This window comes from Leopardus geoffroyi, chromosome B4 (assembly GCF_018350155.1).
Source record: "Leopardus geoffroyi isolate Oge1 chromosome B4, O.geoffroyi_Oge1_pat1.0, whole genome shotgun sequence".
NCBI classification, from domain to species: domain Eukaryota; kingdom Metazoa; phylum Chordata; class Mammalia; order Carnivora; family Felidae; genus Leopardus; species Leopardus geoffroyi.
Genome location: NC_059341.1, coordinates 20,001 through 243,340, shown reverse-complemented (window position 1 = coordinate 243,340; position 223,340 = coordinate 20,001). Strand labels below are relative to the sequence as shown.

The 223,340-nt window shown below is 40.7% G+C and overlaps 1 protein-coding gene, 1 long non-coding RNA gene and 1 other non-coding gene across 26 annotated transcripts; 2 read left to right on the top strand and 1 right to left on the bottom strand.

The window, feature by feature from the left end:
- Window positions 1-2,343: 2,343 nt before the first annotated feature.
- LOC123591262 lies at window positions 2,344-4,069 on the top strand. The gene is made up of 2 exons (XR_006709194.1): window positions 2,344-2,846; window positions 3,067-4,069. It is a non-coding gene; the product is annotated as an uncharacterized LOC123591262 (long non-coding RNA).
- An 854-nt stretch (window positions 4,070-4,923) lies between these two features.
- Window positions 4,924-137,956, bottom strand: ZMYND11 (zinc finger MYND-type containing 11). Of its 24 annotated transcripts, none has more exons than XM_045465261.1 (16): window positions 137,689-137,796; window positions 78,361-78,495; window positions 53,231-53,390; window positions 45,885-45,929; window positions 43,146-43,307; window positions 31,249-31,326; window positions 30,287-30,379; window positions 28,171-28,258; window positions 27,355-27,410; window positions 22,507-22,584; window positions 21,544-21,662; window positions 16,196-16,403; window positions 15,779-15,847; window positions 14,716-14,988; window positions 14,214-14,399; window positions 4,924-5,820 (listed from the first exon to the last, which is right to left on the bottom strand). In XM_045465261.1, the coding sequence occupies exons 2-16, from the start codon at window positions 78,474-78,476 to the stop codon at window positions 5,698-5,700; spliced, it is 1,854 nt and encodes a 617-aa protein (XP_045321217.1). In that variant the 5' UTR covers window positions 78,477-78,495; window positions 137,689-137,796; the 3' UTR covers window positions 4,924-5,697. The 24 variants fall into 24 exon arrangements, with proteins under 24 accessions (XP_045321217.1, XP_045321215.1, XP_045321218.1 ...); XM_045465259.1 differs by lacking the exon at window positions 137,689-137,796 and adding an exon at window positions 137,402-137,507; XM_045465262.1 differs by lacking the exon at window positions 137,689-137,796 and adding an exon at window positions 137,402-137,507 and having other exon boundaries at window positions 27,355-27,407.
- LOC123592310 lies at window positions 72,088-72,192 on the top strand. The gene has a single exon (XR_006709702.1). It is a non-coding gene; the product is annotated as a U6 spliceosomal RNA (small nuclear RNA).
- Window positions 137,957-223,340: the final 85,384 nt, after the last annotated feature.

Genomic DNA, 223,340 nt, shown 5'->3' with positions numbered 1-223,340 from the left:
TTCCTATCTCCTTGGGAAGTATCTTATTTTAAACTTGTGGTTTTTTTCCCATTTCACTGAATTGTCTTTCTGAGTTTTCTTGTAGCACTTAGAGCTTCCTCAAAACAGCTATTTTTCGACTTATTAACTAGATCACAAAATTCCACGTTTTTAAGCTTGATTATTGGAGAATTAACTTTTGATGGTTTTCTTGATTTTTTTCATGTTCCTTGCATTTTTGCAATGCTGCTCTTGCATTTGAAGTAGGAGACTCCTGTTTAAAGGTTTGCTAGTTGCCTTCAGTAAGTTCTGGTTTGTGTTGTTATTACCTGGGTTATCTCTGACTTTGGATGGTACACCTGTTCCACCCTTCTCGTTCCCTCTTGTGGCAGAATTCTTAAGCTCTATGTCATCTTTGGTTCTTACAATTCATCTTACTGGCTACTGAAAGGAAACCGCTCTCCTGTTTTCCGGTGGGAGTGATGCTTGTGGTTTCTCCCTTGCCCCATAGCCTGGCTTTTTTCCGGTCTCAGAGCTTGCTCTGGCTGCTGAGCTCAGGAACATAATGAGCAGCTGCAGAGCAGGGAGTTGCGTGGGTTTCCCTCTGGGGCACCGGGGGTACCCTGGACCCGGTGCAGAGGTCCCCGTGTGTGGTGCCCCCAGAGGCTACAGGTTGGACTCCCTGCTGAGTGCAGCCATCAGAAACTGCATCCACTCACTGCCCTGTGACATTCTCTGCCTCCGTCCTCCTCTCCTCCTCCTGCCGGTCACAGAGGACTGCGGGTTCTGCGGCTGAGTCCTGCAGCACTGGGGTGGCCAGGCTCCCCTGGCCGTGTGCCTCCTCTCCTGTGCAGAGGTCACTGTGGCCTCCAGTTAGTCTCATGCCGTCTTTCCTTGCGGGGGGAGTTGGGGGCGAGGTGCAAAGCTGGGAACCAAAGTGCTTTCGGGGTTCCTGGGTGTCTGCAGTTGCTCTGTATTCTGGGGAATCTGCCCGGGTCAACACTCTCCAGGTATTGTTCTGACTGTGGCAAGAAGGGTTGGGGCAGGATCCTTGCTCCCCACTGGCTTCACTTGCTCCTCCTGCTCAGAGGGAGCTGTGTCTGCCTATTATCGGATGCACAGGTGGATGAGACTCTCTTGGGTCCTGGACACACGGTGCTGGATCCCACAGCAGCCATAAGCGCACTTTGGTTGGCAGATAGCGGTCTGATTCTTTGTCGAACATCTTACCCGCCATGATGCTGACATCAGTTTAGCGTTCTTTCTTCTTCTTGTCCTAAATCTAACTTACCTCGTCTGTTTTTCTTTTCTCGTTCATTAACCAACTTCTCAGGTGTCGTGTTCCCAGATCTTCACTTCCTGTACCATCCCCTGTCTCCTCTAGTCACTGTGAACTTAATCCTTTGGTTATCCTCTGGTGGTTAACAGTCACCCCTCTTCCTGTCCTTTGGTGTCCGTAACCACATCAAATCTCTTTCTTCACCCGGAAGGAAAAAAAAAAAAAAAACTTTTTAAAGCCCTGTAGACCCCTTCAGCAAGACTTTTAATAACTTTATGATCTTAAAAGTAATGTGCATAGTAAACATACGAAGGAGAAAAAGGAGGCATCCCCAAATCGATAGTGGTTCTTCTGTAATGCTGCTTCTCTAGCTGACTCCTCACCTAAGATTTCTAAGCCTTCCCTAATTCGTCCCCCTTCTACGTTTTGTGCTGTGTATCCTACAGTCTTGTAGTTTTTTCTTCACTGCACCTAACTCTGGTTTATAAGTAGAATGTTGTATGTATTCGATACCCCCACTAGATCAGAAAGTACATGGGAACAGGAAATGTCTTTTCTCATTATTATATACTCAGCATCTAACACAGATGCTGTAGATCAAATATTTGTTAAATTAATGACGTTTATACACTGTGTCATCTGAGTTCCCTTAGCATTCTACACGTTCGGTTATACTCTGCCCCGTTCCTGGAAGGTAGGGCTGTTATCATTGCACGACTTTATTAAGCCACCCACAATCTTCAAGGGGCAGATATTAGGAACCTGGGTCTTGACTTGGAGCGATTCTGGGCCTCAGCTTTCTCTCCAGTGTGAGATTAAGAAGTTAGATTGGGTAAGAGTTTTCAAACCACCCTTTAGACCCATAGCAATTTCTAGGATGCCTTCCCAGAGCTGCCTAATTGAAATGGCACTTTAGAATGTGTTGCCTGGGTGATTTCTAAGCTCTAAATCTCATACTCTGAAACAACCAAGAACCTACCCTTAGCTCTAATTCTGGCAAAAACAGATTTTCTTGTCAGCTCCTCGGTATCACGTAGGCCTTCTAATACACACGTGCTTAGTGAAGATTGTCCACAGGTAAGGCAGTGATGGGGCACGCCCTCGGGAAGACAGAGGCCTTCTTTCAGATTGCTCTGTCCATTAAGGGTAGTCATCAGCCATCAGCCATCATTCATCAGGGAATGAAATGTGGCTAGTCCAAACGGGGGTGGCTAAAGGCCTAAAATCCACAACTGGGTTTTGAACACTTAGTGCAAAACAAGCATGTAAATATCTCATTAATGGGTATAGTAAATACGGAAATATTTTGGCTATATTAGATTAAGTTGTCACCTACTCCTTTTTTAACATGGTTATTAAATAATTTAAAATTATCTATGTGCCCGTTACAGGCTTTCATCTGACAGCATTATTTTGTGGTTTTTAGCGCAGTAGTGGTTTTGTTAATTTACGTGTCCTTCAATGTCCTACCTTTCAGCTGTGATCCCTGGGCAGCAGAATCAACATCACTTGAAGTACGAAAGTGGCACCACACCTGCTCCACCGACCCCAGATCCCCCGGGTCAGACTCTGCAGTTTAGATTCCCAGGTGATCTGCGTGCACGTGGACTGTGAGACGGTCTGATTTAGGTCACAGCCACAGGACTGCTGTTGTCTCCCTGCCTGTCAGACTTCTGTCTCTCCAATCCCGTAGATCTGAGATTCTTAACCCGAGGGATCTGGATCCCTCCAGGGGTGGGGAGCCTGTAGATGGGCCCCAGAAATCTGTAAAATACTCAGAATTTACGCAGTCTGTTTGGTGAACACAGGTGTATTTTCAAGAAAGGATGACCCCATCACTGACACCTGGGAAGCCGTGAGCAGTGCAAGTGCTGGGGCCCAGCAATGTCCCGATGAGCTCTCTTGTGATCCTCACGTCAGAAGTCTGAGAACCACTGAATTAGGTGCTGAAGGCACAGACAGGGGCTGAGCCACACTGCATCACAGTCTGGTCAGGAGGGTGACACCGACCTGCACGGACACAGGCATCACAGGTGGGTATGATGCAAGATGTGGTGAACGCTCAGCCCATAGCATAAAAAGTAAGAAAATGGGCTTGGTATGAGACCTAAAAGTTTCAAGAACTGGTCCAAGTATTTTCAGTCGTTTTGTGGACTGATAAAAGTAAACGCAACTCAAATGTGTAAGTGAACGCTTAAGACACTGTGCACAGAAAGTTGAAGTCACCAGGGGATAACCCATAGCACAGGGTTACCATGTCAGATGGCCACGTCTGCTTCGGTATAGGGGAATGGGGGAGATCGACAATGTATTAAAGCCAGTTTTTTTAAATACATTTATTAACCAATGTTAACACATTAAATGAATCTATATATTGCTAGTCAGAGCAGCTTACAAAATGCCAGAATGCATCATAGAACTGGACAGCCACAATGAGTAATTACAATGTGCATAGTGGCCAAGCTCAACACCTTGATATAGCTTTATGATTTGCAGAAAAAATTTTAATAGTGATTCCTAAAACAATCAGTTGTAATTTTACCTAAAACTTTTACAAAACCAGGCCACAATCTCTTTTTTTTAATTTTGTTTTTTTTTTTTTTTAAACACACAGTTTTCACACTGTAGTAACTTGGAAATGTTGCAACCGTGTCAACGGAGACAAAAAAGCCAAAGTAACACGAATCTTACTTTCATGCAGCTATCAGGTAAATAGTACATACTCTGGAATGATTTTACACCAAAAATATTTCCACAATACTTGCTCTCATAGGGGTGGATCGAAGTTTTAAAACTTGAAAAACAATCAGAGAAGGTAAGTGTTCTCGGTTACGATCTCACTCAGACCACGGCACCGGCACCGCGGCGATGCGGACGCATCACAGTGACAGGGAGGGAACAAGATGCCCAGTCACTGCCTAATTCAGGTGCAGCAGCCTGCGTTAGCTTGTGTCACCACCTCAACAGCATCAGGACCGGATGGAGGATTCTTTCACAGAAGACTTAGTTACATTTTCATCTTTAGAGTGACCCTGACAAACCTGGAGAAAACTTTTTAAAAGGTTTTCCTCCTGATTCTTTCACTTCCATGGTGTGTAATTGCTTTAATAAATATCAAAGGTCTAAATAAATATTTACAAATTATTTCTCTAACCTTAAAAAATAACTAAATGATAGATGGGAATTTGACTTGGTCTAAGATCAGTCTTTGAAAAACATAAATGGCGAGTTTTTTTTTAAAAAAAAGTAATTTAACATTTTCCTGGCTGTATTTTATATATCTATGTATAAAAAAATCATTATTCAACTATCGATCCATTCCTATTGGTAATGCTTCTTAATCCAGACATTCCGCAAAATACAGACTTTTTACAAATCACGGCATCTTTAATACAAGAAAATTAACATGCATTATTCTTCATTCTGTGTACAGTGATGGAGTTCATTAGTAGGCAATGACCCATTACTACAAACATAACGGCCTCTGTGAAACTTAAGTGCTTTCTTTCCTTTCAGTATTAATTTACAATATACGAGGTGACACCAGATAATAGGCAATCAGATGATATTTGGGGAGGGAAGGGAAGCATTAAAGAAATTTGTATGCCTCATCTATAATTTCATGGATGGAGAAAGGTAGTTTTTGGCTTTTTATTTTTTGTTTATCTTGTTACAAGCACTCATGTTAGGACAAAGATGAAATGTGCAAACTTTAAATTTTAAATATTCATTTTCTCTAAGATCCAGCTCAGTAAAAGATTACCCCAGTTCCCTGCAATTTTAAACTACAAGATCAAAGCTAATAATTTGTTATAAAAGTTATATATTGAAAAGAAATAATGAAAAACACAATTGGGAAATATTTAAGAAAAAATACGCAGGACTAGCACCTGCTGTGTCAACCCTGTTCCCTAAATTCAATCATATACCCACTGGCATAACCAATAGATAGATAATGCCTTTAAACAGTAAATTAAGCTGAACAAAACCAGCTCAACAAGGTTAAGAAATAAATTTCACATCAAGGTAGTATGTTTTATTTCTGAAACAGTTCTGTAGTTCTTACATTCAGATCTATTTTAAATGTTTCTTTGTTAAACTCACTTGTATTCACCTGTTGTTTTTTTAAAGATCTGTTGTTTAAAGGTTAAAATCTCTGTAAAACCTAAAAATGTTTTAAAATTTGCTGAAAATGCAACAAATTCTCAATTAAAATTTATTTAAAATAATACCCTCCACTGATGTTACTTTTACCCCCTGAAAAACTCCGGAGGAGCATTAACAAAAGATTTAAACTACTGTGCAAAATTTCTTCACGAAAAGTGTTTAAAGGCTGGTGCAAAATGGGAAGCAAATTCTAAACAATTTTGGCTTCTTGGAAACAAAAACCGCTTTGTCTGAGAAGAGTACTCGTCGCTGGTGCTCCGCGAGACCCGCCTTCATCTTTTCCGGCGACAGGTGCGCTTGTGCTCGGCGTGCCAGTGCTCCTGCTGGCACTTGATGGAGCAGTAGGACGTGTTCCAGCAGCAGTGGTACATGGCCTCCTCCTCACAGTTGTAGCACTGCAGACGAGAAATCAGGGCCACGTTTAAACTCGGAGAGCGGTTAACACTGGAGACCTGCGGAGCGCTCTGCTTTTAAAGATTTTTGTGGCTCAACCTTCAGCCGTATCACCAAGAACATCAAGTATGCTTTATGCGCCAAGCTGAACGGCAGGAACAACAGGGCAATGGAAGCTGCAGCATTTAGTCAGCAGCAAATGTGAGCTTACCTGGCACATAAACCTCTCACCTCTACTGCTCATTCCCATTAGCATACAAACCTAAAGAGAGAGAATTCTGGAAAGATGGCAGGGCAGGAAGCACCAGGAATCTCTCCCCATGTGGACAACTGCATTGGTAGAATCAGTCTTCAGGAACTATTTTGCAACTATGGAGTCTGTTGAAGGCTGGCTATTCCCAGGGTAAGTTGTGGACAGTAAATTCTGGTTAATTTTAGTCAATTTCAGCTCTTACACTTTAGCCGCTGCCCCCTACCACCAGCTGCATGGTGTAATACTAACTGCAGTGCATGTCCAAGGAAACACTCAGAAAAGACCCAAAAAGTCCTTAAGTTTATGCCTCAGACTGATCCTCAGCACAAAGCCTACAATAAAAATCAGCGAAGCTGAAGAGGGGAGAAAGGAGTTCTAGAGTTACCATGTTATTAGCTTCCAGTGTCCAACCATACCAACAAAAATAACAAAGGCGTACTGAGAAAAAGGCTGTCCCTGAAAAGGCCCTTAATGGCAGAGATGTTATCTAATTCTTTGAGTATCTTTAGGACAAGTGTTAAAAAGAAATGTGGAGAGAGTTAAAGTTAACAGGGTTTAACCCTGGGATCCTGTGAGATTGTGCCCCGTGTCAGGCTCTGTGCTGAGCATGGAGCCTGCTTAAGACTCGCCCCATCCCCCACCCCTGCCTGTCTCCCCCGCTCATGCTCTAAAATAAAGAAATGAGAAAGAAAATCCAGAACTGGAAGTCCTTTAAAGCAAAACACTGATTCTCTAGAGGAATTCAAAGACAGATCTGAGTGAAGACAGGACAACGGAAAATTAACAAGACAGAAGAAGAATGAGCAGAACCTGAAAGACCTTGGGGAACACCATCCAATGCACCAAGATACTCCTTATGGGAGTCCAGGAGGAGAGAGGAACGCGGAGAGAGAATGTGAAGACATAACGGCTGAAAACTTGCCAATCCGATAAAAGATATGAACGTAAATATCCAAGAAACTCAACAAATTCCAAGTCAGATGACCTCAATGAGACACACATCAAGACACATTTTCTCCAAAATTTCAAAAGCCCAAGTTAGAATCATGAAAGCAGTACAAAGAAACAAACTGTCACATGTCAAAGGATCATCAGTATATCACCACCAGATTTCTTACCAGACCAGGAGGCCAGAAGACTGATACATTCCAAGTGCTAAAAGAGAGTACTGTCAATGCAGAATCCTATATTCAGAAAAACTGTCCTTGTAAAAGTGAAGGATAAATTTTAACATTCCCAGATACACAAAAGCTGAGGGAACTTGTGACCTGCCCTGCAAGAAATACTCAGGTGAAGTCCTACAAGGCGAAGTGATAATAAAGAGTTTAGCAGAGATAAATTAGAGCAGAAAAACAGACAAAAATCAATAAAATCCAAAGATGGTTCTTTGAAAACATTGACAAAATGGACAACCTTTAGCTAGATGGACTAAGAAGAGAGAGAACTCAAATTCCTAAGATCAGAAATGAAAGTGGGAACCTTACTGCGGATTCTACAGAAATATGAAGGATTCTAAGAGTACCATTAACTATTCCACATCAGAAAACTGAATAACCTGGATAAAATGGAAAAACTCCCAGAAGCACAAAACCTACTAAAGACTAACTCAAATTTAAGCAGACTGAATTATTAATAAAAAAATATCAAAAAAAAAAAGCACTGGATTTGCTGGTGATGCTAAATACTAGCACACAGTTAAACAAGAATTAATAGCAATTCTTCCCAAACTTTTCCAAAAACTGCAAAGAGGCAGAAACACTGCCTTTATTATTAAAAAAAAATTTTTTAATGTTTATTTATTGTTGAGAGCAGGCATGAACAGGGGAGGGGCAGAGAGAGGGAGAAACAGAATCCAAAGCAGGCTCCAGGCTCTGAGCTGTCAGCACAGAGCCTGATGCAGGACTCGATCTCAAGAACTGCGAGATCATGACCTGAGCTGAAGTCAGATGCTCAACTGACTGAGCCACCCAGACACCCCAGAAACACTTCCCTAAATTCATGCTATGAATGCAGCATAACCCAGATATCAAAGGCAGACAGACACACTACAAGAAACAAAATCTATAGATCAACATGGCTTATGGACACTGGGATAGAATCCTCAACAAAATATTAGCAAATGGAATTCAGGAGAAGGATTATACACCACCAAATCGATCAGTGTAATATGCTACATCAACATAATGAGGAAAAAAAAAAACACATGATCATCTCAGCTAATGTAGAAAAAGCATCAGACAAAAATGCAACACACCGTTTCATGATAAAAATCAGCAGAAGAGGAATAGAAGGAAACTGCCACAATATGAAAAACCCACAGCAAACATCAGAGTCAGTAAGACTGAAAGTTTTCCTCAAGTCAGGAATAAGGCAAAAAGGCACCCACTTTTAACCACCTGTATTCAACTACAGGAAGTATAGCCACAGCATCAGGCAAACAAGAGAGACACCCCTACTTGAAAAGAACTAAACTTACCTGGTTTGTATATGGCTCCATCTTTAGAGTTTTCTACGCCTAAGACTCCACATCAAAGCTATGAGAACAAACGAATTCAGCACAGGAGGCAGATGGAAGGTCCTAAAATCAGCTGCATTTCTAACAGGAACAATGAGCAATCTCAAAAGGAAACCATGAAAAAAATTCTGTTTCAAATCAAAGACAACTAAAATAAAAAACAGACTTAACCAAGGAGGAGAAAAGCTTGCACGATGAAGACTGCCAAACACTGCTGAAAGACAGTAAAGACGTAAGTGGAAACACATCCCATGTTTGTGGACTGGAAGAATTCCTATATCGTTAAAATGTCCATATTACCCAAAGCAATCTACAGATTCGGTGGACCCTAAATAACCCAGATGATCTAAAACTAAGGAGAAACTGGAGGACTCACACTTCCTCATCTCAAACCTACTACACAAAGCTGGAGTAGGCAAACCACGTGGCATTGGCATAACCAGACATACAGACTAATGCAATCGAAGAGAGAGCCCAGGAAGAGACCCTCACATATACAGTGAAAGGGTTTCTGACAAGGGGGCCAAGACCTCTCAATGGGGAACCCGGTCTTTTCAACCAACACAGCTGGGAAAACTGCATCTCCACACACAAAGGAGGCGGCTGGGCACCTCCCTAACAGCATATACAGAAATTAACTCGACATCGGTCAAAGACCTAAATGTAAGGCCCCAAACAGTAAAACTCTTGGAAGAATATGCAGCACAAAGCTTCACAACACTGGATTTGGCAATGATTTCTTGGATGTGACCAAGGACACAGGCAACAAAAGAGAAAAAAGAGAGTGGACTTCATAAAAATTCTAGTTTTGTACGACAGGAGACACGGTCTACAGAGTAGAAAGGCAACTCCCAGACTGAAAGAAAGTATTTGTGAACCGTGGATCTGGTGAGCAATTACTATCCACAAGAGATACAAAACCTGTGAAACTACCAACCAACCTGATTCAAAAATGGGCAAAGAAGTTGAAGAGACAGGTCTCCAAAGATACAAGAATGGCCAATAAGCATGAAAAGACGTTGAATGTCACTGATCATCAGGGAAATGTAAATCAAAGCCACAATCAGATACCGCCTCGCGCCTGTCAGAATGGCTACTGTCTTGGAGAGAATTTGAAACCCCATGTGTGCACTGTTGGTAAGAGTGTAAAACAGTATGGCTGCTGTGGAAAGCAGTAGAGTATTTCCTCAAAAACTTAAAAACAGAATTACCGTTAAGATTCCACAGCCCCACTTTGGCTACATACCCAAAACAACTGAAAGCAAGGTCTCAAAACGATGTGTCCACCCATGTCCATAGCAGCATTATTCACAACAGCAAACACATGGACGCAACCCCAGCGTCCATCGACAAGTACACGCACAGCTGAGTGCAGTGCATATGCACAGTGTAACGTTATTCACCCCGAAAAAGAAAAGATACCTTCCTTGTGCCACAACAGGGATGAATCTGAAGGGCATAATGCTAAGTGAAATAGCCAGTTATAAAAAGACAAATATATTTGCTCACACTTCTAAGAGATACTTAGAATGGTCGCAGTCGTGAAGACAAAACAGAATGGTGGTTACCAGGAGCAGGGCGTGAGTTATTTAGCAGGTAAAGTGTTTCCGCTTTACAAGGTAAAAAAGTTGTGGTAATAGTTGTACGACAGGAGTATATTTAATACCAGTGAAGTGTACACTTAAAATTTACCGTCTTCACTGTTACGTGTGTTTAAGCACAGTTAAAAAATACTCCATCTCACATCTCTTTCAATCGACCCCCCCGTTTTTCTGCTCCCCTTCACAAACTCCTTGCAAGAATTGCCAAACTTCCTACTACCAATTATTCTCTTTCCTTTCTTTCTTAGTCCGAAGGCACTCTTTCACTTGTATCTCTCCACTGGATATGCTATTATCAAGGTCACTTTTGACCCGAAACTAGTGCTCGGTTCTCAGCCTTCATCTTATTGGGCAACATCCGGAGACATTTTGATTGTCACAACCTGGGTGGGGAGAACAGGTACTCCTGGTGCCCGGGGATGGACACTGGGGATGCTGCTGAACGTCTATGGTACCCAGGGCAGCCTGTGTACAAGAAATTCTTGGCCCAAATGTGAACAGAACTGAGGGTGAAAAACTGGTCTACACAAAGGTGAAGAATTCATCTAGTTTGGGCTGTTTGGACTCGGGGAACATAAACACTACAGTTTCAAGCTGAGTTGGCAACAGAAAAGTGAGACCCCAGACACACACAGTGAGGATGAACCAGTACTGGCAAGGAAGAGAAGGATGCACTTGGTGTCGGCACCTGGAGGTGGTCCATACAGACGGAATGACCTATAAAGGTAGAGGAGTCCCAGGGATGGGACCAGGCGGAGCAGTCTACATTGTGGTACCTAAGATTCTACCCTCGTTCTCCCTCATTGCATACGCTGTACTTTCTTATCAAAATCAATCTTTTGGGATGTCTCCTGTGATCCTTACTGCAATTTCAGTAAAGTTACTATTAGAAAAGCATGGACAGCATGTTTTAATTTTGGAAACAGCTGAAATGAATCCCATCTGAGTTTAAATCCTGGGCATGTGCTAATTACTCATGTGAGTCTCGACCAGGTGTTTTAACTTCTTTCTTCATTTCCCCACTTTTAAATCGTGTCTTAAGCAGTGCCATCCTTTCTCTCAAGTACCCTGACATTTATTTAGGCGTGCACTCCTTCATTCTTGATCTCTCCCTTTCTTTGTGGGTGTACTCCAAGAGTGTACTATCCGTACTACATTCTGTTGTTCGTATCTCATCTTAACATCCATTTTCTGGCATCTGAAATACTTTGGCATACCTACATACTTTCTGTCCGGCAATGTTCTATTATTTTGTAATGTGAGATTTAATTGTATTTACCCATCTACCAGACATGACAAGCAGAGTGTTTCTTTAGTCACTCTGTTCATAATCTCATAAGCTCATAAAATTCCTCATTTAAAAAATGGGTATAAACGAAAGCAATCTGGTGTTGATATGAAAACAGATGCACAGCTCAGTGGAGCAGAGAGCCCAGAAATAAACCTGCACTGTCCGCTTGATGAGTTTACAACAAAGGGGTGGAAGAGAATAGGAGAAGGCAGTCTCGTCAATGAAAGGCAGAAAACTGGACAGCCACGTGCAGCAGAATGAAACTAGATTCACTTTCGTTGCTCAAACACTGAAGTTAACTCAAAATGGATTAAAGACTTGAATGTAAGACCTGAAGCCATAAACCTCCTAGAAGAAAACAGGCAATAAAGCTCCTTGACATCAGTCTTGGCGATGATTTTTTTGGATCTGACACCAAAAGCACAGGCAACAAAAGTAAAACTAAACAAGTGGACACATCTAACTAAAAAGCTGCCGCACAGCACAGGAAATAATAAAATGAAATGGCAGCCTAGGGAAGGGGAGAAAATATTTGCAAATCCTGTATCTGACATATGTGGTTCAGGCCCCAAATAACCTACTCCTACAACTCAATGGAAAAAAACCAATCACCTAATTTAAAAAAATTCTAAAGATCTATGCAGGGCCCTGTCTCTCATCATCTGGGAAATGCAAATAAAAACCACGCTGAGATGCCACCTCACACCTGTCAGAGTGGCTAAAATTAACTCAGGAGTCAACAGGTGTTGGCGAGGATGCAGAGAAAGGGGAACCCTCGTGCACTGCTGGTGGGAATGCAAAGTGCTGCAGGTGCTTTGGAGAACAGTGTGGAGGCTCCTCGACCAATAAAAAAACAAACTACTCTTTGATCCAGCAAATCCCACGTATGGGTATGTGTCCAAAGGAAATGAAATCCAGATACTGAAAAGATACCCATAGCCCCGCATTCACTAAGTGTCCATCCACGAATGGGTGAACGGAGAAGATGCAGTATGTACGTACACACAGCACAGCACCGTTCATCCCTGAGAAAGGAAATACTGCATAGCATCATTTCTGCGTGGACTTAGATAAACAGCAGGTCTAACAGCACAGCTTCTGCTCGTTCGCAGCTGGAACATGCTAGAAAAAGCAGTGTCCTCATGCCCTACTCCAGCCTCCTCTCCCATTTTGATCCTTTAGTAAACTTATGGGCGTTCTTCCCATATATCTACTGCCCACTTTCTAGCTTTCTCTAGTCTTTGCATGAAGACAGCATCATGGACGTAGTGTTGGGGCTCCGCGCTGGTCATTATTTTGAGCACACCTTCATTCCCATCTAGTGATATTTATCTCATTCATCTGCTCTTCCTCTCAGGTCATCTTTACAGATTCTCCTGAACTGTACGTGAAGTTCCCCTTTTTCTTTATCAGAGTATTTATAATGTTTACTTTTCTGAGGAAACATTTACTGTAATGTAAAGACCCTCTTCAGAAAATGGTGGCATGATGGGGCGCCTGGGTGGCGCAGTCGGTTAAGCGTCCGACTTCAGCCAGGTCACGATCTCGCGGTCCGTGAGTTCGAGCCCCGCGTCGGGCTCTGGGCTGATGGCTCAGAGCCTGGAGCCTGTTTCCGATTCTGTGTCTCCCTCTCTCTCTGCCCCTCCCCCGTTCATGCTCTCTCTCTGTCCCAAAAATAAATAAACGTTGAAAAAAAAAAAATTAAAAAAAAAAAAGAAAAAAAAAAAAAGAAAATGGTGGCATGAGCATTGGGTGTTGTATGTAAGAGATGGGAATCTACCCCCCAAACCCAGAACACACTGTATACACTGTATGTTAGCCAACTTGACAATAAATTATACTTTAAAAAATGTAGTCTGGATCAAATGAAGAATCACAAAACTTCTTACAGTTACTTATTAAAAAGAACAAGCCAGGGGCGCGTGGGTGGCTCACTCGGCTGAGCATCTGACTTCGGCTCAGGTCACGATCTTAGTGTGTGGGTTCAAACCCACTGGAGCCTGGGGCCTGCTTTGGATTCTGGGTCTCCCGCTCTCTCTGCCCCTCCCCCACTTGCACTCTGTCTCTGTCTCTTAAATATAAATAAACATTAAAAAAAAATTAAAACACAAGCGATGAGTTTTTGGGAGTAAAACGTTTCCACCACCAGTTAGCTGAGATGGGTGGACACATGCGCCCAGAGCTCCTGTTCTAGGGGAAGACGAGAGTGACAAACAGGACACCGTGAAAGGGGACAATTCGTCAGATTCTAAGTGGAGTTACAGACCAGTGAGCTGTTACGATCAAAAAGTAAATCGACTGAAAAGAGTCTAATGGATAAACGTTGGGCAGCAAAATGTGAAAATCTTTAACTTGCCGTTGGGATGCTGACATGTATGGTCTCACGACCGAGAGGTTGGCTACCAGGAGTTACAGGCAGACGGAAGAGCCGGCCAGCTTGTCCACATACGTCCCCCGCACGGCGGACGTGTCACGTGAACTAGATGCGCTGAATTTGTACTGACACTTCACAATCCCAATTTAACAAAATACTCCTGAGCAATACTCGTCATGTGGCTTCACAGATGAGAGGACTTTTCAATAAAAATTTTAAAATTAACTAAAGCTGGTGATTCCACATTTGATCTTACTTCAGGTATGAACTTTGCACATTCCACATAGGTCTTCCTGAACGGATTTTCATCACATCTACAGCACACTGGGTGGTGCGTTTTCAGAAAAACACGGATACTTACCCACTGCTTCTTCTTGGTCTGAGAAATCAGTTGTTTGTGCTGTGTTGCTAGCTTCTTGATTTCTTCTACAAATTCTTCTTTACACTTTTCCTTTACTTGCTTACATTTTCTGTCCATCTCACCCTGCATATTGGCTACAGCTTTATTTACAGCTTGTCGTTTCTCCTCTTCCATTTCGGAACGGAGCTGAAATGAAAAGGTCAGCCCGTAACAGTCTGCCCTCAGCTCACACGGACCATCACCCTGAAGAGAACCCTAATACCACGTCTACTTCGAGGATACCCCTCTCCCCTCCAACCCATCAAAAGCTCCCAACGCCTTCGATGAAGAAACACAAGTTACTACTATTAACTGAAATGTTATCAAAGGTGTCTTATTATGTTCCTGGCTTTACAAAGGAGCAGCCTGGAGGATGCCCACGTGAAAGCTGCTAATAACCCACCACGGGAAAACTCTCGTCACACTCAGGGTCCTCGTGGGGGGGGGGGGGGGGGGGCTTTACCTTTTCCAGAGCTTCTCGTACAACTCTTTCCGTTTCTCGCTTGTGGTCAGACTTCATTCGGTCTTTAAAGTCATTGAAAATCTTAGTGTATTTGTCGTGGCACATGCTTTGACACACTCCATCACCGGTGGTCTGTGTGCTCCGGTGCAGCATTCTTGGTGAAGAGGCACTTAACTTCTTGGTCTGAGTGGACACAGAAACCTTTTCGATTGGCTGAGGCATCGTGGGGATTTCCTGGCTGGAACTCACGGCTTCAGTTTCAGGCTCTGGTTCCTAAAGGGTAAGGACAGTGCTCAGATGTGAAACAAAGCCACCAGTCCGCCAGTTCAAGAACAAGCTCTGTTAGGATAAAAACATAGCGATACACATAAACAGCCACGTAATAAACTACAGTTAAGAAACCTGGAATTAAGATGGGAAATTCTGTTATGCAGATTTTACCACAATTAAACCCTCAAAACTTCCATTCGATTAATAGAGACGGTAATTCTAAGTAGGATCTTCATTTATAATGTCATTGCATATAATACTATGGTCTTTGCTTTTCAGGTAGCCTAAGCAAAAATATTTAAAACTTAAACCATTATCAGTTTAGACTCACTTCTTTGGACTAGATCATTAACAGATATCCTAAAATTCTAAACCACTTCTCACTAAGTATTTGGAATTGTGCTAAGATTAATCCTTGGATTTAGAGCATTAACAGACTTTATCATTTTAAAAGGCTGAGCTTAACCCTCGTTTCCTCCAGTGTTTCAGGGTTGACCCAATTGATGTAGTGGACAAGTGCTTTGTTTTTAATCATGCTACTAGAAAACCAGCAGAGTTGCAGGAAATGCAGCCAAGCGCCCCCCCACTTAGCCAGACTTGGTCTGAGATAGGAGACTTCTGGTTTGTGTGTGGCTTATTCTACTGATAGAAGACGGGTTCCAACCTGGTTGACGTTATCTGACGGCAGTGCCTTTTCACAAGTGCCGTACGTTGGAGCCAACCGTCTTGACCATAACTTGGGAGATACTTCCTGTTGCAGTGCCACCTGGACACTGCAAGGCGGGCCACTTACTTCCTTTTTGGGTTCCACACTCTGATTACGTCGTCCTTTCTTTGCTCTTGGTTCTTGAGTGACCTTTAGCTGTGGGCGTCATAAAAACAACAGCACATTACTCCAGATGCTGTGAAACACTTCTGTGCTGACAACACTGGCCGTGGCCCACAGGGAAGAAGCGAGTAACCCGCCCCCTTTTGCATTTAGCACACCCGCGGCCACGTGGTCACCACCCACGGAACTCCCGCACAGGTGTGGTGGTGGGCACTAATGTGCCTACGGAAGAGAGGCAGGATCAGGGCTGCTTATCTGTCTGCCTGAACTGGTTTTGATACCTTTGGCAGAGCCCGTTACCCCTTTGTACGAAAGGAAGGAGAACCGTCGGAACGTGCACTGGCAGCGCTCACGCTCACCGTGACTGATGGGGACACCCACCTGCTCGTTACTGGTGGAGGAGATGCTGGACTCTGCCTCCTCCTCTCCTCGGTCCTCATTCTTAGACTTCCAGAACCTTCCTTCGCGAAGGAAGCGCTGGTGCAGCTCCAACTCGTCACAGGCCTTCTTCCAGCCCATGCTGCGCTTCACATGCAGCCGGTGGACGTTGACCGTGATGTCCTGGATGTTCTCAGAGGGAATCCAGGCCCTTCAAGTAACCGCAGAGATACAGTTAGAAATTCCCAAAACGGCAGCAGATTCTCCCCACTGCAAAGTAGGCCTTGGGAGATTCTGCGATGGCCGGAGGGGGGGGGGGAGGGGGGGGGTGGGAGACCCACATGGAGGAGGAAGGAGGGGACAGGTTCTCGGAACAGGGCCGACTCTCAAATACCTCAAAAGCCCTCAGCACCGTCACGGCCTTCTTCAACCCGGTTAGCCTGTTCCTAAGTCCTTTTTCCAGCGTCTCCTCCCATTGCCACTCTGTTACTCAAGACTCGCTCTGTGCAGACCACAACTACAGGTGTGTGTGTTTGCAGATACGTGTGCACCAAGATGAGGGCAAACGCTGCCTCCCCATGTTACGTTTCATCACATTCAGACTCGCAGCATCTACCGTTCAGCAGCCAGGTGCTCAGGTAGGAGCGGAAGGTTCTCTGCATTATGTGTGGTACTGACCCAAAAGCACTGGATGTAAAACTTGATTCAGTTCTCGAGAAAGTTTCCCTGGGCACCAGTCACCCCACTGGACTCCACCGCGTGCCAGCAGAAGGCACTGCCGCTCCTCCAATAACGCACGGGGCCGCTTCCATGTTCCGGCCTCATTGGACCGCTGGAGGAGACGCTGCCCAGATGCGCTGGGTAAGAGCTATGAATTAGGGGCCGGAGTCCTGGGTGCAAGCATCCTAGTTCTAGCCTCTGCCATGAAGGCTCTTTGGGTTTGTCACAACTGTGAAGGGACCGGGTGCTCCTGAGAAGAAGACAGCTGCGGCCGGGCCTGAAGGACAAGGACGATGTATACCAGGCCCCGTAAGAGGAGCTACTGGCAGAGGGAATGTCACAAACAAGACCAAAAACAGCAAGGTGCACGAGCCACAGTTAGGGAGACGCTCTCTGGAGCAGCCAGGACAAGTGAGGAACAGCACACAAGCACCGAGAGACTGATTCTTGTCTGTCTCCTGTTTAAATGTGTGCCAGGTCAGCTCCCCCTGCCCCCCACTCCGGCCAGCAGGGACGGAGTGTCACAAACACCGGCCTCATGACTATTCCAAAGGGTCGAGGGAAGCGCGGTGCACACACACAAACCACAAGTGCAGACTTGGAACTCGCTTGTGCACGTGAGGCCACAGGCTTTCCAGATTAAATATGCTGACAGCTGGAGCCGTGACCTGCCACGTAACGATCTGTAAATATTACGTCCACAGTGTCTCATCTGACATCAGTGCTTCATTAGGCCCCCTACCAAAGTAAACTGCACTTTTGAAAAACTGTTTTTGAGACACCTTTGTGTCACTAACAGTGCTGACTACCTGGAACTAATTTGTGACCTGTTGGTATTTTTTTTTCTCCTTAAATAATCTGTTTATCCCTTGGATACAAGAAAACTGATTCAGGCTGCTCTTAACATGAGACGTAATGAAGCGTCAGTGTGGTTCACACACACGTTCCCATTCTCCTATAATCCCCTCCATGACTGCAGGGGATCAGATGCCACTTTTAAAGAGGTTCTCTGGTTATCTCTGGCAATCCGATCTACAAAGACACCCTACAATTCAGGGTAAGTCCAATAAAAAGAGGCAGAATCTAATTTGGCTCTGTCTGCACATCTGTCAATCCTGAAGGCTCTGAACACACGCGGAATCAAATGGCTCGGTAACCTGATGGCAAATGAGCTCGGAATGGTGTGCTTCCTTCCTGCCTGTAGCCCCCTGCCGGCTCCCGGGGCCCCTGGCCACCTGCAGCAGAGATTCAGCCTTGTTGACACAGACCGCCCCGCTACTTTGTCCTCTGGCAGGCCAGCCGTGCAAATCCTAGCAAAACCCCACTTCCAGTGAGTGGGGTCACAGCCACCTTTCTTCCTGGTCATAGTCTGCATAGGCCCTGGGGAGGGGCAGCACACTCTGTGCCGAGCACACAGGGCGGACTTGTGTAAGACCATTGATTTATATACATTTTCCTTCTCCTGCCTATGTACGAAGATAGGATGAACTGGCAAAAGAACACTTGTTGGTAGTGATGCTGCCTAACAGTATGAATGCACTCAACACCACCGAGATGTGCACCTGAAAACAGTTATGACGCTAAAAACAGTGTTAGTGAAAACTTGCTGCTAGGCCTTTATTAGCCATCTCCTCTTGGTTGGTAACATATTGCTTAATTAAAACTCATTATTGTAACTGTATAAAGATTGCTTCTAATAAATCAAATATGCCAGTAAGATACAGTGTAACTTATAAGGTATGTCCTCATCACTCATTTAGTTCAAGTATTTTATGAGGCACACTGTAACCAGAGAAGGAAAGGAAAAGATTCTGAATTTAGAGTAAAATTGTAGACCTGTTAAAGTTGACTCTTGAACAACACTGGCTTGAACTGCAGGGGTCCACTCATACACAGACTGTTTTGACATAGGACAGGGCTGTAAATGTATTTTCTCCTCCTTTACTGTAAGAATACAGCATATAATACATGTAACATACAAAGCAGGAGTTAACTTTACATTATCAGAAAGGCTATAGTTAAGCTTTTGGGGGAGTCAAAAGTCATAGGTGAGTTAGGACTGGGGGGGAGCTGACACCCCCATCCTCTTGTTGTTCAAGGGTCAGCTGTATTTTCTAAACTAAAGTCCTCAGAGAGCCATCTGTCCAGAATTTTTTAGATTTTTTAGATTCCAGGAAGTAATAAGTTTGGAAGAAAAAAAAAAACTCTGGCAATGGAATTTTATGTTGTAATTTTCTGTTCAGATCACAAACATGCCAAGGACCCAAGGAGATTACCTCAAATATTATTTTAAAATACTATCTGCATTGTATAATGAATGACATAAGACAAATTAACTCACATTATCAAAATACCACTCAAGGTTGTAGATACTATAAAGCTGTCGGAAAATGGATGAAAAAATTTTTAATCTGCTAAAAAGTTCCGATTATCAGTTCTAAGTTAGTAGTATGTTTTTTTTTTAAAGTAACTGAATTCTTGGTTTCTCTAGGTTAACTAATGAAACTTCTTCCCTGTTTGGATATTTGTACCATAAGCAAACTTTTATTAAGTATCTGCTGCACACCAGGCACCATGCTTAGATCAGAACGTACCAACATTTCTTTAACCCTTACAGAGAAACTCTTCCAAGATGTGCTACGGAAGCCCTCATTTTACAAGTGAGGAAACAAGGCTGAGAGAGACTGAACACCGTGTCTGAGACCAGAGCAGGACAAGCACATGCCAGAGCACGAGCCACGGTGGAGCCCGCCGGCCCTCTCCACTGCTACGGAGGCCGCCCTCCGTACCCCTGTCCAGGCCTCCCCACCCCTCCATCCCCGTTCTGATGGGGCACGGTAACAAACCCAATACAATGTGCCGCTACTTCATAATCCATACAGTCAAAGCATTCATTCTGTAGTCAATGGTGGGATTACCCATGTTTCCTGCCTTGATGCATCAGCTAGGGATGCATCTGTCTCTGAAGGAACGGAACGACGTTTTTGGAAACTTACACTATCCGTAGGTTTCTTGCCACTAAACTTCTATTTAAATTAAATGAAGACTAAAAATTCACTATGGAGAGGAATAAAGTCTCTTGTTCCATAGTTTCTCACAGTGATGACAGTTACATAAAACCCTCACATCTTCAGGCACAACAGACATTTAAATACTTGGAAAGGCCTTTAGATCATGTAGCTGACTTGCTATTTTTCCCCTTTACTTTTAGTATCTGTGAACTTTCATCAGTGTCCAGTCACGGCTATTAGTGACAATGTTACTCAGAACAATACTTTAAGGCTTTGATGTCATAATGAAAGAGGCAGCTATAATTTCATAGTATAGTTCACATTCTTTGTATGAAATACGTAACTATGCAAAAATAAGTTTACAGGGGCGCCTGGGTGGCTCAGTCGGTTGAGCGTCTGACTTCGGCTCAGGTCATGATCTCGTGGTTCGTGAGTTCGAGCCCCGCATCAGGCTCTGGCTGACAGCTCGGAGCCTGGAGCCTGCTTCGGATTCTGTGTCTCCCTCTCTCTCTGCCCCTGCCCCGCTCATGCTCTGCCTCTGCCTCAAAAATACATAAAAACATTAAAAAACATTTTTTTTTAATTTTTTTTTTCAACGTTTATTTATTTTTGGTACAGAGAGAGACAGAGCATGAACGGGGGAGGGGCAGAGAGAGAGGGAGACACAGAATCGGAAACAGGCTCCAGGCTCTGAGCCATCAGCCCAGAGCCTGACGCGGGGCTCGAACTCACGGACCGCGAGATTGTGACCTGGCTGAAGCCGGACGCTTAACCGACTGCGCCACCCAGGCGCCCCAAAAAACATTTTTTTTTAATAAAAAAATAAGTTTACAGTAATAGAAACTTTTTACTGTTGGGATACAGATACTGTATCATGAAAACGTAAAGTTTTAAGCTGGGCTGTACGCATCTCCCTAGCAACAGGAACTTCAAAATATAGGCTGGATACCATGTCTGGCAGTTCCCTTCATGTAATTCTTATGCACATCCTTGGATCGCAAGATCGACATGGTCTCCTGCTCCCACGTCGATTATTTTTGTCTGTGGCTTTTAACAGAGCTTTGAAAAGGTGCCTGAAATGGCATCCTGTCTTCACAAACCATGAAGTGGCCACATTCTTAGAGCCCTTCCACACCCGCCTCACCACGCAATCCCAGCACGAGCCTGTGCTGCATCACACCATGTCGGGAGCCCAAACTACAAGCACCATTGGCAAAAATCGTCGTCAGCTGCCTCGTCAGGCCACATGCTGATCTGCCATATATTAACTAACTGGAACTAAATAAAAACTTTAAAAGCCAAAACAAAACAAAAGGCAAAAATGGCAAAGCATTAGTAATTTCCTATTCTGGGTACTAGATTTCCTGGTTTTTATTAATTTTTTCCCCTGCACTTATCTATTGAACTCTCAAGAAAAAAGGAAAAGATAATTAACCAAATAGAGCAATGGATAATAAATGCAACAACAACAACGACGACAACAAAACACCAAGGTGATGTGATTTGTTTCTCCAAACTGAACTACAGACTGTTTCTGCCCTCCCAATACCAAGGACCATCTGATGGATGCCCCAAGGGTCACTCAGAGGTCAGCCCTGGTGGGCGCAGGATCACGCTTACCTCTGGTGGTGGTGACCGAAGAAGCGAACGTCAACCTGGTTGTCCTCCTTCTGTAGGACCTTGGCTGGCCAGAAACCAAAACCTTTCATTTTGGCCCAAACCAGTTCGTGATTAGGTATCTGGAAATAAAGTGTTTTATGTAACCATGTTATTTTCAAAGTATTAAATGCACACATGTCATTAATGCTCAACTTAGGAAGTATAGTGCAGTATTTTGAAAACACTTTTTTTTTTAACTCCTAAACCTATAGAGCTTTTTTTTTTTTCTCGGATTGATTCTGCCTTCAAGTAAAGCACCAAAAACTTACAGTCTGCATAAGAGCAGAGATATGGACGCTCATCTCTCAGAAAACACAGCCTGCAGCACTTAGGGACGAGCCAGTCTCCAAGGCGAGACCCCGTGAGTAACAGTGGCAAACACAACACCCTCACTGCATTGTAAGGTGCACTCCAGCACCTGGGAGCCTGTGAGAGATGTGCAAGTCTGAGGTCCTGCTCCAGGCTTAGGGAATCACAGAGACCCCAGAGCACCTGAGGAGCACAGGGGCGTCCTCCACAGGCAGCCTGGCACGCCCAGGGCTGGGTGCAGCCCCGACCACAGGCACAGACCAGTCGGGACCTTCCTGAAATCCTGTCATTCCAGGGGACCACACATAGCCACAAGCATACAGGAAGCCTGATCTTTCTTGTGAAAAAAACAGGAAGAGCAGAAGTTCACTCTATTATCTATTAAGGGTTTATTCTGAAGTTCCTCATTTTAAAGTCAGAAACGGGTAATGATGCCAAGTTGTTTCCCCTGTGTTTCAGGTTTTATGCTCACTAAGCCCATGTATATACTATGATACAAAGAAAAATACCTAGGAAGGATTATAATCCTTAAATAAATTGGAAATAACCTTGCTTAGAATAGTACATCACACACTTAAAGAGGTAAAAAACAGAAAATCACAAAATTTCACATACACAAGGGTAGCAGAACCAATTGTCAGGACGAGCATTTGACAAATAGAAGCAATTCTTGCAAAGCTGTAGTTCATCCAGCTAAAAAAGAAAAGCAACTATTTTAGCCTACACAAAACATGAACATCAAACTGTATAAAACAGATCCATGTAAATTAGCATTCTCTCTCATGTGCACAGATAGTCCTGAATTTTCTTCCTTAAGATCACATTTTTCATTTCTCAATGAATACTAGGAGAGCCTGCCACGTTCCTGTTCAGACCGTCTCCATGGTCCCAGGCGGGCCTGGAGCAGAAGACAGTTCCTCAGGAGGTCTGGCCTCCACTCCCTGCCTGGCTCCCGCCCTCCTTCTGGTTCATATGCACATTAAATGCTAGTTCAGCAGACAGATCTTTCTGGTCTACCCATCTTAAGTACCATTACCAATAAAAGCAGTCCTTACATTCCCTCATTCTGTCTTAGTCCTTGTTTTCTTTCGTAACACTCTTTCACGTCTTGTGAAGAAACATATTCTGTCCGTTTCTTTTTTGAGCCTCTTTCTTCAGAATGTATATTCTGAAGAATATAGCCCCATGAGCAAAAAGCAGTACTTCAATCACCACTTTCTCTCTCCTAACACCCTGCACAGCACATAGTAGACACTCAATAAATATTTGTGGAATGAATGAAAAAACTAAGGTCAAATTTTATCAGGAAACAAGACTTTTTATATAAATTTTCAGGTGAGTGTTTCAAATAAAAAAGACTATACACACAAACAAAACCTCTAATATGCTAATATGTATTTTACTTATTGTATAAATAGGAACTTTTTTGTTTTTGTGGGGTTTTTTGCTGTGAAGTCTATATAGGATCTTTCATTGAAAGAGGGGTAACACTGGGGTGCCTGGGTGGCTCCGTCGGTTAAGCGCCGACTTCAGCTCAGGTCATGATCTCGCGGTTTGTGACTTTGAGCCGCGCGTCAGGCTCTGTGCTGACAGCTGGGAGCCTGGAGTCTGCTTCGGATTCTGTTGTCTCCCTCTCTCTGTACCTCCCCGACTGGCACTCCCTCTCTTCCCAAAATAAACAAACGTTAAAAAAAAAAGATTTTAAAAGGAAACAATTGTAACAAAGAGGGTAACATTTCTGCACTGCAAAGGAACAATCAACAAAATAAAAAGGCAACCTACCGAATGGGAGAAGATATTTGCAAAAGACATATACAATAAGGGATTAATATCCAAAGTATCTTTAAAAACAATTTCACAACTCAAAACCAAAAAGAAAAAAATCCAATTAAAATATGGGCAGAGGAACTAAATAAATGTTTTTCCAAAGAAAACACCCAGATGGCCAACACACACAAGAAAAGACGCTCAACATCATTCATCATCAGAGAAATACAAATCAAAACCACAATGAGCTATCACATCACACCTGTCAGAATGGCAAAAATTAACACAAGAAACAAAGGGTGTACGTGAGGATGCAGAGAAAGGGGAACCCTCTTGCACTGTTGATGGGAATGCAAACTTGTGCAGCCACTCTGGAGAACAGTGTGGAGGTTCCTCAAAAAATTAAAAATAGAACTAGTCAACAATTCCAGGCAATTGCACTACTGGGTATTTACCCAAATACAAAAACACTAATTCAAAGGGATATGTGCACCCCGATGTTTACAGCAGCATTATTTGCAATAACCAAGATATGGAAGCAGCCCAAGGGTTCATCAATATATGAATGGATTATACTATTCTTTATGAGGCCAGCACTGTATCAAAACCAGATAAAGACAATAAAAAGAAGAGAAGTATAGGCCAATATCCCTAATGAGCATGGATATAAAAATAACAAACCACCACCACCACATCCAACAATACATTCAAAAAATCATTCATGGGGCACCTGGGTGGCTCAGTTGGTTAAGCGTCCAACTTCAGAGCAGGTCATGATCTTGTGGTTCGTGAGTTCAAGCCCCACGTTGGGCTCTGTGCTGACAGCTCAGAGCTTGGATCCTGCTTCAGATTCTGTGTCTCCCTCTCTCTCTGTTTCTCCCCCCACTCACGCTCTGTCTCGCTGTCTCTCTCTCAAAAATAAGTAAAGAATTAAAAAAATCATTCACCACAATCAGTGGGATTTATTCTGGGGATGCAAAGGTGATTACATTCATAAATCAATCAATATGATACACCACACTAATAGAGAAATGACAAAAATCAAATAATCATTTCAACAGATTCAGAAAAAGCATGTGACAAAGTACAACATCCATTCATTATAAAAACCCTCAACAAAGCAGGTGTAGTGGGACCATGGTCATGAAGACCACAAACTACAGCTAACATCATCCTCAATGGAGAAGAACTGAGAGCTTTTCTGCTGAGATCAGGAACAAGACAGAGATGTCCACTCTCAACACTTTTACTCAACACAGTACTGGAAGTCCCAGCCACAGCAGTCAGGCAACAAAAAGAAATAGAAGGCATACAAAGGCATACAAATGGGCAAGGAAGAAGTCAAACTTTCACTATTCACAGACAACGTGATATTCTAAGTAGAAAACCTGAAAGACTCCACCAAAAAACTACTAGAACTGATAAACTGAGTAAAGCTGCAGGATACAACACAAATGTATAGAAACCTGTTGCATTTATATACACCAATAACGAAGCAGCAGAGAACAATTGAGGAACTGGTCCCATTTACAATTCCACCAATAAGACACCGAGGAACAAAGCCAACCAAACAGGTGAAACACCTATACTCTGAAAATTATCGAACACTGATGAAAGAAACAGAAGATGGCAGAAATGGAGACATTCCATGCTCATGGATTAGAAGAACAAATCTACTGTTAAAATGTTGATACCACCCAAAGCAATTTACACGTTTAAAGCAGTCCCTATCAAAATACCATTTGACATTTTGACAGCTAGAAAAAACAATCCTGAAATTTGTACAGAACCACAAAAGACCCTGAATAGCTAAAGGAACCTTGGAAAAGAAAATCAACACTGGAGGCATCACAATTCCGGACTTCAAGCTGTATCACAAAGCGGTAATCATCAAGGCAGTATGGCACAAAAACAGACCCACAGATCAATGGAACAGAATAGAAAGCCCAGAAATGAATCCACAACTATATGGACAACTAGTTTTCGACAAAGCAGGAAAGAATATCCAATGGAAAAAAAAAACAGTCTCTTCAACAAGTGGTGATGGGAAAACTGGAAAGCCACATGTGGAAGAACGAAATGGGACCGCTTTCTTACACCACACACAAAAATAAATTCAAAATGCATTAAGGACCTAAATGTGACACAGGAAACCATCAAAATCCTAAAGTAAGACACAGGCAGTAACCTCTTTGACAATGACTGGAGCAACTTATGAGACGAGTCTCTGGAGGCAAGGGGAACAAAAGCAAACATGAACTACTGAGACCCCACCAAGATAAAAAGCACAGCAAAGGAAACAATCAACAAAACTAAAAGGCAACTTACAGAATAAGAGATTATTTGCAAACGACATATCAGATAAAGGGTTAGTATCCAACATCTATAAAGAAATCATAATACTTCACACCCAGAAAACAAAAAATCCAGTTAAGAAATGGGCAGAAGACATGAATAGACACTTTTCCAAAGAAGACCTCCAGATGGCCAAGAGACACATGAAAAGATAGTTCAACATCACTCATCATCTGCAACATATAAATCAAAACCACAAGGAGATACCACCTCACACCTGTCAGAATGGTTAAAAGTAACAACACAGAAACAACAGGTGTTGGCGAGGACGTGGAGAAAAAGGAACATTCATGCACTGCTGATGGGAACGCAAACTGGTACAGTCACTCTGGACAACAGTATGGAGGTTCCTCAAAACCTTAAAAGTAGAACTACGCTGCAATCCAGTAATTGCACACTAGGTATTTATGCAAATGATAGAAAAATACAGATTTCAAGGGCACACGCACCCTGATGTTTACAGGCAGCATTATCAACAACAGCCAAACGATGAAGACAGTCCAAATGTCCATCAGTAGAGGAATGGATTAGGAAAGAGTGGTACACACACTTACACACTGGAATATTATTCAGCCATAAAAAGAGAATGAAATAGTGTCGTTTGCAACAATGTGGATGGAGTTAAGAATATTATGCCAATTGAAATAAGTCAGAGAAAGACAAATACCATGTTAGCTCACTCATATGTGGAATCTAAAAAACCAAACCATAAAAAAAATAAAAACAACTCCTAAACAGAGAACAAACTGGTGGTTGCCAGAGGGGAGGGGACACGGGTGGATGGGTGAAGGGGATTATCGAGTACAAACTTCCAATTACAAAGTTAGTAAGTCACAGAGCGGGGGGGGGGTCGGGGGGTGGGGGGGTGGGGGGAAGTGCAATTGGTCACGTTGTAATAACGCTGTGAGGTGACGGGCCACACTTGGGGGAGCAGTTCAGTGACGTATGGAAGCGTCAGATCACTACCCTGTACAACTGAAACTAATATCACACTGTATGTTAATTATGCTTTAATTTGACAAGGAAAAGGAGGGTAACATTTATTGAGTGTCTGCCCAGTGCAAGACATTTGCCTGCATTATGTAACCAACATCCCTGAGAGCAGTCACAGAAAAGGAAACATACTTTATTTGTACAAGTTACTTAACCACTAAATCGAACTCCTAGGATTTCTCTGAGAAAATTCCCTCCTTGATTTGCATTATTTCCCATGTATTTCAAACACGGAAATAAAATTAGATTTAAAGGAAATGGCAAAACTGAAACATATGTAAGAGTAGAATTCTAAACTACGTTAGTCTGGAAAACAGCAAGAGTTTAATTATTGGGAGTCAGCAGTACCTCGTGACAGGTGTCTTTATACAGCATCCGTGCTATATCAGCCTGCTCGCTGTCTGCTGTAATGAAAGGCAGACAGTATCTATTACCACAAATCCAGAAACACAAAACTATCAAAAGTAGTACAACCATTTGCATTTTCTTTCAGTGTGACTAAAGTGGACACATACCATTTAAAATGCAAATGTCTATTTTAAATGAAGTTCAGGGGCACCTGGGGGGCTCAGTCGGTTAAGCATCTGAGTCTTGATTTCTGCTCAGGTCATGATCTCACGGTTCATGAGATCGAGCCCCACGTCAGGCTCTGTGTTGGCAGCATGGGGCCTGCTTGGGACTCTCTCTCCCTCTGCCCCTCTCCCCTGCTCTCTCGCTCTCTCAAAATAAATAAATAAACATTTTTTAAAAATAACATAAATAAAGTTCGGGCAGCCAAACAACATTTCTATCGACAGCTGAATCAGATTCCGTATCAACAGAATACGGATCCTCTACATACAGAGTGCCCTCTTTCTCTTCCTTCAAATGATGGGACGTTAATGGAAAAGGACCAGAATTAAAGTGCTTATAAAAAGCCTCTCAACTAAGCTTATATATAAAACTACGAAGAATAAAAATATTTTCAGCATTTAGTACTAGAATTCTTGGCCAGTCAATTTTATAAACTATAACCACATTACCAAAGTTGAAACCCTGACATTATTACTTACAAATCATTAAAGTATCAATTTTTTGAACGTAATGTTTTATACAAGGTATTTCCCAACACGAAGGTTAAGTGGTATAGAGAAGCATGCACAGAAAAGAAAAAAACCCTTCAACCTCCGTAGAAAATCACTGTGTTGTGGAGAAGCAGCTGAGCATCAGCTTTGAACTCTTCATAACTGCGGTATTTCCCTTCGTTCACTTTCTGCAGAGGGCGAGAAACAAAATAGCAAAGCGTTAATAGCTAGAATGTTTGTCTGCCTTATGCTAACGGGTTATTAGCGCCAGGGGCACGGCAGAACCTTCCAGAACGTCGCTATGTCCACTCCCGTGTCCCACGGCATGGATGGGACACGTGTGAGGACACCGATAAGCCCACCTGCGGCTGGAGTGCGGCGTGCAGAGCACTGGACCGCGGGCAGCCCCCACCCTCCTCTGCACTAAGTCAGCAGCTGAGCTCCGCCAAAAGCCGGGGCCTCTCACTGCTGCTGGGCTGCGCGGAGAACGAAGGCTGTGGTCGGTGCAGATGGTAACTACACACCTACCATTTTTCTAGTACAGTCTTACAGAGACTGAAAGCAACAACCATTGGCCTACATGACGCTTTCCCACAAAGTCCGAGTTGTTCCTCCACACACCAGGTCAAGGCAAGGCTTTCTGCTGTGCTAGACACGTATACGTGACGGATTTATGGAGGGAATTTGAGGGTTTTTTGCAGGCAGGCAAAGTTTTTGGAAGAAGGGTATAACGAGTTATTTAGAAGTAGCAAGGAGGCATTTTCTTATCCTGGTAGCACTTTAGGAAATCAGCTTGGAAAGAACTCAGAATACTAAGGCCTCTAAATAACAACTAAGATCCTGTCTTTCTGCTGAAATCCTCCAAGGCCCACCTCAGTGGTGCTTTCTTCAAGAAAGCTTGCAAGATATCCCCTGCTGGAGGAACCTGCCTCCCTTCTGGCATCAAGGGTCACAGGCTTAGTTACAGATACTGAGTCCCACTGTGAATTTCTGACCGTCCCGGGCTCAGTCCTCCCAGGCACTGGCAACATCTAGAGCTCCCCCGGTGACCTGATCTACACCCAGATGGAGAAACTGAACCCAGGTTTCCCGAAGCGTCTTTGTGGTTTGTGAGATTTGCACGATCACGGCCTGTATTTTGGTTTGAACTGTAAGCTCCTGATGGGATAAAAATCATGCTTTCCTCTGTATTTTCCTTACGGTGCTTTCTGTTCATGAACAGCACCTGCTACGTACAAAGCTAAGACACCATCAGTCCAGCTGGTGTTCTCTACGGATCCGCCGGGATCAGACTAAGGGAAGCTTGGAAGGAGCAGAAGCGGGGGCAGGAAGGACTGTCCCATAGAGACCTTGGGGTTTAGGAGAAGAGGCTTTGCTTGAGGACAGGAACCTGGGGCAGGAGGTGAAATGAAAACTACTTGTTTTTATTTCAGACTCTGCCAGCCTCTTTAGAGGGAACACCCTTCATTTACCCTCATTTCCTACTGAAGTAATCACCTGCAGTCTTTCTCAGCTGCCAAGGGGACTAAGAAACTTGTAAGATAACTTAAAATTATTCCTATGGTCTCCCTATAAGCTACTGTGGCCAACCACGAGATCTGAAATTCAAAAGGATGCATAAAGTACAGAATTAGTAATTCAGCGGCCCTAACTGGGAAATGCGTTAAAATGTTCTACTGGATTTTACTGCGGTTTGTAATTACATGTCGACAAACCCATTACAATACTCAGCTACAGAAGGTAAAATTAAGAACTCTGAGAAAATTGTTTTCTGGTTACATAATCTTTGTGTTGTTCAAGTTCACTCTGCTGTTTCCCAGGACTCTAGTCCTGGACTCCAATGTTCCCTTGAGAAAGACTCCTGAGTACCTGCCAGCGCTAGGAAACCACGTGCAGATAGGAGTCCTCGAATCTGAAATATTCAGTCGACCAGGCTCTACACGCCTCTCCTGGGATCAGCAAGTATCCAGAACCTACGGCTGGCTTAACACCAGGCCTTTTCGAACGGGACACCTGATCTGCACGCACAGTAAAAGCACAAGGCATCTCGGTAGCAGCAACGCCCCTGTAGGGGCTACACCTTTTAGGCTCTAAGTAGAGGACGAGCAGGCACACGCCCTGGGGGGGAATGGCGACAGAATCATGCTCAGCTGGGAGTTGTGAGTCACGTGGGAGCTACGGGTGTATCAGGAACCGGACAGAGGGCCTGGCTTTACCTCCTGTATGGTGGGGACGTCCACCGCTGAGTGCACCAGCCTCCGGTACATCGGGTGTTTGTTGTCCTTCCCCTTCTTGTTGAGGTCTATAGCCTGAAAGGTCATTGAGAGACAGGTGACACAATTTCTAAACACTTTAGAATTAACTGGAAAAACGTACACGCACTATATGGTTCAATGTGGCATTTTTTGGGTTTTGATAGAAAGAACAGTTATTTTGGAAAACGCCACTTTACTTTAGACACTAATTGTCACAATATTGCTGGGCAATAACTGCAGTAATATGGATGCGGCTAGAAAGTATTATGGTAAGTGAAGTCAGACAAAGACAGATACCACATGCTTCCCTTGCACATGGGATCTGAAAAGCAAAACAAACAAGAACCAGAAACAGACTCTTAAATGCAACCAAGAAACTGGTGGTTGGGAGAGGGAAGGAGGAGGGGGACGGGCAGAACAGGTGAAGGGGATGAAGAAGTACAAATTTCCACTTTTAAAACAGGTCAGTCACAGGGATGACAAGTGCAGCATGGCGAATATAGCTGGTAATATTGTAGTAACTTTGCATGGTGACAGGTGGTGGCTATAATCGCTGGTGAGCATGGAGTTATGTATATAAATATCAAGTCCCTATGCGGTACACCCAAAACTAATAATAATAGTGTAGGTCAACTGTACCTTCATTAAAGATTTTGAAAAATAAAAGATGAAACAACAGAAACGTATCGGCAGGAAAAGAAAAGTGCACACCTAATCTAATGCAGCTGAAGAAATGCCCGTGAAAACAAAGACAAGACCAAAAAATAAAAGCCTCTAGTGGAGCCATCACGCACAAAAGAAATATGACGGCGGTGTTCTCCACCCCCATCCTGCTCTGTGCATCTTGACTTGTCACGCGCTAACTTGCAAGGCATGAAGGGAGGGAGCCTGGCAGGGCGGCCCGGAGACTGTGCAGGACTCACCCTCTCCTTCATGCGGGACACGATGAACCGCAAGTACGTGCTCATCTCCTGTTTGTTTGTGTGTTTCTTCTTGATGCTCTGTTAACAACAGAAAAGGCCAGATGTAAAACGTGATTCTGTACGGCGTGCAAGGACTGTACACAACACGCACTATTTCCAGCACATCTGATACAGAGAAACCTTTGAAATGCGCACGATAAAAACAGTGCTTTATGTGAGAAAGAAATGGAAAATCTTATGTCGTACTGGACATAATACCTTAGACAACTATGCACTTTTTCCTCAGTATTTTAAAACTTAAAACTTCCACTATTTTCAGATAAAACAAATGACATAATACTGATCATGACATAACGCAGAATCACTTATTTTACAAAAGAAAAAAGTCAGCTGAAACCCTTTAGGGAGCATTATTAGTAATCTCGAATGGTGAATTTCAGCACAACGTTACTCTTTGTCTAAAAGGTTATTAAAAATCCGCGTCCCCTATGAGTGAGTGCAGTGCAGGCAGGCATACCTACTTATCTTTTAACGTGTCAGGGTCTGTTCAGTAATAACTTCAATTTCTAGGAGTCTGACCTGAAAACTAATTAGGATCTTCAATTTACGTCTCAGAAAATAAATGTCAGCTAGGACACACTTCCTCTGTCGAGACTGAGGCCTCGGGGCAGACCCCCAGCCCCACGGAGGCGGCCGTGCCGCCTCGCCCACTAGGCCCGGGCCGGTGTTTCACAACCGCGCACCCCCCTTCGGACACCAGGTGACGGCCCTCTACGCAGTGACATCATTAGGCCCGAAGAACGGTGTGTGCCAGAGGTCATCCTGATGTGCTAACGGACCGGATGAAGCAGCCAACATTTCTCAGCTAACTACAAACCACCAGTGCCTCGCTGGGGCTCCAGGGAACGGATTATTCACACACACGACCCTAACCCGTCTCGACAGAAAACGGGCCCTTTCTTCTCTGGAGATGTGGTTTCCCGCACTTCCTGTCTCAGGTGGCCCCCTCTCCACTGGTCACCTGGACTCTGGCGCGGGCAGTCACTGCTTCTCTTGTGCTCCTCTGGCACATGCTGTGCACACAGCTTCTAAGTCATGCCAGTTACAGAGCATCGACCCCGTCCGTGCCCAGAGTGGGGCCTCGCCGCTGAGCACGGGACTGGGGACGTCCCAGGGGACGTCCCAGGGGAAGGTCCCCGGGCTCTACACCGGTTCGTCCGCTCATTCGCTGATCCCACAGGAGTGGTGACGTGTGGTGGCGACCGCTGCTGCTGCACAAGGACACTTCCTGGGCTCCAGGCTGACAGTCTTTGTGGGGGAGGAGCTGGTGGGCCGTCACTTTGGACGAGACCCACGCCAGCACGTGAGAACCACCCTCCCGTCAGCCGGCGCCGCTGAGGAGGGTGCGGCGCGGCACCTGCACCCACACGGGACGAGTGTGCAGGGAGCTGCTCTCTGGGGACGGGAAGTTACGGTCAGCCCTTCATGCTTTCGGACATCCTTCCAGGCGCTACTTTCTACGCTAAATGAACAGCCTGGCGGACTGTCAAATATGGGAAAAACAAAGGGTAAGAGGCCAAGAGGGCTGCTTTTTTCCTCACCTCTCGGGAAAGCTCTATTCTCTTAAAAGAGAGAACAAAAACGAAAGCTTCTAGCTACATACTCGATCGTGTGAACTCCAAAATATGTGGAGGCGCTGCTAAAACTGCTGATCCCAAGTATCGGTCTGATCATGAAATCATCAATTTGTGTAAACTCCAATGAAATAGCAACCTACATCAGGTCCTGGAATACTATCTGAGGGGTTATGGTTCTTTTAATAGATGACAGGTAATTAAGGGAAATACACAACACTTCATGTAATGAAACATAATGTCAATGCTAAGTATGGTTCCAGACCTTCCCTCCATGAAGCAGGCTGGGGATACTCTGCTCTCTAGGTCTGCGTGCGCCTACCACCAGCTCGGCCTGGGGCGGCTGTGCAGAGGGGATTCTGGGGACAGAGTCTGTCACTGCAGCGACCACGGCATGGCCGCCCTCTCTCCAGGGCTGCTGGGTAGCCCACGTTTGCACAGGAACATGGTTTTTCCTGGTGGTGATCTGGACATCAAGCTATATGAAGTACTTCACTGTTAGTCACAACCTAACCCCTTTTGGTTCTTTAGAGCCTTAGAAAATAAATCAAGTATCTTTTTTGGTGATAAACATGGGTTCTCCTGAAAAAGCAGGGCACAGACTGTAACACGAGCGCTCTGGGCTATGTGAGCCGCTGCCCTCAGGCAGTCCCAGGGGCTTGCAGGCACCTGTTCCCCAGACCCACAGGCCCGTCCGTGGGTGGGGCCCTCTGAGGAAGCCCACACCAACAAGAGAGGGCCCTGAACAGACATGGCCTCTCCCCACAATTCCTGAAGACAAAACGTTTGTCATAAGATGCTTCCACACTTGCTAAACTTGTGGGCTTTCAGACATTTCCCTCTTCCTATTTCGCAAAAGACAGGAATGGAGCATTGTAGCCTCTGTTTGAGGGCTGCACCGTAAGACCTGCGGGGATTTCTTGGAGTTGTGAGCTGCCTGTGTGACATCCTCAGTGCTGTCTCAACTAAGTCTGTCAGCAAAACAAGACAGTGGGCTTGAGAAAAAGCCACTTTGACAGAAATTAAAGGAAGAGCTTCTAAGGTAAATGCTATTCTGTTTGTAACATAACTAAGCAGACAGCTCTAACCACAAGGTCAGAAAAACAAAAATCATGCTTTAAATATCTGCAGATGACTTCAGATCCAATCCTTTCTCAGGCATAAAGAACTGTACGTATTCTCCACTTGCAGACCTCAGGACTCCTCAGGAAAGGCCTCTCTCCAACATATGCAGCTCAGATAAAGCCCAGAAAGTTCTGGGGACTGTTCACATCACTGGTACCATACAGGGATCATTCTGTCAATATCTACAAACAGGAGAGCCTCTGCATTACATGGCCAAAGTTGTTGCAACCGTTTTCAAAACAGAATAATCACACGGCTGAAGCTGATTCGAATGTGTGAGATGCCCACTAACGACGCTCTTAAACACATGACAGATTACCAAGGGGCTGCCTTCCTTTCTGGGGAGAAATAACAGAAAATCTTAAACGTCTTCTTGAGTAAGGGATTCTTACCACCAGCACAAACACTTGCTGGGTCAGAGCAAGTTGGGTAAGGCCAGGCGGATGGCCTAGGGAAAACAGGAATCAAGTAATTCAGCTACACTCTGGGCCTGATGGTGGTTCTGGCTGGAAAAAGGTACCAGCAACCTCAGACCAGGTCAAGGCTCGTCCACAGTTAATTACAGACAATAGTGCCCAAGTGCCATCACATGAACGGACCCTCAAGACTGATCTCAGAGACCCAGCTTTTCAGATGCAGCACATGTTCCAGCAGAAAATGAACGTGTGGAAACGGCATCTCCAGTCCACCAAGTACCCAAACGAAAAAAGCATGCAGAGATCCAGGAGGCTTTCCCTTAGATCATGTATGTGCGCTGCTTGAGCTCACCAAATCCAAGTCCCCCAGTCTGTGACTAAACAGGTCAAGAGTATCTCGCTGTCCTGGGGAATCCTAATACCCAGAACATCCTTCCTGTTACAGGGCTAGACTCGTGGTCTTTTCTTCAACCATTTAAAAATGTAAACCCCATTCTGAACTCCTGAACAGTACACAATCTGGCAGGCCTGGTTTGCCCCACGGGCTGTGGGTTTACCAACCCCAGACTAGACTCTGTTCTGTGAAAGCAGGGTCCACAGTGCTCCAGCTGAGCCTGGTCTCGGGCCAGGGCTTTGTGCAGTGTGTGGCATACAGTAAGTGCTCAATAAGTGCTAGTGGGACTGAACTGCTGGTAGTCATTAGTAACTTCATTGCTTACCGGGAAAGATATTCTATGTAGTGGATTTCAACCATACAAAATCCTTCTAAATGTGAAACAATTATTCACAACCAAGCTGTGTCGGCATCCTCTGGCCACTATAAACCATTCTGTTTACTTCTGGTGAATAAACCATATCATTGTCAGATGTCACCTAAATAGTGCCATTGGCCTCCAACCACCAGACTCCCTTAAATGTTAGTGAGCTCACAGACATCTAGGGCACGTGCCGAAAAGTCCTTGGCCCGAGGCTGTGTTCTAAACAAGCACCAGGTACTTGGGTGCAAGTGGCCTCTAGTGTCTCTACAGACTATCTGCATTATTTGAGGAATCAAGAAGCTCCAAGCTCTCCTCAATAACTGTCTGTAATCACAGAACAGAAAAGAATCACAACGAATCTTATCTGCACATAAACTGCCTATCTTGTTATGGAAATCAGAGGCTCTGCTATTCTCCACAACCATTTGTTATCACGGAATACAAAAGAATCATCATTTACAAGAAACCCCAGCATCTGAAACTTCCACAGCAGCAGGGCCAGCCTTGGAAGCGGCCACGGGAGTGGCTCAAAGGGCGGCCCTTTCTCCATTCATACCGGAGGGGGCCCCAGTAGCCCCTCGGCGACAATCAATTACTAGGGTGACTTTCTAAAAATATACCCGTGTTCGGTCCTTTTCACCCCTGGCAGAAACAGACTGAAATGAACTCTCTCCTGCCAGACCAGAGGGCAGAACGCCATAGCTGTCATCAGTGAGAAGAGCAGAGAGCGCGGCTGGCCTGACTCTACCCGAAATCCCGCAGCCATGTGCACTGGCCCTCCCGGAGAGCTTTTTAACTTAGGTTACACGAATTTCAATTTAAGTTGAAAAACCTCCCTTAAGCTGCCGTGAATATGCCTTCTCACCCACAGGTCACAGAGCCTGGAGGGTAATTCCAACTATGAACAGGTCGAGGTGGATTTCTGGAGCACACGGACAGACGCCTCTCTGCTCACAAGCCTCTCCCTCATTGGGAAGTGGGGCCAGAGTCACTGATGCACAGGGTTTCCAGACTAGCTCATCCCAACTCCAGCTGTATCTGTATTTATTATTTTTTACAAAGTCAACTCCTTCCTGTCTGAATGAGGTCTAGGAGTTTTGCCTTTAAATTCAGATGATACAATCAACTTTGTAGCCGCCGGTCTATTAAAGCACAGTCTCAAATTAATCCTACCTGCCACAAAGCTGACCACTATGGTAACTGACCACATATTCACAAAGAAACCGCTAAAATATTAGCCACAGAGAGGGGGTGCCATGCATGTCAGGAATTTTATGGTTCAATATTCCATGCGCTTGTGGGGGTAACTTTGAGTTCTGGGTCACCAAGGTTGGAGAACAGGGAAGGAACATTCAGGAACATTTTGTGGCATGGAACATAGGTTTTGCATCTAGCTGTTCCTTCCCCTTGTACACAACACTGAAGAAGAAGGAGATTCAAAACACAGAGGCAGCGTGTATTCCTCAGTGGGATACACCTCTCTGTTCCCCTCTGCAAATAAGTTTCGTTCCTCTGTTGTCGGGTCAGGGAACGAGTAGCTTTTTGTTCTCTGCTTGACGAAGCTGTCAGGAATACTCCCTGCCCCTCCCTCCTCCTTCCTCCTCGCCCTCCCACCTGGGGCACTTGACAACATAAGGAGATTATGCACACTTTGTAAATTATTTTAAATTCATCAATACTGGAAACACTGTCTAGATTAAGTTGTAACCAGCCTGATGTAGGAACTAGCTCATTATCTCTTAATCTCTCAGAGTTAAAAATAAAAGATTAGGAGGGGCGCCTGGGTGCCTCAGTCGGCTGAGCATCTGACTGTGGACTTCAGCTCAGGTCATGATCTCACAGTTCATGGGATCAAGCCGTGTCCGGCTCTGCACTGAAAGTGTGGAGCCTGCTTGGGATTCTCTCTCTGCTCCTCCCCCACGCACTGCCTTTTTCTCTCTCTCTCAAAATGAATTACAAATAAATAAGTGGATAAATAAATATAAATAAATAAATACATCAGGAAGAACATACCACCACAAGACGTTTTACACTCATATCCAAGCCTTTCTGACCATAATGTTGTTAAATTCGTCCTGGGAAGACAACGTACAAAGTATGTGTGGTTTTTTTTCTTGTTTGGGTCCAGGCGGTTTTATAAAGAGATTAGATAAACAATACATGAGATTTTACAGTTTCAGATGCTATATCCAATTTTAAAAATCCCTAGGCTTTCCCATCACCCTTTCCTAGTCAGGCCTGTTAATGAATAGCAAACGAGCTTCAGAGAGGACTTGGTTCAGACAAAGATTTTTTTAAAAGAAATTTCCTATTTTTGTTAGTATAAAAATGATATGATCCGGCTGTCTTGAAAAACAGCACAGGATATTTGATTAATGTTCATTTTGCATTTTTTAATAATACTTTTGATTGTCTACCGTAAGACAAATAAGCAAAAACAAAAACTTCTGCTTCTATTTAAAAATCAAATCTCCATTCCAGATTTGTTAATATGGTTGAAAACCTGACTCACCTTCATTCACAGTGAAAATATTGAATTTCCCACATTAAGTAAGACTGGCCAGAAAGGACAGTTACCGTTCCTTGGCAGAGACGTCCAGGGAATGCATGTTTTCAAAGTATTTTCTTGAGCATTTTGTTCTAACTCCTTCTGAACTTTATAGAAGTCGTCTCCCTATCTTGGGAATTTAAGAAAATTGTCCTGCCCATGACCCCAAAGGAAAGAAAAACAGATTCAGAAGTAAATTTCTATCTCCAGTTTCAGGAAGCAGCTTTCATCGGGACTTTCTCTTTAGCTCCCTCAACAAACAGGAGTCACAGTGCAAATGTCCCCAGCGGAGCTCACCCACAACCAAGTGGGCACTGACAAGCTGGTGCCCACCGTCGGAACTGCACGTGTCCCCCTAGTGGCGTTTCAGTCCTGGTTCACGTTTAGTAGGCCTGTGAAATCCCTGCCAGGTCTCTGCCAAATTGAAATCTAGGGCTCAAATGCTCACTAAACACACGTGGCCGGTGCTCCCGCAGAACTGCAAGGAGAGAACATTCCACCCCACAGAAAGGTCTACCAGGCAGCATGTGCCAACCTAAGGAGTGGTCCTAGAGCGCGTTACTTTGCCCACATGTTAAAAAAAAGTTCATGCAATCATCACTCAAACAGTATCATGATGCTCGCCAGCAGGCGTGAAGGCCAGAAAGCAGGCGGTGCACACACACACACGTGTACATCTGCACACAGCCACACGTGCATGTACACACATGCAACAGACACGTGCACACGTACACACGTGAGCATACAACACAGAAGCGCACAGAAGCCCCTGGCAACACATACACGCACATGCACACATGCCCACACGCACCCATGCACATACACACATGCACACCAGGTATGCATGCACATGCGCACACGTGTGTTCACACACACACGTATGCACAGAGGCTCGTGCACATGCACAGGCCTGCCTTCCATAACCAAAGCATTAAAGCATAAAGTGAATTTGTAATGTGGAAACTATAAAAAAATGAAGCAACTTTGAAATGAGACATCCATTTGTATCCTATCAAATTGGTAACAAAAAGCATCGGAAAATACTTTCGTGGTGGTCTAAACGGGTATAATCTTCCGAAGGGCAATTTGGTGATTTTTATCACACGATGTGCTCACCCTTTCCTGTGAAGGTGGCCAGATGTAATTACATAAATATGTGTAAGTTAAGTGTGTCTTTTAAAAAAAAAAAATACAACGGCCCGTACTGTGTTTTAAAGATGGATCTTTCAGGCAAATAAAATCTTAAAAGCTACTTTCACTTAAAAGTTACGGTTTCCTCATCTTTTCCTGAAAACTTCATGGCTATTTCAGGAATATAAAATTCAAATACACTGGAATAGAACAACAGCATGAGTGCGGCCCAGCTCTGGACACAGCAGTGCGTGTCCTGTGACTGGAAAGGCGCTGCCGGTCAGGACAGAGCGGGTGACACAGATGAACGCCATGAGGGCACCGTGTGAGTACGTCACCGTGCACCCTGCTAGGGGAGGAGCCTGGGATACGATCTGGCTACATCCAGGCATGCACGTGAAGTGACACAGACACAAATGGACAGGCACGTGCACATGCACATGTTCACACGCACGTGGGAGAGGTCTGTGAGAACATTCACCTACTATGTGATAGTATTGCTGCAAATGTTATTTGTTTATCCTCTGCTAAGTTACCTGAATTTTTCACAGCAAACTATAAAAGAAATAATTTTAAAGTCCCCCTTTTTAAAATTAATGAGAGTTCTCTGTAAGAGTGTAAAACAGTACGTTACTAGTATTTTTTCCAAATCAAAATGCTAACATGACATTCATAGGCTACTTTTCAAGAATAATCTACTGTGTCTGTACGGTTTAATTACTTTCAGAAATGCAGACATTCCAAAGAAATAGCCTCAGGGTTGTGATATTCTTGAGATTTATTATTAACGTTAATAAAATTATTTTAGGGGCGCCTGGGTGGCGCAGTCGGTTGAGCGTCCGACTTCAGCCAGGTCACGATCTCGCGGTCCGTGAGTTTGAGCCCCGCATCGGGCTCTGGGCTGATGGCTCGAAGCCTGGAGCCTGTTTCCGATTCTGTGTCTCCCTCTCTCTCTGCCCCTCCCCCGTTCATGCTCTGTCTCTCTCTGTCCCAAAAATAAATAAAAAAACGAAGAAAAAAATTTTTTTTTAAAAATAAATAAATAAAATAAAATAAAATTATTTTAAATTCAGAAAACTTTTTTTCACTTTCTTAAAATATTTGTAAATAGTCAGATACATGAGATAAAGCTGTTTGAACTGAAGCAAATCTGGAAACAGCTAACCGCTGGCCAACAGAGAGCCAATTCTCAGTGACATTTTCAGTGCTGCAAGGGACAGAGATTACGCAGAAACAAAAGTCTTCTGATCACTATATTAGAAATATTCATTTTTAGGTAATGAACAGAGCTTCCACTTCCTACTTCCACCTGCACGAAAATTTGGCTCTGGGCATCTTATCTTCAAAATTCCTCATTCGTATATCTACTTAATCTATATTCTTTCCAAACATTGAGTAAGAGATTGGAGATCAAAATTCTGATCTGGAACTATGTTCTTGGGTCCCAGGGCACAGACTCTCTGTTCATTAAGTGCAAGAACATTTAAGTCTGCTCAGTTACTTTCGTCTTAGATCACAAAAATGGCTTCAAGTAAATTGGAAGTTTTGATACTTAAAGAAAAAAACAAAAAACAACAACCAGAAGCTTTACCTTAGAGAGATTTAAAATCCCATTAGAATTTCAAGGTTATTATGGTCCCTTCTCCCAGGAAAGAAATTGTTAGCACCTATCTGCTCCTTGAGCATAATAATTAAAAGAACAGAACAGATCCTACACAGTAGTAACCATTTCTTCAGAAATTTTCAAGCTCAGAATAAAGCTCACCACCCCGAGCCAGACACAGGCTTTCTGAGCCTCATCAGAGCGGCTCCCCGTCTAGGAAAGCAGCGTGTGAGTCATGAGCGTTTACCGACAGACACCGCGTCACCACAGCAAGTGGAGCCGCCTCACAACGTGAGGAAGTCCAGACTAACAAGACAAAAGGAAAACCAAGGGCTAGAAAAGAAAAACAGAATAGGGTGCACTGTGGCTATCGTATTTCTGTTATCCAGTAACTCTGAAATTAACAACAACAAATCATCTAATCAGTAAAAGCAGAGCAAACACATAGAAAATGGAATCTGACAACTTGACAGTGGGTTCCTACAAAAGTAGTATTAGACATTTTCTTCAAAGGTATAATTGCTCCATTTCCATTTAGGAATATAAAATATCCACAATAAAGCTTAACCCATCCTCAAAAATCCCAACGGTTTGGAAGTCTTTACTATGAAAATAAGAACTAAATATTAAAAAGCTATGGCTGTAAAGACACCATGGTGTCCAGAATTGCATTTCCTAAGTCTCAGAGTCCCTATCTGACCAGGGACCCCTCCTTTCCTATTTTTACTACCTTAACGCTTTTGTTCTTAAGGTCTCATTAATATCTTAACCTCCTCAAGTGTCAATTATTATCAGAAAACAGAAGATATACATTTGCTTTTAAAATGCACGATCCAAATCCACAAAAATAAAATATGGGTATTAATGCAGTTCCCACACCACCAATGAAACTAATTTCATGGAGACGTCACAAATTATTGCAGACATCTAAGAGGAAGTCCACAACTTAAGGCTTGATACTCATCTAGGCAGATTCAGGGATTTACCACTGATCTAGCATTTAGGCATTTGATTATGAGTCATTATTCCACACTGTATCTGTAATGCTACCCTAATGGTCTCTTGTCTGCCTGAGTATGTACAGTGGTACTGTGAGATGAAGTATATCAAGGTAAAATACAAGTGCATCCAGTACCGCTAGTGACATGATGTATACTGAGGTAGTACACTGACCAGGTATGAGAGCGCTGTGAGGTGAAGCTGTAACGCTGAGGTAATACCCTGAGTAGGTACAGGAGTGCTGTGGGATGAAGTATCCTGAGGTAATACCCTGAGTAGGTACAGGAGTGCTGGTGAGGAGAACTCTGTGGAGGCAATATACGGAGAGTATCCAGTACAGTGGTACCGTGAGATGAAGTACACTGAGGTGCATATGGAGGAGTACAGAACCGCTGTGGGAGGAAGTATACTGAAGCAATCTGCCGAGTATGTAGAGTAGTGCTGGGAGATACACTACACTGAGGCAACACGCTGAGTAGGCACAGCGACGCTACGAGCTGAAGCATACTGAGGTAATACACTGAGTATGTAAAGCAATGCTGAGATACACTATACTGAGGTAACACACTGAGTAAAGAAAGCATGCTGCTGAGATAAAGTAAAGGAAGGTAATATGCTGATGACGTGTAGTAGCAGTGGGAGAAAAAGTATACTGAGGTAAAACACCCAGTACACACAGTAGTGCTGGTGAGATGAAACATACGAAGATAATACAAAGCCAGAGTGACTAAAAGAAGATTAGAAGCTCATCATACTGGCAGGAAATTAGGGTCAGTATTAAAGAAGGGAAAAATTATGAAGCCACAACTTTTTAAAAAATATAAACAAATATTTAACTTACTCAAGTAATGAAAAATATATTCAGAAACTGAGCCCATGAGTAATCTGGGCAATTTGCATGGTTCCGAATACATATCATAATAATTATAAACACAAAACAGAAGTTACAATAAAATCATTCCTTACTAATCACCATCAATGCCATATGCATTGTACACATCATGTGTACATACACACACACACACACACACACACACACACACACACATTCTACAACCAACAAGCACAGCCAGGTATACTTTTCACTGGGGAAATAATAAGAACAAAAATAATCGTGGAAAGTACCTATTTTACCTACCAGACTATTTCATTTTGCTTTAAATAATTAGAATGCTTTATATACAACTATCCCATCCCTCCACCCTCCAAATAAAATATAAGCAAGGAATAAACTAACCCATGATATGACAAAAAATAAGGGCGACATCACATGGATATAAAATGGGAAGTAGATACAAAATGTTTCCAACAATGTGCCTTTTGCTAGCTGTGTTTTCTGAGCAGTAGAGAGCACTGACTGAACCCAACTTGGGATAGCAGACTGGTTCTTGCTTTCCAAAGACTATGCATTAAAGGAGTCACACAGTCCAGGGGCAAGTGTAATGCAAGAGAAGAAAGTGTATTTTTATGTGATTAAAACTTTCTAAAATCCATACCCTCAATGTGTCAGTGTTCTGTGATATGCATCGAGTGCTGTGTTCATTTACCGTCATTCCAGTAGACACCCCCCACCCTCCAGTACTTTATCCCTTCACCTGGCACACCACCTGGGGTATCTTTGTGCAGCTCTCATTAATGAATTCCAACCCTCTGACCAGGACATGAAAGCTCATTGGTACTCACCCTGCAAACTGGGCACTGCCAGTGACTACTGCTGTCTCTAAGCCTGTACTCATCAGACAAACACTTGGAATGATACACACGAAAACACAGGTCACATATCAACACCTCTCCAGGCAAATGGCATTCAAAACAATACCAGTCATGATTTTCTGTTTCCCAGTCCTACAAAAAATACAAAATAATTTCGTATGACATTTTGTCAATATCTGCAATGACTAAGAACAAAATTGAAACTAAAGTCCATCACAAGTTAGGCATTAAAAACAATTTTAGACATTAACTGTGTTAAAACAAGAGGGAAAAAATACCTAGAAATTTGCTTCTTTAAATTTTGAATGTCTTTCCTAAACAGTATTAATATTCAGAATATCTTAAAGTGATCTGATAGTAAAACCAGCCCAAAATGAAGTAAGTCCAAAGCCAATCCCCATTCTAACATTATCTTTCATCTTTTAATATAATCTATGGAATAATTTCTCCAGTAAACTGAACAGCCCACACCAACACCTATAGCTTAATATTTCAAATAAACAAACCTCTGTTTTGTTCTGCGTTTTTTTAAAAAATATAGTTAAGTACTTAGCACACTGTGGGAACAGAGAGAATAGTAATAAATGGTGATGCTCACTATTCTTATCTTCTCATCCATGGTATTGGATGCTTTATTGAAAATAACATTAATCAGAATGTCCATGTTCTGACAGTTGTCAAATTTTCAGGGTCTGTTGAATTTGGAAAAATAAATTGAAAATGTGAAACTAAAGGTTTAATCACATTCTCCAAAGGACATTACCATAAAAAAAAAAAAAAAAAAAAGGAAGTAGGTTTATTTTCTTATTGGGACTATCCCTGGAAGTAAAAGAACATAACTACAGGTGCACAGGTGGTCTTCAACATTTTCTGTTAGCTCCGTGTCTGTACAGCCAACGGCATTTAAATATAAACAGGAAGATGTTACAAGTTGTCTTAGTTTAGAATTCATTAATTCATTTTTCATATTTCACTCTCAGCTTTTATCAAAAAATACCTGTGTTAGGAGTGATGGATTAACTCCCAACCTTCTCTTGTAGATGCAGTAACTAAATGGACAAGGCTTGAAACTATACTTTGCATAATCAAGGCCACTTTCAACGGGGATCCTGAAATTCCAGGCTTCAGCTCTGCCATCAGTTTTCTGTCATCAACCACTGTCTACAGTCTGCTCCTGAGGCTGGGCAGCTTTCTCATTTTCTCTTACATCCGTAACAACTCCAACAACTTGTCTAGGAAGCGCAGCTCCTCTGGCACCTGTGGTCCAAACGCATTGCTGCCTGACCTTCCTTATGAGAAGCCTACTACCCGCTCCTTCAAAAGAGAAGAGAGTCACTAATGTTCTAAAATTCACATCTTCCTACACTTTCTAACCATCCTCATGGCTATGGTATATTCTGCAAAAATATCAATTTTTGGTTTGCTTTTTATTAAAAGTTTGGTCTTTATCGACCAAAGTAATAAAGAAAAAAGCATGACCATTTCTGGTGATTTGCTGCGGATATACATACTCCGCAAAATTACTCTGGTGAAGTAATTTCAGTCAGACTACCAAAAAAAATCTGAGGATACTGATCTGACACAAAATATGGCAGAAGGAATCTAGCTCACCAACTGGGACACAGCACGTGCGTGGTGCTTGGCTGCAACCGTGGTCGCTGGGGCACCCACCTCGCATGGCTCATGTGGGAAGCTGTATTTCAGCTACTGTAATTTTTGTCTCACGAACTGTTGATAAATTAGGTTTCAGTAGGGAAGACATACGTTGTTCTATTTTTAATTAACAGAACTCTTTTCCAGCTTGAAGCAAAGTCTTTCCGAATATTTTCTTCACGGCTGTTCAGAAACACCTTAAAGGATTTTGGTGGCTTTTATGTGACTCATCATAAACAAAAGAAACCACCATCTCTCATCACTTATATAGTTTTTATACTGATGCATCTTCCTGTAATTCTCAGATCCCCAAGACCAGAGGGCAAGGGAGCAAGAGAGCTTACGGCTGGCGCACAGCTCAGGTCTCTCCAGAACCTCCTGCTTCTTTCTAAGCCTTCCCCCTCCCGTCCAGCCAGGACGTGAAGATGGCAGGGCTTCTCTCTTCAATGGAGTTTGTACTCGGCCTAGTTTTTCACAACCGTTATAGGGACGAAAGTGTAACCCAAATGCAGGGGAGACACATGGGGACACATATTCATACAAGAGCATGTATGCGCTGTTCGTTCGTTTAACTGCAATAGCTGTTCAGAACATACAAAACATGCAAACAGTCAAGTTCAAAGATTCTGAATCCAGGAAACACTGTTATGGATATAAATAATGTAAGCATGTTTGTTACAGGCAGAATTGCCTACAGTTTGTCTTTTAGTAAACAAAATCCATCAATATAGGACTTGTGACCAATGCTCAAAGTGTGCCAAAAAGCTAAGCGTGTATATTCACTGGATTTCACTAGATGTCAGCAACTACTCTAGATAGAGCCTGAACAACAGTGTAGTATGTGAAATGACATTCCAGTACTTCAAGAAAGTTTTAAAAATGCAAACCTACTAGCATAAAACCAAAACTAGAAGCGGTGTAAAGATAGTATGATTTTAAAGAATAATTCTAACAAGAGTAAACTAAGCCTTAAAAAAAAAAAAGATAGAAATGTAATGCCAAAAAAAAAAAAAAAGCAGAATTAAAGTAAAATAACATAGTGCAAAATCAGTTCACCTTGTTTGGGGCTGCTGTCCTGGAGAAAGGCTGCATACTGTAGGCCTTTCAAAATAAAAACAAAATAATCTTGGTCTCTCTACTATAACTTTGCTCAACATCAGGCAATAAACAGAGCTAAAGGGATTTTTGTACACAAACTATTATTTGCTATACAACTTACATTACTTTTTAAATGTTATAACTGATAATCTATGAATGTCTAACCATCAATGAAAAGACAGTAGCACACAAACTCAAGGGTAATTACTTGTTGGAGAGGAAACTTTGACACTAACACAAAAGCTACAAATGAACAAAGAGAAAATTCAAAGAGAATTCATGTGCCAGGAAACCTATAGTGATGTTAGAAAAACATTTTACTAACAAATTCAGTGCCATTAAAACTTTGCACAAGACCATGAATATATGTCCTTTTGATCTGAAACTGGTTCAAGTTGTTTTTTTTTTTTGTTTTTTCAAGTCAGGAGTGATGAATGTGAACGCAGTAAATACAATACTTGACCACAGACTGAGAGCCACACGGGCTGTCTTCCGAACCAGGAGAAAACACTCCACCATCTATAGAGAAGCAGCCTGCTGACCTACATCTGTCACCATTAACAGCATTTGGGTAAGACTCTGGGGCCACCACACCGGCTCAAATCCCGGCTCCAGCATTCACAGGCTGTATGATCTGGGGCAGAATACCTAGCTTCTCTTTGCGTCATTTTCTACCTGGGAATGAACAAAGTAATACTGCCTAGTTTATGGGGTTTTTGTAAGGACTGAATGAGTTACTATGCTCAGTGGGTGCCCGCTGCTGATGAAGACAATCTGTTTACTACAGTGCACAAACAGGACTTGAGGACAAGTCACAAAACGGTGTGACGTTTGTAGTAATACGTGTGCGAGTTTCCTCCAGGACTTCAAGTCCCTTGTGACAGCTGACGTGTTTCTGTAAGCTAGATGGAGCCAGAAATAGTGCCAACTTGACTTAGAGACAACACAGCAACAAGAGGGCTCAGTGGGAGAGCTGTGTCTATAACTAGGGCTCCCACACTGTAATCCACCCTTCACCACACTCAAGGGAGACTCCAATTTTTAAAGTAATTCCCTCTTTATACATAATGAACAGATAAACCTTACTTTATCATCAAATATGTGTCTGTGGTATCCTCACATAGAGAGAATACAAAAGTAAATCTCCACAACTGTAGCCTTAATTCTGTTAATAAACAAATTCTGTTATTAAATTGTTAATAAATATCATTGAGAGCTAAGAATTTGGTGATTAAATATTCCCAGTATTTTAAATATTTTTCAAAAGTAAAACTATTACAACAGTGTACATTGCTTAGTGAAACAGAATTTAGGAGGGGAAAAAAGGAATCACACACACACAAAACCAATCAGTCAATCAAAGCTTTAAAGAATATAGGACAGCATGACCCAAAATATTCCACTGAATATGGAAATTCTTTACCAATTCAAGACTTTCTAAGTATGTTACACTTTGAATACACATAGAACCACATTATAATTGGTTTCTAGTTGATTAATAATCACAGATATTTAATACTTAGTAAATAAGTGACTATGTATATATTTATTTTTTTAATTTTTTTGTTTAATTTGAGAGAGAGAGAATGTGTGCAAGCAGGAAAGTGGGGCAGAGAGATGGAGAGAGGGAGAATCTTAAGCAGGCCCCACGCTCACCATGGAGCCCAATGCAGGCCTCAGTCCCAAGACCCTGGGATCATGACCAGAGCGAAAATCAAGATGCAGATGCTCAACTGACCGAGCCACCCAGGTGCCCCAGTGACTATGTATATTTCTGTATCTGAGACAGGTATTGGACCTTTGGAAGAAAGAAACTGTAGTTCTGCACACAGTCAGCATAAATATAATAAAATATATTTCACTTAAAAAAATCAACAGTATCCAAGGGGCATGAAATTTTGCATTTAGGGAACTTAAAACATAGGATTGATTAATTTATGACAACTATAACAACAAAAATGCAAAGATCTAGTCTTTAAAAAAATTCTTACTTCAATACTTGTATTTATGAAATGGGCTGGGACAGTCAAGCTGTTGAATTCAGCAGGCCTCCCTTAATATTTTTTCAAGAACAAAGCAAGAGAACCCTTTGTTGCCATGGCTGTATAATGGTGTGATTTCTGAAGGAGAAGACATAAACGCAGATGCATAACTCCTGTGTCTTACCTGAAAGATGTGACCTTAGCCATGTTTTGAGAAGTACACAAACCACATCTGCTTTTAGACTAGCCACTTTGAATCTGGAGAAGCAAAGGATTATGGGAAAAATGTGTCTATGTTGCCCCTCTATAAATTAACACTAAATCCATGCATCCCCAAGATAACTTGTGATCTCTTCAAGAAACCACAGAATGTGTATTTCCATTAATTATGCTTCTTTTCCCAAAAGTTTATTTATTTATTTTGAGGAGTGGGGAGAGGCAGAGAGCGAGAGTGAGAGTGAGAGGAAGAGAGGAAGACAGAATCCCAAGCTCCCAGACTCCACACTATAAGCACAGAGCCCAATGTGGGGGTCAATCCCACAAACCATGGGATCATGACCTGAGCCAAAATCAAGAATTGCACGCTTAACCGACTGAGCCACCCAGACGCCCCTAATTATGCTCCTTTGAAAGTGTTAAAACAATAAATACATGAGAAAAAGCAAAAACTAAAGAATTCTATCTTTTCACCTAAGCCTACTTTAAAAAGCAGCATGAGGTCCTGCTTTTCAGCAGGAGCAGCTGGACTCTCTGAGAAGGAAGCACTCAGACTGAAGCAGCCAAGACCTGAGCTCCTGCCTACAGGTGCATCTGAACGGCAGAAGGGTTCCAAGTGACAGTGTCCTACAAGCCCATGGATTTTCAAATGGCAGTAATCAAGAAAGAAGAGATGAGACCCTAGTCCAGATCTGAGAGGTGAATAAAGAGTACTTTCATACAGAATGTCATTGCTAGGCACTTTTAAGTCAGCTTCTACACTTGTAACCAAGTTATTCAGTGTCAGATCAAACATACCTGGCAAATAATAGGGCAGAGTCATGGCTTTGTGCCAGGAGCCGTGAAGAAAGCAGGAAGCATGAAATAAACAGTATTAACTGCCACAGTATCAAACCATGTATTTGATACATCTGCAAATGATCCATAACTCAGGGATACCTGCCCTATTGTACTACATTCAGTACTTTCATAAGACCTTTCTATCTTTACTGAGCACCTTAGGAGTTAAAAGTTTAACTCATAAGAAATTAAGTTGTCTTTATTACAAAGGGAGCTACCAAATACGAAACTTAGCCGAACAAATGGTGAAATTCTGCTCAAGAAATACAGTTCTCACGATGTGAGAATAAAGGAAATAACCATCATGATCAAGTATAAATGGAATGTAACCATTCGTGTATACTTCTCTAGAGCAAGCAGATGATGAAGCAGTCTATGAGAACACGCAGTATTTCTTTAAAAACTCAAAAAGCCTTGATACAACAAAATGCTGAATGGTCAGATATCACAAAGTTTCACTCTATGCCTTGGGTCTACTGGCCTTTATTAATATAATTTGGAAAGCTCTGAAAAACATTTCTAAATGACTTCCTTGGATCCCATGAGTATTAATGACATACAAATCTGGAAGTATAAGAGGACCGTAGAAAATTTACAAGAGTGTCTCCCGGTTTTGCGGGATTGTCATTTTAAAACTGATTGGTACAGATACTTTTGCTAGTTTGTTGACTAATATTTAAGCAAACCATTTAAAATGGAGAATGGCCTCATTTTTAATAATTGGGTTTTTTATTCTGCTTTCTCAAATGGTCATACTTAAATATCACCATTAGGATGCTTATCTCTACCCAATTTTATCACTTTCTCCAAATGAGTCACCACTTCAACAGGGCTATCGTGCTGGTTTGGATCAGAAATCACTCCAGTCTAGCAGAAGGCACCTCAGTACAATGGAGGCCACTGTCCTGACTTATACAGGCTTCCTTTTAAACAGATCATATATAATTATATCCTGACATACTATTAGCATTAGACATTTATTACGTGATTGCTGGAATTAATAAAAATAATGTGTATGATATCCATATCTTTCAATTATATCAGTTTGTAAAAATAACTAGCAAGAGAAAAGGTAGCCGAGGTGGAATAAAAACATGACACCAACAAGCCCTCTGCTCAAACACGGAGGAGCAGATCAGGAGAACTACCTGGTCTGTGCTACCATAAAGGACTGAAGACAAGACCATCCAAGCTCCGTGCTAACCAGGAATATACCTTGGGGACTTACTAAGGAAAATCTGCCTTTTCCCCACCTCTGAGGTACAGCTAACACTTTTAGAGGCTATAGAAGGAAAAGAAGAGCTTTACTACCCATTTTCAAATGACAGAACTTCCTGAGTAAAGAGTATTTTAACCTCCAATTAAAGGTTTAAGACAAATAACAAAAAAATCTTAATGCATTTCCTTCCCAAGGCCGTATAGATCTAATTGACTTTTTCTTCTCTTGGTAGGGAGTCGGAAAGTCAACAGGATTAATAATAACCTACATCTTTCCATTTAAGAACTCAAGTGTTCAGAGGATTCCACCATGTACAAGGTGGAGGAGGTATGAAGGAGGCCCCAGACCCAAGGCCTGGACTAGCGGGGAGGCCGCAAGCCCACAGAGCGCTTCTGTGCAAGTCAGAACAGGCGACCCTTCCCCAAGACTGGCTTCATTAGGGGAGAGACGTGCCGTATGGGAGGGCACTGCTGGTAGTGCAGACTGGGTGCACTTCCCAAGCTCTGTGGTTCAGAATGAGCCCAGACACAGCGGCCCACATGCACGGGCCACGCAGTTCGAGATGTTTGCGTGACACACGTCAGCTCCATGTCCTTCTAGGGTATCCTAAGTGTATGAAGATGGGAGCATGACTTCCCTTAGGGAACAGGTGCTAACCCAGTCATGGGTCTAAGATACACAATCTCATCACTCTGTGGTTCCACCTCAAACAAATCCAGGGTCTTGGGGAAAGTTCTATACAAAGCTCCTTGTGTTTAAAGATACAGGTTAAAAAGTAAAAAGACCCTGATGAGAATTTTTGCTTGTATGGTTAGGAGGAAATGTATGTGCTTTTGCTAAACTGTATGTAGGCATTTCTTAAGCATATTTGTTCACTGGCCAAAATTTGCTTTGACTACACAGCTATATGCTTTATACAGATAATTTCACTGAATCCTTTCACAATCAAGTGAAATAGATATTAATATGCCCGTATTATAGGTGAGGAAAGAGGATCAGAGGTTAAGAAATTTCCTCAAGGTCACACAACAAAATAAATGTTTGAGATGGGGTGGAAACGCCATCTAATGTAAGACCTGACCCTCTTTCTGCTGCAATACACTGTCTCTGAATTTTTATTTTATTTGCTTATTCTATAAACTAGGCACAATTTTATACACCTAGTTGTACTTGTGTACATGCATACATATAACATGCATACTTAGTACATAAAATGTTTGTAAGAATCAACCAGAATTAATAAAACCTGTACACTGGTTGTTTCATTTACATACAAAATTTCATCTTGAAAAATGAAAAAAGGAAAAGAAAAGGATGATGCTATAAATATGTAGACTAAGGACATGTAAAAATAAAAAGAACACAGAATCCAATGCAGTGGTGAACGTATAATAGCTCATTAACTGCTTGTTGAAGTAAACTGAACAGAGAACCTCCAACTTGGAGGGGAAGAAAGCTTACGGGAAGTAAGGAGAAGTAAAATCATTTGCATGAAAAATGTACACATGGTCCACAAACCAAAATCCTATGGATTAGATTAAGTTGCACTTACTATCGGTTATATATAAATATCAAAAATTACCAGTATCGCCATCTATACTAAGTCTGTAAACTTCCCAGTGTGTTGGGATTAGACATTTTCTATTACCTGGATTATATTCAATGTATAAAAAGGTATCAATTATCAATGTCTGATGGAGATTTAGATCACCTCATGCTATAATTATTACGACTTGGCCCCCACAGTTTCTTCATTGGCAACAAAGCTCTACTTTTCTGAAAGGAAGTGAACAGAGAAATCACCATGCTGGAAACATTCTGACTTAAGATTTCAAGAGCACTTCTAGTGCTCACATCAGATGATACCAGTGACATTAAACATTTTTTCTTCCACATTTTGTGTTGATGGAAAATGTGAATTTTCTTTCCTAAAACTTTGAAGGCACAGATTCAACTGACAAACAGCACTGAAACTGAACAACTTCCCTAATGTTTAAACTTGCTGCTGCCCCCATGGACCAGCTGCCCCCAGAAAGCATGCCCCTCGGGCCTGACGGCGGGCGTATGTGCCCATACATCCACCCGGGAGCCAGAAAAGGAAACACGATTCACAATTCTTGGGAAATGCTTCCACAGAGAACAAATTTTAAGGTTTTGTGTCATTTTTATGAGAGAATTCATGATAAACACTCTCAAAACACCTACTTACTAAATCAACTCCTTTCAGAAACTAAAAAAAAATAGTATCTATTATATGTGAAGCCTACCATCTTTAAATGATGTTCCTCAGCAAAACTTAAGACTTTTCTAATCAAGAAGTATCAAAGGCATATAAAGGTAGGAAGATAAAAATATTACACAGGAAGCCAATTTTTACACAAGAAAAAAAATGCACTTCTCCATGGGCCCCTGAGTATCCAAGTGTAACGTAAAAGGAAAGAGAAGACTAAAATGTCCTCACTTCAAAGAGGAGTCAGAGTAAGAACTAGGCAAAACTATAAAGAAAACTTAACTCTGTCTTTCCTGATTTGTATTAGAGTGCCACCAAACCAGCTTATGGTCATGGTCAGTGAGGACACAGGCCAGGGGACCCTAACGTGGCCACTGTTGTTCCTGCAGAAACCCTATGGACAGGTGGCTCTCGGCGTGGACATCATCCAGCCTGAAGCGAGCAGTTTCCCAGGGAAGCCCATCCTCCTTTTCACTCTGTCTAGATGGCATCGACATTATCCTGCATTGAAACATTCTTTACTAGCATCTACTGAAGAAAATAGGAATACCACTAATTACATGTACATTAAAAGGGACTTCATTTTACAGATTCAAGGTAACCTAGACAGAGAAAGCAGGCTCTCTGTAGAACTCAGTTTTCTCCTAAAGAAGAACGAAATTATCCATCCAGCACAAGTATGCCCTTAAGGTTAATAAAAAATACTGAAGTGAAATATCACTAAACTTCTAAAAATCAATTTCTACAGGTTGTATTTAAATGATATTCAAAAGCTTAAAATCAGCACCTCCACATTTATCAAATAAAATATACTTACAATCTCATCTCCTGGCAACCAGTATCCTTCCTGCTCAATACCAGCCTTTGAGCCTTTGCAGCCCACTGTTAGGGTTTCCACAATGAGACCATCTTTCACAGCCAGGCTCAGCTGACGGGTGGTCTCTTTTGGATGCATACCGTGGACTCGAGACATATACCTGAGCACAGAGGGAAAGCAAATTTAAAAACCCCTTAGTACTAAAAAAAATAATAATAAAAATAAGAAAAACAGAGGTGATTTCTCTTTTGTTACAACTCGTACTTACAAGGGCCCTACTGAAGAAAGAAAGAAAGTCCTGAATATTTAAGTCTTTTAATTACCATGGTATTTTAAACCTTAATTCTATTTGTATATTTAGAGGAATATTTGTTCAAAAATAGTCTTTAACCAACAATATAAATCCCTTAACAGATTTTAGTCAAACATCTCATGTAGTTCTGGCTTCTAGAGTAATTACCACTAACTCCCACTCTTCAAATTCTAAATTTAGAATTTTATCATCTCTAGTCACAGGACTTCTTAATATAAAAGAATACTTGGACTCAAAACTTAGGAAATGACACTAAGGAACATATAACAATTACACGAATGGCTGTCGACATAAAGAAACAAGAATGTATGTTGGGATCAATAAAGCAAAAATGTGATTTTCAATGAAATAGACTTTGGATTCAATCAATAAAGCCTACAGGCACTCCCTGCTTTACATTCACAGGGCATTTCATTTAATTTCTAGAAATGTAATATCTCGAATGTACTCGGGACCACAGAGAATAACACTTAGGTTCCCTTGTAATCACCAACCATAGTGAACTCATGTTAACACTACGGAATCTTTGCTTCATCGCTTGTTTTTTAAGGAAATAGAATGTTACACATATGGTTGGATTTGTGCTGTTCTCCATTTCCCTCCATTCAAACCCCAAAAGCCTCCTCCAGTAAGCTACTGGACAAAGAGCTTCCTCTGGACATCCAGACACAAAAACATACTATGTGGCAAGTCAGGCCATCTGTGGATGCTCCAGAGAACCTGGCAAGGAGAAGACGTGGGGCCGCGCCCACAGTCCTTAAGGAAATTTACTAGCACACAAGAATTTTATACCAAATCAATCTGTCATTTAAGTATCAAAGCATTCACAACAAATCGTTTTGAAAATGCAAGAATGTATCATAGAAGAACCTTCTAAATTCAAGGATAAATTTCAAGAAAGCAAAGCAGTGAACCCGGCAGACGGACTGATGTGCATGCAGTCTTTAGAAGATCACGGCTTTCTGTTCACGAGACCACCAACTCTCACAAGTGCTGCTCCACCTATCAGTGCAGTTAGCTGCAAGGATAGGAAAGAGGAGGGTGGGGACGGTGGTGAACGCACGCTGGCCTCAACAGAGCGACACCCCAGCACATCCAACCCGGCAGGAGAGGCCCGGGAGCCCCACAGTGTCGCCTGTGTTGCCAGAGGCGCAGCCCTATTTCCCTGTGCAGAGTCAGTGCAGAAATTGTCAAGTCCAGGTGCAATGGGGGAAGGGACATGAACCCAGGTGACCGTGTCTTAATTTCCTCATTGTTCACAGGAAGGAGCCAACAGAAATGAGCTCAAGTACACCATCTCAATTCATAAAGGTAACCCTCAGAACAAAAATACAAACCTTCTAAATGATCTGAAGAAACTCCTAAAAAACATATTATGTGATGAAGCACAAAAACACCAAAAGGAAACAGGAAGCATATATTACACATGACGACAGGACCAAAACCAAGTTTGTCTGTTTAATAAATACAGTTTGGCTAATCTCCACAGTACGAAAAAGACAGACTGAATCACAACACTAAAAATACACAGTCTACAGGACACACTTTTAAAGTGACTCAGACAACTGGACAAGAACGGGCACAGGCACATCATAAAAATGCAACCCAAATGAAACAGGATCGACACTGTAATGGACAGGATTTGGAATCCAAGGCAAAAATCAGGTTTAAAAAAAAGACAAACAGGGCATAGGTTGTTATAAAGCAAAGACTGTAAGAAATAAAGGAAATATTGACAGGAATACAGAATTATGCGACTCCTCTCCATCCACAAAACATCTAGTGTACAAACCTAAGTATTCATTCAGAGGACCTAATTAACAAGGCGGAAGGCAGATCTAGTTAAATTTATTCTGAAACCCAAACATAGCTTCAACAGGTCCAAGGAAAATTCTTTACAGTTGAGCATAAAATTGGACACAAAAACAGCCTTATTTCAGATTCCAAAAGTGATGGCAGACACGTGCTAGTTTCAGTGAAAGTAAACAAGGTATTAATAATAATGGAACTGGAAAACGCTCATGAACAAGTCAATCAAAAAGGTTATCTAAAAATTGCAAAAAAAAAATCTAAGCACATAACTAAAAAGCTAAAGCAGTGCCTAAAAGATAAAAAGCGAAAACTAAGAGTCCAGGAGCCCTTCCTTAAGAGAAAAATAGAGATATCATTAGTTGACCTAATCAACAATGAAGACACAAATCAGAAAAACATACATACTACGACATGTCTACGGAGCCATAACCATAAGTAACAAAGAAATTAAAACAATTATAGGCAACTACTTTGTTTATTTCTGTGCCAAAATAGAAGATAAACACTATAATTTTCTAGGAAAATATTAATGACCAAAACTTGACCACAGAAAAAAATAAATACTTGAAATGGGCAATTTCAAAAGAAATTAATGGAAGAAGTTGGCAAAGAGCTTTCTCAGAAAAACACCAGGTAGGGACATTTTCACAAGGCACTTCTATCAATCTTTTAATGGTCATATAACTCCAATAGGATATAAACTTTTCCAGTACTTAATAAAGAAGGAATGCAAGAAATCTAGCAAACTAATAGTAACAAACCCCTACAAAAATAGCGAAGAAAAAGAAAACCGGTGTCCCATAGGAACAGATAAAAATCCTAAATTAAGTATGTGAATATAGTCTAATATTATCAATATAAAATAAATGTTAACATATTAACACATTCAAATATCAAAAGAATATACTATAACAAGGGTTTAATTCTAGGATTTCTCCAAAGATTTCTTATTACAAAGAAATCTAGAAATATGATTCATCCTATTAATAGATCAAAAGTGAGAAATATATGTGTTAAAAGCGCATTTAGTAAAATTCACCATCCAGCCCCGAACAAAAGGGAATGAGTAAACAAACACTTCCTTAACCTGATCAGGAATATTCAAAGATGCCTTTAACCCTATGCCAAAGGTAATAACCAACATACCTTAAAAAAGGAAATAAAGTGTAAAAGTTGGTAAAGATTTAAAATAATCATTATTTGCAGATTATGTATCTAGAAAACCTAAGGAAATCAGCTGACACACTATTTTAAATAACCAAATAATGTAATCAATTATTCATTTGAGTACAAACTAATATACTAAAATTAACAGCAGTATTCATATAAACCAAAAAAAAAAAGTTAAGAAATTTAAAATAAGACCACAATTGTTTACAACAGCAATAAGAAAGATAATACAGAGTGATAAACAGAAGAAAAGACAAGATCTGTATGAAGAAAATGCTGAAATGCAACGGACATGAGAGGATGAACACGTGCCTGATATCTGAATGGAAGACAACAAAATCCAAATTGCCTCCAAGATCATTTAATAAAATGCTACCGCAAAGTAGGCAAGTTAATTCTAAAGTTCTGTAGAGAATTAAAAAACAACTTCCCAGGAAAATTCTTTCAGGGAAATATAAGATATTAAAACACTGTTGAGCCAAAGTAATTAAACTTTTGTGTGAACAGTAGGCCAATGGAACAAACATAAAAGTCCAGAAAGAGACCCAAATACATATTTTGATTATAATAAAAGTGCCATTTCAAATCAGTGTGGGAAAGATTGATCAATGAACACAGGACACTGGGACAGGGGGCTTTGCTACCTTGAAAAAGAATAAAGATGGGGCAGTGCCTTAGTCTGTGCCCATAAGTAAATTCTGAATAGGTCAGATTTAGGTACTGAAAAACAAAACCACAAAATTATGACAAGGAAAACACGGGAGAGCAATCATGGTGCAAATAGAACCTGCCTAATCTGAAACAAAAACCAGAGTGATTTAAAGAAAAGATTGAAAAATTTACATAAAATCAGCAATTTCTACATAGGGAAAAAAACATGATAACCGAAGTTAAAATCACAAATGCTAACCTGGGAAATATATTTGGAACACACAGACTGAAAGACCGAACTTAAATTCTACATATTCTTAATATATTAAAAAAACATCCTAATTAATAAGGAAGACCACAAAACAGCATTCTGTGACTGTCATAGGTCTGGCACACTGTGCAGACAGACAGGACCTGATGGGAAGTATATCACAGGTGCCATGTAAAAGAGCGCTACACTGTGGGGCAAATGTCTACCAAGTATAGAAACGTAGACACCTTCAGAGCCAACAGTTTCACTTCTGGAAATTCATCCTATAGATACACTCAGACATGTGTGAAATAACATATATACAAGACAGGAAATTCATTTTAGCATTGTTGGCAACAAGATTAGAAAGAATCTAAAAGTAAATCTTAGGGGGCTGGATAAATTGTAATACTACAGCTAAACCAAATATTATTATATGATCGTTAAAAAAGTGAAGCAGTGTTGTCGATGTTATTAGGACAATGTAAGTTCTAAGATATATTATGTTTAAAAAATCTGGGCATGAGGTTATATCCAACATCTATAAAGAACATACAACTCAAGAGCAAAGTAACAATCCAATTAAAAAATGACAAAACATCTGAATAGACACTTTTCCAAAGAAGAAATAAAGACGGCCAACAGGTACACAAAAGATGCTGAACACCACTAATTATCAAGGAAATGCAACTCAAAACCACACACACACACACACACACACACACACACACACACACACACTCCCCAAGCTGACAGACACGAAGAACAGATTGGTGGTTGCCAGTGGTGGGGTACAGGGATTGAGGTGAAATGGGTCAAAAGGTCACAAACTCTCAGTCACAAAATAAATGTCATGGCGGAGAACACGCACAGCATGGCGACTGCAGTTAACAACACTGTACTGCATATTCGGATGTTGCTAAGAGAGTAGATCTTGAAAGTCCTCATCACAAGAAAAACATTTTTTTCTAACTATGCAAGGTGATAAATGTTAACTAGACCTATTGTGGTATTTCACAGTACATATGACCCTAAACAACACCAAGGTTAAGGGCGTCGACCCCCTGCACCGTCGAAAATCCAGACAGAACTTTTGACTCCCCAAAATTTAACTACTAACAGCACACTGCTGACCAGAAACCTAATAATATAAACAGTCAATTAACACACATGCTACATGTTATATGGACTACATATTACACTCTTATAATCAAATAAGCTAGAAAAAGGAAAATGTCTCTAAGAAAATCAGAAGAAAAAGAAAATACATTTACAATACTATATACACCATCTGAAAAAAAAAACTTGTGTAGAAGTGGACCCTTAAGGGGTCAACTATTTATACAGATACTGAATCAATTATACAGATACTGAATATACAGGTACTCAATCATTATGGTGAGTACCTGAAACTAACGTTATTTGTGAATTATGCCTCAATTTAAAAAAAAAGAAAAGAAAAAGGAAATCAGTGAATAAAATCATGGTATGAAACGGTCATTTCTCAAAAACATTATATAATCATCTCTGTACATGCATAAGAGCTCCAGAGGTAGATCCAGGAACAGTGGAGAAAGTTCAAGTAGAACTAAGTGGCTCAGAAGCAGGGGTAGGATGAAGACATTTTCCCATGGTCCCCTCTTCAGAACTTGACTGTCCATCTATTAGATGTCCATCAGTCCATCCGAAGACTGTTGTTACTTTTAAAAGCCAGCTACCATTTACCACCTCTCCAGCAATGTGTGGAAGTTCCCTCCTCCGACACCAGCTTGCCCATCTTGGGCAGCCCCCTCCTTTCTTTTCAAACTCATCTTGGCTCTTCTTGGACATTTATTTATCCATAATGATTTTAAAATCAATTTGCCAAGATCCATGAAAAACACTGAAATTTTCATTAATTTGAGAATAAATATCATTACAATACTGACAGACTTGGTACATCTGTTCATTTATATCTTCTGTGTCTTTAACAAAGTTTTATAATTTTTCTCCCTAAAATTCTTGCATATTTTTTGTGATTTTTCCTAGGTATTGCCTATTTTTTGTTTCTTTTGAAAAAGGGAGTTTATTTTATATACTATTTTCTGGCTGATGGCTGCTAGTATATACTGAGAAACCTTGCTAAACTCTCATTAAAGTATTTCTGTTTAAGTCTACTGAACTGTTTAAGTAAGTCTATTAAACTTGCCTTTTTTTTTTTTTTTTTTTTTTTTTTTTTTTTTTACTGTGCTGACCAGGACTTCTAGCACAACACCACTGGGCTGTGATGGCGGGTATCCCGCTCTTAGATTTTGCAAAGATTATAATAGTTCACCATTAAACATGACACTTGCTGAAGGTTATTGATAGATGTATTTTATCAAATATAAATAAATACAATTACAAATACGATTGCGTGCTAAGGATACATACAGGTCTTAAGAAAATTCTTTTCCAGTCTCAGTTTGCTGTTTTAACAAGAATGGCATCACATCATTCCTTGAAGTTTTTTAATCCGCTGAGTGTAACCACACACTAGTATGCACACAGCTACAAAACGTGCAGTAAGACACAGGAAGAATTTTCTTCTCTTTAGTGACAACAGTGTGTTGGGCTAAAAGAAAGCTGTTCCAGTCCAGGGGGGAATGAGGGGTACACACTGGGCACATGAGGAAGGACATGGGGTAGACTCAGGAAGCCCCTTCCACAGGGACAAGACGACCAGGAGAAGGCAGGGGTGAAGCACTTGAACATGAGAATCGCATCCAGGCAGAGCAGTGCTACCTCCCAGGACCGACACATCCTGGGGATAGCGCAGCTCTGAGGGAAGGGCTTTTGTTTTCTCAATGGGAGGTCTGGGTTTAGGTTATTTAGAATAAAGAATAAGTGATGAGTACGCATCTAAAAGTGTCATCTAAAGGCTAGGAACATGTAAGACTGTTACATTAGCCTTGGAATCTTCTCAGATGGGTACTATTTACTTCCCGTGAAGGCCTTAGGACCTATTTGCTGAACTATCTGCAGATGCAGTCAGAAAATTAGGAGATGAAAAATTATTTTAGATACTGCTTTGCATAAAATTGGCACTCAATAAATGCTTCTCGGATATATAAATGAGTAACAGAATTTCAATGTCACCTTTTAAATCTTTTATTTTAGACTTGCAGAAGAGTTGCAAAAATAGTAGACTCCCCACATGCCCTTCATCCAACTGTACCTAATGTTAACATCTTAAGTAAAAAAGTACAGGTATCAAAAGCTGTTAATTTTTCCTTTAAAAACTTATTTTTTAAATTGAAATATAATTCACATATAACATAGTTTCAGGTACACAAAATAAGGATGCAATATTTATATAGATTGCAAAAACGGTTCCCACAGTAAGTGCAGTTGACAGGTACACATTTCTTTTTTTTTTCCTTTTTTTTTAAGTTTATTTATTTTGAGAGAGAGAGTGAGAGAATCCTAAGCAGGCCCCACACTGTCACCACAGAGCCTAATGCGGGGCTCGAATTCGTGAACCACAAGATCGTGACCTGAGCCTTCATCAAAGAGTTGAACGCTTAACCAACTGAGCCCTCCAGGCGCCCCGACAGGTAGTCGTTTCTTAATGTCATAATTAACACCGTAGAATGTAGTACACTGGCACTTGAAATTATAGACTTTATGCAGGCTTTTTTTTCTGTCTGAGGGACCAAATTCACGATGTCTCAGTATAGGACTTTATGAGCTTAAGAAGCATCCACAAATGAAAGACAGGATATCATAAAAATGTCTTAAGAAGAAAAATGAGTAACGACTAACTCTGCCCCACAAAAATTATTATGAAATACTTTATTGGGAAAGTGACAATAATCAGGTTGGCATAAAATTTTATTACTGCTGACAGTACCAACCATTTAAAAACAATGCACTGGACAGAATCATTCAAACAAAAGATCAGAATACCTAGAAATAGGTCCAAGTACACAAAAATCTCATTATGACAGGCAAGCATTACAAAAGAAGGGAAATTTTAACAATATGTAGCAAGTGATAGTAAAATAACTAAATGCAATCTGGATAAAAATAACTAGATCTGTACCATAAATTCTGAATAAATCAAATTTTAAGTGTAATGCAAAAATAAGAATGAACTGGAATAAAGTGTCTATATATTCTATTAAGGGCCAAGTAACGACTAAAATGATAGAAGAAACAAAAGAGAGCTTTAAACACATACAAGATTGCAAAATCTAAGAGTAACAAAACTCCAAACAGGAAACAATGAATTAGCAAAACGACATACCAGGTAGGACAAAGGTGAACTACATACCTATCAACACGGTGCTGAAGGGCTCCTTTTGTGTGTGTGGTCTACGCAGCACACCCAAAACTTTAGCGAGTAACGCAAGACCTTTGGTTAACGTTTACTGTGACAGACATCACCAGTAAGTTGGCAAGAGTCAACAAACACAGCTCATAAAATAATGCCTAAACGTGAACAACTCCTTACTCTATTCTGTTAAAACAGCAGTGATTCTCACCTCTTCTTCTTAAAAAGGAAGAAGGAGTCGGAGAGCTGTAGACGCTGATTAAGTGACGAGCCATCGCAAGGACATGGACAAGCCTAAGACTGGCCTGCATGAGTTAGTGACGAGTCTAGAACTGACTGCTGTGTGCAGGACCTTAAACACAACAAAGGGCGCCAGCTCATTATTCCTTTTCTCAGGTCTTCAGGCAAGTTTGTTCCACGTGAAAACGTTTGGGTTAATAACTCAGGCTAAGGTCCTGCCAGGCCTCTCACTTTCTTACACGCTGCTGACCCATCACAGGGACGTATCTTCATCAAATAAAGACACAAAACTAGCAGACTGGGTTTGAGATGCACAGACGGTGGCCAACTAGTTTCCTACTCTAGTTTCACTTAGGATGAATCATGAAATAGTACGTGAAGGTCTAATACTTCCTAAATGTTATGTTTCTCTGGGGTTTCTCAGTAAGGTTTATCTCATCTTACCCATCCCCTCTCCTGCAGTCTGTCCCCAAAGAGTTCCCAACTGCTGCTCAGCCCTCAAGCGCATCCAAGCAACAGGCTCAAAATCCTACGGTGGGTCACCTCCCCCGAGGTAATTCTGCAAGTTCCAAGACAAAACATATATATCTACATATATATATATATATTGTTAGTGGTAAACAGCCACTGCTGATTGAACATTTTTACAAAAGAAATCTCACAAGTGGTAATTTTCTAAAAGTGATTATCTACCTTTAACCTTTCCAATAATGATCTGAACAACCTCAGCCACTTGTATCATGTTGTTGGAAATATACATACTGGGAAATGACACACTGATGACACCAGTATAAATACGACCCAATCTGACACGTCTTCTGTTGATGGAAACGACATAATGAACATGTGTCCCGTCCTTCACGAACAGCCCCACACTATCCTGGAATCTAGAGGTCTTCATCTGGATGAAAATATAACAAACCTGTTTTGAGTGTCTTCTGGACAATCTGAATATAGTTGGCCCTGCCTCTAATTTCACTGTCTAACTGACACCTGCCACAGCTGCCCCAAGACACGTGCTCAGGGGCTGAAAAGACTCCACTAAGAACACCAGGACCGGAAAACAAAATACAAGTTTACGTGAACGCTGATCTGATCTCTCGATGCTAAAGGACACTCTGAGTATAAAAGCCATGGGAACAGAGAAGGGCCACAACATCTGACTACGTAAGAGGTGTGGAACTTCTCCAGGACACAACACAAACACCACAAAGCATCTAGAGCGATCAGCACCCCACTAGAGGAAGGTGGGTCTCCCCCAAGCCCGTTCGCCTGCTTCACACACACCTGTCACACAGGAGCCAGCCCACGCGCAGGAGGTAGGCTTCTGTTAGCTTTGCAGGTCCAAGGCCAGAATCCGGAAGGTGGTCCTTCTAGACGTCTGCCCTCCTGCTCAATACCAGACAACTGTTCACCATGGATTTCCAGGGTGACTCTGGGGAAAACCCGACAAGGAGAGCCGAAATGTGCTATGTTTTCTGCCTCCTTTCAGAATTCCTGTTTAACCATAACCCTTGAATTCTATCTCCCTCATTTCTGAACTAGTTAAAACAAATTTAGGACCACCTGGGTGGGTGGATCAGCTGGTTAAGAGTCGACTCTTGATTTTGACTCAGGTCATGATTTAGCGCTTCGTGGGTTGGAGGCTGGCGTCAGGCTCTGTGCTGACAGCTCAGAGCCCGGAGCCTGCTTTGGATTCTGTGTTTCCCTCTTTCTCTGCTCCTCCCCCACTCATGCTCTATCTCTCTAAAAATAAATAAACATTAAAAAAATTTTTTAAGTAAAATAAACACCAAAAACAATTTTTTAAAAAGAATTGCTCTATTTTAATTACACCAAACAGCACACTGTAAATCATTACTTCATTAATTATGCCGTGACTTTAATTAAAATCAGTAAAGTAAAATCCGTAGTTATTTTACAGTTAGATGGAAACTTTAAAAATCTGAAGCAAAGTTTTCATTTGGAGGAAAAAAACACATTTTTCCTGGACACACATACTGCTTACTTTCTTGTTAACACCGGTTCCATTATATAAAAAGGGAAAGAGTTTACATTCAGAACTCTCAATTTCGGTAATGATGAATTATACATCTTACAGGGTACTTTCTTACACTATTCAATCGGCATGTCCCCACATTCACCAACTTTTAACAACATCATTTCGCAGTGCGTGTGTCACCGTGACGCAACCTGATCCGTGTGGGGCTGCACAACTCACAACAGGCTGAGGGGCAGTGCGGGCTTCATGCCTGACATGGAAATGTGCTGCCAGCTTCAGGTCTGGTTGCCTCGCCAGCTGGAAACAGCCCGAGCGGCAGCAGGCACCCTTGCGGCTCACTCGTGTATGTAACAAGGACCTTTTAATTAAAACTGCATCTGAGGCCTCAGCCTGTAACTATGCAACACGGGACGAGACTCTGCCAACCGACACGAGCTTTGCAATGGACATAAAATGGTTACTTTTATGAAAACATTAAGAATAAATCTCTTTCTGGCATTACTACTGTTAGAAATGGCTGTGTTCACCTCAGCAACTGACTCCGTTACTGACATTGTTAAAATCTGAGGCTTCCCCTGGTTTTAGCTACTAGAAAACTAAAGGCCAGGTCGGTAACACATCCTTTACAAGCTGTGGGGCTTCAGGGACAATTCACCTGCAGTATCTTTATTCCTGGCTCCACTCTGCAGCCTGACCTTCCTTTCTCCTTTCCTCCTCAATCTCCATCTACCAGACGACCTTACTCTTTTACTGTGCTTACATCTTTTTCTAATTGTCCCCAAAATATATGTGGAACAAGTGACATTCTGATAAAATACATGGTGCATGTCTGATAGACACATACGAACACAATGTACACACACACATTAAAAAATGTCCACCCTCCACCCTCTTCTCCTGGCTTGTCGGCCTCACATGTATAGCACAACTACCATCAGTGCCCTACCCAAGTACTGATATTCCATCCCTAGGCATTTATCTGAATACACATCATCTACACCTGCACGTGACAGCACAGTGCAGCTTTTATCATAACAGCCCCCGAATGGAAATATCCTAAATGTCCCTCAGCAGGTGAACGGACTTTGAAACTGTGGTATATCCATGTACTGGAATACTGCCCAGCAATGAAAAGCAATGAATTACCAACATACACAGCAAATGAATCTCAATACCTGCTGACCAAGAAATCAGGGCAATCATGGAAAAGAATGGATTGTGTGATTCCACTTCTATAAAACTCTAGAACAAGCAAAGCTAATCACTGCAGTGAAAAGCAGATCAGGGGCTGCTTGCAGCTGGAGACAGGGAACAACCTTCTGTATCTTCATTAAGATGGAGGTTACGTGGGGGCATCAATTTGCAGAGAAATGAAGGAAAGGGACTTCCTCGCGGAAATACTGCTAGTTCACAGGAGAGCTGATTCCGCAATCGGTGCTGGTCCACTCAAGATTTCAAGCTTTCTGTGGACGGACAACAGGCTGCAGGCAAAGAGCCCACGGTCACTCAACATCCAGCAACCACGTGAACGAGGCAATGCCACGTGCCACTTCCTATTTCTTGGTTCTTGGCATTCACTGATCCACAAAACAGAAACAAACCCTTACCTCCTACCATGCTCACTGAGTGGACAAATGATGGCACCCTAACAAATACAAGGCCCTAAAATACCGACAGGGGTCTCTCATTCTAAAGTTTAAATTCCAAAAGAGAAGACAGACTTAGCATAGAAGAGAAAAACAAAAACTAAAACTGGGCCCTTTCCCACCACCATCAGGGAAAGAAACAATGAATGGATTAAAGAACTCTGAAAGGTAAAACTCCAAAGTTAATGAAAGAAAATACTCCAGAATATTCTTGCAGCCATATTAAGAAGGATTCCTTAAATAAAATTTCAAAAGCACAAAACATTAGGCCAAAAGCAATGAACTTGATGACCTCAAAATAAAAATCCCTGTTCAACAAAGAACAGTATGGGAAAAATTAACAAACAGACAACAGAACAAGAAAAGACGTTTCAAAGCGTGACATGTATAAAGGAATTAATGTCTAGAAGAACAAGAGGTTCTGCAAATCAACAGAAAAAGACAAGTACCCCACTGGGAAAATAGGCAAAGGATAAGAACAGGCATCCACAGAAAGTAAAGGCCAACCTTGTAAGAAGACCAAGTGCTGCCTAATCTCATGAATGAATACAGAAACGTAAATTAAAATATCTCAGCGACAGCATGTGTGCAGATGAACAATGGCAAGTAGCGGCAGACACGTGGGCATGGAACCCCATGCCCTGCGGAGTGGGGCATCCTCTCGAGACCGAGGCCAAATAGGTACATGTGCGTCCTGTAATCAAGGAGGAACTCTGCTCCTGGACAGACACACTAATTGACTCCTCATGTTTGTGCTGGTGAAGGACTAGAGCGCTGGGGGGCCGTGTGTGGCAGAAGGAAGCTGGGGACAACCCGAGTGACCATCATGTAGAAATCATCAAAACAGGCAGAAAGACAACAATTTAAGGAGACTACTGAACACAGTGTAAACGCTGGAAACACCCGAGTCATCCGAGGACAAAACGACAGCAGCACGATACAAATGCGCAGGTGATCACACACAGTTAGCTATAGGGCTGGAATGACTGTCAGGTGCTCAGCCCAGGGCTTGGCACCGAATATGTTCTAAACCAGGGTTCCTGCACTGATTATCGTTTATCCTTCCCAGCTTACACCCCATATTTGCATTACTACATATCTATACAACTAGAAGACTTGGACGCATAAGAATTGGACAGAGGAGGCATGTGGGGCAGGACAAGCATAGTGGTAGAAGCCAGACCTATAAAGTCACACAGACCTCGGCCCGAGCAGCTGCTCTTATGATCAACTAGCTACATGGCCCTGGGCTAGTTATTTAACTTCTCTGCATCTCAGAGTGCCTAGTGATAAAATAACATTAATAGTGTCAACCCCTGTGGTTGTCTGGAAGGCAAATACACTAACAGGATGTGAGCCTTACAGTGGTTTACCTTGCGTGCCCCTTGCCCCCTCTCGGTGTGCTGCAGAAGTGTCCCCCAGCCCCTACTGGAATACCACGCACCCGCTACCATAATAATTTATGGTGACCATGGAACAACATGGTCAAAGGTTAATCAACGTCAACAAAAACACAAGCATAGAAAAAAATGACAAGAAATAGATCAAAGCAGGTCTCTTACTTGACTGTGGACAGAGAAATTATAGGTAACTATTCTGCTTCCTGTTTTCCAAGTGTCCTGCCAATTGGTTATTTAGTTTACTTACACTAAAATATCTTCAATAATAATGCTTTACCACTGGGTGCTTTATAGATGCAGGGATGGCTGAACACATGCACTTAAGTACACATGACACCATGCTAACAGAATGAACGGAGGCATCTTAGTAGATAGGTGTGACAAAATTCAACATCCTCTCATCATGAAAACACTCAACCACCCGGGTACAGACAGAAACCTCCTCACCATAACAAAGGCCATAGATGATGAGCCCACAGCAAACATCATATTCAATTGTGAAAACTTGAGAGCTTTCCCTGTAAGGTCCCGAGCAAGACAAGGACGTGCACTTCTACCACTGCTAGTAAACATACCACTAGGCACCTCAGCCCGAGCATTTGGATAAAAGGATACAAAGCATCCAAATTGGAATTAAGAAGCAAAATGACCTCTGTAGATTTTATTATCTTACACACAGAAAACTCTATAAAGACTCCACAAAAAAGCTGTCATAACAAACGAATTCAGCAAAGTAGCAGCTCACAAGGTGATGCGCAAAATTTAGCTGCGTTTCTATACACAAAGAATGAACACACTGAAAAGAAAGTTGTGACAATAATTCCATTCACAATAGCATCAAAAAGTATAAAATATGTAGAAATTAGCTTAACCAAGGAGGAGAAAAGCTTGCACGATGAAGACTGCCAAACACTGCTGAAAGACAGTAAAGACGTAAGTGGAAACACATCCCATGTTTGTGGACTGGAAGAATTCCTATATCGTTAAAATGTCCATATTACCCAAAGCAATCTACAGATTCGGTGGACCCTAAATAACCCAGATAATCTAAAACTAAGGAGAAACTGGAGGACTCACACTTCCTCATCTCAAACCTACTACACAAAGCTGGAGTAGGCAAACCACGTGGCATTGGCATAACCAGACATACAGACTAATGCAATCGAAGAGAGAGCCCAGGAAGAGACCCTCACATATACAGTGAAAGGGTTTCTGACAAGGGGGCCAAGACCTCTCAATGGGGAACCCGGTCTTTTCAACCAACACAGCTGGGAAAACTGCATCTCCACACACAAAGGAGGCGGCTGGGCACCTCCCTAACAGCATATACAGAAATTAACTCGACATCGGTCAAAGACCTAAATGTAAGGCCCCAAACAGTAAAACTCTTGGAAGAATATGCAGCACAAAGCTTCACAACACTGGATTTGGCAATGATTTCTTGGATGTGACCAAGGACACAGGCAACAAAAGAGAAAAAAGAGAGTGGACTTCATAAAAATTCTAGTTTTGTACGACAGGAGACACGGTCTACAGAGTAGAAAGGCAACTCCCAGACTGAAAGAAAGTATTTGTGAACCGTGGATCTGGTGAGCAATTACTATCCACAAGAGATACAAAACCTGTGAAACTACCAACCAACCTGATTCAAAAATGGGCAAAGAAGTTGAAGAGACAGGTCTCCAAAGATACAAGAATGGCCAATAAGCATGAAAAGACGTTGAATGTCACTGATCATCAGGGAAATGTAAATCAAAGCCACAATCAGATACCGCCTCGCGCCTGTCATCATGGCTAAAATAAAAAAGACAGGAAATACCAAGTGTTGGCAAGGATGTTAAAAAAGGGAACCTCTTGCACTGCTGGTGGGAATGCAAACTGGTGCAGCCGCTGTGGGGAACAGTATGGAGGTTCCTCAGAAGAATTAAAAACAGAATTGCCTATGACCCCACAACTCCACCTCTGGGTATATACCCCAAAGAACTGAATGCAGGGTCTCAAAGAGATCTGTCCACCCATGTCCATAGCAGAATTATTCATAATAGTAAAACATGGAAGCAACCCCCGTATCCATCACAAAGTGAACAGATAACTGATGTGGCCACACTCCATGCAACTGACTATTATTCAGCCTTAAAGGGGAAGAAAATTCAGAGTGTGTTATTGAGAACATTATGCTGAGGGAAACCAGCTGTAAAAAGACAGATACTATATGACTCTACGCCTCTGAGGGATATAGAGTCGTCACTGTCACAAAGTCAAAGCAGAATGGTGTGTGCCAGGAGCTGTGGGAGGAGGGATGGGGACTCAGTGACTAACAGGTGCAGAGATTCAGCTTCACAAGATGAAGTGAGTTACAGGGATGGATGGTGGAGACGACAGCACAGCAGTCTGGACGTAATTCATGCCACCTAATTGTAGGCTTAAAAATGGTTAAGACTGTAAACTATATGTGTGTGTACTTTACCACATTAAAAAAAAAAACAAAACAAAGTAACCATGATCTGCCACTAGGTGTTTTATAGATGGGTATACAACAATTCTTTTTAATATTGCACCAGACAAAAATAAACCTCACAACCTAAAGGACACCTTTCTAGATCCTTCATCGATGAATTTATTTAAAATTTAGAATATACTCTGAAGAAAGGTTATTCCTAACAATCTAGACAAAGAATTTGCTTGTACAGCCTCACGTTCTTCGCCCATAAAGCAGGGTTAATAGGAACGTTGGAGCTGCTGTTACATGATAATCTGGAAGCACATGTTCATGACAGTAAATTAACATCTTCAACACCAGCAAGGATACAAATGTAGACCCACCAAACACCAAAAGGAAACAATGAAGATTAAAAGTTTGGACTCCGACATCAGATAGATCTATATTCGTATTTCTCTTCTGCAACCAACAACCCACATGGCTTTAGGCCAGATCTCAGCAGCCTGGGTCTCAAGACCTTCATCAGCAAAATAAGGTGGAGGAAAACAGACCTCATGGAGCAGTGGGCAGAATTCACACAGACAAATCTACGAAGTAGCACGGGGCTGCTTCTCAATTCTAAGCCTCCTGGAAACCACATCTTCAGCTCATGCAACTGAATACTTACGGTTACCTAGAAACCTTCTCCCAGTTCCTTTCCCTAGCTACTGGCTTCACACTAAGATCTAAAGAGAGGAAAGATGTGTGCCCTACCCTCAAGGTGCTCACAGCACAGGAAGTGGAAATGCTTTTATAGTAGTAAGAGACTATAATAAATAATAAAACTGAATTTCACACATATCACTATGTGAGCCAAAGCCAAGAACAAGGATAATGGGGCTGGTTACAGTGAGGAATGAATCAATACCTCATAGGAGATGGTTATCTGGTTGAATCTTAAAAGGGTATGTTTTGTCGATTAAGAAGGAAAAATACAAAATAAAGAATCAAAAATAATAGCTCAGAAAACAGAGAAGAGTCTCATCACACGAAGCTTTAGTGGCGAGCAGCAGGGCATGAAAAGGAGGACAGTCAGGGTCTGACTGCGAAGGGCTCACACAAATGTCCTGTTCAGGTATTGGCACTTTGTGCACAACGAGGAAATAAAACAGAGGATTTTTTTTAATGTTTACATTTGAGAGAGAGAGACAATGTGTGAGCAGGGGAGGGGCAGAGACAAATGGAAACACAGAATCTGAAGCAGACTCCAGGCTGATCTGTCAGCACAGAGCCCAACACAGGCTTGACACTTACCTGACTGAGCCACACAGGCACCCCTAAAAAAAAGGATCTTAAGAAGAATATAATCAGATCTAAAATCTAGAAAAATACTGATGAAGTATGAGGGCTGAGTTCACTTGAAGGGGTCAGGAACAGCCTCCTCAGGGACACGACTTGAGAGAGGAGTCAGCATCCGGGCACAGTGTGCATCACAGTGGATCCGAGGGTCTGCAGGGGTCCCGGGCGCCGAGAGCAGCACACCAGGTGGGTCATGGCAGCAGATGACGGGGAAGAGGAAGGCCCAGAGAGTATCAACTTGGCACAAGAATTCAGGCTTCATGAACAGCAGAAAAAAGCTTTCAATCATGCAGCGTGTGGTCAGATGGTGCTCTGGAAAAATCTCTCTGATTCCAAAGATGGGAAGAAACAGAGCAGCCGCAAGAGTGGGAAGCTGGAAGCCCAATTAGGAACCTACTGCCACTGCACAGGCAAGATATGAGGAGGGCTCAGACCCAGGCCAGAGCAGGGGAGAGCCCGCACACATGTAACATTGAAGAGGAACATTCGCTCTATCTGGGGAGGGAAAAATGAGTGTATTTTACTCTATTTCCATATTCCAAACAAACTCACTATTCCCTTCTGGCTACAGGTTAAAAGCCTCTGTGCTGGCCTTAGCAGCCCTCCCTGTCTGATGCTCTGCCTTCCCATCTCCCTTCCCTAAAAGTCTTCCAGTCCGTCTGATCCAACTCTGCTTGAATCCTGTCCAAACTCCCAGGTGCAGCTAATCCCACACCTTCTACACATTCCTGACTGCAGCGACCCCTTGACTAAGGCATGGAGTGCGGATAACCCGGACAGCCAGCATGAAGGGCTGGCCCCTATTCCGTGTGGGGGGCCTCTACTACTTGGTAACACTAATTTATACTTTAATGGTTGTTTACACTTTTCTGTGCCTTAGCGGTATATTTCCTTCACAGAACTGCAAAGAAATGTCAACCATGAAAACAGCTAGCCAATAATCCAAGCCAAGAGGAGGGCCCCAAGAATTGTGCACACAGGAGAAAGCTCTCTGTGGAATTGTAGATTACGGTTGTTCAGAATCAGTTACTTCTTCTGCAAGGCTGTTATTATGCAAGATAAAAATAAGGATGCAATGGTGGTAAAGTTACCTGCCCATCCACTATCACAAAAGAAATGCAATAAAAAATAAATCATTGTAGATTGAAAAGGGTATGCGGTTAGTAATTCTGGGAAGAATTCTTGGGATTACATCCACAGTCTATTATTAGATGGTAGTTTTTCAAAGTAACTTATTTCCAAAGTAGCAGACAGGGGCTATCTCCCTCCTCTCCAACAAATCCAATGAGGGAGTGGACAGAGTGTTTGTTTCCACAGCATGTGTGCTAAAACTGAACGACACATAGAAAATTATCATGGCTCCATGCAAGGGTGACATGAAAATCTGTGAAACATTCCATACTTTTGTACTGTCTGCCTCCCCTCCAAAAAAAAACAAAAAAACAAAAAACAAAACACAAAAAACAAAAAACAAAACAAAACGAAAAAACAAAGAAAAGAAAATCAGCTGACATAGAGACATAGCACAATTATGCCATAATAGCTGCTAGAAGTTTCATAAGTTAGTTTTAAACGAGTAAAGAGTGCACCCAGTGCAACTTCAAAGGCAGCCCTCACACAGGGACTTGCAGTGCAGGCTTACGTCTGCCTATAGCGACAGGAAGGACTCCAGGAAAACTCACACGTTTCAATGCCAAACATGTCACAAGAGTTCAGAGGTCACATTTTATAAGTGGGGAGTGACCCTAAAGTAAGCAACACATGTAATTAATTGATGCCCTAACCTGAAACATTAATTTGAATGGGACTAGTCTACCAGCCCAGGGTTGGCCTGATCACATCAGCCACAAGCACAGTCACCTCTGAACACAGGCCATCACAGGGGTGCTCAAGGCAGCTCAGACACACCTGCGTTTCCCAGCACGGAGCAGATGTGAGCCGACCTCTCCCAACAGCACTAAGCTGCCCATAATGCTGGAACATGTAGGTGAACATAAAGGCCATGCTTGTTTCGACAGGTCTTTAAATCACACACAACTACTACTTAGAATACTTACAAAATTCCAATGCCACATTATAATTATCCAAGTTAGATATGAATAGTATGTTTGGATTTAAGAGGAAACAGAGGTGACACGTGACTTACTTTTAGGGAATATTAACATATAGGTGACATTCAGAAAAATAACATGACAGTGAATTAGGAGTACTACTGGGAATCTCAGGGATCGAAAATCTAAATTTCACTGGTTACTGATTTTGTTGTCATAGGAGTCTTAATTTTTTTAAAGTTAGTTACTTATTTTTGAGAGAGCATGCACGTGCACACACAAACTGTGAAATCATGACCTGAGCCAAAATTAAGAGTTGAACACTTAACCAACTGAGCCTCCCAGGTGCCCCTGACTCTTAATCTTTGTTCCTTGATTTAAAAACTGTAAAACAAGAGCTAACATTATGATCTGAAGCATAAAATTGTTATAAATATTTGTTTCATATAAATATCAAGTAGTCAAACATTTCAAAGCTTTAGTTTCACAACACCTATTCAAATCTCATAGAACTTATGAATCCATATGTGCCACTCACAAGTTAGCCTTTATAAACTTTTCAACTAAAAGAGAAGCTACCCTTGCCTGTGCTTATTTTCATCTCAACTGACTACTTCATTTTTTTAATGATAAAGTGACTTATTTGTTTCAATTTTATGATGACTAAACATCAGAAAACATCCTTTGATTTTTAAAACTGTAAAATGTTTTTTAATGAGAGGTCAAAATTTATCTGTGTTTATGTAGTTCCCAAATGAGAACTATGGAATTTTATATTATCATGAAATTGAATCTATAAATCTGTACTTTTAAAACAGAGAGACAGCTTCACCATTAATTAAAAAATCAAACTTAATCCCATAGATGTACTTTGATTTCAGAAGGACTCCTTTGGTGAAAGTACTCTCCATCCCAAATAATAGAACCTGTTAAAGAAGTTTCTGGAAGTTATACTTTTTAAATACTTGAAATACACAATAAATCTCAACAATGATTCTCTCATTTATAATTCCTTTTCTACTCCTTTTTTGAACAGAACACTAGCTGTTCAAAAACAGAGAGAGGTAATTAAAAGAAACTGGTAAAGAAGCACAGGCTTCTTTCCTAGAGTACATGGCAACCACGAGAGGCTCTATAAGCCAGCATACATAACCTATAAAAACCCTAAAAAAGAAAGAAGTTAAGGATTTTATACCCAGCCAAACTGACTTTCCAGTAAAAAAGGCTGCAACCAACTGTTAAGAACCAGCAAGAACTTGAAAATCACTTCTCATGAAACCTTAAGAATCTCCTAGACGTTTGTGCCACTTTGAAAAAACAGCATGGAGGCTACTCAAAAAATTAAAACACAACTACTGTACCATCCACCAATCCCACTTCTGGGTATTTATCTGAAAGAAATGAAATCACACTCTCAAAAACGTATGTGCACTTTATGTTCACTGCAGCAAACTCACCGTAGCCAAAGCATGGAAACTCCCTAAGTGCCCGTCCACAGATGAACACATAAAGCAGATGTGATGTATATACAATGGAATTATTATTCTGCCAAAAAGAAGGAAATCTTATCATTTTGTGACAATGTGGAAGGACCTGGGGGTATTATGCTAAGTGAAGGAAGTCAGACGAAGAAAGACAAACACTGTATGATCTAAAAAGACTGAGCTCACAGAAACAGAACAGACTGGTGGTGGCAAGTGTTGGGTGAAATGGGTGAAGGAAGCCAATGCTGTAAACTTCTAGTCATAGGATAAATGAGTCCCAGGCATGTCGTGGACAGCATGCTGACTACAGTTAATAACACTGTACTATGTATTTGGAAGGTGCTAACAGAGCAGATCTGAGTTCTCATCACAGGAAAAACAAGGTGATGGATGTTAACTGAACATACCACGGTGATCATTTTGCAATAGGTACAAACACAAAATCATTATGTCATGCACCTTGTAAACTAACACAATATTATATGTCAATTACATCTCAGTAAAACTTGGGAAAACAAGAATAAAAAGAATCTACCAGAGAATGAATTGTGGATACCAAGAGAAGGGCTGGTGGTAACCATAAAATGAATACTTGTTTGTAGACGAAGACCAAATGCCAATTGTGAAGAAGAAAGTAGAACATGTAATCGCTCTCACCTCTGGCAGGTTAGAATCAGTACAACTTTTTGAAAACAATGGGTAAAGTAATTTAGATGGTTTCCATCAAACATACTATTTATTGGTTATAGTGTTGGTGTGGTTACTCTGCAATAGCTTGACATATAATGTTGGATAAAACAACTGACTAGTTACGATTCGTGATGTCTTTACTATGTAAGAAGAGAGAAACATTTTTGGTAGAAGAGTTTGGGAAAAACTAGTAGCCATAAATTCAAATGGAAAATATCAGTATTCATTAATAGGGTGTTCTTTTGTCTTAAAATTATATATACTTCCACTGCCCTCTAAAAGTCCTGGAAAGATCAACCAAGCAGCAGTGAGCACACCGAGGGCCAGACATGCTTCTGAAATACAATTTCTAAGTGAAGGAAATTAGAGCCCCTTGGAGAAATCAATGGTTCCAAGGGTATAAAACAGATGAGCCTGAAAAACCCTGTTGCAAGAAAAAGCAGAAAGCCACTTTAGGAGTCAATGTAGAGAGGCTCCAACTGGTGAAAGATGGAAAAATTTGAGCATAAGTAAGGATTTTGTCAGAAATGGACTGAAACGTATCAAAAGTATTTAAACGCATGAATTCCGAATGGCACTTTAAAAAAACTAATTGGTTACCAGGAGAGGATGCCATTTTAAACACTGGCAAATAAAGGCAAAGAGTCAGTTACTCTCCCTTTGGACATGGACACACCATAGGGCTGCCACACAGGATGCAGAGGCAAGTTTACATCCTTATAGAAGTAATCCTGTTGATGATCCTTAATGAGTTACGGGCACTACTCGCTGTACATCACAACTGCCAATCTCACGCATGAGAAATGGGCATATGACCTCCTGGTAGGACCACATGCTACTGCAAAGGAGTCCCACCCTACCCAAGCCTCCAGAAAACTACCAATTTCCACAAAATGCAAAGAAACAAATACACCACAGCATGCGACCAGCAAAAGCCAGACTGTGGGAAACCTAAGAGCAAATGAACCAGTTTCTTCAATGAACTGCGAAGGAAAACAACAACAAGGATGAATGAAAACCTTCAGATTGAAGGTGACCTCAAAGAGACTTTCAAACAGAAACAAAAACAAGCAGAACTAAAACACTGCACAGAAGTTAACTACAGTGTCTGGGGTTTGCCAGGCTTCAAAATATCATAAAGAACCATGATCCCAAAGCCCAAAACTGTTAAAAAGTGTTGACTGGAGACAGGTTCCATTCCTACAATGGAGTCCATCACCAGACATAACACAGAAGGACCTTGATGACTACATACGCCCTCTTCGCAGTAACTCTGCTACCGCCGTCAGGAATTCGCCATATGTGTAAAAATTAAAAGGTAACTCTATGTTCAGCCTCCGCTGTAAGTAAGCGGAGCAACTCGATTTTAAGTTAATCTAAGACGTGAAAAGTATTTACCTATTTAGAATACAGAACAGCCACCTGTCTTCCTATCATGGGGCAATGCTTCTCCCAACCTGCCTTGGCCAGGGTAGTGACAAGGACACCAGCTCAACCCAGGAGCTAAGGCAGCAGGCCAGGCGGTTAAGCAGACAGCTCCTCCTTGGGGCTGATGGCCTGGTAGGAAACTAATGACACACAGGCTGTGCCAGAAACAGTGTTGTCTGGTTCTTCTTTGTACCATCAAGCGCACCCGTAACAGGAAGGAAGAAGGTCCTCTCAGACGAAGCGGAAGAGACACCGGCCACCACTCTTAAACAGTTACCCGCTGGTTAATTTTTTTTCGTCTTTAGATGACACTAATAAAACAATAATTTTTGGTAGATGACTACATTTATTCATATGTATCTTAAGATCTACGGACCTGAAGTCATGGAGAAAAGTCAGCCTTGGCAGCCTGAACACTGAGCTGACGGAGAAGGGAGAAAAGAGAACGCTTATCAACAATCCCTACTGCAGAAAGGGCACGACACGGTGTGCGCTCCTCCTTACGAACCTCTCCTCTCTCACGAGGGCGCACACAGATGTCGCATCACCTGCGCGGCACCTGCACCACCACTGCCATCAACTAGCGGCAACCTTCGCGGCCCAACTATGGACGCCTGGCACCAGAAGACGCCTCCAAGGCTCCCAGAGCAGGTGCCGGCCCAGGGAGGAGGAAGCACCTCCAACACCGGGACAGTTCTGTCAAACTGGGATGACCTGAAGTTTAAAATTTAAACCCAAAGAGCAGCATCTTATTTCCACATTCTTCTGTAGGTAATTTTGATAGACATAAACTATGTTTTTAAAAAATCCCAACCACAGGAAAATACATATGGCTGTTATTCTTGAGGTTTTGAAAACATGTTTTTTATGCCAATACCATCTCACTATAACCTATACTTTGTAAAACACCCCCAAATTATTTGCTTTTTATAAAAACATACTAATTTGAATTATAATGTGCTCTTTATTTTATTCTTATTTTCCATACAAGTGTTACCGAATATTTTTATGCTAGTGGCCCTCAGGAGCTAGGACATATACATAGCAACTTTAAATATGGACTTAGAGCAACATATGGCATTATTCTTTCTCCTTCTCTGGTCCCTGCCCTCTTGAGTAAACTTTATAATCTTTAACAGAATGTAGGTAAGAGACAAAAATATGTGGTATTCAATTTTGTTACTTATGAATAAAGGTAAAAATAAGCACTAAATGAACTTTTGTAAATCACTTGTTTCCACTTTTACACATAGCATCTAAGGAATGTGTAGAAAATAAAGAAATTCTATCTAAATTACCAAAAAATATCATTCAACCATTTAAAAAAAGATGGATTTAGCTTTATTCCCTTAAAAATACTCAGAGAAACAAAGGAACAAAATCAAGTTCCATTTGAAGACCCTCTTATAATCAGTATATAACAGGTAAGTAAGTAGAGAATTCATAAAGTATTCTGGTAATTTTCTATCCTGAATCTTGGTCTACCAAAGTAATGTAATTTCCAAAACACAGAATGAAATGGTCAGAAAGTCCTGGTTAGTGGACTAGGGACCAACGTGTGCGACAGTGAACGCTCAACAAACAGCACACTGGTTTTAGACAGTTTACGCAAAAGCAAAGCCTTTTTGATAAAAAAGACATAAAGATCTGTTCCCAAGAGTTAAAAAATCTTTGAGAACTAAAAAGCTATTATAAGTAGTACACACTGGTATTTTACTTCTCTAATATTTCTTTACAAAACATCTAAACACAAGTTGCCTATGCTTCTGTATTATTTTTCTAATAAGTTACATATAAGGCAAAAAGTGACTGTTACTTTGTAATGCGTTGATGAGCATAATAAATAAGTTGGTTTTAGACCTTTGCCCCCCAAAAATCTTATAGGAAACTTCACAAGGACATTTTTGCTTAAATTACTCACTTTGTAATACGGTCAATGTTGGCAATTTGCTTCTGGTTCCGTATAATCTCAATGGCTGCCCAAAGATGCTGGATAGCTTTCGTATCCGCCTGTCGTCTTTTTGTTAAACGTGCCATGACCTGTTCACTTCTTTAACTGTAGGAATACACAAAAACATAAGGAAAAAATATATGGATTACAAGATGCACCTCTATCAGTATAAGTGAGTAACAGTCTCAGCACGTCCTAACTCCTGGTGAGGACACTACTGTAGGATGGAGTATGACAACCTTTCTACTATATTTTCTACACCTACATTACCAATTACTTCATAAAAATTGTCATTTGCTTATTTCATAAAAAAATATCATTTTAAGACCAAAGAATTAAAAAGGTCTTCCCAATAAGGGTTAGTAGTCATCCTATACTAACGTATTAAAAAAAAATGCATATCTTATTCTAAAGCAAAAGAACATAAAATTTCATTTTTTGATAATACATTGTGTATAATTTGACAGATCAATATAAATGGATTCAAATGTCCTTATTCTTTGGTATTTTATTATACTCAGGGTTTTAAATTTTGAATTTTATAAAACCATACTGATAAATGGCAACATTCTTTTTTTTTTTTTTTTCAAATAAAACCATAAACAGAAACTGTAAGATAGTTATTTCTGGCTGAGGTGTGAAAGGCTGGGAGCTGGTGTCCCAGAGGACATGGGTGGATCCACATCTGCGTGAATGTTCACATGCTTGGGCTGGCGGGGGCGGGGGCGGGGGGTTGTTTATTGTATCACTCAGAAACAACATCGCTGTTTCATTCAAATTTCAATATTCTGAGCGAAGTGAGGAAAATGGTCACTGGCTGTGTTCTGGCAAGTGTACAGGGAGCATGGCTGAGCAACAGTGCTGCAGGAGAGGCTCACGCATACAACTGGACTCCCAGCTGGGCACAGAGGGGCTGGACTGTCAGCAGTGTCCTCGGCCCTGAGACACCTGATCCCTACATCGTCACATGGGTTAGCATTTGGCCACCCTTAGGGATAAGGTGAACATCAAACCCCCCCTGACCTGACCTTTCCTATCTTGTAAGGGTGGGAATGAGTGAAGGAATCTCATTCTTGGCACTTTCCTGTGTTCCAGGACTGGCCAGCAGAGCCTACAGGTCTCCGTGTTCTCTGCCTCTACGTTTCTCTTCAGAGCCAAGTCCGTTCTCCCTCTTTCTCTGACACACCCAAACAAAACCAGCAGTCGCCCATGAGTGTGGGGTCAGTCAGCCTCCTGGAATAAGGTATTTTTCAAATTGCATTACTAACAGAAGAATTCTGAACACGTTTGAAGGTATTCTTGAATATCCTACTTCTTCCCACCACTACTTGTAATATTTGCAGACTTTGCTCCACATAGAAAATAACCAAAAAATAAAGCCAGCATTCAAATTTTAAAGAAAACTAAGGAAAATCAGTTGGGTTCAGTACAGACTTAGACGTAGAATTAAAAGGTAGTAACAATTATAATTTATGAATGTGTGTTTAGAGAGAAACCACTATGTATCAGTGTAAGTGCGCTGTTAAGCAATGCCAACTTTCTGAATCTGACAAGCGTTTCGGTAAGGAATTGTCTGGCAAGAATGTAAAGTATGTTACAGAGTGACATCTAATGGTGAACTATGGTACTATACGTTGTCAGGTTATACAGACGCTCAGTCAAAAACACACTACTTCAACCCTACTTACATACTTAAAAGTAAGTATTTTCAAAAACTGAGAACAAACTGAGGGTTGATGGGGGGTGGGAGGGAGGGGAGGGTGGGTGATGGGTATTGAGGAGAGCACCTTTTGGGATGAGCACTGGGTGTTGTATGGAAACCAATTTGACAATAAATTTCATATATTGAAAGAAAAAAATTAAATTAAAAAAGAAGGAAAAAAAAGAAAAAAAAAGTAAGTATTTTCTGTGCTCAATAGATACACTGAATTATCTAAAAATGCAAAAACTGTACTCCTTGCCAGAAATGGCCTAAAACTGGCAGAGGAAGTTTGATATATACATGAACTACTGTAAGGTCAGAGAGGACCAACATGGTCCAGAATACATGCCAGGAGAATCTACACAAGGGGGACAACTACTTTTAGATTAGGTAACACTACAGAATGGTAGCTATGTGGGGGAACACAAGAGGAATTTCCTTAATTTCTTTAAAAGATAACTGGCTGTTTAAAGCAAAGATACAATTGTTAGAGCTCATTAGGTTTATGACATGTAGAAGTAAAAGAGAGGACAATGTGACACAAAGCGTTTAAGAGTAGTAAGTAATCATCATCGTAAACATGTAATTTAACTTGCATTTTTTCTAAGTACATATACGAAAACTTAAGAATGATTTATTCAGAACTACAGAAAATATATAAAACCAAAGCTAGTGTTTTAAAATAACGCCATATAGTAAATATAACTATTTATATGACATAACAACCAAAAGAACACAGTGGGGACACTAATAGCAGAAACTCTACAAGTGATGTCACTTAATTGCTAGAAATGGTTAAACTCAAGACTCAAGAATTAAGCAGCACACACTTCAGAAAACACGTAAAGTTAAAACCAAAGAGTTTTGAGATCTGCCTGAACTGAGTCAACATAGGTACACACATCACAAGGAAGACACTCAGGAGCCCAAGGAGAGCCTTGCGAAGAACACAGACCCACGAAAGGAGAGCACGATGATGTCTGAGACACATCATAAAAGCACCAAAGTACAACCACTGAGATTTTCCTTCTTATGAAATCTAAAATCATTGTTTGGTAACATAGTTCAGACATGCCTGTTATAGGTGCTCTGGCAATATAGCAGTAAAACAGATAAAAGTCCTTCCGTTGTTGACTTAACGTGATTAATAACGTGGCTAGATATTAAACACAGCAATTTGTTTGTTCATCAATAAAATCCTAGGAAATGAGTGTCTCAGTTCCCATGTACAGACAGCTTCTCATTTAAGGTCTTCACTGATGTGAACAAACCCAAGTCTGCAGCCCTCTCTCCTGAATGCATATTACTACTAAACTGAACCCCTCAAAATTCCAAAGTCTGCCCGAACACTGGACCTTGGTCCCCTTGGTTAAGCTGTGCTCTGCCCTTTCCTTGCTGGGACTTGAGCAACTGTCCATGCAACTGTCCCTGACTGACCTTTCCTCTAGGATCACACTAAAGCAAACTCAACTCTTGCATATTCTAATTTTTAATATGTCTCTTACAGACATACTGCCTTGTGCAAATAATTATAAATTCCTCAGAAGATCCATCAGTTCCACTAAGAAGGGACAGGCTTCATCTTTCATCTATCTTCCAAGGTGGCCTCAGAGGGACATGATAGACAAAAAAAAAAAAAAAAAAAAAAAAAACTCCTCAATCTTTTCGGCTCCCCTTAGGAAGATGAGCTCCTTCGGAAAGTGATTCTCAAAAGGCTTATAGTTTAAAAAATAAACATACAAAACCAAACGCTTCCCACTAATTTTCCCCCCAATTTCTCTTACTGTGGTAAAATAGACATAACATAAACCAGCGTCACCATTTTTACATGTACGGTTCACTGCCATTAACCACATCCACAATGTCCTGAAGCAGTCACCACCATCCAGTCACATAACTCACTTCCTCTTGTGAAACTGAATCTCTGCACCCGTTAGTCCCTAAGTACTTCCCCTCCTCCCCCAACCCCTGGCACCCACTGTACTACTTTGACTTTGTGACGAATCTAAGTACCTTAGAACTGTGGAATTAGAAGTGGAATCTGACAGTTTTTGTCCTTCTGTACCTGACATATTTCACTTAACAAAATGTCCTCAATGTTCACCCACGTTGTGGCAGGCTACAGAATTTTCCTCCTTTTTAAGGCTGAATATTATTGCATTGCACATATACATTGCATTTTGCTATCCACTCATCTGTGATGAACACTTGGGTTACTTCCACGTTTAGCACATAACGTAGCTATGAACACATGTATACAGATATGTCTTTGAGATCCTGCTTTTGATATACCCAGAAGCATAACTGCCATGTGAACTGGCAATTACACGTTTTATTTTTTAAACACCCACCAAACTGTTTTCCACAGCAGATGCACCCTTTTACTTTCCCGCCAGTAGTGCACAAGGTTCTAATTTCTCCACATTGTCATCAACACTTATAATTTTCTGGTTTTGATACGAGCCATCCTAATGGGTCTGAGTTGGTCCAAGTAACTGTGGCAAGCCCCCAGGTGATACTGATATTCTCTACCCGTACAAATCCAAATTTAACGCAATCCCTTCCATCTGTGTATCTTTTTTTTTTTTTTTTTTTTTTTTTTGAGAGAGAAAGCACGAGCAAGGGAGGGACAGAGAAAGAGGAAGAGAGAGTCTTAAGCAGACTCCATGCTGTCAGTACAGAGCCTGACGCAGAGCTCGATCTCACAAACTGTGAGATCATGACCTGCCTGAACCAAAACAGAGTCGGATGCTTAACCAACTGAGCCACCCAGGCGCCCCGTATCTTCTTTAACATCATGCAAATGCTACAAACAGGGAAAAAAAAGAGAGTAAGAGAAATCAATCAGGAAATTAAAAATAAGCAAAATTAAGTAATACAATGCTTGCAGATAAATACATATATGGGCAAACTTTTTATTGCAGAAGTGATAAACGTGACAAAGGAAATTGAAACAATAATGGGAGGCTGAGAAAACAGTGTACCCAACAGGACCACACTGGGAGGACACACATAATCAAATGTGTTCTGAAGTTTGCTTCCAGTGGTGAGTGGGTCCAGGTTTTTGTCTCATGTTGTCTAACAAATATGTTTTGTAAATATTTTGACATATTTACATCAAATATTCCATGAAACTTAAAACTTAATCCAATTGTATAATGTGTATTACTTAGGTTAGGTTGAAATTTTCCCACAACCTACTAGTAATTTCAAATTACTTTTCATTGATAGCCTATTCATACCATTTTCCTATTTAGATATTAATGTCTTTATATATTAAGATTATTCCTAAAATACTTTTCTCTCTTAGTAAACACTAAATGAAATTATATGGAAATCTAGCTAACCATGAATTCTTTTATGTTAACTTTTCTGATTATAAGTCCTTCCACATTCAAGTCAGAAAAAATATTCAAATGTATTTCCCTGGTTTTGTTCTGTTTTGTTTTTGCTTTTTAGAGAGAGTGGTATAAGGAGCGAGAGAATCTTCAGCAGGCTCCACACCCAGCGTGGAGCTTGACATGGAGCTCAATCTCACAACCCCGAGACCATTACCTAAGCTGAAGTCGAGTTGGACCCTTAACTGACTGAGCCACCCAGGCACCTGTTTTAATTTTTTTAAACATTGACTTCTTAATCCGTCTGAGAATAACTTTTTATAATGTAACACTAATAAACATTGTGGTACAGATCAGTGTTAGGTTCATAGCACAACTCAGCAGGACATACCAGGAATCCCATGTCCCCACGCACCTGCCCCCCCCCCCCCGCCTTATGAACACCCCAAACCAGAAATGACATTTGTTACAGTCAAGAAACCTACACTGGCATACCAGTATTTCCCCCAAAGCCCATGCTTCAGCTCATGGTTGGTTCACTCTTGGGGCCGTACACCCTACGGGTTTTCACATACACAATAAGGCAAGTATATACCATCAAAGTATCACCCAGAATAGTTTCCCTGCCTAAAAATCCTTTGTGTGCCACCTACTCATCCCTCCGTGTCCCCAATTCCTGGCAACCACTGATTTTTTTTTTTTTTACTGCCTCCATCATTGGCCTTTTCCAGAATGTCCTATAGCTGGAATCATACAGTATGTGGCCTTTTTGGGTTGACTTCTTTCACTTGGTACTATGCATTTAAGATTCCTCTGTATCTTTTCATGGTTTGACAGTTCATTTCCTTTTAGTGCTGAATAATATTCCACTGAATGGACATAACACAGTTCATCCATTCACGGACTAGAGAATATCTTGGTTGCTTCCATATTTTGTCAATTATGAATTAAAGCTGCTATCAACAACCCTGTAAAGATTTCTATGTGTACATGGTCAGTTTTTTTGATAAATAACAAGGAGTGCAACTGCTGGATGGTAAGAATATGTTTAGTTTTGTAAGAAAACGGCCTTCCAAAGTGGCTGCACCATTTAGCGTTCCCACCAGCAATGACTAAGTTCCCTAGGCTCCACATTCTCATCAGCAATCGGTGTTTTTTGGATTTTAGCCATTCTAACAGATGTGTAGTGAGAAATTAATGTTGTTTTAATTTGCAATTCTCTTATGACATAGGATGTTGAACATCTTTTCATACACTTACTTTTTACCTCTATCTCATCTTTGGTGAGATGTAAGTTCAAATTTTTTTGTTCATTTTTTAATCACATCCATCTTCTTACTTGTTTAAGAGTTCTTTGTACATTTCAGGGCACTTGGGTGGCTCAGTCAGTTGAGCACCCAGCTCTTGATTTCAGCTCAGGTCACAATCTGGTGGTTCGTGAGTTCGAGCCCTCAGTCGGGCTCTGCACTGACATGGTGGAGCCTGTTTGGGATTCTCTCTCTCCTCTTTCTGCCTCACGCCCCTGCACGTGCTTGCTCTCTCAGGGTAAATAAACATTCAAAAAAAAAAGTTCTTTGTACATTTTGGTAATGGTCCTTTAGCAGGTGTCTTTCACAAATATTCCCCCAGTCTGTGGCTTGTCCTCTCATTCTCTTCAAAGTTTTAATTTTCATCAAGTCCAACTTATCAATTATTACTTTCAAGGGTCGTGTCTTGGTGTTGTTACTAAAATGTCACTGCCATACTCCAGGACACCTAAGCTGTCTATGTTATCTTCTAGAAGTTTTACATTTTAGGTCTATGATTCTATTCATTTTGAGTTAATTTTGATGAAGGGTACAAGGTCTGTGTCTAGATTCATTTTTTTTTTTTTTTTTTTTTGGGCATATGGATGCAGTTGTCCCACCACTATCTGATGAAGGGATTATATCTGTTCCATCATACTACCTTTGCTCTTTTATCAAAGATCAGTTGGTTATATTTATGCAGGTCTACTTCTGGGCTCTCCCATCTGTTCCACTGATGTATTTGTTGCTTTACCAATACCACGCTGTCCTCATTGTGTAGGCTATTCTGGATCTCTTGCCATTCCATATGAATTTCAGAACCACTATGTTGATACCCAAAATATGACTTCCTGGGATTTTTATTGGGACTGCACTGAATCTATACCATAGATCAAGTTGGGAAGAACTGACGTGTTGACAATATTAAGTCTTCCTATCCCTGAACAAGGGTTCTCTCTCCACTTGTTTTTTTTTTTTTTTCATCAGAATTTTGTTTTCCTCATATAGATCTTATACATATCTTGTTAGGTTTATACCTAAGTATTCCTTTTGGGGGGCGATAATATAAATGGTGATGTGTTTTTAACTTCACATTCAACTTGTTCATTGCTGATATATAAGAGAGTGATAGGCTTTTATATATTGTTATATATTAACTTTGTTACAATTATTAGTTCCAGGTACCTATCAATTCTTTCAGATTTCCTGTGTAGACAATCATGTCATCTGTAAACAAAAATAGTTTTCTCTCTTCCAAATTTCTATACTTCTATTTCCTTTTCTTATCTTATTGCTTTAGCTCGGACTTCCAACACCATGTTGAAAAGGGCATGGTAAGAAGAGTCATCCTTGCTTTGTTCCTGATTTCATCAAGAAACCTGTGTTTCTCATCATCAAGTATGATGATGTTAGTGTAGAACTTTTGTAGGTAATTTCTATTCCTAGTTTGATTGAAGTTTTTACTATGAATGAGTGCTGGATTTTGTCAAATGATTTTTATGCATCTATTAACAGGCTAAAGAAAAATTACATTATTTTAACAGATGCATAAAAATCAAGAACCCATCTGGGTCTGGTGCTTTCTGTTTTGGAAGGTTATTAACTACTGATTCAATTTCTTTTATAAAGGTGTAAACAGATGTTATCTATTTCTTCTTGCAGGGGTCTTGCCAGATTATGCCTTTCAAGAAATTGATCTATTTCATCTGTTATCAAGTTTGTGGGCAGAGAGTATTCCTTTACTATACTTCTATGGTCTAGAGGATCAGTAGTGATAGCTTTTCCTTTACTTCTTAGATTAATAATTTGTGTCTTTGTTTCTAAGGCTTGTATAGAGACTTACTGATTCTATTGACCTTTTCAAACAACTAGCTTTTGACTGCATTGATTTTTCCACTGATTTCCTACTTAGTTTCATTTTTCTGCTTTAATTCTTGCTATTTCTTTTCTTCTGCTTACTTTGGGTTTAATTTTCTTTTTCTTGTGTCCTAAGGTGGACGCTTAGAATATTGGTTTTAGATGTTTCTTCTTTTCTAATATATACATTCAATGCTATACATTTCCCTGTAAGCACTGCTTTTGTTGTATTCTACAAATTTTGATAAGATATATTTTCATTCTCATTTACATTTAATTCAAATCTAAAAAATTTTTTTAGATTTCTTTTCCAGCCTGTATGTTGTTTAATGTTGAAGTATTTTGAGATTTAAAGCTATTTTTCTGTTTTCTTGATTTTTTGTTTGTTTTAAGAGAGTGCACCCAAGAAAGGGAGAGGGGTAGAGGGGGAGGGAGAGAGAGGCGGGGGAGGGAGAGAATTCCAGACAGGCTCCACATTCAGTGCAGAACCCGATGGGACCTCGATCCCACTATCCTGGGATCATGACCTAAGCCAAAATCAAGAGTCAGACGCTCAACCCAGCCACCCAGACACCCCTCTTGATTTCTATTTTAATTCTATTGTGGTCTAACAACAGATATTGTATGATTTCTAAATTTTTTTAATTTATTGAGTTTTATGGCTGAGGATGTGAATGATCCATGTGAACTTAAAAAGTATATTCTTTTGTTGAGGATGAGGTAGTCTATAGATGTTGATGATATCCAATTAATATTGTTGAGTTCAACTGTGTGCTTATCTCCTGCCTACTGCACCTGTCCATTTCTGAGAGGGGTGTTGAAATCTCCAATATACCAGTGCATTCATCTATCGCTTCTTGCAGTTCTAATAGTTTTTGCCTGAAATACTTTGACACACTGTTGTTAGGCACATACACATTAAGAACTGTTATATCATCTTTGAGTATGAATCTCTTCACATAATGCTCTTCATACCAATTAATATTCCTTGCTTTGACGACTGCTCCATCTGAAATTAGTATAGCTACTCCAACTTTGTTTTGATTAGTGTCAGCATGGTATTATCTTTTCTATCCCATTTATTTTCATCTACTAGTGTATATTTAAAAAAATTTTTTTTAATGTTTATTTATTTTTGAGACACAGCATGAACAGGGGAGGGGCAGAGAGAGAGAGGGAGACACAGAATCCGAAGCAGGCTCCAGGCTCTGAGCTGTCAGCACAGAGCCCAACACAGGGCTCGAACCCACAGACCATGAGATCATGACCTGAACCGAAGTCGGAGGCTCAACCAACTGAGCCACCCAGGCACCCCACTATTAGTGTATATTTAAAATGGATTTCTTGTAGAAAACATATGGTTGGGTCCTATTTTTTAATTAACTCTGACAATCTCGTCTTTTGTTACATTTAAACCATGTTGTCTAAGGTGATTATTTGCTATAGTTGAATTAATGTCTATCATATTTGTTGCTGTTTTCTATGCCTTTGTTCCCTGTGCCTGCTTTTGATTTCCACCCATATTCTCTTTTGTCATTTTGAGTACTTTATATGCATCTATTTTTTTCGATAGTAGCATATTAATTGTACTTTTTTGTTGTTATTTTAGTGGCTGCCCTAAATATTGCAATATACATTTAAAACTAACCATGTCTACTTTTAAATAACACTATTTAGATTTACAGGTAGAAGTACCTATTAACAAAATGTTCCTAATACCTCTCTTCTGTACCTTTTATCATTGTTGTCATTCCTTTCACTTATGCATGAGCATACATAAATATCTAGATGCACACTAGCACATAAAAGTACATTGTTGCTATTGGGAACAAACTTATCTTTTAGATCAATTAAGAATAAGAAAAACAGGTTTATTTTACCCTTACTCAATTTCCAATGATCTTCTATGTATGAGTTTCTGACATGTATCCTTTTCCTTCTAAAGAACTTCATTTAACATTTCTTCCAAGGCAGGTCTACTGGCAACAAATTCTGTCAATGTTTGTCTCATAAGTATTTCTCCACTTCTGGAAGGACAGTTTTGCAGGATATACAATTCTAATTTGGTGATGGAGGGGAGCGGGGGGGGGGGGGCAGGTTCCTCCCAATACTTTCAATATTTCACTCTGTTTTCTCGCTTGAATGGTTTCTGAGAAGAAATCTGATGTATTTATTATTTCTGCTCCTTTATAAGTAAGGTGTTTTTTTTCCTCTGGCTTCTTTAGGATTAATCTTTGATTTTCTGAGGTTTGAAAATGATATACCTAGGTGTGGTTTTGACAGCATCTATTCTGCTAGGTATTCGCTGAGCTTCTTGATCTGGTTGGACATTAATTTGGGGAAATCTGTCATCATGAATGCTTCAAATATTGCTTTTGTTCTTCTGTCTTCTTCTGTGGCTTTCCCATTTTGCGTATGATATACCTTTTGTAGTTGTCCCATTGTCCTTGCATGTTTTTTTTTTCCTTCAGTCTTTCTGCTCTTTGCTTTTCAGTTTTAGAAGTTTATTGTCATATCCTTAAGTTCAGAGATTCCTTCCTTAGCCATGTCCAGTCTACTGATCCCATCAAAAGTAGTCTTCATTTCCATTGCAATGTGTTTGTACTCTAGCATTTCTTTTTGGTGTTTTTAGACTTTTCATCTGTTTACAGTATTCATCTAATTTTGCATGTTTTCTATTTTTTTACATTAAAGTCCCTAGCCTATTAATCAGTTTTTTGGGTTGTTGTTTTTTTTTTTTCTTTTTCTTTTTTTTTTTTTTTTTTACCTCCTGTTCTGATAATTCCAATATCCCTGCCATGTTGACCCAGGTTCAGATGTTTGTTAAAGTCCTGTGTTTGTTTTGCCTTTGAGTATGCCTTGTATTTTCCTTTGAAAGGTAGACGCTGGGGCACCTGGGTGGCTGAGTTGGCTGGCATCCAATCAGTCATGACCTCACGGTTTCTGAGTTCAAGTCCCATGTCAGGCTCCGTGCTGACAGCTCAGATCCTAGAGCCTGCTTCAGATTCCATGTCTCTCTCTCTCTCTCTCTCTCTGTCCCTCCCCCACGTTCTTTCAATAATGAACATTAAAAAAGAGAGAGAGGTGGAATGTACTAAGTAAAAGAAACTGCATAAGCAGGTGTTTAGTAATTCAGTGTAAAATGTGGGAAGGGAATGCTTTCTATAGTCCCAGGATTAGTCTCAGTGTTTTGGTGAGCCTGTGCCCATACACTGTGAACTTGACAAGTACTTCTCACTTTTATTTACCCCATTAGGTGGAACAGGATTGCTAGGAGTGAGCTGGACTTGGGTATTTCTCTTCTCTAGGTCAGTCAGGCTCTGGTGAAACTTTCTCTAGCGGGCAGGCCTTGTTAAGAACAGAATGTTCTGGCAGATTTTAAAATGGTTCCTCTCCCCCTGACCCCAGTCGCAATGGAACCACAAGGGCATTTTTTGTCCTGTATTTACTAGAAGGACCTGGGAGAGCTCCTGGAGATAAGTCTTACAAAAGTGTGGGGGGCCCCTATGATGTTGGTCCCCCTGGATTTTTAACTCAGACTTGTCCACGCTGAGCCTCCAGGAGTTCATCAATCACATTCAGGTTTTCTTACCCAGCAATGGTTCCTGCAGATGTTTCTGCTGGTGGGTTTCTGCTCTGGTAAGTTTTGATTCTATCTGCCTTTCTGCCTCTCCAACTTCTGTGGCAGCCATTTGTCCTGTGGCCTTCCTGCTCTCATAATCTCAGTAGATTTGCTGGTTTTTCAGTTCAGTTCTTGTTATTAGGATGGAGTGGCAAATCCAAGCATCTTACATGCCCAAATGGAAACCGTGGGGTAAAATATAGAAGGTTACCCCAGAGAGGTAATCAATTGCATTGGCATGGTTTACTGAAAGATTTCTTTCTTCTCTAATGAACGGTGTTACCCTTCCAATCATACATAAAATTTTAATCTACACTGGCATTAGTTTCTTTGATGTGTTTGGTCTTTTGTTAGTCTCTCACAATTTTATTATAACTGGCTTTGTTATTAGTTTTAATTCAGCTAAAGTTACAATTAAATTGTATTCAGTTATTATTTATTATACCAACTTAACATATGTAAAATCTACAATTACAATTAATTCCATGTCTCTATTGATTGCTACATAATTATTTTATATACATTACCCAACATCAAGTTTCTAAAAGCAGGCCATATATTTCAAACTTTATGCCCTTAACAATTGTACCACAAAGTATACAATATAAGCACTTACTGATTGAATTTCCACATCCACATTCCACAACGAGCCCTGAAATTAAGCAAATAAATAAAAATAAAAGGAGAAGAAATAAAGCTAGTCTAGTCTATGATAATAAGTGGTTGGCTACCAAGTGTCAAGACTAAAGAGCAACTATATTCCCTCAAATACCCCAAAGCAATCTGTTGCTGTCCAATTTCCATATGTAACAAGTATAGAATGTGGAGAGCTGGCAAAACAGACACTCGAAGTAGATTTCCTAACAGATTTATTTAAAGCAAATTATACTAGTTTAGCAACAGAAAGTAACACCATTTAAATACTGATCACGATTCCTAATAACAACAAATGTATTTCAATTATTTTATTAGCTATACTAGTAAGGCAAAAAAAAATCTTTCCAGACTCCCAGATTCGACAGAATACTACTTTAAAAAACAAAATGTATGTAGGAAAATAGAGGTTAACCCTTTGTTTATAACACCTTTATTGAGACATAATTCACATACTCTGTTTCACCCACCAAAAATATACAACTCAGAGGTTTTAGGTATGTAGTATTAATTTTTTAAACTATGGTGCAGTATATGTAACATAAAACTTGCCATCTTAACCATTTTTAAGTGTACAGTTCAGTGGCATAATTCATGTGCTGATGGACACTTGCGTGGTTTCTGTAGTTTGGATACTGTGAAAAACTGCAATGAACACTGGCATAAAAGTGTGTGTCCTGGTCCTGCTTTCAATTCCCTTCGGTATATCCCCAGAAGTGGGACTGCTGGATCATTAATTCTACACTCAACATTTTACGAAACTGTATTCTACAGTGGCTACACCATTTTACATTACACAGGCAACATGTGAAAGTTCCAATTTCTCCACTTCCCAGCTGACACTTGCCATTCTGTTTTTTAATATGATTGTCAAGGTTGCTAACATACAGTGTATACAGTGTGCTCTTGGCTTTAAGAGTAGATTCCCATGATTCATCGTTTACATACAACACCCACTGCTCATCCCAACAAGTGCCCTCCCCAATGCCCATCACCCATTTTCCCCTCCCCTCAGCCCCCATTTCAACCCTCAGTTTGTTCCTTATGGTTTGCCTCCCTCTCTGTATTTTTTTTCCCTCCCCTCCCCTTCCCCCATTGTCTTCTGTTAAGGTTCTCAAGTTCCACATATGAGTGAAAATACATGATCTCTTTCTCTGGCTGATTTATTTCACTTAGCATAAAACCCTCCAGTTCCATCCAAGTTGTTGCAAATGGCAAGATTTCATTCTTTCTCAATGCCAAGTACTATTCCATTGTATATATAAACCACACCTTCTTTATCCATTCATCAGTTAACGGACATTTAGGCTCTTTCCATAATTTGGCTATTGTTGATAGTGTTTCTATAAACATTGGGGTACATGTGCCCCTATAAATCAGCACTCCTGTATCCTTTGGATAAATTCCTAGTAGTGCTATTGCTAGGCTGTAGGGTAATTCTATTTTTAATTTTTCAAGGGAACTCCACACTGTTTCCAGAGTGGCTGTACCAGTTTGCATTCGCACCAACAGTGCAAGAGGGTTCCCATTTCTCCACATCCTTGCCAAAATCTGTTGTTTCCTGACTTGTTCATTTTAGCCACTCTGACCGGTGTGTGATGGCATCTCAATGTGGTTTTAGTAGCCATCTTGGTAGGTGTGAAGTATTTCATTGTAGTTTTGACTTGCATTTCCCTAATGACTAAGGATGTTGAGCATCTTTTCATGTTCACTGGTTATCTATCCTCTTTGGGGAAATGTCTATTGGAGTCCTTTGCTCATTTTTAACTGTGTCATCTTTTTGTTGATAGGTTGAGGGGGTTCTTTACATATTCTAAATATTAACCCCTTATCCATATATTTTGCAAATCTTTTCTCCCATTTTGTTATGTTTTCACTTTGATAATATCCTATGATTATGATGCACAAAAGTTTTTAGTTTGGATAAAGTATAATAGATATATCTTTTCTTTCATTGCTCTTGCTTTTCATGCCAATTCCAAAGTAATATCTAAGGTATAAAGTATAAAGATTAACCCCTATGTTTTTTTCTAAGAAGTCTTACAGTTTTAGTTCTTCTGTTTCAGTCATTGAACCATTTTGAATTTTTGTCTATGGTATAAGGAAGGAATCCAAACTCATTCTTTTATATGTGGAAATCCAGTTACCCCAGCACCATCTTGTGAAGACACTATGGTTTCCTAATTGAATGGACTTAATTCCCTTGTCAAAAATCAATTGGCCAAACCTGGAAGACAGTATAGAGGTTCCTCAAAAAGTTAAAAATAGAATTACTCTATGAGTGGCACCCAGGTGGCTCAGTTTGTTAAGCATTTGACTCTTGATTTCAGGTCATGATACTTGGCTCAGGTCACGATACTAGGGTTGTGGGATCAAGCCCTGCACTGGGCTCCAATTTGAGTGTGGAGCCTGCTTAAGAGTGTCTCTCCCTCAGCCCCTCTCCCACACTTGCGGTCTCTCTAAACAATTACCCTATCATCCACTAATCACACTACTAGGCATTTATCCAAAGAATACAAAAACACTAATTAAAAGGGACATACACCCTGATGTTTATAGCAGCACTATCCACAATAGTCAAATGATGGAAGCAGCCCAAGTGTCCATCAATAGATGAACAGATAAAGAAGATGTATATATACACAATGGACTATTACTCAGCCATAATAAAGGAGTTAGAGTATAACGTTAAGCAAAATAAGTCCATCAGAGAATAACAAACACAGTATGATTTCACTCATATGTAGAACTGAACAAAACAAATGAGCAAAGGGGAATAAAAAGAGGCAAATCAAGAAACAGAATCTTAACTACAGAGGACACTGATAGTTACCAGAAGGGAGGGGTGGGGGGATGGGTGAAGGGGATTAAGAAGTGTACTTGTCATGATGAGCACTGGGTGTGTGTGTGTGTGTGTGTGTGTGTGTGTGTGTATAAGTACTGAATCACTGCATTGTACACCTGAAATCAATATAACACCATAGGTTTACTATGCCAAAATTAAAATGAAAAAACAGATCAATTGGCCAAATGTGTATGAATTTATTTCAGATTTCTAAATTCCATACGTCTATCCTTATGTCAGTACCACACTGTTTTGATTATTGTAGCTCTGAAGCAAGTTTTGACACAGTGAAGTGTGTGTCTTTCAATTTTGTTCTTTTTCAAGATCGTTTTGGCTATCCAGGGCCCTTTCAAATCCCACGTGAATTTCAAGATTGGCTTTTTCGTTCTGGAGGGGAAAAAAAGGCCACTGGAATTTTCATGGGGATTGTGCCGAACTCTATACTGCTTTGAGTAGTATTTAGTTTTCTCATCCATGAACCCAAGATATCTTTCCATTTATTCTGGTCTTCTTAATTTCTTTCTGCAATGTTTTATAATTTATAGTGTACAAGTCTTTCACCTCCAATGTTAAGTTTACTCCTAGGTATTTCGTTCTTTTACATGCCAAGGTGAATGGAATTGCTTTAATTTCCTTTTCTGATTGTTCACTACTGGTGTACTGAAACCCAACTGATTACCCTACAACTTGGCTGAACTTATTAGTTCTAATAACTTTCTTGTGGCTTTCTTTTGAATTTTCTAAATAACAGGACCATGTTATCAAATACCGTTCCATTGCTTCTTTTCCCATTTGAATGCCTTTGATTTATTTTCCTTGTCCAATTTCTCTCGCCAAAGTTGCCAGTACGATGTTGAACAGCAGTAATGAAAGCGGGCATCTTCGTCTTGCTCTTGATCTTAAGGAGAAAGGTTCCAGTCTTTCATCAATGAGTATAGTATTAGTTTGGGTTTTCATCAATGCCCTTTATCATGTTGAGGAAGGTCCTACAGGTCCTAGTTTTCAATTGATATAATACTTTTTTCCTTCCTTCTACTAATGTGATGTATTACATTGATGGATTTCCTAATGTTGATCTATAACTTTCACCTGGTCATGGTGTCCATCTATGTGCTTCCCAAAACGCATGTGCTAAAAAAAAAAAAAAAAAACCTAGTGCCTGAAGTGATGGTATCCTAGGAGGTGTGTCCTTTAGAAGATGAGGAGAGTAGAGACTTCATGAATGGGATTAATGTCCTCATAAAAGTAGCCCCAGAGATATCTCTTGGTCCTTCTACCATGTACGACAGAAGGAGAATTCAATAGTCCACTGGGTTAGAAGGCCTGTAACTCAACCCTGCCGGCACCCTGAATGGACGCCCAGCCTCCAGAACTGTGAGAAATAAATGTCTATTGTTTATAAGCCACCCAGTTTGTAGCACTTTGAAAATTTTTTTTTTCAACGTTTATTTATTTTTGGGACAGAGAGAGACAGAGCATGAACAGGGGAGGGGCAGAGAGAGAGGGAGACACAGAATCGGAAACAGGCTCCAGGCTCTGAGCCATCAGCCCAGAGCCCGACGCGGGGCTCGAACTCACGGACCGCAAGATCGTGACCTGGCTGAAGTCGGACGCTTAACCGACTGCGCCACCCAGGCGCCCCTGTAGCACTTTGTTACACACAGCAAACCAAACAAAGACACTGGTTTTACCATCATCTCACAAAATAAAAAATATTTTAATCATAATAAAATGGACCCAGTATCAGAAATAATCTGTTATGTGAGAAAAATAAGAAACAATACAATGAATACTTTTTTTAATTTTTTTTAACGTTTATTTATTTTTGAGACAGAGAGAGACAGAGCATGAACGGGGGAGGGTCAGAGAGAGAGGGAGACACAGAATCTGAAACAGGCTCCAGGCTCTGAGCTGTCAGCACAGAGCCCAACGTGGGGCTCGAACTCACAAACCGCAAAATCATGACCTGAGCCGAAGTCAGACGCTTAACCGACTGAGCCACCCAGGCGCCCCACAATGAATACTTTTTATGAATCTGAATTTATTCCCTTTAAAGGACTTATCTTTGACTTTTATCAGTCTCTGAATGAGTGTTTGCCACGAACCATCAAAGAAGTAGTATTTACCCCAGCATTATAAACATTATTAGCTACAAGGGCACCTGGGTGGTTCAGTCAGTTAAGCGTCCGACTTCACCTCAGGTCATGATCTCACAGTCTATGAGTTTGAGCCCCGCATCGGGCTCTGTGCCAACAGCTCAGAGCCTGGAGCCTGCTTCAGATTCTGTGTCTCCCTCTCTCTATCCTTCTCCTGTTCGCTCTCTCTCAAAAATAATAAACATTAAAAAAAAAAAAGTAAAACAACTATTTGCTACAACCATATTTTGGTTAACAATATTTGAAAGGAAATCTATGAAAACTGAGATACATGAACTTATTAATTTATACCTGTTCTTTAAAAAAACATACATGTAATTACTTCGAAGAAAACTGAGTTGTGTATGACTAGTTAGGCATACAATATGTTCATTAGTTGTTGGGAATCTGGAATAAAATTTACTATACAGAATGCTGTAGTTTGGTAATAGCAAAGTACCTGCTCATGAGAACCTGAAAAGATGAACTGAGAAGAAAAAACCTATTTGAAGGCATCAGACAGAGCACTGAAAACTTACACAATTTAAGATTGAGGAAAACAGAAAACCAAGAGGTAAACCCTGTGTATAGCATCACATTTCTCCTATACAAGCACCTGGCAGTTTTGAAAGCAGCAAAGCTTTCAGCAGACACAAGGCTAAGACGATTAAAATCAGCAGTGAGTGCCTACCACGAGGAGGGGAATATTGTAATCCCCCCAAATTTTAAATTCAGACACCAAAGTGCTGCATCCTACGAGTAAGAAAACTACAAAGAATTCATTCTTCACGCATAAAATAATTACCTAGCAAAAAATGAAAGTAGCTAATTAACTACAAAATTACCATTTTCTTAAACTTCAAATCATCTCAACTGCTGATGAGATTAATGTAATCCAGGACTACTGGGGACCCTAGCCGTCTGTCAGTCAGAAGCAAACATAAACCCTCTCTGGATAACATCCTCTTGAGTTTCAATTCATACCTATAGTTTTTCATTACAGGATCTGGACCACACGTAAAAATAACCAAATCCACAAAGAGTAAGACAGTATCACCAAAACAAGAAAAGCAAAACAAAAACAATACAAACTGCAGGAAGAGTTCTAGATGGTGAGGGATTAGACATGGCCTTTAAAATAACAATGCTTGGGGCACCTGGGTGGCTCAGTCAGTTAAGCGTCCGACTTCAGCTCAGGTCACGATCTCGCAGTCCGCGAGTTCGAGCCCCGTGTCGGGCTCTGGGCTGACGGCTCAGAGCCTGGATCCTGCTTCCGATTCTGTGTTTCCCTCTCTCTCTGCCCCTCCCCCGTTCATGCTGTGTCTCTCTCTGTTTCAAAAATACATAAACGTTAAAAAAAAAAAAAAAAAAAAAAAAAAAAAAACAACAGCAACGCTTGGGGCGCCTGGGTGGCTTAGTCGGTTAAGCACCCGACTTTGGCTTGGGTCATGATCTTGCTGTTCCTGAGTTCGAGCCTCGCGTCTGTGCTGACAGCTCAGAACCTGGAGCCTGCTTGAGATGTGTGTGTGTGTGTGTGTGTGTGTGTGTGTGTGTGTGTGTCTCAAAAGTAAACAAACATAAAAAAATTTTTTTTAAATAACAATGCTTGTTGGGGCACCTGGGTGGTGCAGTCAGTTAAGCGTCCGACTTTGGCTCAGGTCATGATCTCACCGTTTGTGAGTTCCAGCCCTGTGTCCAGCTCTCTGCCGACAGCTCGGAGCCTGGAGCCTGCTTTGGATCCTGTCTCCCTCTCCCCTCCCCTGCCTGCTCACTCTCTCTCCCTCAAAAATAAAAAAATAAACATTAAAAAATAACAATACTTGATATGTTCAAGAAATTACAAGACTGAAAACTGCAGCCGAGAACATGAAATACAAAAAGCTAAATGAAAAGGGCAGAACTGAAAAAGTTTAGTAACTAAAGCACTCAATGAAGGGTTCAACACCAGATTAGATACAGATGAAAAGAGAGTTCGTGAACCTGGGAACTATTTTCAAAAGAAAGCATGCAGAAGAAAGCATGGATCAACAAGAGCATGAGGCATACATGGATAGGCTTGAGAAGGTCTGACTTGCATTCCACTGTGACCCTAAGAACAGAGAAAGGAAGAAGGAAGCAGAACAGAGAGTGGCTGATAATCTTCCGTAACTGCGAAGGACATTCAGCTTCAGAATCAAGAATCCTTCCCAGAAAGCAAAAGCAAGTGAACACAGACAACTCCACCCAGGCATTTCACAGTAAAACTTCTGGAAACCAGTGATAAATGCGAAGGGTTGAAGACACCACAGGAAAAGACCTACTACCCTCAAAAGCAGACTTCTCAAAAACAATGGAAGTCAGAAGATAAAGAAATCCTGTCTTCAAAGATCTCCAAGAAAAGAGCTGCCAATCAAAACTGTTCTGCCTGCAAAACTGAAAGCTGAGTAAGGTATCATGTATATGAGCCAAGACTTCACGACAGCAGTCCCACAAATGCAGACATTCCTCAGACAGAACAAGAATCCCAGAGGACAACTCAGAAATTGCAGAAAGAGACTCAGAGCAACGAGAAGGGGACAGACGTAGGGAAATCTAAATAAATACTGATTGTATAAAACAACAAAAATGTCTTCTAGATTTAGAACACATAATTTATATGTAAGTTCCTTGCATTATCTGGAAAAAATTAAAAAAATTTTTAGAAATTGATACATCAAGGACAAAAGATACCGCCTCTAAAAGAGCATATAACCACCAAGCTATGAGGAGGTTAAAGAATACTGCTTTATGAACACCACTCCCAACACAACAAAGAAGAAAGAAAAAGGAGCAAGATGAATACAAAACATATTATAATGACAGATTAAAACCCAAATATATCAGTAACTACATTAAACCTAAACAGTGTAGCTTCAGTAATAGACAGCAATTTTGAGCCTGGATGTAAACAAAAACTCATCTGTATGCTACTCGCAAAAGACAGATCTCAAATATAAGGACACAAAAAGTTTGTAAAGGGTAAAAATATATATACATATACCATGCAGAATTATTATCAAAAAGAAAGCTGGAAAGAGCGTAATAACAAAGTGTTACTAAAGAAAAACAGGGTAATTTCATTATAATAAAAAGACTCAACCCATTAGAAAATACTTTAAGATTTATATCCTTAGCATAGTGTCAAAACAGAAAGCAAAACAACTGACAAAACTGAAAGAAAAACAAATCCAGTCATAACAGATTTTAACATACTTCTCTCAATAACTGACAAAGGAGACTACTAAACAGAAGATTTACAAAAACATTTAACAAACTTGACCTCATTTACATAAACCTCTGCAGTCAACAAATGCAGAACACACATTCCTTTCACAGGCACATGGAATGTTTACAAAATTGATCACACACCAGGTAAAGCGAGTCTTGACAAATTTCAAAGGACTGAAATTATAGTTTGCTTTCTGCCTACGGTAGAACTGAAGAAGAAATCAGTAACAAAGATAACCCCCAAATTGCTATGTTCTAAATAACATTATAGGTCGATGAAAAAAATCACCATAAGAATCAGGAAATTTAATGAAAGGAATGAAATACTAATCATCAAAAGTTCTAAGATGTACTTAAAAAGAAATTTATAGCCTGAACGTATATCATAAAAGGGAGGGACGCTAAAAAGCAATAATCTAAACATCCATCTCAAGAAAATCTAAAATAAAAAATTAAACCAAAACCGTGGAATTACACACACACATGGAACAGAAATCAATAAACTAGACAACATACAAAAGAGAGACTCAATAAAAGGAAAAACTGTTTCTTTGAAAAGACAGACAAAATTGATAAATCCTTGGTTAAGCTACCAAACGACTACCAAAACAGACACAAAGAAACAGAAACCGCAAACAAGCCTTTTAACTATTAAAAGAGGTTGGACTGATAATTAAGAACTTTCCCACAAAGAAAAACTCCAGAACCAAATAGCTTCGCCTTATATTCTACCAAACATTTCAAGAAGAAAAAAAAAAAAAAACACTAATCTTTCAGAAACTCTTTCCGACAAAAGAAAAAGAGGAAATATGCCCATAAGTTGTTATGTGACATCAACGTAACCTTGATATCAAAACCTGAAAAGGGTCACTGAGAGAAAATTATAGGCCTTAGGTCATTAATATTCATGAATGCAAAAAATCCTAATCAAAATATTAGCAAATCAAGTCCAGACATATGTAGAGTACAATACAGTGTGACCAAGGTTGTTAGAATCCTAGCAATTCACCCATTAATAATCATAAAGAATAATCATAAATTCAGCTCAATAAATGCAGAAAAACATTGGATAAAATTCTTCAACCATTCATAACATTCAAAGCAAAATAGGAATAGAGGGGAAACTCCTCTATCTGCAAAAGTGTATCTACATAAAACCAACGGCAGAAAAACCAGACTCAATGAAATGTTGAAAGTTTTATCTCTACAAATAAGCATGAGTTAAGGCACCCACACTCACCACTTTTATTCAACATTGTACCAGAAGACCCAGTTGGTGCAGTAAGGCAAAAATAAGAAGATATATACAGATTGGAAAAGAGTAAAACTGTCATTCAGAGATAACATGCTTCTCTCTATGGAAAAATCCAAAAAATCTACATATGAATTAAATTAATAAATGCCTTTGAGAGTATTAGTGGATGGGTAGAAGACCTGTACAGAAAACTACCTATTTATATAGAACGGAGAGAATACAATGAAGAAAGCACTGAGAGAGTGATTTAAAAGAGCCAGGAGAACAGAGAGGAAGTGGGCTCAAGTATACCTCAGGTCTCAGTCTCAGAATTGTTGCTGAACCCAGCTTAAAAGCCAAGGCATCTGTTGCATGTTAGAAGGGACATAAATGGACTTCCTGCCTAGCAGTAGTCTTAGCAAGCAATCAGGTATAGATTTTTTAACGGTAGCCAGACCAGCACCAATCACACTTCGTTCAAAACAACTATGTATTTTGGGTGTAGAGTTTGGGGAGTTCTTTATAAATTTTGGATCCTACCCCTTTATCCGATATGTCATTTGCAAATATCTTTTCCCATTCCATCGGTTGCCTTGTCGTTTTGTTGTTTCCTTTGCAGCGCAGAAGCTTTTTATCTTCATGAGGTCCCAATGGTTCATTTTTGCTTTTAATCCCCTTGCCTTTGGAGATGTGTAAAATAAGAAATTGCTGCTGCTGAGTCAGAGAGGTTTCTTCCTGCTTTTTCCTCTAGGATTTTGATGGTTTCCTGTCTCACATTCAGGTCCTTCATCCATTTTGAGTTTATCTTTGTGAATGGTGTAAGTGATCTAGTTTCTTTCTTCTGCATGTTGCTGTCCAGTTCTCCCAGCACCATTTGTTAAAGAGACTGTCTTTTTTCCATCGGATATCCTTTCCTGCTTTGTCAAAGATTAGTTGGCCATACGTTTGTGGGTCCAATTCTGGAGTCTCTATTCTATTTCATGTTGGTCTATGTGTCTGTTTTTGTGCCAATACCATGCTGTCTTGATGATTACAGCTTTGCAGTAGAGGCTAAAGTCTGGGATTGTGATGCCTCCCGCTTTGGTTTTCTTCTTCAGTATTACTTTGGCTATTCAGGGTCTTCCAGTGAAGAAATGGGCAGAAGACACGAATAGACACTTTCCTAAAGAAGACATCCAGATGGCCAACTGATACATGAAAATATGCTCAACGTCACTGCTTATCAGGGAGATAAAGTCAAATCCATACTGAGATACCACCTCACGCCAGTCAGAGTGGCTAAAATGAACAAATCAGTAGACTAGAGATGCTGGCAAGGATATGGAGAAACGGGAACCCTCTTGCACTGTTGGTGGGAATGCAAACTGGTGCAGCTGCTCTGGAAAACAGTGTGGAGGTGCCTCAAAAAATTAGAAATAGATCTACCCTATGACCCAGCAATAGCACTGCAAGGAATTTACCCAAGGGATACAGGAGTGCTGATGCACAGGGGCACTTATACCCCAATGTTTATAGCAGCACTTTTAACAATAGCCAAATTATGGAAAAAGCCTAAATGTCCATCAGCTGACAAATGGATAAAGAAGATGTGGTTTATATATACAATGGAATACTACTTGGCAATGAGAAAGAATGAAATCTGGCCATTTGTAGCAACGTGGATGGAACTGAAGAGTGTTATGCTAAGTGAAATAAGTCAGGCAGAGAAAGATACCATATGTTTTCACTCATATGTGGATTCTGAGAAACTCAACAGAAGACCGGGGGGAGGGGAAGGGGGAAAATAAAGTTACAGAGAGAGAAGGAGGCAAACCATAAGAGACTCTTAAATACTGAGAACAAACTGAGGGTTGATGGGGGGTGAGGGAGAGGGGAAAGTGGGTGATGGGCATTGAGGAGGGCACCTGTTGGGATGAGCACTGGATATCTATGGAAACCAATTTGACAATAAATTTCATAAAAAATAAAAATTTAAAAATTTAAAAAAATAAAATAAAATAAATAAAAATAACCAAAACTAGAAAAAAAAACAGCTATGTAAATTCCCTCTTTCCTCTTTAAAAACTCTAACCTCCTCTATCTCTCTGGAGCACACTATTGACTTTAGTCAACTCTGTGTCTCCCAGAGGGCAATGCTTAAGACCCCAAATAAATGCACACATTTTATTTTGCAGGTTGCAGTTTTGCCTTTCATTGATCAACCCAACTAACAATGAATAAATGAAAAAAATTACAATTTTATAATGTCGCCAAAAAAAGTCAGAAATGTAACCAAAGATATGCAAGATCTCTATCCAGAAAGCCATAAAACATTATTGAGAACAAGTAAAAATGCCTTAAATAATAGAAGAATATATTATATTCACAGATTAGAAAGAGTAGTATTATTAAAATGTTAATTCTTCCCCAAATAGATTTAAAATTCAGTACAAATCCAATCAGTATTCTAGAATTTTCTGTGTATAAATTAACAAAAGGATTCTGAAATTTATACAGAAATTTAAATGGTCAATAGCCAGTAATAAAATGAAAACAACAAATAAGTAACAAGACCATAACAAATAAGCTATAATTGGATGATCTGATACCATGTATCAAAACTTATTATAAAGTTACAGCAATTAAGACAAGAGACCAAAACAGTTATAAATTCATGGAAACTAACAAAGAACCCAAAAACAGCCTCATGCATCCATGGACACTAGATTTATGTGACAAGGACGGCACTCAGAGCAGTGGATTTAAGGTAATGCTTTCCATAAATAATGCCAGATCAACTAGATACCCATATGGGGAAAAGACAATCAGACAACCAGTACAACACACACCAAAATTAATTCCCTACAGATTACAGATACAAACACATAAGCTTCTAAAAGAAAATGTTGCATACTATTTTCACGATCTTGAAATGGGGAAAGATTTCCTTTTTTGGGGTGGGGAGGATGATTTCTTATACAGGGTACCTACAAACAGTAAATTGCTAAATAGGGCTACATTAAAATTAAGAATTCGTTTAAAAAGAGGTATCATTAGGCCAGTAAAACTGAGAGCCAAAAGAACTCTGACGTACTCTGCTAAGTATAAAGTGGTACACTGCTTTCAAAAACAGTTTGGAATTATATGTTAAAGTTGAACATTCTACCCTAGGTACATATACCCAACAGAAATGCACGCGCATGGTCACCAAAAGATATGTACAAGAATTTCAAAGCAGCAGTATTTGTAAAAACCCCAAACTGGAAGTAACTCAACCTCCACTACCAGTAGACTAGACAAAAATATTGTGGTTTAGTCATACCATGAAACATAACAACTACATTAACAGTGAAACTGAATGAACTAACTAATGATTCTCTGGAAAACCACTCACAAAATAATACATGAGAACCAAATACAAAAAGTTCAAAAACAGCTGATCACAGAAGTTCCAGGACCAGGGCAGTGACGAGAAGGAAGAACTCTTCCTCCACATTCTGCAAGGCTGCCAAGAGTCTGTTTCTCCACCTGGGTTGTGATTATATGGGTATATTTACTCAGCGATAATTCACTGAGCCCTGGATCATGCTGATGATGCCATATTCACGTTCCTGTACGGAGAGGTCTTTCTTCAAATTTTGAGAGGCAGAAAGGTAATACGATATAAATAATACCATTGAAAACTAACATTTGTTATTTAAGTAAATCACAAATAGTGATACAACCTATCATTTTTCACATAACTGCAGGGAAGAAACTGGGACTTACAAACACGAGCTATTAACAATTCTGTATTCCTTTCAAATTGCCTTAAAATTTTAAATTAATAACACCAAACCATTTCCATCTAGATTTTATATTTATTTGCCAATTGGAAATCTGTAACACAGATGTTGAAATAAAAGACTGAATCATACACAAAAGCCTAAGTCTGTGTGTCTTACTACCTTTAAACTAAGCCACACCGAGCTTTTGCGAAGAGAACGGATGCGATCAGACACATTCCAAGGACACCCTGCCAATCAGAGAAGGGAAAGTAATCTCCAGAGATCTTCTGTGGGCAGCTGTGGAATGGTGAAGACGTATCACCTTGCTCATCCTCACCTATTTCAATTGCTCCTTCAAGGGAAATGGCAAACTCTGCTTTCAAGAAATTCCTGAATTATCGTAACAGTGCATCTGTCCTAAATTTATGTGATGCTTCCCTTTCTCACTAAAACCAAAATGCACGACAGAAGGAAGGTGCGGGCTCTGAGAAGGTGTGAGTAGGTGATGGCAGGAGCCTTGAGAAACTCTCATCTGCCCCCTAAACAGCTTAGCTGGAAAACATCAAACCAAGGTGCTCGGGGTTCATTTAATGTTTTATGTTCTAAGACCTGAATTGATGCTAAAAAGAACATGAAGCTTTAAAAGGAGTATGTTGCACTAATTCCTGAAGTAGGACCATCAGATCTGTAAACAGACCGGTTAACTTAAAAGACCATCCCTGAGGGGCACCTGGGTGGCTCAGGGGGTTAAGCGTCCAACTCTTGATTTTGGCTCAGTTCATGATTTCACCGTTCCTGAGTCTGAGCCCCATGTCAGGCTTCACACTAACAGCACAGAGCCTGCTTGGCATCCCCTCTCTCCCTCTCTGCCCTTCCCATGTGCTCTCTCTCTCAAAATAAATAAAGAAACTTAAAAAAATTTTTTTAAAAGACTACTACTTGAAAACGTAATGGATTTATTAGGGAAATGCAAATCAAAACTGCAATAAGATACTACCTCACAATAATTAGATGGTGACTATTTTTAAAAAGGCAGAAAACTAGCACTAGTGAGGACACAGAAAAGAGAACCCTTGTGCACTGTTGGTAGAAATGTAAAATAGCGCAGCCACTGTGGTCATCGGTATTGAGGATCCTCAAAAAAACTATGAATAGAATTATCATATGATCCAGCCATTACACTTCTGGGTATATACCCCACAGAACTGAAAGCAGAGTCTTGAAGGGATATCTGTACACCCACATTTACAGCAGCATTACTCACAATAGCTAAAACATGTGAGCGACACAAGTGTCCATACTCAGATGAATGCTTAACAAAACGTGGCGTTTACATAAAAGGGAATGCTATTCAGTGTAAAAAGGAAGGAAATTCTGCAACATGCTACAACATGAATAAGCCGAGTACATCATGCTGAGTGAAACCAGCCAGCCAGTCACAAAAAGACACATCCCCCACAATTCTGATCCTCGGAATGGTCACAATCAGTCACAGACAGTGGAGTGGTGGGTGCTGGGGGCAGAGGGACGGGAGTTAGCGGTCAATGGGTACATTTTCAGTTTTACAAGATGAAAAGGTATGGAATGGACTGCAGTAAGTTCTATGTGTATTTCAGCAGGATACAAATTTCTTTAATGCGACGAATCTGAGTGTCAAAAAGGAATCCTTTAATTGATTCTTGGGTTTTCAAACGCCTTTCACAGTACTCTTTGCAATAATCATTTACTGCCGGTAGATTATCTTTTTCTATTAAGTTAAAGGTACAGATAACTATATTTGAGTTTTTAACTACTATTTTAAAACTTTTTTTAAGTTTATTTATTTTGAGAGAGAGAGCAAACAGGGGAGGGACAGAGAGAGAGAGTGAGACAGAATCCCAAGCAGGCTCCACACTGTCAGCACAGAGCCGACACAGGGCTCAATCCCACGAACCGTGAGACCATGAGCTGAGCAAAAACCAAGAGTCGGACACTCAACCAACGGAGACATTCAGGTGCCCCTAAAATCCTTTTTTAAAGTACTATGAATTTTATGGCATCTGTTAGTGTTCAGTACTAGCAAAACCAAGATGCAAGTTCCAGCAGATACATCATCCAACACCAGCCAACAAGGAACCACCAGAACCATCATGTGATCTTGCCCGCATACTTAAAAAGGATCACACACTCTGCAGAAAACACGTAAGAGGCACAAAGTCAAGTGTTTTTCCTGATTTTATGCATCATGGAATTTTATATACTTAACAGCCCACTCTAGGAGAAATAACAATACTTAGCCATAAAGATAAATGTTCATAGAATCTAAGTCTCCTTTTAAAGTGCATGTATTGCCAAAGACTGTGGGATGGAGTCTGAATGTGCGTATTTTCTTCAACTTCACAAATGAGTCTGAAAAGGAATGAGAAATTCTGATGGGAAACTAACATGGAATCCATATAAACTGTTTATTGATAAAAACTACATCAAGCACGAAGAGTGCCAGGACCAGGATGCAGGACGCTAATTCAGCTTCCTCGTAGGTGGACAGCAGACCATCAGCCAAGGCTCTCAGACCACTGCTGTCACATCATGTCACACGTACTTTCCCTTGGTGGCAAACACTCAGCGCACACCCACGGCGCCGGGCTACACACCGGAGACAAAGTGCTCTGTGGGGCCCAGCCAAACCCTCAGGGACCACAGCCTGTGCGGGAGGGGCCCCTCAAGGGAGCCACAGAAGGTGCCTTGTCCTGGGTGCGAGAGGAGCGCGAGGGAAGAAGGGCCAGCTGTTCTCATAGTAACAGTGATAACTGCCCTGTCTGCAGAGCTTCTGTCCTCGGCCAAACACCCTGAAAACCAGCGGGAACACTTGTGTCTGAATCTGCAGAGTCCATGGAGGTGCCACAACCAGCCAGTGCGCCTCTGCTTACTCCTGGCTTTGCACGGAGATCAATGGCCTTGTTCGGAATAAAACCAACAACAGTCCTCTCACTGTCACAAACCCTCACAGTCGTCACTGCCATATGCCACGGTCAGAACACGAACCACCCCTGAGGAGACCTACAGAAACATCTCCCCAGTTGTTATTAGCCCAGAAAGAAAACACCCTGTATGTGAACTGGAGCTCTAGCCTATACAACCAGGAAGAGCAAATGTGATTTCAAAAAGGGTTAAAGAGGAGGAAGGGGGTGGGTAAAAAAGAGGGCAGAGGGAAGGGAAAGACAGAAGGAAAGGACGAGGCAGAGGGGGAGGAGGGAGAAAGTTGAAGGAAAAAAAGGCAAACGGCAGGGAAGGCCAACGGGAGCTTTGGAAAATAATGGGTTTTCAGGTTACCCCTGCTACGGCACACATATCAAAGGAGAAAAGATCACCAGGGCTTGACTTTGGCTGTGAATGAGGGTGAGGCGAATGTCAAGGTTTCTGGCTTACACAGCATGTTGCACTGGGGTGTTTTCAACTGGCGTGTGGAGTTTAGGGTGAAGACCGTGACTGCAGAGGGGAGTGTTGTGGGCTCTGGGTCTGGACCTAGCAAGTCCTAGGTCTCTTTCAGACCTCCCAAGGGGGGCATGGAGTAGTTGCGGTCAGGGTGCTGAGGAGCCGAAAGCACACGCTCACTGAAACCATCATGGCAGATCCCACTGCCCAAGACAGAACGGAGTAGAGCGCGACGCTGGACCAACATCCGCTGATGAGATAGCGGGATGAAGGACATGCGGGCTGGGGAGAGAGGACCTGACTGAGGAGCACATCTGGAACATCTGGAGCACATCTGTGGAAGTGAGCACAGACAGGATCTCAAGGAGGGAGGAGTGCTGCCGAGAAGTCACCAAAAGAACCGAAAAGCATCCACCAGCTGTAGCACAAGGCCGGTCACTAGTGACCCGCAGCAAGAGCAGTTTTGCCCACAGCCAGACGAGAGGCTTAGGAGTAAGTGGGAGGTGGGGGGACAGAACAAACTCCAGAAGACAGACCCAGAAGAGGTAGCAGGAAAGAAACGGATGTCACGTGGTCTGTGGCTTATCTGAATTTTATCTTCATTGTACTTAAACACGTGTGTAAGATTTCTTTTAACCAAACAGTGCCAACACTCCCACCCTAAAGAGATCACGGTCAACCACTTTTAGTCTTGTTTTTTGGTACTTACTTCAGTATCCATAAATAACATGATTATCCTACCTCATCCACAGACTTCCTACCCTATGTCAATTCATCTCTTTCACACACACTCCTCCCCCACCCTCATCCTTCCTTTTATCTGCTCGAGAAAATCATGCCCCAATTTCTGGTTATATCAATACTCAATGTCTGTATTTTCAGGACAGAGCAAACACTATTCCTAACTGGGACATAAGTCGCCCCCTCTCCATGCAATAACCCACACTTTCAACTCTCAACTCCCTGCCTCTTAGCTCCCCAGGACCCCATGTTCCACTGGGGCTCCAGTAGGACCTTCCCCAGGCAGAGAACAGGGCAATGGTGGCATTCACCTCCTGTTCTCTTCATCTCAGGGATCAGTCCTACGCTGCCCATCATCCAGGGCCTGCAAACAACTGCTTCCCAGATCCTACCCATGTTCCCCACGGTCCGCGATGGGAACACAAGCATAGTAGCAAGTGGTCCTTCATGGCCAGAAGTGGGAGTCTAGACCTCCTCCCAACCCCTGTTTTCAACGTGGCCTCACCCACTTTCAGGTGGACCTAGATCAGAACTGGTCTGGTCTGTCCTTTCCATGAGGTCTGTAGTACAGAGGAGGGTAGTGAGCGGGCTGTGCACAGTATTGTGCAGACGAGGACAAATCATCCTGTCATTAACCCCACCCACTCGCCACCCCACTAATTCTAGTTTTTTTTTTTTAGTTAAAAAAAAAATTTTTTTTTAAGTTTTATTTATTTTTGACAGAGACAGAGTGTGAGCATGAGCTGGGAGGTGCAGAGAGGGAGAGGGAGACACAGAATCCGAAGCAGGCTCCAGGCTCCGAGCTGTCAGCACAGAGCCCGATGCGGGGCTCGAACTCACGAACTGTTGAGATCGTGACCCAGGCCGAAGTCGGACGCTCAACTGACTGAGCCACCCAGGCGCCCCACCACCCCACTAATTCTAATTCCCGAGATTTCCCCTATTTTGGGACACAACTGGCATGCTTCTTGGTCCTTCCCTCTGCAGGCACGTAGCTACCCTGCCTGCTAAATCGAAAACACTTCACCCACTTCTTTCCAGTTTACACAATGCTCACGACAGCTCTTCTACACCCTAGTCTAGCTCATACATTCTGTCCTCATACATTCAGGAACTTTACTCTTTTTAATTGGATTTCAGGAAAGAATATATGTTCAATTTACCAGGTTTTGCCAAAAGACACATTTGAACTTTTATTTCAAATGCAAAAGACCTGAAAATGTTTGAGGTTCCAGTTAAGATTCACTGGAAAGGCTAAGGTAGACTATCCAAGAAGGAAGGAATAGATAAGCTCTCTGGAAAGCCAGGAGATGAATCCAAACCAGAAAAAGAGTAATTACCCTTTATTATGAACATAACAGAAATATATGCAAATTAGCAATAATTCTAGTCAGATCTGAAAATAATGGACATTTCCAAATCTAGTGAATACTAAGGAAAACACTCATTTTGTGTTTGGGAATACTCCATGATACTGAGATCAATAATAAAAGAATAGTCAGTAAGGGTGTCTGGGTGGCTCAGTCAGTTAAGCACCAGACTCTTGGGTTTCATCTCACAGTTCAGGAGACTAAGCCCCATGTTGGGCTCTGTGCTGACAACATGGACCCCACTTGAGATTCTCTCTCTGCCCGTCCCCTGCTCATGCTCATTCTCTCTCTCTCAAAATAAATAAACTTAAAAAAATAAAGAACAGTGAAAGGGCAGTACTCAATTTTCTACCGCTCAATCACATAAAGTGGGGAAATGATGAGGGTCTTGCAGTAAGCCTCAAGCTCCTGAAATATAAAAGCTGCTGCCATGAGCTTACACAGCCATCTACCCCGTAGCTGTCAGGGCCGTTCTCACACAGCACAGTTCTTGCAATGGCTTGTCCTACTTCCTTCCAGGATGTGTGTTCTGTAGAATAGGGGCTCACCAATGTCCAGCATGATGTCCTACAAGCCTGACACACAGCAGGTAGTCAACAAGTATTTGTCATATGACTAAGTCTGAATTTAATAATCCCCAAAGAGTGCAAAATAAAGCAGCCTGTGGAGGCAAACAAATATATCTCAATAGAAATTTGGGGTACACATGTGTAATTAAAACCTTTCCATCTTGAAGAACAGAGCTGGAAGCATCACACTTCCTGACTGCAAACTATATTATTTGGAGAGCTAAGACTGCTGTGTGGTACATTTGAAAGTTGTGAAGATAGTATATCCTAAGAGTTCTCATCATGAGGAAAATCACCTTTTTCTTGTTCCTTTATTTCTTTTCATATCTGTAGAGATGATGGATATTAACTAAACTTTATGGTAACCGTTTCACAATCTAGGGGTCAAATCATTAGGTGTGTACCTTAGACTATACAGGGCTGTATGTCAATTACTTCTCAGTAAAACCGGAAGAAAAGTTCTTATAGACAAAAATGGTATTACAAAGCTATAGTAATCAAAAAAGTATGGTACTGGCATGAAGACAGGCACATAGATCAATGAACCACAAAAGAGAACCCAGAAAAAAAACCCACACATATATGTTCAATTACTTTATGGCAAAGGAGCCAAAAATACACCATGGGGAAAGACAGTCTCAAAAACAAGACAGCCACTACAAAAGAATAAAAATGAACCATTACCTTACATCATACACAAAAATCAACTCAAAATGGATTTGAACCTAGGACCTGAAACCTTAAAACTCCTACAAGAAAATACAAGGGGCAAGCTCCTAAACACTGGTCTCTCGGCAATATATATATATACACACACACACATATACATATATATGTATGTATACACATACGTATACATATGTGTATATGTGTATATATATGTATATGTGTGTATATGTATATATACATATATGTGTATATTTATATATATGTATATATATATATGTATATATACATATATATGTGTGTGTGTGTATATATATATATATATATATATATGTATATATATATTTTATTTGACACCAAAGCAAAGCAATAAAAGCAGAAATAAACAAGTGGAACTACATCAAACCAAAAGGCTTCTGCCCAAGAAACAAAACCATCAACAAAATGAAAAGCAACCTACAGAATGGGGAAAATATATGCAAAGCATGTATCTGGTAAGAGGTTAATCCCCCAAATATACAAATAACTCATGCAACCCAACAGAAAACAAACAATCCAATTAAAAAAGTAGCAGAGGGTCTCAATATAGGCAACTTCTCTTACTGCACTTGATTTCATTCTGCTTCACAGATATTGAATTTTTTCAAATTAAACGTTTGTGGCAACTCTGCACAGAGTGAGTCTATTGGTGCTATTTTCCAACAGCATCCGCTCACTCATGTCTGTACCACACTTTGGTAATTCTCAAAATATTTTTTGTTATTATTCTACTTGCCATGGTGATCTGTGACCAGTGATTTTGACTTGCTGAAAGCTGAGGTGATGATTAGCATTCTTTACTAATATTTTTAAGTATGTATAGTTTTTTTTTCATACATAATGCTATTGCACACTTAACAGACCACAGTATGTTGTAAACATAACTTCTACATGCACCGGGAAACCCAAAAATTCATTTCACTCTACTGCGATATTTGCTTAATTGCAGTGGACATTTTTCCAAAAAGACATCCAGACTGCCAACAAGTACATGAAAAGGTGCTGAACGTTTCAGTAATCATTAAGGAAATGCAAATCAAAACTACCATGAGATATCACCTCACACCTGTCAGAATCGTTACCATCAAAAACACAAGAAATATCAAGTGTCAGCAAGGATGTGGAGAAAAAGGGAGCCCTAGTGCACTGTTGGTGGGGTTGTAAACTGGTGCAGCCACTACAGACAGCAGTATGGAGGATGCTCAAAAAAAAAGAAAACACAGAACTACCACGTGACCCAGCAATTCTACTGCTGGGTATTTATTAGAAGGAAATAAAATTGCTATCTCAAAGTGGTGTCTACACCTTCTTGTTCATTACTGCATAAATTACAACAGCCAAGACACAAAAACAACTTAAGTGTTCATGGACAGATAAAGAAAACGTCACACACACACACACACGCGCGCGCGCCCTGGAATACTATTCAGCAATAAAAATGGAAGGATGCCCCGCCATTTGCAACAACACAGATGAACCTTGAGGGCATTATGTTACATGAAATAAGTCAGATACTCTACAATCTCACTTATGTGTGGAATCTGAAAACAACCAAACAAGCTCAGAAACAGAAGAGGGGTGAAGGAGGTTGAAAGGTACAAACTTCCAGTTCTAAGATAAGTAAACCCTGGGGATGTCAAGGACGGTATGGTGACCACAGTTACCAATACTTTACTGTGTTGTGTTGAAAGCTGCTAAGAGAGAGTAAACCTTAAAAGATGCCATCACAAGGGGAAAAAATATGTATGTGAGGTGAGAGAGGTTAACTAAACTCATTGTGGTGATCATTTCACAATATATAAATATATTGAATCATCATGCTGTACACCTGAAACTAATACAGTGTTTTATGTCAATCATATCTGCATCAAGAAATTTCACAGGGGCATCTGAGTAGCTCAGTCAGTTAAGCATCTGACCAGCTCAGGTCATGATCTCACAGTTCATGGGTTCCAGCCCCACATCAGGCTCTATGATGACAGCTCTGAGCCTGGAGCCTGCTTCAGATTGTGTGTCTCCCTCTCTCTCTCTGCCCCTTCCCCTGCTCATGCTCTGTCTCTCTCTCAAAATAAATAAACATTAAGAAAAAAAAAAAAGAAATTTCATGTTGCATCTTGAACATGTCAGAAACAAGCACACAGAAAATGACAACCTACAGTTTTGCCATCTCTACAGATTTCATCATAAAAATGGAAGTCTGCAAAGAATCAAACTATGAAACTATGAACGATCTGAGTTATAACTTTTCTTTTAAACAATTTATTAAACAAAATGGGCATATCATCTTGATCTAAAAATTTGGGAACTGCAGTGTGAAACCCAAACTGTTAGTTTTTCTGCCTTGCCTTAAACAATTTCAATTTTACCCAAAGTGGGTAATGTGTCCAAATCTAATGGATATTAATGTACGGAAATTTTTATTAAAACCTCTAGTATTTTACAGTTCTTATAACAGCATAAATATAAAAAGCTTAAATTTTGTGAAATGTGAAAACTTTTTACTCAAGGAAAAAACAAACTTCCTTTCTTAAGAATGTCATCTGCAAACAAGAGGGAGTAAAACTAGTAACTAGTGATTGGTACAGGCACAAAAAGAACTGGTAAGATATAAAAGATTGAAAGATTTAAAGACTTTTTTTTAAAACATTTCGTAATGTAAAATTAATTAAATAGAACATAAATGTCTCTCTCCTTATAAATCAAAGACATACAAGTATCTCACAAAAATATATAGCAAAGAGGTATAAATATTTGCTTTTAGACAACACCACTAACTTTGCATTTCCACATCGTTGGGCCAAGGAAAATTTTTTGTAAATGTTTACTTATTTATTTTGAGAAAGAGAGAGAGAGTTAGCATGAGCAGATGAAGGGGAGGGAGAGGGACGGAGAGGGAGAGAGAGGGAGAGAGAGGGAGAGAGAGGGAGAGAGAGGGAGAGAGAGGGAGAGAGAGGGAGAGAGAGGGAGAGAGAGGGAGAGGGAAAAAGAGAGAGAGAGAGAATCCCAAACAGGCTCCCTGCTGTCAGTGCAGAGCCCAACCCGTTTCTTGATCTCCCAAACCCGGAGATCATAATGGGAGCTGAAATCAAGAGTCAGACACTTAACCCACTGAGCCACCCAGATGCCCCCGGACGAAAATTTTAACCAGTGATATAAACTGATGTCATCAGTGTAAGTTTATGAAGTTACAAGCACATACATTGTATTTTTGGCATAACTTTGTTTTCTCTTAATTGGTTTTAAGTTTTTATTTTAATTCCAATTAGTTAACAGGCAGCGTTATGTTAGTTTCAGGTGTACAATATAGTGATTCAACACTTCCATACATCACCCGGTGCTCCTCATAACAAGTGCATCCTTGATCCCCCACCCACCTCCCCTCTGGTGACCATCAGTGTGTTCTCTATAGTTAACAGTGTGCCTTGGTTTGCCTCTCTTTTTCCCTTTGCTTATTTGTTTCTTAAATTTACATGAGTGAGAGCATATGGTATGTGTCTTTCTCTGATGGACTTATTTCACTTAGCAGAATACTCTCTAGCTCCATCCATGTCATTACAAATGGGAGGTGATTTCTTAACTACTTTTACTAAAGTGTTTCGAACACTTAACCACTAACTCTATAATATTAAAGGAAACTACTGTTAGCTGTCTACAGCAGTTCACACAAAGCATACCTAATTTTGTTCACTGGGCAGGAAAGAAAAGAGAGAAGCAGTCTTACGGTAGTCTCTTCAGCAGCAAAGGCTTTCGTAATGTGCTCCTGACCCAAAAACCAGCCTTTGGGTCATCACGTACACAGGTTTATGAGCGCCTGTTTGCCTAGCACTCTTCGAGGTACTCAGAACGTGGTGGACAACTCAGAAAGGGGGGGCGGGCAGACAATACACATAAAAACAAGATGAATTCAGACAGTGCCAAGTCCTATGAAGAAAATAAAAGGCAATGGTGAGGCCTCCTGAGACGATTAATTTTATGTGTCAATTTCACAGGCCACCAGCCCAAGGCTGGTTAGACACAGTTTCTGGGTCAGATCAACATCTGAATGGGTGCACTCAGTAAAGCAACTTCCCTCCCCACAAAAGCGGGCCTCCTCCAATCCACGGGGCGCCTGGGCCTATTAGGGTGGCTGGTCAGCTCATCTCATCTTCTGACTTGGGACGGGGATTTACACCATCAGCTCCCCTTGGCTTTACTTGGACAGGAACGCAACACCAGCTTTCCTGTCTCCAGCTTACAGATTTAGGGACCTCCCAGCCTCCATAAACAAAGAGCAAAACCAATCTCCACGTGTGTGCGTGCATGTGTCCTGTGGGTTCTGCGTCCCTGGAGAACCCTGCCTAGTACAGCTCCTTTACACTGGCTGGTCACATTGCCATGGCAGTGTCATTAGTGTTCATTCACCAGGTATTTGTAGTTCTTGTCCCTGGCACTAGTAGGACTGAACTCCCCCACTGCCCTTAAATTAGGTTTGGCCACGTAACTAGATTTGGCGAATGGAATCTGTGTAAAAAGGATCTATACCAATTCCATTTTGGAAGATTTAGAACCTCTCTCTCTCTCTCTGATAGGCTATGCCCTTTTTTCTTTATGCCATGGGTAAAGCCAGATGGTGGCTGCTGTGTCACCCTACGTCCCAGAATGAGGACAGTGCACAGCAGTGTTCCCAGACCATCTATAAGGGACGTGTCAGATGGGCAAGAATCACTCTTCTTTAAAGCCACTGAGATGTGGAGGTTGCTTGTTATGGCAGCATAACCTAACCAATCCTGATGATCCTAGAATATTAGGGAGATTCTATTTGAGGTAAGACCTGAATGATGAAAAAGAGCTAGTCATGTGAGAAAGCCTGGGATGGAGGAAGGCAGAACGCACAGTGGCTGTAACGTGCAAAGAGACAGAGAGGTATGCTGAGATCCGAAGTCCAGAGTGACCACACCAGTGTGGATTTCCACATAATTTCAATAGGCAGCAACAAACAGGATTTTAAACTTCAGAAGAACAGAAGAGGCAACAATCTGATTTAAGAAAGTAATCCTTAGATGACAGAATAAAGATTTTTCTATTTTATCCCCCTTCTCTAAAAGCAACAAACAAATATCTTTGAAGAACATATACTCTACAAAAAAATGAAAAAAGATAAAAAGATAAATGAACTATAAATGTTCTGGCCAAAGAGTGAAAGATCAAATTTACACAGGGGTGTAGTAATGAGAAGCAAGCCACCGGCCTACAACTCCAGGAAAATTTGGGAACAGGAGGCAGCAGGGGCAGGGATAACCAGGGATGCTGAATAAATGGCCTCACTTAATAGACTGGACAAGAAGCCATTAGACTCCTGCATCTGTAGTGCCGTCAGGCAGGTTCAATCAGACATCCACCCATCCTCATCCCTGAGGGAACAGGAGACAGAGGCTCTGAATAGGCAGAACCAGAAAGTGCATCTGGCAGCAACAAGGGTGGTGGTGATATACAAGCGAAAAACAGGAAGTTCAATAAAAAGCTACACGATGAATTGTAAATACCTGGCAGCTCCTTTCTACCACTCAATTCCAGGTACCTAATCTCAGGCTCAGGCAAGAGGCCAGATGAGAACTTTGTGGAGAAATTAAATTATCACAGACACTGATGTCCGAGGGAAACTAAGAAGCAGCCATCTGGCCCACTGACATCCTTACTGTAAAGCCCACACACAGAATTTCAAATATCTTTCTAGTGCTTCACCCTTAAATATGGACAGACAGCCAAGGATCACCAGACACTGGTGAACAGTTTCTCAATAAAACAAAGAAAAAGGTCGTATCATGCAAACAGAAAACCAGGGGAGGTGGGGGAGGACATGAGACTTAAACAGAAAATGCAGGAATAGTAAAGATTTTCAAAATACACATAACGAATATCAAAGAGATGGAAAAGAAAATGTATCTATGAACCCATAAATAGAACATTGTAAACAGGAATATTGAGAAAATATTTAAAGATGATGAATAACAAACCCTGCTAAAGGAATAGAAGAGAAGTTTAGACCATGTCCCATAAAGTTGAAGAAAAAGACAAGAAACGCACAACAGGAGACCAGAGGAGAAAATCTCATAGGTGATACAATATCCGAATAACAAGAGCTTCAGAAAGAGTATCTGGAGGGGAGAAAGTTATCCAAGAAATAATTCAAGGAAAGAACCTAGCAATGAAGACAGGCATGTGCAGGGGAAAGGCCCATCAGGTGCCCAGCACAGGAATGGGAGGAGGGCCAAAGCACGCTGCCTTCAAAGGTCAGAACACCAGCGGAAAGCAGCAGAGCCCCCAGGCTGCCACAGTCTGAGATGTTTCGGATTTCTCAACAGCAATGTAGAAGCTAGGAAATGATGGGAGAATGCCTTATAATGCTGAGGAAAAATTATTTTCAACCCAAATTTCTGTAACTATGCAAACAATCAACTAGTGAAGGCTGAATTTATTGCGAAGAGATTTTCCATCTGCACATAACCCGGAAAAGAATGCCCTATGCACCCCTTTTCAGGAAGCTATGAATGTGAATAAATACACCATAATTAAGGAAGACCCGGGAACCCTGTGCTATCTAGGAAACAGGACTGAACACAGGAAGCAGACAGCAAATTCCTGGAGTGAGTGCTCTAAGGCAGAACCGGAGAGTATCCAGTCCACATCAGAGAGAAACATAAGAGGGATCAGGGTGAAATGGAGAATTTCTTAGATTCAATAAACACACAAACTTATACTATAAACAATAAACAATACACATAAATTTATGGATATCCTTGCAGAAATCTTAAATAAAATTTTTGCAAACAGAACCAAATGAAATGATGGTTCAATATTAGGAAATACATTAACATAATTAATGTGAGAAGAGCTAAGAAGAATATGATCACCTCTGTAAATGCTGAAAAGGCGCTTGACAAAATTTAACACCCATTCATGTAAAAAAAAATGAATTGAGGGAACTATGTGTACATATACATGCATGTAGCAACAAAGTCAGCATTAATGAATTATTAGAGAATTCTCTGCTAGAGTAAATAAAGAATTATGGGTCCTCACTACATTGTTCTCATTTAATACTGCACTGGAGGTACTTATCAGTGCAGTTACACAAGAGGAAGCAATCAGAGGAACAGGAATGGGGGGGGGGGGAAGGTAGCAAAACCTCTATTTGCACACACAGATGGTATGATTATGTATCCAGAAAACTAAGAAGAATAAAAAGTTCAATCAAAATACTTTATTTAGGGGCGCCTGGGTGGCGCAGTCGGTTAAGCGTCCGACTTCAGCCAGGTCACGATCTCGCGGTCCGTGAGTTCGAGCCCCGCGTCGGGCTCTGGGCTGATGGCTCAGAGCCTGGAGCCTGTTTCCGATTCTGTGTCTCCCTCTCTCTCTGCCCCTCCCCCGTTCATGCTCTGTCTCTCTCTGTCCCAAAAATAAATAAACGTTGAAAAAAATTAAAAAAAAATACTTTATTTAATAGGACAAAAAATTAACATGCAGCAGTGTCTTCATATACATAATTTAGAAGAAACAAAAATATATCCCATTTATAACAAAAGATTAAAAACAATGAAATATCTAGTAGTCATAAACTTAAAGAAATACACAAACCAATATGGTGAGAGTTATAACATGCTCCTGAAAAACACAAATGTATAATTGAATAGCTGGAAAGATACCATGTTCTCAGGTAGAAAAGCTCAGGATCATCAAAATGCCAATTCTTTCTAAGTTAATTTAGAAGTTAGTACAGTTTCAATCAAATATTCAAAATTATTTTCTTAAGAAAGAAAACGGTTTCATAAAACTTCATTAGGAAGAATCGCAAGAATTTTCACAAAAAGAAAAACAATGAGGAAGAGCTAACCCTACCAGGAATTAATACATAACTAATTATTAGTAAATATAATTAATAAGTGCGGGACTGGCACATGAAAAGAGATTAATGCATCAAGATAGAAAGTTGAGATTTAGGGGCGCCTGGGTGGCGCAGTCGGTTAAGCGTCCGACTTCAGCCAGGTCACGATCTCGCGGTCCGTGAGTTCCAGCCCCGCGTCGGGCTCTGGGCTGATGGCTCAGAGCCTGGAGCCTGTTTCCGATTCTGTGTCTCCCTCTCTCTCTGCCCCTCCCCCGTTCATGCTCTGTCTCTCTCTGTCCCAAAAATAAATAAACGTTGAGAAGAAAGTTGAGATTTAGTCCCAAGTGCTTACGGAAATCTTTTAGAAGAGTAATCTGAGACTCCATTTTACCATTTCTCACCTATCAGACTATCGGAAGCGGAAGAGCCTGGCAATATCCTCTGCTGTACAGCAGCACAGCAACAACCCTCCTCACACCCTGCTGGTAAGAACACAAACACCACAGTCTTCATGTGAGGAAGGTGGCAGTAACCACCAAAATCATGTATGCATTTACTAGTTGGGCTAGCAATATCACTGACACAATCACAAATGATATGCGCAAAAAGCCATTTATTATAGCGCTATCTGTAATATTAAATCAATAGGGGACTGGTTAAACATAGCATGGGGCACCCACCCAGTGGAGTACAAAGCAGGTATAAAAAAGAACGAGGGGTCATGTGAAAAGGCAACCAAGAAATGGGCTTCATGAAAATTAAAAGCTTTTTTGCTTCATAGCACACCATCACGAAAGTGAAAAGACAATCCACAAGACAAAAACTATTTGTAAATCATATATCTGAAAAAGGACTTCTATGCATACTCTACAAAAAAAAATTCTTACAATTTGATAATAAAAAGACAACCCACTTAAAACATGGGCAATGATACGAAAAGATATCAGGATATAAGGAGACATTTCTCCAAAGAAGATAAACAAATGACCAACGACCACATGAAGAGACGCCCAACATCATCGGATCACTAGGAAAATGCAAATCAAAACCAAAGTGAGATATTACTTGACACTCATAAGAAAACTCTACTCAAAAAAACAAGACAAAAGCAAGTGCCAGCTAAGATGGAGAGAAGTTGTATCCTCTCACAACGCTAGTGGGCAGGTAAAATGATGCAGTGGCTTTTGAAAATAGTGTGGCAGTTTCTCGAGAGGAGGCATATGACCCAGCAAGTTTTCTAGGCAAATGACCAAGAGAATGGGAGAGATGTTGGTCAAATGGTATAAGCTTCCAATTCGAAGATAAAGGAGTTCTGGGGGTGTAATGCATAGCACTGTAATTACAGTTAACAATACTATATCATACACTTGAAAGTTGCTGAGCAGTCAGATCTTACATGTTCTTACCACAACAGAAATCATAACTATGAGATGTGATAGAGGTGTTGGCTACCTCCATGGTATAATCATATGGAAATACATAAGGTATCAAATCAACACACAGTACACCTTGTTATGGCGATTAGATCTCAATCAAAAAGAAAAACCTATGTCCAACAAAACTCGTGCGGATATAGACATAGCAGCGTGATTCGTAACAGCCAAAAAATGAAAACAACGCAAATATCCATCAACTGATGACTGGATAAATAAAATATGGTCTATCTACTAGGTTATTGCTCATACAACGGAAAACTCCTGAACCATAAAACGGAAGGAAGTACGGACACTTGTTACATGGGTGAACCTTGAACACGATGCTCAGTGAGAGAATCCAGACTCAAAAGGCCACATGCCCTAGGACCCCAATGACAGGAAACATCCAGAATGGGCCCATCTACAGAGACAGCAAGCAGAGGAGGGGTTGCCTGGGCTGGGAGAGGTGAATGCGGAATATGTTAATGGATTCGGGGTTTCCTTCTGGGGTGTGAAAATACTCTAGAATTAGAAAGTGAAAGCGCTGCGCCACCTTGAGAATGTGCTAGAAACCACTGAACTGCACACTTAAAACACAAGTCACAGAAGCCAAAGGACACAGCTTATTCACGTGAGGAGTCTTACAAAAGTAGAATTACATGAATCTTCTGTGCTTTAATAATTAACATTTTGCCATACACACACACACACATATATATATATATATATATTTTTTTAACTTTATTTATTTTTTGAGAGAACAAGCAGGGGAGGGGCAGACACAGAGAGAGGGAGACAGAGAATCCCAAGCAGGTTCACACTGTCAGTAAGGAGCCCAATGTGGGGCTCAAACTCACGGACCGTGAGATCATGACCTGAGCCGAAGTCAGACGCTTAACCAACTGAGCTACCGAGGCACCCCCTGCCATGTATTTTAAATCTAAATTACTTTCCTCAAGTTCCCAAGACCTCGGTATCAAACACTCAATACTGTACACAGTAGCAGATCCTTAATAACAGAAAATAACAATTACGTAAATTATAAAATTCAGTTTAAAAAAACTTAAAACTCTTTATAATATCCTCTTCTACCACCAAAAAATATCAAAGAAATGTCAGATTATATACTGCCAAGTTTCAAATATCAATGAAAAGATCTGTACCTACATAACCTAAAATATTAATATGAAGGTATTTTTTGTTTGTATTCCTAATCTGACTCAAATTACTTTGTGCTTTTACTAGGTAGGCACTCTGAGTCATGTGCTGGATAGTGATGAAAATGCAGACCATACTATGCTGTCTCTCAAAAGAATATAATCCACCAATCTACCTCCAAATGTATGGTTTTCACACTATCTAAACGTGACAGCACTAGTTGGTTTTTTTTTAATTTAAATAAGAGTCTTTAAGCTAAAGTATGTATCCTACCTGATTATATTTATCTTAAGAAATTAATCACGTGGCAAGGAAAAAAGCTTTTCCAAAGAGTTACTGTTACAGGACTCCTAAGTAAAACAACTAAAATACAAAAATAGTTTATCCTTATTTAAAAACAAGACATGTAAGAACTGTTGAGTCATGATATTGTATACCTGAAACTAATATAACACTGTATGTTAACTATACTGGAACTTAAAATAATTAAAAACAAGATGTATAAATCTTCCAAATAAGTATGATTTTTTAAAATGTTTTTAATTTATTTTTGAGAAAGAGTACAGGGAAGAGGCAGAGAGAGAAGGAGGCAGAGGATCTGAAGTGGGCTGTGAGCTGCCAGCACAGAGCCCAACGCGGGGCTCGAACCCATGAACCATGAGATCACGACCTGAGCTTGTCAGCTGCTTAACCAACTGAGCCACCCAGGTGCCCCTGATGATGATTTTTTTTTTTAAGCATTAAAATTTCCTTAAAGCAAGGTGACTGGCAATCAAACATCTATCAGACACAGTCTAGCTGCTTAGACAGCATGTAGAGATAGCAAACACGTTTCCCTAATAACCCAGGGTCGTCACCATGCACAGAGACACCTACCTACCTACCTCGGGGTGTCACAGAGCAGGTGTCTGTGCTGTGGGGCTCTTAGCAGAAGCCCTGACGTCTACCCACTAGATGCCAATAATTTCTCCTAAGGCATGACAGTCAAAAATGTCCCAGGTCTCCAGACATTGCCACATGTCCCGTGGTGAGCTCAGGTTGCAAATCAGACATGCTTTTTACATATGTGTGCTTGACTTTTGTTAATTTTCTATCTCCTCCCTTACTGTTCACCACTGGCCCACTAACCTCTTCCCAGTATGCATGTTTCTTAAAAGATGCGCTTTTCCTTTAAGAGCTGTTTTAAATATCCACCAAATATCAGACCACCACCCTGATGACAGATGGTTTCCCAGGGTCATGCTGTAAGAGGGTAGGAGTTCTCCTCTAAATAAAGGGTATGCGTTTTCAGATTTCTAACCACTATGGATATCAGTTAGCCTCTCTAGATTTTTTGGTCTTTTCATTCTTTTTTAAGTAATCTCTGTATGCCCAACATGAGGCTCGAACTCACACTCCCAAGATCAAGAGCCACGCGCTCCAACGACTCGTTTTCATTTTCAATCAAAACCAAAAGTGCAAAAACTGTATCCTATCTTATTTTGCTTTTCTTAAGATTGCCACTGAGGCCAAATATGTCTTCACGTTTTTTTAACACGTGTAACCCTTTTCTACACAAGTGCTTATCTGTGTTCTCTACAGATAAAACTACTAGGAAAAGATGTCCAATTAAAGGAAGTCAAAATAAGAGGAATTTTCTCATATTTCACTTGTAGCCATGAACTTTCAGGTAAAAATAAAAGATACAAACATGAAACGAACATAAAAGCCCTGACACAGAAAGACTTCAGATACATACCTACGGCAGATTCTCATCATTTGTAGAACTCACACGTGTGAACTCCCCTCTTGCTGAAATCCGTACCTGTGGCCACAGTCACTCAGGACAGGACACTTTCCCAGCTCCCAATCCGCCTCCTGTTCCAGCCCAGACAGTAAACAGTGCCCTTTCTGCAGTCTACTTAATGCATGTTTTTTGCATTTCTGCGCTCTGTTGGTGATCTCCCAGCTTGAACAGTCTAAGCGAGGGCTCCTGAGCACAGCAGGCTGTGGCTGCCTCATGGAGAGGGTGTGCGTGTCAGGTAGGCCTCATTCAGGCAGCCGGTCACAGGGCTGTCCCTAACAACTCACCTGCCCCGTCACCCAGAACCAGGCAGGAGAAGTGCACCCATTCGTGCCTGAGGCTACTCCAGAAAGTGCTACGGTAACATCTACGGTGCTCAAAAGATGGAAAAGCAGCTGCATTCATGGATCCAGGAGATGATAACAGATCAAAAAGTGTAGTGGACAGCATTGTTCTGAGGTAAAAGTCCAAGAAATTTACAGTCCAGTTACCTGGGGTCAAGAAAACGCTAGATCCTCCTCAGGGAATGCTGGCTGCCTGCCATGTTTCAAAAAGTGACACCAAATGAAAAAAGGTTAAATTTGCCTGCATATACTGGCTTGTTTTGTAAGGATTTTAGCAAATGACACTGTAGAACAGAAATGGCATTTTGGTTTACAAAAACGTGAGCAGAGGGCTAGCAGGAACGTAACCCTATATTTTTCCCTCAGAAGCAAAGGATCAATGTTGGTGAATTCCCTGTCTGTGGTGACCTAACATAACATTACTGTGAATAAAAAGATGGACTATAATTATAATAAAATGTAATCTTTACTTTTCAGAGGTTGTAAATAGTCATTTTTATAACATGATGAAGCGAACATCCTGCAAACCATTTTAAGCAGGGAGATGAAGAAAAGCAAAGCTTTTATGAGCTTTCCAGGTAGATATACAGCCAAGGCTGATCACTGCCACCATGGCAGAGTATTCCCTGTCCTATAACTCACTCATAACATTATTTCCTAACAAGTCAGTTAAAATGACATGATCAGAGTCTCTCAGGAACTTAAAAAACTATGAACAGGGTCATAATGTTTGTGTCGAGAATTATTTTTTGAAGCCATTATTTACAACACAGCAACCATACCAGCCCATGCTAAGTTAACCAGAAGGCGTCGTTTCTCAAATATTTTTTTCCAAGAGGAATCTGTCATAATTTGCAGATTGTACACTGGTAAACATCAACTTTGAAGGACACACTAACAATTCTGTACTTCAGAAGCGACAGAGTGTGAACTATTTAGGTACACATCAGCACTGTGCTAAGGAGTTCAACAGCAGAGGGACAACAGGAAGGTCCATGTCATCCGCCGTAGAGAGCTTATACTACAGGTAACACCTATCGCTTAATAAATGTTTGAATGAAGGGTCACCTCGGTGGCTCAGTCAGTTAAGCATCCAACTCGGTTTCAGCTCGGGTCATTATCTCACAGTTCCTGGGTTTGAGCCCCATGTCAGGCTCTGCATTGATAGTGTGGAGCCTGCTTGGGATTCTCTCTCTCCAGCCCTCCCTGACTTGCTAGCACACGCTCTTTCTCTCAAAATAAACTTTAAAACAAATAAATCTTTGAAGGAATTTAATCGGTTTATACAGACCTCTCTTTCTTCCTAATACGTTTGCCTATAAAATATCATCTCTTTTTTTTTTTAATTTTTTTTTTAATGTTTTATTCATTTTTGGGACAGAGAGAGACAGAGCATGAACGGGGGAGGGGCAGAGAGAGAGGGAGACACAGAATCGGAAACAGGCTCCAGGCTCTGAGCCATCAGCCCAGAGCCCGACGCGGGGCTCGAACTCACGGACCGCGAGATCGTGACCTGGCTGAAGTCGGACGCTTAACCGACTGCACCACCCAGGCGCCCCAAAATATCATCTCTTTAATGCATGAAATTAGACCAAACTTTGCAGGTGAACTTTTCCACTGTGTAGACTCTGATTACATGAGACTCGATGAGAATTTTTTAAAACCCTTGGGGCGCCTGGGTGGCTCAGTCAGCTAAGTGTCCGACTTCGGCTCAGGTCATGATCTCCCAGTTCATGAGTTCGAGCCCCACATCGGGCTGTGTGCTGACAGCTCAGAGCCTGGAGCCTGTTTCAGATTCTGTCTCTCTCCCTCTCTCCCTCTCTCTCTCTTTCTCTCTCTCTCTGCTTCTCCCTGGCTCTCACTGTCTGTCTCTCAAAAATAAACATTAAAAAAAATTTTTTAAACCCTCAATTATTTAGCAGTCCACTTAAGGACATTTTACTCTCATGAAGGAGCAAATCTTATTTTATTGTACGTGAATTTTATTATAATGAATGACAAGAGGAGAACTAAGAAGTTATGGGACCATTTTGCAGATCACAGATCGCAAACACACAAAGCAGGGGGAGACAGTGGCACGCGGACTCCCGGCACGCACTCTTGCAACAGCGGCAAACATCGAGAAAAGAATGCATTTCAGCTGACATCTAACCTCTGCGCAGGCCTGGGTAATACACATTCTTGTCTTGTTTTTTATATTGAATGGATGTAATAAACATATCCAAGCTTATAATATCTTTGAATTCCACGTTTTATTACATCTTCCAGAAACTATGAAATCTTAACCACCACCTTACACATAGCAAAGTGTATGGCAAGAGAGGACACAGACAACAACAGACACCGATGAGCACTTTCCACAGCTGAAGCGCCAAATACCCGTTATTTTAATACAACCTCTGTTCCTAAAGTACTCTAAGTTTTAGTTTGGTTCAAATGTGTTTCCTGCAACCCTGAAGAAAGGTGTCAAAAAAGGTTTGGTCTCATTCACATTTCTGGCCTGTGCTTAGTAACTCCTAGGCCACTGTGTTAAGAAGGATTTTAACCTGTAAACTTACAGGTTAACGGGAACGAGGGGGAGGTGAGGCAGTCCCCAGGAAACTACAAGAAGTATGTAATTATTAACTGTGGTTAATGAAGGCACATTGTTTTCTAAAATAATCCCATCACATCAGCTTTAGAAATGGCTGCAGCCAGACATGCCCAGGGGGCTCCATCAGTGGAGTGTGTGCAGCTCTTGATCTCAGGAACCTCTTGATCTTAGGGACTGAGTTCAAGGCCCACGTTGTACATACTTTTAAAAAAAAAAAAAAAAAGTATGGGGCGCCTGGGTGGTTCAGTCGGTTGAGCGTCCGACTTCGGCTCAGGTCATGATCTTGTGGTCTGTGAGTTCGAGCCCTACGTCAGGCTCTGTGCTGAGGGCTCAGAGCCTGGAGCCTGCTTTGGATTCTGTGTCTCCCTCTCTCTCTGCCCCTCCCCCGCTCATGCTCCATCTCTCTCACTGTCAAAAATAAACATTAAAAAATACTGGAAAAAAAAAAAAAGTATGGAAGCACTTTGGAAGAGGTTGTGGTCCCGCATCTCTCCCTGAAGAAGTGACATTTAACCCAAAGCCTCCAGACATTTAAAATTAGCCAGCAAGGCGGAAGCAAAGGAAGAGTAGCATCAAAGGTGGTACTGTGTGCATGAGCCAGACTGCAGGGAGGAGCTTCATAAGCCATTATGAAGGATTCGAGACTATAACGTAAGACACTGGGAAGTCACTGAAGAATTGCCCAGCCAAAGAAAGCGATTAGTTCCCCAACAGCTTTTTGGCTCGGAGGGTTATTCAGTATCAGTCATAGTAATTCCACCCTCCTCACTTCTTCTAGGACAGATGCCCTTGCCCCTAAGAAACAGCCTCCTCCTTCTCTGAGTATCAGTAGTTCTAGACGTGATGCAGGCATCTTGCAACCATGAGGGGCACTAGTCTCAGAATAAAGCTGCTGCTGGGGGCAGGGGTGACTGCACAAGGGAAAGACAGGCCTCCAAGCTGCTGACAGGATGACCCACAGTCCGTCCTATCCCTGGACTTCCAGTGTGAGCCACGGTCTTCTCCGAGTTTGAACTGAAAGCATCTAGGCTGATACGGTAACTACCACCATGTTGATGATAACAGACCATGAGCAGGGATGAGACTCTGGAGGGAGCCAGGCAGGAAAAGAACAGGGTTCCGAGGGCAGAGCTCAGGGGCACCTCACGTTCACTTCTAGGTAGAAGAGCATCTCGGGGGTGCAGGGGTGGCTCAGTCGGTTGAGCGTCTGCCTCCTGATTGCGGCTCAGACCCTGATCCCAGGGTTGTGGGACTGAGCACAGTCTCCCTCTAAAATAAAGAGGAGAAAGGAGGAGAAAGGGCAGCAGCATCTGGCAAACACAGAAGCAGCAGTCAGAAGTGCTCAAGAGAAGCTCAAGAGTGTGGCGTTTCAGAAACCAAGGAGGGGATGGTCAACCGTGCCTCACAACCACAGAATGAAGCCCGACAGGTCACGTCACCGTGACCTCGCTGGAGCAGCTTCAATCACCCGATGGCGGAGGACACTGGACTAGAAGAAGTGGAGAAACAAAGGGGGAAACGTTCTTTTGACGGGTGCTCAGAAAGGTTAGTACAGGGGAAAAGAAAACCAGAGGAGGTGTGCAGTTCAGCACGATGTCTGCTGTTTTGTGTTATTCTGTGATGGTGGGAGACGTCAAATGTGTCTGACAGCAGGTGAGAGGCTTCTGGAGGGCAGATGTGCAGAGGACAGGTGAAGAGGACAGCAGGTCAGCATGTCACTTCCCACACAAGCCTGCTCTCGCCCAGGAGAAAGGGCTCTAGTAAGTCAGGACAGAAAGTGGAAAATGAGCTCAGCTGAGAAATCCAGCAGGATTTAGAGCCCAGATGGCGGTGTAGCGCCTACAGGACGCAGGCAGTCTTGTCCACCTCCACGTACCATGTACAGCACCATACTAGGAATTATACCAAAATCTCCGTCAGGGTTCTCAGGTCAAGGAACTGGCAAGATGATTATGGGGTAAAGTTTAAATAAAAACAAGCAACAGAATACGAACCAGCTGAGGCTAATGCAGTTCAACTGAGGGCAAATCACTGACGGCTGGCAGTAAGGTGGAGAAGACGAGACTCAGCGGAGAACGTAAATGCCCCCAAACTGTCAAGTAAATTTTGAGTTGACTTCACCATTGGCAGTGGAATGAGGAAGTGAAAGGTGGATACCCAACCAAAGGTTACAAACTATTATTAATATTAACCAATATACTTGCTCACTGAAAACAAGCAAAACAGAAACAAAAACCCACTGTTGGAAGGATAAACAATTACTGGCTAAAGAAGTTTTACATAAAGCACAGCAGGGCATAAGAGTGGACTCCAAAATTTCCTGAATGACAGGGTTGTCGTAGTCCCCAGGGGAGAAAGTGAAGGACACGTTCACAGAGACCTCCGTGCACTGCCTGGTAACAGATTCCAGGCCTCAGCGCAGGGAAGAGACCAGAAGCAGAGCCTCCCGCCACCCGGGGTCCAGGACACGGAGGGCAGATGCTGCAACAGCCAGCATTCAGTTCGGCATTTCATATGAAAGAATTCAGATTTTTCTCAATCACTTCCTATAAATCAAACTTCCTGTGATCCTGCTCCTATCATTTACAGTATTTAGAATCATTCTAGGAAGCGGCACCTCTACTGAAGAACAAACACTGACTCCTGGTCCTACACCCGTCTAACATCCCCACTCTATTCTTCAAGGTGAAACTCTAGAAGACGATGCTATTTAAAATACAATTCATATGAAGTTGGTTAGAAACCACTCACAAGATATCTTAGGCCTTCTAACCAACTTCGAATCAATAGCATGATACAAAGATTTTATTGCTGTAAAGCCTAGGATATTTTGTAAGTGGTGTCTCTGTAACACTAGCTTGCAAGGGGCTATGTTCTAACATTTTTCATGTCAACATCTCCATTTTTCTCTCTATGGTCCATATTAAGAATTGAGGTAGAAAATACCAGTTCACTAACACCAGACATTATTGAACACTCACAGGGTAATACTCATGTGGGTGCTACTAGACTTTTACCTGGGACTTGACAGTCTCAATTTGTCCTAAGGTACAGTATTCAATCTACTAAATATTAAAACTTACTAGTTTAATGAAGGTTATTTATATACCATTGTACCAGAAAGCCATGGTTGGATTGACTATGGGCACTCAGCAGAACTTACTTTCTTTGGCTGTGAATAAATGGGATACAACTGTTTTATTCTAAATTGTAGTTAAAAGAAACTGAGAGAAGATTAAAAGTGCTATTGCTGGTCCTACAAAAACATTACTAAATTGGTTAGTTCTTGTGTCTACAACTGATATTTCAAGAGAATCCTTTTAAATTTACATGGTTGACATTGATGTGGTCACTGATGCGATGTATGTTGAGAAGGAATATTAACTTCAACAATCACCTTGCAACAATATCATCATGGAGAGACCTGACTGCCTGAGGTCCGCCTATGGAAAATATATGTACTTTTACTGCAGTCAAATTACTTTTCAGTGTCTGATTTCTTAATTTTATGTATTTGAAATCTTGTGAATTAAGAATATCTATAAATACATAGATATTTAAAACTTTATGATAATAAATGTAATTCAGCAACACGATTCAGCAATTTTCTTTTCAGGGGCACCTGGGTGGCTCAGTCGGTTAAGCATCTGACTTTGGCTCAGGTCATGATCTCACGGCTCATGAGTTTGAGCCCCACATCAGGCTCTGTGCTGACAGCCCAGAACCTAGAGCTTGCTTCAGATTCTGTATCTCCCTCTCTCTCTGCCCCTTCCCTGCTCACACTCTGTCTCTTAACAATAAATAAATATTTTTTTAAAAAATTTATTTTCAGAACAAGATAGTTAGGTACATCAAATTTATACATTACTTTGTAATGGTAAAGGCTCTAAAAAAATTTAAGCTACTTCAATTCTATATACCTCCTTTTTTCCCCACAGGACACACAAGAGAATGTGATGTTATATTAACCCTCTGTGTGAATTTTTGCCTTATTAAACATTGTGCCTCATTTTATTAAAAGTGTTCTCTTGGGGGAAAAAATGCAATTCTAACAACAGCAATTTAATAATTGCTTTTGAACATATCTGGTACTCTAAAACTGAGAAAATTATTTATAGGTAAGAAAATATGACAACACACTCTAAAAGCTGTGTGTTGTCACATGATGTAGAACTAGAAAAAGCAGTAAGAAGCCGGGGACCAGTAGGAAATGAAGTGTGCACAGGGCTGCTTCCTCCCCATCTAAAAACCAGCTGCCGTGTACCCTGGCTTCTACAGAAGTAGGGAGCCAAGAGAAAGCCTAACTTTAAACTGGCTTCGTGGTTGTTCAGCTTTGTGGTTGTTTCAGGTTGTTCACCTGAAAATAACGGGGACTAGAAGCTAGTTCTAATAATCCTCAGAAAATAAAATTTAACTTTCAAATTATTCAAACAGAAGTTTCTTACCTGAAACAATCCAACATGACTAGAGATTACAAGAGACTTCTTAAAATTGTGTTAATACAGGTGTGCAGAGTAGTAAACCAAGAAGGTATTTCAAAAAAGAGATAACAGGTTTTTGACATTACATATTAAATGTTTTAAAATGTAAGAAATATGTAGAGGTACCTGGGAGGCTCAGTTAAGTATCTAATTTCAGCTGGGGTCATGATCTCACGGTTCGTGGGATCGAGCTCTGCATCAGGCTCTGGGCTGACAGCGTGGAAATCTGCTTGGGATTCTTTCCTTCTGTCTCTCTGCCCTTCCCCCACTTGTGTGCACGTGCACACTCTCTCCCCCTCTCTGCCTCTCTCTCAAAAATAAACTTAAAAAATAGGTTAAACTATAAGTACAATAGAAAAATAAATCACCTTAAACTTTATGTACTCTATAATTTAAAAAGACAACACCTCTAATGATAAATAAAATGCCTGAAAAATTAAATATGGTATCAGTGGAAATCCCAAATACATTAATCTCACTGGTTCCTACTGAAAGGATCGGGTAAAGTAGACGTGCTGCATGTCAAAACCCAAAAATTAAGGACTTGATCTCCCAGACACCGTTTCTCAGGTGCATTTCTGAGACGGAAAAAAAAAAAAATCAACAGGCAGATAAGAATCTACAAAAAAAAACTAAAAAGTTCACAACAGCTTTCAAGCCAAGATGGTTTCCATGCTTACCCTTTCATTAAGCCTTCTTCCTAAAAATCTTTCTACAGCCATTAAATGGGAAAACCATGTTTAATATCCCACTCTAACATCCCTTCTGACGAGTATCAAGATGGCCTGGATCTGTGCAGGCTACAACTCCATTCATCTAGGTCTCTCTTCACCATATGGTTCTCATATTACTTTATTTTAGATAATAGTAAACACCTACTGAATTCTGAAGCCTCAGTACTTACAGCTACTTCCAAGAAATTTGCTACTTCCATCCAAATTGAACTTATTTAGCAAAGGGAATGCTAAAAGCTTCCTCAAGACAATGACTTTTCCCTCTAATATAGCAAGAACACTCTATTGTTGGAGTGAATTCTGAAAATTCTCAGACATTTCTCTTCTATATGTAAGTATTAAAATGAAGATTGTAAGTTGGCCCCAACACCTGCACCAAGTTATCTTCATAGTGTGACTGCCAACAGTGACAGCAAGACAATGAGCCAATCATTGATGCCTGCTCTCAGATTACTAGCTGTCATTTACCAGAGAGATTGGAATTAACCAGAACTTTGCATTTGGAAAGTTCTGATTACCAGGAGGTACCTAACAGTCCTTTCTTCCCACCTCCTACTTTTTGTAAGGAGAGTAGACATAGTGTTAAATTCTTTTATTACTCTGTGCTTTTTCAGGATTATAAATGTACATTTGGAGGATGAAGGTGTAACAGTAAAAAGAGCCCAGTAGTTGGTAGGTTTTAGGGAAACAGCAGCCAAATAGAGTATAAGTGTGGCAGTCATACACTTGAACTCAAAACCCATTTGATCATGTGTGCTGTGTGACCTCTGGCACTGGTACTTAACCCACTGGGTCCAGCTGTCTCCTTGTAAGTCACAGGGTACTTACAACTGTACTTATCATATAATCGTACCGTAATAACACTTCTCTCCTTGTGCTGTAGCGAAGACTGAACCAGAGTATAACTGCCTACCTAGTAAAGTAGGTGTTCACTAAGTGACACCTTCTTAAGAAAATGGTGCTGCCACAAGCATGTGTAGATGACAGAACCCGGCTTTCTAAAACTGCCTGGAAGGTGAACTTCTCAAAGGACCTCATGTCAATACACAGCAAATTAAAATATATTTATGACAGATTCTCCTGCTATAAATCCCTGTATCTTCCTGATTAAAAAAAAACAACAAAAACAAAAAACTTAGCATTTTTTAATCCCAATTGTGAGAGTTAGCATTAGGTGACTAACTTTCCACAAATCCATTAGAAATTTTGAATATTTTTGTGTTTACATGATACATGCCTACCTAGGTAAGAAGATTCTTCCCTCGTTATATTTTAAATTTACTTAGCATGTAAGCATATCAAACTGGGGAAAATACTAAAATTTTTAAGCGGGTCTACCTTTCACTAAATACTTAGATAATATCTGAAGAACATAAAAAAGTATTAATCACAACAAAGTTGTTTTTAAAAATCCTCATGGGATGAACATAATAAAATCACAAAGTTACAAATCAGAATAAATCTGAAATCAGTGTTAAAACCTCAAAAGTAATCTTAACTCAAATGCAATATACTATTCCACAGCACCTATCCTTACTTTCTTCTGCCACCTTTCACTTGCTTCAGTAATTGTTACCTAGCAAGTGTCTGAAACATAAAGAACAATGTTTATGTTTCCATAAAGAACAATGTTTAATGAACGAGATATTAAAACATTCTACCTATTGTCAGAAAATACAACATTTTAATGTAATCTTATGAAACAGTAATTATGGAGTAACGTGAACTACAAAAGCATTTATTTAAAACAAAATTAGGTAACCTACTATATTTAATTACTCAGTTTACAAAATAAATAAAACACCACACAAGTTTTCATCAATACACATTTTTCCAATATAATGTGATCTGCGAGATATATTCCTCTCAACACTGAAGAACAGAGGAGTCCTAGGATGCCTGAAAAATGTGGACTTAACAGTATCCCATTACCTTTGTAATTTCTTTAAATTCATGTAAAATTAGGCAAACATTTAACCTTTTACTACTGAATAGAAAATATAATACAATGAAAGACTAAATGTCTAAATGTTTATTAGTTCCACATAGATTAGTTGTAAAATTGAGGTAAATAAGTATCTAACAATATACTAAATGTCCCTACTAAATAATGAACTACTACACAAATACTTTTTAACGTCCAAGTAAACATACAGACTATTTACACTTGTAAATAACTTTTACATTAAGTAAAAGACAGCATTTTCTCAGTAAACAACTTTTCAAGAATTTTCTGCCTGAAAAATTATTCGTAACAGGCACACACACGTGCGATAAGATCTTTCCTTACGGCGGTACGACACGTTTAAAATAATACAGCTAAGACTTGATTACTCAAAAAGACGATACTCTTGGGTATTTAGATTTGGATTGTTCTCTCCCTCTCATTAAGCTTCGTTTGTATCACTTTACCTCCTATCACAGGGATCCTCAAACTTATGTTCTACAGAGCACATTCTCTCACAAAACTCCTCGTTTGCCCACTTCTTGTTAAAGAGCGTACGCTGGAATGGGGTGTGGTAGGAGGTGGTGGGGCCTCTCATGTTAAAACAAAGACTGCTGTGCTGTAGGATTTCTAAAAGTGGAACAGCATATGTAAAGTACTTTGCACAATGGCCAAGACTCAATGAATATACACCATTTGGTCCATATTATTATGGTATTCGTTTATGTGATGAATTTGTAGATACCAAATGTTTCAAAAATCAAGACCAAAACCACTGATGATATAGAGAACCTTTAGATCACTAATGACTGTCACGAAATCACTGCACCAAAGCAGGTTTGTTTTTTAAATTTTGACAACGCCACCACAAAAAGTAACTTAAAGTTACTGCTCAAGACATACAGGTAAAAATTAAACTCAATTCAGTTATTTTTTACTTGTCAAAATTCCTAGTAAAAATATTGGTGAAGGTTATGAATTCCTCTTGCAAATGAAGAGATGACAAGCAGTTATTCTTTATTCAGAAAGTCCTTCTGCTTCAAGTAAATATAAAACATACAACCTGAAGCAGTTACAGACAGGGTGACAGATGTGAGAAAAGAGAAAATGATTCACTGATTACCAACAGTTACAAGAACTCACACCGTGTACTTCAGCTACCCAGACTCTTCATCAAAGATACAGAAGCCAGGATAGGTGGGTGCCAGGCACGGGGGGGGGGGGGGGGGGGGGGGGGGGGAGGCAGGTAGGGAGTCAGTGTTTGTATGACTGGATATTAAGTTTTACAAAACGAAAAGAACTCTGGAGATGGACAGTGGTGATGGCTGCACAACAGTGTGAATTTAATATCACCAGACTATACACTTTAAAATTAAGATGATAAATTTTGTTATGTATACTTTACCAGTAAAAAAAAAAAAAAAAAAAAAGAGTAAAAGCAAAAAAAAGTAATGATGAAAAGACCCTTAACACTGCTTCAAGTAAATGAACCACAAGGACTACAACAAACAAATGCCTATTTTCCAACTTTCTGAAATGACTAAAGTTGAAAATACAGATTCCGAGGTGCACAACACCACAAATCGGTAAAGAAGACACATGTGAGCACGATGTGCTGTAATTTCAGAGCTTCTCTCCTGTACATGAGTTTAAATTATTAGCCTGAATTTTCCTCAACTGAACTGAATTAGTCTAATAGTGATCCATGCACCCATAGGCCTATGAGGTAGGTACAATTACTATCATTCCTGTATTCCAGATGGGGAAACTGAGACCAGGCATGGTAAGTGTAATTAATTTGCCTGCTGTTACTTTGACAGAGGAGATTCAGACCCAAGTCATCTGGCTCAGGGATCATTTTGCTATGCCACCTCTCTGATCTAAATAACAAAAAAAAAAAAAAAAAAAAAAATCTAATCACCCTATTAAAAAAAGTTCAGTGTTAAGTCCAAGTTAAGGTTTTCAAACAGTGAAAAGTGTTTAGCTATCATAAGGCAAAGTCTGACCATTAACTCCATTTTTTTTTTCCAGATACACCCTCTTTACCTAAATGACATTTACTATGTAGAATTTAATGGATGGATAGTAAAGGAAGGTAAAGGAAATAGGACGCCAAAGGTTTAGGTCTTTAAGCAATATGAAGGCAGCATCTGATACCTCTATTACAAAAGCCGGAATTCTTCATTAACTTAATGTCTCAAGGTATGCCAAAGTGCATGGGTGTCTCTATTACAGTGCACGTGAGAGAATTACCTGAACAACCCCTAAGGAAAAAGGGGTAGAGTTAGGAAAGAGTTTACATAAACACATGTCAATTCAAGGAAACCGGAAAAAAGACACCCCACTCCAAGTACCAACATAACCAGGTCCCAGGAATATTCAGCATGAGCTCAGAAGCGAAAATTAACATTTTAAGTGATCGTTCTCTGTAAATCATTTACAGGTGTATTTAAACACGTTGCAACAGGTAACTGCAGAAATAAATTGCCCACTTTACGGAATGTGAAAGAGAGATTCAGTTTTCTCATGAACATCTATGGGGAGAAAGTACCATGTAAAATACAAAAATCCTCTGTTAACCACAGGTAGAGTTAAGAAAAAAAAAAAAAATTGATTCTCTCATAATCACATCCCACATCTCCTACTCTTTGAATCTCTAGCCTAACCATCCTATAAAGAATCCACCAAAAATGACCATAACCAGCGCCAATTCGCCAAAGACGTGGAAAATAACATGCCTGTACAAAATTCATATTCTATCTTCTTACTGTACAAATTAGAATTCAGAAAAACCACAAAGGTGACAGTGCTTACCAGAAAGCAAACTTTTAAAGTACAACCAAGACTGTCTCCTCGATAACTTCCAACCTTTAGAGTCAATGACCCCAAAACCCGAAAAGGTTATGCATCCCACATTTAGTAAGCTACAACTACTTCATTTCTCACTTTAAAACAAAACAAGCCTTTTACTTTCTGCTTTTCAACAGACTAAATTCTTTTTAGGCAGGCTTACTGTAGGATGCAAAACACCGGATGAAGCGGACCTAAGGGCCCAGGACCTAAACCTCGGGGCACCCGTGGGTCCCTCCAACCTGCAGGCACCTGCCCTGAGCGCCCAGCCAGACCCGGGCCCAGGCCCCACGAACACCGCACCGCGGGTCGCACTGGGGTGGGGGTGGGGGGGCGCAAGGGGCCGTCCACGTGGAAGCCGGGGTCCCGGGCGGGCCTGCAATCGGCGGCCCCGCTCCGGACGCCGCGCCGAGGCCCGGGAGGACCTGTTGAGGAGACGGAGGCCTGGCGGCCGCCGAGGCTACCCCACAGAACGCGGACCCGGCCCCGCCTGGGTCCTCGGGGCCCGCCCTGCCCCGGCCGCGGCCGCCGCCCTCCAACAACGAGCCGCGACGGCCAGCGCGCCGCCGCCCTCCCCCACTCACAGGGCCGCGCATCCGCGGACCCCGGCCCGAGGGCCCCAGGCCTGGCCGCGCGGGAAGGGCCGGCCCGGCGGGCGGCGCTCACGCGACTCCCCGGCTTCCGGCCCGAGCAGGCCCTGCACGGTCCTCCTCCTGCGGCCCGCCCCTCCCGGACCCGCCGAGGGCGAGGGGGCGCGGGCGGGATCCCCGCAGGCCCCGCCGCCCCCGCCCGCCTGCACAAAGCCCGGCGGGCCACTCGGGGCGGTTCTCGGAGGGCGGGCGGCGAGCGCACCGCGCCGGCGGCCCGAGAGGCTGCAGCCGGGGCCGGGCTCCACAAAGCGACGGCGCCACCGCTCGGACGCCCCCGCCCGCGCCCCGCGCCCCGCGCCGCCGCGGCCGAGTCTCCCACCATTATGCTCCGGTCCTCGCCGCCGCCGCCGCCGCCGCCGCGCCCGGCCCTCCCCCTCCGCGCCCGGCCCCGCCGCCGCCGCGCCGCCTCCTTCCCGCCGCCGCCGCCGCCTCCCGGGCCCAGGCCTGCGGGGCGCGGGGGGGGGGGGGGGGGAGGCTCCCCGCCTCCCGGCCTCCGCGCCGCCTCCGCGCCGCCTCCCCGCCCCGCCGCCGCCTTCCTGCCGGGCCTGCCCGCCGGCTTCGCGGGCCCGGCCTCCGCCTCCCCGGGCCCCCGGCTCCCCGCCGCCCTCCCCGACTCCGCGCTTCAGGGGCGCCATGTTGACAAGCCACCGCCGCGGACACCCGCGCGTTCCCGGCCGGGAAGGCGCGGCGGCCGGACCGGGGACTCGGGGGGCCCGCCGCCGCCCGCACTTACGGGGTCTCGGCGCCGCGCGGCAGGCCTGGGGGCGGGAAGTTGGGGCGCCGCCGCCGGGGAAAGTTTGCGTCCTGCGAGGCCGCGGCGCCGCTCACATGGCGGTGGGTGCGCGGGGCGGCCGCTCGCCCGGCCCGGCCTCCTCCACCTCCGCCCGCCCGCCCCCGGACTTTATTGTGTGGCCGGGCCGGGCGGGCCGCAGGGTGCGGGCCGCGCGGGGGAGCGGGCCGCGGGGTGCGGGCCGCGGGCTCCCTCCCGGCCGGGCCGGCGCCGCGCACGCCCACACCCACCTTCCCTCCGTCCTGTCCTCGGCGCCTGTCTCCGAATTTGCTTCAGCATATTCTTACATATCCACACATGCACTCGAGAGCAGCACACACGTGAAGGCTACGTACGTGCGGGCACGCGGGAGCCGGCGGCCCAGCGCACAAAGCGCCCGGCGCTCGCAGCATCGTCAGGCTCCGACCTGCGGGGCTGGGGGCGAGGCGGCCGCGTCTGCTCCGGTGGGCCGCGCGCCCGCAGGGCCGCCGGCTCCCGCAGGTCGGCAGATCCCGCGAACGTGCGGGCGAGGTCTTTCCAGCTCGGCCGTCAGAAACAATTGCAGGGAGGTGCTAGATTCCTCGTTCCAGGCGCGCACAGCCAGGACTGCGAGAGGAACAGGACCACCCGTTATCCACCTGGCTACACCCGTACAGGTGTAAGGAGAAGTATCTGTTTCAGTTTGTAATGCTACATCTAACCAGAGGAGATCCCAGTGGATGCTTTACTGAGACTCAGAGATAAACAGACTTTTACAGATTTCACATATTTTCCACAATGACCTTTCTCCGGTAGGACTTTGGAAGGAAGACCGACCTATCAGCCAAAATTTCTTACTCTGGTTCTCCTTGGACATATGTACTGAAAATCACTAGGAAGAGACCGTTCAAGAAATTTAAGGATTCTAATCCAATTTATCAATCTTCTTTCATACCTGGTCGCTAAGCCTAAGAATTTGGAAATGGGTAGTACTTGAATAGGTGTTCTATGATGCACACCACTCAAGGAAACAGTCTTTCCACACTCAACCCTGGATCTGATGCATCTTACAGAGTTTTTGGTTAGATCAAGAGGTGTCACAAGATAATTTTAAATCATTTTTACAGATTAATATATGTCTTTACGATCCAGGAGAGGAATTAAATGGTGTCAGAAAAAAATCAAGTCATACCTGATATTGAAACACTGGCCCAGAAATTCTAACAATGAACAGCTTTAAATCATCTTTTTTTTTTAAGTCATCTATAAAATAGAGGACTGCATGGTTCTGTGTATTTCCCGGAGGCTGCTCAAGTAAGACAAGTTCATGTATGTGTAAAAAAGGAAGCTTACCTTTTAGGAAAGAAGTGACTGCATGATTCCACATTTTCCTCCAGTTAAATTGTTTAGGCATCTTTTCAGTGTTCATACTCAGATCTTATCTCTCATTCTATCTAATCTAAGTTAGTTTATCCTCAAATTCCCAAATAGTTTATCCCCAAACTCCAAATTTGGACAATTCCCCAAATTGCCTAGAATTTAGCCCTTGGTTCCATTTTCCCTTCAGAACAGTTTCATTTACCTCATTTTTCTCTCAGCTGAGTGAATATGGAGGAGGGGATATGGTCTGAGCCAATGGTTTGGTGTCAATAATTTAAGTTTGGGGCGGGGGAGGGAGTTGAGGAAGACCCAGAATACCAAAATAGTTATTTCCATACGACTCAGATTATACCATGAGTTTACCATCTGACTGCAAAGAGAGGGCAAAGGTGTCAGAGAAGAGGGGAAAAACAAGAGCAGCCAGCCATAAGGAGTGGTTTGCATCAACTAGGACATGTTTCAGAGATTTAGCACCTCCCAAGGAAGGACCCACAACAGGCCTAATCCTTCCCAAGTCCTACCACCAGTTTCTACCCTTAACTAATACTTGACCTGATCAGCGTATTGCTTTGTCCAGCTTCTGCTTTAAGAAATATTATTTGAATAGAAAAGGCATACATTATCCAACAACTTAATGTGGAAATTTTGTCTCTTTAAAAAATAAATCAAATTATATCCTTACCTTGCACTAAACAAACCCAAATGACTTAAATGTCATTGTAAAAACTAAAAATCATTTTTCAATAGGTTCAAGAAACTATAGGTGGATATTTATAATATTGAAGGTGACTAAGAATATCTGAGACCTAAAGCAGTGATTTTTATCACAAAAAATGAGTAGTAAATTTGGCTGTATAAAAATTGATGAACCCTGTAAGTCCAAACCAAATACAGACCTACTTAATACGCCCATGGGAGCTACAACTTTTATACCTCTAAAGAGTTTCTCTAATATCCTCCTTCCTGCTTTGTTCACCTAGGAGGACCAATTCCAATTTCTTGGGACTGGTAGGGTTGGGGCTACTTCACAGCTATAGCCTTGGGGTCTCCTGTTGAGTTCTTGCCTCAGAGTGTTCCCAGTTTGCTAGCATGTAGCAATAATGAGTCCAGGGAGGTGCTACTGAAATGCATTGCTTTTATTTATTTTGCCTTTTTCAACATAATAGTTTTGCATTAAAGTTTGTTTTGCATTAAAGATTGACTTATATAGGGGCGCCTGGGTGGCGCAGTCGGTTAAGCGTCCGACTTCAGCCAGGTCACGATCTCGCGGTCCGTGAGTTCGAGCCCCGCGTCGGGCTCTGGGCTGATGGCTCGGAGCCTGGAGCCTGTTTCGGATTCTGTGTCTCCCTCTCTCTCTGCCCCTCCCCCGTTCATGCTCTGTCTCTCTCTGGCCCAAAAATAAATAAACGTTGAAAAAAAAAAAAAGTTTAAAAAAAAAGATTGACTTATATAAATATTGAGTACTGTATATACGCTTTCAGAACATAGTCTTAAGTATATAATGCAGAATAACTAACTGTATGAAAAAGCTTCAGGAATGCAAATGAACAGCACAAAATAGAGAAACTGATAAGTAGAAGTATTACATTGTGTTACCTTAAGTAATGTAAACAAGTGAAATAGACAGGTCTCAATGAGACTTGGTGTTTTTCATGAATGGGGACTCCAGAATACATAGCATATATTTTGATTTAAAGTAATAGTAACTACATTTTCAACTTACAAGAATTTTTTTTCAATAACAGATTACCCTTGTAAGTGGAAAGACTGTGCAAGTAAAATTTAAAAAGCAAACAAACTGGGACTATATATATATGCAAGAAATGAGAACTAGGGCAATAGTTCTTAGATATAAAAAGCTACTTCACATCAGTAAGATATACACCAACATATAGGCACCTGGGTAGTTCAGTTGGTTGAGCATCAGACTTCAGCTCAGGTTATGAGCCCCGAGTAGGGCTCTGTGCTGACAACTCAGAGCCTGTGGAGCCTGTTTCGGATTCTGTGTCTCCCTTTCTCTCTGCCCTTTCCCCACTCGTGCTCAGTCTCTCTCTCTCTCTCTCTCTCTCTCTCTCTCTCTCTCTCAAAAATAAATATTGAAAAAATTTAATATATATGTATATATGTGCACCAACATTATCCTCCTTAAAGAAGGGACAAAAGCCACTGGTGATTTATAAAAGAAGAACTATAAACTATTAGCAAATATTGACCAATATTAAAATTAACAATAAAACGACAAAACAACACAACACTGCTTTTTTTCAAATGGCAGAATTCTTCAGTGGTCATATTATTGAGGGTGAGAGACATGGAGACTCATTCATCACTGAACTGACTTGTTATGAACTCTCTTGAGATTGCAAGAGCCTGAAAAATATTCCTGTCGTTGACCCCAGATATCCACATTTAGAAACCTATCATAAAGACTCTATTTGCGAGATAGGCAAAAATGTATGAACACATTGTTCATGTCTGTCCCTACTTAAAACCAACAATTTTCTGCTGCATTTTGAATAAAATCAAATTCTGTTCTTGGGCTTGCAAGGCCCAGCATTTTCTGGCACCTACTTAGCTCCTAAATTTAAATTCATTGTGCATTTCATTCCTGTCTTGTTGACCTTTGTCCCATGTCAGAATGGTACAGAGTTTGTACCTCCAGAAGGAGGGTCTTCTGGATCATCTTTCTCCCATCTTCCTGGGGATAACCCTACTCATCAGGTATCTATCTGCTGGACTGTCACTTTTTCCAAAAGGACCTTCCAGAGCCCCCAATTTAAATTGGCCTATTTTTCTATCTTAATGATATATTTACCTCAGTGTAAATATAGTGTTATTAGATTTAGTGTTTCCAGTCTGATGAGAGGATTGTTCTCTATAGAATACCCTGGCACCCAACAGGTGTGGTTAAATGGAAAAATGCCACAGGTAAGATTGGTGATTTCATTGCACTTGATAGAACACTGTCAGGATATTACTGTTTTGCTTTTAAATAACATACTAGTGGTTCTGTTGATCAAGTCTCATAGTCCTTCTTAACACATCTTAATTAAAACTACATGTTAATCAGATCATGTTGTACTTAGGTTGCTGGAGGGCTGTGAAGTAAAGAATCTTGTAAATGCAGGTCTCCCAAACTTTGAGAGGTCTATGTAATGTTCTCCCTGTCCATGGATGCCTGTGTGTGTTTGTGTGTGTATAACAGAACAAGTATGTATACCTGGGCTGATATTCTTGGAGCACATTAATATGTTTTTCACCTTTGCATTTCCACGCACAAGGTCGTTTGTTAGCCCACAGCACCTGCATACCTTGGAGGCCATTAGGATTGGCACAGCGCGAATGGACATAGAAGAAAAGTTAACACTAAGCTGCTGATTACTCCAAATAGGAAATTTTAATCTGCTGCAAGACAATAGGGCTGCAAGCATGGCTTTATTGAGAGAGAACACGATTCTCCAAGTTGTTTTTTCTCACTTTCAACATATTTAAGAACAGGTCTGGGGGAGCCTGGGTGGCTCAGTTGGTTAAGAGTCAGACTTCAGCTCAGGTCACGACTTCCTGCTCGTGAGTTCGAGGCCCATGTAGGACTCTGTGCTGACAGCTCAGAGCCTGGAGGCTGCTTCTGATTCTGTGTCTCCCTCCTTCTCTCTGACCCTCCCCAACTCACACTCTGTCTCTCTCCCCTTCAAAACTAAATAAACATTAAAAAACAAAAAAAGAACAGGTCGGGCATAGTGGACCACTGAATCTCACCACCTGGGGTGGGGGCTGGGAGAGAAACCAAGGGAGAGAGGAGTCAGGTTGTGGGTGGTGGGGTATGAAATGGCCTGGGGTGAGGCACTTTTTCCAAATACTTGGAACTCAGAAATATTTAATGAACTAATGAGTGAGGTTCATCACAATGTTTTTTGTATTATCAGTAAAGTCAAATGGAAGGATTTAAAACATCTAGCATTAGAAATTGTTAATTGGAGGGGCACCTGGGTGGCCCAGTCGGTTGAGTGTCTGACTTCAGCTCAGGTCATGATCTCACGGTTTGTGAGTTGGAGCCCCTTGTCGGGGCTTCTTAACACATCTCTGTGCTGTCAGCTCAGAGCCTGGAGCCTGCTTCAGATTCTGTGTCTCCCTCTCTCTCTGCCCCTTCCCTGCTTGTTCTCTGTCTCTCTCTCAAAAATAAATAAACATTTAAAAAAAAAAAGAAAAGAAACTGTTACTTGAAAAAATATATAAAACCACTTAAACAGGGGTGTGTGGGTGGCCCAGTCTGACTCTTGATCTCAGCTCAGGTCTTAATCTCAAGGTAATGAGTTCAAGCCCTGAGTTGGCTCTGTGCTGGGCATGAAGCCTACTTAAAAAAAATGTATACATATGATTTCCATTTTGTTAAATACTAGAAGTAAATACTGTGGAAGAAAATGTTAATGCATATTGCTTTGGGTTGCGGGTATCTTATTTTTAAAGAATCTTTGCTTATAATCAGGAAAAAAAATTGTAATAATACTAGCCTGAGAGACTGGTTGTTCCCCATTTACGGAATGACACAGTGTAGATATCCCTCACTTAAAAGAATATCTACTTCTGGGGCGCCTGGGTGGCTCAGTTGTTTAAGCGACCAACTTCAGCTCAGGTCATGATCTCATGGTTTGTGAGTTCAAGCCCCACCTTGGGTTCTGTGCTGACAGCTCGGAGCCTGGAGCCTGCTTCAGATTCTGTGTCTCCCTCTCTATCTGCCCCCCACCCGCAGCTTGTGCACTCTCTCTCTCTCTCTCTCTCAAAAATAAGCGTTAAAAAAAATTTTTTTTAAAAGAATATCTACTTTTCAGAAAAGTAACTATAAAATTAAGTTGTATAGATTCTTATTTTCCACTGATTCTTTAATGTATAGAGATCTGTGGCTGCAATCTATACATAGCTCACATCCCAAAATTTACATGAAAAGGCAAAACATAGAACTATTAGGTAATTGAAGTTAATGAAACTGACTATAAAATAGATGAGGTGGTTGTCATAGGAGAAGGTCATCACGAGAAAAGGCTTACAAATGTACTACTTACCAATTACTAACTCATCCAAAGTGAGTTTAAGTAATTACTGCTTTAATTACTACATTGTCACGATAGCCAGGCAATGAAATCTTATCCAGGCATTATTTGTAGAAAACAGATCAAGAGCAGAGGAGGAACATCTCGCAGGCAGAAACAGCACGTATGGTATCTCTGAGAAACCCATTTCAAAATTCACCAATCCAGAAAGAATCAAGAAGTAAAGATTTGTGTGTGTTTAATACCACCAAACATATATGTTTGCAATGTAAGATATTAGCATGGCAATTTGTTACTGGTAATAAAGTGTGGCATATGAGTGAAATTGAAAGTTATACCTGTAATAATATCCTTTTTTTACTCACTCACCTTAGGGACACTTCCTGATGTGGGAAAGAAAGGGATGATACTGAAACTCGCATCCATGGGATTGTGTGGTCTAGGTGAACAGCGTCTCTTAAGTGTACTACAGCTCCCCATCCCCAAGAGGATAAGAACCATTTTTAATAAAGGGGAGATACTAACGTGAGTGTCCATGTGCTGGCCGTTATAGAGGGCAGGGCGATAATGTCTCTCAGGGGCCAATGAAATGTTTTCTGAGACTGTACCTTCATTTTACTAATTTGGTTTGAGTTTATCCTGTACCTTTCTGGCTTCCCATTGGATTTTGCCATAGTCTTTTATATTAGATATTGATGTTTGAGATACAAATACAGTTTCTCCTTATCTTCCCTAAAAGTAAATTAGCATTCTGATATTCAATTACTATATAACAAGTTTAGTTAGTGTTGCTTAGTTTCTCAGTGCCTAACTGTCTGTGGATGATTAAAAATCATGTTTTCGAAAGTAAAAAGCTGCGGACCAAACCTGGTAATGGCAATTAGTATTCATTGAAGTTGTCATCCTTTGTGACTCAGACTGGAATAGGCATTGTGCATATTTTAATTTCAGAAACATTCCAGTATAAAATAAGAGATCTAGGGGCACCTGGGTGGCTCAGTTGGTTGAGCGTCCGACTCAGCTCAGGTCATGATCTCACAGTCCTTGAGTTCGAGCCCCACGTCAGGCTCTGTGCTGACAGCTCAGAGCCTGGAGCCTGCCTCGGATTCTGTGTCTCCCTCTCTCTCTGCCCCTAAGCCACTCACATTCTGTCTGTGTCTCTCTCAAAAATAAATAAAACATATAAATAAAAAATAAATAAAAATAAATAAAATAAGAGATCTATTTCCCTGGAAAGCCCGAGTCCCCTACTGCCTGTGTGGTACGTTGGACCTGTTCCTCTGGGCTGCTGGGTTTCAGGGTCTGACCAAGGCATTTCTTCAGGGTCCTTTGTGTGTCTCCTGCTTCCGTCTGTGAATATGCAGTGCTACTAGATGTAGGCCGTCCTGGGGCCCCCTGGGTGGCTAAGTCAGTTGAGCTGTTGAGCGTCAGACTTCCGCTCAGGTTATGATCTCACCGTCTGTGAGTTCAAGCCCCGGGTTGGGCTCTGTGCTGACAACTCAGAGCTTGGAGCCTGCTTCAGATTCTCTGTCTCCCCTTTCTCTGCTCCTCCCCTGCTCTCTTTCTCTCTCTCTCTCTAAAAAATAAATAAACATTAAAAAAAAATAAGTAGGTCCTAGGGGCGCCTGGGTGGCTCAGTTGGTTGGGTGTCCGACTTCGGCTCAGGTCATGATCTTGCGGTCTGTGAGTTTGAGCCCCGCGTCGGGCTCTGTGCTGACAGCTCAGAGCCTGAAGCGTGTTTCAGATTCTGTGTCTCCCTCTCTCTGACCCTCCCCCGTTCATGCTCTCTCTCTGTCTCAAAAATAAATAAATGTTAAAAAAAATTAAAAAAAAATAAGTAGGTCCTCCCACACCCTGGTTAATTTGCCTCAGGGCATTTAAAGGAAAGCAGGACCCCATGTCTTTTCACTGGAAGCTCATCATACAAGATGGAAAGGCTGTTCGTGTGTGCATGTTTCTTTTTCCCCCAAAATTCCCTCCTAGCCTTTTTCCTATCTCTCTTCTCTAACATGACACAGCGAAAGTGCGTGGGCTTTGGCATTGGAGTGCCTGATTCAAATTCCAACTAACCTTGAGGACTTTTGAGGAAGGACCTCAGTGCCACTACCTGTCAGGAGCATGGATTTTTGGCATCAGATTGCTTGGATCAGAACCCTAACTCCTGCATTCTATAGCTGTCGATCTTGGACAAGTCTCATTATTGTCATCTGTGAAATGGGAATATTATCCTATTTCATTGCATCATTGTGAGGATTCAATAAGAAAGCAAATGCACTGTTCCCTACTGATGCCCAACCAGAGTAACTGCTTGATAATTAATAGCTACTGTTGGTATTGTCATCCATAAAATGGGGGCAGTAATATCTACTTTACCAAGTAAACTCAGACATTAAGTGCTCCCCTGTCACCATGACACAGGGCACACAGGAGAACAGAAGCCAGGAACCTGAGGACAAGGATGTGCAGCCGAGAGAGTCACAGCGGCATCTCCCCTCCCCACCCCCTCCTCATTGAGCCCTACTGACCCTCCAACAGCTAAGCCCTCAGACAGCTCCCGGGGACCATCTCGGCTTCTGATGTCCTAGTTGCCACAACCTGGAACAGAAGAATTTTAAATTTCAGCCTGTACCCAGCCCAGCAGGCACTTTCCCAAACATTGCCTTTGACTGGTTATATAACTTTTGGCAAGCGGCAGTTTCTCCTTTGCAAATGGAGGTTTACTAACTTTGCTTGAAGCTTCCCACAAGAGCTAAAATTTTACGTGCAAGTCCAGTTCTACCCCCTCACCTGTTCCTGGAAAGCCTGTTGTTCCTGCCTGCTCCCAACTCACCTGTTCTAAGAGTCTTCGTGAATGCCCTTTTATCAGGTAATCCTTCTGGTTCATGCACCCTTCTCTCTACTCCTGCTTTATCTTCTCTCTTTTCCCCGCACTTCTGGTGGTTGGCTTGTTTGGATTTAAATCATTCCTGGCCTCTGCACAGGCACCAGCAGACCCGTTGGCTCCAGATGGAGGCCTTTCTCCTTCCTTTTCATTAAACATTTAATACACCAGGAAATGCACATTTACATGTCTATGTACATCCCCCAGCCTCTCCTCAGGGCGACGTTTTCAATATCTTGTCATTTTCAGGGAGGACAAAAGTTAGTTACATGCTACACCATCATCTTATGAAGGATTTCATGTAGTGGGTTTACATTAAAATAGGAAACACCTGCACTTACCCATTATTACTAAGGTTTACTCTTTTGGCAATGGTGGGTGAGCACAGCTAATCACATGGAACTCTGAACAGAAGGCCTTCCTTGGTGCTACATTCTACAGAAACCATTTTCTGTCATTACCACCATTTGTGGTGACAAATGAGAACCTGTGGGAAATACTCTCAGCTTCTTGACAACCCAAGACTATGATATATTGTACCTAAGATTTTCTCTTCACTTTCTTCCTTCAGCTTCATGATGGTTGTGTTTCAATAGTGATGCTCCTTCCCACACAAATTCATATTTAAGAAAACATCAGAGTAGCTCCTGCCAGTTACCTTGGAATTTTACTTCATTTTGAAGGATCTTCCATTTTTTAGGTAGAGTATTTGGATAATTCACATAAAAAATTAAAAGTGGTGTTACCTTGACGCACGTTTCAGTTTTGTAATATCAAAAGACTTGAGAGGAATTTTTAAAACCCTCAGGGGACAGGAACATTAGAGGTAATAATTCTAAATAAATAGCTCATGAAAAGATTGTCTCCTAGAAGTCATGAAATATGAAATGTCCTTCTGTGTTGTAATCTTCCCTCTAATATGGGAAGGAAACTGTGTCTTGCTGAATTGTCCAGTGATAAACCCTTAAAGAGCTGAAGAAAATGTTTAAAACATTTTAGATCTCACAGGGGATATGCGTAGTAAGTAAAAACCTAGGGGAAATGAAAAAGAACTGTAGTGGTAAATTACTTTCCTAAAAATTATTACAGACCAAAAGTATTTCTTGAATAACTTGGTCACTGTGCACCTACAGTTTGATGGTCACTTTTGCTCAGGCACAGTATTTAGATTGAGCCAGAGCAAATCTGCACGGAGCACGATTTCCTTGTTTGTTTGTTTTTTTTTTCTCTTTTTATTTGATTGCACGAAGAATTTCAAACACAGGAAGCTCTGCTCCCTCGACAGCCGCATGTGAGAAGCCATGCGTTTCTTCCTGTTTCTGCCTGAGTCCATCTACCAGGCCCTTCTCTCTGCTTTGCTGTACCCCCGGGGCTGCCGCCAACCCTCACACACAGCCACGCAGGGCCAGGTTGTCTTTGTGTGTTTGTGTCCCATTCTCTTTTCTTCCCCCTATTTCAAAAACTCCTCCAGAATATGGGCAAAGAAGGTAAATGAAATAGTGAAACTCAGCACACTCTGGGGGTTCTTTTTAGTGACAATTTTTTTTTTTAAAGGACAGTTGCTGAAAGAAAAGGTAATTGAATCTATAGATTGCAATGAGATTTGGGGATAACGATAGAATTTCTCATATATCTACCAATGTACTGAATACTAATTATAAAACTGTTTCAGTGTGTACCTCCATTCTAGGTAAGTCTGTAACTGAAATCAATGCTTGCTGTTTGTTTTAAATGCATCTGTACTTATTTCTGTTTAATATTTAACCAAGAGTTTCTATTCGAGGTGCTTAGTTGTTATATGTTAGACACATTTTGGAATCCTTTGTGTAGACAGCCTATTATTACATCAGCAAGACACACACACACACACACACACACACATGCATGCATACACGCACAATAACAACATAGCTAAATAAATTGTGATTTATTCCAGATAGGATTTATGTAACCATTGAAGAAATTATTGCTGCAGGTTTTTTATGTTAAGTGAAAAAGTAGGTATACATTAGGGAAAATGATCACACATATAAAAATAAATATACATATTAATTAAAAAACAGATAAATTACAAAATATGTTAATTCCTGAAAAATAAAATTATATGTGATTTACTTTTCCTTTTTATATTTTAACTTTTTTGATCCTGTATTCAACTAAAAAAAAGGTTGTACTGAAAATGAAATTTTTGATGTTAGAAGATATGCTGTATTATTGTAAATGGTATTTAACAGTAATGAGACTACCCTCAAAAGCAGCATACAATGCAGTTAACAGAACATTTCTTTCCAATTAAAATTTCTATGAATACATTTATTCTGTCAAATATGAACAACTCTACCATTCCTAGTAATATTGAATTGAAGTCATTTTTCTCAGTCAAAGAAAATGAATATTAACACTTTCATATTGTTTAACGTGATAGCATTATCTTCAGATTCCCTGAGTGGGATTTTTGAAACATAGAAGTAAAAACAAAGCCAGATATCATAAGTGTGCCCTTTAGGAAAATGGTAATCCAATAGAATAAGCTGGAGTTCAATTAGAAGAAAGTGCTCATAACATTTCATGTCAGTTTTCCCTCAAAGTCAACTTCTAGAAGTCACTTCAATATTTTACATAGAAAATTATAGTGATGTTTAGCTCCTACATCTCATGACAGTAAGAAATTCTATATACGATGATGAGGAATTGCAGTTATAAAGTTTAATTTTTCTATAAATCTGCTCTTGATTATTCATTGCACCATAAGGACCTTTATTCCTAAAACTAGAATATTCTGAGCTCTGCGCAGTAGGGAGTGAGCTGCTCCTCCCTGTGCTAGCTCCTCTAATTCTTAACAATTGGTAACTTCATCACTCACACTTTACTCGGAGGGAAATTGAGATTTAGAAAGATAAAATGTCTTGCCTAGACTCAGGTGGCAAGTGACCCAACCCAAACGTTAGTTCAGGGCTATCTATTGACAAGAATCTGGAGTCTGGACTATTCCTGATATCATTTCAAATGTATTCCTCAGTATTTACCTGTAATGTCACACACACACACATATACACCACCCTGTTTCGAGCTAAAATTTCTATTCTCTCCATCAGAACAAAAGATTAAAATTTTTAAATAAAAGATGAACATTCATTAAACAGGGCTTTTTGACATGAGAAAAACTCTAAAACAAACATGGAAAAAGAAATCCAAAATACTATATCCAAATGACTCAACTAAAATGAAAAAAAAATTGTTCTCTTTGACCATCTACTCTTTAGGCTCATAAAACTAACAGTTGAGCCCATCTGGGTTATTTCATTTATTATTTATTTTAGGAAGACTAGTATGCTCAGATTCTACTCTGGCAAGAATGGGTTGATGATGATGGATAAAGGGAGTGAATCCCAGAGTTATGGTCAGGTGTGAGAGTTACAACTATTTTGTAGCCTGGATGACAAGTTTTTAAAATTCTAATATGAATTGAAATATTTTTATTATTGCTACTTTTATAAGATAACATTCATCTTTGCGTGCAACTTTGTGACATATTCCATTTTTAGGATATAGAACTTGCTTCAGATTTGAGTCTCGATAGTTTGCCAATTGCTTTTGCAATGTTATCTATACTATAAAGATTTGTTCAATTTGAAATAAAACTAATAAAGGATGCTATTTTTTAAACAAAAGGAAAGTTAAAAACAACTTACTATACATGCATCACACATAGGCAACCTAAGGAAATTCACTAAAATCATGTTTTCTTTATCTCTATTAAATTTACTAAATGTATTCTTAAAAGTTGATGTAAGTATGCTGTTCTTAATCTCATAGAAAAATAGGAAGAGTGCTTTCCCTTGATATTTAGATTTTACAAAATATTTTGGAACAATAGATTTTATTTTCCTCGCTCCCTCTCCTTCCCTCTCTTTAGTTCCTTCTTTTGCTTCATGTGAATCTATTCCTTCTTTCTGGAGTGAAGGAGGAAAACTAGTTCCATGTGGTGTCACAGAAAGAAATAAGGAAATGTTCTGGTCATAGGACATGCTCTCCTTTGCTAACAGTTGTTGAGAGGTCAAATAAAACAAGTGCAGCTGGGAAATTTGCAGCTTATTGTCAACCTTCATACAAACGTTTTCACAATGGAAGCCAGTCTGGTGTGGGTTGGAGTCGTTATTGATTATTTTCCTTATTTCACAAAAGAAATTTGAAGGAAAACGTTTCATGTGTTTGAGGATAATCTGTTGTCAACAGGATACATGATTAAAGAGAGATGTTTGGTAAAAGGGACTCAGGACTCTGTGCCTGAGTCATTCCAAGTCAAGATTTTGTTGTTTTGCAGAGAAACACATACTCAAAAAAAAAAAAAAAAAGTAACATCCCATTTATTTTGCCATCACTTCTAATATACAATATTGCTTTATTCATGTGTCTGTTCTCGCGCATTATCTGAACAATGGAAAATACTCTCTTTCCGGCCACTAAAGTATAATTAAGATAGCAATTATATAAATAAAATACACTTAATATATATTTATATATGTAACATATATAACCTATTACATATAAACATATAAATATAGATATATAAGTAATATATTTACAGAGAATATATATTATTCTTTCACAGGGAGTGTATATATAACATTTAGATACCAAAACTGATATAAAACTTGTATTTTTACATTTACAAGTCGAGTTCCCTAATGTGGAAGCTTAGAAGATTGATTTTAGATCTTTATTCTTTCTTTTTTAATTTTTTTTTTAATTTTTAAAAATTTATTTATCTTAAGTGGGCTCCACACCATCGTGGGGCTTGAAGTCATGACCCTGAGACCAGGAGTCACAGGCTCCACTGACCGAGCCAGCCGGGCTCCCAGGTGTTTGTTCTTCCCTCATACATGTACTCAGTCTAACATTTCCTCTTGTAGCACTGCTTTGGCTGCATCCCACAGATTTTGATAAATTGTCTTTTTATTCTCATTTAGTTAAAAATATTTAAAAATATTTCCTGAGATTTGTTCTTTGACCCATGTGTTATTTAGAGATGTGTTGTTTAATGTTTTAATGCCCAGATTGTGTCTGTCTGGGAGGAAGCTATGTGCAAGCTGGAGAAGAATGTGTATTCTACTGTTGTGGCATAAAGTCCACTGACCCTCGAACAGCGTGGGGGTCATAGGCACTGACGGTCTGCACAACTGAAAATCTGCTTTTAATTCCCCGTAAACTGAACCACTAATAGCCTATTGTTGACCAGAAGACTCACTGACAACATACATAGTCAATTAATACATATTTTGTGTGTTGTATACTGTATTCTTACCATACATTCAGTTAGAGAAGAGAAAATGTTAAGAAAATCGTAAGAGAAAATACATTTTCAGGCCTGCCCTGTACCTACTGAAACAATCTGCGTGAAAGCGGACCCACACAGTGAACACCTTCGTTGTTCCACGGACTACTACTGCTGGCGGGAGATGTCTATCATATCCAGTGGATGGACACTTGTTGAACTCAACTGTACCTGTACCCATCTGCCTGATGGACCTGTCCATTTCTGAGAGGAGGGACTTGAAGACTCTGGCTATGAAAGTGCGTATTCCCATCCCTCCTGCAGTTCTGCCCGTTTTTGCCTCACTGGGTTTGATGCTCTCTTGTTAGATGCAGACACATTTAGGGACTGACTCCTTTGTCATTACATAATACCCTTCTTTATCCCTGGCAACCTTTCTCGCTCTTAAGTCTGCTCCATTGGAAGTTAATGTAGCTACTCCTGCTTTCTTTGGATCAGTGTCAGCATGGTATCTTTGTTTTCCATCCATTTACATTCAATTTATATGCATCTTTATATTTAAAATGGGTTTCTGTAGACAACATATACTTGGGTCTTGCTTTTTAATCCACTCTGACAGTCTCTGTCTTTGAATTGGTGTATTTAGACCATTGACTTTTAAAGTGATTATTAATATGGTTGGATGAATATCTACCATTTTCCTTGTTGTTTTCTATTTGTGGCCCTTGTAGTCTGTTCCTATCTTTCTCTTTCACTCTTTTTCCACCTTTTGTGGTTTTAACCGAACATTTTCTGTGCTCGCATTTTCTCTCCTTTATTAGCATACCAGTTGTACTGTTTCCAGCTTTTTGTAGTGCTGGCTCACCAGTTTAAAATATACATTTATTACTAATCCCATTCTACTTTCAAATAACACTAGAGAGGTAGTGTGAGCACCTTATAATAATAAAATAGTCCTAATTTCTGTCTCCCACCCCATTGCTGTCATTCATTTCAGTTATATATAAGCATACACAAGTCTCTCTACATAATATACCTAAGCATACATGAGCAAATACATTGCTACTATTAATATTTTGAATAAGCAGTTATCTATTAGATAACTTAAGAATAAGAAAAATAAAAGGTTTTATCTTACCTTCTCTTAGTCTTCTCTAATCCTTTCCTTTCTTTATAAAACTCCAAGTTTCTAACCTATATTATTTTCTCTCTCTCCAGAGAACTTGTAACATTTCTTGCAAGGCAGGTCTATTGGCAATAAAAATGCTCAATTTTTGTTTGTGTGAGAAAGTCTTTATTTCTTCTTCACTTTTGAAAGGATAATTTCACAGGGTAGAGAATTCTAGGTTGGTGGGGTTTTTTTCTCTCACAGTTTAAATATTTCACCCCACTGTCTTCTTGCCTGCATGCCTTCTGAGAAGTGTGATATGATTCCTCTCTTCATTCCTCTACAGGTAAGGCATTTCCCCCACCACCACCCCCCCCCCCACCCCGCCGGGCTGTTTTCAAGGATTTTCTTTATCTTTGATTTTATGTAGTTTGAAAATGATGTGCTTAGGTGTAGTGGGGTTTTCTTGGCATTTGTCCGGCTTGATGTTCTTTGAGCTTCCTGCATCTGTGGTTTGGGGTCCGTCATTAATTTGGGGGAAATTCTTAGTTCTTATTTCAAATATTCATTCTATTCCTTTCTCTCTGTCTTCTACCAGCATTCCCATGATATGTAGATTATACTCTTGTATTGTCCCACATCCTTGGATCTTCTGGGTTTTTTTTGTTTTGCTTGTTTGTTGTTTTGTTTTTCTTTTCAGTCCTTGGTGTCTTTGCTTTTCAGTTTTGGAGGTTTCTATTGATGGATCCTGAAGTCCAGAGGTCTAGTCTCTTAATAAACCGATCAAAGGCATTCTTCATTTCTGTTTTTGGTCTCTAGAATTTCTTGTTTGTTCTTTTTCAGGACGTCCACCTCTCTGCTTACATTTCCCATCCATTCTTGCATGCTGTCTCTTTTATCTGTTAGCATAGTTTTAAATTCCTAGACTGATAATTCCAACATCCCTGCCATATCTGGTTCTGGTACTTGTCTCTTCAGATTGTGTTTTTGTTTTTTTGCCTTTTAGTGTGGGTTTCAATTTTTTCCTGATAGACACGATGTACTGGGTAAAAGGAGCTGCAGTAAACAGGCCTTTAGTGATGTGGTGAAGTGGGGGAGGGGAGTGTCATGCCCATGATCAGGTCTCAGTCTCAGCTGGGCCTGTGCCTCCAGACTGTGAACTATACAAGCGCTTTTTTTTTAAGTTTTTTTTTTTTTTGTCTCTTTTAGTTGCAACAAGATGGCTAGAATGGGCTGGCATCGGGTATTTTTCCTGTACCCTCCCCTCCTACAGATCCAAGAAGAATTATTGATTTTTTCATTCCAGTTAGCATTTGCTTGTTAGGATGGAGTGGTAACTGTCAAAGTCCTTTACATGGGGAACCAGAAACCACATTCATCGGCATATTCAAAATTGTTGGGGGCAAAACTGGGCTTTGTTCTTTAAAATCCTGAATATCAGCAAGCACAGAGAGGATGAGGACCTCTCAAAGAGGCAGTGAGAATGCCAGTTTGAACTTAAACTTTGAGAAAAAATATCTGAGTTTGATTTTACTCACCTACCTGGAGGATTGTAATTCAGATTATGGTTTAGTACCCACTATGTAATGTGACTGTTACATTACACGATGTAATCTGTCCTGGACAAGGTACATACATACTCCTTGGATGACGTGCACATTTAGTTTGTATGTATATGTACCTGACATACTAGGTACCCAACAAACTACAGATTTTAGGATTATTGGGTAAATAATAAGTGCCTAATAAAGATTTGTTCATTTAAAAGATGATAAACAGAATAATATTTCCCTATTAATTCTTGTAGATTTTATTTCTTACTGGAATAACTAAGCTCTTTAGCTGGAAACACCTTTATGGAACACAGGAAAAATCAGGAGAAAAGAGGATTTCTTTGTATTAAATTCCTTGTCACTATGTAATTAATACAAGGCAAAGCTCTTAAAGCTAAATCAAAGGTTAAATATTGGCATACCAGACACAACAAAATTAAATCTTTATGTTGCTCAAACTAACTTAAAAACACAACAGTGGTGATTTTTTCCATCCTTGTTTTTCTGCTCTGCAAAACATGCCATCAGAGGGATTACGAGTTGTTTGGCTTGTTGATGATGAGAGAGCATGAGGAAGGGGTCTTCAGTGTTAAATGTTTATTACCTTGAGAAGTATCTTCCCCAAGGTACCCCAGCCTTCATGTGGAGAAAGCCACAAAAGTGTTTCCTCGGACACAGGAGTCCCCTTTCTGCTAAATTAAACGAAAGACTTGGACATATGGTTTCGCTAGGCTAGCTGCTCTAACCCTAATATTTTCTTTCCTGATTTCTGACTAAAATTATTCATATAGCTGATGAATTCTTCCTATGTCTCAATAAAAATAAAATATATATCAAATGAATGTTCCTAGTAACACAAGTGCCGAGAAATACTTAATACTTTAAGTGACTCTAAACTCACAAAGATTTAATTCAAATTACATGTTAGATTCTCACAAACCTTAGAAGTTTGTTTCATGGTGTTAAATTGACTTAAAAATAAAAACCATGGTTTGGGGGAAATTTATCAGTGTAGAGGGTAGAATGCTGATGATCCTGTCCTCATGTGTGCATCAAGAGAAATGCTGGAAACGTGCTCACACGCATTCCGCTGTCTCTAGGATATGTAGTGCATTGGTAGTGACGTTTGATGAAAGATTTCTTTTAGTGTCCCATTACTTTTGCTATACCATCTTAGAGACTTTATTCTGAATCTCATATCATATGTAAGTAGAGTTCAATACAACAGAAGTTAATTAATAATGTTGCATTTCATTACTGGAATCAAGTAGGTTAATAAGGGAATTCATCTCCAACTTTTAGTGTTTCCTTTCGTGTGGAAGTGCCCTTTTGCCTCTTTACAGTGACATTCCAAATCAAAATATGTCACCTTTCAGTGGCTGACATCATGGGATTTCCTTGTCTGCAAACATTGCCACAGATAGGGAAAAACCATGCAATGTGTTTTGAACTTATTCATTTTAATTTATTATTTTACCAATGGTTGAAGTAGATTCTTAAATTAACAAACCCACTTATGTTTATATTTTTTCTATTTGCTGGCATTATTTTTGAATGGTGTGTATTCATGGCCTCTAGGATGGCAATGCTAACAACACTGGATAGTTAGGTTATTGAAAGCCCAAGGGAACAGCTAGAAATTATTGTTTTTGTTAATGGCCAGAGCTGGAAAAGTAATTTTGGGTAGACACTAAATAAGACTTTAGTTAATATAACTATGTTAAGCAGGTGTGCTTCATGAATAAAAGCACTTGTGAAATATATTTAATTTATAATTTTGTAAAACCAGGACTGGAATTTAATAAACAATCTGTGTGTGTGTGTGTGTGTGTGTGTGTGTGTGTGTGTGTTTAATTTCATTCTCTGCTAGCCGTTCTTGTTTAGTACTAACTCTGGGATGCCAGGGAGACGGTGTTCTGGGATGGGTTTGGCTGAGTAGGGTGGGCCGGGGAGTGAAGGGGGCGATGTGAATGTCCAAGGAGATTTACTGGGTCAGAGGAGATGTGCACACGTGTCCACACTGGGCCCAGGACACAATGGCGACCAGAGTCCATCTGGACACCACTTCTAGAGAGGCTTGCTCAGAGTGCCCTGTTCACTCGGTTTCCTTGACCTCAATTTTAGGAAGTACACGAGATGCCTATTAAAACCTAAGTAAGAAAATTAACAAAACTCCACGTTTGTGCCCTTTGTGTAATATGAGGGAGAGGAGCAAAAGTTGTCTTTAAATTGTCACTTATTCACGTTTCCTCACTTTAACTGAGACAGCTCACATATATAATCCCACTTAAAAAAATGTTTATTTATTTTGAAAGAGAGAGTGAGCATGAGTGGGGCGGGGCAGAGAGAAAGAGACAGAGAGAGACAGAATCCCAAGCAGGCTCCAAGCTGTCAGTGCATAGCCTGATTTGGGGTTTAATTTCACGAACTCAACCTAGAGGTCATGACCCGAGCTGAAACCAAGAGTCTGACACTTAACTGACTGAGCCACCCAGGTGCCCCCGTAATCCCACTTTTATAGGACATCACACCTTTGTGGAGGCCTCTTAATTGTGTGATGAAGGATTTACGTAAAACCTACAGAATCTGGCTGGAAGTGACATGGTCACGTGGTTGCATGTTCACGCATGTCCCCTGTGCATTTGCCCACTGAAGGATCGCCCTGCTCTCAGACCCGTGTCTCAGGTAAGGTGGAAGGAGAGTCTGTGGGTGACAACGCTGCTGCTCCCAGTCAGAAGGGAGGGCTTTCCTCCTGGTGTGAGCAACCCTGTCCTTGTCTGGATCTGAAGACAGCCCCTAAAATGAGGTTCAGACATGAGGTTAATGTCTGTTAATTTTTACCAAGGCAATTTATCCATAATTAAAAATAAATAGAACAAAGTTTAAAATCTATATAATAGTTTCATTGGAAGTGTTTAAAAAGTACTTTAAAAACAGTACAATTCCGGGGCGCCTGGGTGGCGCAGTCGGTTAAGCGTCCGACTTCAGCCAGGTCACGATCTCGTGGTCCGTGAGTTCGAGCCCCGCGTCGGGCTCTGGGCTGATGGCTCAGAGCCTGGAGCCTGTTTCCGATTCTGTGTCTCCCTCTCTCTCTGCCCCTCCCCCGTTCATGCTCTGTCTCTCTCTGTCCCAAAAAAAATAAATAAACGTTGAAAAAAAAATTTAAAAAACAGTACAATTCCTATTTTACATTATCACTAAAGTCAGCAAAATATTTTAGTGCTCTCTTCCTTCCCTGGATTTCAGTTGTTTTCATTGGAAAAAGAATAGTAAGGGGCGTGTGGGTGGCTCAGTCAGTTAAGCCTCGGACTCTTGATTTTAGCTCAAGTCGTGATCTCACAATTGGTGAGATCAAGCTCTGCATCAGGCTCTGTGCTAACAGCGAGGAGCCTGCTTGGGATTCTCCCTCTCTCTCTGCCCCTCCCCTGCTCTTACAGGTGCACACATGTTCTCTTTCTCTCTAGATAAATAAACATTAAAAAAAGAATGCTAATTAGTGTTATCACTCATCTAAACAATGGTATTATCAGACATCATTAAACATTTTTGAATTCATGGGGTGCCTGGGTGGCTCAGTCGGTTGAGTCCGACTCTTAGTTTCGGCTCATGTCATGATCTCACGGTGTGTGAGTTCCAGCCCCGCATTGGGCTCCATGCTAACAGTGCAGAACCTGCTTGGGATTCTCTCTCTCTCCCTTTCTCTCTGCCCCTCCCCGACTCACTCTCTCTGTCTCTCTCTCAAAATAAATAAATAAAACTTAAAAAAAATAATTTTTTTAATTCAATGATAGAAGATGCATAATTCTACGTATGTTAGAAAACAAAATAACATTTTCCATAAAATAATAATTCTAATCATTGCATTTAGATTCCATAGCATACCTGATGAGGTATCAAAACTAGTATAAGGCTTCTGCGGTATAGTTTGCTAATTTCAGAAAAGTAAAGGACTTTCCTATACAACACACACAAGGCACACTTCATTTAATGCCATTTCTACAGAGGAAGGCACTAGTTAGACTCCACTGGTTATGAAATACATAAATATTCTCTGTTATAATTCAGGGAATATTTTTCAAAAGTTTTTCAATGTAACAACATGAAATAGAAATAAATTCTCTTATTTGAACTGACTCTGTCCGATAATGAAGGTACTTTTATTCCTTTCTCAGATCAAATAAGCAGCTGGCTTTTTATAGTTACTCATGACTGCAGATCACTTATGTACCTCATCATTCTACTCAAAAGGTTTCTTTCATTCCTTTTGTAACATTTTGATATACTACAACCTTTTATCAGGATGTGAGCTTCTGTCCACGACAGACGCTGAGCTGGGAGGTTACTGGCAACCCCTGCAACTGCCAGTCATTGTCCACAAGGGTGCAATATCTACGAAAGAGACCTGGAAAGCTTTTCTCTACTAAAATATATTCTTGTCAAATGATGTGCTTTAGAAGGAAATAAATGTGCTTATCATATATGTTGATGTACTTGGGTAAAGTTTAGTTTCAAGTCCTTCATTGAAAGTCATCGGTATTAAAGGAGTGTTTATCAGATCTGCTTAACCCTGGAAATGAACTCGATAGTGGATTCGCCAAAGACAAAGGAATAAGACCTCTGCGTATATTGGTAATATGTTGGGAGATTTTGCTCCCAGAAGGCACTGTCTCTAAGTAATATAAGGAATTCCCTCTTTTGATTCTTTGTGAGTCTTGGTTACACGGGCTCCAATTGTAACCATTAAACAAACCTCCTTGTATACTCAGCCTGTATTTTTATGCCTGGCTGGAGGGAATAATGGCCCCGTAGTCACTGCAGCTGTGTGGTTGCTGGGAGAGTGGATTAGCTATGCCTGTTTTGGTTTTGAATGAATATACCCCCTGGTAAGCCATGCGGCCAAAATAGTTTCTTAGGTGGCACGTTTATAGAACTGGTGGTTCCCCCTTACAAGCACCCTGTATTCCTATGGGTTATGCTCTCCTTATCCAAAATACACAGACACAGGGACAGCACTCAATAGTTTTGCCTGCCTGCCCTTCTTACTTCCTTCCCCCTCCTAGCTCTGAAAGGAGAAAAGAATATAAGGACAAGTCTGAAAGACTTTACCCTGTTCTCTTCCTGTCACATCTCTGGGAAAATCTGACCAACAACTCTGTATGAATGATCTACGTCAGGAGGTTAAGAACAGGGAGACCAGCTGGCCCTGAATTTTGTGCTGCATGTATTATTACTCATGAGAAAAGTATTTGCCTGAAGCCTATTTGCCCAGCTGGTTGCCTCCCCTGATCTCTGCAGCAGACATGAGTATATTGTCTGAACAAATCTGGGGCCAGTGTGTGCACAGGGATGTGAGCAGAGGAAGAGTGTGTGGTTTTTTCCCAGCCTCTGGAGTGGGAGATTCTGGTATCAAAGTTCCTGAGAACGTGTGGGTGGGGGTCAGTCCCCCTTAGGCCGTGGGGAACGAATCTCCAACCTGGTCTGTAATACATACAGCAGTTATGAGGATGGCTTTCTCTTCAAATTGTTGTCTGTATACCTAAAGATTTGCAAACAAGAACACAATTTTGAATTAAATCTCTCTCAACACAATACACTTCTACCAAAGTAGAAACAAGGAGTACTTAAAAACTACTGAGGAAAATTAATACCTGGCATAGTTAGAATTCCCACAGCACCAATTTTAGTAAAGAAGACTTCTAATTAGTTTCTCCCTGCTTCCAGATGCTGGTTTTCACAGAGGTGTTATGGACTGGGGTGCATTTCTTTCCTTTAGTTAAGGGGGGTATATGTTCAGTTCAATATGTGCTATACTGGTTATATCCATATAAACAAGAAAATTAACAATATACTTATGTATAAGGAACTATACCAATTTCCAGAAGGATTGGAAGGATCAGATCTTGACCCACAACTATATGGTCAACTCATCTTCAACAAAGTAGGAAAGAGTATCCAACAGGAAAAAGACACTCTCTTCAATAAATGATGCTGGGAACACTGGAAAGCCACATGCAGAAGAATGAAACTGGACCACTTTGTTACATCGTATACAAACATAAATTCAAACGGATGGAAGACCTAAATGTGAGACAGGAAACCATCAAAATCCTAGAGAACACGGGCAGTAACCTCTTTGACAGTGTCCAGAGAAAATTCTTACTAGACACATCGTCAGAGGCAAGGAAACAAAAACAAAGATGAACTATTGGGACCTTATCAAGATAAAAAGCTTCTGACAGCTGAAGGGAACAATCAACAAAACTAAAAGGCAACCACTGGGATGGGAGAAGATATTTGCGAATGACTTATCTCCTAAAGGGTTAGTATCCAAAATATAGAAAAATCTAAAACTCCACACCCAGAAAACAAATAATCTAGTGAAGAAATGGGCAGAGGACATGAATAGACACTTTTCCAAAGAAGACTTTCAGATGGCTAATAGATGTGAAAAGATGCTCAACATCACTCATCATCAGGGAAATACAAATCAAAACCACAAGGAGATACCACCTGGCACCTGTCAGAATGGCTGAAATTAACAGTGCAACAAACAGCAAGCGCTGGCACCACTTTAGAGAAAGGGGAACCTCATGCACTGCTGCTGGGGATGCAAACTGGTGCAGCTGCTCTGGAGAACAGTGTGAAGGTTCCTCAAACAGTTAAAAATAGAGCTACCCTGGATCCAGCACTACTAGGTGTTTACCGGGAGGATACAAAAATGCAGATTTGAAGGGATACATGCACCCCTATGTTTATAACAGCATTATCGACACTAGCCAAACTATGGAAAGAGCCCAAATGTCTACCAACTGATGAATGGATAAAGAAGGTGTGGTACACGTATACAATGGAATATTACTCAGCCATGAAAAACAATTAAATCTTGCTGTTTGCAGCAACGTGGAGGGAGCTAGAGAGTATTATGCTGAGCGAAATAAGTCAGAGAAAGATATGTGATTTCACTCATGTGGAATTTAGGAAACAAAACAGATGAACATAGGGGAAGGGGAAAAAATAGAGAAAGAGAGGGACGCAAACCCCAAGTGTCTCTTACTGATAGAGAACAAACTGAGGGTTGATGAAGGGAGATGGTGGGGGATGGGCTAGATGGGTGATGGGCAGTAAGGAGAGCACTTGTGATGAGCACTGGGTGTTATATGTAAGTGATGCATCACTAAGTTCTACTTCTGAAGCCATTATTACACTGTATGAACAGAATTTAAATAAAATTTTGGAAGAAAAAGGATCAGATGTTTTATTTTTCTTTATTAAGGGGGAAAGTGATAGATATCTAATTTCATCTTTATTTCCCTTTTTTTCACTCAGAAAATATGATTTGTGTTTCTTTCTTGCTACATGCACCTGCTTTTTTCTTGACTTCTCTCAGGTTTATGTAGTTGCTTTTTGTTTTGTTTTGTTTTTTAATTTGTCATTTTGTTCTCTCACTTCCTAGGCCCATCAGCACAGCGGCTCTGGGTTTCTCTGCTTTGTATCTTTTCTAGAGATGAAGGGATGCAGGGCAGAGCACTTATCAACAGCTCTGCCGTCTCCCACCCAAGTCTGCTCTTCTCCCAACCCTCTGTTCACATGTGAAAATATCCCATACACATGCATAAACATGAACATTCAGTGGGGATTTCCTTTTTAAGTAAACTGATTTGAGAGCTTTTTTAAATTCAAGAAGTACTACTGTAATGAAAACACACAGCCATAGTTTATAATAAATACTAGTTTATTTTCTAGCAGGAAAATACATGCCGGTTTCTGGCCCAACTGCAAATCTTTCTTCATAAAATCAATGAAGATTCTATATCAATTCCTCCAAAGCAAGTGTTTTTTCTCTCTGTTCTGTTTTAGTGCAAGTATATTTGTCACTTTATGTCCTAAAGTTTGCAACTGAACCATGTTTTTTTTTTCTCTTCGTTTTCCAGAATTGTGCCTATTTGAACCTGCAAAGCAGCAGTTAAAAAACAGCCTGCCTCTGTCATGCAGAGATCTTTAGGGACTCATAAAGCTTATTGATGCTTTTTGTTAGAAGAGGCCATAAATATTTAAGAGACCACTAAAATGTTAAATTAAGCTTCTCCCAGTTTGTCAAGGGTGTATTTTTCTCTTATAATTAGATCCCTTATACCTTCATTAGTTGTTAGTTTAAAATTAGTTATTTAAAATAACTGAAAACTACATCTGTTTGAGTCTTACTAGAATACATTTTGAATGTGAGAGCAAGGCTAAGCACAGGGCAAGTGTTAGGTCTTTGAAAACCATTCACCTGTCTTTCCTCAAATAATGAGGTGAAAATAGTTTAAACTTAACAGATGAACATAGGGGAAGGGAAGGAAAAATAAAAGCAGAGGAGGCAAACGTAAGAGACTCTTAAATACAGAGAACAAACTGAGGGTTCCTGGAGGGGAGGGGAGTGGGGAAACGGGCTAAATTGGTGATGGGCATTAAGCAGGGCACTTCCTGGGATGAGCACTGGGTGTTGTATGTAAGAGATGAATCACTGGGTTCTCCTCCTGAAGCCAAGACTACACTGTATGCTCACTAACTTGAGAATAACACTAAAATAAAATAAAATAAAATAAAATAAAATAAAATAGGAAAATAAAATAAAATAAAATAAAATAAAATAAAATAAAATAAGGTAAGGCATAGCCGCACAGTGAGGAAATAGTCTTTGAGCTCCTTGTCCCTCCTCCTGCTCCCATCCACCTGTCCCTCTTTTTTGAAGGCTTCTCCTTAAGGGCAGCCAAGAGGTGTCTGATAACAGAACAGCCTCTCACGGCAGCACACGCTCTGAGCGGCTGCTGTGCTTCAGAAAAAGGGCACCACCTCCACCCAAGGGCTCGTCCTCTTCTCTGAATGGCTGTGCGGACCGTCCCTGGGCGCCCATCTCCGCACGGGCTCCGGGAAGAGCTGTAGAGCAAAGCCTGGGGACGAGGAGTGCGGCGCCGGCCCGCCCACCTGCGGCCCGTAGCGCCCCTGGGGAGGAGACTGAGCTCCCAGAGCCCCGCGCGGAACAACAGGTGCGTCCGCTGGGCGCGCGGGGGCGGGCTCACCGAGCAGTTCGCCTTCGAGTAATGCCCCCTGCACCCCCCCCCCCCCCCCCCCCCCACCAGGGAGAGAGGGTCGTTCTCTTCGTCAGAAGGGTCCAGTGCCGCCCTGCTGGAGTAGACACATCGCAGTTACTCGCTTCCTTCTGGGTGTTTTCTTTTTTTTCCTCTCTCCTGGGCGTGGGTGAGTTCTATTGTCCCTTGCTTTGCCTTTGTATTTTTTAATTGAGAAAAGCCTGAGGATTAAAGAACTGAGAATTTTATCTCAAGGCTCACGTGTCATTATGTTAAGTTACCCGGTATTCTTTATTTCCCTATTAAGTACATTAATTGACAGCTGGGAGATTTCCTAGAATTGTGCCTTGCCTACGTAATACTCATAGATGCAAATTTCTTGTACACACACACACACACACACACACACACACACGACAGGCTTGATATAGAAGTGAAATTAACGAATTTACTTTGTGTTACTTATTCACTTATACAGCATTATTTATAATTACTGTTTTAATTTTTTTAACGTTTATTTATTATTGAGAGACAGAGTGTGAACAGGGGAGGGGCAGAGAGAGAGGGAGACACAGAATCGTAAGCAGGCTCCGGGCTCTGCGCTGTCAGAACAGAGCTGGACGCGGGGCTGGAACTCACAAACCGCAAGATCATGACCTGGGCTGCAGTCGGACGCTTAACCGACTGAGCCACCCAGGCACCCCTATAGTTATTTTTAAAATCAGGTAATAGTAAAGGGGAAATAAATTAGTATCTTTTATGTAAAATTCTATTTCTGCCATGTCCTGTTGTATTTAGAATTAGTAATTAACCTTTCCATTTTTACATGTGTAACATTTATTCTAAAACTTTCTATGTAAATATGTGAAGTTTTCTGAGATATTTCAAGCCAGCTTTGTCAAAATAGAGCATCTAAAAAAGACTTGTTTCCTCATTTATTGAGAAAATATCTTATTTCAAGATTCTAATTGTTTTTGATAGATGATAAGGTACTCATGGGTGCTTCAATCTGTATCGTCTGATATTTTGGATGTGCTGTGGCAGCACTTTGTAAGTAGTCTAATGAAGGAGAGGAGAGATAAAATGTAGGCTTGCATATACATAGAAATGACTATAATTTTGCATTTGTAGGGTCTATTAATACATGTTGATTTATAGGCTACAAAAGTCCACAATTTCTTTTCTTCTGCACTCAGGTTTAGTTGGCCCTTTTGGGTGTCTGAACTTCCATGTCACAGGAAGCAATACCTTCTAAGCATGTTCTTAATAAGCAAGTAGGTTCTAAGGGGGGGGGGGGGGAGGAGAGGCAGTTTTTGTTTTCAGTCACTGTTGATTTATTTTTTGATCATAAGAATGAAGTTATATCTTAATGAAAATGAGATTAATCCAAGAAAGATGGATTTTGAAAATGAAAAGGATCAAAATTTTCATCTTTGTAAGTAAAACCTGAGACTTCAAGCTCACTTGAATGTTCGGAATCACAAGGATGTGTTTACAGACTCTGACTACCAGAGGCAGATCTGGGTGCTTCGGAACAAGGGCTGGACCAAAGCCCCGCTCCCACAGAGATTTTTTTTTTTAATATATGAAATTTATTGTCAAATTGGTTTCCATACAACACCCAGTGCTCATCCCAAAAGGTGCCCTCCTCAATACCCATCACCCACCCTCCCCTCCCTCCCACCCCCCATCAACCCTCAGTTTGTTCTCAGTTTTTAACAGTCTCTTATGCTTTTAAAGTCTCAGGCCACAGGTAGCAGCTCTAGAAATGAGGAAAATCATGGTTCTACACACGGCGTGGAGGCTTCATATGATTCTTCACCCATTAAAATAATGCACAGACAACCTCAGGGTTCCATCCCTCACCCTGCATTTGTATGTGTCATGTGTAGTTCAGGTGTGTAGTTCTCAGACAGTGAAGGTTTGCAGTGCAGCCAGCTTTTATTGCTAATCCAATTCAAATACCATAGTTCCTCTGAATGAAATTCTTTCTCTTAATAATAATAACAGCAGCCATTTTATTGATGGCCATATGTAATCTCAACTTTCAGTATGCTCTGTGGTGTAGATATTATCATCTGTGTTTTACACACAAAGAAACTAAGTTCAGAATGTCTGCGTAGGTTTTCACATATCGTGCCCCCAAATCTTTCTGACTCCTTGTGCTCTTTGTCTTCACAATAAAAAAATTCATCTCTGCAACTGTGACTGGGTGGGACAGAAGTGGGGCTAAATCAAGGGACCCTGCTTCCATCCAGACTCACCCTCATCTGCATAAAACGTGTATTGGCACCGTGAATAACAAAGGCAGTTAATATTTTATGTATGCTCTTTGCTTTTCCTTTTGCGTCTTCTGCTTTTCATATGGCTTTATAAAACTGGCATTGAGGAAGGGGAAATAAAATTAATTGACAACAAAGGCTAGCTTGAGGAAAAGCACACAAATAAAATTTAGTTGGAAGATAGGGACTTTTTAAAGTTAAATATAGTTAATGTACAGTGTTCTATTAGTTTCAGGTGTTAAATATAATGATTCAACATTTCTATACATTACTGAGAGCTCATCACAACAAGGGTACTCTTACTCTCCTGTATTTCACCATTTCTTCCCCTCCACCCTCCTTCCCTCTGGTGACCACCAATTTCTTCTCTGTATTTAAGTCTGGTTGTTGTTGTTGTTGTTGTTGTTGTTGTTGTTGTGTCTCTTTTTTTTGTTTGCTCATCTGTTTTGTTTCTTAAATTCCACATATGAGTGAAACATATGGTATTTTTCTTTCTCTGACTGACTTATTTCACTTAGCATAATATTCTCTAGCTCCATCCATGTTGCTGCAAATGTCAAGATTTCATTCTTTTTGTGGCTGAGTAATATTCCATTGTGTGTATGCCACTTCCTTATCCATTTGTCACTTGGTGGACATTTGGGCTGCTTCCATATCTTGGCTACTGTAAATAATGATGCAATAAACATAGGGGTCCATGTTTCCCTTACAAATAGTGTTGTTGTAGTTTTTTGGGTAAATACTCAGTAGTGGAATTATGGGATCACACGGTAATTCTATTTTTTATTTTTAAGGTGCTCCTATCCAGTTTCCCAGAGTGAGTGCACAAATTTTCATACCCATCAACAGTGCACAAGGGCTCCTCTTTCTCCACGTCCTCACCAACACTTGTTGTTTCTTGTGCTGTTGATTTTAGCCATCTTGACAGGTGTGAGGTGGTATCTCACTATGGTTTTGATTTGTATTTCCCTGCTGATGAGTAATGTTGAGCATCTTTTCATGTGTCTGTTGATCATCTGTATGTCTTTAGAAAAATGTCTATTCAGGTCCTTTAAATCAGTATGTGTTTTTGGTGTGTTGAATTGTATACATTTTTTATATACTTTGGATATTAACACTTATTACTTATATCTTTGCAAAAATCTTCTCCCATTCAGTAGGTTGCCTTGTTGTTTGTTGATGGTTTCCTTCACTGTGCAAAAGCTTTTTATTTTGATGTAGTCCCAATAGTTTATTTTGCTTTTGTTTCCCTTGCATCAGGAGATATAGCCATAAATATGTTGCCAAGGCTGATGTCCAAAAGATTACTGCCTATTTTTTTTTAGTTTTATGGTTTCATGTCTCGCACTTAGGTCTTTAATCCATGTTGAGTCTGTTTTTGTGTATGGTGTAAGAAAGTGGTCCAGTCTCCTTTCATGTAGCTGTCCTGTTTTCCCAGCACTTTTAATTTACTTATTGCATTAGTCTGCATGGGCTGCCATAATAAAATACCATAGACTGAAATTTATTAACAGAATGACAGAAATCTATCTTCTCACACTTCTGGAGGTTGGGAAGTCCAGATCAAAGTGCTAGCTGATAAGTTTTCTGGTAAGAACTCTCTTCCTGGCATGCAAATGGCTGCCTTCTTACAGTGTCCTCACATGGCAGGGAGGGGAGCAGGAGGGGGAGGGAGAAAGAGAGAGAGAGAGAAAGGGAGAGAGAAAGAGATAGAGAGGAACTGAGATCTGTGGTCTCTTCTAAGAACACTAATCCTATCAGATCAGGGCCCTACCCTCATGGTTTCATATAATATTAATTACTTCCTGACTCTTAATACAGCTAAATTGGGTGTTAGGGCTTTAACATATGAATTCTGGATGACAAAGTTTGGTCCACGGCACTTTCCCCATTCACAAACTGTGCTTGTCTGAGGGTCAAGTAAGTATGTCATTATTGTTAAAATCACATGGACAGTCCATAGCCATAACTAAACCATTGTGAAAGGATTTGTAAATATTTTAAAAGAAAGTGAAAATCTGAGTACATAAACATAATTATCCCTAATAAAAATTGCTTTTAATAAATTATAAACAACTTAAAAATTAGGGGATGTCGGAAAAGAAGTTCTAAGAAAGAAGTTTAAAGATATAAATGTACACATTGAGAAAAAAATATTTTGGGGTGCCTGGCTGACTTAGTCAGTGGAGCATGTGACTTTTGATCTTGGGGTTGTGCGTTTGAGCCCCACATTGGGTGTAGAGATCACTTAAAAATCTTTAAAGAAAAAAACTCAAATAAACAACCTAACTTTACACCCAAGGAACTAGAAAATGAAGAACTAAGCCCAACGTTATTAGGAAAAAGGAAATAACAAATATTAGAGAATAAATCAATGAAATAGACACTAAAAAACCAGATCAATGTACTAAGAGCCATTTTTGTAAAAAGATAAGCAACATAGATAAACCTTTAGCTAGACTTACCCAGAAAAGAGGACTCAAATAAATAAAACTAGAAATGAGAAAGGAGACATTATAACTGATACCACACAAATACAAAGGGTTCTAAGACACTACTGTGAACAATATATACCAAAAAATTGGACAATCTAGAAGAAATAGAGAAATTCCTATAAGCATATAACCTATCAAGACTTATGAAGAGGGGCGCCTGGGTGGCTCAGTTGGTTGAGCGTCTGACTTCGGCTCAGGTCACGATCTCATGGTTTGTGAGTTCGAGCCCCGCATCAGGCTCTGTGCTGACATCTTGGAGCCTGGAGCCTGCTTCGGATTCTGTGTCTCCCTCTCTCTCTGCCCCTCCCCTGCTCGTGCTCTGTTTCTCCCTCTCTCCCTCTCTCTCTCAAAAATAAATAAATATTAGGGGCGCCTGGGTGGCGCAGTCGGTTAAGCGTCCGACTTCAGCCAGGTCACGGTCTCGCGGTCCGTGAGTTCGAGGCCGCGTCAGGCTCTGGGCTGATGGCTCAGAGCCTGGAGCCTGTTTCCGATTCTGTGTCTCCCTCTCTCTCTGCCCCTCCCCCGTTTATGCTCTGTCTCTCTCTGTCCCAAAAATAAATAAACGTTGAAAAAAAAATTAAAAAAAAATAAATATTAAAAAAAAAGACTTATGAAGAAATAGAAAATCTGAACAGACCAATTACTAGTAATCAAAAACCTCCTAACGAAGAATAGTCTGGGACCAGATAACTTTACTGGTGAATTCTACAAAGCATTTAGAGAAGAATTAATGCCAATCCTCAAACTACCAAGAAATAGAAGAGGTGAGAACTCCAGATTTATTTTACAAGGTTAACATTACCCTGATAATAAGCCAGACAAGGGTACTACAGGAAGATTACAGTCTATTATCACTGATGAACGTAGGTGCAAAAATCCTCAACAAAATATTAGCAAACCTTATTTAATGGTGCATTAAAACAATCATTCACAATAATCAGGTGGGATTTATTCCAGAGATGAAAGCATGCAAGTATGGTTCAATATCCACAAATCAAGCAATATAATAGAGTATATTAACAACATGAAGAACCAAATTTATATGATCATCTCAATAGGACAGTCTCTTCAATAAGTGGTGTTGGGAAAACTGGATTACCACTTGCAAAAGAATGAAACTGGACCCCTATCTCACACCATACACAAAAGTCAACTAAAAATGGATTAAAGACTTGATCATAAGACCCAAGACTGTACAATTCCTTGAACAAACACAGGTTGTAAACTCCTTGCAATGGTCCTGGAAATTCTTTTCTGGATATGACACCAAAGCAAGGGCAACAAAAGCAAAAATAAGCAAGCAGTATTACTTCAAACGAAAAAGTTCATGCTCTGACCCTGAGAGAGAATAACCCATTCTGCATTAACGAATTTTCTGGGAAACTAAAAATTGCCTTGTAAAACAATAAGACTTGTCTTATTAATTTGTTTGAAAGAAATATTTCTAAAATTTGTAATACTTTTTTTCTTTTTTGGTAAATAATAAATGCAATTTTTAAAAAAGAGGCACAGCATCACTTGTTGATTGTGTGTGTCTGGAAAATTATCATCAAGGTTCTAGGAAAACAAAGTTAAATCTGCTACAGAAAACTCGTGAAAGTTGATAACAAATATTTCAATATTTTCAATTCCTGAATGCTGCAAAAAGTCAGAAGATATTTCTTTTATTACAGAAAATCTTTTTTTCCATGGATATTGCTATAATCCATTTATTCTGCATGTTCTTTTTTTGCTGCATACCTTTCAATTTAAAGTTACTATAACCTGAACAACGGTAATATTTCTGCTACTATACATGCCAACAAATGAAATATGAGAAAAAGCTTCTGCACAACAAAGAAAACCATCAACAAAATGAAAAGGCAAACTGTGGGATGGGAGAAGATATTTTAAGCCCCATATCCAATAAGGAGTATATCCAAAATATACAAGGAACTCATACTACTCAATAGAAAAACAAACAACTAAACAAACAAACAAATTAAAAAATGGACAAAGAACCTGAATAAACATTTTTGCAAAGACATACGCATGGCTAACAGACACATGAAAAGGTGCTCAATAGCACTCATCATCAGGGAAATGCAAATCAAGACCATAATGAGCAATCACTTCACACCTGTTAGGATGGCTATTATCAAAAAGACAAGAAATAACAAGTGTTTGTGAGAATGTGGAGAAAAAGGAACACCGATGAACTGTTGGAGGAAATAAATGCAAACTGGTGTAGACACTCTGGAAGATAGTATGGAGGTTTCTCAAAAAATTGAAAGTAGAACTACTCTATGATCCAACAATCCCACTTCTGAATATATGTCCAAAAGAAATATTTACTCCCATGGTCCTTGCAGTATTATTCATAATAACCAAAGTATGGAAACAACCCAAGTGTCAGTGGATGAATGGATGAAGAAAATAGTGTGTGCGTGTGTGTGTGTGGGTGTATACATATATACATATAATATAATGGAATATTATTCAGCTTTAAAAAAGAAGGAAATCCTGCCATTTGTAACAATGTGGATGAACCTGGAGAGCATTATACTAAGTGAACTAAACAAGACAAAGAAACACAAATGCAGCAGCAAAAAAAAAACAAAAAAACAAAAAAAACAAAAAAAAACACAAATGCAGCATGATAGCACTTATATGAGGATTAAAAAAAAAAGTTGATGTCACAGAAACTGAGAGTGAAAAACAGTGATTGCTAGGGGCTGTGAGGTGGGGGAATAGGGAGAGACTGGTAAAAAGGTACAAACTCAGTTATAAGATGAACAACGTCTGAGGATATAACAGGGTGACTATGGGTTGATAACGCTGTATAGTGTAACTGAAATTTGCTAAGAGAGTACAATGTAAATATTCTTACCAAAACAAAAACACAAGTAAATAATGTGATGTAAGGGATGTGTTAAATGGGGGGGGGGGCTTTCCTAATGTACACATGTGTCAAATCATCATGTTGTGCTCTTTAAACATAATTTTCTCAATTGTACTTCAGTAAAGCTGAAAAAATAAGCACTCAGGCATACTCCCAAGTTTTCTTTTAAGCTTCTTTGTGAAAATCGCTGAATTATTTTGTTGCTTAAGAGTGCTTTTCTCCCTTCTAAATTAGGGGTCTTTAAAAAATTTATCAGACAGATGGTTTAAATAAACCTTTTGTTTTATGCTAAACAAGATTTAAGGAGTTGACAGCGTTGATTCAGGGGACAAAAATTCAGATAAGAATTGAATGTTAGGTTAGAGACAGGGCCCAGGGGTACTAACGAGAGGGGAAGTGATCAGAAGTTGGGAGCAAAGTAACAAAGACCAGGTGGGTAGTATGCTTGGGAATTTGTGCTTTTGTCATTTGAAAGAGAATCCAAGGGAACAAAATAAGCACGCTCATCATTTTTATTGTCTTCCTAATGTCAAAAACTCTTTATCATAATTTTCTTTAGCAACTCACATTTGCTCTTCAGCTTAGGGACCTCACTGAGGAGCTAGTCCCTAATGCAGATTCAATTTTCTTTTCTTTTTTTTAATGTTTATTTATGTATTTTTGAGAGAGAGAGAAAGAGAGAGAGCACAAGCTGGGGTGGGGAGGAGAGAGAGGGAGACAAAGCAGGCTCCAGTCTCTGAGCCATCAGCACAGACCTCACACAGGGCTTGAACTCACAAACTGAGATTGTGACCTGAGCTGAAGTTGGCCGCTTAACCCACTGAGCCACCCATGTGCCCTGCAGATTGAATTGTCAGACAAAATTTCCTGAGGCACTGTATATATTTTATATTAGACCAAATAGTGGATAATATGTACTAAGGTTTCCTCTACCTTCCACTAATGTTGTGATTTTACTAACAAAAACTGTTAAGTATTAAGCCCGGTTTGTTCTTCAAAACTTCACTATTGTTTTCACTTTGAGTGTATTTTCAAAAGATTGGATTCAATGAATCATTTTAACAAGAACCTCCCTTTTGTCTTTGAATTGATACCATATTTGTTTTTTAGAAACATTTATTGTTTCTTAGCACTCTGTGTTTTAAGAAATAACGGGCCTAGTACACAAACCAACTTTCTCAAATCATTTATCTCAAACCGCTTGCTTATACGTTACAGTTTCAAGAGAATCCTCTCTCTTGTTTTAGGGACTGGATAGTGTGTGTGTGTTTCTGTGTGTGTTTAAACCAACATGCTAATGTTCCCAAATGAAGTTTCTCATTTATCTGGTTAAAAGCTTAAAATGGGGCGCCTGGGTGGCTCAGTCGGTTAAGCGTCCGACTTCGGCTCAGATCATGATCTCACGGTCCGGTCCGTGAGTTCGAGCCCCGCGTCGGGCTCTGTGCTGACAGCTCAGAGCCTGGAGCCTGTTTCAGTCTGTGTCTCCCTCTCTCTCTCTCTGACCCTCCCCCGTTCATGCTCTATCTCTCCCTGTCTCAAAAATAAAAATAAATGTTAAAAAAAAAAAATTAAAAAAAAAAAAGCTTAAAATGACACACAAAAATGGCCGAGCAGAGCCATTTTGTTAGAGTCACAACCTGTTCTTGGTTAATTGGTGGCCTTTTCTTCACTGGCATTAATTCAATGCTCTGTGTTGTATTATCTTTCCCTAGGAAGCTTATCCACAAATGCATCTTGTTTTTATATGCATTCTAACCACTGTTCTAAAGTTTTATTTGGTTGTTTAAAGAAGGTCTTTAAAAAACACAAATTGGACTTTTTTTTTTTAATGATTTCCCCCCTCTTTTTTTCATTATGGAAAATTTTAAACATAAACAAAAGTCAAGGGAATGGAATGATTCACTGCCATGTATTATTATCCAACTTTAACAATTAATTACTAACACATGGTCAGTCTTGTTACATTTTAGTGTATTTTTGCCCTATTCAGGTTGTTTTTTCTTGTATTTCCTTGAGACACTAACTTTATCTGCTGTCATATTTAATATTTTACCCTATTTTCATAGGCAACACTTACTGTGTTAATTTTCATAGTGCCTGCTTTCCCTTGTTGTGTCTCCTTGGGCATCACTCACCCTTGATGATAAACATTTGAACATGTACCTGGGTACACACATATCAGCAGTAGGACAGTTTTTATGTGGACCTTCCTGGATTACGAATAGTGAGAAACTGGCTGAACCAGCTTGACTGACAAAGGAAATATACTAAAGATAGTATGGTTTTCAAGTGCAGTGAAGGTTGAAACTGATCATTTAAAATTTAAGCAATTGTTAAATCATCAACTTGATTCCTTTGTGTAAGAGGGACAGTAAAGCAAAGAGTCGAGACCTCACGGACTATGGGAGGGGCTCGGCTTCCTTCGTTCTGATCAGTTCTTACTTTCCTATTCTTTCAAGTGTCCAAAGTCCTCCGGAGTTTAAGGAATTTATTACGATGCAGGCATGTGTCACTTGTTAGTGCATTTTCGACAGTGAATTGGTGACACCAGGCTAGCAGTGTGTTTACTTTAAATCAGATAATAGAAAAGTCAGAACAAATCTAAAACAATATCATGTCCAGGTATCTGTTAAGCACTCTTCCTACAAATTTTAGTATCATTAAACTATGCTTATCTAACTTTTCCTCCACATTTAGCAATTTCCTAAGACTCTCTAGCTGTCTTTATTTTATTTTTATTTTTTAAGTAATCTCTATATCCAACGTAGGGTCTGAACTCACAACCCTGAGATCAAGGTTCACACACTCCACGGACTGAGCCAACCATGTCCCCCTTTTATCCCTCTCTCTTAAAGTCATTTTTAAAAAGTTTATTTATTTTGAGAAGGGGGAGGGGCAGAGAGAGAGGGAAAGAGAGTCCCAAGCAGGCTCTATGCTGTCAACACAGAGCCTGTTGCCGGACTTAAATTCATAAGCCGTGAGATCTTGACCTGAGCCAAAGTCATATACTTAACCGACTGAGCCACCTAGGCACCCTTGTGAATTTTTTTTGTTAATGTTTATTTATTTTTTGAGAGAGAGAGAGAGAGTCAAAACACTTTGGAATGTTGTGTTTGCATCTTCATTTCTTGCAAGGTATTTTATTATTTTCTCTTTGATTTTTGTTGTTGTTGTTAATCCATTGGTTATTTAGTAGCATGTTGCTTAGCCTTCATGTGTTTTTGTGTTTTCCACATTCTTTTCTTGTAATTGATCTCTAATTTCATAATGTGATTAGAAAAGATGCTTGATACAATTTCAAAATTTAAAATTTATTGAGAGTTGTTTAATGGCCTACCTAACAAGTGATGTATTATGGCGAATGTTTTATATGCATTTGAAAAGAATATGTATTCTGATGTTTTTGGTTGAAGTGTTCTTTATGTATCTGTTAAGTCCATCTTATCAAATGTGTTGTTGAAAGCCATTGTTACCTTACTGATTTTCTGTCATAATGATCTATTCATTGATACAAATGAGATGTTAAAATCTCATATTATTATTGTATTACTGTCACTTTTCTTCAATGTGTCTGTTAATATTTGCTTTATATATTTAGGTGCTCCTATGTTGGATGCATAGATATTTGTAATTGTTATATTCTCTTGCTGGATTGATCCCTTTATCCTGATGTAATGCTCTTTTTGTCTCTTATTATAGTGTTTGTTTCAAAGTAAATTTGTCTCATATAAGTGCTGCTACCCCAGCTTACTTCTTATTTCCATTTTTGTGGGAAATCTTTTTTTATCCCTTCACTGTCAGTCTTTGTGTGTCTTTAGTTCTGAAATGAGATTTTGTAGGCAGCATAGATGAATCTTATATTCTTAAAATCTTTCTTCCTGTTTATCAAATTTGTGGGCAAAGAATTACCTAAGTATTCCTTTATTATCTGTCTAACGTCCATATGATCTGTGGCGTTGTCTCTTGTTTTATTCATATTAGTAATTTTTGTCTTCTCACTTTTTTTCTTAGTTAGCCTGGCTGGAGGCTTATCATTTTTATTGCTCTTTCAAAAAAACCCAACTTTTGGCTTTGTTCATTTTTTTCTATTGATTTCCTACTGATATTTTCATTGATTTATGCTCTCATTCTTTTTTATCCCATTTTGAACACTGCTGATTTCTATTTGTCTTTACTTGTTAAAGTTGTTATAGACATTTTCCCAGAATGCCCTTTATCTGACTTGGTAAAAATATTTTATTTTTCAGGGGCGCCTGGGTGGCGCAGTCGGTTAAGCGTCCGACTTCAGCCAGGTCACGATCTCGCGGTCCGGGAGTTCGAGCCCCGCGTCAGGCTCTGGGCTGATGGCTCGGAGCCTGGAGCCTGTTTCCGATTCTGTGTCTCCCTCTCTCTCTGCCCCTCCCCCGTTCATGCTCTGTCTCTTTCTGTCCCAAAAATAAATAAACGTTGGAAAAAAAAAATTAAAAAAAAAATTTTATTTTTCATACAAAGTATATACAAACATTTGTTTGACCAAAGTTATACAGCAAATTATAACTGTACTTGTGATAATACTACTATGCTAACTTTTTCTTTTTTGTTGTTGTTGTGTTAAAAATACATATAACGTACTATTACCATCTTAACACTTTTTAAAAAATTTAATGTGTATTTATTTTGAGAGAGCAAGAGCACAAGCAGGGGAAGAGCAGAGAGAAGGAGGAAGAGAAAATCCCAGGCAGGCTCTGCACTAACCATGCAGGGCCTGCCATGGAGCTCAGGAACTGCAAGATCATGACCTGAGCCAAAATCGAGAGTTGGATGCTTAACTGACTGAGCCACCCAGGTGCTCCTTAACACTTTTTAAGTGTACAGCTCAGTGGTATTAAATACATTCACATTGTTGTGTAGCCACCACCACCATTCATCACCATAAGTCTTCATCTTGTTAAACTGAAACTCTCTACCTTTTAAACAATACTTTCCATTCTCCCCGCCCTCCAACCCTTGGCAACAACCATTTATGTTCTGTCAATATGATTTTCACTACCCTAAGTATGTCATGGGCATAGAGTCACATAGCATTTATCTTTGTGACTTGCTTATCTCGCTTAGGATCATGTCCTTAAGGTTGATCCATGTTGTACAATATTGCAGAATTTTCTTTCTTTTTAAGGTTAAAAATTTTCATCTATACACACACACACACACACACACACACCACATTTTGGTTTTCTTTTCATCTGTGGGTGGACATTTGGGTTGCTTCCAAATTTTACTTACTGTAAATAACACTATTATGAATTTTTTGTGTGTGTTAAGGCATCTATTTCCTTCCCTGTCTTCTTTCTGTTTGGTTGTTCTGTCCATTGTTGTGAGTGGGTCAGTGAGGTCTCTAACCATCATTGCAGAACTATTTCTCCCCTTAGTTCTGCTAGTTTTTGCTTCATATATTTTGATGGTCTGTCATTCGGAGCATTCATGTTTACAATTGTTATTTCTTCTTGGTGTATTGAACCTTTTATTAATACATAAGTCCTTCTTTGTTTCTTGTAAACTTCTTGGATCTAAAGACTATTTAGTCTGATATTAATATAGCCACCCTGCCATCTTTTGGTTACGATTTTCATGGACTATCTTTTCTCATACTTAAAAAAATTTTTTTTAATGTTTTTATTTATTTTTGAGACAGAGAGACAGAGCATGAGCAGGGAAGGGGCAGAGAGAGAGGGAGACACAGAATCTGAAGCAGGCTCCAGGCTGTGAGCTGTCAGCACAGAGCCCGATGCAGGGCGTGAACTCACGGAGTGTGAGATCATGACCTGAGCCGAAGTCAGATGCTTAACCAACTGAGCCACCCAGGTGCCCCTTTTTCTCCTACTTTTAATTTCAACCTATTTCTGTCTTTAGGTCTAAGTGAGTCTCTTGTAGCCAGCTTATACTTGCATCATCTTTTTTTTTTTTTTTCCATATTGTCAATTCCTGTTTTAAAAATTTTTTTTTTCAACGTTTATTCATTTTTGGGACAGAGAGAGACAGAGCATGAACGGGGGAGGGGTAGAGAGAGAGGGAGACACAGAATCGGAAACAGGCTCCAGGCTCTGAGCCATCAGCCCAGAGCCTGACGCGGGGCTCGAACTCACGGACCGCGAGATCGTGACCTGGCTGAAGTCGGACGCTTAACCGACTGCGCCACCCAGGCGCCCCTCATGTCAATTCCTGTTTTTAGATTGGAGAGAATATTTAAAGCCTGTGTATATTTAAAGTAATTAATGATAATTGATTAATTAATGATTAATTAACATTATTAAATAGTGATTAATACCAGTAATTAATGAATAATTAATGATAACTTTTAGATTAGATATTTTTAAAAAAATTTTTAGGTTAGGATTTGAGTTCATCTGTGACTTAATTGATTCTTACTGTAATGCAACACCACAGAGCTAGACATCTGTCTATTGGGTGACAATAGACACATATGAATTACAAACCAGTGAGCTGATGCAATCAATGTAGGTAGAAGACACATTTTAGGACTCCACTACACAATTTTAATTAATGTATTAAAGTTATTTGTTTATATGCCTGTCTCTGGGTTGAGTCTATAATCTCCTTAAGGGCACAGACTGTATCTTAGTTGTCATTAAATGTGCTTGGCAAACAGTAAGTGCCAAGAGATGGATACTTAGTATATAGTGTCTGGAAGCAAAAACCACTTATTTACAGGATCTAGACACAGCTGACTTATTTAGAGTAAGACCATTAGGCCAGAAAACAGTGAAGTTCTTTGCAATTGCTTTTGAAGACTAAAAATCCAGGAAAGTAGTTATTAAATGTACTTTCTCTAAAGTCCTACAGGTCATGAATCAATACTTTCAGTACTGCATACATATGACACACATAGCAGGGATATAAAAGAACCATCTTCTTGTGTATTGCATGCAGAACCATCATTTTGAGGTATCTTAAAATGAGGCCACTGTAACTATTAATGTCTTCAGGTAAATTTTATTTTATTTTATTTTATTAAAAAAAAATTGTTTTTTTCAACGTTTATTTATTTTTGGGACAGAGAGAGACAGAGCATGAACGGGGGAGGGGCAGAGAGAGAGGGAGACACAGAATCGGAAACAGGCTCCAGGCTCTGAGCCATCAGCCCAGAGCCTGACGCGGGGCTCGAACTCATGGACCGCGAGATCGTGACCTGGCTGAAGTCGGACGCCCAACCGACTGCGCCACCCAGGAGCCCCTAAATTTTATTTTAAAACTGCTTCTCTCTCATAAACATGTGTCCAAGATAGTGCTTCTTCACATTAAATGTTTCAAGAAATAAGTGGTTGCCAATTATGAAAGTAGCAATTAAAATGAGATTTTTAGTGAAACATTTCAGGAAACTTTTATTTTTATGTCATGTTGAACATGAGTCCAATGCTTTTTTTTATTTGAAAAATTTTTAAAGTTTATTTTTTTATATTTTGAGAGAGAGAGAGAAAAGAGAGAGGCAGAGGGAGAGAAAAAATCCCAAACAGGCTTTGTGCTGTCAGCACAGAGCCCAATTTAAGGCTCGAACTCACCAACCATGAGATCATGACCTGAGCTGAAATCAGGAGTCAGACATTTAATTGACTGTGCCACCCACGCACCCATGAGTCCAATGTTTTGATGAACAGTGTGAAGAAGTAAATAAAAAACTAAATTTTAAGACTAATTCTTTCTTTCTGTATAAATCAGATCATGAAATATTTTTCTTGTGAAACTGGAAAATATATCTCCTCTTGCAGTAGTTTAATGCTTTAATATTATTATCAAAGAGTCTTAAAAACAGTTTCTATCTTGCAGTAACAAGTTTTTTTGCTTGCTCTAAACATGTAGATTTTTAAAGAGCATTAAAACATAGTACTAGGGTCACCTGGGTGGCTCAGTCGGTTAAGCGTCTGACTTCAGCTCAGGTCATGATCTCGCAGTCTGTGAGTTCGAGCCCCATGTTGGGCTCTGTGCTGACAGCTCAGAGCCTGGAACTTGCTTCGGATTCTATGTGTGTCTCTCTCTTTGCGCCTCCCCACTCACACTTTGCCTCTCTCTCAAAAATAAACAAACATTAAAAAAAAATTAAAAAAACCCATAATACTAATGTGTCTTTACTTTGACATGGGTTATTCTCTTTGCCAGGTCATAAACTGGATGTTTTATATACTAAATGCTTCCAAAATATGAGTAATTTACAAAGTTTCTAATTTTCCATTATTATTTATTTATTTATTTAAAAAAACTTTTTTTTTAACGTTTATTTATTTTTGAGACAGAGAGAGACAGAGCATGAACGGGAGAGGGTCAGAGAGAGAGGGAGACACAGAAACTGAAACAGGCTCCAGGCTCTGAGCAGTCAGCACAGAGCCCAACGCGGGGCTCGAACTCACGGACCGGGAGATCGTGACCTGAGCCGAAGTCGGACCCTTAACGACTGAGCCATCCAGGCACCCCTCGTTTAGTTACTTAGAAAAAAAACTCTGTCTCACCCCTTCAATAAGATGTGTATGTGTGTGTGTTTTTCATAAAGTGCTAAAGGTGTTCATGCTAAAATTGAAGATTTTGTATAACATTCTTCTTTTTTTTTTTTTTTTAATTTTTTTTTTCAACGTTTTTATTTTATTTTTGGGACAGAGAGAGACAGAGCATGAACGGGGGAGGGGCAGAGAGAGAGGGAGACACAGAATCGGAAACAGGCTCCAGGCTCTGAGCCATCAGCCCAGAGCCTGACGCGGGGCTCGAACTCACGGACCGCAAGATCGTGACCTGGCTGAAGTCGGCGCCTAACCGACTGCGCCACCCAGGCGCCCCTGTATAACATTATTCTTAACTCACTTAGTAATACTGTATATTAAACTGTCTCAATCTAAAAATGTTTGACATATCATGAATATTAAAGAACTAAATTACCATTTTAGACACTACTTATATATTGAAGCTATTTCTTCTTTTTTAATTTAATTTTTTATTTTTTAAAAATTTACATCCAAATTAGTTAGTATATAGTGCAACAATGATTTCAGGAGTAGATTCCTTAGTGCCCCTTACCCATTAAGCCCATCCGCCCCTCCCACAACCCCTCCTGTAACCCTCAGTTTGTTTTCCATATTTATGAGTCTCTTCTGTTTTGTCCCCCTCCCTGTTTTTATATTATTCTTGTTTCCCTTCCCTTATGTTCATCTGTTTTGTCTCTTACAGTCCTCATACGAGTGAAGTCATATGATTTTTGTCTTTCTCTGACTGACTAATTTCACTTAGCATAATACCCTCCAGTTCCATCCACGTAGTTGCAAAAGGCAAGATTTCATTCTTTTTGATTGCCAATACTCCATTATATGTATATACCACATCTTCTTTATCCATTCATCCGTCGATGGCATTTGGGCTCTTTCCGTACTTTGGCTATTGTTCATAGTGCTGCTGTAAACACGGGGGTGCATGTGTCCCTTTGAAACAGCACACTTGTATCCCTTGGATAAATGCCTAGTAGTGAAGTTGCTGAGTCATAGGGTAGTTCTATTTTTAGTTTTTTGAGGAACCTCCATACTGTTTTCCCGAGTGGCTGCACCAGCTTGCATTCCCATGAAGCTATTTCTTCAATGTTGAGAAGATTAAACAGGGTTCAAAGATCTGGTCAATAATTATACCAATACACATTTTGAGTCAAAAGTGTTTTCTTTGGGTCTTCATTTAGAGAAGTTTGCCTGGATGGATCTTATAGTTTGCAATCCCCTTGTTTGTTTGTTTTTTGTTTGTTTGTTTTTAAATTAAGCTTATGCTCAAGGTGGGGCTTGAACTCACAACCCAGAGATCAAGAGTTGCATGTTCTATTGACTGAGCCAATCAGGCACCCCCATGATCTACCTTTCTTAGTGAGACTAGCAGATCTCCTAAAATCAGTGAGACTTTGCAGACTGAGATCACAAGTGCTTCATTTCTGTGCTCAGACATTGTTTCTGTCAAGTGGTCTTTCTGAGAGAGATCTGTCAGGGCCTGTTGGGGTCTCCCTGGCTCATGCCAATGAGATTCAATGATATAATGCTGGTGTGATGTTTGGAAGAAAGTGCTATTTCCTAGCAAAATGCATACTGTAATCTTCCTTCTCCTGCCCTGTTTTTATGGGAGGAAATAGAGAAGCTACTTCAGGGTGGAAGGGGTCTCTCGGCTGACATGTGAGGGACAGTACATGGTCCTTGAATTTCTCCCTCCAGTGCTGTCAGCTTGTCGTCAGACTTCTGTTAGGCCGAGAGGTCACAGAAACCAAGGGCTGGAGGTGAAAGTGTCCAGGCCTGAGAGTGGTTTTGGAAGCAATGTGGGGGGAGGGGGAAATGGAAGGGAAGAAGACAGGAGATGAAGGAAGGAGATGAATTTCAGAAAAACAACAGTCTAAAAGGGATTTTAATGAAGTTTAGTGTTGGGTGTACTATAAACCTTTCTTCTTTTACCATGAAAACTGTAAAACCCGCCTCACTGGTTAGTGCATTGGAACTCTAATTTCAGGGTAGGATCAGGCATCTTCTTCTCTAATAAGAAAATTCAGGTAGATCCTGGGCAGGTAACTGAGGTTCACACTTTAGGGAACACCGAACAGTTATGGTGGAATCACTTGATGTAGAACTTGGACAACATTGCAGCTCAACTGAATGTGCTCCCTTATGAATAATGAGTTGTCTGTCATTTGAGTTTGTGTCACAGAGACCAGATGGACTGCAATGAAAACTCAAAGATCAAAAGAAAAGTTGTTTCCATTTAAGCTTGTAAATCATAAGCATTTTTATATTTTTATACTGTTTAACTCTGTTGTGAATGGTCTTGATAAACCTACTGGGTAGAAAGAACCAAGTTAAAAAACAATGAAAAAAGATGACATTGAAAAAAGATCATACAGGTGTTGGTAGCCTAGGGAACTGAGGCACAGAAGCTGTAACTGCTTTTTCCAAATTTACATAGTAAGAAGGTGCCAGAGCCAAGAGGTAAATTAACTTTTTTGACCTCAATCTAGTGCGTACTACATAATATGCTGATTCTTAATCTGAAGCTATAGAAAGTAGACTAACTTTCTGTTTTGAATTGGCTGTGCATATTGCACAAGGAGATTGAAGATCGTGAATATGTTTGGATTTTTCTAGTTAATTGTCTCCTATGTTGATATACCATCTTCAAATCAGGGAGAGGGCAGTCCAAAAGTCATATCCACAACTCCAAATTTTGAGGCTCGTTTTGGAAAACACCATCTATGTGACCATTGCTGTCCTAGGTTATTGAGGCAGGGTGGTGAACAAAATAAGCAAGAGTTCTATACTCATGGAGGCTGCATGCTAGCAGGGGAAAACAGAAGAGAGACATGGAGAAAGATAGGAAATACAATTTGAGATGATGTGAAGAAAATAAGATAGTATAGTACAGTGAGCTAGGAAGTGACTGAGGAAGGTGATACTAAAACACTGGAAATCATTATCATAAGTAGATGACTCATCTTCCCATTAACACTTTTCTGACCTCCTTGCCTTGACTTACCTACCATTAATTTAACAACTGCCATTTATCTGATGTGAGATATTTGCCTTGATAAATTAAAATTTTCTCAGAAGATATATCTGTAAATATCTAAGTCATAAATGAGATGATATGTGGGGGAAATTTGTAAATATTAAAATCCTATGCTTATGCGAAACAAAAAACAATGTTACTTTTCCCTCCAGACTTTCACTGTGGTCTTTAACAATTAAAATAAACGCTATTGAATAGAGATACCCAGTCATAAAGGAAGAATGACTTTGACCTTGAGCAGCAGCAGCATTTTCCAGTAGCACTTTATTCCATTAGCTTCAACTGGATATTGACTTTAGAATGGAGATAATAAATGGTACTATCCCCATAGTCAGAGCAGGAACTAGTATTTGTTATTTTGTACTTCAATTAACACACATGTATGTGATAAATATTTATGTATAGTGACCACTCACTTGGCAGTCATTCTTCAAAATCCTATTAATTCTATGTATTCATACAGTATTGTAGAAGATAGCACTTTATACTCAGTGGAAGAACACGTTTGTATCCTCCAAAGTCTTGCACAGGTTGGCTTTCAGTCAGTTATGTCTGTAGCCTGACACTAACCTCTTGATGATATTGCTTAGCTTTCCCATGCACAGGAAATTCCAGTATTTTCTAGCTTTGATTTTCTCTGATAGTAAATCATTAAAATCAAAGAACTCAGCAAACCTCTTCCTGGAACTCTGTAATGCTGACACATGTACTGGGAGTCTATGCTCTTGGAGGGACACTTTGCTTGTGCTATGGAGATGTTCACAACAGTGAAAGACAGTCAGGCTGTGTGCACTTAGATGCTGAGTCTGTTGAAGTTTAGTCCTTCCCTTGGATAAATGCCTAGTAGTGAAATTGCTGGGTCATAGGGTAGTTCTATTTTTAGTTTTTTGAAGTTGTTGAAGTTTAGTCCTTTGGTAAGTACTGAACTGGATATCACAATATGTCAAACTTGTATGCTGCTTCATTTTCTTCTCCATTTATTCTACCCCATCCTGTGCAGAAAGCACTCAATCATTTTTGGTGTGCCCCTAACATAACACGACTCTTTGAAAGAGCTTTGTGCTTTCCCCTCCTCCAAGAAGTTCTTTAGTCAGTGGAATTAAATGGTGATTCCACTTCTGGCCGAATGATAGAGTTAAGAGTCTGTCCATGGGAGAACATAAAAAGATGGATTGTGCTCTCTTGCTACTTCAAAATCTTCCTGGTGATAGAGATTAATTATAATGAAAATACAATATATCAGAACTTATGGGATGGAGTGAAAGCAATACTTAGAGAAAAATTTGTAGTTGTAAGCCTCTACCTTAAAATAATGAGAAAGATCTCAAATCAATAACCTAACTGTTCACCTAGCAGGAGGAAGGAAACACTGTAAGAGAAGTGAAGAATGGCTTTGATGGGCTAACTAACAGGCTCAACTAAGCTAAGGAGAGAATCATGAGTCAGAAGATTAGTTAATAGAAAGTTTCAAAACTGAGATGAAAAAGACAAAAGAATTAAAAAGGCAGAAGAGAATATCCAAGAACCATGGAACAATTTTGGAAGGTGTAATATACACTCAGTGGAAACACCAGAAAGAGAAGAGAAAAAGAAGTCATATAAATATTTTAAGGTAATGCTTCTAATTGATTGAGAATTTTCCAGATTTAGTGATAGTCACTGTATTAGTTTGCTAGGTCTACCGTAACAAAATACCACAGGACAGCAACATGCAGAATGAAACTGGCCCATTTTCCTATGCCATATAGAAAAAATAAATTCAAAATAGATGAAAGACCTAAATATGAGATCAGAAATCATCAAAATCCTAGAGAAGAACACAGGCAACAACTTCTTTGACCTTGGCCAGAGAAAATTCTTACTGGACACATCACCAGAGGCAAGGGCAACGGAAGCAAAAATGAACTATTGGGACTTCATCAAGATGAAAAGCTTCTTCGGGTCACCTGGGTGGCCTAGTCAGTTGAGCTTCTGACTTTGGCTCAGGTCATGATCTCACGGTCTGTGAGTTCAAGCCCCATGTTGGGCTCTGTGCTGACAGCTCGGAGCCTTGGAGCCTGCTTCAGATTCTGTGTATCCCTCTCTCTCTGACCCTCCCTCATTCAGGCTCTGTCTCTCTCTGTGTCAAAAATAAATAAACATTTAAAAATTTAAAGAAAAAATAAAAAGGTTCTTCACAGTGATGGAAACAATTAATGAAACTAAAAGGCAACCTTCAGGATGGGAGAAGATATTTGCAAATGACATGTGCAATAAAGGGTTTGTATCCAAAATATAGCAATATATTATAAAACTCCACACCCAGAAAACAAATAATCCAGTGAAGAAATGGGCAGAAGACATGAATACATTTTTTTTCCCCAAAGAAGATATCCAGATGGCTAACAGACATGAAAAAATGCTAAACATCACTTATCATCAGGAAATACAAATCAAAACCATGATGAGATACCACCTCACACCTGTCAAAATGGCTAAAATTAACAACTCAGGAAACAACAGGTGTTGGCAAAGTTGCAGAGAAAAGGGGAATCCTTTGGCACTGTTGGGGGGAATGCAAACTTGTTAGACACTGTGGAAAACAGTATGGAGGTTCCTCAAAAAGTTAAAAATAGAACTACCCTACGACCCAACAGTTACACTACTAGGTATTTACCCAAAGGATACAAAGGTACAGACTCAAAGGGGTACACACACCTGGATGTTTACTGCAGCTCTATCAACAATAGCCAAACTATGGAAAGAGACCAAATGTCCATTGACTGATGAATGGGTCAGGAAGATGTGGTATATACATATACAATGGAATATCACTCAGCCATTAAAAATAATGAAATAAATCTTGCCATTTACAATGACATGGATGGAGCTGGAATGTATTATGCTAAGCAAAATAAGTCAATCAGAGAAAGACAAATACCATATGATTTCACTCGTGTGTGGAATTTAAGAACCAAAACAGATGAACATAGGGGAAGGGCGGGAAAGAGTAGAGAGGGAAACAAACCATAAGAGACTTTTAATGATAGAGAACAAACTGAGGGTTGCTGGAGGGGAGGAGGGTGGAGGATGGACTAGATTGGTGATGGGTACTAAGGAAGGCACTTGCTGGGATGAGCACTGGGTGTTGTATGTAAATGATGAATCACTGGATTTTACTCCAGAAACAAATATTGCACTGTGTATTAACCAACTATAATTTAAATAAAAATTTGAAAATGAAAAAATAGAAGACTACATCTAATTGTTGAAAAAAATTCCCATGTTGGATATGTCACTTATATCTAAAAAATAAATTGGAAGAAATGTTTAAAAACAACAACAATAACAACAGCAGCAACAAGAAAGTACCACAAATTGTGTGGCTTAAACAACAGAAAAATATTGTGTAGTTTCTCAGTCCAGAAGTCTGAGAACAAGGTGTGAGCAGTATGGGTTGCCTTTGAAGGCTGTGAGAAAAAGTCTGTTCCAAGCCTCTCCTGTAGCTTCTGGTGGTTCTCTGGCAACCCTTGTCCTGCCTTGGCTTGTAGAGGTATCATCACAATGGTGTGTTCATCCTCACACTGCATTCTCCTTCTTTGTCACTATCAAAATTTTGTCCTTTAAAAAGGACACCCATCATATTGGATTAGAGACTCACTTTATTGCAGTATTATCTCATCCTAACTAATTACGTCTGCAATGAGCCTGTTTCCAAATAAGATGTCTTTTCCAGGTACTGGTAGTTAGGACTTCAATATAGAATTCAGTGGGACACAATTGACTCTGTATCAGACACTACACCACAGATCCAGGAAGCTAAAAGAATACTAAGAAGGTTAAATACCAAAAATTTATACCTGAGATTATCATGATCAAAATTCAGAAAACCAAAGACAAAGAAACAATTTTGAAAGAAGCCCAAGGAAAAAACACTCATCATATGTTTTAAATATATATTACAAAGACTGTGTTACTTGCACTACACAGTGCTGAATATAGTCTTTCTTTTTTTTAAAAACAAATTTTAATATTTATTTATTTTTGAGAGAGAGAGACAGAGACACAGTAGGAGCAGGGGAGGGGCAGAGAGAGAGGGAGACACAGAATCCAAAGTAGGATCCAGGCTCTGAGCTGTCAGCACAGAGCCTGATGTAGGGCTTGAACCTATGAACTGTGAGATCATGACCTGAGCCTAAGTCTAACACTCAACCGACTGATTCACCCAGGCACCCCAGAATATAGTATTTCAAAGAGTCAACATTATACTGTCAATAATATACTTACCTCTGTCCAATACAGAGTTTAAACATGTATCCCAGAAGTACCAGTAGTGGAAGCAACTACTGCTAAACAACATTTCAAAAGCAAACATTGTATTTACTACTCATGCTCATGACTCTGATAATGTAAGCATGTATCACAGAAGAAATTATATGCACCACACACTGCTAGGCCCAGCATTCCAAGGAGTAAACATTATACTCAATCACTCATGCAACCAGTTGGTTACACAGTGTTTAAATATACACAATTGACAAATGAATTGCATCTACCACATACAGTTAAACATTGTGTTTCCAAGTCAATATTATACTGTCACTCATATACCTACTTACACAAGGAGTTTAGAAATGTATCACAGTTGTGTATATTAAATATCCCACGTTATGGTCAACACAGGGTTTCAATCAAACTACATTATTTTCAGTCACTATCATCCTGAATGTGACAAAGAATTGAAACACAACTCATGGGAGAATGTGCTGCATGCATCACACATTGATGAACACTACTTTCCAAAGAGTCAATATTACATTCAGTCTATCTCCTCTTTCTGTTGTTAAACACGAAGTTTAAAGATTTATTTCCAAATACAATGTTAAATCCAGTACACAATGCTAAACAGTGTTTCAAAGAGTTGAAACTACACTTAACCTCTCTCCCACCTAACATTATTAAAGACAGAGTTTAAGCATTACAAAGTGGTATTTGCACCACACAGTACTAAACACCGTGTTTCAAAGAGTCAAGGTTATACACATTTAGTCCAGCACCTAACTTGTGAAACAGAGTATTTAAACACTGTTTAAAGAAGAATGTTTTCCATGTGCCAAAAACTGCTAAGCACAGTGTTAAAAAGTGTCAACACTTTTTAAAAAGCGTCATGTAGTGTTTGCATTTTATGAAAACACACAAGGTGAAGATATTTGGGGTATGTGTGGAAAAAACACCAAGTTGGACCCAATTGTGCCTTTTGTTGTGTACAATGCCTCAGATCATAACAAACTGGACAAAGGTGATGAGATGCCCACCAAACCAGGAGGGGAATTGTCCCAGAGTCTTAAAAGGACCATTTTATCCCTTGTAGGCAAAGGAAGGAACATGTGGATATCATGGTAAGATATGTGAATGAATGCTATGGTAAGGTTTAGGGTCAGAGCTAGGGTTAGGGTTTATAGTTAGGGCTTTGGAAGGTTTAGGGCTAGGAGTTAGGGGTTATAGGATGAGGTTGAGGATTAAGTATAACTGGCCCCCATCCTCCTCTCTTCATTTCTCTGAGGCTTCTGTGACGGACTCAAATTGGCCGTGGTCACACATGAGTCAGGGGCCGCAATTTTTTCCCTGTAACCTCCATTCCTGGAGTCTGAATGAGGAAGAGTGGAATATCCACTGTTTTCGTTGACTGTTTCAAATTTAATTCAACCTCTGTCTAGAGTTTTGCAATGACTCAGAGGTCCTGCATAGTTTCTCCATGCTCTCCTATCTTGTCATGGTGGTTCTCATTGTGCCTGTGCATCCCCAGGTGCCACCTTAGCCTGGACACATGTGAGAGCACTCCACTCAGTGGACACATGTGGATGGAGAGAAGACCAGATGCAGCCACCTGCCAGCCCCTAGGTGTTGTCTTCATGAGTGCTGGTGGTGACCTCCTGAGACCTGCTGGATCCTTCGTCCCATCCTAGTGGGCAGCAGTAGACAGTGTGGTGTCAAACAAGATAGCCTTTGGTCTGTGATCACCCAGGAAGGCATCCATAGCCCTCCAGCTGAGGCCACCCTGGGCCCTTCAATTTCCGTGGCCAAGTACTAAGCTGCCTGTACTGCTAGGTAATTGAATAGCTACCAGGAAGCATAGACAGTCTCTTGTGACGTTTCCATTCCTAGCAGACATGTGATTGAGACAAGTTCCTCCTTCCTCAGCCTCTCAGCCTGTTTAGACAGGTAATAATCCTCCAAACTATGAATGTGGCTATGGCCACAACAACCATAAAGCAGAGTGTAGCCCTGCAATCCTTTGGTCCTCTGGTTGTAATAAATCTTTAACACTCATACTCATTGAAAATTGAAGAAATCATAGCCCCTGTGACTCTCAGTGGGCAGGTTCTCACTGAGGCTGCATGGCCTCTGAGAGCCATATACCCAGTCCCGTGGCCTCCAGAAAGCCAGCCAAGTATGGATTCTGTTTTACGGCAGATTCCATGTGACTCCATCTACTTTATTGAGCAAGAATTTCCTTACCAGCCTCTCATTTGGTCTCTGCTCTTTGTAAAGGAGAAGAGAGTGGAAAATGAGCCAGTTTGTTCTTTGGGGATGGGTAATTACTATGTGACTCCTGGGCTATCTCCTCCTGGGGACATGAATGAGGTTTGTGTGGCTTCTAGCCTCTGAGATCTGAGGACCCAATGTCTGAGGCAGGAGCCTTGAGTTTCCTACCAACAGCAAAGTTGCTTTTTCAGTAATTAGAATTGCTTTTTGCAATCGTGGGAGGACAGCAAGAGCACCGGGTGGGTGGCTGCAGCCCCTGACCCTAAGTGAAATCCTTCCTTCCTTGGGCTTCAGGTTCCACAGCTGTGCAGTCGGCCATCAGTGATGTGGAATCTGCTGTTTTCCCAATATGGCATCTGTTCTCAGGTCCAAGTCCACACTTCTGCTTGCCTTTGGGGACTACATCTCTCTTGCCTCCCATAACAACGCTCCAGAGGGCAGCCCCCACATCCCATACACCTCGATGATGGGTGTATGATCCAAGTCCAGCCAACCCCATGCTCCATCCTCTGGGTGCTCTGATGACTTCAGGGATGAGGATGTGACCCAAGCCAGGCCAAAGACAATGAAAGCCATGACTTTTCATGGATCCCAAAGGAAAGAGAAACCCTTCCCAGTAGAATGGATGGTGAGTGGGTGTCAGCCTGGAGTTGCTAGAGGTCCCAGATACAGTGAGAGAGACGGTGCCTATGAATGGGGCTGCCCCAAACAAACTTAGAAGGATGGAGGATTGGAGAGGGTTCAGGTCTCACTGTGAGAGTACGAGCCCCTGGATCTGCTGGGTCCAAATCAACTCTTAACCTGCCACTTGCAAGCATTAATTTATTTCCACCATATTGTTAAGGTTATGTATTTATTTTGAGAGAGAGCGAGCACGAGTGAGCAAGGACAGGGCAGAGAGTGAGGGAAAGAGAGAGAATCCCAAGTAGGGTCCACACTGTCAGTGCAGAGCCCATGGGGCTTGAACCCACGAATGATGAGATCATGACCTGAGCCTAAATCAAAAGTCAGACACTTAGCTGACTGAGTCACCTAGGTGATCCTATTTCCACCATATTAACAAATAGTAATTTATTGTGCTTCAGTAAGTGTGTCCAGTCCCTTGCCATCCAAAAAGTGCTGGCTGACACATCAGAATTAACGATCCCTGAGACACTCTGTGCAGTGTTCTCACTGGGGGCCATGGCTGGGGAGATGAAGACAGCAGGTGGGGTCAGGTCTCAGGGGACTTGTAGAACAGCTCTGTCCCTATTCCTTCTCTGTCCCTGGAGAGGAAAACCCCAGAAGCATTGAGAGGAGAACCAGCAGGAGGAAGAGGTCCTTGGATGTGGGAGATGCAGGAGAGAAGCATCAAAGGAAAAGACTTCAAAAGGGAAGGGCTGGAGAAGGTGCAAGGCCTTAGGACATGTTTACAAAGCTGAATGTGGCTGAGGCTGGTAAGGATCGCCTAGAGCCATTAACGCTGTCCAAGGCCGGATCCTCCTTCACACCTGACCCTTCATAGTGTTATAGAAACCAAATAACTTGAAATTCAACCTTGAAAAGCTAAATCATTAGACTGATTAACACGCTTGTTTAGCTGACTTTATGCACGTAGTCTTTAGCAATTATCCTAATAAAAAGAAGCTTCACTCTGGAGTCGGGGCCTCATTCCGACTCGAGTATGAGGACCTTCACTTAAAAGACTCATCTTTTGCGACTCTGGCCATACTCCCTGCAACACTTGGATGGCTAATGTTTCTCCCTTATTTAAGGGTCAGTTTTGTTAATATGTATTTTTACTATGAAATCACCCAGTTGCCCGAGGCTTTCGGTCTGATGCAATAGGTTTCTCTTATTTGACCTTTAATTTCTACTCTATTTTTCTTCAGAATTGTCACAATTAATGAACAAATATTGGTATATTATTATTAATTAAAGTTCTTATTTTATTCAGGTTCCCTCTCTTCTACCTTTTCCTGCTCCAGGATCCCATGCAGGGCACCACATGACATATGGTCATCACGTCTCTGTAGGCTCTTCTTGGCTGTGGCAGTCTCTTCAATGACTTTGGAGGTATTTTGTAGAAAGTTACACATTGGGATTTACTTGGTGTTTTCCTCATGATTAGACTGGGGTTATGGGTTTTAAGGAAGCAGATCACAGAAGTAAAATGCTCTGTCCTCACTTTACATCAAGGGAACATGGTCTGGAGGCCACTTGTCACTGTCCATGTTCATGTTGACCACTGGCTGAGGCAGTGTTCTTCAGGCTTCCCCACCGTGAGTTACTCTTTTCCCATATGTGCATATGGTGTGTCTTCGTGAGCCAGAAGACACGGTGTGGAGCCCACACTTTAGAAGAGGGGAGTTACCTGCACCTCCTTGATGGATGACTGTCTACATCTGTTGTTCAGAATTCTGCATAGGAGAGGTCTAGTCAATCCCATTTGTAAACAAACAAACAAACAAACAAACAAAAGCCTATGTAATTTGTAAATAAAAATGCAACTGAGTGATTTAAGAGATTACATTGGCTTTATTGAACAATTTTATGAATCAGCAGCATCCCATCTAGCAAATAGAAAGGGGTTCCTTTGAGATGCAGGGAGGAGAAAGATTTTTAAATTAGAGAAGGAATGGAAAAAGGAAATTTTTAGCAAAGGAAGCATTGTTTTAGGCAAGGTCACTTTCCTAAGGGGACCAGAAGGAGCCATTCAGTACATTTTCTAGGTTGACTGGTTAAAGGTTACATGGGGCGTGTGTGTGAAATTCCAGTTAGGTTAAGTACTAAGTCTTGGCTTACTGACTGGGGTCTCTTAGCACAAGTGACTCCATTTTGGGCCTACAGTTTCCTTTTTAACAAATCTTTTATTTTTACCAGGGTGGACACCTGCGTAGTTATTTTAGGCTGTTGGTTATACTCCAGCACTACAATATTTCGCCACAGGTTCATTCCTGCTTTGGCTACTGAGAGCACTTTTCATCGGCTCCTGTTTATCTTTGACATATTTCCATCTTTGTGTTTTTTTTTTCTTGGTACCTTCTTACTTTCTGACACTTTGAGATTATCCTGGCTCCTGTATTTATTGTCTTAGTCCTAGTATCAGCAATATCTTCAAAGAGCCCTGGTCCCTTCTATTATAGAATGGTATTAAAGTCTTACATGTGGTAGCTAAATGTGCTCAGCAGACGATGCAAGGAAATATATGCATGTATTCCTACCTATATGTGCATGTAAACACACCTAATTATAAAATTTCTATGGGGAATTGTCTGTTTCCATATTAAGCTAAAGATGAGTTTATGCTGATGTCTCCAACCTGGTCCACCACCACACAGGTTTTGTGATCTTCTCCCTTTGCTAATCTGTTACTTTCCACTGTAGCCATGAGAAACATGGCTCCTACTACCTGCCATTTATGTAATTCATCACTCCATTCCAGATTACAGATGTGGTGATTTCCAAACTGTTAGCTACCATACTTTATAAGATAATGTTCGCTCTACTCTTTTAGCCTCTTGGGTGAGACTCCTTCTTGCAATAGAAGATTAACAGGAGAAAACCAAACAGAAGCTTAATTACATGTATATGTCCTGTATAGATGGGAGATACTCAGGAAAGATGAGTAACTTCCCCAAATGGCCCAGCTATCACCCTGCAGGCCATCTTTGGCCAAAGACAAAAAGAGTTTGGGTGGTGGGAAGGCCAGTTAAGGGAGGCCATCAGGCCAATCACAGTAAACTAGGGTATGTATGGTTGTTACACAGATTTAAGTTTGCGCTTTCTCCTTTGATAACAGGTTATTGAGATTTACTCATTCCTCTATTCCTGGTAGAAAGGGAAACACCCTTACAAATGGTGCTTTCCTTTATAAATGCAAATTTTGCTCACCAAAGGGCAATTTCTACTCAGTTTTCAGAGATTCCCCTGTGTCTGCAGTTTCTTAAAATTAACGATCCCCAAATAATCCTTGTGCCAGAGAAGCATATTTTAGGGTGGCATATTCTGCTTCTTTCACATGGATGTACCCCCATTTGCTTATGCATTCATCTATTAAAGGATGTCCTGACTTCTTTAAGTGTTTAACCATTATGAATACAGCTGCAGTGCATAACTGCACGTGAGTTTTTGTTTGGAAATTGTTTTTCAAAACAGTTGTTTAAATACTAGAAGCATGAATGTTGGATCCTAAGGTGGGACTTATTTAGCCAAAATGCCCTCTACAGTGGCTGCACATGCACCTCCAGCATGAAGGAGTGTCCCTATCGTTCCTGTCCGTCCAGCAACTGGTGTTCTTGTGTTTGGAGTTTAGCATTTCTACCAGGTGTGCAGCACTATCTCACTGTTGTTTTGATTTGTAATTTCCTAATGATAGAGGCTGTAGAGCATAGTTTTGTATGCTTATTTACTATCTGTATATCTTCTTTGTCCAGGGGTCTGTTGAGATCTTACCCATTTTCACCAAGGTTGTTTTCTTACTGTTGAGTCCTGAGAGTTTTTGGTATAGTTTGAATACAAATTCCTTATCAGATATGCATTTTGCAAACATTTCCTCCCAGTTTGTGGCTTGCCTTTTGGTTCTCTATACAAGGTCTTTCACAGAGTACAAGTTTTATAAAGTTCATGTTACTAATTTTTTTCTCTTATAGATTGCTTTTTAGTGTTGTGTGTTAAAACCCATCACTGAACCCAGGTCACATAGCTTCTCTTTCATGATTTCTTTTAGATAACTTTGATAGTTTTAATTCTGAATTTATCTACAGTTTTTTTTTTTATTTTTTTTTCAACGTTTATTTATTTTTGGGACAGAGAGAGACAGAGCATGAACGGGGGAGGGGCAGAGAGAGAGGGAGACACAGAATCGGAAACAGGCTCCAGGCTCTGAGCCATCAGCCCAGAGCCCGACGCGGGGCTCGAACTCACGGACCGCGAGATCGTGACCTGGCTGAAGTCGGACGCTTAACCGACTGCGCCACCCAGGCGCCCCTACAGTTTTGCAATAGAAGATTGTAAACTTTGTGCCTACATTTAATTTCATTTCATACACTTTCCAATTAACTGCTCCTTAACTATTTGTGGAGAAGTCAGGGGATATTGGGCTCCATTTTAGTTTGAATTTCCAAAATTTAATGGATTCCGTTGGGCCCAGGGTGGGGTCAGTGCCTCCACTGAAACACAGGCCCAGCATGTCCTGCACCACCTGCACGGCCCGCAGGGGGCGCCGAGCCCCGTCCCCACACCCGTGTGGCGCGTGTGCACTTGGCCCCTGGTCTTCCGGCTCTCCTCGAGCTGCTCAGCTTTCCAAGGACTTGGGAAGTCCTCTCTGGGGCTTGGGGGACGTGGGGCCATGCCCACAGGGACAGGAACACGGCTTCTACCGGCCTGCTGTGGAGGCTTGGGGGAAGGTGGGCCTCACATCTCCACCAGCTGCAGCCTGACTCCTCAGGACCCGCTGTGGAGGATTTGGGAGGACTTGGGGCCACGTCCACAGGGACAAGAACCTGGTCTCCTCAGGATCCGCTGTGGAGGATTTGAAGGGATGTGGGGCTGCAGACACAGGGACAGGAACCCAGTTTCCACAGGCCCCACTGTGGAGGCTTGGGGGGACATGGGCCCACGTCCACAGGGACAGGAATCCGGTCTCCTCAGGACCCGCTGTGGAGACTTCGAGAGGACGTGGGATCGCGTCCACAGGGACAAGAACCCGGTCTCCTCAGGACCCGCCGCAGGAGGAGCAGGTGAGGAGAAAGCGAGGTCCGGAGAGGAGGAGCTTCCGGAGCCGGGACGCTGGCGGGGGGTGGGGGGTGGGGGGGGGGGCGTTGGTGTTCATGGGACCCAGCGGGGTAAGGGTCCGGCTCGGCTTCGTGCTTGGTGAGTGACACTGTGTCCCCCGCGGGGCTGGGCGCGCGGCCGTCGGGTCTTCCCTCTCTGGTTTCCGGGACCGCGGGGCCGCGCGTCCGTTTTCCCGCTCTGCGCGGACTCGGTTCCTGCCGCGTCCTCACGCGGTTCGCGGTCCGGGAGCAGGTGCCCCGGGCGGTGCTCAAGCTCCCGCCGCTCTGGCCGCGCGGGTCGGGGTGTCTGTTCCGTGTCTGCGATGGCGCCACTGGGAGTTTGGTGCGTATGGCCGCGATCCCAGCGCTGTGACCCTCCCACCGCCTGTTGCTCGCGTGCGGCCTCCACTGCGGGGGAGCGGGGTCTGAGCGCCGCGCGGCCTCCGGCTTGGACTTGGCCTCCGCTTGTGGAGCGGGACCCGCACAAAGGTGCGGAGGTGTAAGTTTACTCTGCGGTGATTGCAGACGTGCAGTGAACTTGTCACAGCCGCACAGATACTCGTCATCCCGACACTCCGGCTCTGGGTTTCTTCATCACATTTACCACTTCCAGTGTGTTTTACCCCAAAAAGGGACACTCCCCCCGCGAATGAGAAAATCCCTGCTGTTTCCACTGTATAACCCCGACCGCAGGCCCGCTTCGGCTGCCCCACCTGCCTCACTGTCTGAAGTATGTTTCTCGGTTCTGATCCGGTTTCTTCTTCTGGAATTGTTCCCCAGAATTCACCTTATTTGCGTAACCTGGATGGATTTAGGGAGCAAGACGGTGCCAGTATGGCTGGTGTTTTTCATGTGGCTTGTGTCACTGAGGCTGTTTTCGGTGTCCATCCGTGTTGTGACACGTATCCGTTTTCTTTCTCATTGTGACTCGGTACCCTAACACCACTGACGACATTTCAAGTACACAGTTCTGTGGCAGTAACTGCATTCACACCATTGGACGTCAATGTCCAGAACTTTCTCATTTTTGTCAGTGAAACTATGCGCATGAAACACGAACTCCCGTTCCCCTTTCCCATCCGCCCTTGCAGCTACAGTCCACTTTCTGTCTCAGAACTGACTTTTCTGGGCACCTCAGGTAAGCGCAGTCATACAGTGTTTGTCCTAATGTGACTGGCTCATTTCACTCTGGATAGTGACTTCCAGGTTCAATCTATGTTGTAGCGTGTGTCGCACTAGTTTTTAAGGCTGAATAATATTCTCTTCTATATAGACCACATTTCATGTATCTCGTTTGTTCATCTGTCAGGGACACTTGGGTTGCTTCCACCTTTTTGGCTGTTGTGAAAAATGCTACTATGGGTAAGGGTACATGCATATCTGCTCAAGTCTTTGCTTTAAATTTACTTGGGTATAGATGCTGGAGTGGATTTGTGTATAATTTTTTTTAGGTGCCACCCATATTGTTTTCCACAGATGCCTTTATATAGCAGAATAATTTTGCCATTTATGGATCTACCTCATTTTGTTTATCCATTCACCTGTTGAGGGACATTTGGAGGACTGTAAACACTACTGCTGTGAATATTTGTGCACTTTTTTTTTTTAGTAACTGTTTTCAACTTTGTCGGGGGGAGTATACCTCTAGGAGTAGAGTTGTTGAACCATATGGTAAATCTATTTTTATCTTTTTGAGGGAATGCCAAACTATTTTACACACAGAGTGCACCATTTTACATTTCCACGAGCAAGATTTAAAGGTCCCGATTACTCAGCATCTTTGCAAACATTTGTTTTTTTTAGTTTCTTGATTATAACAATTCTAGCATGTATAAAAGGGTATATATCACTGTGGTTTAAAACTTCATTTCATTATGGCTAATGGTGTTTCACATCTTTTCATGTGCTATTGACCATTTGTTGGTCTTTTCTGGAGAAAGGTCTATCCAAGTCCTTCATCTGTTTTTAAAATTGGGTTGTCTTTGTTGGTGAGTTGTAAAAGCTCTTTACATATTCTGTATAACAGACTCTTACCAGATAAATAATGTGAGAATATTTTCTCCCATTCTGTGGGCTGTCTTTTCACTTTCAGGATAGCATCCTGTGACATACCAAGTGTCTAATTTTGATGACATTAAATTTCTTTATTTTTTCTTTCCTTGATTGTGACTTCAGATCTAAGAGCACTGCTAAATCCAAGGTCATGAAGATTTATCCTCATTTGATTCTTCTAGAGTTTATATTTACCTTTGACATTTAAGCCTTTAATCTATTTTGAGTTAATTTTTGTATGTCATGTGAGGTAAATGTCCAATTTTATTCTTCTGCACATGAATAGTCAGTTGTGTAGCACCATTTGTTGAGAAGACCATACTTTCCCCAGTGTAATGTTGTCGTCCTTGCCAAAATTCAGTTGACCATAAATGAAGAGCTTATTTCTGGGATCTTGATTAAGTCCCACTGATCTGTATGTATTATCTTTATGACAGTATCACAATATTTTATTACTTTGAATTTGTATTAATATTTGAAATTGGAAAGTATGAACTTCCATCTTTGATTTTCTTCTCCAAGACTGTTTTGGCTATCTTGTGGTCCCTTGAAATTCCATGACTTTTAGGACTAACTTGTGCATTCTTCCCAGAGCCTTAATGAATTTTCCTGGTAATCACATTGAATCTGCAAATTGTATTGTGTACTATTTCCACTTAGCAATAGTAAATCTTTTTAAAAAATGTTTTGTTTATTTATTTTAAAGTAGGCTCTACGCCAAATGTGGGGCTTGAACTCACGACCCTGAAATCAAGAGTTGCACGCTCTACTAACTGAACTAGCTGGTAATCCCTAGCAATAGTAAGTCTTTTTATCACCATGGACATCTTCACATTTATTTATGTTTCCTCTAATTTCTTTCAGCAGTGTATTACAGTTTTCAGTGTATAAGTCTTGCACCTTAATTACATCTATTCCTAAGTATTTTATTAACATTGGCATTACCTGAAATAAAATTGTTTCCTTAAATTCCTCTTCAGATGATTCATTGCTAGTGTATACAGATAGGAGAGATTTTTGTGTATCAATATTTTGTTCTGTAACTGTTGACTTAGTTGACTATCTCTAATCATTGTTTTGATGATTCTTTAGGAAGTTCTATATATAAGATGATGTCATCTCTGGTCTCTGAATAGACCTAGATCTACTTTTTCCTTTCACTTGTGGACACCATTTTTTTTGTCTCATTGTTCTGGGTAGAACTTTCAGCATAATATTGAGTAACAGTTGAAAGCCAGCATCTTAGCCTTGTTCCTGATTTCAGAGTAAACCTTTCAGTCTTCAAAATTGAACATGAGGTTTGATGTAGGTTTATTGCACACATTACTTTTTATTCCTACTTTCTTGAGTGTATATATCATTAACTGGCATTGGATTTTGTTTAGAGCATTTTCTGCATCAACGTATATGATCCCATTTTCATTTAAACAATTATTGTGGTGTATAGCTTGCTTGGTTTTAGTATGTTGAATAACCCTTGACTTTCTGGTGTAGAGACACTTGCTGTCTGTCCTGTTCCATTGATGCATGTGTCTATTTTTGTGCAAGTTACCTACTGCTTTGATTACTATAGTTTTGTAATATATCTTGAAATTTGAGATTGTGATATGTCCAGCTTTGTTCTTTCTCAAGACTCCTTTGGTTATTTGTTTTCTTTTTTTTCCTCAAATTTTAATTTAAATTCTGGTTAGTTAACATACAGTGCAATATTGGTTTCAGGAGTAGAATTCAGTGATTCATCACTTACCTACAATACTCAGTGCTCAAAATAAAAAGTGCCCTCCTTAATGTCCAACACCCATCTAGCCCATCTACCCCCCACCTCCCTCCATCAACCTTCCACTTGTTCTCTATCATTAAGAGACTCCAGGGGGGAGATTCCAACATGGCAGAGAAGTAGGGGGACCTGAAGTTCCCTCATCCCTCAAACACAGAAGTGTTGAGGCCAGAGGACTTGGAATTCCAAGAGTCCAGGCTGCAGAGTAACACAGACACATCTCCAGGGGTCCACAGAGACAACCTGGCAGGCTATAGGTGTGTGATTGCCAACTGGGAGAGATAAAATGGGTGTCATAGACACAGAGGGGAGGGATCCACTTCTGTGGAGAGACAAAAGGAAGAGAAAGAGAGGCTGTGAAAGTGTAGGATTGTATTTGGACAAGAGAAAAACCACAGATGGGTATTGGAAAAAAATGGAGAAATATCCAATTTTTAACTGCAGAGCCTTCTCCAGACTGGGGCCAGCTGCCCTGTTCATGCACCTGGGGAGGAGGGGAGCCAGCCCCGGGCTCGGTAACTAGTTCAGAGGCACAGTCTTCAGTGGGAGAAAGCAATCCCCTCCCTTGAGTGCTGTGGGAAGAAAGTATATAGCCGTTCCAAGGACAAAGATCCTTGCCTGCACCTACCAGCCAGAGGCCCTTTATTGGCAGGGTGCAACACTTCCCTGGTACTGGGGAGTGCAGAGCAGGATCCCTTGAGACGAGTGTTTGAATTCCAGACGAGTGCCAGGGAGGTGCTGGAGACTGTGGAGCAGAAAACAAATAACAAAAAACAAAAACCAAAACAGCTAGCTCACACCCGCACAGCACTGTGAGGTCAGCCTGAACAGAGTAGTTTGGGAAACCCAGTCCGGGGAGGAGAGACTGGGGTGTCACCATTTTCTCCCCATCACCAACAAGGTAGGGCTTCAGGGAAAGGACAAAGGGCCATGGTGGAGGTGGGACCTGCCTACACTACGCCCCTTCACACCAGATAACTGTGTATCTACCTGAACAAGATTGACACTGACCAAACAGACAGCCCCTCCTCCAGACCAGCACACCACCAGTTCCAAGGCACCTAGTGGTTTTGCATTTTCTGATTTAGTTCTTGGAAAATTCTCCATATATAAAAATATAATTCTCCATAAATATAAATATAAATATAAATATAAATATATATTTTCTCACTTTTCTTTCTTTCCTTCTCTAATCTGGTTATTCTGGTTGTCAGTTTGTTTAAGCAGATATATTTAATCTGTTCTCTTTACACCTGTTCTATATTTCTTTATTTACCTCTCTCTCTCTGTATAAAGCTGTATAGTTTCTCCACATGGTCAATTTTCTTTTCTTTTCTTTTCTTTTCTTTTTTTCCCCTGCCCCTGTCATTTCTCTCTTTGTATGGGATAAGACCTCTTCCACCACCATTGCCCACCCCTTTTAAAAATTTTTTCCCCCAGAGTTACTTCAATGAACAAATCAAAGCACAACTGGTGGAGGGTCGAAACCATCACTACGAGTAGGGAGATAAAGCAACCAGAGTCACAACAACAGAGAGCATGTAACACACTCCAAAAAACATCTCCTGAAGGGCCAGGCCCTGTACAGTGTATGACACCTCCTTAATATAGTAGTGCTTGCAGGTGCAGAACACATAACAAGCTTTTAAAACACATAAAGGACAGAAAACTAGCCAAAATGATGAAATGGAAGAATTCTCCTCAAAAGAAATTCCAGGAAGAAATGATAGCTAAAGAATTGCTCAAAACAGATATAAACAATATATCTGATCAAGAATTTAGAATAATAGTCATAAGATTAATGCTGGGCTTGAAAAAAGCATAGAAGGCAGCAGAGAATCTATTGCTGAAGAGATCAAGGAACTAAAAAATAGTCGTGATGAATTAAGAAATGTTGTAAATGAAGTGCAAAATGAACTGGATGTGGTTACAATTTGGATTGAAGAGGCAGAGGGGAGAATAAGTAAAATAGAAGATAAAATCATGGAAAAAGATGAAACTGAGAAAAAAACTAAAAAAAAATTCTAGACCACAATGGGAGACTTAGAGAATTAAGTGATTCAATGAAATGTAATAATGCCCATGTCATAGGAGCTCCAGAAGAAGACAGAGAGAAAGGGGTGGAAGGTGTACTTGAACAAATCATAGCTGAGAACTTCCCCAATCTGGGGAAGGAAGCGGACATTGAAATCCAGGAAGCACAGAGAACTCCCTTTAGACGTAATAGGAATTGATCTTCTCCATGACATGTCAGAGTGAAACTGGCAAAATATAAAGATAAAGAGAGAATTTTGAAAGCAGCTAGGGACAAACGGGCCTTAACCTCCAAGGGTAGACACATAAGGATAGTAGCAGACCTGTCCACTGAAACTTGGCAGACCAGAGGGAGTGGCAGGAAATGTTCAATGTGTTGAGTAGGAAAAATATGCAGCCAAGAATCCTTTATCCAGCGAGGCTGTCATTCAGAATAGAAGGACAAATAAAGGTTTTCCCAGGCAAACAAAAACTGAAGGAGTTCATGACCACTAAACTAGCCCTACAAGAGATCCTAAGTGGGACTTTGTGAGTGGAATGTTGCAAGGACTACAAAGGACCAGAGACATCACCACAAGCATGAAACCTACAGACATCACAATGACTCTAAACCCATGTCTTTCAATAATAATGTTGAATGTAAATGGACTAAATGCTCCAACCAAAAGACATAGGGTATCAGAATGGATTAAAAAAAAAACAAGACCCATCAATTTGCTGTCTACAAGAGACTCATTTTAGACTTGAGGACACCTTCAGATTGAAAGTGAGGGGATGGAGAACTATCTATCATGCTGCTGGAAGTCAAAAGAAAGCTGGAGTAGCCATACTTATATCAGACAAACTAGACTTTAAATTAAAGGTTGTAACGAGATGAAGAAGGGCATTATATCATAATTACAGAGTCTATACATCAAGAAGAGCCAACAATTATAAATGTTTATGCACCCAATTTGAAAGCACCCAAATATATAAATCAATCGCAAACATAAGCAATCCTATTAATAAGAATACAGTAATTGCAGGTGACTTTAATACTCCACTTACAACAATGGACAGATTATCTAGGCAGAAAGCCAATAAAGAAACAATGACCATAAATGACACGCTGGATCAGATGGACTTGACAGATGTATTTATAACTTTTCATACAAAAGCAGCAGAATACACATTCTTCTCGAGTGCACGTGGAACATTCTTTAAGATAGATCACATACTGGGTTACAAAACAGCCTTCAATAAACATAAAAGAACTGAGTTCATACCCATGCACATTTTCAGATCAAAATTCTATGAAACTTGAAATCAACCATAGGAAAAAAGTTTAAAAAAACCTCCAAATACATGGAGGTTAAAGAACATTCTACTAAAGAATGAATGGGTCAACCAGGCAATTAAAGAAGAAATTAAAAAATACATGGAGGTAAATGAAAATGAAAACATGACAATCCAAACCCTTTGGGATTCAGCAAAGGCAGTCCTGAGAGGAAAATACATTGCAATCCAGGCCTACCTCAAGAAACAAGAAGAACCCCAAATACAAAATCTAACAGCACACCTAAAGGAACTAGAAGCAGAACAGCAAAGAAACCTCAAAGCCAGCAGAAGAAGAGAAATAATAAATATCAGAGCAGAAATAAACAATATAGAATCCAAAAATTCAGTAGGACAGATCAGTGAAACCAAGAGTTGGTTTTTTGAAAAAATAAACAAAATTGATAACCCCCTAGCCAAACTTCTCAAAAAGAAAAGAGAGAGGACCCAAGTAGATAAAATCATTAATGAAATTGGACACATCACAACCAACCCCTCAGAAATACAAATAATTACCAGAGAATATTATGAAAAGTTATATTCCAACAAACTGGACAACCTGGGGGAAATGGACAAATTCATAGATACCCACACACTACCAAAACTCAAATGGGAAGAAACAGAAAATTTGAACATACTCATAACTAGCAAAGAAATTGAATCAGTTATCAAAAATCTCCCAACAAATAAGAGTCCTGAGACAGATGGCTTCCCAGGGAAAATCTACCAGACATTTAAGGCAGATTTAGTACCTATCCTTCTCAAGCTGTCCTAAAAAATAAAAATGGGAGGAAAGCTTCTGGACTCATTCTATGAAGCCTGCATTACCTTGATTCCCAAACCAGACAGAGACCCCATAAAAAGGAGAATTACAGGCCAATATCCCTGATGAACATGGATGCAAAAATTCTTAACAAGATACTAGCAAATAAAATTCAACAGCATATAAAAAGAATTATTCACCATGATCAAGTGGGATTCATTCCTGGCTGGAGGGCTGGTTCATTATTTGCAAATTAATCAATGTGATGCATCACATTAATAAAATAAAGGATAAGAACTATATGATCCTGTCACTAGATACAGAAAAAGCATTTGACAGAATACAGCATCCTTTCTTGATAAAAACCCTCAAGAAAGTTGGGATAGAAGGAACATAACATCATAAAAGCCATATATGAAAAGCTCACAGCTAATATCATCCTCAATGGGGAAAAACTAAGAGCTTTCCTCCTGAGATTGGAACATGACAGGGATGTCCACTCTCACTGCTGTTGTTTAACATAGCGTTGGAAGTCCTAGCCTCAGCAGTCAGACAACAAAATGAAATAAAAGGCAACCAAATTGGAAAAGAAGAAGTCAAACTTTCACTTTTTGCAGATGACATGATACTCTGCATGGAAAACCTGAAAGACTCCACTAAAAAGCTGCTAGAACTGATACATGAATTCAGCAAAGTCACAGGGTACAAAAAAAATGTACAAAAAAAAAATGTACAGAAATTGGTTACACCAATAATGAAGCAACAGAAAGAGAAATCAAGAAATCGATTCCATTTACAATTGCACCAAGAACCATAAAATACCTAGGAATAAACCTAACCAAAGATGTAAAAGATCTGTATGCTGAAAACTATAGAAAATTTAGGAAGGGAATAGAAGGCAGAAAGAAATAGAAACACATTCCATGCTCATGGATTGAAAGAGCAAATATTGTTAAAATGTCAATACTACCTAAAGCAATCTACACATTCAATGCAATCCCAATAAAAATTGCACCAGCATTATTCTCAAAGCTAGAATAAACAATAATAAAATTTGTATAGAACCCCAAAATACCCCAAGTAGCCAAAATAATGTTGAAAAGAAAATGAAAGTGGGAGGCATCACAATCCCAGACTTTAGCTCTACTACAAAGCTGTAATCATCAAGACATTATGGTATTGGCACAAAAACAGACACATAGACCAATGGAATAGAATACAGAACCCAGAATTGGACCCACAAGTGTACGGCAAACTAATCTTTGACAAAGTAGGAAAGAGTATCCAATGGAAAAAAGACAGTCTCTTGAGCAAATGGTGATGGAAAAACTGGATAGCAACATGGAGAAGAATGAAACTAGGCCACTTTCTTACACCATACACAAAAAGACACTCAAAATGGATGAAAGAACTAAATGTGAGACAGGAAACCATCAAAACCCTAGAGGAGAAAATAGGCAACAACATCTTTGACCTCAGTTGCAGGAACTTCTTGCTTGACGTCTCCAAAAGCAAGGGAATTAAAAGCGAAAATGAACTATTGGCATCTCATGAAGATAAAAAGTTTCTGCATTGCAAAGGAAACAATCATCAAAACTAAAAGTCAACCAATGGAATGGGATATTTGCAAATGACATATATCCAAAATCTATAAAGAACTCACCAAACTCAACACCCAAAAACCAAATAATCCAGTGAAGAAATGGGCAGAAGACATGAACAGATACTTTTCCAAAAACATCCAGATGGCCAACAGACACATGAAATGATGCTCAACATCACTTATCATCAGGGAAACACAAATCAAAACCACACTGAGATACAACTTCATACCAGTCAGAGTGACTAAAATTAACAACTGAGGAAACAACAGATGCTGGTGAGGGTGAGAAATGGGAGCCCTCTTGAACTGTTGGTGGGAATGCAAACTGGTGCAGCCTCTCTGGAAAACAGTGTGGAGGTTCCTCAAAAAATTAAAAATAGAACTACCCTATGACTCAGCAACAGCAACACTAGGAATTTATCCAAAGGATACAGGAGTGCTGATTCATAGGGGCACATGTACCCCAATGTTTATAGCAGCACTTTCAACAATAGCCAAATTATGGAAAGAGCCTAAATGTCTATCAACTGATGAATGGGTAAAGAAGATGTGGTTTATAATATATAATGGAATACTACTTGGCAATGAGGAAGAATGAAATCTGGCCATTTGCAGCAACGTGGATGGAACTGGAGGGTATTATGCTAAGTGAAATAAGTCAGTCGGAGAAAGATACCATACATTTTCACTCATATGTGGAACTTTAGAAACTTAACGGAAGACCATTGGGGAAGGGAAGGAGGAAAAAAATTACAAACAGAGGGAGGGAAGCAGACCATAAGAGACTCTTAAATACAGAGAACAAACTGAGAGTTGATGGGGGGCAGGGAGGAGGGGAAAATGGGTGATGGGCATTGAAGAGAGCACTTGTTGGCATGAGCACTGGGTGTTGTATGTAAGTGATGAATCATGGAAATCTACCCCCAAAACCAAGAGCACACTGTATACACTGTATGTTAGCCAACTTGACAATAAATTATATTAAAAAAAGAAAAAAAGAGACTCTTATGGTTTGCTTCCCTCTCTCTATTTTTTTCCTCTTTCCCTGTGTTCATCTGTTTTGATTTCTAAATTCCGCATGTGAATGTAATCATATATTTGTCTTTCTCTGACTTACTTTGCTTAGCATAATACACTCTAGCTCCATCCACTTCATTGCAAATGGCACGATTTCATTGTTTTTGATGGCTGAGTAATATTCCATTGTATATATATATCACGTCTTCTTTAGCCATTCATCAGTAGATGGACATTTGGGCTCTTTCCATAGTTTGGCTATTGTTGATAATGCCGCTGTAAACATCAGGGTGTGTGTATTGCTGTGAATCTGTATTTTTGTATCCTTTGACTAAATACCTAGTAGTGCTATAGCTGGATCATAGGATAGTTCTATTTTTAACTTTTTGAGGAATTTCCACAGTGTTGACTATTTGGTTCCTTACAAATCCACAGGATTACTTGTTTTACTTTTGTGAAAAATAGTATTGGTATTTTGATAGAGATTGCCTTGAATCTGTAGATTGCTTTGCATAGTATGAACATTTTAAATACATTAATTTTTTCATTCCATGAGCTCAGTTTATCTTTCCATTTCTTTATGTTTTCTTCAACTTATTTCATCATTGTTTTGTAATTTTAGAATACAAATCTTTCACTGCCTCAGTTAAATTTATTCCTAGGCATTTTATTCTTTTTGGTATAATTGTAAATGAGATTGTTTTCTTAATTTCTATTTTTACTTCCTTCACATCCATGCATAGAAGTGTAGATTTCTGTATATTAATTTGATATCCAACTACTTTACTGAATTCACTTATTGTCATAGATCCTTGGTGGAGTCTTTAGGATTTTCTATATATAGTATCATGTCATGTGCAAGTAGTGAGTTTTACTTCTTCCTTACCAATTTGGATGTCTTTTATCTTATTTCCTTGTCTGGGGGTCATGGTTGGTCTTCCAGTATCATGTTGAATAAAAATGCCAAGAGTGTAGTTCCTGATCTTAAAGGGAAAACTTTCCATTTTTTACCATGGACTGTGATGTGTGCTGTGGGTTTGCCATATATGACCTTTATCATGTTTTGATATGTTTCCTCTAATACTACTTTGTTGAGAGTTTTATCATGAACAGGTATTATCTAATGCTTTTTTTCTGCACCTATTGAGATGGTCATATGATTTTAATTCTTTGTTTTGTTAATGTGATGTATCACCTTGATTGATTTACAGATATTGAGTCATCCTTTAATCTCTGGAATAAATTACACTAGATTCTGATGAATAATCCTTATAAAAAAATTTATTTTTTTTCAAATTGGCTTCTATACAACACCCAGTGCCCTTCCCAACAAGTGCCCTCCTCAATGCCCATCACCCACTTTCCCCTTTCCGCCACCCCCCATCAACCCTCAATTCTCTGTATTTAAGAGTCTCTTATGGTTTGCCTCCCTCCCTCTCTGTTTGTAACTTTTTTCCCCCCCCCTCCCCCTCCCCCATGGTCTTCTGTTAAGTTTCTCAAGATCCACATATGAGTGAAAACATATGGTGTCTGTCTTTCTCTGATTGACTTATTTCACTTAGCCTAATACCCTCCAGTTCCATCCATGTTGCTGCAAATGGCCAGATTTCATTCTTTATTATTGCCATGTAGTATTCCATTGTATATATAAATCACATCTTGGTGAATAATCCTTTAATGTATTGGTGAATTTGGTTTGTAAGTAGCTTACAGAGGAGGGTTTTCACATCTATGTTTATCAGGGATATTGACCTGTAGTTTTCTTTTCTTTTCTGTTCCTTTCTTTCTGTCTTTCTTTCTGTCTTTTGTGCCTTTGGTTTTGGTATCAGGGTAACACTGGCCTTGCAGAATAAATTTGGAAGTTCTCCTTTTCTATTTTGAATTAATTTGAGAAGAATAGTTATTAACTCTTCTTTAAATGTGAAGCCACCTGATCCTGGACATTTGTTTGTTGGGAGATGTTTTTTTTTAAGGCTTTATTTTATTTTATTTTTTTAAGGTTTTTTTTTAATTTGAGAGAGAGAGCACACAAGCATGGGAAGGGGACAGAAGGATAGAGAGAGGGAAAGGGAGAGAGGGGGAGAGAGAGAGAGAGAGAGAGAGAGAGAGAGAGAGAGAGAAGCCTAAGCAGGCTCCACACTGTCAGCATGGAGCCTGACAAAGGTCTCGAACCCGTGTTCCTGGGATTATGACCTGAGCCCAAATCAAGAGTGAGATGCTCAGCTGACTGAGCCACCAAGGCACCCCAGGAAACTTTTTTAATTAACAATTTAATTTTGTCAGTAGTAATCAGTTTTTTCCAATCTTTTGGAAGATTGTATGTTGCTAGGCATTAATCTAATTCTAGGTTGTCCAATTTGTCAGCATATAATTTTTCATATTAATCTTTTATAATTCTCTTATTGATGTGGTGTCAGTTTTTACTTCTATGTCTGTTAGCATTTTGTTCATTTGAGATCTCTTGTTTTTTTATGAATTAGCTAAAGGTTTATCGGTTTTATTTTTCTTTTCAAAGAACCAACTCCTGGTTTCATTGATCATTTCTATTTTTTAAGTCTATTTCATTTCTTTCCACTCTGATTATTATTATTTCCTTCTTTCTACTAGCTTTTGTCTTTGTTCTTACTTTTCTAGTTTCTTTAGGTGTAAGGTTAGATTCCTTATTTGATATTTTTCTTGTTTCTAAGGGATAGGCCTGTATCACTCTAAATTTCCCTCTTAAGAACAGCTTTTGCTGTGTACCAAATATTTTGGACTATTGTGTTTCCATTTTCATTTGTCTCCAGGCATTAAAAAAATTCTCTTTGATCTCTTCATTGACCCATCTGTTGTTCAGTAGCATGTTGTTTAGCCTCTATGTGTTTGTGGTTTTTCATTTTTTTGTGTGTGATTTCTAGTTTTATAATGGTTGTGGTTGGAAAAGATGCTTGATAAGATTTTAATCTTCTTAAGTTTACTGAGACTTGATTTGTGGCCTAATATGTGATCAATTCCAGAGAATGTTCCATGTACACTTGAAATGAATGTGTATTCTGCTATTTTGGGATGGGTTCTGTATATATATCTGTTAAGTCCAATAGAAAACCCAATAGACTCCACCAAAAGTCTACTAGAACTGATACATCAATTCAGCAAAGTCGCAGAATACAAAATCAATGTACAGAAACCAGTTGCATTCTTATACACTAATAATGAAGCAACAGAAAGACAAATAAAGAAACTGATCCCATTCACAATTGCACCAAGAATCATAAAATACCTAGGAATAAACCTAACCAAAGATGTAGAAGATCTGTATGCTGAAAACTATAGAAAGCTTATGAAGGAAATTGAAGAAGGTACAAAGAAATGGAAAAACATTCCGTGCTCATGGATTGGAAGAATAAGTATTGTTAAAATGTCAATACTACCCAAAGCTATCTACACATTCAATGCAATCCCAACCAAAATTACAACAGCATTATTCTCGAAGCTAGGACAAGCAATCCTAAAATTTGTATGGAACCACAAAAGACCCCGAATAGCCAAAGTAATATTGAGGAAAAGACCAAAGTGGGAGGCATTACAATCCCAGACTTTGGCCTCTACTACAGAGCTGTGATCATGAAGACAGCATGGTATTGGCACAAAAACAGACATATAGACCAATGGAATAGAATAGAAACCCCAGAACTAGACCCACAAAAGTATGGCCAACTCATCTTTGACAAAGCAGTAAAGATTATCCAATGGAAAAACAGTCTCTTTAACAAATGGCGCTGGGAGAACTGGACAGCAACATGCAGAAGAATGAAACTAGACCACTTTCTTACACCATTCACAGAAATAAACTCAAAATGGGTAAAGGACCTGAATGTGAGACAGGAAACCATCAAAACCCTAGGGGAGAAAGCAGGACAAAACCTCTCTGACCTCAGCTGCAGCAATTTCTTACTTGACACATCCCCAAAGGAAGGGAGTTAAAAGCAAAAATGAACTATTGGGACCTCATGAAGATAAAAAGCTTCTGCACTGCAAAGGAAACTATCAACAAAACTAAAGGGCAACTGATGGAATGGGAAAAGATATTTGCAAATGACATATCGGACAAAGGGCTAGTATTCAAAATTTATAAAGATCTCACCATTCTCAACACCCAAAAAACAAACAATCCAGTGAAGAAATGGGCAGAAGATATGAATAGACACTTTTTTAAAGAAGATATCCAGATGGCCAACTGACACCTGAAAATATGCTCAACATCACTCCTCATCAGGGAAATACAAATCAAAACCACACAGATACCACCTCACGCCAGAGTGGCTAAAGTGAACAAATCAGGAGACTATAGATGCTGGAGAGGATGTGGAAAAACGGGAACCCTCTTGCACTGTTGGTGGGAATGCAAACTGTTGCAGCCACTCTGGAAAACAGTGTGGAGGTTCCTCAAAAAATTAAAAATAGATCTACCCTATGACCCAGGAATAGCACTGCTAGGAATTTACCCAAGGGATACAGGAGTGCTGATGCACAGGGCCACTTGTACCCCAATGTTTATAGGAGCACTTTCAACAATAGCCAAATTATGGAAAGAGCCTAAATGTCCATCAACTGATGAATGGATAAAGAAGTTGTGGTTTATATATACAGTGGAATAGTACTTGGATTGAGAAAGAATGAAATCTGGCCTTTTGTAGCAACGTGGATGGAACTGGAGAGTGTTATGCTAAGTGAAATAAGTCATACAGAGAAGGACAGATACCATATGTTTTCACTCCTATGTGGATCCTGAGAAACTTAACAGAAGACCAGGGTGGGAGGGGAAGGGGGAAAAAGGTTACAGAGAGGGAAGGAATGTTTTTCCATTTCTTTGTATTTTCTTCAATTTCCTTCATAAGCTTTCTATAGTTTTCAGCATACAGATCTTCTACATCTTTGGTTAGGTTTATTCCTAGGTATTTTATGATTCTTGGTGCAATTGTGAATGGGATCAGTTTCTTTATTTGTCTTTCTGTTGCTTCATTATTAGTGTATAAGAATGCAACTGGTTTCTGTACATTGATTTTGTATTCTGCGACTTTGCTGAATTGATGTATCAGTTCTAGTAGACTTTTGGTGGAGTCTATTGGGTTTTCCATGTATAATATCATGTCATCTGCAGAAAGTGAAACCTTGACTTCATCTTTGCCAATTTTGATGCCTTTGATTTCCTTTTGTTGTCTGATTGCTGATGCTAGCACTTCCAACACTATGTTAAACAACAGCGGTGAGAGTGGACATCCCTGTCGTGTTCCTGATCTCAGGGGGAAAGCTCTCAGTTTTTCCCCATTGAGGATGATATTAGCTGTGGGCTTTTCATAAATGGCTTTTATGATGTTGAAGTATGTCCCTTCTATCCCGACTTTCTTGAGGATTTTTATTAAGAAAGGATGCTGAATTTTGTCAAATGCTTTTTCTGCATCTATTGACAGGATCATATGGTTCTTTTCTTTTCTTTTATTAATGTGATGTATCACATTGATTGATTTGCGAATACTGAATCAGCCCTACAGCCCAGTAATGAATCCCACTTGATCAGGGTGACTAATTCTTTTTATATGCTGTTGAATTCGATTTGCTAGTATCTTGTTGAGAATTTTTGCATCCATATTCATCAGGGATATTGGCCTATAGTTCTCTTTTTTTGCTAGGTCTCTGTCTGGTTTAGGAATCAAAATAATGCTGGTGTTATAGAATGAGTCTGGAAGTTTTCCTTCCCTTTCTATTTTTTGGAAAAGTTTCAGAAGGATAGGTATTATCTCTGCTTTAAATGTCTGGTAGAATTCCACAGGGAAGCCATCTGGTCCTGAACTCTTATTTGTTGGGATATTTTTGATAACTGATTCAATTTATTCATTAGGTATGGGTACGTTCAATTTTTCTATTTCTTCCTGTTTGAGTTTTGGACTTGTGTGGGTGTTTAGGAATTTGTCCATTTCTTCCAGGTTGTCCAGTTTGTTGGTATATAATTTTTTATAGTATTCCCTGATAATTGCTTGTATTTCTGAGGGATTGGTTGTAATAATTCCATTTTCATTCATGATTTTATCTATTTGGGTCATCTCCCTTTTCTTTTTGAGAAGCCTGGTTAGAGGTTTATCAGTTTTGTTTATTTTTTTGAAAAACCAACTCTTGGTTTCATTGATCTGCTCTACAGTTTTTTTAGATACTATATTATCTATTTCTGCTCTTATCTTTATTATTTCTCTTCTTCTGCTGGGTTTGGGGTATCTTTGCTCTTCTGCTTCTAGTTCCTTTAGGTGTGCTGTTAGATTTTGTATTTGGGATTTTTCTTGTTTCTTGAGATAGGCCTGGATTGCAACGTATTTTCCTCTCAGTACTACCTTCACTGCATCCCAAAACGTTTGGACTGTTGTATTTTCATTTTCACTTGTTTCCATATATTTTTAAATTTCTTCTCTAATTGCCTGGGTGACCCATTCATTTTTAGTAGCCTCCATGCTTTATTAACCTCCATGCTTTTGGAGGTTTTCCAGACTTTTTCCTGTCGTTGATTTCAAGTTTCATAGCATTGTCGTCTGAAAGTATGCATGGTATGATCTCAATTCTTTTATACTTATGAAGGGCTGTTTTGTGACCAGTATGTGATCTATCTTGGAGAATGTTCTATGTGCACTCGAGAAGAAAGTATATTCTGTTGCTTTGGGATGCAGAGTTCTAAATATATCTGTCAAGTCCATCTGATCCAATGTATCATTCCGGGCCCTTGTTTCTTTATTGATCCTGTGTCTAGATGATCTATACATTGTTGTAAGTGGAGTACTAAAGTCCCCTGCAGTTACCACATTCCTATCAATAAGGTTGCTTATGTTTGTGATTAATGGTTTTATATATTTGGGGACTCCCGTATCGGCGCATAGACATTTATAAATGTTAGCTCTTCCTGATGGATAGACCCTGTAATTATGATATAATGCCCTTCTTCATCTCTTGTTACAGCCTTTAATTTAAAGTCTAGGTTGTCTGATATAAGTATGGCTACTCCAGCTTTCTTTTGACTTCCAATAGCATATTAGATCTTCATCCCCTCACTTTCAATCTGAAAGTAATTCAATGTATTTTTTACATCCATTATGATACCCTATGTCTTTTGGTTAGAGCATTTAGTCCATTTACATTCAGTGTTATTATTGAAAGACATGGATTTAGAGTCGTTGTGATGTCTGTAGATTTCATGCTTGTAGTGATGTCTCTGGTACTTTGAGGTACTCGCAACATTTCATTCACAGAATCCTCCTTGGGATCTCTTGTAGGGCTTGTAGTGGTGATGAATTCCTTCAGTTTTTGTTTGTTTGGGAAGACCTTTATCTCTCCTTCTGTTCTGAATGACAGACTTACTGGATAAAGGATTCTTAGCTGCATATTTTTTCTGTTCATCACATTGAAGATTTCCTGCCATTCCTTTCCTGCCTGCCAAGTTTCAGTAGATAGGTCTGCCACTAGTCTTATGGGTCTCCCTTTATAAGTTAGAGCCTGTTTACCCCTAGCTGCTTTCAGAATTTTCTCTTTATCCTTGTATTTTGCCAGTTTCACTATGATATGTCATGCAGAAGATCTATTCAAGTTACATCTGAAGGGAGTCTTCTGTGCCTCTTGGATTTCAATGCCTTTTTCCTTCCCCAGATCAGGGAATTTCTCAGCTATGATTTGTTCAAGTACACCTTCAGCCCCTTTCTCTTGCTCTTCCTCTTCTGGAATTCCTATTATACAGATATTGTTCTGTTTGATTGCATCACTTAGTTCTCTAATTTTCCCCTCATACTTCTGGATTTTTTTTGTCTCTATTTTTCTCAGATTCCTCTTTTTCCATAATTTTATCTTCTAATTCACCTATTCTCTCCTCTGCCTCTTCAATCCATGCTATGGCCACCTCCATTTTATTTTGCACCTCATTTATAGCATTTTTTTAGCTCCTCATGACTATTGCTTAGTCCCTTGATCTCTGTAGCAATAGATTCTCTGCTGTCCTCTATGCTTTTTTCAAGCCCAGCGATTTATTTTATGACTATTATTCTAAATTCTTGTTCCGTTATATTGCTTAAATCATTTTTGATCAATTTGTTAGCTGTCGCTACTTCCTGGAGTTTCTTTTGAGGAGACTTCTTCCGTTTTGTCATTTTGGGTAGTCCCTGCGGTGGCTCCCAACTGCAGAGCACTTCCCCTGTGCTGTCAGGAGTAACTTGTGTTGGTGGGTGGGGCCACAGTCAGACTGGTATGTACCTTATCTTCCCCTCTCCCAGGGGCAGGACTCACTGTGGAGTGGTGTGGCCCCTGTCTGGGCTACTTGCACACTGCCAGGCTTGTGGTGCTGCTTTGATGGGATCTGGCGGATTAGCCGGGGTGTATCCGCAAGGTGCACAGGGGCGGAAGGGGCAGGCTTGGCTTGCTTTGCCATCAGTGGTCCCCTGTGGGAGGGGCCCTGCAGCACCAGGAGGGAGGCAGGCAGACCCGTCAGAGGGATGGATCCACAGAAGCAGTGTTTGGTATTTGCACGGTGCAAGCAATTTCAGTGACGGGAACTGGTTCCCTTTGGGATTTCAGCTGCGGGATGGGAGAGGGATATGGCGCTTGCAGCGCCTTTGTTCCCCCCAACCTGAGCTCTGTCTTCTGGGGCTCAGCGACTCTCCCTCCTGGTGCCCTTTTGCCTTCCCCACTCTCCGAGAGCAGAGCTGTTGACTTTTAACATTCCAGATGTTAAGTCCCACTGGCTGTCAGAACTCATGGAGTCTGGCCCCTCTGCTTTTGCAAGCCAGACTCGGGGGCTCTGCCTTGCTGGCCAGGCTGCCCCTCCACTTCCCTGGCTCCCTCCTGCCAGTCTGTATAGCATGTACCACCTCTCTGCCCTTCCTACTCTCTTCCGTGGGCCTCTTGTCTACCCTTGGCTCCAGAGAGTCTGTTCTGCTAATCTTCTGGCGGTTTTCTGGGTTATTTAGGCAGATGTAGTGGAATCTAAGTGATCAGCAGGACAAGGTGAACCCAGCCTCCATCTTCAGGCATACATTCCTATCTTTAAAGGACTTGATAAAGCCACATTCACTGCAGCAATGAAAGCCAAGATTCTCCAGTCTGCCCACAGGACCTGCTATGGGATGTTGATATCCATGCTGAGCCCAGTTGTGGGAGAAGAAATTTATGATATTGTGCAATGCCTTGCTGATCTGGGCAAAATAGACAAATACCAGGAAAGGGTACAGGCGATGGGAAAGACCTAAGACAGACAGGAAGCTAAAAAAGCCAAAAGTCTGAGCACCTGGGTGGTTTAGTTGGTTGAGTGTCTGAGTCTTGATTTTGGCTCAGGTCACGATCCCAGGGTCGTGGGATTGAGCTCTGCGTCAGGCTCCATGCTGAGTGTGGAGGTTGCTTAGGATATTTTCTCTCTTTCTCCCCCTCCCTTCCCCCCTGCCCTTCTCCCCTGTTTGCACTCTCTTTCTCCCTCTAAAGTCAAACACACAGCCAAAAGTCTATCACAATTGGCTGTAAAGCATGTGGTAAAAATAACCCTGAGGTAAATGTGACTTGACCACATTGCCGTAAGTACCCTTCCCAACCCAAAACATATAGACGGACAACCCAACACTGTGCTGGTCAATCTGTAAAAATCCTTAAAAACTGTACAGCAATTGAGATTTACCCCATCTACCCCCACCATCCCTGATGCCTCACCTCCTCCAGAAACACCCTCAGGGATATAGTCCTATGCAGGCTGGGTGCCTTCCTTTCCTGGGTACAGAATACAGGCCAAGATTGCCACCAGGTGAGGGCCACTGGAAGCCATCAGAGGCCTCATGTTGAGCTCAGTATTCATTGGGCTTCTGGAAATAAACAAAAGTTGACTGCCCTGGTAGATACTGGAGCTGAAATTCTCTAATACATGGTGACTTTCACAGGTGTTCTGGCCTTCTTAATGCCATTGAGGTTATGAAGGGCAAGCAGTTATTCTCAGGAAGGTCCTCTGACACTGAAAATATGGCATTCCCTACCGTCCACCCCAAAAACATGGCATTTATCTCTCCAAGCCAGAGAACATATGGACCACTGACATCCTCCTAAGTGCAACTCTGCAAATCTATATTGATGAATTCTACCTATGGGTGAGAGTAATCAAACCAGGGCTAAGGGGAAACGGGAACTGGGAGCCGGTACACCTGCCATTTCTGTGAAGAATGGTAACTGTCAAACAATAGAAATTGTCTGAGGGAACATAGGAGGTAGGTGGAACCATCCATGAGCTGCACTGAGTGGGCCCATAGTAGTTTCCATGGCCCAGTATGGCTGGTAAAAAAGTAGATGGCTCATGATGGGTGACAGTGGACTTCCAAGAATTGAACAAGGTAGTTCCTCTGATCCATGAGGCTGTGCTGAACACCGACACCATCTTAGATACTTTAGCCATGGTACCAGTAGTATACCATGTTCGGCTGGACTTAGCAAATGCCTTTTTCAGTATATGTCTGGTTACTGACTCACATCAATTTGCCTTCATGTAGGAGGGGCAACAATAGACATTTTAACTGCTTCCCCAGGGTTACCTGCACAGACTCACCATGCGTCATGGGATAATAGACTGAGACTGTCCCTGTTTTCCTTTCCCACATCAGTAAATCGGGCCCATAACCTTGATTATAAAATGTTAACATGTGAAGATTGCCTCTGCTGCAGGACAACCTACAAGCTTTTCTGGACATCTGTGAGGGAGAAGGATGGGCAATGAACCCCCTGAAAATTCAAGGCCCAGGCACTGTTGTAACTGTTTGGGAACTGTCTGGTCAGTCAAGACTATGTTGTCCCAAAAGCTGTGATTGATAATGTGCAATCCCTTCCAAGTGTTAAGAATGTGAACAAAGTGCAAGACTTCATAGGGATTTGGGGACTTTGGAGGGCTTATATTCCTCACTAGGCACAGCGTCTCTGTTCCTTATATCACCTGAGAAAGAAAGGGTATGTGTGGGACTGGGGATCAGAGCAGCAAACACCTTTGAGGAGCAAAACTACTAGTGAAGGAGATAACAGCACTGGGCATCTCCCAAGCAGAACTACCATTTGAATTAGAGGTGTCTGTGACTCCAGATGATATGGATTGACCATGTGGCAGAAACAAGAGGAGAGAGTACTCATAGGATTTTGGGCTCAGCTCTGGAAGGGGGAAAAAAGTGATATACCCCCATAGAGTGCCAGATTGCTGCAGTATGCACAGCGCCCACTGAGGTAGAGCTGATTACTAAGGAACAGCACATTGTGGTGAGAACTTCCCTGCCTGTCAAGGGGTGGAGTGACAATGTGCACCACCAACCCACCTCTGTCATGGATGAAACCCCCATTGGTACTATGTGCCATGCCTATTTGCAACAGAGGAGCATTCTGTCCACCTGCCTACTGGACCTATTAATGTGAGTGCTAGTAGGTACTGTAGAGTATGTAGACCCTCCAGATATCCTGCCTCCTCTTCCCAAGGCATCCCTGTAGCCTGTGGAGAGGGAGTGGGGAAATTCTGGCTGATGCCTAGTGTATAGATGGGTGTAGTCAATGCAATCCACCACCTGCATAGCACTGTCCAGCCAGCCAACACTGACACCATATGGATGGAAACAGAAACACACCACAACAGCCTTTTCAGCCGGGGTTGAACTCAGAGCTGCTTGGCTGGTGGTCAGTCACTCATGAGCCCTGGCCTGTAACCTATTGCACTGACAGTAGGGCTGTCCTAAGGTGATGAACCCTATGGCTTATACAGTGGGAAGTTGAGAGGTGGATAAACATAAATAAGCTTTTGTGGGGTTAGGATATGTGGAAAGACATCTTCAAGAGACTGAGGTGGTCCTCACTGTTTTTCATATCCTGGCTCATAAGGCACTGACAGCCTCTGGCAATCAGGAATCAAATGCCCAAGCTGAGACTGAGCCCTAACAATGGAGTCTTCAGTAGATACAGCAGATTGGGGCATAGACAGAGTAACCATTGCAGTGCCTGGAGGGGATAGCTTTTTGCCACGGATGCTGGATTGCCCTTGAGGTACAGCGACTGGGTTACCACAGGAACACCATGTCCTGTACATTCCAAACAATACCCAAGGCAACTGCCAAAGGAGTCTGGGGTCATCCACTGAGGTTCTCAGCTGAGATGAGCTTGGCGGATTGAATAGAGTAACCTCCTCCCTCTTAGCAAGGATTCTAGATATGCTTTTTTTTTTTTTTTTTGAGTGAACACTACATTTGGCTAACCCAAGCTTTCTCCTGTGCACGCTGTGCAAACCAGGCTGCAGACACTAGGAGACCAGAACAGCTGAGTGTCACGTATGGATATACTCACTGAATAGATAGTGGATGGGGGCTTCACAATTCAAATATCATAAAGTGCAAGATTGGGGAACAGCACATGGCAGTGAATAGAAGTTCTAGCTCCCCCATAACCTATAAGCAGTAGTGTTGATAGGAAAAAATGGAATATTAAAACAGCCGGCTGCATTACTAACAGGTAAAACCACCTTGGCTGGATACACTAATCAGTCAGTAGGGTCTGTTCCCCCTAATGCCAGACAGAAAGCCCCAGCTTAGGCACACAACACTGTAATTGTATGGAAGTTGTGGCTTCACAGCCTATGCCCTGATTCTCACTGAAAATCAATATGCTATGCTGCTGAGAACAGCAAGTCCTGTCACACTCTGGAAAGGAGTTATGCACCAGAATTTGCAATGGAAAAGCCTGATATGATGGGCGAGTTTTTTTGCACCCCTGGGAGTTGGAAATGGGACCCCGCTGTCCTGCTGCAGTTGGACCTAATTAAGTGTACTGTAACCAGAATGGAACATACACCATTGAAAAAAAAAAAAAAGGGAGGTGGTGGGGGTCCTGGTCCACCATGTCCCACCCACAGTCACTTTCCTCAAACCTTATAGGGCTGTCTACCATGGCCAGCATGGTTGGCAGGCACAAACTTCTCAAATTCTTAAACGTGCAGCCATATTAACATCTAAAGATCAGGCTGCAAGTGTCATTCTTGTAGTAGGGTAAGACCTCTGTATTCAATTTCCTACTTATTACCTGTCTTTTTGACCTTAGACTCTGCTGATCCTCTGGTGTTCAGTCACAGTATGGGCACCTGCAGGCTAAACCTTGCTACAGTGGGTCAGCTCATATGCCTGACAAAGAAATCAACTGTTGGGTATGTGGGCAGCTGCTCTTTCTAGAATAGGGCCTCATGGATTTGTGGCAAAAATCTTTGGCCATGGCCTCCACCTGAGTGTCTGGGCCATTGTACCCTGGGTTTTTCCTGGGCATGGGGAGAATCTGCCCCATGGAAACAACAATTGACAACTTCTCTACCCTTAAGGCCAGATGGACACACCATGTCTTTGACTGGTACAATAATTAGGCTGCTCTCTTTGTTGGTTAAATTGGCTTTGCAGGCATTGGAGCACATATAGCCCTTAATATATTCAGTCAGTGAGCCTTGAGAGATAGCAAAAAGTCTTGTCCCTACTGAACAATGAAAAAAATCTCTAACGGGAAAAGCTGTCCTCTAAAATTTGATAGACTTGGACATCATTGCTGCCTTGCAAGAAGGCACCTGTGCCATTATCCAAACAGAATGTTGTGTGTTCATACTCATTAGATGAGTCTTATAATGTATTATGTTTCTTAAATTACATGGTGAAACAAGGGAATGCCCTGAGTGATATGACCCTAGCCATGAGGATTTAATAAATTATTGGTTGGGATCATGGACCTCTTGGTGGAAAAATTGTTGCTCATTTCCAGAATCATTGTCTTAATTTGTGCTTTCTCTTTCATGTGCCTATACAATTGCTGTGGCATCTGCCTCCAACACATCCAGATAGCTGCCACAGGAACCATCTCCATGCTAGTGAAACTCTTTCCTGACCAGTCAGGGCACATTGCAGAAGAGAGATTCACATGAGATTGTAAAAGCCAGTCATGAGGGCGTGTAAGAAAGGTCTTTGAGATGACATGACCACCACTTGCTGTGACTTGGATCCAGGCAATTACCCCTTCCCTGTCCTTGGAAATTGGGTTCACTTTCCTTCCTTGCTCCAAGAGGTTGCTCCAATGATACGGTCTTGAGATAGTGATGTGGTGTTGAGACTATCTGGATGGCATAGGTGACTGAACTTCTTTATGGCCTCTATATAAACCACTAAGAAGGGACAGGGAGGTGTGGATATCTATTCTTTCTCCTGCTGCCAATACAAGCCATGTATATAAGTTCCCATGCTTCTTAAACCTGCCACCCAACAATCTGGGGTGGTCTGCCTCTTTCTTTGGTCTCTCCCTGCCATTCAAACAAGGGCTGGTTTCAGACTACATCTAGGAAACTCCCAAGGAGCTTGCAATCCAACAGTCACTGATTAGATCATGGCCTATAGATCAATGGACACTATATTCAGACTTTAACAGAAAATGCACAGCTTATAATAGGTACAGAGGACACACAAGAAACTTAGCATATAAAACATACTTGGTGGTACATATCAGTATTGAATCTTACACCACAGATTTCTACCCCAACAGTATGGGATTTTCTCTTAACAAAACTTCCCACGATTTTATTGGGAGCCACAATCGTAGCCTATGACTTAAAGTTTAATATGAAGGTTTTTCTAGACAGATATAGATACCCCAAATGTGCTAAGTTTTATCTAAATTCATTTATTCCAACCTTACCACCTATGCCAAAAACAGATTTGAAATCAAACAATATCAATAGTATACGTATCATGGCAGCTTTGTCATCTTTGGGCATAGATGGATAGATTTAGCAATTTATTATAAAATATAAGAGAATTTCACATGAAAGTAAACAAAGTAATGGAAATTCAACATAAAGCAGTTGGAGAAATCACTAAAAATAACAAAATACTAAAAAAAAATGACATGAAAGATGTTTCTGTAACTATAGACTGACACCTGTTGCAGTTAAGATTGGTTGATATGGGGAATACTCTTAGAACAGCTCTAATCTTGGGGGCTATCCTGCTTGTCTGAGATGCTACACAACCTGGCCAGAAGTGAGGTAGATACTACACATCCTAATGACTGTGATTTCTTGTGTCATTGTAAAATTGGAGTATTGGCACTTGAAGAAGGAAATATGACATTAGCTTACCATCCTTTTGCAGTTCCCCAGTATCAAGAGAGAGAATGGAGCAAGCCTATAGGCCATAGAAAGTCCCCTATGACAGAAGGAAAACATGTACCTAAGGATGTGTTTGTGGAATGGAATCAAAACAGCCTTATATGGCTTAGACCTTTGGCCATACCTAAGATACAAGCACCTACGAATACGGCCTTGATGCCTGCTCAACCAGTTATATATAACATAGGAACTTGGACCAGGATAGGATGCTCTGAGCCAAGTCTTAACCTAACGTATTGGAGACCAAAGAGAAAAAAAAGGACACATCATGATGGCATGTGTACAACTAGAACAACTCGTATGTGTGACAAGAGAAGGACATTTTATGATTGGAGGTTAAAGAAATAAAGGAACTATTAAAATGAGAAATATAGGGGCAACTGGGTGGCTCAGTTGGTTAAGCGTCCAACTCTTGATTTGGCTCTGGTCATGATCTCACAGTTTGTGGGTTCGAGCCCCACATTAGGCTCTGTGCTGATGATGTGGAGCCTGCTTGGGATTCTCTCTCCCCCTTTCTCTCTGCCCCTCCCCTTCAGTACACTCTCTCTCTCTCAGAAAATAAATAAAATAAAAAAAATTTTTTAAAATAAAATGAGAAATATTTGACACTGAACTTCCAAGAAATAATCTAATCTAAGTCATACATTAGAAAAGTGAAGACAATATGGGTCATTTGGACATTAAGACTAACAAAATGAAATAAATTTGCAGAAATTGAAAAAGGAACAAAACCCTGCATTCTCTAAAAACTGACATCCTTGGCGCACCTGGGCTTAGTCAGTTAAGTCTTTGGCTCTTTGTTTTGGCTTAGGTCATGATCTCATGGCTTGTTATTTTGAGCCATGCATTGGGCTCTGTGCAGAGCCTGCTTGGGATTTTATCTTCCCCTCTCTTTTCCCCTCCCTCACTTGTGCTCTCTCTCTCTCAAAATAAATAAATAAACAAACAAAATACTGACAGCCTTGGTTCTGATGATATAGCAACCTGACATGTGCCTGATGGCGCTTTGCAAGCTGGTACATCTAGGAGCCTCCTAACAATGATCTTTACTTGGAAACAATTGTCAAGGAAGTTTAACAGGTTTAAAATGTTTTAACTATTGATAATTTGATCATTTGGTGATTGGACATGATACTATGTTAAAGATTTCTTTGTTATACTTATGTTGATAATATGGAGGATGTAGTGGTTTAAAACTGGTCAGTACAGTGTGATGTATAGGAATAAGCATCAAAGGAAAAATACAAAATATAACTGAGCATTTGTGATGAAGACTAGGTGATGTAGAAATGCAGAGTGGACTGATACTTCTGTGAACATGAATTTGTACAGGACATCAGCCCTTAGTATCGATTAGTGTGAAATCACAGCTGTGTGCTCATTTGATGGGATTTCAAATCCACTCATTTATGGTAAAGATAAAAACCTGTTTTTAATAGTAGAGTTATTTTGATACAAGAAGGCAGTAGGTTCTCATCTGCTCTCACCCATGAGATCTCAGCAGCTCAGCTGCTGGGGGGCCCTTCTGAGGCTTATCAGTGAAGAAGTGGAAAGAAGAGACTGTGACAACAGGGCATGTAGAGTACAAATACAGAGAGTTGTGAGGACTGTCAGAGAGTAATTGGTCTGGGAAAGGCTACAATTTGCTGATCTAAATCTCTCTCCAAAAAACTTGGAAAAATGAGCTCTTTCCCTGGGAAACGAGCCCCTTTTACTGGAGTAATGCAAAGACTTCTGCCAGAAGTACATCTTACCCATCATCACCCAAACTCTCCTTCCCTAGAAATGAGCGCCAGCAACAACAAACTTTTACTTTGACAGCTGGAGGTCAATCTCAGTTGGGAAATTTGTCTCTCAAGCGCTGATTCTTATAAAAATACACCTGAACTAAATTTGAAATATATTCCTGTCATCTCTTCTTGCCTGGAACAGTAGTGTGATTAATCTAGGATTAGTTTGGAGTATGTGATTTACTGAAGAGTAAATTAAGAGCATTAATAGACTGGAGATGCTTGCTCAGTTAAGCAGTGTTATGGACATTGAAGGTAAAGACAAATCAGTCTGAGCATTAACTGGTTCTCCAAATCCAACATACTTCAGGAGGAATATGAGCACTTGGATAGTTTAGAGCTGGGAATTCGGCAGATGCATGAATCTAAAAGAGTCTGCTACTGTGTGATGTTTTCATCTGACATGGCCCTGTACCAAGATTCTAGATCCCCTGACATGTGGGTTTAGGATTAGGGTTAGGGTTAGGGATTAGGGTTAGGGATAGGGTTTAGAGTTAGGGGTTAGGGTTAGGGTTAGGGTTAGGGTTAGGGTTAGGGGTTAGGGGTTAGGGTTAGGGTTAGGGTTAGGGTTAGGGT

Excerpts from the sequence above, each read along its gene's own strand:
- ZMYND11 (XM_045465257.1), bottom strand. The coding sequence starts at position 78,476 with ATGGCACGTTTAACAAAAAGACGACAGGCGGATACGAAAGCTATCCAG. Across the intron at positions 43,308-53,230 it reads GGTTGCCAGGAGATGAGATT|GACTGGGAAACAGAAAATCA; the intron begins GTAAGTATATTT and ends TATTTTTTGTAG. Across the intron at positions 31,327-43,145 it reads GGCAGTGCCCAGTTTGCAGG|AGCATCAAGAAGAAACACAC; the intron begins GTGAGTACCAAT and ends TGTTGTTAACAG.